The sequence below is a fragment of the Mesoplodon mirus genome, assembly GCF_964341445.2.
Source record: "Mesoplodon mirus genome assembly, chromosome: 7".
Lineage (NCBI taxonomy): Eukaryota > Metazoa > Chordata > Mammalia > Artiodactyla > Ziphiidae > Mesoplodon > Mesoplodon mirus.
Window position 1 is genome coordinate 127033632 of NC_138983.1, and position 284759 is coordinate 127318390.

At 48.0% G+C, this 284759-nt stretch overlaps 6 protein-coding genes, 1 long non-coding RNA gene and 2 pseudogenes across 32 annotated transcripts in view; 4 read left to right on the forward strand and 5 right to left on the reverse strand.

Annotated features, from left to right (window-relative positions):
• ARCN1 (archain 1) overlaps nucleotides 1-15959 on the forward strand; it is a 26245-nt gene extending 10286 nt beyond the window's left edge. Inside the window, exons 2-10 of the mRNA XM_082626613.1 lie at nucleotides 754-1017; nucleotides 1541-1720; nucleotides 1852-2057; nucleotides 2880-3044; nucleotides 6950-7115; nucleotides 8847-8994; nucleotides 9305-9413; nucleotides 11846-12050; nucleotides 14006-15959. Of these exons, the coding sequence (XP_082482739.1) occupies nucleotides 754-1017; nucleotides 1541-1720; nucleotides 1852-2057; nucleotides 2880-3044; nucleotides 6950-7115; nucleotides 8847-8994; nucleotides 9305-9413; nucleotides 11846-12050; nucleotides 14006-14095 (1533 nt within the window). The 3' untranslated portion in view covers nucleotides 14096-15959. The remainder of the gene's footprint in view (nucleotides 1-753; nucleotides 1018-1540; nucleotides 1721-1851; nucleotides 2058-2879; nucleotides 3045-6949; nucleotides 7116-8846; nucleotides 8995-9304; nucleotides 9414-11845; nucleotides 12051-14005) is intronic.
• A 4731-nt stretch (nucleotides 15960-20690) lies between these two features.
• On the forward strand, nucleotides 20691-65841 carry PHLDB1 (pleckstrin homology like domain family B member 1). 10 transcript variants are annotated; one of them, XM_082628980.1, is made up of 26 exons: nucleotides 23032-23163; nucleotides 26252-26332; nucleotides 26985-27108; nucleotides 28046-28216; nucleotides 35179-35304; nucleotides 37017-38365; nucleotides 40946-41227; nucleotides 41778-41918; nucleotides 42031-42168; nucleotides 44776-44904; nucleotides 45267-45422; nucleotides 47715-47825; nucleotides 47998-48087; nucleotides 48670-48813; nucleotides 49882-49986; nucleotides 50377-50550; nucleotides 51016-51156; nucleotides 52563-52703; nucleotides 52864-52966; nucleotides 54159-54453; nucleotides 54551-54641; nucleotides 56031-56177; nucleotides 58050-58166; nucleotides 58440-58542; nucleotides 63354-63439; nucleotides 64399-65841. In XM_082628980.1, the coding sequence occupies exons 1-26, from the start codon at nucleotides 23119-23121 to the stop codon at nucleotides 64537-64539; spliced, it is 4731 nt and encodes a 1576-aa protein (XP_082485106.1). In that variant the 5' UTR covers nucleotides 23032-23118; the 3' UTR covers nucleotides 64540-65841. The 10 variants fall into 10 exon arrangements, with proteins under 10 accessions (XP_082485104.1, XP_082485101.1, XP_082485106.1 ...); XM_082628972.1 differs by lacking the exons at nucleotides 48670-48813; nucleotides 49882-49986; nucleotides 50377-50550 and adding an exon at nucleotides 53454-53498 and having other exon boundaries at nucleotides 23033-23163; XM_082628978.1 differs by lacking the exons at nucleotides 23032-23163; nucleotides 48670-48813; nucleotides 49882-49986; nucleotides 50377-50550; nucleotides 51016-51156 and adding exons at nucleotides 20691-20948; nucleotides 53454-53498.
• Nucleotides 65842-66103: 262 nt separating this feature from the next.
• Nucleotides 66104-68808, reverse strand: TREH (trehalase). The gene is given in 7 exon segments (XM_082628981.1): nucleotides 66104-66224; nucleotides 66226-66281; nucleotides 66527-66580; nucleotides 66841-66953; nucleotides 67183-67209; nucleotides 67212-67269; nucleotides 67537-68808. Coding segments are annotated over 7 exon segments (513 nt in total). The 5' UTR covers nucleotides 67648-68808; the 3' UTR covers nucleotides 66104-66130.
• On the forward strand, nucleotides 68382-69778 carry LOC309808960 (trehalase-like; annotated as a pseudogene). Its single transcript has 2 exons — nucleotides 68382-68438; nucleotides 68806-69778. The product of its transcript is annotated as a trehalase-like (transcript).
• A 19619-nt stretch (nucleotides 69779-89397) lies between these two features.
• Nucleotides 89398-89777, reverse strand: LOC309808961 (large ribosomal subunit protein eL31-like; annotated as a pseudogene). The gene has a single exon. The product of its transcript is annotated as a large ribosomal subunit protein eL31-like (transcript).
• A 17377-nt stretch (nucleotides 89778-107154) lies between these two features.
• DDX6 (DEAD-box helicase 6) lies at nucleotides 107155-144328 on the reverse strand. Of its 6 annotated transcripts, none has more exons than XM_082626983.1 (14): nucleotides 144149-144328; nucleotides 140409-140884; nucleotides 137017-137080; nucleotides 135943-136047; nucleotides 126190-126319; nucleotides 124823-124969; nucleotides 123595-123689; nucleotides 122005-122127; nucleotides 121393-121521; nucleotides 119841-119957; nucleotides 116298-116361; nucleotides 113432-113533; nucleotides 112744-112950; nucleotides 107155-111737 (listed from the first exon to the last, which is right to left on the reverse strand). In XM_082626983.1, exons 2-13 carry the CDS (start codon nucleotides 140606-140608, stop codon nucleotides 112775-112777), a joined length of 1452 nt encoding a protein of 483 aa, XP_082483109.1. In that variant the 5' UTR covers nucleotides 140609-140884; nucleotides 144149-144328; the 3' UTR covers nucleotides 107155-111737; nucleotides 112744-112774. The 6 variants fall into 6 exon arrangements, with proteins under 6 accessions (XP_082483109.1, XP_082483108.1, XP_082483110.1 ...); XM_082626982.1 differs by lacking the exon at nucleotides 144149-144328 and adding an exon at nucleotides 143654-143728; XM_082626984.1 differs by lacking the exon at nucleotides 144149-144328 and adding an exon at nucleotides 143438-143526.
• Nucleotides 107155-222420, reverse strand: LOC309807426. The gene is made up of 2 exons (XR_014294563.1): nucleotides 222201-222420; nucleotides 107155-108008 (listed from the first exon to the last, which is right to left on the reverse strand). It is a non-coding gene; the product is annotated as an uncharacterized lncRNA (long non-coding RNA).
• A 3893-nt stretch (nucleotides 222421-226313) lies between these two features.
• Nucleotides 226314-236212, forward strand: CXCR5 (C-X-C motif chemokine receptor 5; the record flags this gene model as incomplete). 2 transcript variants are annotated; one of them, XM_082628772.1, is made up of 2 exons in its annotated part: nucleotides 226314-226370; nucleotides 235145-236212. In XM_082628772.1, the coding sequence occupies 2 exons, from the start codon at nucleotides 226314-226316 to the stop codon at nucleotides 236210-236212; spliced, it is 1125 nt and encodes a 374-aa protein (XP_082484898.1). The 2 variants fall into 2 exon arrangements, with proteins under 2 accessions (XP_082484898.1, XP_082484899.1); XM_082628773.1 differs by having other exon boundaries at nucleotides 235151-236212.
• Nucleotides 236213-237736: 1524 nt separating this feature from the next.
• On the reverse strand, nucleotides 237737-266464 carry BCL9L (BCL9 like). 9 transcript variants are annotated; one of them, XM_082626974.1, is made up of 10 exons: nucleotides 265515-266464; nucleotides 259268-259323; nucleotides 250653-250754; nucleotides 249015-249400; nucleotides 248200-248319; nucleotides 244907-245117; nucleotides 244664-244748; nucleotides 242278-244564; nucleotides 241557-241838; nucleotides 237737-241124 (listed from the first exon to the last, which is right to left on the reverse strand). In XM_082626974.1, exons 3-10 carry the CDS (start codon nucleotides 250676-250678, stop codon nucleotides 240031-240033), a joined length of 4491 nt encoding a protein of 1496 aa, XP_082483100.1. In that variant the 5' UTR covers nucleotides 250679-250754; nucleotides 259268-259323; nucleotides 265515-266464; the 3' UTR covers nucleotides 237737-240030. The 9 variants fall into 9 exon arrangements, with proteins under 9 accessions (XP_082483100.1, XP_082483103.1, XP_082483097.1 ...); XM_082626977.1 differs by lacking the exon at nucleotides 265515-266464 and adding an exon at nucleotides 264533-264552; XM_082626971.1 differs by lacking the exon at nucleotides 265515-266464 and adding an exon at nucleotides 263175-263385.
• Between the last annotated feature and the right edge of the window lie 18295 nt (nucleotides 266465-284759).

The window sequence follows — 284759 nt, forward strand, 5'->3', positions numbered from 1 at the left end:
TGTGGGATGGGAAGGTTAATCAAAGAGCAGAAGATAAATTTAGACTCACTAGATTGGTTCCATATTCTAGGTAAAAATGAAAGGAAAGGTCAGGGGCCTTGTATAAATCTTCAGTCTGCCTGATCAGACCTCTCTTTTGGCTGTGGAGATCTCTGTTCTCCCTAGAAAAAGTTTAAGCTCTTCTTTATGGGTCTGCCAAAGCAGAGAGCAACCCAGTTTTGAGTCACAGGGGATCCATTCATAATATATGTGTAGACCTAGAAAAAACTATTTCTTCACTAAGTTTTTCTCTAGGTATGTTATTGAAAAACAGGAGTAACAGCTTCATTTTCCTCTTCTTTAGCTTTGTCTTATGAATGACATCCTGTAATTAAAAGAGCAATGAAGGGCTTCCCTGGTGGCGCAGTGGTTGAGAGTCCGCCTGCTGATGCAGGAGACACGGGTTCGTGCCCCGGTCTGGGAGGATCCCACATGCCGCGGAGCGGCTGGGCCCGTGGGCCATGGCCGCTGAGCCTGCGCGTCCGGAGCCTGTGCTCCGCAACGGGAGAGACCACGGCAGTGAGAGGCCCGCATACCACAAAAAAAAAAAAAAAAAAAAAAAAAGAGCAATGAAGTAGAGTTTGAAAGTCAGCATTCTAATAGTAGTCACATCACTAAATAACTGAGTATACCATTCTACAGAAGATGTGAGGATGTTGAGAAAACACATGTAAAGAAATAATTAATTAGTACTTATCTATATGTTCCCGGCAGGTGCTGTTGGCAGCAGCAGTCTGCACAAAAGCAGGAAAGGCTATTGTTTCTCGACAGTTTGTAGAGATGACCCGAACTCGGATTGAGGGCTTGTTAGCAGCTTTTCCAAAGCTCATGAACACTGGAAAACAACACACATTTGTTGAAACAGAGAGTGTCAGATATGTTTACCAGCCTATGGAGAAACTGTACATGGTACTGATCACTACCAAAAACAGCAACATCTTAGAAGATCTGGAGACCCTAAGGCTCTTCTCAAGAGTGGTAAGAGTCCTGTAATATTGGGTTACAGTTTTTGTTTTTAAATTTGTGTGTGTGTGTGTGTGTGTGTGTGTGTGTGTGTGTGTAAAACTGTTTCTCCCCCAAAGCAGCTGATGCTTATCAGTTTGCATGTTCTATGCCCCCAGCCCTCATCCCAGCATCTTATTGCTACAGCTCCTATTCATTCAGCAGACACTGGGTATCCTAGACTGTAAGTATTACAAAGGAGAATATGAGAACTGCCCTTTTGTTTCCCATTTCTCTAGCAGTTACTGTAACCTGCCTTTGTGGTTCTGACACTTGTTTGGCCATATTTTTAGATAATATTCTTCAGGTAAGATTTGTTGATGTAGCCACACACATAAAAGACTTTATGCCACAGACTTGCTTAAAATACAGAGTAGCAGAAGGAGCTAATAAAGGGATTTAGGCTTATTGAAATTTGTGTATTTTAAAGGATGATAACTGGAAAACAAAACTGCTGATAAATTCTAAATCTTTCTTTTCCATTGCTCTCCATGATTAGATTCCTGAATATTGCCGAGCCTTAGAAGAGAATGAAATATCTGAGCACTGTTTTGATTTGATTTTTGCATTTGATGAAATTGTTGCCCTGGGATACCGGGAGAATGTTAACCTGGCACAGATCAGAACCTTCACAGAAATGGATTCTCATGAGGAGAAGGTGTTCAGAGCAGTCAGAGAGGTAAATAGGGTCTTCTCTGGGACAGCTGGTTTGTATATCTTTCTTTTAGGCTTCATTATCTGATTTTCCCTTTTTTGTTCGCTAGTCTAGTCTGTACTCAAAGCTACATCCAAGTATGTATCTTCTTGTAGACTCAGGAACGTGAAGCCAAGGCTGAGATGCGGCGTAAAGCAAAAGAATTACAACAGGCCCGAAGAGATGCAGAGAGACAGGGCAAAAAAGCACCAGGATTTGGGGGATTTGGAAGCTCCACAGTGTCTGGAGGTAGCACAGCTGCTATGATCACAGAGACCATCATTGAAACTGATAAACCAAAAGTGGCACCTGCACCAGCCAGGTATAATCCAGTGTATCACCCAGAATGCAATCCTAGAATGGCAGATGAAGGCTGTATGCGCGTATCTCAGAGTGATATCTGATTTTTAGGCAAACTGTAAATAACGAGTGACTTGATGAAGTAAGATGTAATATTAAATTTGGCTGCATAATATGGGGATAAAGGAGAAATCTGAATGTGGTGTTTTTCCTTTTGTGTAAAAGAGAGTTCTTTTACAAATTATAACATGATCTCAATTTCCTATGAGAGTTGCCTTATTTTGGGAGAAGAGGGGATATTTAACTGTTTAAGGAACATGTATTTTTAATCTAATGTTCATGAATGGATCTAAGGGAGAATCTGAACTACCTGAAATTATGTGAAAAAGTTCGTTTGTACGCAGGTATATTTATCTGGATAGAAGGTACAAAGTTTTCATCAGATCACACATACTTATGAAAGTATACCTGTGGTCTTTGGGTACTTGAAGCTTATATGGGTTTTTTTGTTTTGTTTCTGGCCGCGCCCCTGTGGCATACATGATCTTAGTCCCCGACCAGGGATGAACCCGTGGCCCCTGCAGTGGAAGCACAGAGTCCTAACTACTGGACCACCAGGGAATTCCTGAAGCTTACATGTTAATTGTGACCCAGCTGTCAGTTCAGGCAGGGAATAGTCTAGTCACTAAACACTAGGAAGCTTGTGTTTTTTCCTTGAGGTATTCACATTTCTCTTAAAGAACAGCTTCAAGGAAAGCTTCAGTGATAGAGAATTATTAATTAGTTTTTAACTTTTTTAATCACGTGTGTATTTTTGTGTGTATGTGTGTGTTCTTCCACTTAGGCCTTCAGGCCCTAGCAAGGCTTTGAAACTGGGAGCCAAAGGAAAGGAAGTAGATAACTTTGTTGACAAATTGAAATCTGAAGGTGAAACTATCATGTCCTCCAGTATGGGCAAGCGTACCTCTGAAGCAACCAAAGTGCATGCTCCACCCATTAATATGGAGAGGTAAGTAGTAACTCTTTCAGTAAGAACAGACCACATAGTATTAAAAAAAAATTATCTCAATGCACTGTAAATTCTTTTTGTGTCTTAATTTTTCCAGATTTAAAACACTTAAAAAGTATATTCTAAACAAGGTCCTACTGTATAGCACAGGGAACTGTATTCATTATCCTGTGATAAACCATAATGGAAAAGAATATGAAAAAGAATATATATATATGTATAACTGAGTCACTTTGCTGTACAGCAGTTAAGCACAACATTGTAAATCAGCTATACTTAAATAAAAATTTTTTTTAAAAAGCACATTCTAGGTATTAACATGAGGTCTTCCCCCCTCCCCCCTTTAAACATGATTAGGGGCTCTCAGCCATCTGTTTTCTATTAAGTTTAGAACTTACCTTTCTATCAACTCTGTGGTGGCTAAATTAAACAAAAATAACTTTTCTTTGTGCCTAGTGTGTACTTTGTCTCTTAAAATGGAGTGGAATTAGAGGGCTAGAGCTATGGTTAGCACTATACTATATTTTGGCATGTCTTTTTCTAATTAATTTTTTCTAATTTTAATTTTAATTAATTTATTTTTGGTTGCATTGGGTCTTCATTGCTGCACGTGGACTTCCTCTAGTTGCGTCGAGCGGGGGCTACTCTTTGTTTGCGTGCACGGGCTTCTCATTGCGGTGGCTTCTCTTGTTGTGGAGCATGAGCTCTAGGCACCTGGGCTTCAGTATCTGTGGCACACGGGCTCAGTAGTTGTGGCTCGCAGACTCTAGATCGCAGGCTCAGTAGTTGTGGCACATGGTCTTAGTTGCTCCATGGCATGTGGGATCTTCCCGGACTAGGGCTTGAACCCATGTCCCCTGCATTGGCAGGTGGATTCTCAACCACTGCGCCACCAGGGAAGTCCTTCTAATTAAGTTTTAAGGAGGACAAAATTTATAAATATCTTTAGTAGCAAATAATGTATTATCTTTTGCCTTTTAAGTATTTGAACCCAGTATAGAATATTTTGATTTGTCTCTTATCTCAGGACTGTGGTACTGTTTGGTAACATTTTTAAGTGGTAGTTATCAAGTTCACATATTCATGACTCAGATTTCTTGTTTTGAAGCCCAGACCTTCTACTGTTACTGATGGTTTTGAGGTCAAGTGAAAGATGAGTCTGGGAGGATACCTCTATCAGGTGTGCATAAAAGAGGAGTATGTTGTATGTCTTATTCTGTATGAAATGAACAGGGTTACGTCGGGTAAATCTCTTAAATCACTAAAGCTCCTGTGCTATTCCTAGTAGTTGCTTTGAGGGAGACAGAGGCTTGACACTACTTTAATAAGATGTTGGAGACCATCATGTACTAGAGAGGACTTGAGACTCTTTTCTGAATGATGAAATACTTCTTGAGCATGGAGCAAATGCTTGTGAAGGTAAATGAGACCCTGCATTGTCTTAAGATACATTCCTCTGTGGTCTTGAGTCTCATGCCTTTGTTTCTGGGAAGGCTTAGAGGTTAGAACAGAACAAAGTAGGATGCCAGAATAGTCTTTTTAAGCCTCTGCAGTTTACCCAGCTAAAAATAGTTTTAGTAAGGAATGTGGATAGATTGTACTTAATAATTGCCCATAGCAGTAGCACCTTTTATTTTACTTATTTTGAAAACTAGATTATACATTCATGTAGTTCAAAATTCAAAAGGTTCAAAGGGTATTGAACTAAAACTTCTTCCTCCTGCCCAGCCACGCAGGTTTCTCTTTTTGGAGGCAACTAGTATTAACTAGTTTTTTTTTTTTTAATTAAAAAAAATTTTTTTTTAATTTAAAATTTTTTGGCCACGGCTCATGTCATGCAGGATCTTAGTTCCCCAACCAGGGATTGAACTCGCACCCCTGCGGTGGAAGCGTGGAGTCTTAACCACTTGGATGCCGGGGAAATCTCAATATTAACTAGTTTTTGTGTGAATCTTCCAAGAAGGATAGTCTATGTATAGATGAATAAAAACATGATATAATTTCTGTATTTCTCCTTTTTATACATTAGTGGTGGCATACTAGACACATTTTCCAATTGCTTTTTTCACTTAATTATTTTGAAGACAAGAATTTCCTTATTTGAAGCTATAGAGACATGACATCCAAATGCAATACCTTACCCTAGTCTGGATCTTGTACTACTATAAGGGGCATTATTAGGTCAACTGACAAAATTGGCATATGAATGGTAGATTAAAGTATTGTGTCAATGTAAATTTATGAAGTTAATAACAGTACTGTGGTTACGTGAAAGAATATCCTTTTCTTACAAAATACACTCTGAAAATGTTTAGGGTTAAAGGGCCATGATGTATATATTCTGCCTGTAAGTGGTTCAGGGAAAAAAGTAAAATATATTTATATAGAGGGAGTGTGCAAATGATAAAACAAATGGGATAAAATGTTAACAATAGGTAAAAAGGGTATACATGGGGCTTCCCTGGTGGCGCAGTGGTTGAGAGTCCGCCTGCCGATGCAGGGGACACGGGTTTGTGCCCCGGTCCGGGAAGATCCCACATGCCGCGGAGCAGCTGGGCCCGTGAGCCATGGCCGCTGAGCCTGCACGTCCGGAGCCTGTGCTCTGCAACGGGAGAGGCCACAACAGTGAGAGGCCTGCGTACCGCCAAAAAAAAAAAAAAAGGGTATACATGTATTTCTGTTATAATTTTAATTTTTGAAATTTTTTTCAAATAGAAAGCTTTTTCAGTTGTTCCTCTTTTTTTTTTCTAATTGCCCAGTATTCATCTTTGTGGATATACTTTTATGTATTTAAGTAGTCCCCCTATTGACAGACATTTGTTTCTAAACTTTTGCTATTACAAACAATTCTTCAGTAAATAACTACTACATTGTTTTGCACAGGTGAGAATTTATCTGTAGGATGAGGATTTGCTGAACCAAAGGGTGTAATGCTTTTATTTTATTTTATCTTTTAGGGATAAAGGTTTTTTTCCTTTTTTTAATTGAAGTATAGTTGATTTATAATGTTATGCTAATTTCTGCTGTACAGCAAAGTGACTCAGTTATGCATACATATATATAATATATACACATTCTTTTTAATTTTTATTTTAAATTTTATTTGTTTATTTTTGGCTGTGTTGGGTCTTCATTGCTGTGCGCGGGCTTTCTCTAGCTGCGGTGAGCGGGGGCTACTCTTTGTTGCGGTGTGCGGGCTTCTCATTGCAGTGGCTTCTCTTGTTCAGAGCATGGCTCTAGGCACATGGGCTTCAGTAGTTGTGGCATGCAGGCTCAGTAGTTGTGACTCACGGGCTCTAGAGCGCAGGCTCAGTAGTTGTGGCGCACGGGCTTAGTTGCTCTGCGGCATGTGGGATCTTCCCGGCCCAGGGCTCGAACCCATATCCCCTGCACTGGCAGGCAGATTCTTAACCACTGTGCCACCAGGGAAGTCCCCACATTATTATTATTATTTTTTTTTGCGGTATGCGGGCCTCTCACTGTTGTGGCCTCCCCCGTTGCGGAGCACAGGCTCCGGATGCGCAGGCCCAGCGGCCATGGCTCACGGGCCCAGCCGCTCCGCGGCATATGGGATCCTCCCAGACCGGGGCACGAACCCGTATCCCCTGCATCGGCAGGCGGACTCTCAACCACTGCGCCACCAGGGAGGCCCCCCACATTATTTTTTAATATTCTTTTCCATTATGGTTTATCCCAGGAGATTGGATATAGTTCCTTGTGCTATACAGTAGGACCTTGTTGTTTATCCATTCTAAATGTGATAGTTTATATAATGCTTTAAATTTTGGTACATATGGCTGCAGCACCTTTAAATAAGTTGCTGATGGCTAATCACCATTAAACCCTGGAGAAAGGGAGTTCTGGTTTTTACCTGTCTGAGCAGATTTATCATTCTTTCTCTGCAGTGTGCACATGAAGATTGAGGAAAAGATCACACTAACCTGTGGACGAGATGGAGGATTACAGAATATGGAGTTGCATGGCATGATCATGCTTAGGATCTCAGATGATAAATTTGGCCGAATTCGTCTTCATGTGGAAAATGAAGACAAGAAAGGGGTGCAGCTACAGGTGTGTAGAGGCTTTTGATAAGGGAGTATTAAGGCTTTTGTCTACCTAACACAGTCTTTCTCAGCTGGAGTTCCTTGTGTGAACCATAGAACACAGAAGATTATTTAACTTATATAACTAGTGCCATTCTAGATGCATAGGAAAGAAGTTAATTTATTACCTATGGTGGAAGCCTTGAATTGATAAATGCCTTCCCAAGCCAGTTGGGAATGATTGGCAGCAGCTGTATTAGTATGGCCTTTTAATACTGGAATTGAGTGAAAGGTCATTTTGAAATCTAATAAATGACTTCATACTCACTAACAAAGGTACAAAGAGACGCATATTTGTTACTATTATGCAAAGAGTAAATTCATTTAGGATATTGCTTGAAATATAATTTAGAAAACAACAAAGTTTTAAAACTTAATAGGGTGGCATTTTATTTTATTTTATTTTATTTTAAAATTTATTTATTTTATTTTATTTTATTTTTGGCTGCGTTGAGTCACTGTTGCTGCACACAGGCTTTCTCTAGTTGCAGTGAGTCTTTGTTGTGGTGCACGGGGTTCTCATTGCGGTGGCTTCTCTTGTTGCAGAGCACGGGCTGTAGGTGCCTGAACTTCAGTAGTTGCGGCATGCGGGCTCAGTAGTTGTGGCTCACGGGCTCTAGGGCGTAGGCTCAGTAGTTGTGGCGCACAGGCTTAGTTGCTCTGCAGCATGTGGGATCTTCCTGGACCGGGGCTCGAACCCCTGTCCCCTGCATTGGCAGGCGGATTCTTAACCACTGCGCCACCAGGGAAGCCCAGGAGGTATTTTATTAAAGCAGGTTATGACACTAAGTTTACTCATTCTGCTGCTATATAAACTGCCAGTGCTTGCTTTGTTAGCTGAAGGGCAATATCTAATGGTATATTTGAAAAGTACATAAAATTCTTAAAAATGAATATGTATGTTCCACCTACCTGGCTATGTAAGAGACCTTCTTTATATTATTACAGTTGTTCTTGTTACAGTTTATTTAGATGGTTGATCTTATATCTCTTGTCACGAGAACAAAGCCTTTTCAGCGAAGAAAGTGGTTTTGTCTGCGTTTTATTCCACTCGTAACCAGCACACAGTTGTCTTTTGGAAGTAGTGCTTATATTATTTGACAGTAGCTTTGCTGGCTCGTAAAGTCTATGTAGTCTGCTATCCAAAAGTTACTTCTTTTTCCTTTTTTCTCCTAATGTGACTTCTTTTAAAAAGATCAGTCCATCTTAGTTGGCCTGAGTTTGAACAACTTTAGCTCTTTAGGCAAAATTGCAACTAAGCTTTCCACAGAGCTTTTCCGTCTCCTGTCTCCTTAGTATAAGGCCAGGACTGCTATGTGACACAGCCAGCTGATCAACGTCTGACCCTGGTCTTCTATTTGGCAAGCTTGGCCTCACCATCAGGCTGCTCCCTATGAAGTATTTTTGTAAAGGACTTGGTTAATGGTCTTTTAACTTTTTCAGTTACAAAGTTACTAACTTGTTACTTACAAACAAAATGGCTTAGAGTTGAAATTACTTTATTACTATTTTTTAAATGTCTTAAATCTTTAAAAGTCTTTGAAGGAGGGAAATCTTTCTTCAAAATCAAAAATAATTGGAAATTTTTAGGCACCTTGTTTTAGATGTTTAGATTATGGGCCATGTAAGATCAAAAGGAATTTATTTCCTGTCTTATAATGTCTGAACCTCAGAAGTTTTCTTTCCCTTCTCATTTCAGACCCATCCAAATGTGGATAAAAAACTTTTCACTGCAGAATCTCTAATTGGCTTGAAGAATCCAGAGAAGTCATTTCCAGTCAGTAGTGACGTTGGGGTGCTGAAGTGGAGACTCCAAACCACAGAGGAGTCTTTTATTCCACTGACAAGTAAGTGCCTCTGGCCAGTCCTACTAAGCTAGACTGCACTGAGAACTAGAAATAGCCCTGGCTTGTACATTCTTCGTTGCCACAATTCTTTTTGACAAAATGACCTTTCAAAAAGGACTCAGTGCTATATTTAGTGTATTTTGGTAATAAGTAGCTTAAATTTTAAATACCTTTAATTTTGAAACCATTAGTTTTAGTAGTTTACACTAGGATGTTTAAGGCCTGCAGTTGTCAGTTTTGATTTGCCATCTTAACTTTCCTCCATTCTTTTTCTAATGTTCTAATATATCTGCTTTGCTTTTCTCTTCAGTTAATTGCTGGCCCTCAGAAAGTGGAAATGGTTGTGATGTCAACATAGAATATGAGCTACAAGATGATAATTTAGAACTGAATGATGTGGTCATCACCATCCCACTCCCGTAAGTACCCCACATAATCATTTTTTGTATAGCGAGCTTATAGAACTAGTCTTTTGGAACTCATTTTGGAGGCAGCACTTAGCTGGCCGTCCATTCTAAGATATCTTGTTTCTCATAAAGGTCAGTTGTGAAAGAAGCCAGGTACAAAAAGCTGCATACTTACTATGTGATGCCACTTATAAGACATTCTGAAAAGGTATTACTCTTGGAACAGAAATCAAGCATTTGATTGCCAAGAGAAGAAGCATTTGATTGCAGAGGAGCACAAAGGAACTTTTGGAGATGATGAAAGTGTTCTATGACTTGATTGTAATGGTGCTTACAAGATACATTTGTCAATGCATTGAGCTGTACACTTTTAAAGGAGTGGATATTACTGATTTTAAAGCCAAACAAGCAAAGCTGGTTATAGTTCTAGGGCTGTGTTTTCAGATATTGGTCTTCAGATTGTTCATGTAGTAATGAAGGTTTCCAGAAGGAGGAGCCAATTCTCAGTCAGACTTTCTCTGCTTTGTTTTGCAACTCTTAAAGGAATTGAGTCTGTCAGACTGAAGTTTTCTTTTTTGCTTTGTTCTCTAAATTTTCAGCTGAAGATGAGATTATGTTTTCAAGGGTACTATTCTTGCTGAAACAAGGTATCTACATTAGTTTCAGTAAATTTTCTAAGAGCTTTATTGAGGTATAGTTGACGTGATAAACTACACATATTTAAATTATAAAGTTTGATAAATTTTGGCATGTATGCACCATCATCACAACTAAGATAACAAAAATATGCATCCCCCCCCAGAAGTTTAGTTCCGGTAAGTTTTTGATGTGTGCTTAAATGGCCTACTTTCTAGGATCATCTGGAAATACTCTCTACTTTAAGTTTATCTCCTCACTAGCATTTCTAGTGACTGAACTATTATTACTTCACCATTGAATCCCTGCTTCTCTCCTCTGCCTTTCAGCACCCCCATGATTAAGTACAGGGCTTAATTATGAATACCCAGTAAGTGAATTCTTAGTGTGTCTATACTATTAAATTGCTTGGTTATTATTACAGAGAAAATGGTTCTAATTTAATCTGTAGTTTTGTTCAAATTAATTTTAATTTAATTTGAATTAAAACTAAATCTAATTTATTTGTAGTTGGATTCAGGCCTTTAGGTGGCCAGGTCTGGTTTTAGTCATTCTTATTTCCATTTTTTAAAATATGCTTTATTACCAATATCCCCTTTAATGGGCTAACCATCTTATTCTTCACAGCTTGGTTATTATTTCAGAACAGTAGATGGCTGCCTTGAACCATTGTGAGACTTGGGCGTTGGTGACAGGTGTGGGTTTTATTTTGTCAAGATTTATTTTACTAGACTATTTTTAGGATGCCACAAGTTTTAGGCCTCTCCATCTACCCTATAATTGTGGTTGTGGTGGTTTCCTGTGTCTTAGTTCAACTTTGCAATAGTCTCCAGAAGAGACCCTTAGCATTTTACCCTGTTGTCTAGGACTGATCAAATTAGAGGATCTCAGAATCAGAATTGGAACAAGGGCAAAGGGAAGAAACATATATACAACTGGGACCATAAAATTGATAGGGAAGAGTTAATTGTGTTATATCACCCTTAAAGTTTTCTTTGTCTCCCTTATTTACCCTGCCTTTAACGCAAACATTGGATGTCACTGGTGAATTAAAAGATGGTAAATTTAGAGTGTGTAGGAGTAACTGGCACTGCCTGTCAGCCGTGTGCGGGGTTGCACAGTGCGTCCTGACTAGCCCTGTTTCTCCTGCAGACTAAGGACAACCATGTAATATCTCTCTTTCCCATCACGTTCACATTTTGCCCAGGGGTAATTGTGCTTTCACTTATCAAATAAAAGTTCAGTTACTGGATTATAAATCAAATAAACCCACTGGCATCAACTACAATAAGTTTTAAAACCTTCTAAAATCTTTTAAAAACATCCTCTCAAAGGTCCAAATTCATCTCCATTCTAAATAACCACATAATGGTGTTTAAGTTCTCCCCCACTGTTATTATCAACCTGTTTTCCCCCTCATTGGCATCTATGAAGAGAGCTACACTATGTTAAAATTCCATCATGACAAGGCAGCAAACCATTAGTGCAGTATTTTTGGAAATACATCCCACTTTACACATTTGTCAGTCTCAGTCCCCTGCCAGCTCCAGATCTAGTCCATAAGTTGGAGCAGCCCGGGACTATGTTTGCCCATTACTTATGGTTGAATATATCTGTACCTACAAAAGGAATGAATGAGACCCTTGGCCAAGGTTAAGGGTCCTTGAAGTTATCAGGGAGTCTGATTTTTTCTAGGACTATATAAAAGTGGGCAGAATTTGAGGAGCATAATCAAATTTGGGGCTGGTTTTCCTTGGCATAGTTCTGGCTCTGGACAGCTAACTTGACACGGATGTTTCTTGTGACAGATCTGGTGTCGGCGCACCGGTGATTGGTGAGATTGATGGCGAATATCGACATGACAGTCGACGAAATACCTTGGAGTGGTGCCTGCCAGTGATTGATGCCAAAAATAAGAGTGGCAGCCTTGAGTTCAGCATTGCTGGGCAGCCCAATGATTTCTTCCCTGTTCAAGTCTACTTCATCTCCAAAAAAAATTACTGTAACATACAGGTACCCCTGTTTAATAGAAAACTTATACGGGGAAAGTGGTAGGACAGCTACCTGATAGGCAACATGAATTCATGGTCAGAGCAGAAATCAGAAAAGCTGATGTCCCCCGTGGATTCCATTGCTGCCTCATTATATAATCTTGGTCAGTTCTTCACCTGCTTTATCTCAGTTTTCCTCTCTAGATCAAAGTAAAGAAATTGAATATGACTACATATAAAAGTACTTATGGGTTGTGCAAGACTCATATCTCTTAGTTGCCTGTTTTTTTTTAATAATCTCATGTATCTTAAAATCCATTTGCCAAAACACGCAACACATGACTTAGTAATGCCTTCTGTATTGTCACTTGGTTTGATCCCAAGGAATGAAAGAAAGTTTATTTGAAAGACAAAATTACTGCCAAAATGTGATTCTAATACAAATAGATACAGTTTTTCTGTTCTTTTATGTCACAGCTTCCCTTCATTAATATGGATAATCATAAGCCAATTCTGTTGTAAACCTTGTCCTTAAGGTAGGCAGGCAAAGCAGGGGAAATCTCTGAACTGTTTATTTATTTATTTATTTATTCATGCATTCATTCATTCATTCATTCCGTGCCATGCATCTTGTGGGATCTTAGTTTCCTGACCAGGGATTGAACCCAGGCCCATGGCAGTGAAAGCACTGAGTGCTAACTACTGGACCGCCAGGGATTTCCCTGTGAACTGTCCTTCATATCATTATTTTTAACTCTTTGTTCTTCCAGCTTTCAAATTGCATTATAAGCACCGAGTTTATATTGTTATCTTTCCCTCTGACTTGTTGATTTGCTTGTCATTCTGGTTATCTTCCCAGATGGTCTCTGTCTCTCCTGAAAGTGCTTGGGAAGTTATAGTTTCATCTGCTGGATAATTTCAAACAGCAGTTCTCCCTCTCCCTCTCCCTCTCCCTCCCCCTCTCCCTCCCCCTCCCCCTCTCCCTCCCCTCCCCTCTCTCCCTCTCCCCCACTCCCTCTCCCTCTCCCCCACTCCCTCTCCCTCTCCCCCCTCTCTCCCTCTCCCCCGCCCCACCGCCTCCCTCCCCGCCATCTCAGTTATTGGCTTAACCCCATCAGTATTGGGAGCACATTGTTGAACCCAAGACGTTTTCCTGTTATTGACCATTTGAAGAACAGGACAGTATAATTGCTCTGTCAGAACCTCACTAGAAAATATGAATCAATGGTTTAAGTTTTGTGTTGGTGCCGTTACGCGCACCATTGTTACAGGTAGCTCATTAAATTGGACATCTATTATTATTAATAAAGAGAAATCTCAGGACTTCCCTGGTGGTGTACTGGTTAGGACTCTGAACTCCCAACGCAGGGGGCCCGGGTTTGATCCCTGGTCGGGGAACTATATCCTGCATGCATGCCGCAACTAAGGAGCCCGCCTCCCGCAACTAAATACCCAGAGCAACCAAATAAATAAATACTAAAAAAAAAAGTACGTTTAAATAAAAAATAAATAAAAAGAAATCTCATTAGAAGGACCCAGCCATACCTAGAAAACGAATATGATAGAACAACTTAGTGAGACTGAGAGCAAATTAAACAAATAATGTTGAATTGTTAGAATGTTGCATTTTGGATCAAAATGTTAATTGATCATCCTGATAGAACGTCTATGACTTTCATAGGTTTTATAGGGCAGGGCCTGGGCAGTGGCCACTCATTCTGGACCTTTTACTTAATATTAATACCACTCTACATGTCATCCCAACAGTTGTCTTTTCTATCTAGAGAGCAGATTAATCACGTTGGTGGGGAAGAGTGATGCTGTGAGCTGCAGTTGTGAATTGAACTTTTTTAGTATTTCTGTGTTGCTTTTAATACTGCTTTAGGAGATTTGATCTGTTCTGTACTGAGAATTTAGCCAGCACCTTAAAGATCCGCTGTCCTGCTGCTTTACCTTACTCTCTGTTTGTTTTCCTAGGTTACCAAAGTGACCCAGGTAGATGGAAACAGCCCTGTAAGGTTTTCCACAGAGACCACTTTCCTAGTGGATAAGTATGAAATTCTGTAATACCAAGAAGAGGGAACCGAAAAGGAAAAATTTCAAATTAATAAAGAAGAAGCCAACAGTGGCTGAAGAGTTTTTTCCAAACCTGCAAGCCATTGGAGACCGTTTTTTTCAAATACAGTGCACGATTCTCTGAGCGCAAGGACCCTCAACTCACCCTCAGTGTTTCAGTGTCACAGAGACATTCTCTGGCAAAGAAATGACACAAACATAAAGGGAAAGGCTGCTGATTTCTTTGGCAGATTTTACTGGCCATCAGGAAAGCAAGCTCTACAGAGAATGCCCCCAGTAAACACTTTGTCCCCCATCAGCTAAGTTGTTTTTTATTTTAATCCCTAAATATATTTCATACTTTGTTTTTAAACAGTTTTCTCTGCAGAAGGTTTTAATCTTTCATACTCCTTTCCTTTACCTTCAGTTTTTTTCTTTCTATATATCCAATCCAGCCCTGAGATCATCTGCGTATGGGCACTATATTTGGCACTCCGGGAACAGGTTGATCTAATCCATTCTTGATTTCTGGACTATGCAGGTGAACTGCTTGAGGGGTAGGGGTTCTAGAAGTTAAAAGATAAGGATGTCTTATCCTTTTCCTGTATCTATTTATCCCTCCCTCCCTTTGCCAGGCTGTTTTCCTTGCAGGCTTGTTGCTCTGGTTTAGAACAGTAGTGTGAATCCAACTTGTGTCAATATTAAAGACAGCTGAGAAGCAGCTTTCAAATGGTGTAGCCCCCACTTCAAGGTGTCTGGGAGGAGGATGGTCATGTCCAGTTAGGGATTTCACACCCACAGGTAATCATGTCTGCTGCTGGTGCTACCCAGCCTTCCATTCTCCATATTTTGGGTACTTCAGCTAAAACATGATAGCTAATGGTCTTTGTAATCCATTCACATTCCTGAGATTCACCACCTCCCTCTTTCTGAATGTTCTCTGTGTCATCACTTTTTTCCTTTCTATCAGACATGAGGTTATGATTTTGGAGGCTGTAGGTTCAGTGAGTCTTTGTGCCAATCCCATTGGTCCTGAGCTATCAAGGAGCCTCCATTTTCACCACCAAGTTTTTAGCATTTCAAGATGCAGCTGATTACATTGCTGTGTAGACATTGATATACTCCATTCTAGCCTGCCCAGCATTTTTTCAGCAGCCTTTCTGTTCCTGTGTCTGAAATCCTTCCTGTTTCTCCCCTAAGCCTTTTCTGTTTAGTGTCATCATGTAATGGTTGTTTCTCAGCCCCATCTCATCCATTACTTCTTCAATGGAGAAGACTCCATCAGCCAGCCCAGCGTTGGCTTTTAACCCAGTATTGCACTGGGAGTTGGTGGAGTTGCTGCCAGGCTGCAGCCACAGACTGGGGGAAGAGACAGATGACAGTAGATGACTTCCTGCACTTTGAGCTGGTTGGAGAGTACGACTCCCACTCTGAACAACATCTGGCCTCCCCTGCAGAGAGTGTCCTGTAGTTGAAGCAGAGCAGTCACACACAAATGCCCGTGGACGGAATTGTTTGCCAAAGAAACTTCTGGCCTTTCCCTTTCCCTTAACTGCATCAGGGAAGAGTCCTTATCTCTAGCTTGGTTTCCACATAAGGTTTTTTTGAGGAAGGGGACTGGAACAAAAAATCTGTCATGTAGTTAAGTAGACAAGAAATCTTATTAATTCAGTTTTGTTTGGGAGTTGTGTGTCCATATGATTTTTTTAAAGTGAAGGTTAGTTTCACAAAAACTTTTTTTTCTAAAATTACTTTTGGGGTAATATTTAAAATGAGAGAAGTTTTGTAACCCTGTAAAATACATAGGGAATATAACATTCCATTGTACACAAAGAAGGCAAATTCTTTAATCAAATAAAAAGTATTATAAAATGAATGTTTTTTAGACTGTTGACTCTCTCATACTTTGGTGTCTTCTCTGGTGTCTTCAGAATGCTGTAACAGGATCTAAGATTAAAAATTAATGATATGTTTCTTTAAGAGGAAATAATCTCTATCTGAGAGTATTCATTGCCTTTTCTCCCTATTACAGGTATTGTGTCTTCTTGTGTATTTTTCTACATTTGAGCATATACACATACACATGCACTCCTGACGGTGTAGCTTTTGAATTTGATGCCACTTACGGGCTTTTGATCTTAATTTTGTCAGAGCCAGTTGTAGAGTCAGAAAAATGAGGCTTCATCTTTAAAGAATAACCATAGTTGGTGATATCTTGGAGCATTCTCTTCCCCATTAGACAAACAGTGGTAAGAAGTAAGTGATGCAGGCATGAGTGATGAAGGCCTTCCTTGGAAGTTGATAATTCCCTCAGAAAAGGCTTCTTCCTTACTTTCTTTTAACTTGAAAAACTATTGAATGTCACCAAATTGTTTGGAAGGCAAATCTCTGATGAATAGTAAGTTTCTGGAATGAATAAGTTTTTATTTTAATGTTGGAAGCCAAGATTTTGAGAAATTGCAAGAGAAATTGCAAGTATCTTTAATGTTGCTGAAGTGTGGCTTGGATCTCTGAGGCTGTAACGTTAATCCAGTGAAATGAAGCACACCAAAACCATGCCACACCCTCTGACTGGCAGCTGATCCCTCCACAGCATCAAGGGGAGTTTTTGTTGGCCTCTTGTGAGGGAAAACAAAATAATTAGATCTGACTGAGCATTCTGTTTAATGTAGGAGGTTTGTGGTTCCTGCTCTGGGTTAATTAATTCCACACAGAGGAGGTAGGGAGGTAGGTGAGTTCCTTTTAAAAAAAAGGTCTGTGGGCCTCCCTGGTGGCGCAGTGGTTGAGAGTCCGCCTGCCGATGCAGGGGAAACGGGTTCGTGCCCCGGTCTGGGAGGATCCCATATGCCGCGGAGCGGCTGGGCCCGTGAGCCATGGCCGCTGGGCCTGCGCGTCCGGAGCCTGTGCTCCGCAACGGGAGAGGCCACAACAGTGAGAGGCCCGCATACCGCAAAAAAATAAAATTAAATTAAAAAAAAAATTAAAAAAAGGTCTGTCATTCATCTACTCACAGTATCAAACCCCAAATCTATCAACCCATGCATCTCTACAGGAAACTTTGCCCTCCAATTTAACGTTGTTCACACTGGGTAGGCTCTCAGAGATTTCCAGGGTTGATAGAGCATAGCTTTTCTTAAAAGTTTATTGGACTTCCCTGGCGGTCCAGTGGTTAAGACTGCGCTTCCAGTGCGGGGGGTGCATGTTTGATCCCTGGTCAGGGAACTAAGATCCTGCATGCTGCGAGACAGGGCCAAAAAAAAAAAAGTTTTCATCTGCAGGGCTCATTGGAGGAGGAGAGGAGGAAAATAGGAGGAGTCCCCATTCTCAGGAAGATTGAAGTCGAACTGGAAGCAATGGCTGTACCTCCTTACAAAGCTTTCTTGCTAAGGTAGGTCGGCATCAACTGCAACTAGTGATACTCAACATGGGTCTCAGTAAGGGTGAGGAATAGAGCTTTGGTCTGGTAGGTTTTAGAGGAATCACTCAAAAGGAAGCAAAAACTCAGAATTGACTCCCCTGTACTATGCACATCTCTCACTGCAACCATCCTCTCCCTTCATTCCCTCTTTTTGCCCCATTTGGTAAATATATTTGCAGCTGTAGAGCTTCTTTGAAACTCCTAGAAGATCCACAAGTAGGTTGGTTGCTGTGTATTGCTCCTGACCCAAGAGCAGACGCATCTCTACAAGGGTCGGTTTCACATCTCACCCTGGGGAGTCAGTGACTGACGTGGAGGCAGGCTTTTAGGGAGTTTAGACTACTTTTCCAAACTGAGCTGTTGCCCCCTCTCAAACACAAGAGTCAAGCAACCAGGCGGTTTTCAGAAGCTTGGGCCACTCCCCTACCTCTACCCTCAGTGGTCAAAAAGGAAAGTTTTTTGCCTTGCTGTTCATAGGGCAGGGGTTATGTGGTTATTTACGGCTTAGTCCAATTCTGGGAAGTTCCCATAGGTGTAAATATGAGATCAGGTTAACGAGCTTTTTGAAAAAGAAGTGTTACCAATTCAAAGCAATGAGAGAAATGGAAATAGGTCTTGTTTCCCATTCTTTTGCCCGAATGAATGCTTGTTCTTTTCAGCTCATAGGAAGGTTCTGAGCCACGGAGGGTAAATAAGACCAGTCTTCTGTCCTACCCAAATTTCCCACTCAGCCTGGACGTATCTTAGCTGTGGGTGGAAGTGTGAATTGTGCAATTTCTAAGACAAGCTGAGAAGAGGGCTTCTGCTCTTTTGAAGGTAGTGAAGAAAGGTTTGAACTTTTTCTCCAAGTTGGATGCAGTGAGGAGTTACTTGGCATCATTGCTGCCACCACACCTACACTAATGATGCCTGATTCAGGATCCAAAGAGGCCAGAAAGGTTAGCTTCCTGGGATAGGGTGTGCATCTACAGGGATTGCTTGCTGTAATGAGCAATAATCACCTCTTTCTGGGGCTGGAGGGTGTACAATTTGAGAGGACGGACAGAGCTGGGAAATGTGCTGTGGCAAAGGCAGGCTGGGTGTGGAAGTCCACTCGTGACATTCATAGCCAAGTGAAGAGGGCCTTAAAAAATCCACCCTTCCACACCCAGCCTTTGCCCTCTCCCCCTGCTTCCACTTCGGAAAGTCTGAAGCATGCTTGGAAAGCTGTTTTCTGCTTTCTTCTCTCTTCCTCCCCCTTTCTGAGCTCCCAGCTGCTCAACCTCTTGCGTAACTGTGAGAGAGCACTGAGTTTTTTGATGGGCTCCAGATGTGGAGCAGGGTGGGGATGGTAGGTCTGAAGTCCCCTGAGTGCTCTAACTGTGGGAACATAGGGCCCCGACAGCAGGAGCGAGGACACATTGCACAGAACCTTTATCATGGGGTCAGCTGACCGCTGGGCTGGGAGGACAGAGAGCAGATGGGTGATGTTTCAACTCCCTGCCTCAGCATCAGCCGCCTCCGTGGCAGCCTTGATTATTCCCTGAAATTCCTCCTGACCAAGACGGTAAGGAAGAGCTGGAATTGTGAAACAGAGTTATGTGAAAAGTCTTTGCGGTACCCCAATCTGAGCCTCTTCCCTCAAACTCTGGGTCTTGGCACATAAGATACAACAAGTTTGGGGTTTGTTTCTTTTTCTTTCTTTTCTTTTTTAAACAGAATAGCCTGAAAATTACTGTTGTGATCTGCCTCATAAAAAGGTGGTCAGAGTTAAAATACTTTTATGAGCCTCAAACAGTATGAAGAAAGAAAGAATAAGAGGCTTCCACCCCCAACACCGCTCCTCCACCCCAGGCCAAATCCTGGGGCTTCCTGGTGCCCACAGCACATGCTGAAGCCTGATAGTTTAACCTCTATTAGCTATAGCAGGTAGCTGCAGAGAGCATCCCAGCCCCTCCTGCTTCTAGTCCGGTCAGCTCCAGCCTCCAGCCGTGGGGGGTCCCCCTGCTAATGCTGGCCCTGTCAATGAGTGACCAAAGATTCCTGCAATTCAATCTTCTGCTGTTCCTGGGTTAGGCAGGGAGGGTACACACTAAAGTCACTGAATCAGAGCAAGATTTGTCCATCCCAAAGAGGACAAATTATTTTCTGCTATCCTTCCCTCACTGGAATTTATGCCAGCCTTGGCTTTCTCCTTCCTCTCCTTCAGGGAGGAAGAGTCTCAGGGGTCCCTCCAGTGCTGGTTAAAGAGGTCCAGTCTAGCTGCGTTCAGCTCCCTAGGGCCTCCCCTGTCAGTCTCCTGGGGCGAGAGCTGGCTGTGCAAGGTAAGGATCCGCTGTCAGCTTGGATTTCGGGTGGGGAGAGTGACTTTCAACCAGGCTCAGTTTCTAGGCTTCCCTTAGGTTTTCGGTGCCCCCCTCTTCTTCCTTATTAACCCCTCGCTCCTACAGAGACCCAAACTGCTGTAGCATGGTGTGCTCAACAGTACACGTACAGCTTGTCTCCCAATTGTAATCCTGCAGGTTGTGGTGGGGGTGGAGCTACACGGGGTAAGACGATAATTCCATTCAGCTTTCCTGTGTTTTACAGTTTGCATGGCACTTTACCATGTCTCCTTATACCTATCCTTAGAAAAATCTGTGACACCCTATATGCAGAGTTATCCACCCCATTTACAGGTCGTCATGGTGGAGGGGCTTGGAGTAGGATGAGGAGAAGGGGCAACAGAGAGTAGACCTGGATACCCTCGGCAGATATTTGGAGGTGATGAGAATATGTTGTAGGGCTGTGACCATGAAGTTCATTGGGAGCTCATGGAGCATTCAGGCATCTAAAGTGAGAAAAAAAGAAGGTGTGTGGGCGGGTGTTTAGAGAAAAACTATCAAAAACACCCTCTCAGAAGAGCCTTAAAGCCTAGGGGTGGAGAGTGGTCTAGGAGAGTCCGAAGGGGAGGGTGAGTGGGTACAGGGGTGTGTACGTGGTGGTGGTAGTGGAGAGCCCAGCTGCAGAGAGATGAACAAAGCGGGCGCTGTGCAGGCCGGGGTGGCGGGGGCGGGGGGACGTGCTGCTATGGGAAAGGGTGGGTGGGGGGATCTTGGTCTCCAGTCCCACAAGGGCGTCTCCTCTGGCTGGCCAGGCGGACGGGACGGGGGACGGGGGCGGGGACTAGCGGGGGGGTGGGGTAGGGAGGCGGGACCCGCTCGTTCCCCTCCTACTCAGCGGGCTCCCAGGGAAAAGCAAGAGTGTCCTTCTGAGCCTGGGGCCGCGGCGGCCGAGCCAGGCGAAGGAACCAGTGTCCCCCTCTCCCCCCGAGGTAAGAACGCTCTCCACCACTACGCCTGCAGGTCCTGCTCGCTGCGCGGCTGGGACTGGATAAGAGGAAGTCCCAGGGACCTGGAGAGAGCCCTCAGATCAGCTCTGGGCTGGAAGAGCCCGGAAGAAACCGGTAGGGGAGGAGGGGGGCCACAGGTGAGTGCGTGGGGGCGCGAGAGGCTTTGTGCGGAGTGCGCTCCGCTGCTTTCCCGAGAGCTGCTTGCTTCTGCCCTCCCGAGCCGCCGCCCGCGCCGCCGCCAGAGGGGGCCCTTGCGCTCTCCCCCCGGGGGGAACGCGGATCCTTGTCCCAAGACCCTCCTTCGGGCACCCAGACGTCTGGGCGACACTCGCGGGGTCTCGTCCGCCTGCTCCCCACACCTCCCCTCTCTCGCCGACAGAAGGACTGAGAGCCCTGCACCAGGAAAGGGGGTGTCCCCCGGGGCATCTCAGCTCCAGTCCCGGGCCGGGCCGCCTTGGCGGACAGGAAAGGGCTGCGGAGTCCGGCTTGGAAGCAGTGGTGTCCGGGAGGGACTCTTGCGTGTGTTCAGGAGATGGGTGGCACATCTGAGGCTTCCCCGGCCCTCTCCAAGGCCCCGCGTCTTTAGGGGTCTGGGAGGCCAGAGGGGGGAAGCTCGGGGCAATGAGTCTCCGCTCTTGCCACGCCCGCACGGTCCAGATTCGAATCCCTTGCGGAGTTCCCTGGTGCCGGGGCTGAGCCAGGTCCTCCGGGCTCCTCCGGGATGCGGAAGCGCGGGCGCCCGGGGGCGGCGGGGGGCTGGGGCAGCTGGGTGGCCGAGGCGCCCGCGGACGCTTCCGCCGAGGCGGGCAAGAGGGGAGCCTGGGCCGGGAGACCGAGCGGTCCGACGGGGGACCCAGGGCGCCGGGGCGGGGCTGCATACTGGGCCCGTTAGCTCAGCCGTCCCGAGGCTGACTCATCGAACCGGTCACACACAAAGCCAACCTCCCGACCACGTCAGGCATCCCACGCGCAGACACACTCGGCGCCCCACCCGGCATCACCCACGCACCCTTCCCACCGCACACGCCACGCGGACAGCTGCGTCTCTCTCCGCCGTGACACGTGTGGGACCCAGCGCACACCTAGGACTCCACACACACGCCAAGCACCCGCAGCCCTCCCAGGAAGCCCACATTCACACCTGCGGCCCCTCGCGCTCACGCCCTTCCCCGGGCCCACGCACCCCGACACACGCGGCCCCGCCGTTCACACACACCCATCACGCACTCAGTCCTCACACAGGCCGACTGTTACACACGCACCCCCCACACACACACACACAAATGCTGCACACGCGGCCCCCCTCCCGCCGCCGCCCGCGGGGAGCCGGCGGTGTCTGGGGGCCGCCCCTTTCCCCCGCCGGGCAAACAAGCGGCCCCTTCTCCCCGCCCGGCCAAAGAAAGGCCGCTTGTCCGGCGTCAGCGGCGGGCGGGGCGGCCCAGCAGGCGGCCCAACACTGCGGCCTTGTCCCACCTGGCGGCCCTGGGGAGGGCGGCGAGGGGCAGCAGGGAGCCCTCCGTGCGGAAACCCAATTCAGTCCCCCGGCCTCCCGGCCTCGGAGAGCTGCCCTTTTCCGGCACCCCACCTCCACCCCGCACACAAATAAAATCACACCCCCGAACTACACTCTTGCCTTGTCCCGCCGCCTCTTCCAGCCCCGGCTGCCCGCCTACGGTCTCTCCCCACTCCTGGGTCCCCCGGCCTGCCCTCCGGCCCCCTCTTTTACTCCAGGGCCCCGCCTCCCGCCCCCCCCCCGGTCTCCCCCTCCACGGCCCTGGGTACCTTCGACTGCTCCCCCGGTCCGTCACCCCCTTTCCTTGAGGACTCCTCTGTCCCCAGTCTCCCCCATCTCCTTCGTCCCCCAGTCCCTCTACCTTTCCGTCCCAGTCTCCCCCCACCTCTGCGTTCCCTGGACTCTATCCGGTTTCCCGCCTCCTTCCCCTCCTCCCCATCCTCTGCCCTCAGTCTTCCCTCCCCAGCCCTCCTTTTCCTTCATCCCTCAGTCTCCCTCTTTCTTATTTCCCTCCAAATCCCTTCGTCTTCCCACCCGCCCCGTCCCTCCGCAGACCCCTCGTTTTCCTTCTCCCGAAGTTCCCTCCGTCCCTGGCTTTCCCCCGCGCCCTCCCCGGCCCTCGCCCGGCTCCGGCGCCCCGCCCGCTGGGCTCCCAGCCTCAGTTTCCTTCCCTTCCGGCCTCCTTCCTCCGCCGGCGGCCCTTCCTCGAGGGCGGATGTTTGCCGGGCGGGCGAAGGCGGCGGCGGCGGGTCGAGAGGATCCCTACTCTGCCCCGGAGGGCTCGGGCCACAGCCATGCGACGCCCGGGGCGAGGCCTGGGCTGGCCGCCGGGGCCACAGGTGAGACCGGAGCGGAAGCACCCGTGCGGGGGCTCCGCCGGGACCGCTTTCGCTCCGGGGCCGGCCTCGGACCTTTCTTCTGGGGCCTAATTTGGAGTCTGGACTTCCTCCAGTGCCTGTCGGTTCCAGACCTTTCCGGCCGCTCCCTGGGCCCCCACCGCCCTGGCTAAGGTGCCGAGACCCCCGAAGTGGTGACTCTGGGCGCCCCACGAGGCGCAGAGAGCTGGGGACCGGGTAGGGCTGCTGATCCCCCGTGGCCTGGATGCCCGGGCGTTCGCGCTGGGCCGAGAGGCCGGAGGTGCCGGAGCGGGGTCACCTGCCGGAGCCCCGGCCTCGCCCCACAAGGGGCCCTCCAGACACCCAGGCCTCTGCCACCCGGAGCCCGAGGAGGACCTTGGGCATCTCTGCTCGCGGTGCAGGAGGGCTACTGAGAGCCGAGGCTGACCGCGGCGCTTCCCCCAGTCCCTCCTCCCCGACAGCTGGACTCGCACCGCAGGGGCCTTTTTTTGGCAGCGGGTGGGGCGGGGTTTCCCAGAGGGGCCGCGGAGGCCGGGCTGGGCGAGCGGGGTGGGTAATTACAGCCCCGGGTAGTGGGCAGCCCGGTGGGACGGGAGCAGGTCGGCCGGTGGGAGGCGCCCCGGAGCAGCCCGCTTGGCACTCCTGGCCGGGGGTGGGGTGGGAGGAGAGGGCGCCCACGCCCCCCACGCCCCCCGACCCGCCCCGTCCCCCACGCCCCCCGCCCCGTGGCTGCTCTCCCGGCCGCTGCGCAGCCCCTGGGTCAGAGCGCCGCCCGCGTGCTGGGACGCGCTGGTCTGGTGTACCTTTCCACTTCACCTGGATTAGGTTTCGGAGCTGGGGCCACAGCCCCGCGCCTCCCAATCTCTACATCTTTTCTTATCTTCTCTGTCTCTCCCTACACCTCTCTCCTTATCTCTCCTTCTTCTTTCACCTTCTATTCCCTTCTCTCCTCCCCTCCAATCACTCGTGTTCCCCATCAACCTTATTCCTTTACAATCTTTATCTGCACTTGAAATCCTTGGTGTAAATAAATGAGCACACCCACTGCTACCTCACAGAGTGATAATGACAACTTGACAGGTGAAGAAATTGAAGCCCAGATAGGTGAAGTGACTTGTTCAAGTTCATGAAGCTCATACTGATAACTGGCATGTTTATAGTGCTTTGCACTTCACAGAGTATCATTTCATATAATACCTGAATCTCCAGACAATCATCTTTTAAAAAAAAAAAAACCCTAATAGTTTTATTGAGGTACGATGTTCATACCATAAAATTCACTTAATTTAAATGTACATTCAGTGATTTTTAGTATATTTACAGATCTGTGCAACCATCATCACAAATAAGTTTTAGAACATTTCTATCACCCCCCCCCCGAAATCTACCCATTTATATTCACTCCCCATTCCACCCCTAGCCCCAGGCAAGCAGTAATCCAAACAATCTTTCTTTTTTCTTTAAATCATTATTCCAGTTTTATAGAGAATGATCTGACACTCAGAGAAGTTAAGTAACTTCTCCAAGATCTCTCAGCTAATAAATAGTAAAGTCAGGATTAAAATTTAAGGCTCTTGTACCCCAGTCTAAAGCTCTTTCCACTAAGTGATGATGCCTTTCCTTCACCATTACTTATCATTTTGTTTTTCTTACCCCCTCTTTTATATAAACTCTCCATCCCCAGCCCACTCTCTTGCCTCCCCTCCCTCAGAGAATGCTGAGGGATTTCCCTGAATACAGCAGTCTCAGTCCCTGGAAATTCTTCCCCCTGGCCAGATCTCCTGGGGAGGTGCCAGGCCAGCTTGAGCTTTGGTGTAGGTTAATGGCCTTTGCCTTCCCTCTTCCCAGGCAGACTTGGGGCGGGCCCCAGGCCCTGTTCCAGCCTCTCTTCCGCCAGCTTGGGTGGAAATGGTGACGGAGATGATGCAGTCCAGGTCCGGAAGGGTGGAAGCTGGGAGGGTAAAATTAGTAACTCTATGGCTAAGGCCTTTGGGCCCCACTGCCAGGGTCAGACGTTACTTGGAATGCTGGCTCCTCCCCCCCACTTCTTCTCCAAGTCCCTTGGAAGATGGCTGGAAGAGAAAGTGGAGGGGCACCCTGCCTTCCTACATCTCCCTCCCTACCTTCAGTTACACTCTTTTCAACTTCCCCAGAAACATTGTTCAGCAGCAGATGAACCTTAGCAAGTTGGCCAAGGATGGGCATGTAGGTACATATTAGTACACAAAGGTCCTTCGTCAGAGTTTGCAGGTACCAAAACTGTGAGCCAGGGAGAAAGGGATGAGTGAGGAAGAGTTCAAGTTCTGGCTCTGGAATCTATCAGTATTTTACCTCTGGTTCTAAGGACCTCGGCTTCCTACAGCACCAAATCAGGTGAAGATCCCCAGAGTCCTATATTCCCAGTGTTAGTCACCATGGAGGGTTTTTATTTTTTTGCTGACTGTTTGGGGGTAAGATTGCTTTCTGGGGAAGAGAGGGTGCAGGAATTGAGACAAAGAGATGGCAGGAATAGTTGCGTTTTTCCCGTGTGTCTCCTTTAAGAAAACATCCTTCTGAGACCCCTGGGAAAATAGACAAAGGGAGAAGAAGGAGAGGGAAAGGCTGTGGGAGGGAGCTCCTGCTCAGCCCTGCCACCCACCTGGGGCCCCCTGTCTACCAGTGTCCCTCGAGGGACTTCCTTGGACTTGCTTCTCCCGCTAAGGTAGATTTCCCCCACCCTGCTTACGGCTCCAGTTGTGTGAGGGTCCTCAGCTGCCAAGGCCCGAGTCCTAGGTGTCAGAGGCAAGAAAGTACAGCAGTACAGGTTGGGCCCTATAGGACTTTTTGGGCTTCCTATGTGTGGCAAGGGCCAGGACCGGTGTGGTGTGGTATCCACGCCATAGCTGAAGATGCGACATTGCCTTCTCCCAGGAAGCTCCTGAGCTGCCTTGACTTCTCCCTCAGCAGGAGCATGCTGGAAACCACGGTGACACGGGCCTGCGCCTTCCCTGAGAACCTTGCTACAGAGCCTACTCTTTGCCCTTTTCTACCCTGGCCTCCCCACCTCACCTGTTTTCTGCTGTGTCCGCAGGAGCTCTGGAGCCCCAGGACAATGGACACTATCAATAGGAACCAAGTGGGCCCTGGATGCAAGACCCCAGCTATGGTGCAGGTGAGTGTGGTTGGGGGCAGGGCAAGCGGGCTGTTTGGTGAGGATGTGCCGACTCCTCTACCTACGTGGTCCCAGCCCAAGGATGACAGCGGTACTACCTCTGCTCTTCCCCAGGTCCCAAGCCTATTAACAGCTAAGTCTTTAGCTGAATTAGGTTAATTGGTTCACCCAGAAAATACCCTTTGAAAGTCAGGAAGTGTTTTACAGATTGACCCTGAGCTGTATCTCTCTCCTCGATCCAGGCCCTGCCCTCTCTTGTAATTTAGTTTAACAGGGGCAAACAATGGCCAAGTGGATTGCCACGGACAGGTCTACAGGGACAAGTCCTGATCGGTCCCCTCTACCAGTAACCCCTCCTCTTACCAAGCACCTCCCCACTCCCCTTACTTTCTCCTGTTTCTGTCCTAACAGACAAAAAGGGCAGTTAAACCAAGACTTGAGATAAATCCAGTGGGACGAGTTAGTGGCCTAGATTCAGATCTAATTACAATTTAGTGGAATACTGCTCTGTGCAAGATTCTGCACTACACCCTCAGAGCCCTTTGGAGAGGGCAGGTGCTGGAGAGAGTGCTGGTGTGACGACGGGGACTAGGGTGGTAAGGTGCCGGCCAGGAGTCTCATGATGCTCATCCCCCACCTCCACTACCTGCAGAAAGGACCCTTGGACCTGATCGAAACAGGCAAAGGGCTGAAAGTGCAAACGGACAAACCCCATCTGGTGAGCCTGGGCAGCGGGCGGCTCAGCACGGCCATCACTCTTCTGCCGCTGGAGGAAGGTGAGTCTGGGGGACATATGACCTGCCACCCCTCCATCCCCATAGACATTCCTGCCCTGGGATCCTGGCATGTGCTGGGGCCCTCTTGATACCTGCTGGCAGTGTTCACCTCCCCCAAATGGGAGGCTGTGCCACCTACCCCACCAGTTTGCTTCCCTTGTCTCTGCCTGCCCAGACTAATCTGGCTCCATGACTGGGATTAAAGATCAGCTTAGAAATCAGGAGGAGAACACTGAAACAGGAGAGCACATGGCTCTTGGCAACCACTGTGGCCAAGAAGAAAGGGGGCCCCCTCCAGGGCAATGCCTGGCATGGGAGAAGGTGCTGGTGGAGATGGAGAGATGGCAGTGGGGGCAGACCTCCTAGTTAGGCCCTGGCACAGCCCCTTCCACCTTGCAGCTTCTGCCCTTCCTCTCTACTCTCGAGGTTGCACTTGTTGCCTGGGTGACACTACATTCCCCACATTCTCCAAATACCGGTCCCAGGGGCTCTGCCAGGGGGAGGGGCTGTGCCTGCGGAAGCCCCGGGAGAGTTGAACTGAAGAGAGGGGAGTGAGGCAGGGCAAGGGTTGCAGGTGGCAGAAGGGAGGGAGAGAAGAAGGAGGCAGAGAGAGTTTGAGGAAAAGATGGGGGAGAACGGGGAAGGAGGAAAAGGGCTTAGGGAGGGAGCACGGGGGGACAAAGGGAAGGTCTGCAGAAAAGTCCCCCTGCCCTACTCTATCTGTGGATCCTCTGTGCCCTTCAGGCCTTCATCTCTGGGTCTGAGAAGAGCTTCTACCCCTTACTGTCTCGACCAGGCTCAGGGGCCCCAAAGGGGTGGCCAGTGATTCTCCCTGGAGTAGGAGGTGGCAGGAGATTTCTAGTGTGGCCCTCCTTGCCCCACCTCTGCCAGCTCAGCCTAGACTACCCCTCTGACTCAGTTTGCCTCCTGTCTTCAGGGAGGACAGTGATCGGCTCTGCAGCCAGGGACATCTCACTGCAGGGTCCAGGCCTGGCTCCAGAGCACTGCTACATTGAGAACCTGCGGGGCACCCTCACCCTCTACCCCTGTGGCAATGCCTGCACTATTGATGGGCTCCTGGTCCGGCAGCCCACCCGACTCACTCAGGGTAAGTTCTGACAGCCCCGAACCTAGGGAGCTGTTTAAACGCTCGTGCATGACAGGTGCAGGGGAAGCCTGCTGTGTTGGCTGCCATGGTAACCGCCTGAGTGGCCAAGTTGGGGGTGGGGTGCTCAGGTGCATCTGGATCGGGAGCATTTCGAAACCCCTCCAGCATCCAGACTTATCTTCAACCTGCTTTTCTTTGGTCACCCCCATCCTGCCACCGTGGGGAGAGAAGAGGGCCTGCTTCCTGCTCTCAGAGGGCATGGGGAGTGCTGCAGTGGTCGCTCGTGGTCGTTAGGGGGGAGCAGTGGGAGCAGCAGCGAGGGGAAAGTGGCATATGGCTCCACGATGCCAAGAGGGAGTTGTTCTGAAAGGCTGTTGAAGTTGGGGAGCTGTTGAGGACAATGGCGATGGGACAAGGGCAAAATCTGATGGCAAAATCTGAGGACACGCTCACTCCTGTTAAAACACTGTTGACAGTAGCTTCTGGGTCATGAATATGGTTACCACCCTGTTTCCCAAAGCAACAGGCCATTCCGTTGTGTAAGGGAGCTCTAAAAACTGGGCCTCTGGTTACTATGGTGACCAGGCAGGTAAGGAGTTGGCCAGGTAGCACTCTGATAAACCAGGTGTGTTTGCCCTGGACATCAATGTATACAGGGAAGCACCGTATTAGGGGGATGACAAAACTGGATTTGGGTGGGGGGTAGAGGATGGAGCTTTGGACTAGGCCTGGCTCTAAGTAGGAGGACCCATGTCCTGGCAGTGTTTTCTTGGGACTCTTACCTCTTACTGGCTGGAAGCTCTTTTGCAGTGGAAATCCCACTCACTCCACTGTTTCCCTCTCTCCTTCTCTTCACACCTCTCGGGGTCTCTCCCTTCAGGGCTGACCCAGGAGACCCAACCTTCCTGCCTTTGGGAGTGTCGGGGGGACAACAGACTCCAGTGAGACAGGTCTGCCAGGAGCAGCAGCAAGCAGGCCCTCATCTCCTCCAGGGCTTCTCTGACTCCAGATAAGAGGAGGAAGCCCCATAAGTTGAGGCTCTTTGGCTGTGATGCCATCTGGCTCCTGACCGTCCTCTTCCATCTCAAAGAGAGCACCTTCCCCAAGATGTGGGTACATGGAAGTGGGACAGTAGAACAGCAAGGAGAGGCCGAGGCAGAGTTCAAAGAAGGCTGGAGAAAGAGCCCAGCCCCAGATCCCTCACGTTCGTGAGCAAGAACTGTCTTCCCCTGTGCGTTGTGAGCAGGGCGGAGGAACCGGTGCTCTGTAGGCCTCTCTTGCCTGGTCTTCCCAGGGCAGCATTTAGCTCCCTGAGAAGAGGGAGGGCCTGGGCCAAGATGGAATTCTTAGGCATTTCCTGTGGCCCAAGTGACCCCCAACTCTTGCCCAGCCAAAAGCCCACCCTGCCAACTATGTACCCTCCCACTCTCTCCTGACCCTAAACCCCCTTCCCTTTCGCTCCCTTCCACCCCCATAGCTGCCTTGTCTAGGCTCGCCTGTTTCAGAAGCTTGGCAGCCTGGGGAGGGGTAGGCACAGGCACAAAGGAACGGGTGTTCTTCTCCCCAGCACTACCCCTCCCCTGGGCTCCAGGAGCTGAGGGTTTCCTTGTCTCATCTCTGGAGCAAGGCACCAAGCCCAGCCCTGCCTGGCCCCACTCCGGACATTCTTGGGAGTGCGTTTCCCTGGAAACTGGGTGGCTCGGGGGTGCATGTGCTATCTCTATGTGTCTGTGTAACTGGAGTGTGTTTATGTATCTCCGGATGTGTTTGTGTCTCTGGGCTTGTGTATCTTTGTGTTTGTGTCTTTCCTTGTGTTTATGGATCAGAGTGTTCAAGTTGGGGGCAGGGGTGAACTCAGGGCTGATGGTAACGAAGTGTCCGTGTGTGCGCCTGTGAGGATATGAGAACTCACTGGCCACGTTCCTATCTGTGGGCATATATGCAAGAGGATCATTTTCCCTGTCTTGTTCCCCCGATCCAGCCTTGTAGAGGGGACCCCCCCTCTTTGAAAAACAGAGGGCTACCCTAGAAATAACAAGGAGCCCTCTCTGGCTGGGCCGGGCCTTGGATGCATCATTCTGGGCACTGGGCCCAGCCATAGGCAATTGGAGAGGCACACGTCATCACGAGCAGGGTGGCAGTGACAGGCTCTTCCAGCAGGAATATGCCTGGCCAGGGGGTGGGGGGAAGCAGGCAGAAAACAGATGCCAACATTTAGCTAAAGCTATGGACATGGGAGCCAGGAAGATCCTGCTTTCAGTCCTATCCCCGGGTATCCTGGGACATCCCACGCTGCCCTCTCTCTACAGAGCAAGAGGCGGAGCTAGGAAGAGGACCAAGGAAATGAGGAGGAATATCATTCTGGGTCTAGGCTGTCCCGCCCCGAGACCACATCGCCAGACCACATGAAAGATCTGGGAGGGGACCAAGTAGGGAAGGGCCCGGAAAGCCATGAAGCTCAGGGACCAGGCTGTCTAGACCGAAGGTCCTCATCCTCTCCCAGCATTCACTGCCAGCCCTTCGTTGGAGTCTCCTTCACTCCCCAGGCGCCTCCTTGGTGGGTAGGGGCTTCTGTGAGGGCCAGCAGGGGAGGCTCCCTGGAATGTGGCTGGTGAGCCAGGATTCCAGAGTTATCCAGCTGCCTCCCTCTGGGATCCAGGACACTGAGCCTCTTCCTCTTCCACCCAGCTGTCAGTTATTCCTTCTGTAAAATGGGAGTGATGCCTCCAACTGTCCTCTGTTATAAGACTGATAAAGATCTTGACTAATAAAGCTCAGAGGAAGGAGAGAAAAAGCAAATGCTCCTAGCTCCCCACTTCTTTGTGTCTGCCTCCTGCCCCATTTCTCCCTGGCGGTATCCTCTGTGTCCGTCTGGGTCTGTCCAGCTGGCCGTCACTGTTTCCAGACCGATGAATCACATTTCCTGAGGAGATTTTTTTTTAAACCCTCCCCCTATTTTGCATTTGACCCTATATGGTTTTCCTTTTTCCTTCAGAAGGGGAATAAGCTGTATGTGAGCGTGTGTGCGTGTGCGCGTGCGTGTGCGTGTGTGTGTGTGTAGTGTGGCTGGGTGGGTAGGAGTTCAGTGAGGGTGGAAAAATTGTTTGACTGTTTCTCTGACTTCAGAGTCTCTCTGGGGACTGAGTGAAAGGCTACCTGTGCCTGAGTGAGGCTATAACCAAGAGAGGCTGGTGCCTGAGGGGTGGTATGTTTGAGAATAAATGTGTGTGAGAGACAGGACGTGTTTAACTGGGGTATATCTGTGTGACTCAGAGTATGCACAGCCGAGTGGTGTCTGTGTGACTGAGCGGGTGTTGGTGTGTACCTGGGAGAAAGTGTGTGGGGCTATGTGTGGGTCATGGGGCGAGGTGAACTGCTGGGAGGGTGGGGGTAAGGGGGGCAAAGGAGGAGGTGTTTAGGGTGGAGACAAGGGCTGGGCTCAGTGCTGCTCACATTGCACAGAGCACCGCCTTGGCCTGCACTTGTCACGGTGGCAGACTGAGGGCCAGAGCTGGACCCAGTGACTTAGCTGGATTCCCAGGAGTTTCACTCTTCTCTCTAATATATGGAGCCATAGACTGTCAGAGCTTAACCTCTGCTGTCATCAAGCCAGCCTCCTCACTCTGTTGATAAGGAAGCCGAGGCCAGAGGGTGTGACTGGCCCAAAGTGCCCAGCCAGTCAGGGGCTGGGCCGGCCCCCTCCTAGGCCTCTGGTGACTTCTGGCCACAGCGGGGTCTCAGTGAGACCCCAATTCTCCTCACTTCTGCCTCCTGGCTCTTCACCCTCTGGCCTCTGTATCTACCTCTCACCTTTCCTTCTCTGTCATCTCCCTGGAACCTTTCCTCCCTGCCCCACTTCTACTCCTGACCCGGGCTCCGGACTTCTGAGCTGGCTCCCTCCCCGCATCCCCCCGCCCCGCCCCGCCCCGCCCCGCCCCGCCCCGCCCTGCCCTCTCCATCCCGCTCCCCTCTCCTCTCCTCTCCTCTCCTCTCCTCCATCACTTCCTCTTCCCCTCCTCCTCTCCTTTGTCCCTCCCTCCCAGGCTCCCTTCCCCCGCCGCCAGTGGCCGGCCCGCCCCTCCCCGGGCATTGGTGGCTGCTTGCTGCCTCGCCGCTCGCTGCTCCGAGCCCGGAGCCGGCGGCGCGGGAGGTCGGCCCGCCTCTTCAAAGGCCCGGGGCGGGCCAGGGACCTGGAAGGCTCGAGCTAGCAGGGGCGAGCGGTCCGGAGGTCCGGATTCGGTGGTGAGTCCTCAGCCCCCGGCGGCCGCAGCCCCGGCAGCCGGGCGCGGAGCAGCTCGGGCTGGGAGGGGCGTGGAGGGGGTGGGGAAGCGTGCGAGGAGGGGGATCGGGTCCCTGGCCCCGCTTGGGAGCTTGAGGCCGTGAGGCTCGATCGTGTGTGTGAGCCCTGAACATATCTAAGTGGGGCGCCTGGGCTCGGGGCCACTCCTCAGCGGGGCAGACTTCATTTTCCCCAGCACTGGGCGGTCCCCTCCGTGGGACCTGCCTCTCTACGGGGTTGAGGGGTCCTGGTTAGGATGAGCGGAGCCTGTGTTATGGCTCAGAGGGGGTCTCGGATGGAAGGAGCCAAGGCCCCTCCTCCCATCTTCCCTTCGCCCCAGCCTCCTTTTGGCCAGTTCATTCTATTTGTGTGGCCAGCAGGGCAGTGACTGTCGCTCTGAGTGTGAGGCTGTCTGCCTATATCTGTGTGTCTGTGTGTTTCTGAGTGTGTATGTGTGTGAGCCGGGATGAGAGTGTGTTTGTGTGTAGTGTTTCCCCCCTGCATCTCTCAGAGATAGGATCCACCCTCTCCTTTGCCCCGTTTGTTTTTTTCCCTCCAGATGTGCAGCTCCTCCACCCACCTGCACACAGCTGGGCCCTGAGCCCCTTTGGGGAGGAGGGGCACAAACACAACTTTGCCTGGATGAGAAGGGGTTCTTGGGTTTCGTGAGTAGACTGACCTTTGGAGGTGTGGGGCAGGAGTGGGCAGAGAGGAGGTTTCTTCCCAGATATAGGTTTGCCAGGCCCCTGGGGGCATGGGACCAGAGTTGGGGCCATGCCTGGGGCCCCTGAGTGCAAATAGAAAGTTAATTTGGGCAGGAGCTGAGCTGCAATCAGTCCCACTGCCCTCCTGCCCGCTCTATTAATACAGATCCAGCTCTGCTGCCTGGCATCACCTATTTATAGCCCCAGAGGCAGCATAGCCACACCCCTTGTATAGAGGAGGGTGAGGGGCAGAGGAAGGGGCAGGGAACTCACAGCTCTAGGGGCCAGGGCCGGGGATCCGTAGGTGCCCACAGCTTCCTTGGTTGGGCCTGGCACTGATGGGCTGGAATCCACCCAGCCTCCCCACCTCCTTCCCATTCTGGACTATGTGGTCAGGCTCCTGATCTGCCCCGCCCCCCCTCCCTCCCTGCCCCCCATCAACCTAGGGTTGAGTGGGTCTGTCTAGACCCTGCACACTCATCATTAATTAGCTTGTTAAATGGCTGAAAGGAGGGGGCGGGGAATGGCAGGGTTCTTTCTGAGACAGCTGTGGTTGTAATTAGGTGGACAGTGTGGCTGGCTATTATTTATTCCGGTTATGATTACTCTGTGATCAGCTCCTCTGATTGGTGGCTTGGCAGGGAAGGCTCCCTCCTTTCCTAACCACCCATCAGCCTTTTAGAATTGTTGGTGCCTGCCTGGGAGGGCCTGTGGGTTTGCCGAAGAAGTGGGTGATTTTGTCTACTATGTTGTCTGCTATGGGCTTCTCAGCCTGCTAGCCCCCCATCCGTGGCAATGCCCAGGGCCCCCCAACAGGCTCCTGAGCTCCTCAGTGGGCGGCCAAGGTACCCACGTGGCCTGGGATGCCCCATGCCCTTGTGGCCTGCCTGAGCTGAACTGTCTCAGCGTCCAGGAATGTAGACTTCCCTGCCAGTCTTAGCTCAGACTGGCATGAAGCTTGGGGTGCCAAGTGGCACCAGATTGGGTAGAGAGGAACCTGGGGCCAGGGGCCAAGGGCATAGACAAATTGGAAGAGTGGGTGGTAGAGACCACCAGGTCTCTGGCTTCTCCCAACAGAGCATCTTGTGCAGAAGCCCTCTAGCACCTGGTGTGGCTGGGAGGAGGAGTTCTGCCAGACAGGCTTAGGCACAGTGGGCACACCTGTCACCGTGCACACTCCCGGTGCCCCTGGCTACATTTTCTGGCTCCCACATGCCCTCCCCACTCCATGCACTCACACTTCCTGGGCAGGACTGGGCTTGTGTCTACTGCCTGGGAATGTGCTTGGTTGAGGCTGGGCCCACTGGCCTAGGCTTGGCTGCATTCCAGGGGAGACCAAGGAGCAGGACGATGTCAGGCCAGAGAGTGCTTTGACAGAGAGAAAGAGGGTAGCAGTCGTTCCCGACTGTCAGAAAGGGTGGCAGCTCTCTTAAGGAAGCGAATTCTGGTCCCCGCAGGGGCATCTGACTGATCCATGGTGTTTCCCTGTCCCCTATCTCCGAGCTTTTTTGTGATCCTGGAAGTTGCTGCCTCTCAGACTGACCCTTCTACACAAGTGGCAGATAGATGGATCATGATGGGAGGCACATGGGTGTCTGTGTTCTCTGGAGAGCCTTCTCCACTTACAGAGCACTGGCATACACTGTCTTTCTAACTCTTCAAGGTCAGTGGTTTTGTCCTCATTTTTCTGTTGAGAGAACTAGACTCAAGGAGGTGAAGTGACTTTACCTGAAGATCTCACAGGTAGTATGAAGAAAATTTAGGACTAGGACTTACAAACCAGAGCTCTTTCCCCTCGGCCCTGTGCTGTGGAGCTGGGCTGGGGCCTCCGGCACGGGGGGAGTCAGGTGTGGACCAAGTGGATGCCGCTGAGTGCAGGTGGGGATGACTCTTCAGAGCCTGGGGTGAGCCTGCTGGTGCTGCGGGGTGAGGGCTGCCTCAGCTCTGCCTGCCTTTCCAAGCGTTTGCTTTCTCTGCAGGCTGCATGTTGTGCCTGGGTCAGTCCACCTTCCTCCGCTTTAACCACCCGGCTGAAGCCAAGTGGATGAAGAGCATGATTCCGGCAGGGGGCCGGGCCCCTGGACCCCCCTACAGTCCTGGCCCGGGTAGGTACCCACTTGGGGCACGTGGCTAGTTTGGTGGCACCCCGTGGACAGTCCTCCTCCGTGCCCACTCCAGCCGCACTTGCAGCATCAGGGCAGGACAATACCCATGATCTGGGCTTGCTGCCACCTGCCATGGGCCACTGGTGGAGAGTGCCAGGCAGTCTGACCACTGGAAGAGATCCAAGAAGTGCTGCTTGGCTGGAATTGGGGAATCATGTGCCTGAGGGATGGGGGGCTGTGCCAGCCTGTGTCCCACTGCCCTGGAAGGTGCCACCTCAGTGTCTGGGACCCTGACCCTCTTATGTCACTATCAGGGAGCCCCACCCTTGAGGGTGGTCTGTGGGGGCAGAAGGAAGCATCCAACTGAGCTGCTGTAAGCTCTGGGGCGGGGAGGGGGCGTCCCACCTGCTTGTGATCATGTCCTTGGGCCCTTCCCCACCCCCAGGCCATGCCATGCCAGCTGATGGCTCAGTTGAGCAGCTGCAGTTTGTGTGTGAATTATTGATCCCCAGAGGAGAGTTGGTGATTGTCCCAGGGAGCCAGCACAGCCCCCCTCAGCCCAGCTGCCTAGGGGGCTGGGTGCAGATCAGGAGGCTGCCTATGGGCCTGCCACCCCAGACTTTGCACGGGTATTCAGATGGCTGTGGGATGACAGGTGTCAATGTGCTACTGGGACAGGTGGACATGTGTGTCAGGTGCACCTAGCGGGGTGGCATCAGTGGCTTCAATGGATCATCCGGGGATCTGAGGAAAGATGAGTGGTCCCTGGGATCACCAGTATCCACGGCAACCCCTCTGCCTTTGGTCCCACACAGTCCCCATAATTTTGGACCCAGACTCAGTCTTGCAAAGCCTTTTTCTTCTTCTCCTTTCTAGGCCCTTGGAGGCTCAGAAGCTTGGGTTCCCAGTCCACTCCCTGGGTAGATTTACCCTGCTCCCAGCCTGGCATTGTCATGCCACTCCCTCAGCTGTTTGGGGCAGTGGTTTCAGAGACTCCTGGTTGGTTGACAAGGGCTGGGGCAGGGCAAAGGCAGGCTCTTGCTGGCATGGCTTAATGGGCTAATTGGAGGCACTGAGCTGCACCTAGTTGCTGCCCAGCCTGGCTTCCAGGAACTGGCCTTTAGGGCCAGGCCCCTCCCTTGCCTCTGACTGGATAAAGTGGTGCTGCATACACCCCTCGCCCAGCCCTGGAGGCTTTGTGTGTGTGTTTCCCTGGGTCTCGGCTGCTGTGTTGGGAGGCCCTTATGTCCTATTAGACTGGGACCACCTCCTCCCCGGAACTTCTGGCCCGCTCCCCAGCGTGCCCCCATGCCCTTTGCAGAACGTCCACCTGTCCTTCCTGAAGTAGAGCTTGAGGAGGTTGAGGAAACCAAGGTAGGGAGGAGCCTAGTCTTAGGGTGAGTAGGCAACAATGAGGCCTAGAAGTGCCTGGCCCTGTTGCCAACTCTGTCCTAAGTCATAAAATGTTAGAGCCAGGAGAGCCCTCTGCCTTTACAGAAGGCAAAACCAAGGGCAAGTGACTTGGGGAAGTTGCACAGCAGGTTAGTGGTGGAGCTGGCACTGGGACCCAGATCTCCTGGCTGCCTCTCCAGAGCCTTTCCAGCCCTATTCTGCTGGCAGGACATGGGAGTGCTCACTCTTGTGCATATGCGGCTCCCTAGGGCCTAGGAGATGAAGACCAGGTCCTGAGGCCTCTTTGCGTTTTCCTTCAGCAGAGTCAGAAAGCTTGGTGAACGGGAACCACACCCCACAGCCTGCAACCCAGGGACCCTCAGCCTGTGGCAGCCACAGTTCCCTGGTGAGCTCTATTGAGAAGGACCTGCAGGAGATCATGGACTCACTGGTGCTCGAGGAGCCTGGAGCTGCTGGCAAGAAGCCTGCCGCCACTTCCCCACTGTCACCGATGGCCAATGGTGGCCGCTACCTGCTGTCCCCCGCGACCAGCCCCGGCGCCATGTCCGTGGGCTCCAGCTATGAGAACACCTCTCCAGCCTTCTCTCCGCTCTCCTCACCAGCCAGCAGTGGAAGCTGTGCCAGCCACTCCCCCAGTGGGCAGGAGCCAGCCCCTCCCATGCCCCCCCTGGTGCCTGCCCGGTCCTCTAGCTACCATTTGGCCCTGCAGCCCTCACAGTCCCGACCCAGTGGTGCTCACCCCTCTGAGAGCCCCCGGCTGGGCAGGAAGGGGGGTCACGAGAGGCCGCCCAGCCCTGGCCTCCGAGGTCTGCGGACAGACAGCCCTGCAGCCACTGTCTTGGCAGTGGCCTGCAGAGCCACCGAGAGCCCCCGGCCGGGGGGGCAGTTGCCCCTGGTGGCGATTGGCCTGAGCGAATACCCGGCTTCCGGTGCCCGTGGCCAACCCACCAGCATTCCTGGCAGCCCCAAGTTCCAGCCACCAGTCCCTGCTCCTCGAAACAAGATTGGCACGCTCCAGGACCGCCCTCCCAGCCCTTTCCGGGAGCTGCCAGGCACTGAGCGGGTGTTGACAACCAGCCCCTCACGCCAGCTGGTGGGCCGAACATTTTCCGATGGGTCCGCTACCCGCACCCTGCAGCCTCCCGAGAGCCCCCGCCTAGGCCGGCGGGGCCTGGACAGTATGAGAGAACTGCCTCCCTTGAGCCCATCTCTGTCCCGAAGGGCTCTCTCCCCCATGCCCGCCCGGACCACCCCAGATCCCAAACTAACCAGGGAAGTGGCAGAGAGTCCCCGACCCCGGCGCTGGGCAGCCCATGGGGCTTCACCAGAGGACTTCTCCGTGACGCTGGGGGCGCGGGGCCGTAGGACACGGAGCCCCTCACCCACACTCGGGGAGTCCCTGGCACCCCGCAAGGGCAGCTTCAGTGGCAGGCTGAGCCCGGCTTATAGTCTGGGCTCTTTGACTGGGGCTTCACCCCACCAGAGTCCCCGTGCCCAGAGGAAGCTCTCCAGTGGGGACTTGCGAGTGCTTGTCACTCGGGAGCGGAAAAACAGCATCACAGAGATCAGTGACAATGAGGATGACCTCCTGGAGTACCACCGGCGGCAGCGCCAAGAGCGGCTTCGGGAGCAGGAGATGGAGAGGCTGGTGAGCGGATGCCAGGGAGGCTGCTGGCATCCATGACGGGCTCTGCCAGAGTGTGGGTGGGCCAGCTGGCAGGGAGGGAGGGGCCCGTGGACAGGGCCTGGGCTTCCCAAGCTTCTCCACTTCCGGGATACACCGTAGTGACCAGTATCTCAAGGCTCTGGTGCCCTGAACAAGAACTTTCTTTGAAGTCTCTAAGGCCTTATTTCAAATTCATGCTCACTTTGCATTTATTCCATAACACAATGTTTGTTTCCATGTATAAAAGAAGTTTCACATTATGTATCTGAATACAATGAAGCTCTAGGAAAACACACCACATTTATGATGAAGCTTTGTACATCTCAGTTTGAGAAGCGGGTCTTAATGATTAGAAGGCTGAAGCCCAGAGAGGGGAATGGGTTTGTGCAAGGTCACACAGCAAGTTCTGGCAGAGCTGGAATTGGAACCCACGTCTCCTGTCCTTCCAAGGCTTATCCTTTAGAAAAGACTCTGGTCCTTCTTTCTTGCTTCTCGTTGGCCTCTATAAATGGGTGGGAGCTGCTCATCCTGGCCCATGCTGGATCGTCTGGAAATGGGGGTGGCAGGGGAGAAGAAGAGAACAGGATGGGCAGCCCCCCTGGCTGATCCAGGTCAGTCTGTGTGATAGTAATTATGTGTGCTGGGGTGTGTGTGTGTGTGTGTGTGTGTGTGTGTGTGTGTGTGTGTGTGTGTGTGTGTGTGTGTGTGTGTGTGTGTGTGTGTGTGTGTGTGTGTGTGTGTGTGTGTGTGTGTGTGTGTGTGTGTGTGTGTGTGTGTGTGCGCGCGCGTGCGCGCGCGCACGCACACGTGTGGGTGCCTTTGGGGGCTGGGTGTGGTTCTGGGCAGCTGTCCTGGAGATGGCATCTGAGCTGGGTGGGGGCTGGGATTCCCCAGATAGAGCAGGGAGCTTGAGGGGCGCTGGCTGCTGTGTCCATGCTGGAGCACGTGCACAGGAAAATAGATTCTGCCCTCTTTCCCTTGCGAGCAGAAGAACGGGGTTCCTGGGGGCCCAGGGACACTGGGATTGGTTTGAGGAGGAGAATCAGAACTGAGGAGGTTTGCCTGGAGCCCTTTCAGAAGAGGCTGGGACAGCTTTGGGTGAGGTGAGGGTGTGGGACCTTGTGTCTGTGCTGGGTCCGGGAGGGATGAGGCAGGACCCCCAGTCTTCTAAGTTACTATATCTTCTGTTTTTGCCTGGCCTAGACAAGAGTGCTTGCCCCCCGCCGGGGTCTCATCCTGGAGAGGGGGCAGTGAACCTGGCCCAGGCAGAGTGGTGGGGCCAGCCTCCCTCAACTCCATTCAGCCTTCCCGCCCCCTCCCCTGCCCCGCCCCACGTGCCTCCCCAGCCTTTACCTGCCCCACCTGCCACTTTAAATCTTGGAGGCTGCCTGCCCTGCCCCTCCCATCTCCACCGGGCTGCTTATCTTGGTCCTGGGGCAGGGGCGGGGCCACTGGCCCAGCCTCCTGGGTGCTGAGACTCTGTTCCTGGTTTTCTTGCTATGGAACTGGGTAAGCAGCAGGAGGGAAGCTGGGTAAGTGTCTGGGAGGTCCTGGCCAAACTGGTGAGAGACACCAGAGGTTGAGGGACCCCAGAGAGAGTCTGGGGGAAGCCCCAAGTCTGGAGTGCTATGAGTGGGAGAGGGGGCACCGACCGGGAGCATGCCTCTACTATCCCTCCTTCACCTTCTTAGGCCCCTGGGAGGTACCTGGGTGGGCTGTGTGGGGAGGGGCGGATGCAGCAGCTGGGCCACGGAGCACTGACACCTGGGCCCAGGCGTTCAAGTGCTGGCAGCAGCCCGGCCTGCTGGGAAGGAGCCAAGGGCTGCCAGAGGGTGACTGGAGCTGAGATGGGGATGAGGAGGGCTGTGGCCCAGGCCTCTCGGGCAGGGTGTATACACGCTAAGCACATCTTTGTGTAAACCTGTGTCAGGTCCCTGTGGGCCCCTGGGTCTGTGTTCCAGCCCTGCTTGTGTCGGTCGGTGCCCACCTGTCTGTGTGCTGGACTGTGCTTATCCGTGTGTGTGCCAGTGTGCGTTTGTGCATGTCAGGACTGGTGTGTTTGTGTGTAGCTGCCTGTTAATGCAGGCCCGGGGTACATGTTGTGTCCTTGTGTGTCAGTACTGATATGTGGCGGTGTCTCTGTGGGCCCTGGTGTCTTTGGATCTGCGTGTATCCGTGTCAGCATAAACACCTGCGTGTTTATCTGTGTCTCATTGTGTTCTTTACTCTGCTTACCAGCGTGTGTTTCTGGGTGTGTCCCGGTGTGTTCACGAGGAAGCCCACCCTGGGACAGAATGAGAAGGGAGAGGAAACAGGAAGACAGGAGGGGCTGGCCGCGTGGGCAGGTGGCACGACAGCCTTGTTCCTCCTGTCCGCCTCTGCGGCACCCACCCTCCTTCCCTCTGCCTCCCCAGACCTTGGGCTCTGGGCTCTCCTGACTTGATTCTGACCCCGAGCCCCTAGTGTCCTAGTCCTCTCTCCTGACGGGACACCGTGCCTGGCTCTAGCCCTCCTGGGACCCAGCCTCCCCCCCTTACGCCCTGCTCTGTCCACCCTCCCCAGGAACGCCAGCGCCTGGAGACCATCCTGAACTTATGCGCCGAGTACAGCCGGGCCGACGGGGGACCCGAGGCCGGGGAGCTGCCCAGCATCGGGGAGGCCGCCGCAGCCTTGGCTCTGGCCGGCCGGAGGCCCTCACGAGGCCTTGCGGGGGGCACTGGGGCCTCTGGGCGGAGCAACGAGGAGCCTGGAGGTGCCACCCAACGCCTGTGGGAGACCGTGGAGCGCTCAGATGAGGAGAATCTCAAGGAGGAGTGCAGTAGCACGGAGAGCACCCAGCAGGAGGTGGGACCCAGCAGGAGGGGGGACCCAGCAGGAGGGGGGGCGCAGGGTGGCCTGCCGCAGCTGAGGAGGCACGCATGTGTGGTGGATGGCAAGGCCCAGCGAGGGGGAAGTATATGAAGTCTGGGACGACATCAGGGTGTAGAAATGAGGAGGCGGGACTCCCCTGGCAGTCCACTGGTTAAGACTCCGCGCAGGGGGTGTGGGTTCCACGATCCCTGCTCTGGGATCGAACTAAGATCCGCGTATCCAGTAGCGGGGCCAAAAGAAAAAAAAGAGGAGGCAAGGAAGAGGGGGAGGTGTTGATGAGTTTCCCAAGCTACAAATATGCTTTATGACCTGGCTTTCCTTGGAGCCCCACCCAGGCCTGGCACTTGGTGGTGAGTCTATTACTTTTAGCCAAGCTGTATTGCTCCCCGTGCAGGGAGGGGCGTTTCCTCCTATCTCAGTCAAGCTGCCCCTTCCGAGCACCCTGAGAAATGGGGATCCATTTCCTTAGTCTCATCCTGGAAGGCTCTAGGCTTCCCTAGCTGATGGCTGCCCTCCCCTCCAGCATGAAGATGCACCTAGTGCCAAGCTCCAGGGAGAGGTGCTGGCCCTGGAAGAGGAGCGGGCTCAGGTGCTGGGGCGAGTGGGGCAGCTCAAAGTCCGGGTGAAGGAGCTGGAGCAGCAGCTGCAGGAGTCGGCCCGAGAGGTGAGAGCGAGGGCCCTGGCTGGGCTCCTCCCCAGGCACGGTGATGGCCCCAGAGTGGCCTGAGTCCAGCTGCCTTGAGTGGCCTTGACGGGGACCCTGCTGTTGCCTCCAGGCTGAAATGGAGCGGGCACTGCTGCAGGGGGAGAGGGAAGCAGAGCGCGTACTGCTGCAGAAGGAGCAGAAGGCGCTGGACCAGCTGCAGGAGAAGCTGGTGACCTTGGAGACGGGCATCCAAAAGGAGAGGGACAAGGTAACCTACACCAGGCCTGGCTCAGTGCTGGGCACCTGTGGCCCGGGAGAAGAGGAGAGATGCCTTCTCTGGGGCCCCTAACCTCTTACCTCATTGTTCATCCTGCAGCCCGGCTGGTCTCTGGGCCCCTCCAGGGGCAGGGGGCCTTATTCTCCGTGGAAAGTACCAGCCTGGAGGGCGCTGCCAGGGTCTGGGCTGGTGTCTGGGGCCTCCTCTGCCTGGGTCTCTGTTCTACATCTGGGTGCCTGGGTGCCTGCCATTCTGGGCCCTTCGTGCCCCTTCTAGGAAGTGCCGAAGCCCCTTCTTGGGCGGTGAGCACAGCCCAAGGCACTGGTGCTGGGGAGTGGTTCAGGTCTGGGTGTCTGCATCTGGAGGACATCTGCCTCCAAGCGTGGCTCCGGTGCTCAGGATGTGGTCTTTGGGAGATGGCCCTCAGGTCTCTGCTTCCCCTGAGCCTTCAGGATCTGCAGCCTCCCGTCCCAGGTGGTCCCAGCTCCTGCCCCTGGCCCTTTCAGATTTCGTGCCAGCCTGCTGGGGCCGCTCCATCCCACAGGGGCCGTGTCAGCCACGCCCAAGATGTCCAACAACGTGCCAAAAGCTCCGAAGTGGAGAGGGGCCACCTATTTCTGGACTTGACAGTATTTTTCCAAGAATTAATTTTCCTTCTGGATTTTTTGAGAGTGTCTTCCTCCTGCCCCTCAGTTTTGAAGCTCTTAAAAATTCTTTGACCCTCCCACCCTTTTTTTTTGGAGCTTTGGCTCTGGCCCCCAAAACCACACTCCCAAATTCTGTGCCAAATTAACTCCATGCTTACCAACCAGGCCTGCACTAACGCCCCCTCTAATCACTGTCCTGGGCTCTCTGCATGTCCCTAACTGCCAGTGCCACCCAGGCAGGGCTGAGCCGTGCCTCCTTTTGCACTAACTCCATGGGCACCCCTGTGCCCTTGGCCCCTCCCCTCTAATGTTGCCTCCTTCCATTCTTGGTGTGGGACCCCAGGGTTTTGATCAGAAAGGAATGGGCAGGGGGCACAGCTCAACTTTACTCAGTGGGGCATTGGCAGGAGGGGTACAAAATTGGAGGAAATGCTTGGCTGAGGAGCCTCTCAGTCCAAAGAGCTCCTCTTATTTCGAAAAGCCAGGGTGCGGCCTCCACAGACTGTTGGCAGTTTCCTGCACAGAGGAGAGGCGGGCTGTCCTCCAGCCGTCACCTGTCTTCCCTCCTGAGCGGAGGGATGAGGAGGCCCAGTGGTGGTGGCATGGCCTGGGGAGGGCACGGACAGGGGCTCTCTGCCACACAGTGGCTACCCTTCCTAGCTGTCCTCTGGGGCTTCCCAATTTCAGATACTCCAACCAGAGGGTGGGAAGGGGTAGGTGTCTCCCCACTCCCACCCCTGATCCATCCAGAACATAGGGTATTGCAAAGGCTGAGTCCAAGCATGGGGAAGTGCTTGGACCTCAGAAACTGGCCTGATCAGGTCCTCCTCTCCTGGATGAGGATGGGGGCGTGGGGTGGAGGGGGGATAGAGGCAGGGTTCAGCACAGGGACTCCAGGGTGAAGCTCAGCATTTCAGCAGGAACCTGTCTAACTTCATTTCTCATTGACCTGGCATTGCCTGGAGGCATGGACTTTGCCTTCTCTCTGGGCCCAGTTATTTGAGGCGGAGGTGGTGATGGTGGTGGCCACGGTGGTGGTGGCAGTGGGGAAGGTTCCCTCAGCTTCCCTCCCCAGCGCCCAGCCCATGGCCCCATTCTGGCTTTGGAATCAGTAATCACAATTCTCCTCTGCCTGTCCTTCGGAGGGGTGGAGGGGTGACTCACCAGCTCCTCCCTGCCTCCCCCCTTCCCACCCTCAGAGGTGTCATCTCGCCCCAGACAGAGCCGTCCACCTCCTCTCTGTACCCACTCCTGGGGCTCCTATTACCATGGCAACGGGCCGAACTAATTGCAACCCTCATCCTACTGAAGTCCAGCCTGCAGTGCCAGCACCCCACCCCAACCCTGGGCAGGAGGTGGGGAGGCCAAGGGGGGTGGGTTGGGGTCCCCTCCACTGCACTGCTGTACCTTTAACATCCTCGGCTCCCAATGCACACCCAACCCCTGGGTTTAATCCCCACCAACTCTGCCCTTTTCCCAGGGTTAAATTTTGGTCTCTGGGAAGCGGAAGAGGGGGAGGAACAGCAGCTAGAAGCTCCGTGTTTGTGATGTGGAACCAGCTTTGGCTTTGACTGGTTTGGAGAGAAAACAGAGGGCCTCTTCCTAGGACTTGCCCAAACCTTTCTAGTTCAAGGGACTCCAAGAGACCAACATTTCTGCCTGGGACCCACACCCCTGCCTGTGACACCATCGCCTGCACCTCCAGTCCTGTCTCACACCCCAGCTCCTTGCCTTTCCCACTCTGCACCTCTTCCTCCTTATTTCCCTTTCTCCTGTTTGCTCTCTCCTCTCCTGGTTAAACTCCTTTCATTCCCCGCCTTCTTTCTCTTCTCCCCGCACCCCACCCCACTTCCGTGCGCCCCGCCCCGCGCCGCCGCTGCCCCGGGCCGGAGTTGAGGAGTGTGTGTTCTGTTTCTCCCCTGTGCCCGCCCCCTCCCCCTCCGGCGACCAGGAGAGGGCGGAGCTGGCCGCGGGACGGAGGCACCTGGAGGCCCGCCAGGCGCTCTACGCCGAGCTCCAGACGCAGCTCGATAACTGCCCCGAGTCAGTGCGGGAACAGTTACAGGAGCAGCTGAGAAGGGTCAGTTTCACCAGCCCCCGCCCCTTCCCCGCCCCCGAGGGCCGCCCGCCCGGAAGAGAGGAGCGGTGGGCCGGGACCGCCTGGGCCCTGCAGTACCTGCCGGACGCCAGGGTCCGTGTTGTGGCTTGGAGGGGACAGGGAAGGATTGGGGGGGGGTGGAGGTTCTCCTTTCTGCTACTGCAGGCAGCGCTGCCCGGCAAAGGGGCAGAGCAGAGTGGAGGAAAGGGGGCGGGGTGGGGGCAGGTCCCTTCCTCCGTTTCCCCGGGTCCAGCCCCCAGAAGTCTCACCTCTGTGACCTGGCCTTCCAGGCGCAGAGTGGTATCGTGAGCACCACCCGATCCCCTTTGTCACTGTCGTTCAAGGAGGCAGAAGCCCTGGAGACTGAGACAAAGCTCTTTGAAGACTTGGAGTTCCAGCAGCTGGAGCGGGAGAGCCGCGTGGAGGAGGAGCGCGAGCTGGCTGGCCAAGGGCTGCTCCGGAGCAAGGCCGAGCTGCTCCGGAGCATCGCCAAGAGGAAGGTGCGCCCCCCACCCCCCGGCCCCCATCCCTGCCGCGAGGCCCTCAGTGCCGGCTTGACTTCACCTTGCTGAGCCTCGGTTTCCTCATCTGTAAAACAAGAACAATAACAGGCTGTTGTGAGCGTTAAAGGAGATGATGTATGTGAAGACAGCATAGGACATGATCATTGTAAGCACTCAGTGAACAACGGCTATTGTTATTAAGCTCTGACTCCCCCCAGTCCTCCAGTGGAAAGTGGATTGGGCTCACATTCAGAGCTGGGCCCTGGCTGGGCAGGGAAGGGAGAAACGGAGATGGAGGAGGGGGCTGAAGAGGAGGCTTGCTCCTGCCCTTGTAGAGCTCTCTGATGGAAGTGATGGGACACATACAAAGACCGGAGATCTGGATATTAGAGCCTGCCGGGGGTACTAGAAAGGCATCACCTGGGTTCCAGCCTTGGCCCAGCCCTGGCTCAGCTGAGCCGTAAAACAAGGGGATTTGGTATCGCATCCTGGCTGGTTCTGGAGCTCCAGATGCTGTGATGTCTCCTCCTGATCTCAGCCAGACCAGGACAGTGTACTGGGGCAGGGATACCTGCCCCAATAAAGTTGGGAGGAGGCTTGTGTTAAGCAAGGGTTAGGAAGATGTGGGTGAGGAGAAGGGGGAGGAGCCAGGCGGCCCACACACCTGTGGCTGAGAGTTGCATGTTTGTGCACACATATGCATGCATGTGCACTTTGCCAGGCTGGAGTGACTGGGTGGGAGGTGAGGGCAGTGAGATTGGGGAGGGGTGTCAAAAAGTGGGGCTTGATGGGTGGCCTGAGTTTGGTGGTAAGTGGGGAGCCACTGGACTTCCCCCTGAGTCCAGATCCCTTGCTTCTCTCCCTGAGCTGCTCTGCCTTACAAATGCATCTACCTATCAGTGAAATGGGCATAAAGGCATCTGCCTCGTAAGAGAGTTAAATGAGGTAACACATGCAAAGCATTTAGCAGAGTTCTTGGGTCCTGACAGGTTCTCAGTAAATTGCAGATCTTGTTGTGAGGATTACCACCTGGTCTGCTTCAGTCTGCTTGGGCTGACCCCAGATTTAGTACAGCTCCCTTCTTCCCTCCCTTCTCTCCTATGTCTTGCTCTTAATGGTGATAGTTTAAGGCCTCCTCTTTCAGGAAGCCCTCCTTGGATAAACCCAGCCCATTTTCCCAAGCCCCTCTCCTTCTCTCTCACTTATTATCTTTTCATTTCCTTTTAGCACATGATTGTTGAGCCAGGCATTGCGCTAAGCCCTACTGGGGATACGGAGACAAAAAAGACACTGGCCCAGCCCTTGGATCGGACAGCTTGGGCGGGGTGGTGGTGATGGACACATATATTCACAAGTAACAGCAATACAAGGCAAATGGTGATATGGAATAATCTGAGCACAGAGCAAGGAGCAAAGGAATTGAGTGGTGATCAAGGAAGATGTTGGAGAGAAGATAGCATTGGGTCTGGTATTGGAGGATAAATAAGCTCTTGATGGGTGGAGAAGACAGGACAGCATTCCTTGCAAAGAGAACCGTAGAAGAAAGGCCTGGGAGTGTACACCTGCACCACTGACGTTACAATAGGGCCGAGCTGAGCGCACGCCACTGAGGGCTCAGGGTAGGAGGGAGGGTGGAAAGTGGAGGCCCAGTTCCAGGAGCCCTTGAGTGCTGGCTGAGGGGTTTGTGCTTTATCCTGTGAGTAATGAGGAGTTGCTGAAAGATTTTGAGACGAGGACTGATTACCCTTACTCGTGGATTAAAAAAAAATTATTCAAGTAATATACATTCTAAAAAGATTAGAAAATTCAGACAAGCAAGCAAACGAAAACAAACCTCAAAGGCCATTTTAGGAAGCTATCTGTGGCAGTGTAGGGGTGGATCAGAAAGTTGAGAGAGTGGAAGCAGGAGGCTCGTGAAGAAGTCCAGGCCAAGAAACAGAGGGCCTGGGTTGGGGTGGTGGCAGTGGGATGGAAGCACGGGGGCAGGTGGAGAATGTTTCAGCATCTCTGGGATTCCGGACACGTTGACTGGGGCGGGCGGGGAGAGAGATTTGGGAACTTGAGTTCCGCCTGGTGTGCCTGGTGGCATGGGGTCACTGGTCGAGGGAGGGGTGAGGGAGCCGACCACAGCAGCCTGCGTTTTTCTTGGGTGAGACGAGGCCGAACAGAAGGGCTAGTTGATTCCCTTCACCCAAGCCCAGGGTCTCTGGGCAGCAGAGACGGCCAAGCCTCAGCTTGGGCTCAGCCCTGTCTCCCCAGGGTCTGACCCACTACCCCCATCTCCTCCAGGAGCGCCTGGTGGTCCTGGACAGTCAGGCTGGGCAGATCCGGTCCCAGGCTTTGCAAGAGTCGGAACGCCTAGCCCGAGATAAGAATGCCTCCCTGCAGCTGCTGCAGAAGGTAGCCCCAGTCAGGTTGGGTGGGGGATGAGGGCTGGTGAGGGGCTAGGGGAGTGGGAGGTGAGTGCAGAAGGGCTGGGGTGGAGACTGGCCAGCCAGGTGGGGTCCCCCTTTACTTGGGGCCCCTTGCCCCACTCCCACTCCTTTCTGATTCTGCCGCTTTGGGCTTGCAGGAGAAGGAAAAACTGGCTATGTTGGAAAGAAGATACCACTCGCTCACAGGGGGCAGGGCTTTCCCAAAGACCACGTCGACCCTCAAAGAGGTAACGTGGTTGGTTTGGGCCCCAGCCTCAGGCCCAAGGGGTCTCCTGGGAGGCTCTGGAGCAACACATGGGGCCGTCACCCCAACAGCTGAGGTTGAATATGGGGGCATTTTCCCTAACTGGAGAAATTTGAGTAGGAATGGCTCTGAGGTCTGGGATTGGATCCTCTATGGCCTCTACCGGCTGCTTCTTTTCAGCTGCCTTTCTGGGCCCCGGGAGCCCACTGATCTTACCATTTCAGGTGACTGAATACATCTGGGGGATTCAGGAGGCATGGGTGGGGAGGATGGCAGCTCAGAGGTTTGGTAAGGGCCAGGGCTGGGTGGACTCAGCTCAAGGGGCAGCATAGGGATCTAGGGGTCCTGATCTTGGAGCTCCCTGGGCTTCTGTCTGGAACTAGGCTACAGGCTCAGAAGTGGGCATTGGGGCTCATTTTTTCCTGAGTCTTTGCATGCCTGGTGTGTGAGGCCCAACCAGGACATGCCGAGTTTCCTGCCTCATTGTGCAAACAGTTTGGGCCTGGGGTGGGGTGGCTGGGCTGAGTGTGTGGGGTGAGGCCCCTCACACGTACCCTCTCTGTAGGCTGAACTGCTCATCTCCGAGTCCTCAGAGGTGGGGCTGGGGATGGCGGCTCTGGGTCCCTTCCCAGGGTCTTCTCAGGCTGGGGCCTCCTCTGGTCCCTTAACCCCACCTGCTTCCACTCAGCTCTGCCCCAAAGCACAAGAGGTAATCACAGCTAACTGCCTGCTCTGCTGTACTCACTGCCTGTCTGCCTGCTTGCTGAGCTTCTGCGCTCAGCTCCTCCCAATGGCCCAGCTGAAGGGCGCGTGGCAGTAATCCTTTGTCTGGCCAGAGTTTGTTGTTCCGTAGGTGCCTGGGCAGTCCATGCAAAATCAGAGCATCAGTTTGCATATATTCTGCATGCCATCCATCAGTTCTCACAACACACTGGACCTGCTAGCTCATTTTCCTTTTCTGTGACCCCTGGAGGACAGTCCCCCTCTGGAGCTAGGTCAGGATGGGCTCCCCTGGATAAGGCAGGCTTTGGATCCTGTACTTTGATTCTGCATGCATTTTGGATGCCTACCATGTCCCCAACACCTAGATAAGCTCAGAATTCTAAGGATATGCTCAGAGAATACAACAGTCCCTGTCTTCCCAACCCACAATCTGGTGTGTGAGCATCTTTCCAAGTCCTAACCTTTGGGCAGTGGGCTGGTTTTTCTATCTGGGCTTTTAGCTACTCCCTGCTAAGGCCCGTCTTGCTCAGGCCCTAGTGGTGCCTCCAGTTCCTGTTCCTTCCAGCTCCTGCTCCAGCAGATGGGGTGTGAGGGGACCCATGGGAATGCTGTGACTGGCGCTCGGTGATACATGTGTGTGCCTCATTGGGGAGGCCCAAGGTGTTAGAGACAGAAAGGCTCTCTGGGAGGTGGGTCCTGGTCCCTCTTGGAAGACCTTCCTTGGGCTCCTTCACCTGCCCCTAGCCCAGGGCAAACCCAGGAATGGGCTTTCAGGGTCTGCCCGTGGCAGGGCCCGAATGCCAAGGCAGCGTCAAGAGTGAAGGTTAAGAAGAGCTTTCAGACAGTTCTGCCTGCCCTTTTCTGCCCCCCACCCCACTGCCCGGCAGCCAGCTGAGGCCACAGCGGGCAGCTGAGCTCCCCACGCACCCCTGCTCTGGATTTTGTATTGAATGGAGTGATGGCCCTTTGGCATGGAGTGTGGATGTCAGGTATCTGGTTGAATCCTGTTAACCTGTTCTCTGCCCACCCTTCCCCCTCCCACCGGGCACCCTAGGAGTATGTGAGCCTGGCAGAGGTTCTCCAGCTGTGCTCCTGCTTGGACCCCTATGCTTCTGCCACCTCCCCCAGCGCGCTCGCCCAGCCCCTGCCTGACAGTGAGGTACCAGCCACCGAGTGAGCCCACCTATGCCCAAGGACCTCCTCATGGATGCCCTCGATTGCCCCTCGGGCCTGGGTTGGGGGGCAGCTGGGTCTGTCTTCAGCAGTGAGGGAGAAGTGCAGCTGGCGTCAGAGGGCTTGGGAGTGGTTCCCTCTCTCGCCTGGGGCTTCGGGATCTTCCTTCAGCTCCTGATGGCTCAAGGAGGGAAGGCCTTCTGCTCTAGCGTGAGGGCATCCTGCTGAGAGGACCCTGGCTCTCCCGGGCTCTACAAGCCTCCTCTGCTCTGTGTGTCCTACTCTTACCCTTCCCTTGCCCGTGGGCAGGGCCATCTCTTGGGTTCCCGTCCCATTAACCTCTTGTATTCCCTCCTGTGTCTGGCCTTCCCCCAAGTATGTGACGCTTGAGCAGCTAAAGGCCATGTGGGGCACCTCGCCTGTGCCCGCAGCGCCCGCGCCAGGCCTGCCTCCCTGGGCCCCTGCCTCCCAGGACCTGGTTCCCACCACCTGCCTTCTTCCCGCGCTGCCCTCTTCTTCCTCCTTCGCTTCTATCCCGCCTTCAGCCCAGGTTGGTGGTCTGTGTGCTCCTGCCACTCGCAGCCCACTAGTGGCCTGGCTCTGTCTGTGTGTGCTTTGCCCGTGCGCAGTGGTGTCTCAGCCGTCAGCCGGCCCCCGGGGGGGGGGCGCTGCCTGCCCGGGGTGGGGGTCCGGCTGGCTGGCATCGTGGTTGGCGTAGCACGTGTCTGTGGTCTGGGAGTTGTGCCCTGTTTCTCTTTGCCCTTAGCACGTTCACGGCAACTGTTTTCTCACTGTGTTTTCTTCTCTTTATGCTCTCCTTTCTCCCTTCCTTCGTTCCTGTTTTCCCTTCCCTTCCTGTCTGTTTCCCTGATAATGGCCTTCCTTTCCCCTTCCTCCAACATTCCCCTTTCTCTGCCCTTTTCTTCCTTTTTCCTTCCCTTTCCCCTCACTCCTTGACCTTTCCTCTCCATCCTTCCCCTCCTGTCCCCTGTCCTCCTCCCCGTGCCCCCTCCAGATGGAGAAGCTGCTGCTCCCCGCTGTAGACTTAGAGCAGTGGTACCAGGAGCTGATGGCCGGGCTGGGGACTGGCCCCGCTGCAGCCTCCCCTCGTTCCTCCCCCCCGCCTCTGCCCGCCAAAGCTTCCCGTCAGCTGCAGGTAACCCCTCCTTCCCTGCCCACCGCTCCCCAGCCCCCACCCCTCTCTGCTTCGGGGACCTCCTGCTGATCCATCAACCCCACAGTGCTGCCTTAGGTGGTGGGGGGTTAATCCAGCCGGGGCAACGGGGGCCTCTGGACCCTGAGAGGGGAGTGAGGGTCTCCTCTTGGGCAGCCATCCTGGCACTCCGGATGTGGAGGGCCAGCCTCCTGAGTCCATGGGCGACGTGCTTGGCTGTCCAATGCAAGGAGGCTCGGGCGCTGCGGTGCCTCACGCTGTCCTCGGTAGCCCTCAGCCCCAGAGCTTCTCACTCGGTCTTGGCCTGACGCACTCTTGAGCCTGTTGTCTCTGGAACTTGTGTGTCCTAGGAGAGTTGCCAGTATTTTGTTCTCCTGTTCTCCCCAGGGGTGACACTTGGAGGCAGGACAGAATGGGACAAAGGCTCTGAAGTGATAGCCCTGAGGACATGCCCAAGACTCCTCCGAGTTGCCATTGGGGGCATGGCCCTGCTCGAGCCTGCAGCAAGCTGCTGCCCACGGGGTGGGGGAAGAGTATGCGGGCAGCCTTCTGCCCAGAGTGTCACTCCACTGACCGGCTGGAGGGCCTGAACCCCCCTACCCGCCAACGCCCCATTCAAGATTCATTCTTTGAGTGAAGACATTGCATCTCTAAGACTGTGATCTCAGCTAAAATTCCGTGTTTCCTTTGGGAGTAGTTTGTGTGACATTTCTATTTTGTGCCCAGCTGGTTTGAGATTTTTACATGTTTTGATTCATTTAATCATTACCACAGGCCTTTGAGGTAGATAATGATAACTCTCGTTTTACAGATCAAACACTGGGGCCCAGAGAAGATAAGTAATCTCTCCGAGATCACACAACTAGGACGTAGCAGAGGCTACACTGAGGGCCAGGGTTCTTGACTCCAAAGACCATATTCACCAAACATTAGTGCTGTGAGGGAGCTTGGCGATTATTTAGTCTAGCCCTACCCCCTCCTTTTGCAGATAAGGAAGCCAAGGCCCAGACTGGGGAGGTGCATGGCCCAAGGTCACAGCCCCTTAGCAGCAGAGCTGGGACCAGCGGGAACCCCAGCCTCCAGTCAGTCTCCTGTACAGCTCTGCCCGTTGGTGTTAACTCCTCACATGGGTTGATTTACAAGGTCCTTTCTAAGCTGCAGGGTTGGACCAGGGATTGGCCCAAGGAGGAACAGCCTGGAAAGGAGGCTTGGCAGCTGCCAATAACATCTGTCCATTGGGCTGGCCCAGGAGGCTCAGTGCTGTTGTCAGCTAGAGACAGAGGCCTCGGGTGCTGGGGCAGTACCTTGGATCATAGCCAGCCTAGATGCCATGGGGATGGTGGCCAGTGGGGGAGCCGGGGATACCAGACAGTGTCTCTTCCCTCCAGGTTTACCGCTCCAAGATGGATGGTGAGGCCACCAGCCCCTTGCCCCGGACCCGCAGCGGCCCCCTCCCCTCCTCCTCTGGCTCTTCCTCCTCCTCCTCCCAGCTCAGCGTGGCTACCTTGGGCCGTAGCCCCTCCCCAAAGGTCTGAGGACAGTGGGAGGGCTGTGTGCGTGGCAGGGTGGTGATGGTGGGGGATGGAGACAACCACACTAGAGAGAGGTCACAGCCGCCCATGAGAGCCTTGAGGGTGGGGGGAGGTGCCTTCTGAGCCTCGGGTCCCAACGCTCTGTTTCCCTCCACAGAGCACTCTCCTTGCCCAGAATGGCACAAGCAGCCTTCCTCGCAACCTGGCAGCCACGCTGCAGGACATTGAGACCAAGCGCCAGCTGGCCCTCCAGCAGAAGGGTGAGTGGCTGCAACGCCAGCCCACCTGCTCTCCTGGGGGCCCTGGACATCTGTCACGCACTCTCCACCCTACCTCGTCCATGACCACACCTTTCCCAGGACGTTTTTTCCTTTAATTGGGATCTAGGCAAGAGCAAAAAGGATTTGGATTAGATACCTAAAGAAGAGATTCCTGGCTATTTATCAAAAGACTAAGGGCAGGGGACTAAGGGTCCGCAGTGTGGGGGGGTGGTGGCTGTGAGATCTTTCCTAGAGACCGCAGCAAGTAAGGGAAATGCTTGTTGACCTGAGTAGAGATAGACTGTTATCCTGTCTGGAGGCAGGGGGTTGGACTTGATGACCTCCACAAATGCTTCCCTAAGATATTGTCTCTAGGGACCCAGGAGTCCTGGTTGCTCGTGTGTGTTTTGTTTGTTTTGAAAGTCCAAGTCCTTGCCTTTCTCCCCTCTCGTCCCCTCTGTGTCTCTGCCCGGGGCCCCCCTACCAGTCGAGTCGCTTCCTGCCGAGCCCCTCCCAACTGACGACCCAGCAGGTAGAGCGTTGGTCATTGAGGGCATTGCTTTGGCCAGGCAGCCCCTGCCCGGGCATCCGCATGATGTATTCTGCCCAGGGCCCCCACTGCCCGCAGGCAGACTCCCAGGCTGAGTTGGGTTGGGGTGTTGGGCTGGCCTCACCCCTCCAGCTGAGCTCTCTCCTGCCTCAGCTGTGCTCTGCCTCATGTCCCCTTCCTCCTTTCCTGCCACTGGCACTCCTGCTTCTGCATCGCCGCGGGGTCTGCATTGATGTGGGCGCTCATGGGGCTCCCAGCACCTCTTCCTTCACCCTTCCCCAGCAGCAGGATGGGTGCATGTGCCCTGCCCACCTATTCAGGCCATGGTTGTGAGCTGGAGCCACCTGGCCGTCGTGCTGCCGGGGCCCCACCTGGGCAGGTTCGGTGCTGCGTGTGGGCTCAGGACACAGTGGGAGCGCTGAAGTCAGGCTGCATGGCTGTGGCCAGTTGTGCAGGCGCTGAAGCGTTGCTAGGGCAGCCGGACCTGGAGCTGCGGGGGCTTCAGGGAAGCTGGTGGGGGGCAAGGGGGCTGCCCTGTGTTACCTTCTCCCTGCTCGCCTCCTCCCTCCCTCTGTGATGCTGCCGGCGTCCTCTCTGGGGAGGTGGGGTGCCCACTGTGACTCCCGCCTGTCGCTCCTGCAGGGCAGCAGGTGATCGAGGAGCAGCGGCGGCGGTTGGCTGAGCTGAAGCAGAAGGCGGCGGCCGAGGCGCAGTGCCAGTGGGACGCCCTGCACGGCGCCGCGCCCTTCCCGGCCGGGCCCTCGGGCTTTCCGCCGCTCCTGCATCACTCCATCCTGCACCACCTACCGGTGGCCAGGGAGCGAGGGGAGGAGGGCGAGCATGCCTACGACACGCTGAGCCTGGAGAGCTCAGACAGCATGGAGACCAGCATCTCCACGGGGGGCAACTCGGCCTGCTCCCCCGACACCATGTCCAGGTACCCGCGCCCCGGCCGCCACCTGATGGCCTGCCGCCATCCTGCCCACACCAGGGCCGCCGCCTCCACCGCGTGCCTCCTCCCCTTGCCTCCCCAGTGCCAGCGGCCTGGATGTGGGGAAGACGGAAGAAATGGAGAAGATGCTGAAAGAAGCTCATGCGGAGAAGAGCCGGCTCATGGAGTCGAGGGTGAGGCAGATCTGGGCCACGGGGGGCGGGGGGAGGCGCGGGGCCCCGGGGCTGCCCTCTGCCCGCCTCCGCTCCTCCCCAGGCCCCTTCACCCACGTTGTCCTCTCAGCAGTCCCTTGAGGAAGAGTGTTTTCAGAGCCTGTGTTCCTCAAGTGGGGGATGCGGAGGCTGGGCGAGGTGACCAGTTTCATAGCTCTTAGGAAAAGCGGAGGCAGCACTGAGTGTCCAACGGTGAATTTCCCGTATGGGAAATTCTTTGTGTGTCTTTGTGTGTTCACCTCTGTGGACGTTTGACCACCACAGAAATTTTGATTCCTGTCTACCTGAGTGCCAGGTCACTCCTCTTGGGGATGGCTAGGAACTGGGGTTGAAGGATGGGGACAGAGAGAAGGCAGACGTCCAAGCCAGAGCAGAGGTGTTGGCGGCGGGGGCCTCACGTTGCCTACCGATGGGCCTGGGACACAGCAGAGGGGCCAGGGGTTCATCGTGGGCACAGCCAGGCTGAGGAAACTGTGCCTGGGGAGGAGGTGAAATAGAGAATCTGCAGAAGCTCGTCTGTCTCTATCATCCGGGCACTCTGCATGTCTGGAGTTAAGAGTGGGACCCGGGGAGCAGGAGATCAACCAGAAAAGAAGGCCTCTTAGTCTTATTTACTTCAGAGGAGGGCAGATTTACAAACATCTCCTGACAAATGGAGAAAAAGGAGGTTCTGCTAAGTTTTGAGCTGGGAAGAAATGACAGATGGATGTTAATAATATGAAGGTTGTTATCATTGATGAAGACATATAAAACATCACCCACATGCTGTGTATTTAATGATTTGTTTTAATGACTTAAAATCTTTTGATAATGGCTTTTATAAGTTCATTTTTTTTCCCATAAAATCTGAAGTTCAACTATAAATGTTTCTCATTTGGAGTTTCAGAGGGCCTTCACTTATCGATTAGGTTGTTTAGACAATCCATGTCCTAGGAATTCAGATAAAATTATAAAAGCCCCATTTTTTTATTGAGTGCTTCCTTCCTGCCAGAGTTAGTGATGGGCATTTACTCACATGATCTCATTTAATTTTCGCTACAATCCCAGGAGTAGGCACTCTTGGCCCCATTTTACAGATGAGGCAACTGAGGCTTAGGGAGTTTGGCAGGGTCCAGAGCTCATAGTGGTGGTAGAGCCAGGATTTGAAGCCAGGTTGGTCTCACTTTAAGGCATTTACCCCTGTCAGCCAGGTCCTTAGAGAGGGTGGGCTTGGAGGATGACAGTCCCTCATGCCAGGCTGCCCTCTGAGGTGGGTGCCTCCTGTGGCTCTGCCGCGCCCTGAGGAAGGGTGGCGGGGACTTGGGGGGGAAGAGGGCAGTGGTGGGCACTGAGCCCTGGCTTTGGGGGCAGGAGCGGGAGATGGAGCTGAGGCGGCGGGCCCTGGAGGAGGAGCGGAGGCGGCGGGAGCAGGTGGAACGGAGGCTGCAGGGCGAGGGCGCCCGGAGGCATCAGCTCGTGGAGAAGGAGGTCAAGATGCGGGAGAAGCAGTTCTCGCAGGTGAGTGGGTGGAGGGCTTAAGGGTAGGGCTGACGAGGGGTCGGGATATCCCAGGGTACTACCCCTGCTGGACTGTAGAGCCTGTTCTCTCCAGAAAGGATTGCACAAGCAGAATTATACCTGGGACTTGTTTGGCCCCAAGGAACAGGGACCCACTCACCAGGGCTTGTTCAAGCCCATGTCTCTGTGTGTGTGTGTGTGTGTGTGTGTGTGTGTTTTGACTGGGTTGTGGGGATGCGGCAGGCCACCTGTTAGAGAAGAGGGTCTGGACAGGCCTTCCAGTGACGGGAGCTGAGTCAGAATCAGGGTGGCTACCCTTGGCCTCTTGCAGGGGCCTCACTTCTGCCTCGTGGGTCTGCACTGCACCTCCTTCCCGGTCCCTGATGCCCTCCTGCTTCTGGTGCTTTGTGGCTGTCCTAGCCTCACTCCACCAGACCTTTTGGCTCTAGGCCCCACCACCAGCAGCTGGCCTCACTCTGACTTTCAGTTTACATCTCCAAAAGAGAATGTACTAGTTTCTCCTTGGGACAAGGATCCATCCTTACACAAAAGCCAACCCTGGGCTTTTTCCTTATACAGGAGACTTGAGCAGAGCAGTTGAAGGGAGAGGGAGAAATTAGGTGGGGCAGGGAAATCGACTCGTGTGTCTGGTCCCAGACCCTGGGCCCCTGGGAGAACCTGTGAGATTCAGACAGGTTGTCCCTTCCTCTGGGGGTTTCCATAGGCCTCCCCAGCGTGGAGGTCCTACCCAGCAGTGACTGGCGATCATAGCTCCATGATTTCCTAATGATGCTGCAACATGAATTCTAAGGGGTAGGTTGGCTCGGGAATTTAGAAATAATTAAGAAACTCTGTGTGTGAGTTTCATCTCTGTGCTTGGAATCTTTTGCTAAATGCCTAGTTCCCCTTTCCTGTCTCTGTCAGTGGTCTCTTTGGGTCTCTCTTCTCTAGCACCCTGTACTGGGGCTCAGGAATGGCTGCAGGGGCCACGAGTTTTGAGGAGGTGGACGGAGTCAGCTCATCTTTGGGGCACCTCCGGGAAGTTGAGCGTTTTGTTTCTTCTTTTTTTTTAAATAAATTTATTTTTATTTATTTATTTTTGGCTGCATTGGGTCTTCGTTGCTGTGTGTGAGCTTTCTCTAGTTGTGGCGAGCGGGGGTTGCTCAGCAGTTGTGGTGCAGGGGCTTAGCTGCTCCGCAGCATGTGGGATCCTCCCGGGCCAGGGCTTGAACCCGTGTCCCCCGTATTGGCAGGCAGATTCCTAACCACTGCACCACCAGGGAAGTCCCTGTTTCTTCTTTAAATAATTTGTAATGTTTCCTTTTCATGTCATTCTAACATTCTTCCTCGAAATAAAGAGGAGAAAAAAATTCCAGTTGACTGAGAATTCTAGTTAAGTATCAGAAATTTTGAGGTGGAACAGACCTTAGAGATTCTCTAGTTCAAAGCCCTTGTTTACCTATAAGGAGACGGAGGCCCAGAGAGGGACTATGACCCAAACAAGGCCCCACAGGAAGTTAGAGACCAGGCTTCTTATTGGGCTTTTCTTCCAAGAGCGTGTTCACATCTGGTCCTTTGCTTTGTTCCATTCAGCCCAGGAGGGAGAGGAGGGGCAGGGACAGGACAAGGACAGCTGTGTCTGGGAAACTGAGGCGTAGAGCCGTTCAGCAGTTTGCCCAGACATGGGTGGAGTCAGCACAGGCGTACCAGGTCTCTGCTTTGGCCAAAGCCCCATGAAACCAGAGTGACAGCCAGCAGGGTGGGGAGGGAGTGATAGCAGGCTTTTGGGGGTTCGGGCCTGAAGCCAAGGGGCCCGGGCAAGGGAATGACGGGAAGAGAGGGGCCCCCACTGATCCTACCCTCTGCTCCCAGGCACGACCCCTGACCCGCTACCTGCCGATCCGGAAGGAGGACTTTGACCTGAAGACCCACATTGAGTCCTCAGGCCACGGTGTGGATACCTGCCTGCATGTGGTGCTCAGCAGCAAGGTACAGGCACGCATGGCCCCGGAGCACGGGGTGGGTGTCGTGGTGGGGACCCCATGTTCAGAGGCACCTCTTGGGTCCTCGGAATAGTGTCCTTAGTTCCTGCCCTAACACCAGCGGTCTCTGTCCCAGGACCGGGTGTGCTGGCCTGAAGAGATGTTGGGGACAGCCCCCCCACGAATACAGGCACAGACGATGGCACTGACATTGCTGCTCAGGGAATAAAGGTTTAGGGGCTGCACATTTGGGTCTTTCCTCACCCCTGCATTCCACCAGGTCTGCCGTGGCTACTTGGTCAAGATGGGTGGCAAGATTAAGTCATGGAAGAAGCGCTGGTTTGTCTTCGATCGACTCAAGCGCACCCTTTCCTATTATGTGGGTGAGTTCCCCCAAGACTGCCCCAGAGCCAGGACCCCTGGGCTCTGTCACCCAGGACAGCGGGTCTCCTGGAAGCTTCCAAGTGGGGCCCAGGGGCTTGGGCTGGGTCTTGTCCTCCCCTCCCTGAAAATGTACAGAGTATACCTGGTTCACCTCCGTTGATTTGTTCACTCATTCATTTTTTCAGCAGTATTACTGAGCATCTAATAAGTTACAGGCACTATTCTAGGGTCTGGTGATAAACAAGGTGGCCACAGTTCTCTCTCCCTTGGAGCCTTTTGTCAGGGAGGCAGATAGTGAACAAAGAATGGTGGGAGTGCTGTAGGGGACCCCAGATGCTGTGGGCGCATGGAGTCCTGTGGATTCCCCCTCGGGCAAGTTCCTGCAAAGGCACCAGCACAAGCAGCCGAGCAGTGCCCGGGATGCTCAGGGCAGCCCTGAGGACAGCCCCCTGGCCCACCCTGCTCCCTCAGCCCTCTGCACCCAGCCTCTAGCTTAGTTTCCCATCCCTGGAATTCCCTCTGGACAATTCCCACGTGGAGCGTGGGATGCTGTATCATATCCTAGTCAGGATAGGCTAGGCTGCGCTGCGGAAGCAACCTGTCCTAAGATCCCAGTGGCTCAAAACCCGTGTTTTCCTACTTCTGGTACGTGTCCATGTATGTCGTGGGTTGGCGGGGGCTCTGCTCTGTGTCAGCGTTCTCTTTGCTTCAGAGCATGCCTTTCTAGAACGTTGCTGGCTGCAGTGGCAGAGGGTAAAGAAAAACATGATTGGGTTGGCACTGGCGTTAAATGCCCCAGCTGGGGTCTGTCCCCAAGTCACTGGTGGGTCTGTTTAGCCAGTCACCCGGCCCCACCCAACCACAAAGCCGGGAGGAGCAGTCCTGCTGGGAGCCTGGAAGGAGAGGGCTGGAGGGTTTGGTGCTGGAGTCGCTCAGGCCTGGAGCACCCTGCTTCCCCCCTGACCTGGTCCCCAACCAAGTGCCATCCCTTCCAAGAAGCCCTCCCTGACCACCTGGGCCCTGGGTACAGGGAGGCAGAGACACGCGTGTCCCCATGTTTCCACCTAGGCTGGGAAGGGACTTTGTCAGGATTGAGAGGAACAGGCCCGGGGGGACAACTCCATCTTAGGCACATTGAGGTTGAAGTGCCCCTGGGGCATCTAGGGTTACGAGAAAGGTCAGGGTTAGAGGCAGAGTGAAAGTTGAAGCTGTTGGAATGATAATAATAACGATAATGCTAATGATAGCAGATCATACTTCGTGAGCACTTGTATGAGCCAGAGGCTGTACGTGCCTCATCTCATTTCATCTTCACAGTGATCTTGTGAGGGAAGCACTGTTTTTACACTCATTTTACAGATGAGGAAAATCAGGCACAGAGAGGTTAAGTAACTTGCCCAAGGTCTCTCAGCTGCTAAGAGGCGGAGCTAAGACTGATCTTGGGCAATTAGACTTTAGAGCAGAGAAGAGGGAGAAACAGAGCTGCACTCTGGGGCAGGTCCACCCTTGTGAGGAAGGAGGCACCAGCAAAGCGAAAGGGGCAGGAGGCAGGAAGCCACGTGCCGGGTGCTGGGCTGGTGCTTGGCACCTGTGACCTTCCTTAATGTCTATGAAACAAAAGGAGACCCAGTCAGACGGGGGACGGGGAGGGCAGGACGGAAGTGGAGAAGGAAGCCAGCCAAGGGAACAGACATGTGCAAACAGGGGGTGTCACCAGCGATGATGGATGCTGCAGAAAGGCCAAGAGTAATGTGGACCCAAAGGCCATTTGATTCAGGGGTTGGATCTTGACGAGAGAATGGTTTCCACCATGTACCGAGGTGGGAGCCAGATCGCGCGCGATCCATCAAGGGTAGGTGGGAGGTAAGGAAGCAGAGGCAGGAGTGTGTCACTATTTCCAGTAAAAGAAGAGATGGGAGAGAACAGAGGCTGGAGGGAAGGCCAGGCCCAGGGGCCAGGATGGGGCTGGGTCCCTGTTCCGAGGAGGAAGTGCCGGGTGGGGGCGGGCCTGTGGCTGGATCAGGGCCGGCCCTGGGTGTGCCTGGCCTGCTCCTCGAAGCTGACATCCTCCCTGCCCTTGTCTGGACCCTCCTCCCACCTACTCCATGAAACCCCTCCATTCTACAGGGTCCGGATCAGAAGCCACCTCTGTGAAGCCTTTCCTGGTCCCGCCTCACTGGGAGCGGTTCCTGCCCTCCTCTGTTAACTCCTGTGCTATACAGGGTCCCTCTGCCATGTGGTACCAGCCCTGGGGCATAATGATGTCATGACAGATGCCACGTGTACTGTGCCAGACACTGTGCTGAGCAGTCGGAATGTGTTCTCTCACTTAACACTCGTGACTGCCAGTGACCTGTAGGCGTTCTCTTGGAGTCCTAACCACGCCCAAGTCACACAGCTGATAAGCGGCTGTGTGTCTGCTTTCCTTTCCCCCGAATTGTGGGCTCCTAAGAGAAGGGTCTCTGACTTCTCTGGATCCCAGTGCCTCGGACTCATTTATTCAGCATTGATTGAGCACCTGCCGTGTGCTAGGACATAGCAGTCAGTGTTGGAGAGCTAGACCTACGAGCAGATAAAGGAGGGTTCAGATTCAGCACCGTGAGATCTGTACAGAGGAACATCTGTGCTGTAGGGGCACGGGGGAGCACAACCGTGCACGCCAGTGGGGAGAATTGCAATGGGTCTTGAAGATGACGTAGGAGTTTGCCAAGGGAGTGGGCTGGAGACCATTTCCAGTGTCGGCAGAGCGAACTGTTAGGGGACCGTGAGAAGCTCAGTCTGGCCGGAGAGAACTTGCGGTTGGAGCAGGGGAGGGATGTGAGGCAAGGCCAGAGGGGGGCGTGTTGGCACCGGCCTGTCAGGGACCTTTGCCAAGCCAAGGAGGCAGCAGCTTCCAGTGAAGGAACCGGCAGAGACGCTTGTGAGCCGAGGCGGCAGGATTCGATTTGCTTCCGGAAGCTCCCCGCTCGGCATCAGGGCCAGCAAGTTGAGGGGCGGGGGGCGGGGCAGGGGCACATTAGGAGGCTGTATCAATGATCTGGGATCGATGCCTCGGCCTGAAACGACACTGGGGGTGGGGGAAGGTGCCAGCCACCGCAGTCTGAGTTTAGTGATCTTGTGGCCTTTCCTTTGTGACTTGGGCTCAGTGCCCAGGATGCCAGTTGAGGTGCCTGCTCGGTGTCTGCCCCAAGACGGGATGGCCCGGCCCTGTGCATTCCCCTGCCAGCGCCCTGTCCCTGCCCCCCGAGCGGTCGTCTGCTCTGCGAGTTTGCCCACCTCCTTCCTGCCGCCCCTGCCTCCAGATGCTCTATGCTTCCTTCCATTTTTTTACTGTTGGAGTTAAATAGATAAATGCATTCATATAGTTCAAAACTCAAGACACATAAAAAGGTTTAAATTGAGCATTACGCCCCCTCTCACTACAGGTGACCACCTTTAAATCTCTTGTGTATCCTTCTAGAGTATCTTTAGGGGAATATAAACAAATGCAAACATGTATTCTTACCCCTTTTCTTACACAAAAGGTAGCACCCAATACATCCCTTGTCTTCCTGCTCATGTATCTTAGAGATCTTTCTATCTCAAATATATCTATATCTAGATATTGATATCTGGGCATATTTTATAGATTTCTTTTTTTTTAAATTAATTATTTTGGGCTGCATTGGGTCTTCGTTGCTGCACGCGGCTCTAGTTGCATCGAGCGGGGGCTACTCTTCGTTGTGGTGCACGGGCTTCTCATTGTGGTGGCCTCTCATTGCGGAGCACAGGCTCTAGGCGCATGGGCTTCAGTAGTTGTGGCTCGCAGGCTCTAGAGCGCAGGCTCAGTAGTTGTGGCGCACGGGCTTACTTGCTCCGCGGCATGTGGGATCTTCCTGGACCAGAGACCAGGGTTCGAACCCGTGTCCCCTGCATTGGCAGGCGGATACCTTTTGTTTTTTTTTTTTACTTTTACTTATTTTTTGGCTGCGTTGGGTCTTTGTTGCTGTGAGTGGGCTTTCTCTTGTGGTGAGCGGGGACTACTCTTCGTTGCGGTGCGCGGGCTTCTTATTGTGGTGGCTTCTCTCGTTGCAAAGCACGGGCTCCAGCTGCGTGGGTTTCAGTAGTTGCAGCACGTGGGCTCAGTAGTTGTGGCACACGGGCCCTAGAGTGCAGGCTCAGTAGTTGTGGCGCATGGGCTTAGTTGCTTCGTGGCATGTGAGATCTTCCCGGACCACTGCGCCACCAGGGAAGTCCTTAGGTTTATTTCTGAATCTGTATCTATATCAGATATTTCTCTGTCATTCCATTAAACAGCTGGATGTATTCCATCGTGTGGCACACTCTAGTTTACTTAGCCATCTTCACTTGATGGATACTTGGCTTGTTTCTAATCTTTCATGACTATAGGTACTGCTATGGTGAAGCTTGTAAATTTGTTATTTTGTACACGTGTAAGATAAATTTTCGTTAAGTGTAAAAATTGGCTTGAGGGGCAAACACCTTTCTAATTTTGGTAGATGCAGCCAAGCCATTCCTAAGGGTTTACCAATTTATATTCCCACCTGTCAGATTTATTACACCACCTATTTCTCCACAGACTTACCAAAAGTGTGCTGTGTATTTTAGGTGTATTTTTGCCGTTCCAATAGGTTAGAAGTGGTATCTCGGTGGAGTTCTAATTTGCATTCTCCATAATTCTGAGTGAGGCTGAACACTGACCATGTCTTCTGGGTTCCCTGCTGGGCTCTGGTTTGGAGTCCTGGGAATCACTCCATTTCCCACATGAGGACGCTCCATGTCCACGGGCCTGGCCCTTATTCCTTTGCAGACAAGCATGAGACGAAGCTGAAAGGGGTCATCTATTTCCAGGCCATTGAGGAAGTGTACTATGACCACCTGCGCAGTGCAGCCAAGGTGAGGGGCAGAGGGACAGCCCTGGGGAAGGGGTGGGCCCAGCAGGGCTCCGTGAGCAACGGCCTCCAGCCTGTCCTCTTCAGAGGCTCGGACCCATCTCTTCTCTATGTAAACTTTCTCTTCCTCTCTCCCTCTCCCCTTCCCAGAAGAGGTTTTTCAGCTTCACTATGGTGACTGAGGTACCCCTCCCCATATACCTGTAACCAGAACTACTGCACATTAATGCCTCCTGTACCCTTCTTGCCCCTGACCCTTGACTCTCCCCTAAGTACCCCCCCTTCCCCTAGGCCTGAGGGGGGAGCCAGGTGGGTTGCAGAGAGCAGGAAGCCCCTGTGGGCGTGAGTACGCTTGCTTGCCTCCCAATCCTGAGATGATGGTAGGATGTGTCCCTCCGTGGGGGTGGGCAGTGCAGAAGGGATGGCTACAAGGGGAGTAGGGGGCCCTCAGAGACTAGATCTGGTCAAGAGGATTGGTAAACAGGAGACGTTTGAGGCTGGGACCATCTGCCTTCATGCAGGTCAGCCTCCCTCCCGCCAAGCCTCAGATGCCCACTCCATCCCTGATCTCTGCCCTTCTGGGGTCCTGGGGCCCAGCATCCCACTTGTAGCTTTTTCCATCTGTTCCTCTTTTGCTGAGAAGAGACTCTGGTCCTCACTGGAACAGCCCTTTGAGACTGAGTCTTTCCCTTTTGTGCCTGCGGGTACCAAGGAGCAGCGCCCCCGCCTGGCAGCGTCTGTCCCTGCCAGGGTCCAAGGACTGCCCAGCGGAGAGGAGGGGACCGTCTCAGCTTGGGGCCACTTGGTGGTGGGGATTGGGCTCTGGGCCTATTTAGGACTCAGCCTCGAGCTCCAGGGCGTCCTGGAGCCAGAGAGAGGAAGGGCAGAGGGCGAGGCAGATGCAAGATGCTCCTGGCCTTCGGGGGTGGGCCCTGGCTTAGACCTTCCTCTCTCCCTCGGCAGAGCCCAAACCCGGCCCTCACCTTCTGTGTGAAGACCCATGACCGGCTGTACTACATGGTGGCCCCTTCCGCAGAGGCCATGCGCATCTGGATGGATGTCATCGTCACCGGGGCTGAGGGCTACACCCAGTTCATGAACTGACTGAATGGGCCTCGTGGACCCTCAGGCCGGCCCAGGACCCAGGCCCAGCTGCCTGCTGCTCCACTCGCCCCGGAGACAGTCACGCCCTGGGCCTCAGGCCTCACACAAGTGCTCCCAGAGGCCCTGGAGGGCGGAGCATGACTGGGGTTTTGTACAAGAAGTGACTTTGTAATGTTCTCTAAGGAGCTCGTCCTGTGAGTTTCTGAGCTCCAGCCCCCTAAAGAACCAGCCAGGAGATAAAAGTTGGGGAGGGGGCTTTGCTGCCTCCTGGGAGCCCAGAACTTGCAATAACCCTTCAGGGTCCTGCCCCAGGCCCAGCCAGGCTGAGGAGCTGTCACAGAGCGGCCCCTCCGCTCTGACCTGGCACCTGTGCTCCCCAGCCTGTGTTCTCTTTTGTAAAGGACTAATTATGGTACCAGAAGCTGCCAAAGATCCCCTCTTGCCTCAGCCCCCTTTGCAGGGGCCTTGGGGGCTGAGCAGAGCCACATTCAGAGTGGGGTAACAGCTCAGGCGGTGTACTTCTCAAACCCCGCTCTACCCCATTGTTGTCCTGCGTTTATATTTTTTATTACTTTGCTGAAGGGCCAGAGACCGGAAGTGTCATCCTTGAGGTCCCAGCTCTATCACCTTTTTACAGACCCATCACCATGGTCACCACAGTGACGGCTTCATCGCCATGGTTACATACTAATTGCTGTGGCTCCATGGCTCAGCCCACTGCTTCAGCGGTGGGCCCGTCTGAGGGTATGTGCCATCATCTCTCCAGCCCAGGCCCTTGGGCATCTCCTGCTGGGGGGAAGGGACTGAACACCTTCTCTCTGCCCCCTGCCTGCGTCTCCAGGCCCTGATACACAGCCTGCTGGCTCCCCTGTCCAGCCCTCCCCCTTCCACTCGTGCCTTGCCTAGAGCCAGAAGGGGTGAAGCTGGGAACTAGAGACCAGAGGAGGAGCCATTGGATGGGAGAAGAAGCTAGAAGGGCTGTCCTTGGGGTTGTTACAGGGCTGAGTTTCTGACAGACAGAGGGCTGTTCAGATTCTCCCTGATGGAAGTCCTGAGCAGGAGAGGAAGCAGCAGAGGGGGTGCCCTGAGGTCTGGTTGCCCTCCCTGCAGCCTCAGAAGGGGGGTGAAATGGAGAGCAGAGGACCGGGCCTCCAGCTGCCTGTGCTCAGCCCTTTCCGCCTTAACACTAAGCCCACCTCCCTGTCCCCCTTCCCAGCCCTGGGCCGTGGTTGCTGGGTCCAGGTTGGATGTTTTTCAGTATTTGTAAGCATCTCAGCAGAACAATAAAGCATTTGGACTATGTCTTTGGGAAGCCTGGTGGTGGGGGACATGGGGTTGGGATACATGGGGTAGGAAAGCTAGGTCTCCCCACAATGCAGCATTTCCACCTTATTAGATGTTCCAGGGACCCAGGGCCCAACCGTGACCTCCAGGTCCCTACCCTGCCCCCAACTCTACTATGACCAAGGACCGAGCTGGGTGTGGGGGGTGGGCTCTGCAGGGATAAAGGATCAAGAGGCAGGAGAAGGCAGGGACTCATGTGGAGGTTTAATTGGCAGGAGCTGGAGCCAGATGAGGGAGTGAAGGCCCGTCACTGAGGCAGGAGGCTGAGCAGGAGGCTAAGCAGAAGGGCAGCGGCAAGGCAGTGGGGCTCCAGCACAGCTGTGTGGGTCCCCGAGCTCAGCGGTCACCATCGCTATGGTGAGCATCAGGACCACACCACTGGTCCAGCCAAACCCCTCCTGGAGAGAGGTAAGGTCAGTGGGGCAAGATCTCTGGGGAAGGCCCCCAAGTCCTTTTATGGGGTATGGGATCCCCACCTAGAGGCTCTGGCCCTGCATAGCCCCAGGGGTACCAGGGAGCACCAGTCAGGCTCCTCCCTGGGACCCACCTCCATGGAAAAAACTGAGGCCCGGAGAGGGGAGGTCATGGTCAGTTGCAGGGACAGCAGAGCCCCGAAGTTCCCTGGAGGATGTGGCCCACTCACCTGAACTTCATACTCCCCTCCACCACCTGGTTGTCCACCGTTGCTGACATCATACTGGGGACAAGAGGATGGGCTCTAAGGTCAGGCCCTACCCCAGCCCCCCAGTGCCAGGCCTCTAGGGAAGCCAGAAATGGGAGCCCCTTAGGGAATAGCTGTTCTGGCCAGCAGCTCTGACCCCTGCAGTGCCCAAGAATGGCCACCAGGTGCCGCCACTGTCCCCAGCTGTGTGGGCCTGGGCTTTGCACAGCCTGACGATTCCTCCATCTCACCGTGGGGAGGAGGACCCCGAGGGACTGGGCTCAGGGGCAGCTCACCTTCTCATACATGGCTGACTTTTTGGAGTAGATGTCACAGTTGGTTCGGATCCAATTCTGGGCCAGCTGGAAAGCCACTTCCTGGGCTCTGGCTGAAGGAGACTTGGCCAGACCTGGACCCCACCCCAGGCAGGACCCTGAATCTCCAGAGCCCCCATCCCAGGGGGAGCAGAGGCCTGAGCCTTATTCTCCTCAAGGAGGGAAAGAGGCCCGGGCGCTAAGACCTCCCTCCTAGAGCCGGGGGCCAGCCTGCTCCCGATCCAGGCCTGGGTGTGGAGAGAGGAGGGCCGATTCCCCTGACGGGTGGAGGTTGCTGAGCCAGAGGCCCCATCCCTGCCTCACCTCTGATGAGCAGGTCCTGCAGGGGGTCCAGGCATTGGGGAAGTCCCACTGCTGGCCTGTCTTGTGGTAGGTGAGGATCTGGCTGTCCTAGAAGGTTCCAGACGTTACCATGAGTGTAGGTGGGGGCTGGACAGGGAGCCAAGAGGCTGGGCCCTCCTGAAGCCAGATGTCCCCTTTGGGGGCCTTCTCTTCTTGGCTCACAGCTGCCCCCTGGTGGCAGAAGTGGGACCCTCAGGCTAAGGCCCTGGGCGGAGTGGGGTGTGGCTGCCACTTGCCCGAGGTCACAGGTCAGAGTCAGGGAGTGAGCAGGTGGCCCTGCCCCCAGGGTAGCAGCCCGCCCTGCTGCCCCCTTGCCTCCAGGTATTTCAGAGCCTTGTCCATGTTGCCCAAGTCAGAGAAGCCGCCGGCCCAGAGAGGAGTGTGGTAAATGGGGTAAACTTCCGGATCTTTTACGCTGAAGGCCATAGTTGAACCAGCCACCTTCCTCCTTGTCTCACAGGCCAGCCTTCAGCGCGGCCTAGCTTGGTTTCTGCAAATTTTAGTACCTCACAGCTTGGGAGTCATTCTCCCAGGTGGCACTGGGTTTAGGAGTAACCAGAACCCCTACTCGGGCCCTACAGGACTCTCTAGAAAGAACTGAGGGGGAGGATGGAAACATCTACTTCTAACTCCTCAGCTTCTCCCTGAAGCCCTCCCCAGCCTCCCCCAGGCTGCCCCGTGTCCTGCCCTTTACACCACGTGGTGACTGTTCACTCCCCTGCGGGACTCCCTTGTCCCTAAGCTCCTCTGGTGAGGCCTCTGCTCAGGAATGATAATTGTTACTGCTGATCCTGGCCCAGCCCTGTGCTCAGCACAGTCTATCACACACTTTCTCTCCTGTCTGAGGCTCAGAGAGGGCAGCAGTTTGCCCCCAGCTGCACAGCACCTGTCCTCCAGCCTGACCCCAGGGCCCTGGCACCCACTGGCACAGGGCAGTGCTCCAGGGTCATGTGCCAGCCTGGGCCACTTCCTCACCAGCCCCTCACCCAGTGGGAGCAAACCCGAGCCCCTTCCGCTCCTCCCTGCCAAATCCCTGACAGGCTGACTCTCTCCCAGTAAAGCCACCTCAGGGTTGTAGAACTGGGAGAGGGTGAACAGAGAAAACACCTGATGTGGACACAGCAAGCCCCACTCTGGTCCTACTGTGCGCCCCATTGGCCATGTCCATCCACATCCGCCTCATTGGGGAAAGGTGCTGGGGTTTCATCCACACCTGGGCCAGAACTGGGGGGCCCTGATCCTCTGGGCCTGGCTTCACAGTGGCAGCCGAGTTTCGGGGGGCACTGGGAGATGGAGGAAATGGTTCCCCCCAGCTAGGCACTGGGCTGAGCGGTCCAGGCTCCTGCACACCGTCGTGCTCTTGCTGGGATGCCAGAGGCCAGCATGTGGGGACCAGCAGACCAGATTCCCCATGGCCCAGGCCTTGACCAAGGCCACACAGCTGAGCAGCCCCAGAGCCAGAACCCAAGCCCGGGCTGCCAGGCTCCAAAGCCTGCGGCTGCCAGGGCCTCCAGCTTCCCAGCCTCCTCCAGCCCCCACTCCACATGGGTCCTAGGCTCCCTGTGCCCTCTCCCCTGACTCCAGGTGAGGCCAGAGGTCCTCAGCCACCCTGAGCAGTTCTCTCTGATCTACTCAGGACACCCCTTCATTGTGCCCGGTGGGCACTTTGTTGAGTTCTACTACTGGGGAGCGGCCGGGGGCTTCGGGGCAGGGAGCGGGGCGTGCGCGGGGGGAGCCCGGGGCCCGCGGGGCGTCCTGAGTGGGGTGGTGTGGTGCCTGAGCTCTCCTCCCCCCAGGGACTCCTACTGGCTGATGGAGGGTCTGTTCCTCTCTGAGATGCCCCAGATGCTGAAGGGCATGCTGCAGAGCCACCTTCCTACAGTGGGCACCCCTCCCCGTTCCTGAGACCTCCCAGGACGGGGCTCGGGAAGGGTGCCTGAGGGGAGGTGGTGCTTGGCTCCACCCCGGGGACAACATTGAGACCCTGGCCTTGGCGTTGGACTTTTGGACTAAGAACAGGAGCATCTCTGTGAGCTCCGGGGGAAAGAGCTACGTCCTGAATTGATATTATATCCTTTACAGGGGACCCAGGTGAGGGCGTGCCCGGCCAGCCTCTCAATCTCTTGTGTGTTTGCTCTGATGAAGAGTGTCAGGACTCCCCTGGGCAGGAGGGTGGGTGACTTAGTCCCACCTCTCAGTTAGCAATCTGATAGCCCTGGGTGGTCCAGCGCTGTGGGCCCCAGGGCAGCTGAGCCAGCATGGCTTGGCCTCCTGCTCGGTCACGGCGGGCCTAGGGCCTCTCAGTGCCAGGCCCCCTCTTGTCCTCTTGCCAAGAGCGCCAGTGATGTAGCCCCACCTCTCAGATGGTGATCCTGAGGGCATGGGGGCCTGTGTTCCCAGGATAGGGGTGCCAATCTGTGCTCCGGGGGCTGTGTCATATTGGCCAGGGTGCCCCGTCGTGCACCTGCCTCTCCTACTGGTCCAGGCCCTGTTTTGGGCCATCCCTGGGGCAGGAGACACCCCAGAGGGCAAAGGGAACAGGCAGAACACCACTGAGGTTGGGGATGGGGGCTGCTATGAGGGGAGATGTGGGGAGCTCTGTCCCAGCAGCTGGAGAGGAGGGGCCAGCAGCGGGAGGGCAGACCCTGTGGCACTTGCTCCTTTGCAGCTTGGCCACCAGCCTGCGCACCACAGCACTGTCCCTTCCTCCCAGGCAGGCCCGGCTCCCTGGCCAGGCCTGGAGCAAGACAAGAGCACCTCAAGTCCCCTCCCGCCACCCTGCTCAAACCACAGCCACCTGTAGATCAAAAACACCTCTTTTTTAAAATCCTCAGTTGCCTGAAAGATGTACATGGCTGGGGCTGGGGCTGAGACTCGAGGACTGCCTGCACACCCATGGTAGGGGGACTTCTGAGCACCCGCTCTCAGACTTCGCACATTTCTGCACATGACAGCAATTTTTGCAGAAAGGGCGTAGAGGATGCATCTGGGCCAGGCACCAGCCTGCGGCAGCTATCTGTAGCCACCTCTGCCCAGGCAGGATGCCCAACCTCTTGTTCTCACCTCACCCACCGTGGTGGCTTCCTCTCCCCGTGAGGACATGGGTTCCCACCACACCCAGGAGACTGGGCATCTCCCTGCCCGGCCAGGAGTTCCAGGGCCACAGCCCAGGATCAGCAAAATTCACAGGCTCCCAGGTGACCTCAACTCAAGTCACACACCCTTTCTCCCACCCAGGCCCTGTAATTAATGGCGTTAGCAATGTTTGTAAATCTCCATGAGAGAGGATTTCAATCAGAACTGGGTCCCAGGAGCCCCTGATTGAAGCCATTAGAGGCCGTGGGCTCCTGGGCAGCTCCCCCTGCCATTCCAGGTAATCTGTATATCAACTGAAGGCTTTGCTGGCTGTTAGGGGTTGCAAACTCAAATTCCAGGACGCAATTGTGGGACGTAGTTGAGAATAAGGAAACTAACCATGCAAGGGGGAAGATGCTTGGTGAGATCTGGGGTGACCGGGAAGCACATTCTTGTGTAACTGGGGTCTCTGCTGCAGAAGCTGGCTGATGTAAGGGAATGTGGGGTCCTTGTTTGCTAGATCTTCCAACTTTTCAACGTAGGCAGAGATCCATATTTTTACGTGAAGTATCCCGATTTTTAAGTGTCTCAATGTCCCAAATTCTGAATGTACATCTCGGAGTGATGCCTGTGTATGAGTGGGGAGTGAGGAGGAGGAGACCTGACCCCACTGCAAGGCCCCCTTCTCCCCACAGTGTCCAGTGCCCCACCCTTGAATGAGCCCTCAGCCTGGGTGCTGACTCCTAGTCACGTGGTGCCCTTTACAGTGAGATACTCTGTACATATTGAGATCCTTAATATGTAAAGATCTCTTACAAATCAAAAAGGAAAAATAATATTGTCATGCTTGGAAAAAATCTACAGGCTAACTATGGATGGTCGATAAATATAATGCTCTGTTCGTTCTTTTTCTGGATCTGGATTGGGCCTCAGCTGACAAGGACACAGCTCCCCCTGCCTCAGGGTGTCTGTGCCCCGACTTTCTTAGATATTCTCACCCAAGTCTCACCACTTAGTTTGTCTGCCTAGTCTTTCTTAGCACATTTACAAGCAGATGTGTCACTGGTGGGAAAAATATTCAATAATACTTTAAAATATTTATTCAGCTTTGGTTTCGTGGTGAAGCTGTGAAATCAGCTGTGTGGGGGAAGGACTGAGAGGGGGACCCCGAGAGGGAGCCCAGCCTTCTCTTAGTCCTCAGTAAGTCAGCCCTGGCCCGCACTTACACCCTCACTCAGTAAAAGACCTGCTGGACCCCCGCATCCTTAGAAGGTAGCTGGCGGGGATGGGGCTGAGTGGGAGGAGGAGGGGTCTCCTTGCCTTGACCCAAAGTACTTTTTTGAGGAAGAACTACTGGTTTCCTTCTCAATGTCTATTCTCAGGGTAGCAATGTGACCAGCTTTTTTAAAAGGTTGATTTCCCAGGCTCCCCTGCAGTCAGGGTTAGCTGGGGACCCAGTTCTGACACCTATAAGTGAAAGCCACTGGAAGAGGCTCCTGGGAAAACTCCTTCGGAGGGGGAAGACTCAGCCGGCTTTGCTCTTGGCCCTTTGCCCTTCCCCCTCCTTGTTGCCTTGAGCACAGATGAAGTGCTTGGATCTGCAGAAGCCACCTTGCAACCACAAAGCAATGAACCCAAGGCTGAAAACCACAGGCTTACGATGGCAGAGCAGAAAGAGAGAGAGACTGGCGCCTCAATGGTACCGTGAGTCACACAGCCCTGGGCTCCCCTTATATGAGAAAAACAAACCCCTTAGTTGTTTAAGCCACTGGTGTTCAGATTTCTGTCCCTTTTGGCTGAATGGAGTCTCTGGCAGGTCCTTCTTCTGAGGCCTTCTGGTCAGTATCTTTTCCTTCATTCCCAGCACAGTGTCCTAATGTCCCAGAAATGTTGCAGTGATCCTGCCCACCTGGCCTAACCTCAGTCCGGCTCTGGGTGTGAGAGGCAGATCGATCCCTCTATCTGGATCAGGTGCCTGGCCCACCTTCCTCACAGCTTTGGAAACCAACTCCAGAGCCCCAGAGTCCTCATCAGCACTTGTGCCAACAGCTCCTGGCATCCTCATGGGCAGTGAAGCCAGGATGGTGTGTGATTGTAGATGGAAAGTGACATTTGCAGCTCCTGGGGTGCTAGTGATGTTCTATTTCATGATCCATTACAAGGTGTTTGCTTTACAATGGATCTGTTCAACTGTCATACATATTTTATGGACGTTCCTGTGTTGCACCCTAGTTCATTATAAACTCATTTGAAATTTTCGGAGTCCATCAGCCTGCTTGGTTTGGCTCATTTGGACAGGAGGGGAGGCCAGACGGCCGCAGCAGCCTGAAGAGCCAGAGCATGGTGCTGCCTGCGAGGGGCAGGGCAGGGGGGGGCAGGCCCCGTGCCGTCCGTGGAATCTAACATGAGCCATTCATTCTCTTAGAATAGCTGCACACCTGCAGATCAGCAGTTTCTGTTGTGGTGAGAAGTTAAAAAAACAAATGAAAGGGCAGGCAAGGAGCAAGCTTTCCTCTAACATGCTGCACTGAGTCGCCTGCCACTGTCTGTCATGCCCACATACCTTCCTCAGTCGGTACTGCTCATTCATGTGGGGACTCGGGTCTCGGGCCCAAGCACCGAGCCTGTGACCTGCAGCCCCGCTCAGCTCCCAGGACCACGGGGCCACGCCTGCCTCTGGGGGCAGTCTCAGTCATACATGGTCTCCACGAGTACAGGCAAGTCAGGTGATCTCTTTGAGCCTCAGCGTCCTCACTTGTGAAGTTGGGGCTATTATCTCTCCTGGAGGCTTGTAAGAATGAGACGTGGCGTGTTTCAGGTACACAGAGAGTCAGCTAAGGGCAGCGGCTGCTTTGTTAGTGGGTAGAGACGCCCTAGTTGAGTCCATTCCAGCAGCTGAGGGGCTGGAGCAGGACGGTTCCCCCCGCCTCACGCCACTTGGATGACAGCGTCCCCGAGGGCTCGGTTAAGGTACTGTCAGGCCTCCCTGGGAGGACCTCCTTGTCAGCCACTCACCACGAGGTTGTCCTTCCAGACCCTCCTGCTCTGAGATTTGTGTCTTGTATGACACAAATCTGCAGCTGGAGGGAGGGTAGCAGACGCCCAGCTGAGTGTTATTCCAAGAATAACTGGTGGTCCGACAAGCAAAGACCAGCCTCCAGGCAACAGAAGAGGACCGTCCTGGGGGCCTCGCCACAGTCTGGGTGGAATGAAGCAGGGCAAGACAGGCTGCTCAGAGCCAGCCACCCACAGTGGCCTGCAGCTCAGCACGGGGCAGTGGAGACCCGGGACTGGAAAGCTTCCAGATTCCCTACAGAAGGCTGCCCGCAACACCCACAGTCCAGGTGCATGGCTTGTTAATAGCTCCATTCCTCAGACCATGTCTCTGCCCCTCCACTCCTGGGGTTTTCTGCAAGAAGGACGTGGTTTGGTCAGCCTGGAGAAGATGGGCCTGGAAGGATCTTCTGATGTTGAAGGTTCCAGGCTCTACCAAAGAAGACATACAGATGGCCAGTAGGCACATGAAAAGATGCTCAGCATCACTAATTATTAGAGAAATGCAAATCAAAACTACAGTGAGGTACCACCTCACACTGGTCAGAATGGCCATCATCAAAAAGTCTACAAATAACAAATGCTGGAGAGGGTGTGGAGAAAGGGGAACCCTCCTGCACTGTTGGTGGCAATGTAAGTGGGTGCAACCACTACGGAAGACAGTATGGAGGTTCCTCAGAAAACTAGAAATAGAATTACCATATGATCCAGCAATCCCACTCCTGGGCATATACCCAGACAAAACTATAACTCAAAAAGATACATGCACTCCTATATTCGTAGCAGCACTATTCACAGTAGCCAAAACAAGGAAACAACCTAAATGTTCATTGACAGATGAATGGATAAAGAAGATGTGGTACATATATATAATGGAATACTACTCAGCCATAAAAAAGAACGAAATAATGCCATTTGCAGCAACATGCATGCAACTAGAGATTATCATACTAAGTGAAGTAAGAAAGAGAAAGACAAATACCAGATGATATGACTTATATGTGGAATCTAAAATATGGAACAAAGGAAACTATCTACAAAACAGAAACAGACTCACAGACATAGAGATCGGACTTGTGGTTACCAAGGGGGAGAGAGGGAGGGAGAGGGATGAACTGGGAATTTGGGGTTGGTAGATGCAAGCTATTACATTTAGCATGGGTAAACGACAAGGTCCTACTGTACAGCACACGGAACTATATCTAGTCTCCTGGGATAAACCATAATGGAAAAGAATATTTAAAAAAGAATGTATAGGGCTTCCCTGGTGGCGCAGTGGTTGAGAGTCCGCCTGCCGATGCAGGGGACGCGGGTTCGTGCCCCGATCCCGGAGGATCCCACGTGCCGCGGAGCGGCTGGGCCCGCGAGCCATGGCCGCGGAGCCTGTGTGTCCGGAGCCTGTGCTCCGCAACGGGGGAGGCCACAGCAGTGAGAGGCCCGCGTACAGCAAAAAAAAAAAAAAAAAAAAAAAAAAAAGAATGTATATATGTCTATGAGTCACTTTGCAACACAGCAGAGATTGGCACAGCATTGTAAATCAACTATACTTTAATTAAAAAAAAAAGTTCCAGGTTCTGCTCCACACTTGGCAGATCAGTGGAGGCTGCTCTGGACACGAGGAGGGCGGAGCCTGTTCTTAGGGTTGTCTCCGAGGAGGGGATGGGGCTGTGTCGCGACTCCTCCTTAGCAGGCATTCCTGGTACCTTGTCCTTCAGATTACGGGAAACTCAAAGCGTATTGAAAAGCTTAGAGTGTAACGGTAAGAAACATGCATAAGCCTACGACCTGACTTTGTCCTATTTTCTTCAGATTTTGTTTTTAGTACTGAAACATAACAGGTCCCTCTTGTATTCCTGACCCTCAGAGGCGTAGCTGCTCTCCTGAATTTGCAGTTTCCCACTCTCATGCGCGCCTTCATACTTTTGCTGTATATATCTACAAACTACGTGTAGTATTGCTTTGCATGCTATTTTTTATTGTGGTAAAACACACATAACGTAAGGTTTCCCATTTTACGTTTTCACCATTTTTTATTGTACTGTTCAGGGGCACTGAGTACATTCACCTTGCTGCGTAACCATCACCACTGCCAATCTCTAGAAACTTTTAATCTTCCAAAACTGAAACTCTGTGCTCATTAGTCAATAACTTCCCTAGGCCATCCTACCCCACAACTCCTGGAAACCATTGTACTTTCTATCTCTCTGAATTTATGGTTCTTTGTGTAAATAGAGTCATAGAATATTTGTCCTTTTGTGTCTGGTTTATCTCACTTAGCATAGTATCTTCAAGTTTCCTCTATGTTGTAGAGGAATTGATTTAACAACATATTTCCTCAATGTTGTTGTCAGAATTTCTTTCCTTTTAAAGGCTGAATAATATTCCATTGCATATGTACGCCATGTTTCCCTTATTCATTCATCCGTTGATGGACATTTGGGTTCTTCCCACCTTTTGGCTTTTGTGAATGATGCTGCAGTCGTGGGTGTGTAAGTATCCGTTCAAGTATGTGCTTTCAGTTCTTTTGGGGATGTACACCAAAGTGGAATTGCTGGATCATATGGTGCAGCTGGATTATATGGTAATTCTATGTTTAATTGTTTCAAGAACCCCTGTCCTGCTCTGAATGTTTTAAAATCTTATGTACTGTATATGGGGGGTATTTGTACTGTATCATTTGGCAATTTGATGCTTTCTTTTTTTTTTTTTTGGTGCCAGTATGTTTCTGAGATTCCACCATGTTAATACATAGATCTAATCTGAGAATCTGTATCTTTTAACTTACAAGTTTAAGTGTTATCATTATTTGAACTTATTTTTACCATCTTATTCTGTGCTCCTTAATTTCCTCATGGTTTTTTCTTTTTACTTTTTCTTTTGTGTCCTATATTTCCCTTGTTTCCTATATTTATCGAATTTAGTGAGCCTCTTTTATTTATTTATTTATTTACTTACTTACTTACTTATTTATTTAGCCACGCTGCGTGACATGTGGGATCTCAGTTCCCCGACCAGGGATTGAACCTGTGCCCCCTGCAGTGGAAGCACGGAGTCTTAACCACTGGACCACCAGGGAAGTCCGAGCCTCTTTTATTATTTTTTCTACTTGCATTCATTCCTTCCTTCATTCATTTGTTTTCTTGTAAATTATAGATTTCATTCCTATTCTTTAGGGCTTCTCTCCCCTTCTTTTCACATGTACACCAACTCTAAAATTAATCAGAAATGTGATTATCCACCGACAGGCAGGGCCTTTGGAATACTTTAACTCTGATTACCTCCTCCACATTCCATAATTCCATCCAGCATCGCGGGTCTGCCTTAGTTTCTACACCTCCAATTCATCACCATCACTGTTGCAGTTTTCCCCAGTTGGTGCTTATATCCATTTACCCACAGGTTTACAGTGTGTTTGCTCTTCATTGCTTTTTTTAAAAACTGAAGTATAGTTAATTTATAATGTTGTGTTAGTTTCAAGTGTACACCAAAGTGATTCAGGTACACACACACACACACACACACACATCTCACACCTTCTGAGTTCAATTTCCTTTCTCTTAAAATAGATGTGTTGGCAGCTCTAACACCAGTGATGTTTTGGTGAACTCTTTTCAGTTTTCATCTGAAATGGTCTTTATTTCACTTTCACTTGTCGTGTTGCATTGTCAGCAAAGGTGGCCACCAACAGTTCTGTCCATCCATGTGATGTACATGTCACTCCTCCCATAGAGATGGAGTTTATTTTCCCTTACCTTAAATGTGGGCTAGCCTCGTGACTTGCTTTGATCTGTAGAATGTGGAAGTGACCCTGTGCCAGGTCCAGCCTTAGGTCTTAAGAAGCCTGACTGATTCCACTTTCACCCAGTTGGGTCCAGCCACCATGAAACTAAGTCCAATTGCTCCACTGGACAGAGGAATAGGGTGCCTGGAGGATGAAAGATGACCAAGGGCAAGAGAGGCCCACCAGCCACCTGCCATTCCCATCCCTTCCGCTGAGGACCATACGTGTGAGTGAAGCTACCTTGTTTCCTCCAGTGCCAGATGAGCCATCCCAGCCAACACCACACAGAACGTAAATGAGCCGTCCCCACTCAGCCCTGCCAAATTACAGAACTGTGAGCAAATATACAGTGGTGGTTGCTTTAAGCCACTACATTTTGGAGAGGTTTGTTATGCAGCAATAGGTAACTGGAGCCCTCCTGAGTGGTATTTTAGGGGAGTTTGAACTCTAGGGTGAGTTAGTTTTTGTCAGCACTTTGAATGTAGAATGCCTCTGACTTCTTCTGTGGCTGCTGTTGAAAAGTCAGCTACGAATTGTTTTCCTTTGTAGGTAATCTGTCAGGTGGCTTTTAAGATAATCTGTCTTTACTGTTCTGCAGTTTCTCTAAAACATATCTGGTATAGGTTCCTTTTTCTTTTTCCTGCTCAGAAATTGTGCTGATACTACTTCTGCCTTCTCCTCCTTTTTACTCCTACAAATATTTTTTGAGTGCCTATTATGTGCTAAATACTATTCTAAGTGTTGGGGACTAAACAGTGAACAAAAAAGAGAGACTCTATCCTCACAGGGAGGCTATGTCCCCCATTTAAGTGAGGGACAGAGCGTGAGAATGAAGCTAGCATGCAGAAGAGCAGAGATGAGCTTCGGGAAAAGCAGATCCTGAATGCATGGTTGAAACCTGCATCATGCCCCACCTAAAAGCAACCCTGCTCATTATATTTTCAGTAATGATTTAGCAATGATTGCTCCTTGTTCCTTAAGACAGTTTTATTTTTTTTATTTTTTTTTTTATTTTTTTTTTTTTTGCGGTATGCGGGCCTCTCACTGTCGTGGCCTCTCCCGTTGCGGAGCACAGGCTCCGGACGCGCAGGCCCAGCGGCCATGGCTCACGGGCCCAGCCGCTCCGCGGCATATGGGATCCTCCCAGACCGGGGCACGAACCCGTATCCCCTGCATCGGCAGGCGGACTCTCAACCACTGCGCCACCAGGGAGGCCCCCTTAAGACAGTTTTAAATGGATTTTTATGTCATTTACAACTGAAATGAAATGGTACTAACTGATATGTGTCCCAGCCCAGCCTGACATAGATGTCTGTGAAACTTTACATTCATACCTACATTTAGTTTATTTTAAAATTAATTCATTTAATTTTTTGTTTCTATTTGATCTTGTTCCAAAAAAGATTTAAGACCATTTACAAAGACGGATAAAACACAAAGTAACATAATTTAGAAGTGTTACTGTGCTTATTGAACCTGAAGAGGCATATCTTTCATTAATTTTGAAAAATTCTCAACCATTATCTCTCAATAGTGCCTCAGCCATTCTCTCTTCTGAAATTCCTGTTAGACAAATGGTGGATCTTCTCATCTTATTCTTTGTGTCACTTAACCTGTTTTTCGTAATTTCTATTTCTTCTTTCTCTGGGTAATTTTCTTAGATCAGTGTTCCAGTTCACTATTTTTCTCTTCATTTGTGTTGAATCTGCTGTTTAGCTTTTTTTTTTGAACTTTACATTTCAGTTACCATTTTTTCATTTTTAGAAGTTCTATTTAGTTCTTTTTCACACATGTCTATTCATAGTATTTTATTCTTTCCTTATGCTTTCAGTGCCTTACATGCATCCAGGCATTTTAATCATACCTATTCTACAATATCTTTAGAGTTTTCATATAACATCTGAAGTTCTTGGGAGTTTAATTTTGAGGTTAAGTTTGCTAACTCTTGCACATAATGATGGCTTATTTCCTCCTTCCTTCCTTCCTTCCTCCCTCCTTTTCTTCCTTTCTTTCTTTCTTCCTTCCTTCCTTTCTTTCTTTCTTTCTTTCTTTCTGTTTCTCTCTTTTCCTCCCTCCCTCCTTCTTTTCTTCCTTCCTTTCTTTCTCTCTTTCTTTTCCTCCCTCCCTCTTCTTTTCTTTCTCTTTCTTTCTTTCTTTCTTTCCTCCCTTTCTCCTTTTCTTTCTTTATTTTTTTGTAACTTTGGATTGCAAGCTTATGTTCAGTAGGGCTTTATCCTTTGGAATCCCATGTGATCTGGGTTAAGAGCATGATATTCCAAAGTTATTTTGTGATTGCTTCTTTCAAGGACCCCAACAGTATCACACACTATGAAAAGTTTTTTTTATGTTATTCCCTTACTGCTGGATCCCATTTAAATAACCATGATGGTAGTATAAATTCAAGTCCCAAACATGAAGCACAGAACTGTGTTTAGAAATTCTAAAAGGGAGAATTTCATTTTCTACCCAGAGCCCAAGCTAAGACATACTTCTTTGCAATTTTCCTGGGCTAGGGAAAATATGCTTCCCTAGATCACCTTTTCACTGAGGCTGTAACTCTCTGAGGATTCTGGATCTAGGTGAGGACTCACCTCCACCTTTCCACTTCACAGCCCTTGGGTAGTATTGATTACTACCCTGCATGATAATTTTGTTTCTGTCCCTTGGTGAATCCTCCTTTCTCATGAGATCGGGTATATATTTAAAAGGATCTTTGCATTTATATGTGGAATCTAAAAACAAAAACAAAAACCTCACTGTGAGATCATGGAAAATTTATATATTGATCTCTGCCCCCAGTTTTTGGCACATGGCTCCTAAAACCTTTGTAATTTCCTAAGTGATAAAAGCACTAGAAGCATCTTTTGTTCTATTGAAATGCCTCTGAATGGGTTCCTGGAGACTCCTGGATGGGGGTTGGTCATCAGAAAGACCAATCAATGATTAGAAGCTTGGAATTTTCAGCCCCACCATCATCCTCCAGAAAGGAGACAGGGGCTGGAAATGAAGTTAATAGTTGATTATTCCTACATGAGTATTCCTCCATAAAATCCCAGTAGTAGGGGGCTTGGAGAGCTTCCAGTTGGTGAGAGGTTCTTTAGCAAATTAATTAAACCCAAGGCGGGTGGTCACTGGAACCCCATATCTATAGCCAGTTGGTTGGAAGCACTTGCCTCTGAAGTGTGTGTGTGTGTGTGTGTGTGTGTGTGTGTATGGTGGGGGCAGTCTTGTGGGACTGAGCCCTTAACCTGTGGGATCTGATGAGGGGCAATGGGCAGAATGAGTGAAAGGGATAAGAAAGTACGAACGGGGGGCTTCCCTGGTGGCGCAGTGGTCGAGAGTCCGCCTGCCGATGCAGGGGACACGGGTTTGTGCCCCGGTCCGGGAAGATCCCACATGCTGCGGAGTGGCTGGGCCCATGAGCCGTGGCCGCTGAGCCTGCACGTCCGGAGCCTGTGCTCCGCAACAGGAGAGGCCACAACAGTGAGAGGCCCGCATACCGCAAAAAAAAAAAAAAAAAAAAAAAAAAGTACAAACTTCCAGTTATAAAATAAATAAGTCATGGGGATGTAATGTATAGCACAGTGACTATAGTTAATAATACTGTATATCTGAAAGTTGCTAAGAGTGTAGATCTTAAAAGTTCTCATCACAAGAAAAAAAATTGTAACTATGAGTGGTGATGAGCATTAACTAGACTTATTGTGATGATCATTTCCCAATATATACATATATTGATTCATTATGTTGTATACCTGAAATTAATATAATGCTATAGGTCAGTTATCTCAGTGGGAACAAAAAAGAATCCTTGTTACATTTTATCCAAAGCTTTAGGCAATTGTTGTGGGAGTGTTTTGTTTTTTGTTTGTTTGTTTTTGTTTTTTTGCGGTACGCGAGCCTCTCACTGTTGTGGCCTCTCCCGTTGCGGAGCACAGGCTCCGGACGCGCAGGCCCAGCGGCCATGGCTCACGGGCCCAGCCGCTCCGCAGCATGTGGGATCTTCCCGGACCAGGGCACAAACCCGTGTCCCCTGCATCGGCAGGCGGAATTTCAACCACTGCGCCACCAGGGAAGCCCTGTGGGAGTGTTTTTGATATTTTCAGAAACAGAAGTCTAGATTTTTTTTTTACTCCATTGTCTATCATTCCATTTTTAAAAAGTAATGAAAAATATTAATTTCATTTACTGATATTCTTCTTCTCTTTAAAAATAACTCCTTACATGTTCATTGTAGGAAATTTAGACACATTTAAATAAACAAAATGAAAATATGCTATAATAATACTTCTATCTTGAGGCAATGTTTTGTTATTTGTTCTTTCAAGCTTTTTTCTAAGCAGATATCAACATATCATTATTTTATAATCTGCTTTTTTTTTTCATGTAACAACACGTGACGTATGTTAGTTTTCTACTGCTGTGTAATAAAGCACCACAAAGTTTGTGGCTTAAAACAACACACATTATCTCATAGTTTCTGTAAGTCATAAGTTTAGACACAGCTTACCCGGGTTCTCTGTTTCAGGTGTTGGCTGGGGCTGTGGTCCCATCAGAGGCTCAACTGGAGAAACATTCCCTTCTAAGCTCCCTCAGGTTGTTGGCTTATGGTTGTAGGCTCCCCATTTTTTGCTGGTTGTCAGCCGGGTGGCACTCAGCTCCTCGAGAGTCCTGGTAGTCCTTGCCACGTGGCCCTTTCACAACATGGAAGCTTCAAAACCAGCACTAGAGAGAAAGTCTCCAACCCTGAGATGACCTAGACCCTCTTTCAAAGGCTTTCAACTGGTTTGGTCAGGCCCATCCATCCACGATAACTTCCCTTTGGACTACTTCAAAATCAACTGATTTGGGACCTTAGTTACATCTGCAAAATCCCTTCACCTTTGTCACATTCTATTGGCTACAAGCAAGTCACAGGACCTACTCAAGGGGAGCAGATTACACAGGGTGTGAATATCAGGGGGTAGGAATCATGAGGCCCACCCTAGGGTCTGTCCACCACAATGTGTTTATCTTTCCTTGTCATTATGTATTCTACTTCCAAGTAATGTTAACAGCCTCGCCACATTCTATTATATGGATGTACCATAACTTATTCAACCAATGTATCACCAGACACTTAATAAGCATAAACATTTAAATTCATTCTTTTTTTTTATAACAAACAATGCTAGAGAGAACGCCTTTGTACTGATATCATTATAAACAGTAGTATTATTTCCTCAGAATAAATTCCTCGACATGGAATCGGAGGGTCAAAGAATTCACAAAAGTTTAGCTTTTGATACAAATGAACTCACCTTCTGTATAGCAGAGGATAATTCCCATGCTGTAAAGTGAAGCAGCAGTGGTTAGTGGTGGTAATGGCCTTGGTGAGGTACTCGTTCTCACTTGAAAGTCAAATAATGCCCACGCTCTGGAAAGTGTGTGCTTGTGGTTGCACGACCTACCCCGTAGAAGCTGGGGAAGGGTTTGTGTCTACGGTCTCACACATTCATGTGTCTTGATTGTGGGCGAAGCTGAGACTGAGAGCTCTTGGTGGCAACAGCTGCAGCTGCGCCACTGTCCCCAGCAGAGTTCACATCTGCCCGAGGCCCCTGGTTTGTCTGTACTCATCCAGAACGCATGTGACTTCCAGTGGTGTGAGCTGACCTGTAAGGTGCCTCAAAGAGCATTCCACCTGTCCCAGAGAGGAGCCCAAATGTAATAACTTCCCAGCAGGCTGGGTCCCCAGGTTTTGTGGGGCCTGAAGTTTAAACAATTTGGAGTCCTTCTTTAAGAAAAAGAATCAAATTATGAATACAAAGCTAGGTACAGAGCTGTTGAGGGGCCCTGGGGTAACATGTCATTGACTTGGCAGGAAATCCACCACTGCTGACCACGACTAGGTTTGCCCTGCCTAGAGTCCAGTTTTGTTTATTTCCAAACATCTTAAATGAGATATGTTTCTTTCTTGCCTTTTGTAGGTGTATTAAAATTTAAAAATTGAGCAGGACTTCAATAAAATAGTCATTTGGGGCAAAATTTCTCTAGTTTAACCCTTCTCTACTCAAATCACTAATATGGATGGCAGGAACACAAAAGTTTTTCAAACCCCACTAGCCTTGTTTGCAGTGCGGAGTCTGGTGTGATGGGAAGGGTGATGGGGCAGTGGGAGGGGAGAGGGATTCTTCTAGCATTTATTGAGCCTGTACCAATCACTGTTCTAGGTGATTACATTGCCTTATTTCACCCTTTTGCCTGCCATGGTGCAGACATTCCTAGGGGGCTCAGAGCAGCTCCTGTTTAATGGGAAAAGATGCCAGGACACCACAAGTTGAAGTTCAACCATGAAACTGTTAGCAGAGAAATTTTGGCATAAAACCCACTGCACCAGTCAGTCTCCCAACAGGAAACAGATGGCACATTCAAAATAGGATAATTTGAGGAGGGTTTATTTACAAAAAAAGACATGGGTGTTGGGGAACCACAAGGATAGGGCAGTAACCCAAGTTTAGCAGAAGCCAAGAATTGCCATCATGAGGCTGGAAGGGAGGTTGGGGGGAATAGCTGCTGGCATCCACAGGGAGAGAGTTGTGCCTCAAGGCCACGGGGAGAGAAGACGTGGTCATTGGTTGAGGAACACAGCCAGCTCACAGAGAGGAAATGAATAACCTGACCTCAGCTCCTCTCTCTCTCTCTCTCTGATCTCCTGTGGGGCTCCACCAGGATACTCAAGACACAGGATGTGGACCACACAGATCAGCCTCCTGGGCCAGAGGCAATGTCAGGGGGTGGGTAGGGGGTTCTGGATGAGCAAACAAAAAGTAAATGTCACAGTCCACCCTTTTGGCCCTTAGCATCCACTCTAGACCTTTGTTCATGGGAAAGGCTTGTCTCTCCAACACAAGGGACTCATAAAGTCCCACCAGCTACTGTATCATCATGGGATGATGCCAGCTAGTCATGCTCTAGCTGAAATCACTGGTGTTCTTCAGATAAGGTAAGAAAAAGAAACAATTGAGGTTCATCAAATGTCCTGCTACATCCCCATCTCTATAGCTGACCCCAAGGCCAAGGTAATCTTAGCTGCCTTCTTACACCTTCCATTCTCTGTTTTCCTTAACCTCTGCTGGCACCTTTCTGGACAGGGTTCTTTACCTAAAGTGATGACCGAAATCTTCATTCTTGCAGATTCTGAGTCCCTGGCTACCTTATTTTGGGGGTTGCCACAGTTTTCCATTGACTAGGACTATTGGATGAAGGGGTGCTTCAGTGGTGCCCCTCATTCCAGACACTGTCCTCCCCGCCCCGATTCAGTAGCAGCCACTCCATTTCACCCCGGTAGCCAGGATCAATCACTCCACCCAGTACTGTGACCCCTTTCTTTGCCTGTTGGTTCAGTGGCATGTGGAGCCCCAGATGAGATGTGGTGGTTTCAGTCTCTGATTCATCAGAATCATGACTGTGTTCCCTGGTAATGGCTTTTCTTCTCTGGGTACCAGGCTCACCAATCGCAAGGTTGTGGGGAGACAGGAAGCAAACATTTTTCTAGTGGGTTATTAGGAATAATAGTGAAAGGGAAAAAAAGGGGGGAGAATTCCCTGGTGGTCCAGTGGTTAAGACTCCATGCTCCCAATGCAGGGGGCACAGGTTCGACCCCTGGTAGGGGAACTAAGATCCCGCATGCCACACGGTGAGGCCAAAAAAAAGAATAGTGGAAGGGGCCATTCTCACCTCCACCCTTGGTTCTTGGACCCACTCATCTTGCCTACAGGGAAATGGCCCCATATATTGGCTACAACTTTAAGGCATATACTGTATCTTGCAGGATGGCATCCTAATCTTGGAGGGTGCTGTGTCTCAGCAGATGATTCCACCATCTCATCAAGGCAGACTCTTCCAAGGTGCTCATTGAGACCAGGTGCAAATCATGAATCTCACTGTAATCAATAAACAAGGCTGGCAGTCAGCGCAAACCTCCCTGAAACTCATCAGAACCATGGTCATAAAGCAACACAAGTAATCATGTCAAGGAAGAAAAACGCACAACCTAAAAGTTGCAAGATATGTTTTATTCGGGGACCTTATTGAAGGCTATAGCCTTTCAGAAAGCTTGGAGGAACTGCTCCGAAGAGATGAGGGAGATATAGGCGTTTTTGCTGAAAAGACAACAACAGCATGTAGTTGAACATAAAAATATTACTGTTAATCACAGAAAACAGCCATCTCACGTTAATGATTTTAGTGCTTTTCTCTATATGGGAAGATGCAAGAGTCTCGGCTCGTGGAAATTATACCTTACTTATGCATCTTAACTATCTAAGGTCATGTGTGGTCAGGCCATTCAGGTATGGCTCTTCTCTTGCTCTCTGTACATCTCCTGCTCGAACAGTCCCTGCTTCACTCACATGACTATCCAATACTATTAATTATAGGGCTTAATCAGTAAGTATCTACATGCTTGCCCCCTGCCTCAGGTGCTGGTTTCCCTGGTAACTGACGAGCCAACATTACGTCAATTCCCCTTATAAATGGTAGCCTCCTTCTCCCCCGAGTGTTGAGGATTACAGCTATGGCCTGCCTGCCTGCCTGCCTGCCTGCCTGCCTGCCTGCCTGCCTGCCTGCCTGCCTGCCTGCCTGCCTGCCTGCCGTACACAGTAGGGTGTCATTCCAGGACTTCTGCTTCAAACGTGTAAGATCCCCTATCCAATAAACCATTGATGTCTCTGTCACTGTCTCTGGGTTCTTTCTTCGGTCTCCAAGCTGGGCGACTACAAGGCTTGCAAGCCTGCAGTGTGGAGCCCAACAATTTGCAAGTCAGCCTGGAGGCCGAGGAAACTCCCTTGAGCGCTGAGATGTCAGGAAATAGGGATGGGGAACGGAAAGTTGGAGGACCAATCCCATCCACTAGTACATGGTGCCCTGTGGCAGCTGGCTACCATGGGAGATGTCTTTCTCTTCCATTATATTGATGATATCCTGTTAAGCTCAGAGTCTAGTTTTAAAGTAGCAGCCCCATACTGGTGATTCATCTGACTGCATGTGGATGGCTGGCAAGGACCTGGATTATCTACAAAATACAAGCATACTCCCAACCCACCACTCCTAAACAATTACAGACACAGGCTTTAGTGATATTAGCTCAGGTACGGGTTTGTAAGTTGGACATGGCCAGTTAACCAGAAGGGTTTGGCTGGGGCCTGTTGCAATGGCAAAATAATAAGAGTACCCTTGGGCTTCTGGTCCCAGCTATGGAAGGGGGCGGAGCAATGACACAGTGTGATGGAACAACAGCTGTTGCCGTCTACAATGCAGCACAACAGGTAGAAGATCTTTTTTTTTTTTTTCGCGGTACGCGGGCCTCTCACTGTTGTGGCCTCTCCCGTTGCGGAGCACAGGCTTTTCCACCTGCCCTACAGCCCCACTGCTGCCGGGCTAATTGAAAGGACGAATGGACTACTTAGCCAACAACTGAGATGGAAACTTTCAACATGTGGACCAGAGGCTAACTCAAGCCCTACAGACTACACCTGGACATCCCAGTGCTTACTCTATGTTAACCTGGAGACAACTAGTCAGCACAACCCAGGTTCAGCTGCTGACCACCGAAGGGCTGTTGTCAAACATGGATCAGGACAATAACTCCCTTTTGTCCTTGCTACAGGATCTACCCCCAGGAGAATACATTATAAAATGGCCCTGGAACTGGCAGGTAAGTCCCTAGTAGTTTGGACTTGCTGCCCTGTGGGGACTAGGATTAGAAAGGGACTTATACCTACCTATCTTCTTCCTGGCCCCACCTAAGGCTACAAAGGTAATTAACCCGGGCCCCCTACGGGAGAAAGGCACCATTACAGTAACCCTGGGGTCTGTTGTTATAGCACCTCTCCACTTGGCACTGGCCGTGGGGACTGAGGGTGGACAGGCGGTGTGGTACTGCAGGCCAGGACGAAAACCACAGGCAGGGATGGTGTTATCTCAGCGTGCTGTTACTACTTGGATTTTGCTTAATGGTTATGATCATCCCTGTATTGTGCCTGTTAAACATCTTACATTTTGTCCCTCGTCTGAGCAGAGGGAATCTGTTCATGGACTGGGTGACAGTGGCTTTGCTGAGAAATGAGTCCGGTTGCTGGGTCTACAGCAAGATGCCATTGTCATCTGCTTTTGGACTTCCATGAAAAACTAACCCAATAAGTGCCTGGCTTCCTCTTTGTACCCTTTAGCTGCTGGTATCTGTACTGCCTTTGTGGTATCTGGTTGCAGTGCCCCCTACATACCTGACCCCAGGAATATCGGAGAGGGGGAACCAAGACCGAAAGGGTCAGCCAGGGTGTGTAGGGGTGGAGTGTACCCCTACAGGCCATGTCAGGCCATTCAGGATGGCTGTTCTCTTGCTCTCTACATCCCCTGCTCGACCAGGCCCTGCTTCACTCACGTGACTATCCAATCCTCTTAATCATAGGGCTTAATCAGTAAGCATCTACATGCTTGCCCCCTGCCCCAGGTGCTGGTTTTCCTGGTAACTGACGAGCCAACATTACGTCCATTCCCCTCATAAACAGTAGCCTCCTTTCCATCCTCTGCCTGCCGTACTATGCAGTGGAGTGTTGCTCCAGGACCTTTTGCTTCAGATGTGTAAGAGCCCCCATCCCATCAACCATTGATGTCTCTGTCATTGTCTCCAGGTTCTGTCTTTGGTCTCGAGGCTGGGCAACTACAAGGCTTGCAGGCCTGTGGGGTGCAGCCCAGCAGGCCAGTATCCTATCTTTCTCCACCCTGAATTCCCTCCAGGGCCCATGGTCAGGGCAACTACAGTGGCTGATGGCTTGTGTGTGGGCAATGTTCATTGTTTACTGGAATGGCAGGCAAAATATTTTTGTCTGCAGTCATTGTTCCATGGTTTGACCAAGGATCAGTGCCATGCAAAGGACACTAAACACCTCAGGCTGATTCCAGGCCTATTGGAATTGACCTTTATGACACAGGCACAGTCCTCCATTGCGGGTCATGAGGAAATGCCTGAGGCCATAGGTCTATGTAGGCAGCACTTTAAAAGGTTGCAGTATCTTAGTAGAGACCCTGTGATCATCTAGCTGTGGCCACAGATCCACATGGTTGAAAACACGGGATGACTTTTTAGGCTCTGTGGCTCACTGTGGTAACTGCACTTACCTGTCTCTGAAGGTTAAACACCTGTCTTTGCCACTCAGTCTCCATTATTTCCACTGAATTTAGGGAACCCAATTCCAACACCCCCACTGTCTTCTCCAGCAGCTGTGATGGAGTTCAAGGATGCTCATCTCATCTCACCAATTCATTTCTTTTTTTTTTTACTGATTCATTTCTTAATACCTTAGTGAAGGGTGCGTCTTTTAGCCTTCACAGGTGGTACAGGTAGGGAAGGCTGAGCAGGTTGCATCTAACAGATCCATTCTAATTCATTCATTTCCTGGATCCTTAGGATTCCTTTACTGATGACCTTATGCCCGGGGAAGACCTGGCATTTCAACCTCATTAACTGTAGGCAGGTGGTTCTCACAATCAACTGAAGGGCTTATAAAACACAAATTGCTGGGCCCTTGCCCCCATAGTTTCTGATTCAGGAGGTCTGGGTTGGGGTTTGAGAATCTGCAGTTCTAAGAACTTCCAGGGTGTTGCTGATACTGTTAGTCCAGGGACCACACTTCAAAGTTCTTAAGAACCCCTGCTGTAGGTCACCAATAAGTCCAGGCTTTAATTAGGCAATCTAACAAACGATAAGTACTACTCGAGTTTGTTTCAGCCAAAATATTAGGTGACCGCACCCATGTGGTGGAGTTTGAGTCCATCAAGCCTTCTATTCCATCCCTTCTAGTCCTACATGTTGGTAATTCACTCCCATGTGTATCCCCCTAGGTTCTTGCTAATATAGATTAGCAAGATCTTGTAACTCTTTGATGTATATAGGGCCGCTCCTCTCTGAATGGGTTACCTTAGGGTCTCATCTTGGGTCTGGAGGTGAAGAAAGATGGTGCCTGAAGAGACAGCTTGTGAGACAATCAGCTATTGCAGATACAGCCATCTTACAGACTTTACGTAGAGAAAAGTTTACTCCTTGGTAGGTGGGATTGAGCAGGGTTGGGAAAGTTGGAGGTGATGTATTGAGGGGAATTTGGAGCCTCAGAGGTTTACTTCAGACACTAAGAAACTTTATTCGCCCTACAACATTAGAATCTGCAAATGTCCCCAGCCCAACCTAATTCCAAGAGAGACATTAGTTTCAATAAATGAAACTAATGTTTTTACCGTTCTATAACTTTATTGGACAAGCAGCAGTTAGTTCTCATCCACATTAACTGTAGATTTTTGAAAGTGGTGACAGGTACATAGGTACCGATGTATAGAGCTTGTTTGAATCTTCATTACATTTTCTCGACAACGGCACACAGATAAGGTATGGGACATTCCTTATTCCTTTGGTCCAGACAGCTTTGAGCCTGACGTCAGTGCGTACATCTGGAGTTCCCATCTCCTTCCAGATTTCTTTGAGTGCCGGAGGGGCATCCTTCTTGAAACCCACTCCGTGGACGTGCTTGTGAATGTTGATAGTGTATTCTCTGGTTACCACCTTGTTGATGGCGGACCGGCCCTTCTTCTTGTCACCCTTCTTTGCAGGAGCCATCCTGCCGGGCCATAAAACAAACTTTTTTTTTTTTTGCGGTATGCGGGCCTCTCCCGGGCACCGCTCCGCGGCATGTGGGATCCTCCCGGACCGGGGCACGAACCTGTGTCCCCTGCATCAGCAGGAGGACTCTCAACCACTGCGCCACCAGGGAAACCCAAAACAAACTTTTTACTTTAGAATAGGTCTAGTTAGTTCTTTACCTATGCTGCGCGGCATGCAGGATCTTAGTTCCCAGACCAGGGATCGAACCCAGGCCCTCTACAGTGGAAGCGTAGAGTCCTAACCACTGGACCGCCAGGGAATTCCCTAGAATAGTTTTAGATTTACAGAAAAGTTGCAAAGGTAGTACAGAGAGTTTTCATGTACCCCACACCCAGTTTCCCCTATAATTAATAGCTTATTGTGTTGGCCAAAAAGTTCATTCGGGATTTTCCATTGCAGAAAAACCCAATCGAACTTTTTGGCCAACCCAATACATTTGTATGGCACATTGATTGCAACTGATGAACCAATATTGATACATTATTCGTAACTAAAGTCCACCCTTTAGTTACTAAAAGATTTCCTCAGTTGTTCACTTATGCCCTTCTTTGTTCCACGAGCCCACATTGCATTTAGTTGTAACACCTCCTTAGGCTCCTCTTGGCTGTGACAGTTTCTCAGACTTTTCTTGTTTTTGAGGCCCTTGATAGTTTTGAGGAGTATTGGCCAGACATTTTTAGAATGTCCCTCAATTTGGGGTGTCTGATGTTTTTCTCATGGTTATATTGGAGTTGTGGATTTGGGGGAGGAAGACCACAGAGGTAAAGTGCTGTTCTCATTATATCATATCAAGGATACATACTGTCATCATGGCTTTTTACTGTTGATCTTGACCAGGATCACCTGGTCAAAAGAAGCGATTCTTTTCCTCTCCCCTTTCCATACCGTCCTCTTTGGAAAGAAGTCACTATGTACAGCCCACACTTAGAAGAGTGGAGAAGGTTCAAGGTTTTTAGCCTGGTTTATGTATGCCCAAATGCCCCATCCCATATCTCAGGGGCTCCTCCCTCCCTACCAGTTTTCTGTAATGTGAGAGACCTGGTAGGTTGTGCATTCCAACTGGTGCTGTGGCTCTATAATCCTTACCATTAGACCCAGGTCTTGGTCTTCAGCTGTCTGTGCCCTATGACTACATATGACTCCTTCAAAGCTTCCCTTAAGGCCTTCTGGTTGTCTCTGCATGCTCTATTTTTACTTAAGAGCTTTACTTAGGTATAACTGACCTACAATAAATTGAACATATTTAGAGTGCTTAATTTAATATTTTAACATGTATACACCTGTGAAACCATCATCACAATCAAGATAATGAATACGTCTATCACTCCCAGAAGTTTCCTCATGTAACTTTATAACCTTCCCCTTCTCCCCACCTCTTCCCCAATAGGCAACCACTGACCTGCTTCTTGTCCCTGTAAGAGTGCATTTTCCAGAATTTTATTGTTTATTTTATTATTTTTTAAAAATTAAAATATAGTTGATGTACAATATTGTTAGTCTCATGTGTACTACATGATTATCTGACATTTGTATACATTAGGAAATGATCACCATTGTAAGTCTAGTAACCATCTGTCCCCATACAATGTAATTACAATATTATTGACCATATTCCTTATGCTGTATATTCCATCCCATGGCTTATTTATTTTATAAGTAAAGATTTGTATCACTTACTTCCCTTCACCTATTTCACCCTCACCACCTTCCCCTCTGGCAACCACCAGTTTGTTCTCTGTACCTATGAGTCTGTTTCCATTTTGTTTTGTTTTGTTTTTTAGATTCCACATATAAGTGAGATTGTACAGTATTTGTCTTGCTCTGTCTGACTTATTTCAGTTAGCATAATACCCTCTAGATCCATCCATGTTGTCACAATGGCAAGATGTTTTTCTGGTTGAGTAGTATCCCATTCACCACATGTTTATCCATTCATCTATTGATGGATGCAACTTGAGTTGCTTCCGTATCTTGGTTATTGTAAATAATGTTGCAATGAACATTGGTGTGCATATATTGTTTTGAATTAGTGTTTTTGTTTTCTTTGGGTAAATTACCCAGAAGTGAAATTGCTGGATCATGTGGTAGTTCTAGTTTTAAATTTTGGGGGGAAACTTCATACTGCTTTCCACAGAGGCTGCACCAATTTAAAATCCCACCAACGGTGCACAAAAGTTCCCTTTTCTCCACATCCTCGCCAACAATTGTTATTCGTTGTCTTTTTGATGATAGCCATTCTGGCAGGTGTGAGGTGGTGTCTTATTGTGGTTTTGATTTGCATTTTCCTGGTGATTAGTGATGAGCATTAGTGTTGAGCATCTTTTTGTGTGTCTATTCTGGCCATCTGTGTCTTCTTTGGAAAAGTGTCTATTCAGGTCCTCTGCTCATTTAAAAAAAATTTAAATAATTTTTTATTTTTGGCTGCATCGGGTCTTAGTTGTGGCACGTGGGATCTTCACTGAGGTGTGAGGGATGTTTTGCTCCGGCGCTTGGGCTCTTCATGGTGGCACACGGGGTTCTCTCTAGTTGTGGTGTGTGGGTTTTCTCTCTAGTTGTGGCGTGCAGGCTCCAAAGTGCAAGGGCTCTGGTTTGTGGCATGCAGGCTCTCTAGTTGAGGCACACAAGCTCAGTAGTTGTGGTGCGTGGGCTTAGCTGCCCTGCAGCATGTGGGATCTTAGTTCCCTGACCAGGGATCGAACCCACACCCCTTGCATTGTAAGGTGGATTCTTTACCACTGGACCACCAGGGAAGTCCATGCCTTTTTTTTTTTTTTTTTTTTTTTTTTTAGGTACGCGGGCCTCTCACTGTTGTGGTCTCTCCCATTGCGGAGCACAGGCTCCGGACGCGCAGGCTCAGCGGCCATGGCTCACGGGCCCAGCCGCTCCGTGGCATGTGGGATCTTACTGGACCGGGGCATGAACCCATGTCCCCTGCATCGGCAGGTGGACTCTCAACCACTGCACCACCAGGGAAGCCCCATGCCCATTTTTTAATCAGGTTGTTTGTTTGTTTTTTGATGTTGTCTGAGTTCTTTGTATGATTTGGATATTAACCCCTTATTAGGTATATTATTTGCAAATATCTCCTCCCATTCAGTAGGCGACCTTTTTGTTTTGTTGATAGTTTCCTTCACTATGCAAAACCCTAGTTTGATGTAGTGTCATTTGTTTATTTTTGGTTTTGTTTCCCTTGCCTGAGGAGACAGCCAAAAAAATGTTAAGACCTATATCAAAAAGCATACTACCTGTGTTTCCTTCTAGGATTTTTATGGTTTCAGATCTTACATTTAAGTCTTTAATCCATTTTGAGTTTATTTTTGTATATGGCTTAAGAAAGTAGTCCAGTTTGATTCTTTTGCATATAGCTGTCCAGTTTTCTCAACACCATTGATTAAAGAGGCTTTTTCCCCACTCTATATTCTTACCTCCTTTGTCATAGGTTAATTGACCATATAATCGTGGGTTTATTTCTGGGCTCTCTATTCTGTTCCATTGATCTGCTTTTGTGCTAGTACCATACTGTTTTGATTACTGTAGCTTTGTAGTATAGTTTGAAATCAGAGAGATGATACCTCTAACTTTGTTCTTCTTTGTCAAGATTAATTTGGATATTTGGGATCTTTTGTGTTCCCATACAAATTTTAGAATTATTTGTTCTAGTTCTGTGAAAAATGTCTTTGGTAATTTGATAGGGATTGCATTGAATCTGTAGATTGCCTTGGGTAGTATGATCATTTCAACAGTATTAAATCTTCCAATCCATGAGCACAGTATATTTTCCCCTCTGTTTGTATCCTCTTCACTTTCTTTCATCAATATCTTATAGTTTTCAGAGTTAGATTTATTCCTAGGTACTTCATTCTTTTTGATGCAACTATAAATGGGGCTGTTTTCTTAATTTCTCTTCCTTTCTTTCTTTTTCTTTTTCTTTTTTTTTTTTTTTTTGGCTGCACTGGGTCTTCATTGTGGCGTGCAGTCTTCTCTCTAGTTGCGAGGACTGCTCTGTAGTTGTGGTGCATGGGCTTCTCTAGTTGTGACATGTGGGCTTCTCATTGCAGTGCGTGGACTTAATATCCCACATGCTGTGGGGCAGCTAGTTACCCCACTAGAGATTGAACCTGCAACCCCTGCATTGGAAGGAGAATTCTTAACCACTGGACCACGGGGGAAGTCCCTTAATTTCTCTTTCTGATAATACATTATTAGTGTACAGAAATACAACAGCTTTCTGTATAATTTTGTATCCTGCAACTTTACCGAATTCATTTTTGTTCTAATAGTTCTTTGACAGCATCTTGAGGATTTTCTATGTCTTGTCACCTGCAAACAGTGACAGTTTTACTTCTTCCTTTCTAACTTGGATTCCTTTTATTTCTTGTGTGATTGCTGTGGCTATGACTTCCAATACCATGTTGAATAAAATTGGCGAGAGTGGGCATCTTTGTCTTGTTACTGATTTTAGAGGAAATGACCGTTAAGTATGATGTTGGATGTGGGTTTGTCATATGTGGCATTTATTATGTTGAGGTGTATTCCTTCTATACCCACTTTGTTGAGGGTTTTTTTTTTTTACATCTTTATTGGAGTATAATTGCTTTACAATGGTGTGTTAGTTTCTGCTTTATAACAAAGTGAATCAGTTATACATATACATATGTTCCCATATCTCTTCCCTCTTGCATCTCCCTCCCTTCCACCCTCCCAATCCCACCCCTCTAGGTGGTCACAAAGCACTGAGCTGATCTCCCTGTGCTATGCGGCTGCTTCCCACTAGCTATCTATTTTACGTTTGGTAGTGTATATATGTCCATGCCTCTCTCTCACTTTGTCACAGCTTACACTTCCCCCTCCCCATATCCTCAAGTCCATTCTCTAGTAGGTCGGTGTCTTTATTCCTGTCTTACCCCTAGGTTCTTCATGACATTTTTTTTCTTAAATTCCATATATATGTGTCAGCATACAGTATTTGTCTTTCTCTTTCTGGCTTACTTCACTCTGTATGACAGACTCTGGGTCCATCCACCTCATTACAAATAGCTCAATTTCGTTTCGTTTTTTTTTGTGTGTGTGTGTGGCATGCAGGCCTCTCACTGCTGTGGCCTCTCCCGCTGCGGAGCACAGGCTCCGGACGCGCAGGCCCAGTGGCCGTGGCTCACGGGCCCAGCCGCTCCACGGCATGTGGGATCCTCCCGGACCAGGGCACGAACCCGTGTCCCCTGCATCGGCAGGCAGACTCCCAACCACCGCGCCACCAGGGAAGCCCCTCGTTTCGTTTTATAGCTGAGTAATATTCCATTGTTTACATGTGCCACATCTTCTTTATCCATTCATCTGATGATGGACACTTAGGTTGTTTCCATCTCCTGGCTATTGTAAACAATGAACTGCAATGAACATTTTGGTACATGACTCTTTTTGAATTATGGTTTTCTCAGGGTATATGCCCAGTAGTGGGATTGCTGGGTCATATGGTAGTTCTATTTTTAGTTTTTTAAGGAACCTCCATACCGTTCTCCATAGTGGCTGTACCAATTCACATTCCCACCAGCAGTGCAAGAGTGTTCCCTTTTCTCCACACCCTCTCCAGCATTTATTGTTTCTAGATTTTTTGATGATGGCCATTCTGACTGGTGTGAGATGATATCTCATTGTAGTTTTGATTTGCATTTCTCTAATGATTAATGATGTTGAGCATTCTTTCATGTGTTTGTTGGCAGTCTGTATATCTTCTTTGGAGAAATGTCTATTTAGGTCTTCTGCCCATTTTTGGATTGGGTTGTTTGTTTTTTTGTTATTGAGCTGCTTGTAAATTTTGGAGATTAATCCTTTGTCAGTTGCTTCATTTGCAAATATTTTCTCTCATTCTGAGGGTTGTCTTTTGGTTTGATTGCTGTGGCTAAAACTTCCAAAACTATGTTGAATAAGAGTGGTGAGACTGGGCAACCTTGTCTTGTTCCTGATCTTAGTGGAAATGCTTTCAGTTTTTCACCATTGAGGACGATGTTGGCTGTGGGTTTGTCATATATGGCCTTTATTATGTTGAGGAAAGTTCCCTCTATGCCTACTTTCTGCAGGGTTTTTTCATAAATGGGTGTTGAATTTTGTCGAAAGCTTTCTCTGCATCTATTGAGATGATCATATGGTTTTTCTCCTTCAGTTTGTTAATACGGTGTATCACGTTGATTGATTTGCGTATATTGAAGAATCCTTGCATTTCTGGAATAAACCCCACTTGATCATGGTGTATGATCCTTTTAATGTGCTGTTGGATTCTGGTTGCTAGTATTTTGTTGAGGATTTTTTCATCTATGTTCATCAGTGATATTGGCCTGTAGTTTTCTTTCTTTGTGACATCCTTGTCTGGTTTTGGTATCAGGGTGTTGGTGGCCTCTTAGAATGAGTTTGGGAGTGTTCCTCCCTCTGCTATATTTTGGAAGAGTTTGAGAAGGATAGGTGTTAGCTCTTCTCTAAATGTTTGATAGAATTCACTTGTGAAGCCATCTGGTCCTGGGCTTTTGTTTGTTGGAAGATTTTTAATCACAGTTTCAATTTCAGTGCTTGTGATTGGTTGTTGAGGGTTTTTTTTATCATAAATAGATGTTGAATTTTGTCAAAAGCTTTTTCTGCCCTATTGAGATGATCATATGATTTTTATTCTTCAGTCTCTTAATGTGGTGTATCACATGGACTGATTTGCAGATTTTGGGTTTTTTTAATTGAAGTATAGTTGATTTACAATATTGCATTAGTTTCAGGTGTTCAGGGAAGTGATTCAGTTATACATATATATGTATGTGTATTCTTTTTCAGATTTTTTTCTCTTATAGATTATTACAAAATATTGAGTATAGTTCCCTGTGCTATACAGTAGGACCTTGTTGGTTATCTATTTTATGTATAATAGTGTGTATATGTTAATCTCAAACTCCTAATTTATCCCTCCCCCCAATTTGCAGATTTTGAACCATCCTTGCATCCTGGGATAAATCCCACTTGATCATGGTGTTTGATCCTTTTAATGTATTGTTGAATTTGATTTGCTAATATTTCGTGGAGAATTTTTGAATCTATGTTCATCAGTGATATTGGCCTGTAATTTTCTTTATTGTGGTATCTTCAGAATTTTATTTTTTACATGGATCATACAGTATGTACTCTTTTTGTCTAGCTACTTTTACTCATCACTGCTATTTTGAGATTTGTTCAGGTTGTTTTGTGTATCAATAATTCATTTTTATTGCTGAAAAGTTTTCCATTGTTTGGGTATATCACAATTTGTTTATCTATTTACCCATCGATGAATATTTAGGTTGTTCCCACTTTTTGGCTATTACCAATAAAGCTGTTGTGAACATTCATATACAAGACTTCATATGGACAAACACTTTTGTTTTCCTTGTGTAAACATGTAAGAGTAAAATGGCTGGATCATATGGTAGGTGTATGTTTAACTGTTTTTGAAAACAGACTGGCAATTTCTTAAATAGTTGTACAACTATACATTCCCACAAGCAGTGTAAGAGAGTTCCAACTGTCTTTTAGATATTAATATTAGTCATTCTAATAGATGTGTAGTAGTAACACATTTAATGTGATTAATGAAAATGTTAGGTTTACATCGGTCATTTTGCTACATATTTTCTATTGTTCCATGTGTACTTTTGTACATTTAAAAAATTTTCAGCCTTTTTTTGAATGAACTGAGTCTTATTTATGATTCCATTTTATTTCTTTTTTTGGTTTATTAGCTATAACTCTTTGGTTATTTTAGTGGCTGCTTTAGTGTTTACAGCATGCATCATTAAAATGATCACAGTCTACTTTCAAGTGATATTATACCACTGTAAGTGTTGAATAAGAATCTTACAATAGTATGCCTCCATTTCTTCTCTTCTGACTTTCTGCTATCATTAGCATATATTTTCCTTTTACATGTGTTATAAATCCCACACTACATTTTTATTATCTTTGTTTAACTAGCAATTACCTTTTAAAAGTATTAAAATACTAATTAAAATATCTTATATGTTTACCCATGTAATTACCCTTTACAGTGCTTTTTATTTCCTTTGTGTAGATCCATATTTCCACATGATATCATTTCATTTTGGCTTTTCCCTTTAACATTTCCTACAATGTGGGTCTGATGGTGATGAATTCTTTCAGATTTTTATGTATAAAAATTTCTTAAGCCTTTATTTTTGAAATGTATTTTAATGGGTATAGAATTCTAGATTGACATTTTTTTTTCTTTCAGTGCTTTCAAGGTGTTGCCCTACTGTCTTCTGTCAACAATTCTTTCTACTAAGAAATCTACATCATTTTTATCTTTGTTCCCCTGTACATAATGTGTCTTTTTTTCTGGTTGCTTTTAAGATTTTCTCTTTATCATCGGTTTTGAGCAATTTGATTATGATATACCCTGTAGTTTTCTTCATATTTCTTGTGCTCAGAGTTCATTAAGCTTCTTGAATCTGTGGGTTTATAGTTTTAATCAAATTAAAGATTTGGGGACCATTATTTCTTCAAAAATTTTTTCTATTCCTCCCTCCTCATCTCCTTTGGAGACACCTGCTACACAGATATTAGGTCACTTGAAATTGTCCTATAGCTCACTGAAACTCTGTTCTTTAAAATATTTTTGAATTTTGGATAGTTTCTATTGCTATATCTTCAAGTTCATTAATCTTTCAAATCTGCCATCAATCCCCTCCAGTATGTTTTTCATCCCAGTAATTGTAGTTTTCATCTCTAGAAGTTTAATTTGATTTTAAAAAAATGTTCTTGACTAGCTAATTCTAATATCTGGGTCAGTTCTGACTTTTTGATTATTCTCTATATTATGGGTCCTATTTTCCCTGCTTCTTTGCCTGCTTTCTTGTTATTAATCAGCTGCCAGACATTATGAATTTTACTTTGGGTGCTGGATTTTTTATATTTTTATAAATATTATTGAACTTCTTTTCTGGGAAGCAGTTAAGTTATTTGGAAAGAGTTTGATCCTTTTGGGTCTTGTTTTGTTTGTTTGTTTGTTTGTTTGTTTTGCAGTACACGGGTCTCTCACTGTTGTGGCCTCTCCCATTGCAGAGCACAGGCTCCGGACGTGCAGGCCCAGCGGTCACGGTTCATGGGCCCAGCCACTCCGCGGCATGTGAGATCTTCCCGGACCGGGGCATGAACCCGTGTCCCCTGCATCGGCAGGAGGACTCTCAACCACCGCGCCACCAGGGAAGCCCCTGGGTCATGTTTTTTAAGGTGTGTTAAGTGGGAACATATCAGTACTCTTTCTAAGTCTAATTATTCCCCATTACTGAGGCAAGACCTTTCTGAGTACTCTACCCAATGCCTCATGAATCATGAGGTATTCCAGTCTGCCTGGTGGGCACAGGCAGTATTCCCAACCCTGTGTGAGCTCTGGGCACTGTTCCCACTAATCCTTTCGGGTGGTTCTTTCCATGGTCTCAAGTAGTTTCTGCACATGCTTGGGCAAATCAATACTCAGCTAAATACTCAAGGGGGACCCTCTGCACATCTCTGGAGTTCTCTTTCTGTGCAGCTCTCTCCTCTCTGGCACTCTGTCCTGTGGTCTCCATCCTCTTGCTCTTCTCAGAACCTTAGCTCTGTTTCCTCAACTCAGGTAGTTTGCTGGGCTCCACTTGGGTTCCCTTCCCTGCCTCGTGGCTGGAAAACTCTCTCAAGGCAGTAAGTTGGGTGATCGTAATCATAGGGCTCATCTTGTCTTTCTCATTTTCAGGTTTCACTGTCTTTCATTGCCAGGTGTCTAGTGTCTTAAACTGTTGCTTAATATACTGTCCATTGTTGGCTGCTTTAGGAAAGGGAGTAGATTTGGCCACCATTACTCTGTCTTGGCAGGAAGTGAAAGGCAGAAGTCCTCTTCTCCCACTCCCACTGGCAAGTTCCTAATTGCATGTTTATAGCTTTTAATTTTTCTTCCCCTATATGGTCTATGGCCCTATATTAGCCAGAGTTAAATCAAGGAAGCAGAACTACAATGGATATTACAGAATGAGGAATTAGGCTTTACTCCAGTGGTTCCCAGTGTATGCTCCCTGGACCAACAGCATCAAGCATCAGCATTACCTGGGGATTTGTTAGAAATGCAAATATCTAGGCCCCACCACAGGCCTAGAAGCTCTGGGGGTAAGACTCAGAAAGTTGGTTTTAGTAAACCCTCTAGGTAATCCAGATGCCTGTTGAAGTTTGAGAGCCACTGCTTAACATAATTGGAGGAGAGACTGGGGAAGTAATGGTCCAAATGAGGGTGTTAAAAAACCAAGGGAGGGCTTACCTGGTGGCGCAGTGGTTGGGAGTCCGCCTGCCGATGCAGGGGACGTGGGTTCGTGCCCCGGTCCGGGAAGATCCCGCATGCCGCAGAGCGGCTGGGCCCGTGAGCCATGGCCACTGAGCCTGCGCGTCCGGAGCCTGTGCTCCATGGCGGGAGAGGCCACAGCGGTGAGAGGCCCGTGTAACGCAAAAAAAAAAAAAAAAAAAAAAAAAAAACCAAGGGAAAAATCACTAATTGGCTTTCTTAATCTCTAGTTTGGGTGAACTAGTTAGTGCTTTCAGGGAAGTCTGGAAGTGAGGCACATCAGCTGCTGGAACAGGATCACACAGGGAATTGGGATAGAAGGCCATGGAAGGCTGTTGTCTCTTCATAGCTACGCTCTGTGAATTCACAGCCAAGTGGTCTGGCAATAGGTCTGGGTTGCTATTGGTCAGTAGAGCTAGCAATAAAGAAAAAGAGCTGGACATAGAGCAAGAACAAGGATGTGCAGCAAAAAAAAGAGCAAGGGAAACCTGGAACTTTCTGGCATCTCTCTGTCTCTCCTCACCTCTGACCATGATGACCTTCAGATTGTAATGCCTGCTGCTTCAGTTTCACCTCCCAAATGTTGTGCAAATTTTCTTTTGGCCAACTCTGATCCCGAGCCAAACAGGGAAGGGGATTGTGGGAAATTTAATTTTAGCTTAGTCAAGTTAATACACTACAAATATACCAAAGTCAGCTTAACAAGACAGGAGATTCTAGGAAATGTAGTTGCAGATTAGCTAAATGGACAATTAAAAAACCCACAACATTCCATCCCATGTTAATATGACATTCAGTCACACCTGTTTTACACCATATTTAACTTTCAAAGTAAAAAATCTGCAAAATCATGCATCTGATTAACATACTCCTGTCCATCAAAAAATTAAAAGCATGCTAACCATCTCCCAAAAGAGGATACACATTCCTATATGTCACTTTATTTTCAGGTGATGTTCAAGCCTTTTCTAGTGGGTCAAAACCCTCTTTGATATCTATAATACATCTTATCTTAGATGGTAGGAGAATGAGATGAGAAAAAAAGAGAACTAGTTGATACATACCTGACAGATTTATAATAAAATAAGGAAGAAGTACTCATAACTATTATAGTCCTCATTTCTACAACTAGTCATGTGGCCATAAATGTTATCTATAAATTCCTTCTTCCTTCTTCCACTACCCATTCCATATTTCCTTTGCCCTCTGCAAATACCTTGGATAGTCCTGATTCCTTGCCTGATGGAATGACCCAAACCTTCATTCCTGAAGAGTCTGGACTATTACTAATCCAGCCTGTGCTAAATTGTTGTAGTTTTCCATTAACTTTTATCACTTTATATGGTAGTATTAAGAGCAGCCCCAGGAGATCTACTGCACTCCAGACAAAGTCTTACTTACCTCTTTGTGTAATCACAACCCAATTTCCCCTTTCAAATTAGGATCAATAGTCACAAAGCAGCCCAATTGTTGGTTAGCATGTGAAGCCCAAAGTAGGCAGAAGCCTGGTGTGGCAGGCTCAGTTTTGAGTTTAATAGAACTTCTGCTAAGTTCTCTGGAGGAAGCATTTCTCTCTTGGGAATTAAGACCTCTAGGCCAGCAGAACCCAAAGTTGCCTTATGACTTGATGAGTCAGGCAATGTCCAATTCATCAGGGGTAACTCAGGTTGCATGGTGACCTGGTAATGCCTGGTGGTCAAGAGTTCAGTCTCTACTAAGGCCCAAGAGCAAGCCAGAAGCTGTTTGTTTTTTTTAAAAATAAATTTATTTATTTTTGGCTGCATTGGGTCTTCGCTGCTGAGCGCAGGCTTTCTCTAGTTGTGGTGAGCAGGGGCTACTCTTGTTGCAGTGCACGGGCTTCTCGTTGCCGTGGCTTCTCTTGTTGCAGAGCATGGGCTCTAGGCACGCGGGCTCAGTAGCTACGGCATGAGGACTCTAGAGCGCAGGTTCAGTAGTTGTGGCACATGGGCTTAGTTGCTCCGTGGCATGTGGGATCTTCCCGGACCAGGGATTGAACCTGTGTCCCCTGCATTGGCAGGTGGCTTCTTAACCACTGTGCCATCAGGGAAGTCCACAGAAGCTGTTTTTCAAAAGGGGAATAGTTTTCTGCAGAGGATAGCATAGCTTTTTCAAAATCCTAAACGTCTGTGCTGTCATTCACCTATGGGAGCCTTCCAAAAGCTCTATACAAGCATCACTATCTGCCACAGACACTTTGAGATCATTGGATCTGCTGGATCCTAAGGCCTAAGTGGCAGAGCAAACTGTACTGCAGCTTGGACCTGCTGCAGAGCCTTCTCTTGTTCTGGGCCATTGTTAAAAAGGACAAAAATTCAGATTTTTCAGCAAACGACTTGAAGTAATACACCCAAATAAAGTATATATTGCCTTCAAAATGCAAAGAGGCCCACTAGGCATTGTATCTCTTTCTTAGTGGTAGAAGGAGCCAGATGTGGCAATCTGCCCTTTACCTAGAGAGGGATATTGCAACATGCCCCAGTTTATTGAACCGCTAGGATTTCACTGGGGCGGGCAGGTCCATGATTTTTTGGTGGAATCTATTTCCTATCCTCTGGCGTGCTTGAATTTTACCAAAGTATCCAAGGTAGATGCCGTATCCTGCTATAATGTAGTGGGCCAGCGTGATGATAACCTGTAGAATTCAGTGATGATCTGTCTCTGTAGACCAGCTAGAGAGGTAATAGAGCCCTGACACAGACCAATAAAGTGTGTTGCTGGTCCTGCCTGCTGAAAACCAACTATTTCATACAGTCTTTAGAGAAAGAAAGTGTTCACTATATCAGTAGCTGTATACCAGGTGGCAGGGAATGTGTTGATTTGTTCCAGCAAAAAACACACACATCTGGAACAGCAGTTGCAACTGGTATCATCACTTAAGTTTATGATAATCCACTGTCATTTCCCACAATCCATTTGTCTCCTGCACAAACCAGATATGTGTGTTGAAGGAAGATGTAGTAGAAACCACCAATCTTTTTTTTTTTTAATTATTATTTATTTATTTTGGCTGCGCCGGGTCTTAGTTGCAGCGTGCGAACTTAGTTGCAGCATGCATGTGGGATCTAGTTCCCCAACTAGATGCAGGATCGAACCTGGGCCCCCTGCATTGGGAGCGAGGAGTCTCACCCACTGGACCACCAGGGAAGGCCTATAAACCACCAATCTTGCATCTTTTAAATCTTCATTGGTGGAACTAATCTCTGCAGTCTCTTCAGGAATGTGGTATTGGTTTTGGTTCACTACTTTGGTAGTTAGAGGCAGTTCTAGTGGCTTCTACATAGCATTTTCTACCATAATATTATTCCATGGGTCAGGGAACTAATTTGGTGATTTTGCCTGTTTCTGAGGATGTCAATTCTCACTACGCAATCTAGACCTGGGTTTGGGGACCCAATATGTCAACTGTGAGATGGACCCAAGCCAAAACTCCATGGATCACTTGACCTCCATAAGACTTTATTCTGACCTGTAGCATTTTGGGCCCCCAGTAGTCCTCAAAAGTCTAGTTATTCCCTCTTCCCCAATATATAGTCACACTAGCAAATGGTCACAAGTCCTTTTGAGGAAGGCTTCGTTTTTATTCAAGAGGCTCTGTGTCAGCTAACTGTCTCGCACCTGGAAACTTCAGAGATCAACAGACTGGCTCAAGTCAGATTCTGTTCATTAGATCCAGAGATTTTCTGTGTATACAAATCAGGTAAAACTTTAGAAGGCTGCCATCTATTTCAGTCCTAGGGACACAGTAACCAATTAGCTAAGGACAAAGCTATCTACAGATAAGGAACCCTCTTCAAAACTCCCAGGGAGGCCTTCTTGTTCTGTTTGTATGTTAATTGCATGTTCATATTTTTAATCTTATGTATGCAATTGAGGCCTTTTCTTTTTTTTTTTTTACCCCGTGCCAAAAACAAGTTTTAAAAGGCCTACCACTTTTATGTGTGTGTGTGGTTGGTGGACGAAAGGTACAAGGAAGTTATTATTTTTTTTTATTGAAGTATAGTTGATTTACGATGCTGTGTTTCAGGTATACAGCACAGTGATTCAGTGATACATATATCTATAGATATAGATAGATAGATATACTCTTCCAGACTCTTTTCCCTTAGAGGTTATTACAGAATATTGAGTATAGTTCCCAGTGCTATACAGTAGGTCCTTGTTGGTTATCTATTTTATATACAGTAGTGAGTATATGTTAATCCCATCCTCCTAATTTATCCCTCCCCACCTTTCCCCTTTGGTAACCATAAATTTGTTTTCTATGTCTGTGGGTCTATTTCTGTTTTGTAAATAAGTTCATTTTTATCTTTTTTTTAGATTCCACATATAAGCATATCGTATGATATTTGTCTTTGTCTGGCTTACTTCACTTAGTATGATAATCTCTAGGTCCTTCCATGTTGCTGAGAATGGCATTCATTCTTTTTTATGGCTGAGTAATATTCCATTGTATACATGTATCACATCTTCTTTATCCATTCATCTGTTGATGGACATTTAGGTTGCTTCCATGTCTTGGCTATCGTAAATAGTGCTGCTATGAACATAGGGGTGCATGTATCTTTTCTAATTATAGTTTTCTCCAGATATATGCCCAGGAGTGGGGTTGCAGGATCATATGGTAGCTCTATTTTTAGTTTTTTAAGGAAACTCCATACTGTTCTCCATAGTGGCTGCACCAATTTACACTCGCGCCAACAGTGTAGGAGGGTTCCTCTTTCTCCACGGCCTCTCCAGCATTTATTATTTGTAGACTTTTTGATGGTGGCCATTCTGACCAGAGTGAGGTGATACCTCATTGTAATTTTGATTTGCATTTCTCTAATAATTAGTGATATTGAGCATTTTTTCATGTGCCTTTTGGCCATCTGTATGTCTTCTTTGGAGAAATATTTAGATTATCTGCCCACTTTTTTTTTTTTTTTTGATGTTGGGGGTAGGAGTTTATTAATTAATTAACTTATTTTTGCTGTGTTGGGTGTTCATTTCTGTGTGAGGGCTTTCTCTAGTTATGGCAAGCGGGGGCCACTCTTCATCACGGTGCACGGGCCTCTCACCATCGTGGCCTCTCTTGTTGCGGAGCACAGGCTCCAGACACGCAGGCTCAGTAGTTGTGGCTCACGGGCCTAGTTGCTCCGCGGCATGTGGGATCTTCCCAGACCAGGGCTCAAACCCGTGTCCCCTGCATTAGCAGGCAGATTCTCAACCACTGCAACACCAGGGAAGCCCCCTGCCCACTTTTTGATTGGATTGTTTTTCTGTTGTTGAGTTGTATGAGCTGTTTGTATATTTTGGAAATTAACCCCTTGTTGGTCATATCATTTGCAAATATTTTCTCCCAGTCCATAAGTTGTATTATTGCTGATTGTCACAGCCCCTTGATTTCCCTCTGCCTCGTCCTTTACCTGCACTTAATCCCATGGTACTACCAGTGAAAATTTGAATTGTGATGCCACTGTATACCATGAATTATTCATGTTCCATCCCATCCACCAACCCCCATAAGGAGGTTATCATTGAGCTCATCAAATATAACTAACCCAATCCCAGAATCTCATTTTAAGAGTCTGTTTCCTGGGGCCACTTCTGGTACCAATTACTCTGTCTGGGTCCCAACAAGAAACAGATGGCATAGGAAAATTTGAGGAGAGTTTATTTACATCTGGCCTATTTACAAAAGCATGGGTGTAGGGAAAATCTACCAAGGGGAGAGGATGGTTACCAGAAAATGGAGGGAGACAGACTCAGCTGCAGAGATCTCCAGTTGAGAAACAAAGCAGCTAGAGGCATCTTATGGGAAGGGAATTAAAGGAATACAAACTCCTACCTCACTCTTTTTCTAATTTCCTGAGGGGGAATCCCTGGTGAGCAAAGCCAAATGGGAGCCAGAGAGCCGAGGAAATATTTACGTGGTTCATACAGGTCAATCTCTGGAGACAGTAAACTGAGGGAGGGTGGGACAAATCCAAAGGCAGAGAGATAGCTGTATGCTGTTCCGCGATTAGATTAACAGGATAATGGAAATGCACCTAATGAACTAGGAACAAATAACTGCCCACACAGCATCTACAAGAAAAATTGATCTTCGGCCAGACGGTACACATCCGTTCTTTGCTCCTTAGATGAAAAGGTTGATGGCATGTCTGTCTCCCTACATTTCTTCAGTGTACTGTAGTGAAAGAACTGAATTTACACATTTCTTGACTGCTGTAGCTTCCTCTATTTTGAAATCAGGTAATGAGTCCTCCAACTTTGTTCTTTTCCAGAACTGTTATGGTGGTTTGCCTTTCCATATGAATTTTAGAATTATCTTGTGGCTATCTTGTCAAAAAGCTTGCTGGGACTGACTGGAAGGAAATACTCTGAACCTACAGATGAAACTGGGGAACTGACAAAAAGAGAGGTGTCATATTTATGGATTGGAAGACTATGTCTTCAGGCCTGATTTCTCTCATCAGCACATTTTGCAGTTTTCAGCATACATGTCTGGAACATTATTTTGTTATACTGAATGAAGCATTTCTTTTGGGGTGGGGGGTGAGGATGCTGTGTCCAGCTTTGTGTCTGGATTTCTCCAATTATTTAGGTCTTTTGATTTCTTTCATTAGTATTTCTCGGTCTCAGAATACAAATTCCATTCATATTGTTAATTCCTAAGTAATTTTTGTTCAACTTTCTAAAATATCTAAAAAATTTCTAGGAGGTGACTGACTACTGGCAGTCCCCCGGACATACTGTGGACCAACATCTCTCTCCTTTCCAACTGATTATCTGTTCTGTGTTTAGGCTATGAAAACAGAGTGAAATGCAAACGGTGGGACAATGAAGGCGGCTGGACAAAGGTGCTCACGTAATTTATTCAGAGGAGTAGTGCGGAGAATCTTACTGCTTTACCAGAATGTGAGTTAAGTAAAAATGATTTCAAAGGCAAGTATTCCTAAACCGCACAGCCTGATGCTGAAGACACACCACACACACATCTGAAGTTCCAGTGGGCTTTTATTGTGATAAAGTAACAAAAATCAGGATTTTATCAACCAGCTTTTAACTTTATAAACTCAGCAGACACTCTGGTCCATATATGTGTACATACAGCAGAACACATTCCAAAAAAAACAGCCCCACTGGAACATTTGCCAATTAACAGAAAGCCAATTTTCCCTTTCCCCACGTTTTCAAAATTGAGTCCCCACTGTTCACTTCTCAGTGGAACTGGTCCCTTGTGGCTAGGGACATTAAATTCTATCCCATTTTGTACTGAACAAAAATTTTTTTTCAAGTTTTAATTTTGTTTCAAAAAAGGGACTAGCGACTTGGTTTTCTCCAGGGACCCTCCCTCACAACCACTGGGTAAAGTACAGCAGCCTGTACCTTAGCAATCGAACCCTCCCCCCTCCCCCCCCCCCCCGCCCAGTATTGTCTACTGGAGAATTTAAACACACTTCTGTTGGAATCTGTCAGCTACGGAGGGGCAGAATCCAGGTGCCAGGCTAGCGCCCTCTTACCTCATGAACTGTTACAACCTTTGGACACTGAACTCTTTACCCCAAAGATGAGTTTTTAGATCAGAAAGGAGAGTGGGTTTTCTTTGGAAGTTTTAAAAAACTACCTTTAAGGATATAAAGTACAACTATAAGCTCACCAAAGTCCACTTAAATTCACCAAAGGTGACTGACGTCAGCTCCCACGAGGCCAATAATTTTGCTTGACAAAGGTTATTTTGCCAGAAAATGATTCCACAATAACAGCTTAAGAGACACAGAACGTTGAAAAAGGAGCAAATTAAAATAACATGGCTTGGGGCTTCCCTGGTGGCGCAGTGGTTGAGAGTCCGCCTGCCGCCTGCCGATGCAGGGGACGCGCGTTCGTTGGTGCCCCGGTCCGGGAAGATCCCACATGCCGCGGAGCGGCTGGGCCCGTGAGCCATGGCCGCTGAGCCTGCGCGTCCGGAGCCTGTGCTCCACAATGGGAGAGGCCAGGCTCTGAGAGGCCCGCGTACCGCAAATTAAAAAAAAATAAATAAATAACATGGCTTAATTCCCAAGAACTTATTTCATCTTTTTGTTACTCATCTATAAGGTCAGGAGTGTGACTAAAGGCAGGTTCTGATGAGGTTATGAGCTTCCAAAGTGTTTCTAGATCCTTAGTGCAGATACCCTCCCTTTTGGGGCAAAGTAACCTCCCTCCCACCCCTATTAAAAAAAAATCAAGTGATCAGAATGAGATGTTTTGATTCCAACAATTTACGCTCAAGGCTTTGTGCTGGGTTGTCTGGTTCTAACCCCAAAGCATGATGATCTCTAACACAAAGCACATGGCAAAGGAAAGATGCTCCCATCTCATTCTGAAAACAAATATTGATAACCAATTGCCTCCCCCCTCCCCCCAGTCTTTGGGGCCAACCCATATTATGATGCTGGGACCAACTTGAAAATAATTTAGAGATTATATTTAGGTTTCTCTCTCCCTTCTTCCCATGGAAGATCATTTTAGAATAAACTTATTCCATTCCATTACGAAGGGAAAAGGCAAGAAAGTTTCTCCATCGGAATGCAAGGAAAAGAGGACAGAGGCAGCAAGCTGTGTAACAGCCCACAACCCATCACACAACTGTATAACCACTGGTTAGAGCAGGTGCTGAATGTAATTTAAATATTAAAAATAGGGCAAGTAGTTTTCATCCAAATAAACCAGTGGAAAAATATTATCATTACTTAAAAGAAACACCCAATACTGCAAGGAACACAAAAACAACTTCCAATAGTAACAATGCTCCTTATTGTAAGGGCGATTAAAAAAAAAAAAAAAAAAAAGACTAGGCTTTGACCTAGTCCTTTGAGCATCTTTCCATTTAACAATTCCTATTCAAGAGACAAGCACCAGAACTGGACAGCTGCCTCTACAAGACTGTGTCCAATAGTGGTGTCCCAGATAGTTTTAAGTGCCACTCCTCATCAGAGGCTGTACTTCAGTAATACTTACAATTTAAAGTCTGTGCTTTTAGAAGGACCCACAGGCATGTGGCACCAGGCAGAGCACAGTCTGAGGATGGCAAAAAAGACTGCGCTGCTTAGTCACCCACACACTCTCTAGCGAGACACAAAATTTCATCTGTGAGCATTCCTTGTTTTTCTTCTATAATGAATGATTCCTCTTATCTCGCCAGAGGTGGGGGAGAAAGAGAGAGCTGCATCAGTACAAGGGCAAGATTTTTGGTCAAAAGTTTATGCCTTTTAAATTCCCTCCCCCCACCCCTCCCTGGAAAAAGGTTACTTCCTTAAGTAGGCCTTGTATTTAGTAACCAACATTGGCTGGATAGACACATGTGGCTTGGCTACCAGATAAATCAGTTATTCTTTTTGGGGTTTGTACTGTGCAGCTCTTGCTACAGTTTTTAAGGAGTTAGGGCTATGTCTGATCAGGAGGCATCTGCAGGATTTTGATCCTCAAGGAATTTTGGGTGAGTCACAATTTTGCTTAGAACTACGCAGAGTCAAAAAGCAACTCTGAATAACTGATTTCTTTTTCCAGATGAGTTAAGCATGAAAGTTTATGCAGGACACATCTTGCAATATTTTACGGTTTTGGAAAACAATGGCATATGGAAATAAATTTTTTTTAATTTTATTTTTTCCTTTTTCTAAAAAAAAATCCTAGATGCCTCCTAATTGACCTAGTACACTGGGTTAAAAGGGAATTAAAAACATTAAAAAAAAAAAAGTTCACTGGTTTTGCTTCATCTCACTCCTTTTGCCTGGACATCAGGCCAAACATCAAGCATGTTGGGAGGGGCACAATTTAAAGCAACACTATTGACTGTAATGCATTTGCCAGCAATTTACAATGCAAAATGACAGATAATTCTTGTCACAAAGCAAGAGGGTGGCAAGCAGCTTTCTGTAGCATCAAAGTTAACAGCTCTCAGGGGTTGCCCATTCCTGCAAGTTTATGTATCAAGGTGGGCAGAGGGCAATACACTTACACAGTACAGGAGAAGATCCACAGAAAGTAAGCCCCAGAACTGCTAATCTTACCACAGCTGGTACTGGCTAATATTCTGAAATGCAAATCCATGCTTTATACATATACTGCTCAAAGAAACTGCCACTCAATCAAACTGCCACACTGCAAGGCAAATTATTCTTTGTCCCCTTTTGTTGAGCTTAAAAAGTTTCTCAAACTTTTAAAAGGGGGGGAAGACACATTAGCAGAGAGAGCGTCTCAAAACTAACATCTTGAATTACAGGTCTCTGAAGCTTCCTTGCTCTCTCCATCAGGCCTCCTCCAAAGGTACTATATGAGACGAAGTGTGGCAGCTGTGATCCCAGACTTCTGGGTCCCTTTTCCAACAGAGGGTGTCCCTGTAGAGGTCTGCTCTCTACAGTAAGAAGCCAAAGTACTTTTTTAGAATTTAGTGTTGCGGAAAACTGAGCCCCTCTCATCTTAGCTGCTCCCATAATCACTCTAATCCCCTTAATCCCAGCAACCTTCATCCAAAAAAAAAAAAAAAAATATATATATATATATGTATATATATATATGAACCCAGAAAAAAACCTATTTACAAAGTTTACACAAGTATACACACCCCATTTTCTATGGGACACGCTCTGCCACAGAGGAAAGAGGGCCAAAGGCTCTGACATGTCTACACACCAAGTGCCATAACTGCTACTGGAGGCGCACGTAAACCAGTCTTCAGTGTTCTGCTATAGAGCACAAAAGGCTTGTCATATGGCTCCTGCAATGATAGACTGCTCTTTCCTTTGGGAGCGATGATGTTGCATCTACTCAGCCCAGAAGAAATTTTTACTTGGGATTGTTGTTTTTTTAAATACATGTATTTACAGTGCGGATGAACTGCAGTTGCATATCAACTCCTCCACATAAAGAAAAAGAAAATGGTGTTTAACATTACTAATACGTTTCATCTTCCAGCCCTGGGCTTGAGTATCGGGTAGAGAGGGAAGAGAGAGACTTCAACTTGAAACCGAAACAGAAAGACAAAAATGTTAAGAAGAAAGAAAGAAAAAAGAAAAAACCAATACTACTGTTGATTCCTTGGGCTGTGTCTAAAAGATGATATTCTGAATGGTCTCATAGCATAAGGCACTTTGCACAAATAAGTAATAAGCTCTTCAGGCTTAAAAAACGGATGAGTAACCAGGGAGAAGTTGAAATGCACTCAAGAGTCAGCTGTTGGAGAATTTCGAAATCGCAGACAAGCTTGTGTTCATCAAGATTCTTCTCTTTTTAGGGTTTCTCCCCTTCTCTTCTTTCTCCTCCTTCCTTGTCCCCATTCCCCAGAAAACACTTTTTAAAAACCAGCAGTTAGTGCAACTAATGTTCAGTCAGCACACAGTGCAAACAAGTGGAACAAAAAAGGTAAATTCCTTTTCAGCTTTTCTCTCTTCCCCAATTAAAAAAAAAGAAAAAATGTCTGAGCTCTTTTAAGTCTTCATAGTTCCAAAATAAAAGAAGATGAAAAACCCACAAAGAGAAGAGCATCCCCCCAAAATCGATGTGTCACAGATCCAAACGAGCCTTCTGTAGTTTGTCAAAACCTAAAGAAAAAAGAAGCCTAAAATTAATGCCATGAAAGCAATATGAACTAAGATACATAGGTGTTCACAATCCCCATTCCACTGCTCTCTATAATAGCTTCTACTGAGCCTGTCTGCCTACTACAGAATCCACTCAGGATTAAGGAATTTCTGCTATGTATCCCAGAGACAGAATGAAATCCTGAAAGTTCTGGTAACAGGCAGCAGTCTCTATGACAATTAAAAACAAAAAAACTTTTTTTAAACTGTACATGAACTCAACAGCCTGCCAATGTATTAGCAAACATGGGCTAGTTTTATATTTGTCCAAGGGTTTTGTGTTTGACATTTAAATTAGGATAAAAAGGTTAAAGTGAAGAGAGTAAGTTGAAAAATCTAAAAATAGTAACAGGTAGAATGTTCACTGCTGATTTGGAAATTATCAGCTCTCAAATTAAATCAGATTTTCCTTAGAGGAACGTAGGCTGTTTTAGAGGTTTTTCCCTATGTTAAGCCTGGTTTTAAGCATTTCTACCAGAGCCCAACAGTCACCAAAAGATGAGAAACCATCTGCAGGAAACCAGAGTGGGCATTTAAAATAAGACAGTTATCATTATAACCTGATTACACCTTTAGCAATAACATTTTACAGGTAATTTAACATAATTTATTAAGGTTCCCATTAGAAATTAAGAGTGAACACTAACAGAGATGACCGATAAAGGAAAAGAGCAAAAATATTTTCATATTCAAAACTGCTAAGATTCTTTTTTGCTTCCATTATTTTAGAAGTCTGAATTTGTCTTAAGTACTGCTCACATACTACATTACTTAGGAAGACTGTACTCAAGTGAACCGCATTTATGGATTCGCCAATAAGATCACAACTTCAACAGAGATACTTCCTGTTTACTATCATTTATGCCAAGAGGTACTGCATCCTTTATTGCTAATTATATATCGTGGAACATCAAATTTCCCCCAGGAAAGAGGACCTTGATTTCCTTTCTTTAAACATTATGCTCACTTTGCTATTTTGTCGGGTACACACATGCTTGTTAAGGTTTCTCATCTTCTACAGGCTCGCTGTGGTATTCTGCCACATACAGGCTCTTGTCAATGTTACTTGGGATAGGTTTGATTTCTGTTCCCAGCTGCTCCTCAATACTTTTCAGGTTGAAGCGATCATCATATGTGATCAAGTTGATGGCTAAGCCAAGATGACCAAAGCGACCTAACAAAAACCAATTTTAATTAATAAAACAGTTAAATATGGGAATCAATGTGCAAGCACTAGTCTATAAGTGGCAAATCCATACAGGATTTATGTTTTTGTTCAGTGCCATTCTGAGTATATGAACCCATACACACATTACAACTTCAGGTTTCACAGCCTAAAGTAGTACCTCTATTTTACCTTTTTCAAATAAAAACACGGGTGCTCATTTCTGTCAAAAATTGCCAGAATATACATACTAAACAGTACAGTTAGAAAAGTGAGGTTCTCATTTGTGAATCTTAAATTAAGCATAAAGTTATTGTAACTTTTTAAAATAAATGTTCTGGAAGAATTAGAAATTAATTTGATACATCAAACAACTAAATTAGTTTTAATTCACTGTTCTAACTGCTACCACACTCTACAAAGGAACAAAATTTAGTGATTAAACTTCTCAAACAACTTCCACGAAGAACATCTCCTTCCTTTTCCTCACCTGATCTTCCAATACGATGGAGATAGGTCTCTGCCAGCTTTGGGAAGTCAAAGTTTATTACCACATTCACAGCTTGTATATCAATACCTCGGGTAAACAAATCTTAAAAAAAACAAAACAAACACAAAACTCCATTATATCCTTCAATTTGGTGCCATAATACTCTTTAACATATATTTCTAATGTAACCTAAGCTTCATTCACTTCGTCAGTAATTCAAAAGCATTTGCAAATTACTGGCATTATCTGTCATGCACATTACCATAAGCAGCTTTCTGCTCAACAAGTTACCTTTTCCCAGTCCTGTAACAAAGTTTTTAAAAAAAAGGTCTAAAGTGACTGTGTAAATCAAGGATGACTGATAAGCTATACACTCATAAATGAGTCTCAGGAGTATAATTTTCTTCAGTCTATTTCTGAGTATTTAATCCAAGGTTAACAGAGAATTATTTTTAAAAATTTTGTTGTGTAACGTTAGAATACTTCTAAAAAGACATAATCCTCCAGCAGTAATTATTTATGCTTTGTTTAGAATTCATTCATCCCCTTCTGCTAAATGATTTATAACAGGTCTGAGGTAAGCTAATATGCAAGGCTATCCCTTCTAATTCTTTACTAGTCCCACAATTATTATGCTAATTTAGACTTTGAAAAATACAGGTAGAAATAACTATTATAGGCTAATAACTAGGTTTCCCTGCATCTATCAGCTCCACACTTCAAAATAATCCATGGTCAAATATTTCTAAAATACTGCTTTGAATTTGTAACTCGTTATTTTAAATTGCCTCCAGATAAAATTTAAAACTGATATTCAAGGTCCTCCACTCTATACTCTGGTCCTAACATACTTCTCTAACACGTCTCAAACCTTCCTCTCCACCAAACTTGTCCACTATACTTCTTTTTTTTTTTTTTTTTTTTTTTTTTTGCGGTATGTGGGCCTCTCACTGTTGTGGCCTCTCCTGTGCAGAGCACAGGCTCCGGACATGCAGGCTCAGCGGCCATGGCTCACAGGCCCAGCCGCTCCGCGGCATGTGGGATCTTCCCGGACCGGGGCATGAACCCGTGTTCCCTGCATCGGCAGGCGGACTCTCAACCACTGCGCCACCAGGGAAGCCCCACTATACTTCTTTAAACGTATCTCCTTAGCCATCTATGGATTACTTTTTATACCAGTCCCCTAACTTAAAATCCCTTCTTCTCCAAGTCTGAAACTCACCTATAGCTTAAATCACAATTTCATCTTTTCTCCGATCACCTCAGCTAGTCACCTTCCCTCTCTTAAGAAAATTTAGGATCATTTACTGTACATACCTCACACTTGCAAATTACCTTTACTCCCTTCTAGATCCAGCCCAATGCCTGTTTTTGTAAATAAAGTTTTACTGCCATGTGGCCATGCCCATTTGTTTATATACTGCCACAAGTTTATAACTTGTAACAGAGAACATATGGTGTGCAAAGTCTAAGGTATTTACTGTATGACACTTCACAGAAAAAGTCTGTAGGCCCTGCCTTAGGTTCTTAATGTTATCTTTTTATCTCTGATTAAACAACTACTCCTTGAAGAGAGGAGTGGTACTTTGCATATATTTATTTATACATTTTATACATAAATGTTATTCAGTACTTATTTAACAACATATTACCCACTGTTCTGAAAAATCAGAAAGAAGCAAGCATCGGCACTTCAAAAACTTATCTGGGGCTTCCCTGGTGGCGCAGTGGTTGAGGATCTGCCTGCCAATGCAGGGGACACGGGTTCGAGCCCTGGTCTGGGAAGATCCCACATGCCGCGGAGCAACTAGGCCCGTGAGCCACAACTACTGAGCCTGCGCGTCTGGAGCCTGTGCTCCGCAACGAGAGGCCGCGACAGTGAGAGGCCTGAGCACCGCGATGAAGAGTGGCCCCTGCTCACCACAACTAGAGAAAGCCCTCGCACAGAAACGAAGACCCAACACAGCCAAAAATAAATTAAAAAAAAAAAACAAAACTTATCTGAGGGCAGCCTTGCAAGTAATGCTTAAAAATAAAACCATGTAACCACAGCAGTAATTCATATCAATGTGTGAGTTCTATAAGTACTAAGAACTCTTTCTAGAAAACAAAAAAGTATTTTTCATTCTCAAATAAGGAAATGGTTAATGGCAAATGGCACCTTCTGTTTGTCTATACAGTTGACCCTTGAACAACTCAGGGGTTAGGGTCTCACAGCTGAAAATCTGCATATAACTTTGCAGTTGGCCTTCAGAACCCACGCGGTTCTTTATTTATCTGTGTGTATACCTCAAAAATTAAAAAAAAAAAAAAATCCAGGTTCTTCCCTCTATCCAGAAGCCTAGTTTAGATTATTAATCTAGTATCAATACTAAGACTATATTTCCAGTGTAGAGATGGGAGGCTACTGAATCCATTTGTTTTGTCTGCTCTGACTGTCCACCTGCCCTGCCCCAGTTTGTTTTTCTTCACAGTGAAATATACCAAAACATAAACTGGTCTGATTCTGGCAAAAAAACCCAAAAAGGCCATGATAAACACTTTTAAAACACAGTTTCTTAACATAATTCATTTTGTGTATGCTATATATAATTCATTCCTGTATGCTAAAACTATTCAGAAAATACACAAACCCCAAAACTGGTTTAAAAGGCAGAGATGAGGTATGAGCGCCAGAACAAGTCTTCTGCAGTTTCAGGTATAGAACCTAATTTCAAAAGTTAACTACAGCTCATTCTCAACTTCAGAAATTCTAGAAATGATAGTAGAGCGAGCTGGACTATGTCACAGGCCTCACTGCGTGATACGATAGAGAAAGAGCAAAACTAGGAAGAAAAACTATGCATAAACGAAACAAAATACTTACCAGTGCAAACAAGATTGCGGCATAAGCCATTTCGGAAGTCATGAAATACACGATTCCGATGTTCCTAGGAACAAAGTAATGCATTTGATTTGATTAAAACTCACACAAGCCCCCAAACTGCCATGATTTTTTTCTCCTACCCAAAGTTCTTTATACCCAAATTATTTTTTACATGAATGAGAAAGGAGCCAAATTCAATACACATAAATTAAAAACAAAACGTGAAAATAATTAACCATAAATTAGTTTCCCATGGGAATTAATATGAATACGTGTGTATATGTTGCTTATTATCTCAATTCTTAAAGGTATTTTTCGGGCTTCCCTGGTGGCGCAGTGGTTGACAGTCCGCCTGCCGATGCAGGGGACACGGCTTTGTGCCCTGGTCTAGGAAAATCCCACATGCCACAGAGCGGCTAGGCCCATGAACCATGGCCGTTCAGCCTGTGCGTCCGGAGCCTATGCTCCACAACGGGCGAGGCCACAACAGTGAGAGGCCTGTGTACCGCAAAAAAAAAAAAAAAAAGGTATTTTTCTTTTTTGCTGGAGTGGATTTTTAGTGAGAATTTTCACCATACTTCTAAAATATTTCAAACAAAAGATGCCAAAAGTTTGGCTTGACCAAAACATCTACTATTTACCTTTTCAGTTATTATATACAAAAGCTAAAAATAACTACTTTCCAATTAAAAAACAAAAATGAAAATATACACTGACTCTAGCAAAAGCAATAAATCTAGCATCTGGCAAACTGGTCTTTCTTTTCAACACAATGTTCTTCCATTCTGAAATATTCTCTTCAATTTAATACATTCATTTCCTGTAATAATTTTAATATTAGGGGCCTACATGAAGGTATCTGATCCATGACACTAAGCTTCTTTGAAAACCATATGTGAGTTGATTAAGTTCTTAACCCGTTAGCCTACAGAAACTTTCTTATGAAATTTCACGTCAGCACAAACACAAAATGTTGTCTTGCGATAGTTTTGAATTTATTTCCTGTTGAATTAAGTGCTGAAATATAGATTGCATCCTTTTCTAAAGGCAAATAGTAAAAACAGATGTACCTGAGGAGGTACACAGAAAAATCAGAACCTTCTGCAATGATGGAAATGTTCTGTATCTGTACTTTCTAAAACTGTGACTGCTAGTCACATGTAATGCGGCACTTCAAACGTGGTTAGTGTGACTGAAGAACTAAATTTTATTTTTTTAACATCTTTATTGGAGTATAATTGCTTTACATTGTTGTGTTAGTTGCTGCTGTATAACAAAGTGAATCAGCTATATGGATACATATATCCCTGTATCCCCTCCCTCTTGCGTCTCCCTCCCACCTCCCTATCCCACCCCTCTAGGTGGTCACAAAGCACAAGCTGATCTCCCTGTGCTATGCAGCTGCTTCCCACTAGCTATCTACCTTACGTTTGGTAGTGTATATATGTCCATGCCTCTCTCTCACTTCGTCACAGCTTACCCTTCCCCCTCCCCATGTCCTAGAGTCCATTCTCTACGTCTAGGTCTTTATTCCTGTCCTGCCCCTAGGTTCTTCAGAATCTTTTTTTTTTTTAGATTCCATATATATGTGTTAGCATATGGTATTTTTTTCTTTCTGACTTACTTAACTCTGTATGACAGACTCTCAGTCCATCCACCTCACTACAAATAACTCAATTTCGTTTCTTTTTATGGCTGAGTAATATTCCATTGTATATATGTGCCACATCTTCTTTATCCATTCACCTGTTGATGGACACTTAGGGTGCTTCCATGTCCTGGATATTGTAAATAGTGCTGCAATGAACACTGTGGTGCACGATTCTTTTTGAATTATAGTTTTCTCATGGTATATGCCCAGTAGTAGGATTGCTGGGTCATATGGTACTTCTATTTTGTTTCTTAAGGAACCTCCATACTGTTCTCCATACTGGCTGTATCCATTTAAATTCCCACCAACAGTGTATGAGGGTTCCTTTTCTCCACACCCTCTCCAGCATTTATTGTTTGTAGATTTTTTGATGATGGCCATTCTGACCGGTGTGAGGTGATACCTCATTGTGGTTTTGGTTTGCATTTCTCTAATGATTAGTGATGTTGAACATCCTTTCATGTGTTGTTGGCCATCTGTATATATCTTCTTTGGAGAAATGTCTATTTAGGTCTTCTGCCCATTTTTGGATTGGGTTTTTGTTTTTGATATTGAGCTGCATGAGCTACTTGTATATTTTGGAGATTAATCCTTCGTCAGTTGCTTCATTTGCAAATATTTTCTCCCATTCTGAGGGTTGTCTTTTGGTCTTGTTTATGGTTTCCTTTGCAGTGCAAAAGCTTTTAAGTTCCATTAGGTCCCATTTGTTTACTCTTGATTTTATTTCTATTACTCTGGGAGGTGGGTCAAAAAGGATCTTGCTGTGATTTATGTCACAGAGTGTTCTGCCTATGTTTTCCTCTAAGAATTTTATAGTGTCTGGCCTTACATTTAGGTCTTTAATCCATTTTGAGTTTATTTTTATTTATTTTTTTTTTTTGCGGTATGCGGGCCTCTCACTGTTGTGGCCTCTCCCGTTGCGGAGCACAGGCTCCGGATGCGCAGGCTCAGCGGCCATGGCTCACGGGCCCAGCCGCTCCGCGGCACATGGGATCCTCCCGGACCGGGGCACGAACCCGTATCCCCTGCATCGGCAGGCGGACTCTCAACCACTGCGCCACCAGGGAGGCCCTTGAGTTTATTTTTGTGTATGGTGTTAGGAAGTGTTCTACTTTCATTCTTTTGCATGTAGCTGTCCAGTTTTCCCAGCATCACTCATTGAGGAGGCTGTCTTTTCTTCATTGTATATTCTTGCCTCCTTTATCAAAGATAAGGTGACCATATGTGAGTGGGTTTATCTGTGGGCTTTCTATACTGCTCCATTCATCTATATTTCTGTTTTTGTGCCAGTACCATACTGTCTTGATTACTGTAGCTTTGTAGTATAGTCTGAAGTCAGGGAGCCTGATTCCTCCAGCTCCATTTTTCTTTCTCAAGATTGCTTTGGCTATTCGGGGTCTTTTGTGTTTCCATACAAATTGTGAATTTTTTTGTTCTAGTTCTGTGAAAAATGCCATTGGTAGTTTGATAGGGATTGCACTGAATCTAAATTTTAAATATTGTTTAATTTTAACTTATTTATTTAAATTTTAACTCTTTTAAATTGCCACATGTGGCTAGTGATTACTGTATTAAATACTAGCCCAAATCTAAGAATATGGGGAAGGAAGGGAATAAAATCTCACATTTCTATTATGCTTGGCAACTTACAAACTATTCATTCATACATAATCTCAATCTTCCTGACAACCTTGTGCGGTATGAATATGTACTATTACCCCTGTTTGTAGTTAGAAAACCTAACCTCAGAGAGGTTAAAATGAATGGTCCTTTGCCTAAGGAATAATTTATTCTCAAACTCAGAGCATTTGGAAGAGCATTAAAACAAAACAAAATCCAAGAAATACTAAGAAAAACGTTTTTTTTAAAATCTATACAAGTTTTATACTCACCTGCCTCATTTTAGCATGGATATAGAAGCAAGAATAACCCAGTTGAGAAATCTTCTTGGCTAGCAATTCAACTCTCTGAGAGGAGTTACAGAAAATGATCGACTGGTTTATCTGAAGCTGAGCACAGGGGGAAAACAAAACAAAAGATGACATAAGGAAAACAAAAACCTTCATTAACTTTGCCAAATCTTGAAAATATCATCTAAGACTTAGAATCTCATGATACAAGAGAGATGCAAAACTGTAAAAATTTTAAGTACTATTCATTTACATAGTAGTTGAAGATAATTTTTATTGTAGAGTAAGTTTTACTATAGCAGAGTATTTTTCATAAGGGCCGCATAATTGCCAACAGGAGTAAAACACAGCCAATTCTCATTACTTGAGGTAGTTATGTTCTATACAGTTACTGGAAACACTGAATTACTGAATATAGGACCACTGCTTCCAGGGGAAATACAGGGTTAGGTTCCTGTGAGGAACACTTAACTGCTTCATCAACGGGTCAACAGATAACCTTGTTTTATGTGTGTTACTGTTTGTTTGTTTGTTTTTTTCCCCTGCCACACAGCTTGCAGGATCCTAGTTCCCTGACCTGGGATCAAATCCATGCCCTCTGCAGTGGAGGCGCGGAGTCCTAACCACTGGACCACCAAGGAATTTGGCTCAAATAGTGTTACTGTTTAAAGACACCTTATTTACTCATGGCCCACAGCTCTGTAACTCATGCCTTTATGAAGTTTATCTAATACGTTATCTCTGCAAGGCACATCATTCTTCTTGTACTTAGGAGCGCTGGACAACACTTCAGCACTATGCCTAGGGGCCATTTAAAAGAGTGAAATCAACAGAAAAGCACAGAAATGTGGGAAATGTGGCACTAAATAGACTGTGAAAAGGGTGTTCATTTATAGTATGAGCTGAAACAAGAAAGCAGGGGGAAACCGCATGAGGTCTCAAATTCTTCACGTATGTCTGCAAATGACCTCAAGAGCACCTGAGTACTGACTTCGCGGTGACAAGGAAATTTTGGCAAGTAGGCGAATTTGCAAAAACAGAATCTGCCTACAACGGAACAATTATAATTACTGAGAATAATGAGGATTATCTGTAACTAAGGTCAAATTATTTTAGAATCAAATTAGAAGTGCCTTGACTTGACAATCATACAGTATCAGCTTCAGATCAACAACTCAAACTACCTTTAGGAAAAACTAAGGAATTTTTTTTACATTGAAAATGCTGAGAGGGACTTCCCTGGTTGTCCAGTGGTTAAGAGTCCGTGCTCCCAGTGCAGGGTGCCCGGGTTTGATCCCTGGTCAGGGAACTAGATCCCGCATGCCGCAACTAAGAGCCCACATGCTGCAACTTAAAAGATCCTGCATGCCACAACTAAGACCCGGAGCAGCCAAATAAATAAGTATTAAAAAAAAAAAGAAAAGAAAAGAAAAGAAAAAGAAAATGGTGAGAAAACTGATACAACTGTTTGTTTTACTGAGGTTAAGTAGTAAGTAACGGACAACATTCAGCCGCTAAAGCCTAACAGACTTACCCTGGAGAAAAGTGTGTTGAGGCAGTGTACTTTTTGGCGCTCAGTTACATATGCGTAGTACTGGGTTACTCCCTTCAAAGTTAGCTCCTCCATCAGGTTAATCTCATAGGGTTTCTGCAAATGGGAATTCTGAAAAAAAGAAGAGTCTCATATTTAAATGAAAGCAGAATCTATTTCTTAAACTCAGAATATATCCTCATACATTTCTGCTTGATAAACTCTTACTTTAAGGGATGCAGCCCTCTTTAAAATGTTATTATCTGTCATGGAAGAAGTAAATTACCACAAAATGGGAGATATAACATTCAGATATACAGCTAAGTTACTATTTTGTACTTTAAATATAGAATTATGCTGTAATCAATTTATCTAGCATCAATGGCTATGTCAGTCTGACACCAAAAGCTAAGTGAACAAATAAGAATCAAATTACTTTTGTATCTTAAAAAAATCAGTTAACTTATGAACAACAAACCTTAATTGATCAGCTGAAGAAAAAGCCCAAAACTTGAAATCAGTGTCATATAGACTAGTAGTAAGATGTAATTATGGATAAAGATATACTCATGGACAACAGGATAGTACTGCTTCCAAGTACAGGTTTATACTCACCATGAACTTCTGTACACTAAGAGGGAAAGTAGCAGAATATAATAAAATCTGTCTGTTTTTAGGTAGCGTGAGAATAATATCCTCCATTATCTGCACAAAATCCTGTGACAGCAACTTATCTGCCTGCAGTACAAAGAGAAGACGATCTTAAACACAATGAAATAATGTCTAAGGTCTTTGGTTAATAAGGCATCATCCAGCAAGTTCATGGAATGCTCCTGGTTGTAAACAGTAAGTCCTCTACAACACTGCATAGTCCAAAGGCACCAAGACACATTACCGGTGATTCAGAAGGGGAAAAGTCTGTAATACTCATCTTCCAAGGAAAAAAAGTCCTAGACAGATATAATCCTTGTTCCCATAACAAAATTTTAATGTGACTTCCATTACAGAGACATTATGGTATAGTGGTTAAAAGTACAGGCTGCAGAGTCAAACTACCTGGGTTTAAAACTTGTCTCCTTCGCTTATTAGCTATGTTGGGAGGTTTATTAACCACTCACTATTTCAGTTTCCACAATTTAAAAATTAAGATGTCTTCTTACTGTAGTAACTACTTTATAGGATACCTACCTTATAGGATTCTTGCAAAAATTAAATGAAAAAAACATGTAAAGCACTTAGTGCTAGCACGCAGTAAGTAACTAATAAATGTGCTCTCTCATTACTCAAAGATAAAAACTTGTTCTGAATTAGATCATGATGAAACTGCTCTAGTAATCTAAAACACAGACCAAACAGGAAAATAACTTTAAAAACATCAACACTGATTTCATATATGTATAAAACACTGCTAGGTCCTAAGGATGCAGAGCTGAATAAGTTCTTAAAAGGCACTTATAACCTGGTGAGATAACACATTATAACAGAGACGAAAAACCAAACAATACAAAGTTGTATGTTAAATGAGGGGTTAGAGACATTACATGCTTCTTAAGATGAATCACAGAATGGAAAGAGACTTAGAATGAACTTGGCTTTGAGATTATTCAACAACTTCTCTTACTGAAAAATAAAAACCTGGCTTTACTAAGAAAAAGACACAAGGCTGATTTAGTCCTAGAAATTCCTATCATCTATTGTTTTTAAAGGGTAAAACATGTTTTATAAGCAAATTACTTTGAACCGACAAGAGTCATGCATTTATTAAAAGGTCATAGGGACTTCCCTGGTGGCAGAGTGATTAAGAATTTGCCTGCCAATGCAGGGGACATGGGGTCGAGCTCTGGTCCGGGAAGATCCCACAAGCCGCAGAGCAACTAAGCCCATGTGCCACAACTACTGAGCCTGCGAGCCACAACTACTGAGCCTGCGTGCCACAACTACTGAAGCCCGTGTGCCTAGAGCCTGTGTTCTGCAACGAGAAGCCACCGCAGTGAGAAGCCCACCCACCGCAACGAAGAGTAGCCCCTGCTCGCCACAACTAGAGAAAGCCTGCGCGCAGCAATGAAGACCCAATGCAGCCAAAAGTTAAAAAATAAAATAAAATAAAAGCTCAAAAACACAAAGAGGTTATGCTTCATTCACTGGCAGTTATGAACAAAGCCAGAGTACTACAGAATAGTATGTTTCCAAATGAAGAGACATTACCTCATCCAATACTATCATCTGGACATGATCAACTTTTGCTACTCCTTTCTTGATAAGATCCAGGATTCTCCCAGGGGTAGCTATCACGACATGCACTACACAAGATTAGAAAACATATTTTCGTTAATTTTAGTTGGGGCAAAAAAGATATAGTAAAGGTTTATATCATATATTTTATCAGAAATACTGCTGTAGAGGTAGGAATAATACAAAGAGGCAAAGATGTGTTTTAGAATATGGATTTTCATTTCATCTTTGGTTGGCTAGAGAATACCTGTTAGTTTTACTGCTACATGGGGGTGGGGCTACAACTTCCCAAATCACCTGCTCCAAATAAGGGGCATACTTCCTTGTCTTGGGGCAACCCCCAAGGAAAAACAAAAGGTATGCCAAGCTTCTGATACAGTAGCTTGCCTTTAATCTAGATCTATGGTCTTCCGAAGACTGTAATAAGGATCAAATAAAATAATCATTTTAAATAACAGGACAGCACAAAGAATATAGTAATTAAACTAATCAAATGATAATCATATATAAAATTTTGACTAAAATTCTATGTATAATTTTATATAAGTGGATTTCATTCTTGCTGTTTTCTTTTTTCACTAAATAATGTATCATGGAGAACTCTTCATTAAAAAATGAATACAGGTCAGCTTCACTCTTTAATGGCCGTGTGGAATTCCCTTCAGACTATACCCAATGTATTTTAGCCGAACTCCCCTGACATTCAGGTTGCTCCAATTTTTTCATTACTACAAACCATGCTGTAGTAAACAACCTTGCATTTGTCCAATTATTTCTTCAAAAAAAGATTCTTAAAAATATACATTTATAATTTTGAAATATAATGCCAAATTGCCCACCACAGAGATTATATCAATTTACACCCCCATGTTGCAAGACAGCCAATTTCTCCACAAACTCACATTACTGGTTACTAATTAGCCTTGCCAATCTGAATTAACCTTGTCAATCAGATAGGTACAATATCACTTTACTGTTTTTATGTGCAATTTAAAAAATTACTAGTAAGGCTGAATATTCTTTCAATTACTAAAACAATTTGTTTTTCTGCTTGAATGAAATGGTCATTTCCTTTATTCATTTTTCTACTGCAATGTTTGTTTCTTATTAATTTAAAAAACAATTTTAATAAGTTACTGAAAGGAAACACCTGTACGTGGAATTCCAGAGAGCCAGCCACCTTACATTAATCATTTCCTACCTGTATCATCAAGCCTCATTATGTCATCTCGTAAATTGGTTCCTCCTGTGGTTGCCATCACTTTAGCCCCTCCCATGTGTTTGCTGACCTGGATGCAAATTTGACTGACCTGTAGAGCAAGTTCTCTAGTGGGAACAATCACCATTGCTGGAAAATAACAAATAACAGAGAAAACAGAAAAAAAAACAGCATATATTAAGAGTTTAAGAAGCTACAGAAATACTTTCCCTTGTAATTAAGACACTCAAATGAATAAATTTCCTTAAAAAAAAAAAAGAGAGAGAACCTATTATAGTGTTCCAGGTTTAGACTCTTCCTCAGTAACAATGCTGTACAATTCTTGTACTCTTCTTAGTTACAAACCCTTAAAGGGTTCTTTGTCAATTATTAGCCCAAAGTTCATTAATATTTTAGTAAGAGATTCACTAGTCAAAATACCCAAATAAGAAACTCTTGCCGCCCAGTTCTATTTATATCATACGAAAGTAAGTAACAGAGAGATGGCAGAAATAATAATTATAGATCAAGAAAGCTGGGGAAAAAAACAGCTGAAAATTTAAGAAAAAGCTTCAGAGATGAAAACTTAACTCTATTAGCTTACTCTGGGTACAGTTATGGAAATTTGTTTCTTCTTTACTGCCTAACCTCTTAAAATCCCCAAACCACAAGGCTTTTTTTTTTTTTTTTTAATTTATTTTTTATATATTTATTTTTGGCTGTGTTGGGTCTTCGTTGCTGCGCGTGGGCCCTCTCCAGTTGCGGCGAGCAGGGCCACTCTTCGTTACCATGCGTGGGCTTCTCATTACAGTGGCCTCTCCTGCTGCAGAGCACGGGCTCTAGGCGCACGGGCCTCAGCAGCTGTGGCTAACTGGCCTAGCTGCTCCGCGGCATGTGGGATCTTTGCGGACCAGGGCTCGAACCCATGTCCACTACACTGGCAGGCAGATTCCCAACCACTGCACCACCAGGGAAGCCCAAACCACAAGGCTTTAAAGAGAAAAAGTTCATGTTTCTACAAGGAACTCTGCAGACACACAGCTGTCGCAAGAAACATTTCAGTTCCACAGTTTGTAAGTATCTATGTCAGATAATTTAACTTCTCAAGATCTTAGCTTTTCCTATCTATAGGACAATAATCTTATTTTGCCTATCTCACTGGAATGTTGTCATAGCTGTGTAATATGTAATAGAACTCTGAAAACTAGAAATCTCTTTAAAAAGTTAGGAATCATTTTTTACAAGACAACCAGGCCAAAAACCGTGAAAAGGATAAATACGAATTCCAGATTATTTAAGTTCTGACTAAAAAAAGATGGTACTAGCTCCAAGATTTAAATCGCCATTTACAGTTTAAACAAACAACTAACCTTGTATATTGTCCTTCTTCAGGTCTAGCCGTTCAAGTAAGGGAATGAGGTAGGCACCGCTCTTGCCTGTTCCATTTTTTGCTCTAGCTAAAATATCCCTACCAGATAAAGCAATGGGAATGCTCTCCTCCTAGAAGAGATAAGACAATGCAAATTACTTGTGAATAAAAACAGTACATAAGCAAATTCTTCTCTAAAACACACTGAAAGTATACACAGCTCTTTGGTATTATTTTGAAGTATTTTACAAGAATAAGTAGAGACCAAATAAATCAGCAGGACCAGTCCACATCACCATCAGTATCAACTGACATTTACCAGAACTGCTTATAAAACACATACTCAAGTAATAAAAAAAACTGTATATGTAAGTCTGCATGTGCAAATGTGATGTCTAAGGAAGCTGAGCATCAACAACCAAGACGAGTAACTTGGGCTAACATCATGAATACATAGAGGAAAAAAAGCAAAGGACATTTCACAATTAAAAACTGGAGGAAAAGACAGCACAAACAATATTCAAAGGAAAGACTGTAATAAGATATTCTGAGACTAGTAAACCAATTTGACCACAATGAAAAATTGTAGGTTGGACAATTTATCCCTACACAAAACAGGAATCAGCTGGAAAAGTTTAACCTCGGGTCCTATTTGATTTTTTTTTAAATCGTATTACATATGTCCAATGTCTGTCTCACAGCCAACTTCTGTCCTGAGATGTGCTCAACTGGAGTCTCAACTCTATTCCAGTTATCTTGATCCATGGTCACATTACCAAGGCTGACTTCTCGTTTTCATATTTGGCTTAGTTTGTCTTATGTGTTTTGCAGAAGATAATATTTCTTATTAGGACAAATTTCCTAGACAATAGCAAAGGATTCCTAACAATTACTAAATATTAAATACACATATATGGAGAGAAATTTAAAAAGTAAAACAGGTATAAACAGAAAGGAAGCAGAACATTTCAATTTCTAAAACTAAACATTTTAATTTCTAAAACTAGAAAATTAGGAAAATAAATTAGGAAAAGAGATTCACAATCACTAAAATAATTAGCTCTTTCTGTGCTTGAGCTAATGATCAAAACAAGTATCTCTAGCACTTTAAAACTGTTACTGAAGGACTTCCCTGGTGGCGCCGTGGTTAGGAATCCGCCTGCCAACGCAGGGGACACGGGTTCGAGCCCTGGGCCGGGAAAATCCCACATGCCTCGGAGCAACTAAGCCTGTGTGCCACAACTACTGAGCCTGTGCTCTAGAGTCCATGAGCCACAACTACTGAGCCCTCATGCCACAACTACTGAGCCCTTGTGCCACAACTACTGAAGCCCACACGCCTAGAGTCCTGGCTCCGCAACAGGAAAAGCCACTGCAATGAGAAGCCTGCACACCACAATGAAGAGCAGCCCCCGCTCGCTGCGACTCAACGCAGCCAAAAAACAAAACAAAACAAAACACCGTTACTGGAGAAATATCTAAATCATAAGCATCACGACTTTCATTTCCCACCATGACTCTTATTCTAGAACCCCAATCAAACGGGTTAGATGGGTTCCATATGGTCAGAATAACTAACATAGCTGCCAGAACAACTCCGAAAATGATTCAGTGACAATACTCTATTATCTTGTTCCTACAGCCAGCATTAAACAGTCTGCTTATTATGTATGGTAAAGCAGGTCAAAGAAGAAAACCTTGGTTTTGACCCTTTGCTCTTAATCTCTTCCCTCCTACTTTGAGTCAACTCTATTAACCTTTTGTTGACCTGAAGGCCCATTATCCCCATCCCCATGCGTTCATTCTCTTCTATGGTTTTTAAACAGGCTACCTGCACACTACTCAGTTCTACAGCAGGAAAAAAGGCTAGGTAGTCTCCCAGTGACTTCCTGAATCAGGTTCTTTAAAAGGATAAGACTTCTGGAAACCATAAACAAGACGAAAAGACAACCCTCAGAATGGGAGAAAATATTTGCAAACAAAGCAACTTGACAAAGATTAATCTCCAAAATATACAAGCAGCTCACACAGCTCAATATCAAAAAGAAAACAACCCAATCCAAAAATGGGCAGAAGACCTAAATAGACATTTCTCCAAAGAAGACATAAACATGGCCAACAAACACATGAAAGGATGCTCAACATCACTATCAGAGAAATGCAAATCAAAACTACAATGAGGTATCACCTCACACCGGTCAGAATGGCCATCATCAAAAAATCTACAAACAATAAATGCTGGAGAGGGTGTGGAGAAAAGGGAACCCTCATACACTGTTGGTGGGAATATAAACTGATACAGCCACTATGGAGAACAGTATGGAGGTTCCGTAGAAAACTAAAAATAGAACTACAATATAACCCAACAATCCCACTACTGGGCATATACCCAGAGAAAACCATAATTCAAAAAAAAAAACACATGCACCCCAATGTTCACAGCAGCATTATTTACAATAGCCAGGACATGGAAGTAAGCTAAATGTCCATCAACAGAGAAATGGACAAAGAAGATGTGGTACATATATACAATGGAATATTACTCAGCCATAAGGAGGAACGAAATTGGGTCATTTGTAGAGACACGGATGAATTGAGAGTCATACAGAGTGAAGTCAGAAAGAGAAAAGCAAATGTCGTATAATAACGCATATATATATATATATATATATATATATATATATGGAATCTAGAAAAATGGTATACATGATCTTATTTGCAAAGCAGAAAGAGATTTGGACGTAGAGAACAAATGTATGGATACCAAGGGGGAAAGGGGTGGGGAGGGAGGGACTGGGATTGACACATATACATTTTTGAAACTATGTACAAAATAGACAACTGATGGGAACGTACCGTACAGCACAGGGAACTCTACCTAATGCACTGTGGTAACCTAAATGGGAGGGAAGTCCAAAAGGGAGGGGATACCTGTATGTGTATGGCTGATTCATTTTGTTGTGCAGTGGAGGCTAACACAGCATAGTAAAGCAACCATACTCCAATAAAAATTAATAATAATAATAAAAAAAGATAAGACTTCTGAATGAAGTAAGACAGGGCAGAATTAGACTGGGGGTATCCTAATTCCTATTTGGGGTTTATCTTTTGACTTAAAGGCCATTCATTGACTTCGATTCCTCTACTCTGACAGAAGCTCTACAGAAACTGTTTAAGGATAGGACTTTAACAAAGTAAGCTAGTCTGTAAGTTAAGATGCACTGTATTTCATCTCATATGGTGATCAGTATGATTAGCAGTCAGGAAATCCAGTATATCTACACCGTCTCTTACCACTGTTTGCTAGGAAGATTAAGTAATATGAAGCAAGAGAATTCAAGTCCAACTCAGACAGCTTTGAAACCCAAGAGGAAGTCATGGGGAGCTGCCAGGGAGAAGAGAAAGGAGGAAGGAAGCTAAATAATTTTTAAAAACTTACTGTGATGGACACTATGCTTAGATACTTAACGTTAATTATATCCTTTCAAGTTAGGTACGTTTTGTTTTACAACTGACAAATGGATCCTCAGACTGTTTTACCGAAGGTCACAAAGCAAGAAATGCTAGAACCAGGATTTGAACTTCGGTTTGCAAACAGAGAAATCGGTACCTCATATACCACTAAGTACAATGTACAGCCATTTTGGAAAACAGTCTGGCAGTTCCTCAAAAGGTTAAAGAGTTACCATATGAACCAGCAATTCTACTCCTAGGTATATACCCAAGAGAAATGAAAATATCTCCACACAAAAATTCGTACACCAGTGTTCAAAGGAGCATTATTCATTAACAGCTAACAGTGGAAACAACCCTACAACTGAAGAATGGATAAACCAATGTGGTATAGCTATACAGTGGAATATTATTCAACAATAAAAAGGAATGGAGTACTGACACATGCTCCAATACGGATGAGCCCTAAAAACATGCTAAGTCAAAAAAGCCAGTCACAAGAGAGCATATATTGTATGATTCCATTTACGTGAAATTGTCCAGAATAAGCCAATCCATACAGACAGAAAGCAGATTAGTGGTTGCTTAGAGCTAGGGGAAGATGAAGGGTGATTACTAAAGAAGTTTCTTTTTGGGGTGATGAAAAAATGTTCTAAAACTGACTGTTTTAGTTGTGTGACTGCACAACTGTGAATATACTAAAAAACAATGAATTGTATACTTAAAATGTGTGAATTGTGTGATTTATACCCTAAGGCCACCAAAAACAAAACAAAGCAACCAAAAACAAAAACAAAACCCACCAAAAAAAAAACAACACAAAAACCAGAAACAACCCCATGACCTTAAGGTCTGATTCTGCCACTTTAGCTCTCCAAGGTCCATGTTCCACTGTAAGGTCTAGGGACTGAGCCAGTATGTATTTATTGTGTTTTTATAACCCTACTATCCATTCCCCTTTCTTAGCAGCACCCTAACCTTCCTTTTGAGGAATTACATCCTCCCCACCCCAATGGATAGTCTAGCCAACTTCCTCAGCTAAATGGAGGACAATGACTGAAGTCAGGCTGGCTGAATGCTCCCTTCTAAGAACTCAAATTGCTATAGTGCATCCTATAACAATTTACAGCTTCCTGAGCCCTTTAGGGTTGCCTTGGTTCTTGGCCAATGCCAAGTGTGTTTCTCGAGACTTCTCCCTAATCTTGTGAATTCCTGATATTCAATAAATTTCCTTTTGCTTAATTAAGTTAACCCAAGTTGGTCTCTGTTGCCTACAACCAAAGAATGGGATACCTTCCAATTTCCTAGTACTGAGAGGCATTTTACAAAAGTATAGTGCCTGAAAAGGCTCCAAATGGCCCAGCTAGCTGCTTTTAGAGTAGCTGCTTCTTTTTACTTCCTAGGACCAGTTGAATTTAAGAACCTTAATTTCAGGGGAAAAAAATATGGGTACTGTGGAGGAGGTAAGCAATGGTTAAGACATCTACTGCTACCCAGAAAAAAAGGAGACGGAAGATAGTAATTTCAAAAAGAACATCTCCAGCTTAAGGAACACACCCCAATTTTACCATAGTAACCAATGAAGACATGCATTTAAAGACTTTGAGAATATAGGAAAATAATTCTTTTGGCAATAAATCCATGTTAGCAGGAGGAATGAATTACAAAAGGATTAAGAATGCTCTAATTCTTAACTATAAATTTAATAAACGACCAATTAGACTTGGTTAACAAAATAATTTCTCAAAATAATTTGACATTCCTGACTTGATATGAAATTTGGTTGCCAAAAGAAGCAACTTCCATGTTTCCCTCAATAATGAACTACTTGCCATTCTATCATCTTCTTACCTAAAAAGTCTTCAAAAGTTGTGCCTAAGGTCTGGAAGCAGCAAGAGCTGTTACCAATCATCCCCAAGTTAATACAAGGTTTCTCAATGTTAAGCAGAATAAGACAGACTCTTAGGTCCTCCAAAGAAGTCTCTATTCCTGTAAAGCTAGGCCTCAGAATGGCATGGTTATGCTACTCGGCACAGCATTCAGACCTAGAACTGGAATCACAGATGGCTGTACCAAAGATGTGTGGAAGCAATCTGTAGTATATCTGGTTCCAGCCTGTCAGTGTAAACTTATATCATCTCAAAAGAGTTTAAGTGCCTCCTTTTCCAATCTTATAGCCAAGGTGCAACTAAGTCAGGTCTCTTAAAAAAGATCCAAATGCAGGGCTTCCCTGGTGGCGCAGTGGTTAAGAATCTGCCTGCCAATGCAGGGGACATGGGTTTGAGCCCCGGTCCGGGAAGATCCCACATGCCGCAGAGCGGCTGGGCCTGTGAGCCATGGCCTCTGAGCCTGCGCATCCGGAACCTGTGCTCCGCAACGGGAGAGGCCACAGCAGTGAGAGGCCCACATACCACAAAAAAAAAAAAAAAAAAAAAAAAAGATCCAAATGCATATGACACCCATCTGATCAAGAGGATTTTATATCTGGAGAGGAAAAAAATGCCTGGATAAAACTGTAAAACTAAGTACTATAAAGACAATAGACACGTTTTAGGAAAAGAAAAAAAAACAACAAAAAAGTGAGGAGAGAAGGTAGACAAGAAGAGAATAGAAGAATGCCAGTCACAAGGTTGGATTTTACTAAAGGACTTCTAGATTTCTTTTGGTTCTAAAGTCCTAGTATTTATGGTTTGTTACACTGAATGATTCTAAGAAGCATGTTATCTTGTGTTTTCCATGGATTCTCAGGCAAAACAATAGTGCAGGAAAAAGCAATGTGAATGATAGTCTCAGGTATACAGAATAATACTTTATATTCATACTCTGCTTGCTATTTCAAAATACACCTTCGAGCATTGTGGATTTGGTTCTAGATCAGTGCAATCAAGTGAGTCACACAAATTTTGTTTCCCAGTGCATATAAAAGTTATGTTTACACTATACTATAGTCTATTAAGTGTGCAGTAGTATTGTGTAAAAAAACAATATACACACCTTAATTTTAAAAATAATAACCATCATCTGACAACACAGGTTGCCACAAACCTTCGATTTGTTTACAAAAAACAAACAATAAAAACCCAAACGCAGTATCTGCAAAATACAGTAAAGCAAAGCACCGTAAAACGAGGTATGCCTGTACACGACCTTCGATCCTCACAATAAAAACTCTGTGAGGGAGATCATTTCTACTTTACAGAAAAAGCTAGATGGTAGACTGGCTAAGTGGCTGGAGAGTTAATTATCTATATGCTATACCAAACTGAGAATGCACATAACAAAGTGAATTTTAAAATTTAATACAAAGGTATCAAACAGGAGTCAGCAAGGGTCCGTTAAGAATTAACTCTGCTAAATGAACCCATCTCCTTTTTTGATAAACTACTACATAAAATAAAACCCCATAACACTTATTGGGCATTTGTCACCTACTAGCCACTGCAGTAAGGATACTAACATGAATTACCTCACTTAATCTTTACAACAACCCCACGGTATACACTATTATATCAATTTTATAGGTCAGAAAGCAGAGGCTTCGAGACATTTAAATAATCTCCTTAGAAAGGAGTGGAGTTGGGATTCAACCCACACAGCCTCACCGCAAAGACAGTGCTCTCAAACACTTCTCTAGACTAAGTTCGCTTACAGATATCCATTAACCATAATTCCAACAAAGCAATACAACTGAGGGCCTATTTCCTGCCATGCACCTTGCTAAGTACTAGAGATACAAAGTTGAATGATACAGTAGAAGTTGAATGATACAGTAGAAAAGTGCCCATGTTTCACTCCTATAGATAAAATAGATTAACATGAACTATATTATGGAAAAGTAGATTCCTAAATATTTTTGATATCTGCACTCAAATTGCCTGATGACGTATAACTTTATCTTGATACTTTCTCTAACCACAACAAACTCCTTTCAGTTTGTCCACAAAGGCACACTCTCATCCCCAGGCAATCACCATTCCAGTGTTCCCCACCTGGAACATGGATCACTTCTGCCAGGTTGTTCCATCTTCCCTAGTAGCTACATATATGTGCCCATTACATTACACTGAAATTACCTGTACAATAAGCTGTCCTTTCCACCAGACTCTGAGTGCAGGAACACTATTTATCTTGTTCATCATAACACCCTCAGGGTCTAACACTTTCTAGGTCACTTGATACATGTTTGTTCAATGAAAAAGTACTCAGTGATGTCATAGAGTTTGTCCTGAGTACAGCTTGGATTCAACAGCTTCAATTTATGTGAAGACAACAAACACATTTATCAAATCTGTACATGTATAACGCATGTTTAGGTCTACAGGCATGTATGTGTATACATACATATATTTCCTTGCTCTTTTCACTGAAAGAGTGCCCCTAGTGCTTAGATCTTGGTCCCTAATACTACTCCCCACTAACTGGAATCAGAGTTCCTTGGAGAAATAGCTGATTCTGAGGCTGGAGAAGGGTAGCTCTACAGATAAGCTTGATATCATGATATACCAAAAAAAAAGGAAGTGCTCAAGAAAAACGAAGGGGGAAGGGAAGGGTGAATAGGTGGAGCACAGAGGTCAGTGAAACTACTCTGTATGATACTATAATGGTGGATACATGTCATTATACATATGTTCAAACCCATAGAATGTACAATACCAAGAATGAACCCTAATGCAAACTATGGACTTTGGGTGATAATGTGTCAACACAGGTTCATCAGTTGTAACAAATATTGCTCTTGTGGGGAATGCTGATAATGGGGGAGGCTATGCATCAGTGGGGGCAGGGATTTATGAAAAATCTCTTTTGCTCAATTGCTATGAACTTAAAACTGCTTTATAAAATAGTCTATCAGAGGAAAAAAATGAAAGAGGCACATTACAAACACAAAGGAACCGGCCTGAAGGAGCTCACACTGGCCAAATATGGGACAATTCGAGCACAAAAATACCATTAAAGGGACTTCTCTGGTGGCACAGTGGTTAAGAGTCTGCCTGGGGCTTCCCTGGTGGCGCAGTGGTTGAGAGTCCGCCTGCCGATGCAGGGGCCGCGGGTTCGTGTCCCGGCCCGGGAAGATCCCACATGCCGCTGAGCGGCTGGGCCCGTGAGCCATGGCCGCTGAGCCTGCGCGTCCGGAGCCTGTGCTCCGCAACGGGAGAGGCCACAGCAGTGAGAGGCCCGCGTACCACACAAAAAAAAAAGAGTCTGCCTGCCCATGCCGCAGAGCAACTAAGCCCATACGCCACAACTACTGAGCCTGCGCTCTAGAGCCTGTGTACCACAACTACTGAAGCCCGTGCGCCTAGAGTCTGTGCTCCGCAATGAGAGGCCACCACAATGAGAAACCCGTGCACCGCAACGAAGAGTAGCCTCCCCTCACCACAACTAGAGAAAGCCCGTGCACAGCAACGAAGACCCAACGCAGCCAAAAATAAATAAATTTATATATATATAAAAAAATACCATTAAAAAAAAGTAATTCATGACTCCACACTGATAATATATAGATACATAAGGAGGAGTTAGGGGGAAATTTTTATGAAGAGTAGTATATCTGCATTGCCTTAAAATGCTCCCCAAAGACTGTTTATTAGTTTTAAGGCGGTGGTGGGGAGCAATAATTATACAGTAGAAAAATCAAGACACCACTTCGAAAGGGTAATCAAAATTAAAATCACCCTTGAGGAATAGATGAACACTATACCTCCAAATGTGACTTCTGCAGTATTCTGGCTAAGAATGCATAACTTGAATCTAATCACATGGAAATATGAGACAAACCCAAAATGAGGAATGTTCTACTGGAGGAAAAAAAAAAGGGGGCCATATTTTTAACATGTCAATGTCATAAAAGACAAAAAAAGAATAGGGAAATGCTCACTACTAAAAGAGATGTAACCATTATATGCAATACCTGATCCTAGGATGGGTCCTGTACGGAAGAGAAAAAAAATGCTTTAAAACAAAATCTGGGGGCCAATTAAAAATAATACTATAAATGACAGATGAGATAGAAATATTGCATTAAAGTTAAATTGACTGAACATAACTGTACTATGATTATTCAAGAGACTATCCCTATTCTTAGGAAATACACACTGAAATATTTAGAAATAAAGGGCCATGATTTTGTAACTTTCCATTTAAAGGTTCAGAAAGTGTGTATGCCTGTGTGTACATATATATATGTGTGTGTATACAAACTGGAGAGAATTGGTGTTTCACTGTATCATTCCCGCAGATCAAAAAGTGTGTAACGCTTAACTCATAACATTATACATATGATAAAAAAGGGGAAACATACCTGAATAGGAGATGGCTTTTCCCAGCCCATTTCAAAAATTCCCATCAGCAACTCCCGTTTCAAACAGTAATCTTCAAACTCATTTCCTTTTGTGGAGGTCACATCCTGGTCAAACAAAAACAGACAAACGACATCAGAAGAATGAGGTACAACTGGGTTTCTTTGGTAATTAGCATGCTTAATAAAGGGTTTGAGAGACTAATTCTTTACCCCATTTAAAATATAAATATATGCATATTAGTTCTGTCTTGATCTATAGTTCAACTGAAAAATAACCACTCTCTTTAACACACACAAGCCATTTAAAAACTATGTTTTGGGGAAAGACCAGCCACCCTGTGGTCATTTTTCTCTAAGGACTGATGGAATACTGTTATTTCTATATAAGTATCAAACCACAAGATATGAAGTCAAACCCTAGCTCCACCATGCACTGCCTACAAATACCCTAGTCTAAACCAGGGTTTCTCAAGTCCAGCACTACTGACATTTCGGCCAGAAAATTCTTTGCTCTTAGGGGCTGTTCTGTAGCATCCCTTCAGCTGTGATAACCAAAAATGTCTCCAGTTATTGCTAAATGCTTCATAGGGGACAAAAACTGCCCTTGGTTGAAAACACTGGGCTAAGAGAACTAACCTCTCAACTTCAGTTTTCTCATCCACAAAATGTGGACAATACCTACCCTGAAACTTACTGTGCTGATGGAAACAAGAGAATTTTGAGAAAATGCCTTGAAAACCATAAAAGCGTCCCACAAGAGATAAGATATATATACGTATAAACACAATATTTAATATATAAATTATATATTAAATACTGTATATATAGTAATTATTGTATTGTATACTGTATATTAAATATTACATTATATATTACAATAATGTGTATACATACACATTATTACTAATTCCTCCAAATAGTGGAAATTTTGGGCAACTCATCATACATGAGTTATACAATTTCAACCACTTCGACTTACTTAAGAGTAAACACAGTGCCTGTTATCATTAAATAACTACTTCACTTTTAGAGTTTCCGCATAATTTTTCCACTTGAATGTTACAACCAACTTACCGAAGTTTTGATTCTTAGATCCTTTGGAGGGAGTTTTAAAGTCTTTTTCCAGTCATCACCAGGTCTAGAGAGAATACAGTAAAATTGAAGTAACAGAATTCACAGCATTAGTATTCTAAAATACAAAGATAAGTCATCTCGATTATAATTCTAAAAAGCACACTAAGTTTAATATATTGCCGTTTACTTAAGAATACAGGTAACAAAAGAGATAAACAATTTTAGAAAAACTGTTTTCTTACAAAGCACAACAATCTAGGGAGAATTTTAAAAAATCAAGAATAGAAGGGAGTAAGGTATCCATCCTCTTAAGAGAAGCAAAGTTGTATACAGTCCAACCATTTTCAAAACTAGTAACCCATATGTTTTGTTTGACCTATATAGTGTGTGTTTTAATTTAAATTAGTGGCCAACATTAAAAAATTAGGAGATTTTGTGTAAAAGTCCAGATTCTGGATTTTCTTGAAAAAACCTGAAGCTTTAGCAACACTGGTTCCAAATTTCTGCATGGCAACAGTTTGATAGAGCTTAGTAAATAGAGTTTAAAATCAAGTGGTTGATGCCTTTTAATAGGGCAAGTACCCTCTAATCTGGCAGTCCCCTATAGGCACCTGAGTTTGTAACTCTTGGTGACTAGTAAAAGGCAAGGAATCTATAAAGTTTCAGACGAGTTCAAGCCCTGACTCTTCTACATATTAGTTCTATGACCTTGGAACAGTTACTTTCCTAAACCTCCATTCTCTCATATATAAAATGGGATAAAAATTACATAAAATAATTTCTATAAAGCACTCAGCACAGTGCCTGGCAAAAGAACTCGGTATTAGCTGTTAGCAAACATCTCTCTTAATCTTTTTTACTGGGGATGCCTGAAACCATGAAAGAAAATAACAACGAAAACGTAATAAAAAATTTTCTTTTTGGTCAGGTAAGAACTTCAAATAATATAATACCCAAAGCATCTAACAGAAAAAAGAATGTCAATAAAGCAGACAATTGCTTTCAACTGTGTCTTTAAAATAAATAAGCTTTCACTGATTTAACTGTAACAACTCATATAATTAGAGCACCCCAAACATCTCAAGAGTCTTGATTGAGAAAGATAAGCATATTATTTTACTTAAACCTAGGTCCCACATAATCCAAGATACTGTAACACAGGGAACTATCTGCTACCAATCCAAGGGTACTAAAGCCTTTCACCCCAGTCTATACCATAGCAAAGTTTGGTATAACAAAAATGTCAATTGAACATCCTAGTAAGCCAGCTTGCCACATTGCCAAATTCACTAAATAGTGGATAAAAATGCGGGAAGATACAACGCAAAATCTGCCTACAAAAAAAATTTATAATCTTAGGAGGTTAATTTTTTTTTTTTTTTTTTTGCGGTATGTGGGTCTCTCACTGTTGTGGCCTCTCCCACTGCGGAGCACAGGCTCCGGACGCGCAGACTCAGCGGCCATGGCTCACGGGCCCAGCCGCTCCGTGGCATGTGGGATCTTCCCGGACCGGGGCACGAACCCGTGTCCCCTGCATCGGCAGGCAGACTCTCAACCACTGCACCACCAGGGAAGCCCAAAAAAAAATTTTAATGAGAAAATAAGTGATAGAGATAGGTATTAGAAGAGCTCTGAGCCATGGGATCTAGAAGTCTTCATAGAAGAGATGACATTTAAACTGAGATTTAAAGATCCACAGAATTGAAAAGAAACCATTAATCCTAGGAAAAGCAAAAAAAAAAAAAAAAAAAAAGGTAAAATCCACTGTTGTCTCAAATCTGAGTTCAAGTAGAAAATACTCTCAAAATGAAATAATGAGGGCTTCCCTGGTGGCGCAGTGGTTGAGAGTCCGCCTGCCGATGCAGGGGACACGGGTTCGTGCCCCGGTCCGGGAAGATCCCACATGCCACGGAGCGGCTGGGCCCGTGCGCCATGGCCGCTGAGCCTGCGCGTCTGGAGCCTGTGCTCCGCAACGGGAGAGGCCACAACAGTGAGAGGCCCGAGTACCGCAAAAAAAAAAAAGAAATAATGTAGCTTTATGTTTCTATCATTAAGGATTAAAAATAGCCTAAATATTGCTAGCCTATTCATATTTTTTCAAGACAAACTGCAATTTAGAAAATATTCTTGATTACTATACTAATTAAAATATTCATCTCAAAAATAATAGAGGGCTTCCCTGGTGGCGCAGTGGTTGGGAGTCCGCCTGCCGATGCGGGGGGCGCGGGTTCGTGCCCTGCTCCGGGAGGATCCCACATGCCGCGGAGTGGCTGGGCGCGTGGGCCGTGGCCGCTGGGCCTGCGCGTCCGTCCGGGGCCCGTGCTCCACGGCGGGAGGGGCCGCGGCGGTGAGAGGCCCGCATACCGCAAAAAAAAAAAAAAAAAAAAAACTTAAAAAAAAATAATAGAATATGCATTAATGTCGATTCTCCCAGTGACCAAACCAATTCTGTTGGAAGTTAGGGCTATTTTTCTTTAGTAAGTACTTTTTAAGCATGGAAAAGATCTAGGTTGTAATAAAACACAAGCTTTGGTTCCTTGAAAGAGTTTTATCATCTTATGGAGATTTCTAGAGGTTAAATCAGCTTACATGGCTAGATTTTTAACAAAGACAAATCTCAAATGGGTCAAGATTCTTGAATGTTAATTTTCTATTAACTGATTCTTTGGAGTCAGTTACCACTCAAATACCTTAAAGTGTACACTTAAAGATGATAGCCTACACACTTTCAAATTTAAAAGAAAAAATATTCCATAGTAAGATGAGGCTCTTACGTTTTTAAAAGTCGTCAAAGGGGTATGGGACTATTCAGAGATGTGTTTACAAGAGTTCAAAATCCTGAGTTCCCTATGACATGAACTGCTTGTTATTTTGTGTGTGTGTGTAAAAGGAGGAGAAAGTGTATTTGAAAAGTAAATAAATAGGGCAGAAAAGCAAAGTGTCATAAACTAAAAAAAAGTTATGGATAAATTTTCTATGAGTATGTTTGAAGTTCAGAAGGCTGGGCAAGTCTTTAAATTTAAAATGTGAAATTGGCTATAACTGCCATTCGAACTAGGATAAGGTCAACTTCTAACACTAGCGAAAAAGCCATACTGGCAAAAAGAAGATGAATCTGAGCTCATTATGAAAGCCAGAAATGTTTCAAAAAATTATACAAAATTAATATATATTAATCTGTGCCTGTCTGTTAGTTACTTAATAAACCTGAATTAGTTATGAAAGAAACACATTCTTCTATTGCAAATACCTGCTGGCCATAAAACAAAGTCATCTGTCCTCTATTTGCAATCAAAATGGTTAAACTAAGGTATACACAAAGTAGTCAACAACTAACAAAATAAATCTCCTTTGGTCCCCCAAGTGTGTTTATTATTTATTCTAACACTTACTTAATAGTGGTGGTCATACTCTGTGCTTGCTGCTGAGTGCCATTATTGATTGTGTTGGTGTTTTTCAGCTGGTTCATCTGTTGCTGTGTCTGTGTGCCCCCTCCTCCGGGGCCACCACTGGGCTTCACAGGGCCCCTCAGCTGACCATTTTGACTGGACAGACCCATTATAACAGGGTTCTCTGTTCTGGCCGTGCTCATGCTGTATTAATTGTAAAGATGTCTCTTTCAAACTTCAAAACTTTTGAAAGTCAGTAGAGAAACTGTAATAACAGTTTATTAGGCTCTCCAAAACGAAGAGATAAATATAAGTCTTGCTCAATATATGAGTCCTTTATTGCAATGCAGGCAAGCACCTGTAAGTCTCTGAACGGTAAGCAGCAGTAACTTGCTCTCATGCACGGAATCAACTCTTTATTTTTTTAATAAAGCCCTCTAACAAGGTTGAGTTATATATCTGAATTCGCTCACTTCAGTCTGAAACAAAGAAAAAAGTTAAATTAGCAAACAGAGTAAAATTAGAAAAAAACTTTTTTGTTTCCCTTTTAAAGAACTCCTTTAGAAGCACTCTCCTCTTTTAAATTAAAGAATTAAGAATATAGCTGCACTGAGACCAAATCACTAGCCAAGCTAGGAAAGACACAAAAAGATGAATGCCTCAAAAACCAAACCTGCACCGAGACCGATCTCAAACATTTTAAACTGTCAGTTCAAAGCAACCCAGAGAATACCAAGTAGAAAGATACTGTGATTAAGTTAGAATTAGTTGTCAAATGACAAATCTCTTCCCTTGTTTCCTCCCAGATGAATTCTCTGAAGTCCCTGCCACCTCTTAAAGTCAATGAGTCATTACACTCAATTGCATTACAACTCAATGAAGTACCGCACAACTTAATGTAAATCTACAAATGAACAAGGCAAGACAATTCATTAAATTTTTTTCTATTTCTGACAACTGAGAATCCTTGAAGAGTTGAGCTTTTGACTTCACCTTATGCTTTCAGAAGAACACATTTATGCCCTTATGAATTTCAACGACAGAAGTTAAACTTTATAAAGAAAAATACATTTTTTCCCCTTTAAAACAGTAACTGAAGCAGTCAAGGGATACAAATATGTCTATATGTCAAAATCTTCTGCTTGAAAAACAGCCAAGAAAACCTTTAGCTACTTTAATTAAATCTAAATACTAAAAAAACTGCTACGTTTTTAAACATAACACTTTTCAAAAAGTATATCCCAACTTGAAGTAGCATTTTTTTAAATTACAAAAACACAAAAAGGAAATTACCTGTTTCAAAAAAAAATCTGTGAAAAGCTAAAGATACTAGTAACTTTAATCAAACTTTTCAGGAAACCCAGAGTACTAATTAAGTTAATTAAAATTTTTAAAAAATTATTCCCCAAATAAAATTATTTTTAAAGGAAGTAAATGAAAACGTAATTTAAAAGCCAGGGGGAAAAAGGCCAGAAAATAAAGGGCTACTCTGTTTGCTTGTTCTTTAACTCCTTTACATTTCTTACCAAATATACACTAGCTTATTAATTAGCGTTTCTGCCTTACACCCAGGTTTCTCAAACAATAAAATTTTAAAAAACCCAACTCTTTGATGTCTTTTTTTAACTGAAAATAAAGTTGCTCACAAGCAAATCCTGATTATCACGTACACAAAGCTGTATATTTCCAAGTCTCCCAGAAGCTGAGTGACCTCTTAAGCAGAGGGTGGTTAAGAGCCACCCAATTTCAGTGCAAGGTAGTAATTGGTTTCCTCTATTGACAGGTTTATATTATGATCCGCGATATCACCTACTTCATACCAGAAGACTTACTTATTTGCGAGCACTAAGAGGATGAAGGTGGCAACTTCTAAAAATTAAATGATATCATTACTGTCCATCATGCACGTAAGACCTCATACCTCCCTGCATCCAAAATGTGACTATGTGATAACTGCTCCCCTCTTAATTAAGCTAAAACCAGCACTGCAGCTCTACGTCTCAGTTAAAGAAATATTCCTCCTACCCCTTCCCAATTTAGATTTGCAAGTTATATTTCTACATTTTCAAAAATACTAACGAAACAGAGACGAGTTGGGAGGAACCCCTAGCGGAGTTAATTACAGCACTTCCCAGATTGTAGTTAGCAATTGACAGTTTCGCACCCAAAACAGTATCGTCATCTCCAAAAAGACCTTTTGTGTGCGAATGCAGCGCAGCTTCTCTAAGCTTGGTCTGCAAGTTGGAGTGACCGTTCTATTTTGAAGGGGTGAGGGGACTGTGGAAGAGAAAGGGGAGTGAGCGATAAGGGAAAGAAACAAGCCAGTGATTTGAGCCCCATAAACGTAGGCAAATAATTTCTTGTTTCCCTCTCCTTCAACACCCCCCCCCCCAAAACCCACACACTTCGAGTCAGCTCCCTGGGCTCATAAACACAAAAGGGTTGGGGCCCTGCAATCGTATCTGCGCAACAAGAGCAGGGAACCAGCTCCGCGGGTAGGAAACAATAGGGGCTCCCCCAAAAGGCCCCAAAGAGAAACCCTTAAGTCAGACGGCCCCTCCTTTCCTCCATGACTCTGGGGCTCCATAATCACCCCCTTGTTATCGACCTGCAAGGCCTTACTCCGTCAAGCAGCCGGTCCTCTTCGAAACCCAGCCTTCCGCTACTGCATATCCCTGCCGCCCCCTATAGGGCCGCCTCGTACCCTATAACCTCCACGATCTCCCTAAGTCCTTGCCGCCCCCTACGATCCCACCTTCCCTCGTCTCCCACAAAGCTCCTCCGAGAAATTCTCCCGCTCCTCCTCCGGACCCCGCCGGGCACAACAGTGCTCTATCCCACTCCTCCCGGCGCCCCCGCCCCACAGCTGCCGCCCGCCTTCCTCCCCCGGGCCTGACCAGGCCTCAGGCCTCCGCCTCAGAGCGCCCCCCACGCCGGCCGGGGGAGAGGGGACTCCCCGCAGCCCCCACTGCACCGCCGACCTCCAACCCCTCACCTCACCCCACTCCTCGCGGCTCGGGCTCGAGTCCTACCACTGAGGCCACTCCCGCTCTGTACCCTCGGTCCTTTATTGTTGACTCGAAGCTCCCAAAATGGCGGCGGCTCCTTCCTCCTCGGAAACCTCCGCCCGCCCCCACCCGGCCCCTCGCTTCGGCCGCCCCCCGCCCCGCCCCCCGCCCCGCTCCACTCCTGAGGTGTGTGGGCCAGCCTGCCGGCGCTCGCCCGCTCCCCGGGCCGCCCAGCCCTACCTCCGCCGCTGCCCGCTCTCAAGGCGCCGCCGAAGCCGCCGCCCGGGCCGAGCTAACTCGGCTCCCCGCCCCCTCCCTGGCCCGCAGCACCCCCGCCCCTAGCTCTCCGCATGGCTGCCGCCGCGACTCCTCCTCCGCGCAAGATGGCGAGGGCCCAGCTGCAGCAGCTGAACCCGCCACGGTGCCTCTGCCTCTCCTGCTTCGTGGCAGGAGAAATCCGGGCCGAGGAACCTCCCTGAGGCGAAAATGGAGGGTAGTGCTTTCCCACCGACTGGGGGCCCCCGGGGGCCCAAGTTGAGGGAAGTTGAAGGGAAAATACGGGTCCCTTTCTGAAGAGAAAGGAGGGCTGCTTTTTCCACAGCTGAGGAGAAATGATCGGGGAATGGTGGCTGGGAAGAGTACCCCCAGAATGGATGTCGGGGGCTTGGGACCCGAGGAGGATCTGCTTATTCCTGACCAAGGACCGGGTAGCGACTCGGGGACGGGAGAGCTGACCTGACATCTCCCGCGGGCCCGGGAAGCTGCTGCAGGACCAAGGGGGTCGCGTCCGTTCGAGCCCCTCCGGGGCGCGCCTCCGTGCAGGAACGCGCGGAACCAGAGGTCCGGAGGCGCCGGCACGCGCCCGGGTGTGGGACCGGAAGGGGGGCCGGCCGGGACCGGTGCGGTGGGGAGAACCGGGGAGGGCGCGGGGCGGGGGACAGGGGGCGCTGTGCGCGGGTGGGTGGGGACGGGGGTGGAGGACGCTGTAGGAGGATTGGGCGGGGGTGGGGTGCTGGGTAGCGGGGGTGCGACCCGGGCCGGAACCCGGGAAGCGAGCTTCGGGAAGGGGAATGGGAGACTGGGGCAGCGATCCTCCTCTCTCGGCCCCAAAGGGCAGTCCTCAAAGAGAGGGAACCAAAGAGGCCGAGCCTCCCCCGAAGGAAGGAAACGCTGCTAAGGAGTCAGTTATTATGGTAATAGGAGTTGTGTACGGAAATGGGCAGAGGACCGAGGGTGATTCTTTCTCCAGCCTGACCCTCATCAGAAAGACACTTATGTATCTGTTCCCATAAATACTTTCCATATCCTAATGTCTCCGTTTATCCTTAACAGAAATAACAGGAATGCAATCTTGTTCCAGGTAAAACAAAAATCGGAAGCTAGAAAGTTATCTAGGTCAAGGGAAAATAAAAACCTGGGTCTCACTCAGTTGACGGACAATATACAGGGCAATGACGGGGCCATATGTTGACAACAGAACTCCGACCCACAACCTCTGCTGCAACCAACACAGGAAGCCAAACCACAGCCTCTGCAGTGATCAGCTTAGAACGGGCAGGAGTCGGTCATTGACTGCCAGCTTCCCAAATTTTTGCCCCTGTTACCAACTCGGGACCAATCAGAGAAAGCCAAATATATTTCCCCCCCCCCCAGCCAATCACGTTAGATGCCCGGCTTCTAGTTAGCCCGCCTCCAGCTTCCCCCAGTTAACCTCCAATCAGAGCATACCCTGAAGCCTACTCCACCCACCCCACTTTTTTTTTTTTTTTTTTTTTTAAACACTGCCGGCCTGTAAGTCCCAAGTTGAGTGAAGGTGGCTGCCTCCCTTGCTGTAGCAAGCTTTGAATAAATAGCCTGTTCTCACTTGGTGGTCTTTGTTTATTTACACACAGCCAATGGAAAGGTGGTAGAGAAGTGTGAAAAGGCTGTTCTTGAGATTTAAAAAAAGTTTCCTTTAACAGTTTTTGAATTAAATTTGTAGCATGGGGTCTCCCACCCAGCTTTTAAAAAACCCACTCAGCTTAGGGAATAACCGGCATCTTGTGCCCATCCTGGTGAGAGAATGGCTAAGTGGTTCTTTAATAAAATGTTGAGGTATGAGGCCCCACTGCCTTTCCATGTAGCAGGAATGTGGAGGGAGTGGGAGGGAGAGGAACCTAAGGACTTAAAATAGGCCACAGCCTGCCTCGGTCTCTCCCTAGACCACTAAAAAAATGAGACCAGCCGAAGAAGAAAGTTTTGTGTTCAGAAATGAACTTTCAAAGGGGGCCTGGTTGAAGTCATGACAAAATCCAAAAGTGAGGAGGCCACCAAAAGTAGAATATGGTGTAGCTGCCTATTCTCACCTAGGAATCCTGCCAGGGCTAACACCTTTAAAGATTCTGCATAATGTTTTAAAAAGATAGTCAGATATCCTTCCAACTGAGTTATTTATGTCAGTCCTTATCAGTTTTCTGGTGAGAAGTATGGATGGTATAGAATTAAACTATGAAAACTTGGATCTTGGTTCAATTTTAGTGATTGATGGATCCAGTATTCAACTATCTCAATACCGTTTTTTCTCCCTAGTTCAAACAGATTAACAAGAACGATAGAAAATATGACACTTTAGAAATACAGATGAATTATTTGATAATACACACAGTATCCTTATATTTATAAAATGTAAATTTAAAAATATTACATAAATCCAGCCCTTTGACCTTATTGAATATAATGGTTTGGGTGATTCATGGTAAATATGGTTTCTGGAGAGCGTGCTGTCCCCAGTGAGGTAACCTAATAACTGTAGTAAAGTGTTTCCCAAAACATATTGGTCGTTTTCACTTTGTTTTTACTCACTCTCACTTCCCCCACCCTACTTTTTTTGAACTATGAAGCTGTTAGCTAAAGTGTTAGGCCTGGATTGTTGGCTGGCTCCTAGAGATTCTGTCTGTAGGAAAGATATCTTAAAAAAGAAAAAGATTCACAAATAGAGTTGAGGTTTTCAGTATCTGTTTAAAACACAACAGGATTCGTGTGTGTGTGTAAGAATGAGATGTGACTAAAAAATACTACTTGGAATTCGATCACAATAAGGGTCCTCCCAGCGAATATTGTTTGCCAGCCTCACAACCTATCCTCGGTTATTTAGCTAAAAATAACTAGAAGAAAAAAAAAAATCACAGGTTAATTTACATTTGATTTCAACTTCAGTTTATAATGTTTAGAATCTAGAATTCCGAGTAATTTGAACCTGGAATATATTCATCTGTGATGCTATCTTAAAAACCCAAATATTTTCAACAGGCTAAAATGGATTTCACACTTCTGACGTTCTACACGTTTTTTTGGTTTTTTTTTTGCGGTACGCGGGCCTCTTCCGTCGCAGAGCACAGGCTCCGGACGTTCAGGCTCCGGACGCGCAGGCTCAGCGGCCATGGCTCACGGGCCCAGCCGCTCCGCGGCACGTGGGATCTTCCCGGACCGGGGCACGAACCCGTGTCCGCTGCATCGGCAGGCGGACTCTCAACCACTGCGCCACCAGGGAAGCCCCTACACGTTTTTTTTTAAAGGAAACATAATAGCTTTTTTTTTTTTTAACTCAAACTACAAGCAAATGTGTTCATTACCTAGAAGAAAAAAAGTTCGCCACACCACATCCTCAAGAAAATGATTATGTCACACCTGGCTAAGCTTTCTAGTACAGCATTTCCCCTCCTTCACAATTTGCGTATAATGTTCTGATTTTCCAAAAGAAAGTTCAACAGATAAAGTTCTTTTCCAAATATGCTTGAGCAACATCTGGTAATTACTAACCAAGACTAAAGGCTAATGAGCCCAAGGAGCCAAGTACCATTTTCTTTGGACTTCAGAGCAGGTAAAATTTGCCTCTTCAGTTTATATACCTGAAGAAAATGAAGCAGCGTCAGCCTACTGAGGGCTTAGTAAGACATCCTCAGAGAGGTGCAAGTACTACACTGAAGTTAATGCCTACTAAGCAGATGTCTTCAATCGCTGAGAGACCACAACGGGCACATTTTGTTGGAATAAATGTTCCACTTCCAGAGTAAACTCAAGTTGAAAAGTAGGAAAGCAATATTACAAATAAGGAGGGAAGTGAGTGGGTTAAACACATTTTCCCCAAACTACCAGGTTTGGTTCACAGAATTTATCTTCCCTTTGACAGATAACATCTCTCCCTTCCCAGGGTACCACAACCAGCTAGCTAAGCTCACAAGGTGTCTTTTGGCCTCATCAGGTCCCAGCATTATTTGTGCTCTGGTCATCATTCAGAGAATTCTAGCTATTCATTTCGCCTCTTCAGTTTTCCTTACTGTGCACCAGCAATTTTAATTTTCATTAATTTGAAAACAACGTGCGCTGGGAAGACACTGAAACCTGGAAACTAGTTCTTTAGGTATAAATTTAATTTGGTCTACTCAAATCAAGAAAGAACTGATACCGTCCCCATTGAAGATGGCTTGGTGCTCTTGGGTACTTTCCGAGTTAGGTCAGGGACAGTTGCAAATGAGTGATGTTGTTGGGGGTCCCTGGCAATCCTGTGGAATTGTCGTGGTGTTGGTATGCGTACGGTGCCTCCTTTGTACCCAGCACCTTGTAATAACGTTATATTTCTGAATAACCTTTTCTGCAGGGGTAGCAACAATCATGACAAAGTGCCCAGCCCCACTTTCCAGCCAGCAGTCAATCTGCAGAGCCTTCTATTGATCCTTGAACATAGAACTGTGATCTTAGGTACGAGCCCTGGAAAGATAGCTTAGAGCTGAGGAGTGGGCAGTCTGCAATCCTGAGTGCCATGGGTGGGTTAAGTCACATCTGTGGCTACCAGGACAAGACAGGTAACAAAGGAAGAAAAAAGTATTTCAGTGCAGAGGTCTCCTCAGTGATCTTCCTAGCTCTTTATCTGCTTGATAAATTTTAAGGTTACTCTTTATCACGTCAACCACCTCCTAAATAACCCCTTAGTATCTCCCAGTTCCTTTTTACCACATGGAGTCTACATTCCATTGACAGATTGGGCCTGTCAGTGTGCCTATCCAGTCTGATTTCCCACTCTCCCTCCAATGTTCAGGACCCATTCCCTCACCTTCCATTGTTTCCCTAAGAAACCCTCTCACCTCCTTTCCTCGAGGCCCATCTCAAGCCCATTCAAACCCAGCAGATTCCTACAGGCTCTTATCTTCCCTTCTTCCCACTCCCTTGTTCCTGCCCAACGAGAGCTCAGGTTCTAGAGTCAGTCAGATCTGGGTTCAAATCCCAGTTCTGCCACTTACTAACTCCATAAACTTGGGGACCTTTCTTAACTTCTGAGCTTCGGTTTCCCCGTTTATAAAATGAGGATAATAAATGAGGACCTAGAGCTCTGTGAGAGTTAATGAGAATTTGTATAAATCACTTTATTTTTGCAGTTGGTAGACAGCACTCAAAAAAATTATGTGGTGTTGCTATTATTATTTTATCGACTTTCATCTGAACCTCTGCTTTTTCTGTCAGATTAGACAATCTGTGGTTGGCCAATTCTTTTCCCCCGACCTCTATCACCTCTTACTTCTTCAGCCTAGTGCTTTACCAACCTCAGTAAACAAGAGCCATGCTCTAATTTCACAGCTTCTGCTCCAGAAAAGTTGGTGCTGGAGAGAGCCCTGTAACCAGGCTGATTGGCTCAACAACAAATTCCTGCTCCCATACCTCAGCTGAGCCCTTTCTGAGGCCCTCAAACCTCTTTCTAGTGGTTCTCAATCAGGGCTGTTCATTAACAGCAACACAGGCACTTTTGAAAACACCAGTGCCTGGGCCCCATCCCAGAGGAGTTAAATCAGAATCTTTGGGGCTGGGGGTCCAGCATCATTTTTTTGTTTTAAGGCTCCCAGGAAGAGCCTAATATTCAACCAAGGGTGAGAACAGCTGTTGGACAAATTGTTTCCCACGGAAGCGTTCCAAATATTTTCTTCTATCCATAAGCCCACCTTCAAATCAAAGATGTCCCATAGAAGCTTCACTGACTTTCCACCTCCCTCGACAGGCTACTGTTGATCCTGTCTTGGAGGCTGAAGTATCACACCTCCTATCTAAGACTATATTCACCTTTACATCTATCGCTTTTTAAATAAAACATTCTATCGGTAACCCCCTTTCCCTTACATTTTTGATATCTCCCTCTCTACTGGTTCTTCCCCTTAACCTGAAACTGGATTCCTGCCCAGGTTTTTCTCGATTCTAAACAACAAACAGAAACAATCTTCCCTCACTCCCATTACCTGCTGAGTGTGGGGTGGGGGGAGGAGTTAGCATTGACTGAGGGCCTCCTAGGAATTGGCACTATGCTAGGTGACACCCTAGCATAAATCCTACACGTTCTTGCTCTGGGGTATCACTTCCATCTCCATTTCTCCAATATCACTGCCACTGTCTCAATCCAGGAGTTTTTCTCTTGCTTGGACTATTTCAGTAGCTGCTTGGATTTCCTGCTTTAACCTCTTCCCCTCTCTAACCCACCACTAGTGCCGGAGTAATTTTTCCAGTCATATCACTGTTCTGTTCAAGACTTTTTAATGATTCTCTACTACCTACAGAATAAAACTGAAATCCCCTCATCTCTCTTCACACTAAGTAGGAGGCCCCTAAACCTCCTCACCCCAAACCCCATGAGTGGGAGGTTGGGCCTGCTGACCTTCACGTCACTGCTGAGATAAGACCATTCTACTGATTTTTTTTTTCTTTTTGTCTTTCAATTTCTTGATTCTTCTCATTATTCAAGTTTCAGCTGAAATGTTACTGCCTCTGAAATGTCTTCCCACTAAACATGCTTCTTCTTTTTTTTTTTTTTTTCTCTTTTGGCCATGCCATGCGGCTTGTGGAATCTTAGTTCCCCAAGCAGGGACTGAACCTGGCCCTCGGCAGTGAAAGCGTGGAGTCCTAACCACTGGACCGCCAGGGAATTCCCCTGGCCATGCCTTTTGAAGTAGTCCCCTTCCCCCCTCTCTTTACCCCCTTAAGCTACCTGAAATTATGTTGTTTACATGCTTATTGCCTGTGCCCTCCCAAGCAGCAAGCCCAAATTATCCATTTCTAGCACTGGGTTTCGCTGATTCAGCCCCCTGGCTCCTTTGTGCTTGGCCACTACTTCAAGCTCTCTCCTTTGCCGAGGTGATAACAACCTGGATTGTTCAGAGCAGTCTGGGTTTAATGCCTGGGCTGTTCCACAGTAATTATTAATAGCGCTCCTGTTTATTCTCAAAAGCATCACAATTTGGACAATAAATTATACAGTCACTGTTGTTTAAAGCCCTGTATCATAGCCATTTGTACACATGTCTTATTTCTAAGCTCAGTGAGGACAGGAACAAAGTCATGTTCCTATTTCTTTCATCAATAACACCTAGTATTTTGTATAAATATAGTAAAAGCTCAGGAAGTGTTTGTTGAATAAGACTGGATGATGCATTAGAATGAGATCACGTATGTGAAGAGTCTAGCACAATATCTAACACATTGTAAGTGTGTTAGGCTAAAAAAAAGTCCAATAAATGTTACTTTCCTTTGCCCCCAGTTGACTCCAAATGTCATGTCTCCCAAGCTCTTTGATTATAGACTGTGCCACACCATTTGGTACCCAGGTACATACTAGCTAGTTTGCTTTTATTGAGTTTTTTGTGATCTTATTTCTTCTACTAGACTGGAAGCTCTTTTTTTTTTTTTTTTTTTTTTTTTTTGCGGTACGCGGGCCTCTCACTGTTGTGGCCTCTCCTGTTGCGGGGCACAGGCTCCGGACGCACAGGCCCAGCGGCCATGGCTCACGGGCCCAGCCACTCCGCAGCACGAGGGATCCTCCCGGACCGGGGCACGATGCGTCCCCTGCATCGGCAGGCGGACTCCCAACCACTGCGCCACCAGGGAAGCCCTAGACTGGAAGCTCTTTGAAGGCAAGTATCATGTCTTATAATTCTCCATTCCACATAACAAAACTAGTTCATATATATAAATTGGGTTGATAACTGAGATGCTCAATACTTATTGGCTGGTAATTTGTAGGAAACAGTGAAATGATGACAATGGTAGGAAATATCAGGTGAGGTGCCCACAGTCAGTGGCACCAGAGTCAAAGGTCACCTTCCCTATTTGCAGATGCATGCCCCTGTGTTCTTCCAGCCAGCAAAAGGAGGAGCTTCAGATACCTCCATCCTAACAATTTCAGTAACGTTTTCAGGGTACAGGTTCAAAAGATCAATTAATGGTTATGCAAAAGCATAGTGTCTTTTGGAAGTAGGGGAAGAGTGAAAACTATGCATAGTGTTGAGATCTAACTTTGGAATAAAAGGACCTTGAATTCCTAAGCTATTTAACCTCCCTAAACCTGTTTTCTTATCTGTAAAATCAGGATGATATCTCTGCCTCTGGGGTGATTATGAGAAGAGTAAATGAGAAATACATGTAAAATGCTTAGCATAGGGCCTAACTCTTTGCAAGCCTCAATAAACAATAGCTATTTTTATAGTGAGTGATCTAGGCAGCTAAAGGTTTCGATGCTAAAGGTGGGGTAGCTAAAAATATAATTGCTATCAAATTTTTAGTTAAATCTTGTTTCTAGTGTCAATGACAAGCTGTAATTCTTTACTTGTTCATTCATTCAACCATTTATTCTTTTGTTCATATATTCACCATTCATTCATTTATTCTATACCAGCTACACAATAAATGCTTATTAAATGCTGTTGAATAAGGGTGAGGGGAAGAAAGAAATAGGTGGAGAGATTAAGAGGTACAAACTTCCAGTTGCAAAATAAATGAGTCATGGGTGTGAAATGTACAGTGTGGGGAATAGTTGATAACGATGTTCTTTGTATGGTGACATACTGTAACTAGACTTACTGTGATCATTTTGAAATGTATAGAAATACCAAATAACTATGTTGTGTAACAGGAACTAACATAGTGTTGTAGATCAATTATACTTCAAAAACAACCAACCAACCAAACCCATAGAAAAAGAGATCAGATTTGTGGTTACCAGAGGGGCAGGTTGAGGGAGGAGGAATTGGATGAAGACAGTCAAAAGGTACAAACTCCCACTCATAAGATAAATAAGTACTAGGGATGTTGTGTACAACATGATCAATATAATGAACACAGCTCTATGGTATTTATGAAAGCTGTTAAGAGAGTAAATCCTAAGAGTTCTCATCACAAGGAAAACATTTTTTTCTATTTCTTTAGTTTTGTATCTATATGAGGTGATGGATGGTCACTAAACTTATTGTGATAATCATTTCATGATGTCTGTAAATCAAATCATTATTCTATATACCTTAAACTTATACAGTGCTGTATGTCAGTTACAAATAAAACTGGAAGGAAAAATAAAGCATACAATTAAAAATGTTGAATGAATAATAGAGTAATAAGTAATGTGTGGGGATGCAGACATTTTTGGAGATATGCTCTCAATGATATCTCTGGATGAGTATAAAATGCCCTGTGACTAAGGTCAGGACATCATGCTGGTTGCTGAAGGCGCAAATCCCGGTACTTCACCTACAGAGACCACAACCAAGAATATGTAACATTCCTTCAAGTCTTCTAACCTATCACTGACTCACAGCAGATGACTGCCTCCTGCTGCGTGGAAAAAATCAAGGTCACAGAGCTCAGTCTTTTTCAGTTTCCCTTCTCCACCTCTAGACTCATCTTCCAGAGAACCTGACCTTACCTCCTTCCCTGACATCCCTTCCCTCCAGTACCCCAGGCAGAGTCAAGCACTCCCACCTCAGTGCCACCATTGTGCAAATTCCTATGACTGTGCAGATCCCTTGCTATCAGAGTTAAATTTGGTTGTAGGTTTGCCTTTCACAATGACTGGATCTATCTATGCCTTATTCTATGTATGTCCAACACCTAACATAAGGCCTAGCATTTGGTAGGTGCTCAGTAAGTGTTTATTGAAAGGGCTCTTGGACTTCCCTGGTGGCGCAGTGGTTAAGAATCTGCCTGCCAATGCAGGGGACACGGGTTCGAGCCCTGGTCTGGAAAGATCCCACATGCTGCAGAGCAGCTAAGCCCGTGCGCCACAACTACTGAGCCTGTGCTCTAGAGCCTGTGAGCCACAACTACTGAGCCCATGTGCCACAACTACTGAAGCCTGCGCTCCACAACAAGAAGCCACTGCAATGAGAAGCCCACGCACCACAACGAAGAGTAGCCCCTGCTCACTGCAACTTGAGAAAGCCCACGTGCAGCAACGAAGACCCAACACAGACAAAAATAAATAAATAAATAAATAAATAGTTACACAGTATGGCTCATAATGGACAGGGCAAATGTAAAACATTTCGATGATCACAGAAAGTTTTCCTGAAAAAAAAAATCCTTCCAAAAGAATTACATAGTATCTCAATTTCTACTTCCTCAGCCTAGATCCTTCCCTCATCTCTTATATCCAATCCATCACCAACCTCTAAAATATTTCCTGAACCTGTCCACTCCTTTACCCCATTGCCTCCGATCTCAACCAGACAGAATTGTCTTTCACTGGCCTGTTTACTGCTGTTGTGTCCTAACTTGGGCTCCCTACTTACTCCTTGTCTTACCGCAATCTATTTTCCACACAGACGTAGTGATATTTTTTCATGTAAATGAGAGCATCAGTACCCTGCATTGTTAATAGCTTCCCAATATGCTGAGAATATGCTCCCAATTCCCTGCCCTGGTCTGCAAGGACCTACATGATCCGAGTCCTACCTGCCCCTCCTACTTCAGTTCCTGCCACTTTCCTAGTTGCTCATTGTACTTGAGCCACAGTGGCCCTTGGAAGTTCTTTTTGTTTTGTTTTGTTTTTGTTTTTGTTTTTTATTTTTATTTTTATTTTTTGCTTTATAACAAATTTAATCAGTTATACATATACATATGTTCCCATATCCCCTCCCTTTTGCGTCTCCCTCCCACCCTCCCTATCCCACCCCTCCAGGCGGTCACAAAGCACCGAGCTGATCTCCCTGTGCTATGCGGCTGCTTCCCACTAGCTATCTACCTTACGTTTGGTAGCGTATATATGTCCATGCCGCTCTTTCACTTTGTCACAGCTTACCCTTCCCCCTCCCCATATCCTCAAGTCCATTCTCTTGTAGGTCTGTCTTTATTCCTGTCTTACCCCTATATTCTCCTTGGAAGTTCTTAGATCAGCTAAACTCCTTCCCACCTCAAGACCTACTGTTTCCTCTAACTGAAGCACCCCTCTCCTCTCCTTGCACAGCTGGCTTCTTGTTATTCTTCAAGTAAATATCATTCCTCAAAGACCCTCCCGCACACACATACACTGTGTCCCCTATCACAGGACAATGTATATTGTCTTCCCCCTTGTATCCCAAGTGCCTAGTACAATCCCTAGAGCAAAGAATATACCAAACAAACATCCACAAGTGAATACTGTACACGATTGAGTGCCCTCACTATTTTTGAGTGCAAACTGTCTAGCTCTTCTGATTCCTTCCTTTTTTTTTTTTTTTTTTTTGCGGCACACGGGCCTCTCACTGCTGTGGCCTCTCCCGTTGCGGAGCACAGGCTCCGGACGCGCAGGCTCAGCGGCCATGGCTCACGGACCCAGCCGCTCCGCGGCATGTGCGATCTTCCCGGACCGGGGCACGAACCCGTATTCCCTGCATCGGCAGGCAGACTCTCAACCACTACGCCACGAGGGAAGCCCTGATTCCTTCGTTTTAACTTGCAAATGGGTATGACTCCCCAGACAAAAGACAGACTAAAGACTAAAGACTTACCCTAGACTTTCTCTTCCCCTTGCAGCTGCAGTCCTGTTTGCTTCTTCCCTTACTTTACCAAAGAGTAGATTGTCTGTCTAGACCTCATCAACTCCCACTCTGTGAAACAGCTCTCACTAGTACCATGAATGACCTCTTTGTTTTGAAATCCACAGACATATGCTCCAGTTCTCAGCCTACTTGACCTTTCCACAGCCATACTTCCTCAATTTGGTCTGCAGAACACCAGTCCCTAGAGTTGCTCTGGTAAAAAAGTGAGTTCACGTTCCTCCTATTAGACGCTGCTGTAGTACCCTGTGTGTCAACTCTGTAGCATGTAGCTCAATTGCAGTTAATTTGTTTAATTAGTTAATATCTGACTTTTCTGAGAAATGCATGTTCTTCAGGGCAGGAACCCTTATCTGTTTTGTTGCTGAATAGCCCCATAATTCCAGCACGTAAAAGATGTTTAATATTTGTCGAACTGAAAGAATGAATGAATACATTTCCCTCTGGGAAATTCACAGTGTGAATATGTAAATGTAAAATCCTGCAACAGAAAAAAATTGTTTAGATTTGTTTAGCACAGGATTTTCCAAACTCGATCACCAGTTGCTCTCTTTGCTCTCTCACGTTCCCAGTAGTAGAATACTGTCAAACATCCCAGGGGAGTTCATAAAACACACATGGGAACACGTTACTCTCCAGTGTTAGATATTGTTGAGTACCCACTATTTCTCCATATCTTCCTTCCTTGGCTCCTAGGATTCCACTTTTCCTGGTTCTCTTTCTTCCTTTGAAGATGATCTCACCCATCATGAGGTCACCAGGCATTTAGTGTGTTGATAACCACCAAATGCATAACCCCCAGGCTTGTGTCCCCATCTAGTGACTAGGTAAATCTATTCTGGCTGCCTCACTAGCCTTTCATTCTGACTGTGTCCCAACATCCCTGCCCTTCTTGTACTGTGTATCTTGGTTAATGGTATCACCTGCCATCTAAGCCAGAAACCTAGAAGTCTTAACCTTCATTCCTTACCCCTCTGAATTAAATTGATCAAATTTATCTCAGAAATACTGTTTACAGCTTAGCTCCTTTGTCTACACCTACTGCCATTATCTTGACATACACATTTATTATCCATTGCCTGCATTATTGCAACAGTCTTCAAGTCTGCTTTTAGAACTGGCTTCTTGAAACAATTTTTTCTACATCGCTCCCCAGCTTGAAGATTCTGCTGGTTCCAAACTTCCATAGGGTAAAATCCAAGGGTCGTAGATTGGCAAACAAGGTGCCTTCTCCCAACCTCTCCAAACTTAGCTCCCACCTCCGCTCTCTCTTAATATCCCCTTTTCCTTCCTCCTCAAGGCCTTACCTGTACAGAAATTCAGCTGAGCTTAAAAAACATTAACTGTACTCCACTATGTGCCAGGCCTGATATTTGACTCTGGGGGAGCAAATATGAATGAAAAGGAATTTACACTCTAATAGTAGCAAAGATAAACACATTAACAAAATAACATAATAATGCATTCTATAATAAAAACATGTACCAAGCTTTAAAATAAGAAAATATGTACTAAGCCTAAGAGGAGTACAGGGAGTAATTAATTCTCCAAGGGGGTAGGTAGGGATGCAGTGTTTCAGGGAAGCTTTCAAGATGAAATTCTGAGCAAGATGCTGAAAGTTGAGTAGGAATTGATCAGGTGGACCACGGATTAAAGAGCATTACTGACAGAGTCAACAGCAGGTTGACTAGGATGGGGAGTGGGGTCCAACAAGTAGCTTAGGTGTGTAGGTGTGTGTTGGGAAAATAAATGACTATGGCTGAGGCTGGAGAGCCCCTCAGGAATCACTCTATAAACAGCCTGTGTCAAGCATTGAAGGTTATACATTAACCTACAGATTTTGAAGATGAGGGTGACTTTATGGGACTATAGGAATATTACTCTCTGGGAATTCCCTGGCAATCCAGTGGTTAGGACTCCATGCTCTCACTGCCAAGGGCCTAGGTTCAATCCCTGATTGGGGAACTAAGATCCCATAAGCCGTGTGGTGTGGCAAAATAAAATAAAAGGAATATTACACTGACAGCTGAATAGAGTTGGATTTTTGAGGGGCCAAGGAGATCATTTAAGAGGTTCCTCATCATATCTCATTTAGACTACTGAAAACACCTCCTAACTGATATCCTTGGTCCTTATAATCCATTCTCTACCCAGCATGAGGGTTGACGAAGAGAGACAGATTTGGGAGATCAATAGTAAGTTAAATGACAGGACATGGGAATAGATTGGATGTGGGGAAGAAAGGTAAAGGAGGACTTCCCTGGTGGTCCAGTGGTTAAGAATCTGCCTGCCAAGGCAAGGGACATGGGTTTGAGCCCTGGACCAGGAAGGTCCCACATGCTGCAGAGCAACAAAGCCTGTGCGCCACAACTACTGAGCCTACGCTCTAGAGCCCACGAGCCACAACTACTGAGCCTGTGAGCCACAGCTATGAAGCCCGCATGCCTAGAGCCCATGCTCCACAGCAAGAGAAGCTACCGCAATGAGAAGCCCACACACAGCAACGAAGAGTAGCCCCTGCTCACCACAACTAGAGCAAGCCCGCGTGCAGCAATGAAGAACCAACACAGCCAAAAATAATAAATAAATAAATAGATAGATAGATAGTTAATAAAAATAAATTTAAAAGAAAAAGAAAGAAAGGTAAAGGAGGTGGAAAGAATGACGTCTAGGTTTCTAGGCCTGCAGACTTGGGAGGTTGGAAGCAACAGCCACTGTCAGAGAGAACCTAAGAGGAAGATTAGGTTCATGGTGGGGATGGTAAGGGATACTTTCAGAGATGGCTAAGTTGAGTACTGAGTTTGACATGCCTCTTGGGCATTGTCTTAATCAGTTCAGGCTGCTATAACAAAATACCATAGTCTGAGTGGCTCATAAACAACAGAAATTTATTTCTCACTGTCTGGAGACTAGAAGTCTGAGATCAGTGTCAACATGGTCAGGTTCTGGTGAGACCCTCTTCCAGGTTGCAGACAGTTGACTTCTCATTGTATCCTCACATGGTAGAAAAGAGAGCTAGCTAGCTCCCTGGCATCTTCTTATAAGGCACTAATCCCATTCATGAGGACTCCACCTTCATGACTTAATTACCTCCCAAAGGCCCTACCTCCAAATACCATCACATTGAGAGTAGAATTTCAATATATGAATTTTGGAGGGAAGCAACCATTCAGTCTATTGTAGGCATCTATCTGGAGATATGGAACTGAAAGTCAGAGGAGAGGTCAGAAGTGGAAAAAGGAAAAATGTCTTCTTCATAGAGGGAGAGTTAAAACAACAGGAGTGGGAATGATGTCCCAGGAAAGGTAGGTGGGACTGAGGCAGAAGGACGTAGGATAAACTCAAGGAAGAGCACATCAGGGGAGTCAGGCAGAAGAAGAGGATGTGGCAAAGAAGTCTGAGAAGAAGAAACAGGCCAAGGATAACAAGGAGAAAGTGGGGAGAAAGGGAGAGGGAACTTCAAGAAAGAAGTAGTGGGACTTCCCTGGTGGTACAGTGGTTAAGACTCTGAGCTCCCAATGCAGGGGGCCCGGGTTCAATCCCTGGTCAAGGAACTAGATCCCACATACATGCCACAACTAAGAGTTCACATGCCACAACTAAGGAGCCCACCTGCTGCAACTAAGGAGCCTGTGAGCTGCAAATAAGGAACTGCCTGCCACAACTAAGACCCGGCACAACCAAATAAATAAATAAATATTAAAAAAGAAAAAAGAAAAGAAAGAAGTAGTGCCAACTGTCACAGAGTTCAGCAAGATGAAGACCGAAAACTACCCTTGGATCTGACAATTACAAGGTTATTGATAACCTAGGCCAGAGCATTTTCAGTAGAGTACTGGGCAGAATATAGATTTCAGTTGGATAACACTAATGTTTATTGAATGTTTATTATCTGCAGGCATGTGCTAAGTGTTTTATATGAATGATCTAATTTAATGCTCACAGAAACCCTCTGAAGTGAGGCAGGCTCTGTTATCTCTTTATATGTGCAAGGAAATTGATGCTTAGAGAGATCAAGCTCCTTGGATTACTAATAGCAAGAGTCAGTTTGGATATTAACCCAAGTATTCTGACAGTAAAATCCACACTCTTAATCACTATTCTTTACCCTATCTTTCTTTCTTTCTTTCTTTTTTTTTTTGCTGTACATGGGCCTCTCACTGTTGTGGCCTCTCCCGTTGGGCTCCAGACGCGCAGGCTCAGCGACCATGGCTCACGGGCCCAGCCGCTCCGTGGCATGTGGGATCTTCCCGGACCGGGGCACGAACCCGTGTCCCCTGCATCGGCAGGCGGACTCTCAACCACTGCGCCACCAGGGAAGCCCTACCCTATCTTTCAAATGAATGGAAGGTGAGGAAGTGGAGACAAGTCTTTTAAGAATCTGAGCTGAGTAGAGGAGAAAAATAGGGTGATTCTGAGAAGGGAAAATAGGGCTGACAATTATTGTGAAGGATAGAGCATGTTTATGTGCTCAGAGTGATATGTATTAAAAAAAAATAGAGTGCTAAATACTGATAAGGTAGTGACTTCTCTATATTCCCTGTAGGGGATGTGTGGTATCACAGCAAGTCAGTATCTGGTTTTTCAGTATGTGTTGGACAAATGAATCAACAGATGACAGTGAGCAGGATGGTTTGAAAGTAGAGGGGCTTTCAGAGAAGGTGGAAGGACAATGGTGCAGAGATGCCAGATAAAATACAAGACACACAGTTAAAAATTAGAATCTCAGATAAGCAGAGAATGAGTTTTTAATATAAATATGTCTCAAATATTGCATTGGGGCATAGACAAGAAAATAATTTCTTATTTACCTGAAATTCAAATTTAACTTGGCTTCCTGAATTTTTATTTGCTAAATCTGACAACCTTACCTGGGAGAAGCTATGGGATGCCATGAGAATGCTGTTCTGTCTCCTGGCTGTGTGCACAACAGATCATGAAAGAGTGAGTGGACTACTTAACAAGGGGACTGTGAGAGAGCAAGTGCCTGGGGCAGGCTAGGACTCGTCCAGGAAGGCATGGATGGCTGTTTCCTGAGACTAAAGATGTAGCAACCTAAATGGTTGGGAGCAAGGTTTCAGGATCAGGCAGACTTGTATTTGAATCCTGGATCTGTTGCTTAATAGCTATATGATTTAGGTCACGTTTCTTTATTTTTCTGAGACTTAATTTCCTCACCTAGAAAATGTGTATTATCATGATAATAATATCTACATCCAGAGTTATTGTGAGGACAAAAGGAGATCGTGTGTGTGTGTGTGTGTGTGTGTGTGTGTGTGTATGATATATAAATATCTATATATTTATATATAGCTTATCCCAGGCCCTGACCTATCATCAGCTACTAAATAAATGTATTTATTAATTCAGAAATATTTTTTGAGGGTCTCCTATGTGTCAAATACTGAGATACATTTTGGAGATAGAACAATAAACAGGTAATTAGAATACTGTGTGATAAGTGCTATTATAGAAGAAGTAGACAGAGTTCCCTGCGAGAGCCAGCAGGAGGGGCAAATAACTGGTAGGGCTCCCCAAAGGAAATTATGTCTAAATTGAAACTGAGGTGAGTCAGAATTAGCCAGATGGATGGGAAGGGGAGAATGAGAATAGCACACAAAAAGCCCTGAGGCAAGATGCAGTTTGGCAAATTTGAAGTAAAAGTATTCAGTAGTTCAGATTGGCTAGAGAACAGAGTTATGGGGAAAGATGAGGCTGGAGAGAGGTGAGCAGGGCCAGATCATGAAGGTCTTGTAAGTCAGATAAAGAGTTTGTAGTTTACCCTATGGCAATGGAAAATCGTTAAAGCAGGGGATCAGAAGCTCAAACGCCTTTAGGGGAAGGCAGGTGGCCTAAAAAAATGTCCTAGAGGAAGTGATGGGGCCTGCAAAGACTTCCAGAGTACACACTCACCTGAAAGCATTCAAATTTGAATTTTAAAACCATGGCCCTGGGAAAGTGGTCACATTTGTATTTTAGAAAAAGAAGTTAGATGCATAAAATGGAGCTAGACTAGAGGCAGGAAGATCAGAAGGTAATCCAGGTGAGAAATGAAGGTTTGAGTGAGAATCAAGTGTTGAGGGAGAGAAGTAGCAGGTTCTAGAGATATTTAGGAGGAAGAATCAAGAATTTAGCCTTGGGGATAAATTTGATGTGTGGCTAAGGGATGATGAAATAAAATTCATATTTTATGGCATGACAAGGAAAATTTAAACATAAAACTTTCTTTGTCCATTTGAGCCTCCTCCTTCCCCTTTAGTGTGTATCGTACATCTGCATTAACCAGACTTCCTTAGGAGATAACATTCTTTCTTGATCTCATCAAGGGTCGCAACTCCTTGGGAGATAGCCTTGCTTCTTAAACCTTGTAAGGGACCACCCACAATCTGGACGTGTACTGTCAGTAATACCCCATTTAATGTAGACCCCTCTGTCTCAAAAACTTATATAACTGTACTTTGACCTTTAACGGGCTGAACAATTCTCAGAGCTTTCTGAGAGGCTGTTCCCAAGTTGTAATCCTCAGTTTGGCTCGAATAAAATTTTCCATTTCTTTCTTAGATTGGCGGATTAATTTTTTGTCAACAGGGAGAAGTCAAGATTTCTTACTGATATTGTTGTTATTGCAATGGGGATTGTATAGGACACAGCGAAAGAGATGGCAAAGAGGTCAATGGTAAGAAGAACCAAACAGAAAGGAACACAAAGAAGTAAAAGGATGAAGGATTAAAGGAACACGCAATCCAAAAGAATTGTATTTGGGCTTTTGACCCTCGATACTGAGTCATGAAGGCAAATTAAAAGCCTGAAAGTTCAAATTGGAGTTCCAGTAAGAGATGCCAGATTAAACACGCACTTAATTCCACTTCCTTTCAAAACTCTACTCAAATGACAGAAAAGAGACTTTTAAAAAACACTTCTTAAGAACAAAGAGGACAGGAGAGGAGATGAATGGTAACCGAGTTAGCAGAGCCAGGAAACTGGTGTCCTAACTGACAAAGGAGGCCAAGAAGCAACTATATTTTCACCCAGAACTTTCAAAGGCTCAGGAAATGCTGACACGGGTACCTCTGGAAGTTGCGGTGAGAAGGAACTATAAACAGGAGATTGGTCGAAAGTCCGGTTAAAATACTGTTAGACATCCAGACCCCCTCGCTGACTCCAAGCTGCTGGGCAACTGCTCCTCCCTCTTCCCTCATTCCAACAGAAAGTTGGAGGTTTAGTTTCTGGAGCAGATAAAAGAGATAAGACCTAAAGGTAGCCTTTGGATGTTCCTCAGTGAAATAGCCCTGCAAGATCAGTAAAGTACCCAAATGATAAGCAAACACCCCCTCCACCTCCCCCCACAGACAACCAAGAATCACTAGGTATCTGAGAACGTCCTCTTATATGAAAGAGAGACCAAAACAAACAGAAAAAAGCTACTTAAAGAAAACAGACTAGGTAGAAACCTACTTCCTGTCTTCCTCTCTTCCATTCCTCTTGACTAATTTAGTCCCAAAGCCATTAGGTCGGCATGAGCAAGTAGGTTATCTATGAGGGGCTGGGGGAGTATTAGAGCAAGGTGAGCAGGACTTCTGTGGGGTGGGGGTCAGGAGTGGTGGCACTGGCAGCCAAGTGTGGGGAGTTGGAATCTAAATAGACTGACAAGGAATCCACACAGGTATTGAGCCCAAGTGGGATAAAGAAAATATGTGCAGAGGGAATGGGAGTGGCAGCAGCAGTAACCTACCAGTGTACTAGAGCCCAGATGAGTCAAAGAGGCCATCAGGCATTGAGGGGTGGGTGGCAATAGCCCCAAGCTTGGTGTCAGAGCCTGGGCAGGGCAAGGAGGGTGTCTGACCAGGGGAAGCAGAGGCAGCTATACAGCTTGGGAGGTCAGAATCTGAGCAGAGTAAGGAGTCATGTCCACAACCCGTGTGATATGTTGGAGCCCAAGTGGAGGGAAGATAGCATCTGTGTGGGGTGGGAGGCTGTATGTGACAGTGGCCCAAAACAGGTTATGGGTACCTAAGCAGAATAAGGAGAACAACTGGGATCCAGGGGAGGTGAGTGTCTGCAAGTGGGGCTTTGGATACACATATTCTCTAGCTTCATCCACTGAGAGAGAGCTTGGAAACAGCATTACTCCAATGGCAATGAACACCTCTACAGCCCAAATCTTAGTCTCTAAATACCATCCTCTACTAAAAGAAACCAGGGACCCTTGGAGAAATGATTGATTCCAGCGTTGAGACAGGGAAAGTACAAGATAAACCTGGACCACGTTTCTGTGTCAGAAATAAAGAGGTGCTTAAAGAGTGACGGAGACATATCAAAAGAACATAGAAGGAGCTTGATGGGGACTTTCATTAACAAAATTTGAGCATCAAAATATATAATGATAGGGCTTCCCTGGTGGCGCAGTGGTTGAGAGTCCGCCTGCCGATGCAGGGGACACGGGTTTGTGCCCTGGTCTGGGAAGATCCCACATGCCACAGAGCGGCTAGGCCCGTGAGCCATGGCCGCTGGGCCTGCACGTCCGGAGCCTGTGTTCCGCAATGGGAGAGGCCACCACAGTGAGAGGCCCGCGTACTGCAAAAAAAAAAAAAAAAAAAAAATATATATATATATATATATGCATACATATATATAATGATAGTCAAAAATCATAATCCATTGAATAAAATAGGAAGCTATATGTCCATACTGATATAAAAAATGAATAAATAAGTGAATGGGCAGAAGAGAAAATTTTTCCTTACTGTAGAATGACAACGAATAAATTAAGGAATAATAAATTGGAAAATCACCGTTTGGCAACCATCATAGTAAAAATTCATTCAGCCAAAAAAACTAATGAGTAAAAGTTTGATGAGGAGCAGGATATATACACAGTCTCAAAGTACCTCCTCACAAAATTCTTACTAATTACATGGGGCAAAAGAGTAACTTCACAATGGAGAAACCTAGCAGACACCACTTAATCAAGTGATCAAAAACAATCTCAATAATAGGACAAATTGAAACCATTTATTACCTGATAGGAGGCAATAAAAAGAACACAGCATCACTTTTATGCTATTCTTGCCCCCCAAAAGCATAACCTGAATTCAATCATTAGGAAACTCAAGATGAGGGACATTCTACAAAATAACTGGCCTGTAAAAAAATTGTCAAGGTCATGAAAGCCAAAGAAACAGTGGAATAATTGTTCTAGACTAAAAGAAACTAAAGAGACAGGACAATAAGTGCAATGTATGGTCCTAGGTTGGATCCTTTGTTATAAAAGGGAGCATTGGGACAATTGGAGAAATTTAACTGGGGTGGTCTGGGGATTAGATGGCAGCCATGTATCAGTATTAATTTGCTGATTCTAATGATTTTGTTAGGTAGAAGCATGGCCTTGTTTGAGGAAATACATACATACTAGTATTGGTGATGATGGGTATCATGTTGGCAATTTACTCGCAAATGATCCAAGAAAAAATTTCTTTAAACTATTCTCACAATTTTTTGAAAACTTAAACTTCTTTCATGATAAAAAGAGAAATTAAATTAAAAATCTATCACTAATATCCTCAGAGAAATAAGAGGATCAAATTAATGAAACAAGAACAGTATGTTATAAAAAGAAACTCATAAACAAGAAATAACTGTTGTAAATTAAAAATATGACAGCAGAATTTTTTTGTCTAGTTATGAGCTGTCACCATACTAAGATATTACGTAGTTATTGACTATATTCTCCACACTGCACATTTCACACCCGTGACTCATTTATTTTACAACTGGAAGTTTGTACCTTTTAATCTCCCTCAGCTATTTCTTTCCTCCCCCCCCCCACCCCCTTCACCTCTGGGAACCACCTGCTTGTTCTATCCGTGACTCTGTTTCTATTTTGTTATGTTTTATTCATTTGGTTTGTTTTTTAGATTCCACATATAAGCGAAACCATACAGTATTTGTCTTTGTCTGATAGCAGAAATTAAAAAAAAAAATACACAACAGGAAGTTTACAAGACAAAGTTGGGGAAATCTTACAGAAAAAAAAAAGGACAAAGATAGATTATAAAGGGGTAAAAATCAAAAACAAAATAAGCCCCCAAATAATTGGATTAGACCAGGAGATCCAGCATCTGAATAGGTACTCAAGAAAGAGAACAGAGAAATCAGAGAGGAGAAAGTTATTAAATGAACAATTAAAGAACATTCCCCAGGGGCTTCCCTGGTGGCGCAGTGGTTAAGAATCTGCCTGCTAATGCAGAGTGCTCAACATCTTTACTCATTAGAGAAATGCAAATCAAAACTACAATGAGATATCATCTCACACCAGTCAGAATGGCCATCATCAAGAAATCTAGAAACAATAAATGCTGGAGAGGGTGTGGAGAAAAGGGAACACTCTTGCACTGCTGGTGGGAATGTGAATTGGTACAGCCGCTATGGAGAACGGTATGGAGGTTCCTTAAAAAACTACAAATAGAACTACCATATGACCCAGCAATCCCACTACTAGGCATATACCCTGAGAAAACCATAATTCAAAAAGAGACATGTACCAAAATGTTCATAGCAGCCCTATTTACAATAGCCCGGAGATGGAAACAACCTAAGTGTCCATCATCGGATGAATGGATAAAGAAGATGTGGCACATATATACAATGGAATATTACTCAGCCATAAAAAGAAATGAAATTGAGCTATTTGTAATGAGGTGGATAGACCTAGAGTCTGTCATACAGAGTGAAGTAAGTCAGAAAGAGAAAGACAAATACTGTATGCTAACACATATATATGGAATTTAAGAAAAAAAAATGTCATGAAGAACACAGGGGTAAGACAGGAATAAAGACACAGACCTACTAGAGAATGGACTTGAGGATATGGGGAGGGGGAAGGGTAAGCTGTGACAAAGTGAAAGAGCGGCATGGACATATATACACTACCAAACGTAAGGTAGATAGCTAGTGGGAAGCAGCCGCATAGCACAGGGAGATCAGCTCGGTGCTTTGTGACCGCCTGGAGGGGTGGGATAGGGAGGGTGGGAGGGAGACGCAAAAGGGAGGGGATATGGAAACATATGTATATGTATAACTGATTAAATTTGTTATAAAGCAAAAAAAAAAAAGAAAGGAGGGGGAAAATTAAGAAATCCCAACACTTCTTTTTTCAGTGATTCTACCTTGTTAAAAATTGTGAGTGAAAGAAGCCTCATATTTCTCATTTTAGGATATAGAATACGTGAATAAGACTTAGAGTTTTATTTTAAAATTAATTCCAAAGTAAACATTATTATAGACATAACTTGGTCAGTTATAATGCCCCAAGTATGAATTTCATTCTATGAGTTTTCTTCAGTTTACTTGGGCTACAGATTTATTCCTGGAGGTTGGTTATTGATTTCTTCTATTTCAACGTGACTGATAAATAAACATGTTTGTATGGGATAAAAAAAAAAAAAAAAAAAAGAATCTGCCTGCTAATGCAGGGCACATGGGTTCAAGCCCTGGTCCAGGAAGATCCCACATGCTGAGCAGCAACTAAGCCTGTGCACCACAACTACTGAGCCTGTGCTCTAGAGCCCGCGAGCCACAACTACTGAGCCCACACACCACAACTGCTGAAGCCTGTGTACCTAGAGCCTGTGCTCTGCAACAAGAGAAGCCATGGCAATGAGAAGCCCACGCACCACAACCAAGAGTAGCCCCCCACTCGCCGCAACTAGAGAAAGCCTGCAGGTACCAACAAAGACCCAACGCAGCCAAAAATAAATAAATAAAATTTATGAAAAAAAAAAAACATTCCCCAGAATTGAAGGACATGACTTACCACATTGAAATGTTCCACCTAGTGCCAGCACAGTGAATGAAAACAGACCCACAACAAGGCACATTACATCATCAAGGTACATCAGAAAATCAGGGATAAAGAGAAGAAAGGAAACAAAATTCATCAAAAATAGGCCACATAGAAAGATTTAGGAGCAAAACTAATCAAAAGTAGGCCACAGGGGCTTCCCTGGTGGCGCAGTGGTTGAGAGTCCACCTGCCAATGCAGGGGACACGGGTTCGTGCCCCGGTCCGGGAAGATCCCACATGCCGCAGAGAGGCTGGGCCCGTGAGCCATGGCCAGTGAGCCTGTGCGTCCGGAGCCTGTGCTCCGCAACGGGAGAGGCCACAACAGTGAGAGGCCCGCGTACAGCAAAAAAAAAAAAAAAAAAAAAAAAAAAAAAGTAGGCCACAAAGAAAGACTTAGGAATCAAAATGACTTCAGACCTATTAGCAGTCATACTAGAAGGCAATGAAGAGATACCTTTAAAATTCTGAGGAAAAATTATTTATAACCTAGTATCCCAAATATAGCCAAACTATCAATGAAGTAGGAAAGCAAAGACATTTTCAAGCATGCAAAGTCTCCAAAAATTAATTTCCCAACTACAGGAAATTGTAGTTGTATTCAGGAAGCTACTAAGGGATGTACTTCACCAAAATGAAGAAATAAATCAAGGAGGAAAACATAGACTGGAAAGTCACAACACAGAAAAAGGTGAAGGGAATCACAGGATGATGGTGAAAAGAGATCCTGGGCAGACACTGTGCAGCTGGGGTCACAGCAACCAGTCTGGATTGGAGTGGGTCCAATGGCTCCTGGAGAGATGTTGCCAAATGAAAGCACTAGAACCCCCAAAGCACTTAATGTATTGAGTGAGGATGTAATGGTTGGGGGAAAGTTTGGAGATGAATTAGAAAACTAAGCATTCAAACAAACAAAAAGGATAACTATTAACTTCCGGGAAACAAAAAGTTTTGCAAGAAAGGAACACTAACCATAGTACATTATATGACTCACTTGTGAATAGCATTTACATAGCCTTAATGACTTAATAATCTTAATAAGACTAAATAACCAAAATTATGATATAATTATATTAGGGAAAGGGGAATGGCACATATAAACCAGTGGTGATGATGGTGGTGGTAGTGATGGTGTGTGTAAAAGAGAGATAAATCTTCATCTTCCATAATGGGGAAGCCAATAGATAATAATCTAAAACAGAAAAATCGGTAAGTAGCAGTCTAAACATGTTATTCAAAATATGCTGGAAAATACAAAGGAATCAGTTAAAAGAGTAAAAAGTGAGGCAAGAAAGTGGGGTGGAGGGAACAAGAGGCTACATTTTTTGTTTTTTGTAATAAGTCTTTCAGACTCTTTTCTAGAATGAAAACTAAAAAAATAGAAAGAAACCAAAAAATAGAAAGAGAGAGAGAGGGAATTGCCTGGCGGTCCAGTGGTTAGACGTTTTCACTGCTATGGACCCAGGTTCGATCCCTGGTGGGGAACTAAGATCCCACGAGCTGTGCGTGTGGCCAGAAAGAAAGAAAGAGACAGACAGAGAGAAAGAGGGAGGGAGAGAGAAAGAAAGAAAAGAAAGGAAGGAAGGAAGAGGGAGGGAGGGAGGGAGGAAGGAAGGAAGAAAGAAGGAAAGAAATAAAGAAAGGGAAGGAAAGAAAAGAAGGAAGGAAGGGAGGGAGGAGAAAGAGACTTTATCCATTGGGGAAAAATGTTCAAATTAAAACTCTGTTGAAAACTTGTTTTGAGAGTCTTTATTTTTGAAAATCTGTCCCCCAGGCAGTCCTGGAGCCCCCTACTGACTGGAATCTTTCATTGAATGGTGGGAGTTTCTGACATGCTGTGGGGTGCAGAAGATTGGAGTCTGGCCTCAGCAAATCTGTCCCCCAAGTGCTCACAAAGCATTGATCACCCCATGATGTCTTACTTATGGGCCCTTTCTCAGAGCATACTTTCTCTTGTTTTATATGCAATTTTAACATTTTTGGCTATTTGAAAAGGAATTTAATATAGCAAAAAAAATTTTTTTAATTAAAAAAAAAGCTCCAGATTAAGAAATGTGAAAGTGTGAGAGTGAAACCTGGGTTGAAGTTCTTTTTCTATTTACAATGACGTGTATTCATTTATGGAATAAGTCATTAGTTTCTCAGCCTGTAAAACCAGTAATAATATCCCTATTACCTCAAAGTGTTGATGGGAAGTTTGTATTTGCCAGAATTCTTTTGGTTACAAATGAGAGAAACCCAGAAGCCCAAGTCAAGCCAGTTTAAACACAACAAAATAGAAACGAAAAATGGATGTGCATGGTGGAGTGGGTGCAGGCGCTCATACAAGCTGAAAAGTCCAGGATTCAGATGTTCAAACGATGTTGTTTGCAGGTCTATCTCCCTCCATCTCTCAGCTGTTTTTCTCTATGTTAGGATCTTTTCATAGACCATAAGATGGACCTGGGCAGCTCCAGGTTTACCTGATTTTATAGCATTAAGATAAACTTCAGATGAACCGCTTTCTTGATCACCCTGACAAAAATCCTAGGACAGATTCAACAGGCCCAGCTAGGGACATGTGCCCATCCCTGAACCAGTCATTGGTGAGAGAGATGGAATATTATGATTGGCCAGGCCAGGCCCTAGGGTTATGACTGACAGACAATGATGTCAACTTCAAAGGTCAGATAAGCACTTTACAATTGCTGAAGGGTGGTTCAAACGTGACAATTATCATCTGCCTGTAGCAAATTAGAAACTGTATTATAAGGGAAGACAGTCTGTGATAAGTAAGCTCTACCCTAAGATCAAAGGGAAGTGGGCGCCAATAGCAGGGTAAGTGACAAGAAAAACTATAAGGGGACTACATAAAACCTTTAGGGGACTTCCCTGGTGATGCAGTGGTTGAGAATCTGCCTGCCAGTGCAGGGGACACGGGTTCAGTCCGGGAAGATCCCACACGCCACGGAGCAACTAAGCCTGTGCGCCACAACTACTGAAGCCCACACGCCCTAGAGCCCGTGGTCTGCCACAAGAGAAGCCACCGCAATGAGAGGCCCGTGCACCGCAATGAGGAGAGGCCCCCCACTCGCCGCAACTAGAGAAAGCCCATGCACAGCAATGATGACCCAACGCAGCCAAAAATAAATAAATTAATTTTAAAAAAAACTGTAGAAGTGCAGCATTCTGAGACATTTGGTGTACAAACAGTTTTACAAATTTTACTATACCCTATTGTTACCAGTTTAGAAAATTTTTGTATACGTTAAAAAATCAGTGCTTTCCTCCATGTTTAACTTGTCAATCTAGAATGACTTTTCTCAAAGTTCCCAGATAGCTGGTGATTTAACAGGGACTCTGTCCTAGAGGAAAATTAATCTCATAGGGAAGATGGTGTAGATTTATTACAAGACAGTGTATTATGAGAACTAAATCAGTTATTTATACAATAAGCTCTTCACAATAATTAAGTTTTCACTTCCACTCTCAAACACAGAATATTGATTGGGTGGGTCTGTTGAAGTAGGGCAATACTCATGTTTTCATGTTAAACTTGGCCAGAACTTGCTACTCTAAAAATATACTCACTTTATCTACATATAGCATGTAAATACATCTCTCACAGGAGATCTGTGTTCAATCTTTTGAGTTCTCTTTTGCAGTTTCCTCAATAGTAGGGCATGTGTTGGTGGGACCTGCTCCTGGCAGCACAAAACACAAGAAGGTTTTTCATGCTGACAGTGCTTAACACAGAAGATGAAATGTTTCACCCATTCTCCCATATCACAAACAGCTCTGACATTAGATCCACCAGTTGCTATAGGACATTCCAGGAGTTTCTGTTCAGAGTCAGATCTCCTCCCCAGCTGATCTGTATTGCATCCCATTAGGAATATCACCATACTTCATGCAATGTCACCATACTTCACATCATGTCCCAAGTTATGACTCTACTAGGAAGAAGAGGGAGAATGAGGAGAAGAAAAGAGAAAGAATGGTTTCTTTCTCTTAAATAAAACACATAGTTCATTTATGAACTTTCCAGACTTTGATTTCTCCCCTCAATCCATTTCCTCTAATTCTTTTTTTTTTTTTTTTTTTTGCGGTACGCGGGCCTCTCACTGTTGTGGCCTCTCCCGTTGCGGAGCACAGGCTCCGGACGCGCAGGCTCAGCGGCCATGGCTCACGGGCCCAGCCACTCCACGGCATGTGGGATCTGCCCGGACCGGGGCACGAACCCGTGTCCCCTGCATCAGCAGGCGGACTCTCAACCACTGCGCCACCAGTGAAGCCCCCTCCTCTAATTCTTAATTGTACTTAGGTCACTCATTGTTTTGGATCACTATTTTGTATGAATTTGTATGCATCTCACTAATTCCTTGAGGCTTTGTGCTGTTTATCTTCCTACTCATAAAAATTTATTACTATTTCCTTATACAGCTATTTAATAGGAAACAAAATGTCAATACCCAAGGTATTCTTAATTCCAATCACTATAGCTCCACAAAGAAAATGGAAGTCTTTGCAGGAGGCAATCCCACTGGTGAGATGTTAGTTCTCACAAAGAATGTATAAGTTGGGAGGCAAATAGCTATCCATACACTCAAGAGCGCTACCACATCAGGAGAGGGAGATTGGGAGAGAAAGTTAACGGGGCAGGGAGGAGCGGGGTAGGTAGGTAGGTTTGTAGAAAAAGGCGATGGTTAACTGCAGTGTTGTGGGAAGTGGCCATGAGAGAGAAAGCAGAGGGGTAGAGCTCAGGGTGGAATTCAGCAGTCCAACTAGAGGAAAGTAGTTATGTTTGTTTATGTTTCCATGGCAACTAAAGTACCTTAGAAACAGGAAATAGGCCAGGTGGAGAAATAAAGTGAAGTACAAATCCTCAAATTACAATATCCTTAACTGTGCCAGAGGAGAGCTTCTTGCAGAGTTTCTCTGTATTCGTTTTATAGAAATCGCTTGTTTTTACATTTAATACCTTAATTCTTTTTTTCTGCAAGGCACCTATTTTTCTGGGGTAATGTACACTGACTTCACTTCCATTCAGTCCTGGAATTCCAGAAAGTAGATATAACTCAAAATGGAGATGCCTGGAACACCCTTCCTCCAACTTTTTTACTTCCTTCTTGTAAAAGGTCAGGATTCACCTCCTCTAAAAAGTCTATCCAGACAGAGAAAAATTAGTCATAGCCATGTGACTGCTGACATGTTAACATAAATATATCCTTGTCAACTCAGAATTAAACTGTAATCTCCTAGTAGGGGACTATATATTTTCAGGTGGCCCACACTCTTTCCCTGGTCATCCATGCTTCACACTCCACTGGAATTATCTTACACGTACGCTTTAAGGGCACTCCTTCACCTGCAGAATAAGGGACCATACTCTAGGAACATTCAAAACCCTCCTCAATCTCCTTTATATTCTCATCTCCTATTATATTCTTCATCCTTCTTCTCCATCTACTTATTCTCCAAGTCTCAGTTCAAAGCCACAACCTCCATGAAGCCTTATGTTTAGTTATTTTCATGTCTGTTTCTTCCTTTAGAATGGAAGTTCCATGAAGGCTGCTTGCAATTTTAACATCGATCACTCTTCCATCTTTCCCCCATACCTATAATTCATTCATTTAATCAACAAATATTTATTGATTGCCTGCTCTGTGCCAGGCAAAGAGAGTGAATGAGTAATTCTCCTTTTGTTATAATAATATTGACAATAATTTAAAAAGAGAATAGCTAATGTTTATTGAGCACTTACTATTGTATCATGTGCTGTGAGAAGTGTTTTACACTTTTTTTTTTGCCTGTCACTTTTATTTTTTCTCTTTTTTAACATCTTTATTGGAGTATAATTGCTTTATAATAGTGTGTTAATTTCTTTTAATATATTTGTTTGTTTGTTTGTTTGTTTATTTTTGGCTGTGTTGGGTCTTCGTTGCTGTACATGGGCATTCTCTAGTTGCGGCGATGGGAGCTACTCTTCGTTGCAGTGCGTGGGCTTCTCATTGTCGTGGCTTCTCTTGTTGCGGAGCATGGGCTCTAGGCGCGCAGGCTTCAGTAGCTGTGGCACGTGAGCTCAATAATTGTGGCCTGCGGGCTCTAGAGCTCAGGCTCAGTAGTGTGGTGCACGGGTTTTGTTGCTCCACGGCATGTGGGATCATCCTGGGCCAGGGCTCGAACCCGTGTCCCCTGCATTGGCAGGCAGATTCTTAACCACTGCACAACCAGGGAAGCCCAGGTGTGTTAATTTCTGCTTTATAACAAAGTGAGTCAGCTCTACGTATACATGTATCCCCATATCTCTTCCCTCTTGTGTCTCCCTCCCACGCTCCCTATTCCACCCCTCTAGGTGATCACAAAGCACCGAGGTGATCTCCCTGTGCTGTGTGGCTGCTTCCCACTAGCTAGCTATTTTACATTTGGTAGTGTATATATGTCCATGCCACTCTCTTCGTCCCAGCTTACCCTTCCCACTCCCCGCGTCCTCAAGTCCATTCTCTACACCTGCGTCTTTATTCCTATCCTGCCCCTAAGTTCTTCAGAACCTTTTTTTTTTAAAATTCCGTATATATGTGTTAGCATACGGTATTTGTTTTTCTCTTTCTGACTTACTTCACTCTGTATGACAGACTCTAGGTCCATTCACCTCACCACAAATAACTCAATTTCATTTCTTTTTATGGCTGAGTAATATTCCATTGTATGTATGTGCCACATCTTTATCCATTCATCTGTTGATGGACACTTAGGGTGCTTCCATGTCCTGGCTATTGTAAATAGAGCTGCAATGAACATTGTGGTACATGACTCTTTTTGAATTATGGTTTTCTCAGGGTATATGCCCAGTAGTGGGATTGTTGGGTCGTATGGTAGTTCTATTTTTAGTTTTCTAAGGAACCTCCATACTGTTCTCCATAGTGGCTGTATCAATTTATATTCCCACCAACAGTGCAAGAGGGTTCCCTTTTCTCCACACCCTCTCCAGCATTTATTGTTTGTAGATTTTTTTTTTTTTTTTTTTTTTTTTGCGGTACGCAGGCCTCACTGCTGTGGCCTCTCCCGTTGCGGAGCACAGGCTCCGGATGCGCAGGCTCAGCGGCCATGGCTCACGGGCCCAGCCGCTCCACGGCATGTGGGATCCTCCCGGACCGGGCCACGAACCCGTGTCCCCGCATCGGCAGGCGGACTCTCAACCGCTGCGCCACCAGGGAAGCCCTGTTTGTAGATTTTTTGATGATGGCCATTCTGACTGGTATGAGGTGATACCTCATTGTGGTTTTGGTTTGCATTTCTCTAATGATTAGTGTTGTTGAGCATCCTTTCATGTGTTTGTTGGCAATCTGTATTACTTCTTTGGAGAAATGTCTATTTAGGTCTTCTGCCCATTTTGGGATTGGGTTGTTTGCTTTTTTGATATTGAGTTGCATGAGCTGCTTGTAAATTTTGGAGATTAACCCTTTTGTTTTACACTTTTAAAAATTTTTTATTTTGAAACCATTGTAGACTCCCAGAAAGCTGAAGCAGTAGAATAGAGAGTCCTGTTTGCCCTTCACCCAGCTTCCCCTAATGGTGACATCTCACATAATTGTATTACAATATGAAAACCAGGAAATTGACATTGGAAATATTTTTAACTAGACTACAGACCTTATTCAGCTTTTGCCATTTTTAGTATGCATTCATTCACAGGTGTGTAGTTGTATGAAAATTTTAAACCACATAGATTCATGGAAACACCACCACAATCAAGATAAAGAACTGTTCTATCACCACAACAGAACCCCCTTGTGTTATCACTTTATACTTGTGAGCAACACATACACACACACATACACCATCCCTGTTCCCTAACAACCGTCAATCACCTCACCATCTCCATAGTTTTGTCATTTCGAGAATGTCATATCAATGGAATCATCCAGAGATTGACTTTTTTCATATTTTACATTTTTTTAATTTTTATTTTTTATTGAAGCATGGTTGATTTACAATGTTGTGTTAGTTTCAAGTGTACAGTAAAGTGATTCAGATATATATATACACACATATATATGTATGTGTATATATATATATATATATTTCCTTTTCAGATTCTTTTCCATTATAGGTTATTACAAGATATTAAATATAGTTCCCTGTGCTGTATGGTAGGTCCTTGTTGGTTATCTATTTTATATATAGTAGTATGTATCTGTTAATTCCAAACTCCTAATTTATCTCCCCCTTCCCTGCTGGTAAACATAAGTTTGTTTTCTATGTCTGTGACTCTGTTTCTGTTTCGTAAATAATTTCATTTGTATCATTTTTTTAGATTCCACATATGAGTGATATCATATGACATTTATCTTTCTCTGTCTGACTTACTTCACTTAGTATGATAATCTCTAGGTCCATCAATGTTGCTGCAAATGGCATTATTTCATTCTTTTTTATGGTTGAGTAGTATTCCATTGTGTGCGTGTGTGTAGATATATATGTATACATATCTCACATTTCTTTATCCGCTCATCTGTTGATGGACACTTAGGTTGCTTCCATATCGTGCCTATTTTTAATTGTGCTGCTATGAACATTGGGGTGCATGTATCTTTTCTAATTAGAGTTTTTGTCTTTTCCAGATATCATATTTTACATTTAAACTCATGATCTATTTTGAATTAACTCTTGCATAAGATGTGACATTTAGGTAAAGGTTATTCTTTGTCTTTCTTTTGACAATGAATGTGCAATTTCTCCAGCACCATTTATTGAAAAGGGTATCCTTCCTCTGTTGAATTGCTTTTGTCGCTTTGTGAAAATTCAGTTGGGCATAGTTGTGTGAGTCTATTCCTGGGTCCTCTGATCTGTGCCATTGATCTACGTGTCTATCAGTCCATGCTGTCTTGATTACTGTAGCTTTATAGTGAGTCTGTAGCTATCTCATAAGCTTTAACATGAGAGAGTGATTCCTCCCACCTTTCTTTTTCAAAATCGTTTTAGCTATTCTAGCTCATTTGCCTTCCCATATAAATTTTAGAATAAGCTTGTCCATACCTACAAAAAAATCTTGCTGGGTTCTTGAATTTTAATATTTTTAAAAGTTTTCTTCATGTCACTAATTTTGTTTTTATTAACATTTCTTTTTTTTTTTTTTTTTTTTTGTGGTACGTGGGCCTCTCACTGTTGTGGCCTCTCCCATTGCGGAGTACAGGCTCCGGACACGCAGGCTCAGCAGCCGTGGCTCACGGGCCTAGCAGCTCCGTGGCATGTGGGATCTTCCCGGACCAGGGCACAAACCCGTGTCCCCTGCATTAGCAGGCAGACTCTCAACCATTGCACCACCAGGGAAGCCCCTAACATTTCTTTTTATTACTTATTCTATTGTATGTCACACAGATGGTCAGAAGACTTCAATTTTCTTGCATTTCTAAGAGATAGGCCAGCCCACTTTTGACACAGTGGTCACCAAACTGTTCCATTATCTTTACAGGTGTTCTTTAAAGTTCATAGTAACTCTAAGAGGAAGATATACCAGTACTATCTCCATTTTACAGATGAGAAAAATGAGGCATGGATAGAATAAATAATTTGTCCAACATCTCACAGCTGGCAAGTGATGTAACTAGGATTTGAACCTAAGCAGTCTAATTCTAGAACACACACTCTTATCCTCTGTGTATGGTTCTTTTCTTTGAGAATAATTATTTCATTCAAAACATTTTAATTGAGTGCCTATTATGTGCCACGGACTGTTCTATGTGCTAGGGCTATAGCAGCCATGAGTAAAACAAAACAAAATCCTGCCCTCATAAAACTTATTTTAAAAGATGGGGAGAAATTATGGCATGAATACAATAACTATTGTTTTGTTAAAGCATTACTTTATTATTGCATCTATATTAGGGGCATAGCCACTCTTAGATACGGGGGCTGGGATCTCACCCAAAAGATATGCCTATTCACTGAATCATTCACCATAGTCCTACCAATCTGGGGTCGGGAAAATCCCTTGGTTGGGAGACAGGAACTAACTAGAAGACCCAGGGGAATGGTAAGCTAAGCCACCAAGGGGACACAACTGTCTAGACATTACCTCTTATGTGGTGGGAAATAAGATCACACCTGCTCCCAGTAAGTGTTCAGGGACAGAAGAAACAGGAACATATGCAAAGTGCTTGGGTATTTGCCCAGTCTGAGTAGGTTACAGATCATTCAAACAAGCTCATGAGTGAGTTAGCTGTAGAATGATCAGGAAATCAGACTGTTCTATACTATTTTCTAAAACACATTTTATTGATGTGTACTGAACATACAGAAAAGTGTAGAAATCATAAGTGAATACCTCAATGAATTTTCACCCATGTAACCAGAACCCAAATCAATGAAATAGAACATTACTAGCCCCCCAGGTGTCCCTGTGTCCTTGTAGTCACTAGTTCCAATGACAATCACTATCTTGGTTGCAAACACCACAGATTGGTTTTGCCTGTTTTGGAACTTTAGATAAATAGAATAGCAGACAGCAGATCCCCTTTTGTGTCTGGCTTAACCCTCAACATTGCGCTGGTGAGATTCACGCATTTGTTACCTGTAGTTGTAGTATGTTCGTTGTGGTGCTGTGTGGTATTCTACTGTGTAAAGATACCCTAATTTGTCTATTCTACTGCACATGGACATTTAGGCTGTTTCCAATATTTAGCTATTACAAATAGTACTGCTATTATCATCCTAGATATGCTATGTACACAAAAAATGCACATTGGGTACATTTCCTAGGAATGAAATTGCTGAGTCCTTGCATATATATGATTGTGATTAGCTTTAGTAAATACCACCAAACAATTTTCCAAAGTCATAACAATGTTTCATTTTGCTTTCAAGGATGTTCTTTTCTTCTCTCTTACTTTTTTTAGTAAAATATTTTATTGAGAACTCCGACTGATTTCACTGATAAGCAAAAATTTTATAATCTATGCTTGGACCAGAGTGTTAGAGAGGAAACAGCAAAGACATAGGAAACCTGATAAACAACTAGGTCCTACTTACAGCCCAGAAACGAACACAGCATTGTAAATCAACTGTACTTCGAATAATAAAAAAAAAAAAGACTTAGCAAACCTGAGGGAGGGGGAACCTGGGACAGAGTCACGACTCAGTTCAGCCAGTTATTCTTATCTACATATTCTCTTTCAAGAGCTATGCTTTGGAGGTTCTGGTTTTGTTTAATAAAGCACAATGTTCCCTTACATAGTTGAAATGTTTTCCAATGAATATGAATTAAATTGCCTCATTATATCTTTAGGTTAAATAATTAAACTGTAAGCTTAGGTGGAAAGAGAACTTGTATATTTTCCAACATAACAAATGTTCAATAAATGTTTGGGTGAATAAACAAATAATTAAATGAAAGACTTTCCTAAAACTTCACAACTGTGTATCATGGACTGATGTAGCATGCTTGGTTCATTATGCAGACATCAATCCTGTGTCTCAAAATCAATGGTCCAGGCCTTTCTCCTGAGTCTACTCCAAGTACCATGAGACAGTATCTGAGCTTTCTTGGCATTATGCATGTAGGATCAATCAGCTGGACAACAACCAACTCAGGTGGTAGAGCCTGGCCCCACCCTCAAAGAGATCACGGTCAAAAAGCAGAGGTGTACAGAAGAACGTATGAAAGAATATGTACACACAGAGTAATGCAACTGTCGCTTAACTGTTCACAAATGTGAACGAGAGGCTCATTTACACAATCCTCTGAAAGACCTTATGAGGCATGTTATTATGATCTTTGTTTCATATGATAAGGCAGTTCAGAGAAGTGAAGTGAATTGTCCAAGGTCACAACTAGTAAGTGGTAAAGCCTAGAGTTAAACTTAGGTCGGTCTCAATCAAGATCCTGGGATTTCAATAATGATGTATGCACAGGTAATATAAAAATTAAAGTTGCCTTGGCTCTCAAGTACACGTGGTGTTTTTGCACCTGATGTCAATCAAGTTACATACATTTGGTGCTTACTACGTACTGAAGATATATGTTTAACTTAAGCTAAGAGTAAAATCGATTTACTTTCTCTAAACAGTCCTTCAGCTTCCCTGGTTAGGAGGTAGCTGGACCTTGAATGAAAAACTCTTTTTTGATGATCATGGGAAAGATGAACAGGAGCCTGAGTGAGCAGGTCTTAGCCAGGGTTAAGAAAGGCTCTCCAGAAGGGGAGATACACAGGAGTATGAGGAAGGGAGGAAGATGGCTTAGCAGAAAAAGGCAGGAAAGATAATTCAAGAAGGAAGCCTGAACCTTTTTCCCATCAGAGCTTTCTTTGCTTTGTTTTCATGACAGCTATTCACTTCTTGAAGGCCCAAGAAAGCAGAATAAATTTGAGGATTGTTGGCAGATTCTTGCGTCGCTGGACTGCAGAGAACATAAACACTCTGGGTTACAGATGACGTGGCTGGCCACGTCAGCCACTATTCTGCCCTCTGGATCTGGGTGATGCCAGCTCCTTGGCAACACCGCAGGCCGCTAGGACCCAGAGCTGGGCTGGGGGAGGGGCAGGGCACCAGGTGACACGGCTACACTGCAGTACAAGGCAAAGCAGTGCTAAGAGACCCGCTGTCCTGCAGTCCTACGGCAGATCAGGGGACTGACTGCAGGAATCCTGGGAAGGAGGGGGCAGAGAGAGAGAGAGAGAGAGAGAGACAGAGGGGGAATCACTGGTTCATGGCTCTAGCCAGGAAGGAAATGCTATAAAATTCTGCTTCCTGGCTCGGTTCCCAGTGTAGCTAATGCTTGGAACTGTCCTGTTGCCCAGACAGTTTCAATTTTTTATTATGTGCAGCTCCTGCCTCGGTATTCGGGTTTTTTTTTGCCCCTCAGTTTCGGATGGCCCACTGCAGCCCCTACTCATGATTCAGACTGAAATAGCGGCCTGCTTTGCATTCCAGTTCAAGCTACATTTCAGTTCTTGTTTCTTTGAAAAGGTACTGCCAGGGAAGCAGAATGAAATGTCAGGTTCCGGTCTGGTATTCCCCCCTTAACCTTCACCTTGTAGTGTGACTTCAGTGGGATTCCCACTCAGGCCCAGAATTCCTGCATGTTAATGGGCTGGTCTAATTCAGAAATGGCTGGATGACGTGATGATGTCATGGCCCTCTGAGATCATACTCTTTCACGTTCGGTGGACCAGCTGAAATCCAGGTTAGTTAACCCATCCCAATCTCCCTTAGGCCGTGCCTATTACACACAAAAGGTTATCAAGGAATTCTCAATTTCTTCCTACAAAGTAACCAGATTTTCACAGTGATCTGGTCCACAGACTCACTCGGCTGACAGCTGGCTAGTCCTTATTGATATCTAAACCATACTCGTCCTAAGACAGTTTGTGCTTAGCCTTTCTTTTCCTGCCTTGGGCGAAAATAGGTAATAGCTTTGCATCACTTTTGCAGTCCCCCCCATCCCAAATCTTTTCCAAATACAGGACCACTTAGATCTTTATCACGGTCCTAAGGAGCATAAGTTTAAGGTTATATGGGAGACACTGGGAACTTAAACTTGGAGATTTTTAAGTATGGAAATTCTCAAGACCTTAGTGCTTTGCCCAAGGCTACATTTGCCAACTTTTCAGTCTGTTGGAGCTGGTCAGAGGGCTCATAGCCCTTTCAGAAATGAATATTTGTACTCTGACCCCATTTTTTCAATCTCTACATTTTATGAAGAAAAGCCCCTTTCTAGATATCTATATAGTGTTTAATATCCTCTTTATTTAGAAAACCTCTTTCTGTAGGTTCTGAGCGAATGACCCACGTGTGTTAAGAGGTTGGTCAAGGACACCCCCCACCCTGAAAAATAAATGAACTTGAACAGTTCACAAAAGAGGAAACATATATAGCTAAAAGACACGTGGGAAAATGTTCAACTTCACTAATAACAAAAGAGATGCAAATTTTTTAAACCAGGTACCATCTTTCATCTATCAAAACTTGCAAAACTTAAAAAAAGAAAAAAAAAAAAGGCTATCCAGGGCAGGCAAGTGTGCAGTGCAAAGTCTATTCTTATGTCCTGCTGGTGGTGAGGCAAATTGAGACTGCTTTTAGAGAAATAATCTGGTGATGCATATCAATTATTCTCCTCTTAAATTATCCTAAAAAATTATCCAAAATATATACAAAGAGTTATTCACAAGGATGCAGTGTTATATACGAGTCTGAAAAAATAGAAACATCTTAGATACAAAAATTGAGACTGGCTAAATAAGTTTCAGTATATTCCCACAGTAGAACATTAACGCAATCATTAGAAAAGATGCTTTGTATAATTTCTAGCAAACTGGGAAAATGCTTTGATTTCTTTTTTTTTAATTTTTGTTTTTTTGAAAAATTTTAAATTGAAGTATAGTTGACTTACAATGTTGTATTAGTTTCAGGTATATGGCAAAGTGATTTAGATAGATACATAGATAGATAGGTACATGGATAGATAGATAGATAGATAGATTGATTGATTGATTGATAGACGATAGAGATAGAGATTCTTTTTCAGGTTCTTTTGCATCATAGGTTATTACAAAATATTGAGTATAGTTCCCTATGCTATGCAGTAGGTCCTTGTTGGTTATCTATTTTTTTTAATTTTTTTATTTTATTTTAATTAATTAATTTATTTATTTTTGGTTGCTTTGGGTCTGTTGCAGTGCGCAGGCTTTCTCTAGTTGTGTGGAGCGAGGGCTACTCTTCATGGCGGTGCACGAGCTTCTCACTGCGGTGGCTTCTCTTTGTTGCAGAGCACAGGCTCTAGGCACACAGGCTTCAGTAGTTATGGCACATGGGCTCAGTAGTTGTGGCTTGCAGGATCTAGAGCTCAGGCTCAGTAGTTGTGGCACACGGGCTTAGTTGCTCCGTGGCATGTGGGATCTTCCCAGACCAGGGATCGAACCCACATCCCCTGCATTGGCAGGTGGATTCTTAACCACTGCGCCACCAGGGAAGTCCCTGGTTATCTATTTTTTATATAGTAGCGTGTATATGTTAATCCCATCCTCCTAATTTATCCCTCCCCCACTTCCCCTTTAGTAACCATAAGTTTGTTTTCTATGTCTGTGGGTTTATTTCTGTTTTGTAAATAAGTTAATTTGTATCTTTTGTTTTCACATTCCACATATAAGCAATATCATATGATACTTGTCTTTCTCTATCTGGCTTACTTCACTTAGCATAATAATCTCTAGTTCCATCCATGTTGCTGCAAATGGCATTATTTTGTTCATTTTTATGGCCAAGTAATATTCCATTGTATGTATATACCACATGTTCTTTATCCATTCATCTGTTGATGGACATTTAGGTTGCTCCCATGTCTTGGCTGCTATGAACATTGGGGTGCATGTATCTGTTTGAATTACAGTTTTCTCTGGATATATGCCCAGGAGTGGGATCCCTGGATCATATGGCAACTCTATTTTTAGTTTAGTTTTTTTTTTTTTTTTTTCTGGTACGCAGGCCTCTCACTGTTGTGGCCTCTTCCGTTGCAGAGTACAGGCTCCGGATGCACAGGCTCAGTGGCCATGGCTCATGGGCCCAGCCGCTCTGCGGCATGTGGGATCTTCCTGGACCGGGACATGAACCTGTGTCCCCTGCATCGGCAGGTGGACTCTCAACCACTGCACCACCAGGGAAGCCCTATTTTTAGTTTTTTAAGGAAACTCCATACTGTTCTTCATAGTGGCTGCACCAATTTACATTCCCACCAATAGTATAGGAGGGCTCCTTTTTCTCCACACCCTCTCCGGCATTTATCACTCCAGCATTTTTTTTTGCATAGAGACTGATTTAATGCATTTCTTTTTTTTTGCTTTTTTTTGTTGTTGTGGTTGTTTATTTTTTTGACTGTGCCTCTCAGCTTGCAGGACCTCCATTCCCCAACCAGGGATTGAACCCAGGCCACAGCAGCGAAAGTCTGGAATCCTAACCACTAGGCCACCAGGGAACCCTCCTATTTGTAGACTTTTTGATGATGGCCATTCTGACTGCTATGAGGTGATACTTCACTGTAGTTTTGATTTGTATTTCTCTAATAATTAGAGATGTGGAGCATCTTTTCATGTGCCTGTTGGCCATCTGTATGTCTTCTTTAGAGAAATGTCTAGATCTTCTCCCCATTTTTTTTTTTTTTTTTTTTTTTTTTGCGGTACGTGGGCCTCTGTCGTGGCCTCTCCCGTTGTGGAGCACAGGTTCTGGACACGCAAGCTCAGCGGCCATGGCTCATGGGCCCTGCCTCTCCGTGGCATGTGGCATCTTCCCGGACCGGGGCACGAACCCGTGTCCCCCGCATCGGCAGGCGGACTCTCAGTCACTGCGCCACCAGGGAAGCCCTCCCCATTTTTTGATTGGGTTTTTGTTTGTTTGTTTGTTTGATATTGAACTGTATAAGCATTTTTTTCTGGCTGCGTTGGGTCTTAGTTGCAGCACCTGGGATCTTCACTGCAGCATGTGGGATCTTTCGTTGCAGCAAGCAGGCCCTTTGTTGCAGTGCATGGGCTTCTCTCTAGTTGTGGCTCGCGGGCTCCAGAGCGCACAGGCTCAGTAGTTGTGGCACGCACGCTTAGTTGCCCCACAGCATGTGGGATCTTAGTTCCCCGACCAGGGATTGAATCCACGTCCCCAGCATTAGAAGGTGGATTCTTAACCACGGGACCACCAGGGAAATCCCTGTATAAGCTGTTTTTATATTTTAGAAATTAATCCCTTGTCGGTAGCACTGTTTGCAAATATTTTCTGTACATTGTCTTTTCATTTTGTTTATGGTTTCCTTTGCTGTTCAAAAGCTTTTTAAGTTTAATTAGGTCCCATTTGTTTATTTTTGTTTTTAGTTCCATTATCTAGGAGATGAATCCAAAATGATATTGCTGCAATTTATGTAAAGGAGTGTTCTGCCAGGCTTCCCTGGTGGTGCAGTGGTTGAGAGTCCGCCTGCCGATGCAGGGGACACGGGTTCGTGCCCCGGTCCGGGAAGATCCCACATGCCGTGGAGCGGCTGGGCCCATGAGCCATGGCCGCTGAGCCTGCACGTCCGGAGCCTGTGCTCCGCAACGGGAGAGGCCACAGCAGTGAGAGGCCCGCATACCGCAAAAAAAAAAAAGAGTGTTCTGCCTATGTTTTCCTCTAGGAGTTTCATAGTATCTGGTCTTACATTTAGGTCTTTAATCCATTTCTAGTTTATTGTTGTATATGGTGTTAGAAAATGTTCTGATTTCATTCTTTTACATGTAGTTGTCCAGTTTTCCCAGCACAACTTATTGAAGAGACTGTCTTTTCTCCATTGTATATTCTTGCCTCCTTTGTCATAGATTAATGGACCATAGGTAAGTGGGTTTATCTCCGGGTTTTCTATCCTGTTCCATTGATTTATATTTCTGTTTTTTTGGCCAGTACCATACTATTTTGATTACTGTAGCTTTGTAATATGGTCTGAAGTCAGGGCTCCTGATTCCTCAAGCTCCATTTTTCTTTCTCAAGATTGCTTTGGGGTCTTCTGTGTTTCCACACAAATTTTAAAATTTTTTGTTCTTGTTCTGTGAAAAATGCCATTGGTAATTTGATAGGGATTGCACTGAATCTGTAGATTGCCATGGGTAGTATAGTCATTTTTACAATATTTATTCTTCCAATCCAAGAACACAGTATATCTTTACATCTGTTTGTGTTGTCTTTTTTTTTTTTTTTTTTGTGGTACGTGGGCCTCTCACTGTTGTGGCCTCTCCCGTTACGGAGCGCAGGCTCTGGACGCGCAGGCTCAGCAGCCATAGCTCATGGGCCTAGCCACTCTGCGGCATGTGGGATCTTCCCAGACCGGGGCACAAACCCGTGTCCCCTGCATCAGCAGGCGGACCCCCAACCACTGCGCCACCAGGGAAGACCTGTGTTGTCTTTTTAAATCATAGATTCAATTCCAGTACTTGTGACTGTCCTGTTCATATTTTCTATTTCTTCCTGGTTCAGTCTTGGGAGATTTGTACCTTTCTAAGAATTTGTCCATTCCTTCTAGGTTGTCCATTTTATTGGCATATAGTTGCTTGTAGTAGTCTCTTATGGTCCCTTGTGTTTCTGTAGTGTTGATTGTAACTTCTCCGTTTTCATTTCTGATTTTATTGATTTTGGCCCTCTCCTTTTTTGTCTTGATGAGTCTGGCTAAAGTTTTATCAATTTTGTTTATCTTTTCAAAGAACCAGCTTTTAGTTTCATTGATCTTTTCTATTGTTTTCTTAGTCTCTATTTCATTTATTTCTGCTCTGATCTTTATGATTTCTTTCCTTCTACTAACTTTGGGTTTTGTTTGCTCTTCCTTCTCTAGTTGCTTTAGGTGTAAAGTTAGGTCGTTTATTTGAGATTTCTCTTGTTTCCTGAGGTAAGCTTGTATTGCCTAAACTCCCCTCTTAGAGCTGCTTTTGCTGCATCCCATAGGTTTGGGATTGTCATGTTTTTGCTTTCATTTGTCTCTAGGTATTTTTTAATTTCCTCTTTGATTTTTTCAGTGATCCATTGGTTGTTTAGTAGTATGTTGTTTAGCCTCCACATGTTTGTGTTTTTTGCAGTTTTTTCCTGTAGTTGATTTCTAATCTCGTAGTGTTGTGGTCAGAAAAGATGCTTGATAAGGTTGCAATTTTCTTAAATTTACTGAGGCTTGCTTTGTGGCCCAGCATGTGACCTATCCTGGAGGATGTTCCATGTGCACTTGAAAAGAATGTGCATTCTGCTGCTTTCAGATGGAATGCTCTATAAATATCAGTTAAGTCCATCTGGTCTAATGTGTCATTTAAAGCCTCTGTTTCCTTATTGATCTTCCGTCTGGATAATTTGTCCATTGATGTAAATGGGGTGTTAAAGTCTCCCACTATTATTGTGTTACTGTCAATTTCTCCTTTTATGTCTGCTAACATTTGCCTTATATATTGAGGTGCTCCTATGTTGGGTGCATATATATTTACAATTGTTACATCTTCTTCTTGGATTGATCCCTTGATCATTATGTAGTGTCATTCATTATCTTTGTAACGGTATTTTTTTTCTTTTTTGGCCATGCCGTGCAGCTTGCAGGATCTTAGCTCCCCGACCAGGGATTGAACACGGGCCCCTGCAGTTGAAGCACGGAGTCCTAACCACTAGACCACCCAGAAATTCCCTAACAGTCTTTATTTTAAAGTCTATTTTGTCTGATATAAGTATTGCTACTCCAGCTTTCTTCTGATTTCCATTTGCATGGAAATCCATCACTTCACTTTCAGTCTGTATTTGTCTCTAGATCTGAAGTGGGTCTCTTGTAAACAGGTCTTGTTTTTGTGTCCATTCAGCTAATTTATATCTTTTGGTTGGAGCATTTAATCTGTTTACACATAAGGTAATTATTGATATGTATGTTCTTATTGCCATTTTGTTAATTGTTTTGGGTTTGTTTTTGTAGGTCTTTTTTTCTCCCTTCTTCTTCTGTTCTGTTGTGATTTGATGACAATTTTTAGTATTGTGTTGGATTCCTTTTTCTTTTTTGTGTGTATATCTATTATAAATTTTTGGTTTGTGGTTACCACGAGGTTTTGGTATAGCAGTCTATATTTATACATGATTGTTTTGTTGCTGATCTCTTAATTTCAAATGCGTTTTAAATGTCCTGCATTTGTACTCTCCTCCTCTCATGATTATTGGTTTTGATATCATATTTTACATCTAATTTTTTTGTATGTCCCTTAACTGCTTTTTCCAGATACAGATGATTTTATTTCTTTTGTCTTTTAACCTCCCTACTAGTTTGTGTGTGGATGGTTTCCTACCTTAACTGTATGTTTGCCTTTATTGATGAGCTTTCCCATTTTGTAATTTTCTTGTTTCTAGTTGTGGCCTTTTCTTTTTTGCCAGAAGTTCCTTTAGCTTTTCTTGTAAAGCTGGTTTGGTGGTTCTGAGTTCTTCTTTTAGCTTTTGCTTATCTGTGAAGCTTTTGATTTCTCTGTCAAATCTGAACTAGAGCCTTGCTGGGTAGAGTATTCTTGGTTGTAGGTCTTTCCCTTTCATCACTTTAAATATATCATGCCACTCCCTTCTGGCCTGCAGACTTTCTGCTGAAAAATCAGTTAATAGTCTTATTGGAGTTCCCTTGTATGTTATTTGTTGATTTTCCCTTGTTGCTTTTAAATTTTCCTCTTTATCTTTAATTTTTGTTAGTTTGGTTACTATGTGTCTTGGTGTATTCATCATTGGGTTAATCCTGAACCGGACTCTGAGCTTCCTTGACTTGAGTGACTGTTTCCTTTTCCATGTTAGGGAAGTTTTCAGTTATTGTCTCTTCAAATATTTTCTCAGGCCCATTCTCTCTCTCTTCTCCTTCCTATAATGTGAACATTAGCACATTTGATGTTGTCCCAGAGGCCTCTTAAGTTGTCCTCATTTCTTTTCATTCTGTTTTCTTTATTCTGTTCTGCAGCAGTGATTTCCACTACTCTGTCTTCCAGCACACTGATCCATTCTTCTGACTCATTTATTCCATTATTGATTCCTTCTAGTGTATTTTTCATTTCAGCTTTTGTAATCTTCAACTCTATTTGGTTGTCCTTTATATTTTCTAACTCTTTGTTAAAAACTTCTTGTAAGTTCTCATTCTGTGCATCCATTCTTTTTTTTTTTTTTTTTGCCATGCTGCATGGCATGTGGGATCTTAGTTCCCCAACCAGGGATTGAACCCCACCCCCTGCATTGGAAGCATGGAGTCTTAACCACTGGGCTGCCAGGGAAGTCCCTTGTGCATCCATTCTTTTCCCAAGTTCTTGGATCAGGAGTGGGTGAGGTGGGCTGGATATTGTGAAAACAACATCCACTAAGATCCTAAGAGAAGAAAACAGAAGAAGGGCAAGCTCAGATATAACATATGAGAGAATGTGTGCACCAGTTACAGCAGCAGTTCTAGGGAGACTGAAACCAAGGAGGAAGACCCTCCCTAGACTGAGGCTTGAGAAAACCAGCTAAGGACAGTCATAAAGCTACTTTACAAGTGTTTAGGATTGACTGCTAACAGGTACAGAATTTTTTAAGGGGGGGTGAAAATGTTCTAAAATTAGATAGCCATGATGGTTGTACAAACCTGTGAATATACTGAAAAGCGATGAGTTATATACTTTAAATAGAAAAACACCTTAAACTGTATATGAAGCATATTTCAATAAAACTGTTTTTTAAAAAGTGTTTAGAAGAAGAAGATAATTATTAACTATTGCTCGGGCATAAAGCTCCAGATTGCAAGTGACAGACAGAAAACCATGCCTCTCCTATTTAGTGCTCCACTAAGGAGAATGGAGTTAAATGTGAATTGAAGTCCAAGATGTGGGAAAGATAATAAGTGAGCCTCTGTGTATATTAACGCATATATGTGGAATCTAGAGGAATAGTACAGGTGAACCTATCTGCAAAGCAGAAATAGAAACACAGACGTAGAGAACAAACATATGGACACCAAGGGGGAAAAGTGGGGGTGGGATGAATTGGGAGATTGGGATTGACATATATACACTGCTATGTATAAACAAGATAACTGATGAAAACCTGCTGTGTAGCAGGGAACTCTACTCAATGCTCTGTGGTGACCTACATGGGAGGGAAATCTGAAAAAGAGAGGATATATGTACACATATAGCTGATTCACTTCACTGTACAGCAGAAACTAGCACAACATTGTAAAGCAACTATAATCCAATTTAAAAATCAATAAATAAATATACTTAGACTTATTTGCTACAAAAAAAAAAAAAAAAAAAAAAAAAAAAGACTCCAGAGCCCAAATAAATTACCTCCTAGGGCACTGAAAGAACTTGTAGGTGTAGTCACTATTTACCCCATAATCTGAGAGAAATTATGGAGAATTGGGGAAGGGAAGAGAAGGCAGGCACACATACAGATTTTTCAGAAGTGGCATGGGTAGGATGAAAGTGAAAGGAATTCTCCCAGAACCCTTAATAAAATCAAAGCTATTTCCAAACTCTATAAGGCAGAGACTTCATCGGCTGGTTCACGGCTGTATCCTCAGCTCCTAGAACATTGTGTAACCTGTTATAGGCACTCGAATGTTGCAGAAGAATGGGGCACAAGAAGATGGTCATGTCCCAGGTCTCGGGTGAGTCCCTGGGACAGGCCACCAAGTGAGGGTCTTTGGCTTCACACAGGAAAGAATTTAAGAGCAAGCCATAGTAAAGTGAAAGCAAGCTTATTCAGGGATACACACTCCATACACCGAGTGTCAGCCAACTCAGAAGGCGAGAGGCCTCGGGGTGCCAGAGTGGTTAGTTTTAATGGGCTGGGTAATTTCATAGGCTAAAAAGTGGGATGATAATTTCAACTATTTGGGGAAAGGGCAGGGATTTCCAGGAATTGGGCCACTGTCCACTTTTTGGCCTTTTATGGTCGACCTTGGAACTGTCATAGCACCTGGGGTTATGTCATTTAGCATATGCTAATATATTACAATGAGCATATGTATAATGAAGCTCAAGGTCTACTGGAAGTCGAATCTTCTGTCATCTTGGGCCTAGTTGGTTCTAACCAGTTTATATTGTATCCTTAATGGCTATGTCTTTCTTTTAAAAGTTGTACCCTACCCGCTTCTCTCCTGTCTCACAAATATTTGTTCAAGGTTGAGTGTTGACTCCCTCAGGATTGGCTGTAGAGGGGGACGCTTAATTTAGGAAGTTAGGCTACACACAAAGTGAATCTTGGACAAAAAAAACTTGCTGAGTGTTGTGTGATTGTTGTTACAAATTGGTTTTGAATTTGTTCAAATGCTTTGTCTGCATCTATTGAGGTAATCATATGGCTTTTCTCCATTGTTCTATTAACATGGTAAGTTATGTTAATTGATTTCAAACCAATCTTGGGTTCCTAGGATAAATCCGCTTGGGAATGTTGTATTATCCTTTTTACCTATTGCTGAATTCAGTTTGCTAATATTTTGTTAACAAGGAAGCCATCTGGGCCTAGGGGAAGATTTTTCATTCCAAATTCAATTATTTGATTGATATAGGACAATTCAGGTATTTTATTTCTTCTTGAGTCGGTTGTTATAATTTGTCTCTTTCAAGTAATTTATCCAACTTATCTAAGTTGTCAAATTTTTATAGGGGTAAAGTTTTTCATAACTCCATTGCTGTCTTTTTAAAGTCTGTAGGATCTATAGTGATCTATAGATCTATAGGCTCTAAGTCATCTTTTTTTGCACCAAAAACTAAATCTTGGGACAAGAGTCAGACTTCAAATTCTAGGCAAATAGAATTGCAATTGGTTGCTATGTTTCTTAGGTCTCCTATTCTTATTTTCCTTTCATTGCCAACCTTGGAGGATCAGTTTTAGATTTAATTAAAGCTGCTAGGAAGAAAGGTAGACTCCAGAATCAACAAATAGCAAGCTGAATGTTGATCTTGGGTGAGATTCTAGAATATGTTTGTGAGCAATGCAAAAAACTTGGTGAACACTGAGAGCTGTCTTATATTCGTTAAGAACAATTTTGCTTTATTTTATAATTGTTATGTTGCACAGTTGGGATTGTTTAAACTCATATTTACTGTGGGCCTATTTTGTACCAAGCATTGTGCTAGGTGCAGGCAAAACAGGGGTGAGAAAAACAGACACACTCTCTGTGCTTACTATGTGATGAGGGATATTGTCATTAAAACAATAAGTAATGAATAAATATATAACTACAAAGTGTGTTGAGTGCTATGAAGAAATTGTGTGAGATTATCACAGGGATACCTCGTTTAGATTTGGTGGTGGGAGGTGGGGGAGATTGGTCCAAGCAAAGCCTCCAAGAGGAACTCATATTTAAAGGTGAGTAGGAGTTAACCAGGGAAATACGGACAGTAAGAGTGTTCTAAGCAGAATGAACAGCACAGGCAAAGATCTTGAGTGGTGAGTCTGAGGAACTGAAAGAAGGCTAGTGTTGCTGGAAGGTAGTGGGAGAGTGAGATGAGTTGGGGCCGGAGAGCTGAAAGGGTCCAAATTATGCAAGGTTTCAAAGCAGTTGGCTTTGATCTTACGGGCACTAGAAAGCCATTGAAGTTTAGGCAGGAATGTAGCATGATCCAGTTTTGTTTCACTTTTTATTACAAAAAATTTAAGCATATATGAAAACAGATATGATAGTATTATGAACCTTCTCATGTGCCTACGATCAGCTTCAAAAATTATCAACTTACAATCTTGTGGATTCAGGAATAATAACTAGAAATCACCAGGAATCCTTGATGTTATAAATTATTCTGTATTTTTCATAACACTTTATTTACATGTTTTAAGTAATAATGAGTGATCATAATTATAAACAGCGAATCAGTTTTCTGTGATAAGGTTATACTAAAAATTTCAGAGGCTTGCTATAAAAAAGCAACGTAATAATAAATGTACACTTATTATTATTATAAACCAACATATTGTGACAAGATTAATTTCAATAACATGTAAACATGGTCTCTACCTGATACAACATTTGATGATGGAATACACTAAAGGACATCTAAAAAGTTAACACAAATTAATGCCAAACAAAAACCATTTTAAAAATTGAGAGATAATGCTACCAATATTTAGCATTTAAAAGTCAGCATGGGGCTTCCCTGGTGGCACAGCGGTTGAGAATCTGCCTGCCAATGCACGGGACACAGGTTCGAGCCCTGGTCCGGGAAGATCCCACATGCCGCGGAGCAAATAAGCCCATGTGCCACACTACTGAGCCTGCGTGCCACAACTACCAAAGACCGTGCACCTAGAGCCCGTGCTCCACAAGAGAAGCCACTGCAGTGAGAAGTCCATGCACCACAACAAAGAACAGGCCCCGCTTGCCGCAACTAGAGAAAGCCTGCACACAGCAACAAAGACACAATGCAGCCAAAAATAAATAAATAAAACAAATAAATTTGTTTAAAAAAAAAAGTCAGCATGGGGGCTCCCCTGATGGTGCAGTGGTTAAGAATCCACCTGCCAATGCAGAGGACACGGGTTCGAGCCCTGGTCCGGGAAGATCCCACATGCCACGGAGCAACTAAGCCCGTGCGCCACAACTACTGAGTCTGCGCTCTAGAGCCCACGAGCCACAACTACCAAAGCCCACGTGCCACAACCACTGAAGCCTGCGCACCTAGAGCCTCTGCTCCACAACAAGAGAAGCCACCTCAATGAGAAGCCCGTGCACCACAACGAAGAGTAGCCCCCGATCACTGCAACCAGAGAAAGCCTGCGTGCAGCAACGAAGACCCAGTGCAGCCAAAAATAAATAAATAAATAAATAAATAAATCCTCTGGGTTTGGTCTCCAGCCTTAAAAATAAATAAATAAATAAAAGCCAGCATTCTTGCTGGAAAGGATGTGGAGAAAAGGGAACCCTCTTACACTGTTGGTGGGAATGTAAATTGTTGCAGTCACTGTGGAAAACAGTATGGAGGTTTCTCAAAAAACTAAAAATAGAGTTACCATATGATCCAGGAATCCCATCCTAGGCATATACCCAGACAAAACTATAATTCAAAAATATACATGCAACCCTAAATAGTACAGATGAACTGGTTTGCAGGGCAGAGATAGACACACAGATGTCGAGAACAAACGTATGGACACCAAGGGGGAAAAGTGGCGGGGGTTGGTGGTGTGATGAATTGGGCAATTGGGATTGACATGTATACACTAATATGTTTTAAATGGATAACTAATAAGAACCTACTATATAAAAAAATAAATAAAATAAAATTCAAAAAACAAACAAAAAAACCCCATGCAACCCTATGTTCATAGGAGCACTATTTATGATAGCCAAGACATGGAAACAACCTAAAGGTCCATCAACAGAGGAATGGATAAAGAAGATGGGGTATATGCATACAATGGAATAGTACTCAGCTATAAAAAAGAACAAAATAGGGACTTCCCTGGTGGTGCAGTGGTTAAGAATCCACCTGCCAATGCAGGGGACACGGGTTCAATCCCTGGTCTGGGAAGATCCCACATGCCGTGGAGCAACAAAGCCCATGTGCCACAACTACTGAGGCTGCCCACTAGAGCCTGTGCTCTGCAACAAGAGAAGTCAGTGCAGTGAGAAACCTGTGCACCAAAACGAAGAGTAGCCCCCACTTGCTGCAACTAGAGAAAGCCCACATGCAGCAACAAAGACCCAACACGTAAATAAAAAATAAATAAATTTATAAAAACAAACAAAAAAAGAATGAAATAATGCCATTTGCAGCAACATGGATGTACCTAGAGATGGACTTAGTCCATGGATGGACTAAGTGAAGTAAGTCAGAAAGAGAAAGACAAATACCATATGATATCACTTATATGGGGAATCTAAAATACGACACAAATGAACATATTTATGAAATAGAAACAGACTCACAGACATAGAGAACAGACTTGTGGTTGTCAAGTGGGAAGGGGGTGGGAGAAGGAAGGATGGGGAGTATGGGGTTAGCAGATGCAAACTATTATATATAGAATGGATAAGCAACAAGGTCCTACTTACTGTATAGTGCAGAGAACTATATTCAATATCCTGTGATAAACCATAGTGAAAAATAATATATATATGTATAACTGAATCACTTTGCTGTACAGCGGAAATTAACACAACATTGTAAATCAACTATACTTCAATAAAATAAAAAAAATAAAAGTCAGCATTCTTAAAGTGAAAATTTTAAACAAAGAATTAATTGCCTGTCTAGTAGTCTAATCTTTGTTTCATGACAAATATTCTAGATATAAAAGAAAGTTCTTTCATTTGCATTAATGTCAGTCGAATTGCTAAAAAAATATCTAAAAGCACCTTTAAGTTAGGCATTAGAGTACATGTTGGTTCATACAAGTTCATTTCCTCTTTAACAATGAAAATATTTTGTCTGCCTGCCCTGATTTTGGTTTTACTGTTGAAATTGGTATTACTTTTGCAAATCCAGATTTTAGATCAGTTTCCTTTTTTTAAAAATAAATTTATTTATTTTTATTTATTTATTTTTGGCTGTGTCGGGTCTTTGTTGTTGCACGTGGGCTTTCTCTAGTTGTGGCGAGTGGGGACCACTCTGTTGCGGTGCACGGGCTTCTCATTGCAGTGGTTTCTCTTGTTGCGGAGCATGGGCTCTAGGCACACGGGCTTCAGTAGTTGTGGTGCGCAGGCTCAGTAGTTGTGGCTCATGGGCTTAGTTGCTACGCGGCACATGGGATCTTCCCAGACCAGGGATCGAACCCATGTCCCCTGCATTGGCAGGCGGATTCTTAACCAGTGAGTCACCAGGGAAGTCCCTTAGATCAGTTTCTGATTTCATGTCAGTGCATTCTACAACATTCACATCGCTTCTCTTTGCCTTTCTTCTGTTGAAGTATATACAAATGACTGTAATTCTCAGTGAATATTCAAACGCTAAAGAAACACCAACCTCGAACACTATTGAGTAATATGTGTTTGAATAGTGGAACATTCAGTTTTCCTGGCACTACACAGAATCCCAGTACGAAATTGCCAATTTAAGGACTTACTTTGCCTCGAAAACTTGTTATTTCTTGGATCACCGCTCGCTGGATTTGTATAAATTATGCATCTAAACTTATTAACATTTTTTTATTTGCAGGAATACTTGCCGTTAGCAGCAGCCAGAACCCCCAACACACACTTATGACATGGCAGTGAAGGTAAATTGACCTGGATGAGTTCATACTATGCTTTGGAATAGGTAAACACCATGTTTTTAACAGTCTCAGTCCAGTCTAGCATCTTTCTGTTGACACAGTAATAGTCTGAGTGGAACACAAGGTGGGCATTAGAAATTTAGGGAGAGGGACTTCCCTGGTGGTGCAGTGGTTAAGACTCGGCGCTCCCAGTGCAGGGGGCCTGGGTTCGATCTCTGGTCAGGGAACTAAATCCCACACACATGCCCCAACTAAGAGTTTGCATGCCGCGCCCAAGGAGCCCATGAGCCACAACTAAGGAGCCCGCCTGCTGCAATGAAGACCCGGCGCAACCAAATTAATTAATTAATTAATTATTATAAAAAGAAATTTAGAGGGAAAAAAAGATTGGTTAATTAGGGAGGGTGAGGATGCTCAAAAAGGAGGGAGAGCTACAGGACAAAACAAGCTTGTTTTTGTGCATGAGGAATGAGTAGGGAAAGCGAAAGCAGTGGGGGTCCCCGCTGATGAGATCAGATGGCCCCCCAAACAGCCTTCTGGCAGGATTTCATCAGCACTTGTTTGGGTAACTTTCTGTTGTCAATGGGAAACCTGTGGGACTTTCTCCTCCAAGATGAACCAGGCCCAACACACTTGCCACTTTCACTTGTTCCCTGGTGGCTATTTGCAGTCTGCAATTGGCTGCTTCACAGTCCTCCGGCTTGCGTTAATTTCATTAATTTCGTGGGAAGGTGTCAGTGTCTGCAGATTAGGTGCTTACATGGTCTCACATTTGTCAGCTGGCTCAATTCAATTCCACTCTTGGATCATTCTCTTCTATACTCTCTATTTCATTCCTTGAAAAGGCCAAGTTTTTCTGTAAGCTGAGGCTTTGGTAAAATCCCTTCCTTGCCAGTTTACCCCGACTTTATACCCATAGTCTAAGGCTGAGCTATTCTTACTCCTTTGATTATTGGAGTTACCAAATCCCTTTTTGTCTAGGCCACTGGTTTCCTGTAGAAACTGTTCCTCTATCTACATGCTCATCCAAATGTTGTTGTTACATAAATAAATGCACATACATACAATAAATTACTTGTAGCCTGTGTAAAGAATGATGTAGATCTATTATACACTGATGTGGATTATTAGGTTAAAAGAAAAAAGTAGGGACTTCCCTGGTGGCGCAGTGGTTGAGAATCCGCCGGCCAATGCAGGGGACACGGTTCGGCCCGCGTGTCACAACTACTGAAGCCCGTGCGCCTAGAGCCCGTGCTCCGCAACAAGAGAAGCCACCACAATGAGAAGCCCACGCACTGCAACGAACAGTAGCCCCGGCTTGCCGCAACTAGAGAAAGCCTGCGCGCAGCAACGAAGACCCAACGCAGCCAAAAATAAAAATTAATTAATTAATTTTTTAAAAAAGAAAAGAAAAAAGTAAGTCACCAAACATTTGTTTTGTTCTGTGTGTGTGTGTGTCTGTGTGTTTATAATTGCATAGAAATAGTTCTGGAAGGATACATTCTAAACTCTTGACTCCCGGGTTGGAGTATATGTATCTGGCAGGAATAAAACAATAATTTCATTTTCACTTTAATTCTCTATTATTTTTATTTGCATGTACTACTTTCGTAATGTGAAACAAAAAATTTTTAAAGCTCAAAACTTTGCTTTCCTTAGATTCACTTGAACCCTGATTTGGTGGTATCCCTGAAGGAAATTCCTCAATTAGACTTCCTTCTGTTCTTCTTTTTTTTTTTAAATTGTATTAATATGTATAAAATAGACTTTCTTCTGTTCTTGACTGAACAAGGATTAATGGAGCACCTACTCTGTGGCAGGTACAGGAAGAAGCGTTACAGAGTTAGAGACAAGAGACACTAGTGTCCTTTAAAGACTTCAGAGTTTAGAGGGGGAGAGAGAAGAGAAAACAAGAAATTAACATACAGTGTGATAAGTGCCTCAGAGCTACATCTGGGGTGTTGCAGAGTAAAAGAATGAACATAACCAGCTTGGAGGAGAAGGGGGAGGTGGGCAGGAAAGGCTTCTAGAGGAAGTAATCACCATAGCAGTCTTGTCTTTTCCCTATTATTTTATTCTTAAAAATTTCAAATACACAGAAGAGTTGAAACATCTGCAGATCCACCACCTCTATTTCACCATATTCACTTAATAAGTAATAAAAATAAATAAATGCTAGAACATTGGAAACTTCACCCCTAAATATTTAAGCACTTAACTCCTAAGAATAACATTCTCTTACACAACCACAGTGTCATGATCAAGCACAAAAATTAACAATAATCCCTTTTATGGGAGTTCCCTGGGTGGCCTAATGGTTAGGATTCTGGGCATTCACTGCCACTGCCCCAGGTTCAATTCCTGGTTGGGGAACTAAGATCCCCTCAAGCCGCGCGGCACAGCCAAAAAAAAACCCCATTAATCCCTTTTAATCATCTAATAGCTGTTCCATATAAAAATCATCCTAGGGCTTCCCTGGTGGCGCAGTGGTTAAGAATCTGCCTGCCAATGCAGGGGACACGGGTTCAAGCCCTCGTCCAGGAAGATCCCACATGCTGCAGAGGAACTAAGCCCATGCGCCACAACTACTGAAACCCATGCACTCTAGAGCCCGCGAGCCACAACTACTGAGCCCGCAAGCTACAACTACTGAAGCCCGAGCACCTAGAGCCCGTGCTCTGCAACAAGAGAATTCACCGCAATGAGAAGCTGCGCACCGCAACGAAGAGTAGCCCCTGCTCACCACAACTGGAGAAAGCCTGCGTGCAGCAACGAAGACCCAATGCAGCCATAAATAAATAAATAAATAAACAAACAATAAATTTATAAATTTATAGCAGCCTTCTATAAAACAAAAATCCCAATATCCCCAAAATGTCTTTTATGGGTTGTTTTTCTCCAGTCCAGGATCCAGTCCAGGCTCACACATTGCACGTTACTATAGTGGTTCTGCACTGTGAGAACTTGGTTCAGCTGGAGCTATGTTTGCCAGAATCCTGTTCCCTGGATAGTTTCAGGTTAGAATTAGTCAAATGCAGGAATGTGCATGCGATTTGGAAAGTAGAAATAAAGCAGCAAATATGATTCTCTGAAGGTCCTTGTGGTTAGATGTGGTAACTGTTGGAAACAGAAGTGTTAATGACCTCAAGCTTGTCCTTGCTTTGCTCTCCTTAGTGTCCAGAAATGCTTCCCAATTGTTGACCCTGCTGACCAACAGTGGCCCCGGGCCCACCTCCAGACACTTGCTGGTGGGCCCGCAGGGGTGGCAGCTTCACGAGCTTTCTCATCACAGTCCCATGTCAGCTAGATATGCTTGGCTTCCCATATTGGTGACTCCTTTCCTGATCCTCTGACTTCTCTGTTGGCCATTCACTTCTCCAGCTCCTTCCAAAACTGTGTAAACTCTAATTTCCATAGTAAACTCCTTATCTCATAATTCACAGTGGTTAAGCTCTCCTGACTGATATGCTTACTGGTTCTGGCTGTGGTCTCAGGGAAGTAGACTCTTAAGGAAGGGAATCCGGAATTGGTTTTCTGATCTGATTAAATTTAAATGCATTAATGATTATTGCCAGTGGTAAAGGGGCCATGGGTATTCCATGGCAAAACAGTCAAATTCTCACTTGTAGATAATGTTCACTGTGATAAATGCCTATGGAAGGCAGGCCTTTGAGTAACCAAATATTTGCAGGCCTAGAACATTTTACTTCTTTTTTTTTTTTTCGGTACGCGGGCCTCTCACTGTTGTGGCCTCTCCTGTTGCGGAGCACAGGCTCCGGACGCGCAGGCTCAGGGGCCATGGCTCACAGGCCCAGCCGCTCCGCAGCATGTGGGATCCTCCCAGACCAGGGCACGAACCCGTGTCCCCTGCCTCGGCAGGTGGACTCTCAACCACTGTGCCACCAGGGAAGCCCTACAGCCCTAGAATATTTTAGTACAAACAGTGAGCTTTGTTGGTTGCTTCTAAGTATGCTGGAGAGTTTGGAGAAAGAAAATAATAAGCTTAGGCCTTTAAATTCCCAGCCCCAAATCTGGGAAAGGGACCAAAAAACTTCTCTGACTGCCTTAGAAGAAACTTTTATCTCTTGTAGCCTCAGGGTCAAGATTTCTGATAACCAAACCCTCAATTTTTACTTGCAGGGAACTGAATTTCAATACAAATTGAATTCATAACCAAGCAGGGTCTCATGTTAACATAAGACATTGATTGGGAAGGAGTGAGACCCTGAATCTTAGGATAGGGACATATGGACAGATTCTGATGAAACTGAAGTCTTTAAACTCTAAATTCTGCTGATCCTCCTTCAGCAATAAAAATGAAGTTACTCTTCCCTTACCTGAAGAACCTGTAATGACCTCCCCTGAAGTATTTGCCTTGCAGGGGACTGCTCATCCTCCTAGGAACCTAACCCCACCCACCTCTATTAGATCTGTGACCTGATTCAAGTGATAGCAGGCGTTAGTGTGACCCATGAGGAAGCACCATACACATCAAAAGTATATTGAGGGGACTTCCCCGGCGGTCCAGTGGTTAAGACTCTGCCCTTCCAATGCAGGGGGCATGGGTTCGATCCCTGGTTGGGGAACTAGGATCCCACATGCCGTGTGGCGCGGCCAAAAAGAAAAAATAAAATAAATACAAAAGTATATTGAAAGTTTGTCAGTTTATATATTGTTTTGCTTTTTTGTTTTGACATAATTTCACCCTTACTGAAAGTTTTAACAATAGTACAAACAATACTCTCTACCTTTCATCAGGACCCCCTCCAATGCCAATGTATGTTGACGGAAACCCAGAGAATATGAATGAGGATGGATCCTAAATGTGTTGGATCAGGATGGAAGGAATATAATTGTGGACTAGGCTGAATGTGTTAACATGGGTGCACTAAACAGAGATTCTGGATTTAATGTATTTGCTCATGTTGGCTGGGAATGGCTCTAACAGTTTGATTAAACCCAAAAAGGGCTTGCACTGAATGAAGCTGAGATGTCAGAACTTCTAGTACAGAAGAGGAAGGTATTCAGAATACTAGAGTAGATTTAAAATGTAAAACCGGGCTTCCCTGGTGGCGCAGTGGTTGAGAGTCCGCCTGCCGATGCAGGGGACACGGGTTCGTGCCCCGATCCCGGAAGATCCCACATGCCGCGGAGCGGCTGGGCCCGCGAGCCATGGCCGCGGAGCCTGTGTGTCCGGAGCCTGTGCTCCGCAACGGGAGAGGCCACAGCAGTGAGAGGCCCGCGTACAGCAAAAAAAAAAAAAAAAAAAAAAAAAAAAAAAAAAAAAATAAAATGTAAAACCAATGAACACTATTCCTTGGTAGGATCCAGAGGATACTTCGTTCACCAGGATTTTGAGACATGCATTGGTGAGAAGAACACCAGCATCGTTGAAGAGCTCTATAGTGGCTATTCTCTAAAGGCAGGGCATGGTGGTGGAAATGCAGTTATCAAAATGGGCTCCCTGAATTAATGCAATGGAAATAATGGTATATCAGGGTGTCAGGAGCAAAGTGGAGGCACTTAGTAACCAAGACAAGTTAGTGTAGTTACTTTAATGGGCAGCAGAGCCAAAGCAGGCATCATAGTGGTTTGGATTACAGAGCTTTGGCACCAGCTAACTGATCAGAGTGTCCCTGGGACCGAAATGGACAGGCAGCCTACTGAAGTCTTACTTGGTTTGTATGAGTGGGAAAGCTCTAGTCGTAGTGAACAGAAGTCTGACTTCTGACAACAGAGCAAGAGCCCTTCAACCAGTTCTTAAATTGGAGCTGGTTCATAAACCCTGACTCACTGGAATGAAGGGAAGACTGGGACCACTTGAGGAAGGAACCTGCTCTATTGCCAAAAAGTCATACTGTAAATCTTCTGCCAACCCTTTCCCCTGAAGGGACCTGCAGCCATTTACCAGGGCAACTGTGCATTAGGAAGAGGAGATAAGCAGATTTTTAGGGGATTATGGAATATTGGCTCTGAACTGATGCTAATCCCTGGAGACTCAAAATGTCACTGTGGTCCACTGTCAAAGTAGGGGCTTAGGGAAGTCAGATGATCTTTGGAGTTTTGGCTTGGCTCTATCTCACGGCAAGCCCAGTGGTTCCCAGAACCCATCCCATTATTATTTCCTCAGTCCCAGAATACCTAGATAGATATATATTGCAGCTTAGATAGGTGTCTGGGTAGATATATTCAGCAACTGTTAGACATTTCCCTGACCCAGGGAGGAAAGGCTCTCATTATAGAAAAGGCCACATGGCAGTCACTAGAACTGTGTCCACTTACTGAAATAGGAAACCAAAAACGTATCGCACTTCTGGAAGGATTGAAGAGATTAGCACCACCAACATGGTCTTGAAAGATACAGAGGTAGTTATTCCTACCATATCCCCCACTTAAATCTTCTATTTGTCTGTCCGAAGACCGATGGAACTTGGAGAATGACAATGGATGATCCAAACTTTGTGACTCAATCACATCTGCTGTTCCAGGTATGATTTCTTTGCTAAAGCAAATCAATATATCCCATGGCACTTGGTTTGCTATTGATTTGGCTAGTGCTTTTTACTCTATACCTTTTAGAAGAGATCACCCGATGCAGTTTTCTTTTAGTTGGCAGGGCCAGCAGTACACCTTCACTGCTCTACCCAAGGGCTCTACCAACTCTCCAACCTCTGTCATAGTCTAGTCTGCAAAGACCTCCGACCTCCTTTGCATTCCACATGAATGTAAGTTGGTGCTGCTTGTTGGCAGGAAGACTCAGTTCCTCATCACATGTGACTCTCCACAAGGACGCAAGTGTCCTCAAAACATTGTGGTGGGCTTTCCCTAGAGCAATCTAAGAAAGAGCAAGGTGGAAGCTGCATTGTCTTTTATGACATAGTCTCAAAGTCACACCCTATACTTCAACTTACTGACCAATATCCTGTGGGTCACACAGGTCAGCACTATTGAATATGGGTGGAGACTACCCAAGGCCACAAATACCAAGAGGTAAGGATTATTGGGGGCCACGACAGAGGCTGGCTCCCATAGTCATGAAAATTATAAAGTTCTTCTTTCCCTCTGTCCAACTTTTTGAAATTTGGAGTTGTTTCAAAATATGAATTTATTTTTTAATGCTATATACATGCAAATACTATTATTCTTAATACTACCAATTGAGTGGATCAAGTCTTAGCCCAGAAGACAAGGACCCTGGCTTCAATCCTGAATCTGATACCAGCTTAGGACGTGTCTTTCTCTTTAACATCTTTGGACCTTAACTTCCCTGTTGTAGTATTTGTTGTAAAATGAAGAACAAATACCTACCTGCCCCTTCCTCCCTCCCACAAAGAGGTTGGTAAAAGTGCTTTAAGTTTTTAAAAATTGACCCTAGAGGTCAATCCCATACAGCTCCTAATTTTACAGATGTGGAAACTGTTCTCCAGAGAAGTGAAGGGTTTTACCCAGGATCATACAGCTGGTTAGTGACAGAGCCAGTATTAGAGCTCCAGTCTCTTTAATCTCCAGTGCCTGCCTGACTATACTGCCTCTGTCTTAGAAGAAAAGTGCTAGAGAAATTCTGAGAATCTTCACATTATTGTGACAACTCATAGAGTAAGGGCTAGCTATCAGCCTAGAGGAATATCTCTACCATTGTGGTTTTGAACTTTGTAGTCTCAGGATCTTTACAGTTAAAATTATTGGGGGTGGTGGGGGGAGCTTCCCTGGTGGCACAGTGGTTAAGAATCTGCCTGCCAATGCAGGGAACACTGGTTCGACCCCTGGTCGAGGAAGATCCCACATGCCGCGGAGCAATGAAGCCCATGTGCCACAACTGAGCCCGTGCTCCAGACCCCGCGAGCCACAACTACTGAGCCCGTGCACCACAACTACTGAAGCCGGTGCGCCTAGAGCCTGTGCTCCACAACAAGAGAAACCACTGCAATGAGAAGCCCGCGCACCGTAACGAAGAGTAGCCCCCGCTCACTGCAACTAGAGAAAGCCCGGGCACAGCAACAAAGACCCAATACAGCCAAAAATAAATAAATTAATTAATTAGTTTAAAAAAATTATTGAGGACCCTCAGAACTTTTGTTTATGTGGATTATATCTGTTAATACAATATTAATGTATTGGAAATTAAAATTAATAAAACATGTTGGGCTTCCCTGGTGGCGCAGTGGTTGAGGGTCCGCCTGCCGATGCGGGGGACACGGGTTCGTGCCCCGATCCCGGAGGATCCCACGTGCCGCGGAGCGGCTGGGCCCGCGAGCCGTGGCCGCGGAGCCTGTGTGTCCGGAGCCTGTGCTCCGCGACGGGAGAGGCCACAGCAGTGAGAGGCCCGCGTACAGAAAAAAAAAAAAAAAAAAAAAAAAAAAAAAAAAAAAAATTAATAAAACATGTTAAATATTTTAACTGATTTTAAAATAAAATAAACCTGTTGTATGTTATGTAAAGTTTTAAAAAAATTTTTTAGATTTTTATTTTTTTTAATTGAAGTATAGTTAACACAATGTTGTGTTAGTTTCAAGTGTACAGTAAAGTGATGCAGTGATATATATGTATATATTTATTCTTTTTCAGATTCTTTTCCATTATAGGTTATTACAAAATATTGAATATAATTCCCTGTAGGTTCTTGTTGTTTCTCTATTTTATATTATATAACCATTTTATTAAAAATGACTATATCTTCCAAAAAGAAAAAAAATAGTGAGAAAAGAGTGGTTTTGTTCTACAGTTTTGCAAACCTCTGTAATGTCTGGCTCATAGAGAACAGCTGAATTCTCATAACTACTTCTGCATAGTCTATTGCAGTATCATATGTCATGCAGCCTCTGAAAAATTCCCCAGTCTGTTCACAATAGAATGAGAGGGATAAAGACATTTTAGCATTTTTATGAAAATAGTTTTGATCTCATAGACCCTCTGAAAGGGTCTCAGGGTTCGCAGACCACACTTTGAGAACCCCCATTGTCATGCTATGCCATAAGACTCTGTTTTGTCCTATTTTGCATTTTCATTAATTACTAATGAATTTTTTGTAGTTAATTTTCATTAACTACAAAGTAATTAGTGCTCATCAGTTTTGCAGATGATACAAAGCTGCCAAGGGATCACTATAAAAGGTGACAGAATAAAATATTTACATTATTTCAGCAGACCAGATTCAAACAAAATTAAAAGTGAAATGTCCTGCATTTACATTTTGCTGTCTTTGTTTTGATCAGTTGCACAAACACTGGAAGCATAGGCTGGGAAAAGCTGGCCTGACAGCAGTTTGTATGAAAAAGATCTGGCTGTTTAGCTCAACCACAAGCTAAATATGAACAAACAGCTTACAATGTAATGTTAAGAAGCATCGATAAAAGTGTAACCACTGAGCTGCAGCAAATAGGCAGGGTTCCTTTCTTGGAGGAGGCGTGGGAGAGGATGGAGTTCTTACACTTTCTTTGCTCAAACCCTCACCTGGATTCCCAGAAAGTGCAAGGGGATTGGATAGGAGGCAGGCAGCATTTGCACTCTGCTAACCATGTGGTTTGAAAAGTTTAAATTAAAAAGAGCTAAATCTACAAGCAAAAGTTCTCTTGAGTCCTACAGGCCTCCACAGCCAAGGACAAGGACATCCTTCCATGTTGGACCCACAGGTCTCCAATAGTGTCCAGCCCCCAGTCTGCATCAAGGGGGCAGCCCTGTCCAGGATGTGGCTCCAGGCTGCTAGTGGGAGCTGTTTTCAGATTTCCTCTGGCTCTGCAAAGTGGCTCAACCCAGCAATTCACTCTGGCCACTGGCCCCTGTCTAGTGGGCCCTAAGCTTCTGTGACACACTCTAGCTATCTCAGCATCACTTTGAGGCCGTTCTCAACATCACCCTTCGGAACGTGGCTTGATCACCTGGGTGGGGCTCAACTCTTCCTGGCCTGGCCCGGAGGGAGAAAGGGCCTTGGCTCCTTCCTGCCTGCTGTATCTTTGTGCCCTTGTTGTAAAGTGGTTCCTCCCTCTCCCTCTTTGGTCAAGAAACAGTTCAGAAGCCAGAATTGATGGTAGTTCTGACTGCCATCAGTCAGAACTGAAAAGATGACTCTGATTGGCACACACTTCACACAAAGTGACGGGTTCTCCTGTTCTGCTCCAGTCTGAGTCAGTCTTGAGGATGCCCTTCTAGTCTGGGTGTTCCACAATAGAGGATCATTAATGATTCAAGAGGTTGATAGAGGGGGTGCCATCTCTAGAGTCAGATGAAGGTTCAAATCCCAGCTTTGCTGCTTGCTAATTGTACAACTTCTATGAACCTCAGCTTCCCTATTTATAGAATGAAGATGATAATATTGGGTATTATGAAGACTGAATGAGATAATCATGTAAAGTGCTTATCACAGTATCTGACACATGATGATCGTTCATTTAATATTACTGTATAAATTATATTTTATACAAATTTTTTTTTTTGGAAACAGAATCTGAAGAGATGCCTTTCTGGCTACAACAAAGGCTTACTGCCATTGTTTGACCAGAAGTGATGCTCCTGGGCCATTGGGCCACAGGCATCTCCTTTTCAGAAGAGTAGCTTTGCTCTACATTTGCATACGTAAAAGTCCTCTTAAGCGGTTTCCCTAGAATGAAAATGGACTAACATCAGCTTTGAAATGACAGATTTTCATTCCCCCCCACCTTTCCTATCAAGGCTTCAGAGATTTTAGGGTCAAGTTTCCGTGGGAGCTCCGCCTCTCAGAGTCTGTGTGTGTCCCCACTCCCTATCCATGGGAAGGAGAGCTCAGCCCTAGGCTGTCCATGCATTCAGCCAGGCCAGTCCCTGACCCAGCCAGGCCCAGGGCAAAAGTGCAGATAGACACCCATAGACCATATATCTAATATTTAAAAGTTATAAGTCAACACAGGGAACTATACTCTATCTTGTAATAACCTATAATGGAAAAGAATCTGAAAAAGAATATATATATATATATATATAAAACTGAATCACTTTGCTGTAGACTTGAAACTAACACAACATTGTAAATTAACTATACTTCAATTTAAAAAAATAAAATGCTCATAGGAATAATTTGAAAAGAAAAATAAATAAATAAATAAAAGTTATAAGTCCAGCTAAGATATTATTAGATAAAATATAGTCTATTTTCTGGACCTAGAGATTATCATACGAAGTGAAGGAAGTCAGAAAGAAAAAGACAAGTACCATATGATATCACTTATATGTAGAATCTAAAATATGACACAAATGAACTTATCTACACAACAGAAACAGACTCACAGGCATAGAGAACAGACTTGTGATTGTCAAGGGGTGGGGGGGTAGGGGAGGGATGGATTGAGAGTTTGGGATTAGTAGATGCAAACTATTATATATAGAATGGATAAACAACAAGGTCCTACTGTATAGCACAGGGAACTATATTCATTATCCTGTGATAAACCATATGAAAAAAGAACATATATGTATAACTGAATCACTTTGCTGTACAGCAGTAATAAATACAGCATTGTAAATCAACTGTACTTCAATAAAATAAATAAAATATATATATATATATATATATATATATATATATATATATATATATATATATATAGTCTATCCTCCTACCGTGACAAATATATCTTCAGAACAACCAGGAAGGCCTAGCTCTAATTTAGAATTCCTGGACTCCTTAGAGTTTCTCTCCAGAATGTCGGGGTGCAGGCAGAGCTGGCATCTCCCTCTTTTAATCCTACACCTCCAGCCCATCCCGCACAGGGCCTTGGGGGCATGCCTGTGGCTACCTCAACCAACACCTCCAAGTTCCACTACACACCGAAATTTCAGTCACTTTTGGCCACCTTTCAGGCCTAGGGATGCACACATAAGCAACCCAACCTGTCCTTGGGATGATGGGCCCAGGAAAGAGGCCCACGCAGGCCCTGGAAGAGGGCTGAGGGGAGTGGGGAAAGGAATTCTAGGATCCCAGGTATTATATGTATTTGTGGGGAGAAACCACCCAGTGGGCACATTTTCTCTCCTCCCTATAGGGAAGGGCAGGACTACGGGAGGGCCAGAGCAGGGCCCTCTAAAGCACAGGCCCAAGGTTGGAGCCCCTCTTGCTCTGGTCTTAGCATGTACTCCATTCAGTGAATATTTATTGAGCACTTACTATAGGCCAGACCCTGTGCTCGGTGTCGAGGATGATGCAGTCAAGAAGACTGAGTGGTCTGTGCCCTCAAGGAACTTACACTATAAGGGGAGTTGGACAATAAAGAAAGGAGCAAACAAATAGCAAATATTTACACATTTGGGGAAAAAATCGCTGAGTGGGGGGCCTGCTTTGGTTTGTGTGAAGGTAACCGAGGCTGAGTTATGAGGGATGAGAAGAAGCCAGGGGAGCAGAGTTGAGGGAAGAGTGTTGTGTTCAGACGGAACTGAGAGAAGGCCAGGGGAAAAAGGAGGATGGGGAGCATCTGAGGATGCGGTGGAGGTGGGCAGGGGCCAGGCACCATCGAGCTTTGAGGCCACGTCCAAGAGTTTGGATTGTATGTACGTGAAGAGTGTTAAGAAGGGAGTGATTTAATTTATACTTTAAATATCTCACTCTCGCTGCTGTGAGGAGATAGGATGGTGGGGTGCAAAGTGGAAGTTAGGAGGTGGTGGTGGCAGTTCAGGTGCGAGATAATGGTGGTTGGACTGAGTTGGGGCTGTAGGAGGAGAAAAGAGCACAGATGAAGGCCGCATCCTCAGTTCTTAGCACAATGCTTAGGTGAGTGTGAGGAAGAAAGAAGTGTCAGGGATGAATGGCCTCTTCCTCTCGCGTCATGGCCATGTTCTGTTTCAGTCACGGCTGCCTCTTCCACATGCAATCCCTCCAACAGACGTTTCAAAGGCTTAAATAGTCAAACCGGGACTTCCCTGGTGGTCCAGTGTTTAGAATCCACCTTCCAATGCAGGGGACCCAGGTTCGATTCCTGGTTGGGGAACTAAGATCCCACATGCCATGGGGCAACTAAGTCCATGCACTCTGGAGCCCGTGCACCACAACTAGAGAGAAGCCCAAGTGCCCAATGGAGAGCTCACACGTCGCAACAAAAGATCCCACGTGCCGCAACTAAGACCCGACACAGCCAAATAAATAAATAAATATTTAAATAGTCAAACCTTCATATTCTTTATCTATAATTTCTTTTTCTTTTTCAAATTGGAAATGAATTTTATAAGGTAGTACTTTTCAAACTACTGATAGCTACCATTAGTATTGTGAGATCAGTCTACTGGGTAGGGACAAGAATTTTCTTTCTAATAGGATAAGATAGGCGTGGAATGGAGTAGAATAGATTAGATCAGAGTCCATCTGACATAATAAGGATAAATACTGTTTTATGATCTTTTGCTTTAATTATGAATTTATATTTGAGTGTATTTACTGGGCTGAGATGTCTCACATATTTCTTACTGTGGGTCATGGTTTGAAATCCCCTTTACAAAATTTAATGATAAAATCTATTTTATTCCAAATCAGCAGTTTTCCCAGCATCATTCAAAGAACAGTCTTTTCTGTCACCAATGATTTATGAGTCTTCCTCTAGCACGTATAATATTAAATTCTAATTCAGGCAGTCAACAAATATTTTAAAGCATCTACTATGTGCCATACTCGTGCTGCATGGGGGGGAATGAAACAATGGTGAATAAAAATACAGTCCCTCTCCTCTCTCCTGGAGCTTATATAAATGCTGAAGTATGCTTTTGTGTTGTCTACTCGGTTCCATTGGTCTTTCTCTGAATTTCTGCCCCAGTGGCACAGTTGTTATCACTGTACTTTTTATTTATTGAATTGTTGTTAAGGGCTAAGCATTGTGCTAAGTGCTTTGAATCCATTGATTATTGAGTATTATTCCATTTAATACTCAAAATGATGCTATAAATGGTATTCTTGTTCCCACTCTCCTGGATGAGGAAACTGAGGCTACTAGAAGTTAGGAATATTTCCCAAGGTGACTATATTTGTCCCTTCAGGCTGCCGCAACAAAATACTGCAGACTGTGTGGCCTAAGCAACAGAAATTTATTTTCTCACAGTTCTGGAGGCTGGAAAGTTCATGATCAAGGTTCTGGCAGGGCTTGGTTTCTGGTGAGGGTCGCTCCCTAGCTTGCTGATGACCTCCTTCTTGCTGTGGTCTCTCATGACCTTTCCTTTGTTCTCAGTCAAAGAGAGAGAGAGACAGATCTCTTTCCAAGTACAGTCACATTTGAGAGTTAAGGCTTCAACATGTGAATGGGGTGGGGGGGGGACCATAATTCATTCTACAACAGTGACATGTCCAGGAAGTGGTGGAGCCAGATTCAAACCCAGGTCTACTTCCTCCAGAACCTGAATTCTTACTTATCACCATTTCTCTCTGATAGGGCAAATCCCATCTCATTATTTTTATTTACTTAAAAAAAAAAAAAGCTATTCTTGGCCATTCTTTCAGGTGAACTTCACAAATCACTTTTACACATTCTGCGCTCATAAGAATAGACATCTTCACACCTCTGAGTCGCCCCATCCAGGAACGTGGCATGCTATGTGCTGTCTCTCAGGGAATTCATGTGCTTGTCCTCATGCTGGCCTCACACACATTTCTTGTCAAGGGATTTTCTGAGGTGATTTTATTTTTAGTTTAGTGCTTCTCAAACTTTGACGTGCATACCATCACCTGGGAATCTTCTTAAAAAGCAGAGTCTGAGTCAGCAGGCCCCGGGCAGAGGCTAGGATTCTGGATTTCTAGCAAGCTCTCAGGTGATGCTGCTATGGTGCTGGGGCCCACACGTTGATCTTACTAGGTTGTAGTTATGCTATTTTAAGTGGGATTGTTTAGTTTAATATTTTAGAGCTTGTTACTGAGATTATCTAGAAAAGCTAATGATTTTTATTTGACCAGTTTTGCATACTGCTCCTTTCCTGAGCCCAGCAGGCTTGTTTGTTGCTGTGGAGACCAGCTGGAGCTGCCAGGGCCAGGAAGAGGGTGTAGGGAGAGGGGACCTTCACCCTGCTAAAAAAGAACCTATGGCATCCATGCCTGGAAGTCTAGGCAATTGGGACAAGTTGCCTGGCAGCAGCCCTCCTCCCACCCTCACCCGTTATGATATTACCTTTCTGTGTGATATAGACTCAGACCCAGTGAATCGTAGAGCTTAGCAAAGAGTCAAGTAGGTGCTCAGTGAATACTTGCTGGGTGAATGAATCTAGGGCAACTCTACCCCACCCCCATAAACTCTCCTTGCTGATGGGGAAACTGAGGTCCAGAGAGAGGAAGCAACCTGTTAGAGCTGAGTTACTGGCCTGGCTGCAATGAGAACTCAAGTTCCCTGCCCTCGAGGACTTCTCTGATGGTCCAGTGGCTAAGACTGTGCTCCCAATGCAGGGGGCCCAGGTTCAATCCCTGGTCAGGGAACTAGATCCCATGTGCTGCAAATAAGATCCCACATGCTGCAAGGAAGATCCCACGTGCTGCAACTAAGACCTGGCACAGCCAAATAAATAAATGTTAAAAAAAAAAAAAAAGTTCCCTGCCCTCTACTCAGAGTTGCACCTTGCTCTGGACCCTGAGAGACATCAGAGAAGCACAGTCTAAGATGAGGGAGGTCCCAGAACCACAGCACACACAACTGAGAAGAGGCCTTCAAGATCATCGCACCCAGGGCGTCCTAATCAGGGGTATGTTGGAAGTACCACACACATGCCTGGGCCTCACCCCTGAAGAGTCTGATTCAATAGGGCTGTTGCGGGCACTACAGGCTCTAAACAGTCCTGAGATGGGTGAATCAGGTACACAGCCAGCTTGGGAACCACTGTCCTGACCTAATCCCCTTGTTTTACTGAAGAGGAAACTGAGGCTGGGAAGGGAAGCAACTTGCTGTTGGCCACACAGAACCATTCCATAGGACCACCTTAAGACCTAAGCTTTAGTAAGTCAGGAATCCCATCCAACCACGGGCTTCCTGACCAGGAGAAGGGGGAAGGGAAGGGTCAGAGGGGCTGAGGCTGCCTTGGCAGCTAGACCTAGCATCCCACTTTTCCAAGCATGGTGACAAGTCAAAAAATTCTTGTGGGGACTTCCTTGGTGGCGCAGTGGTTAAGAATCTGCCTGCCAATGCAGGGGACATGGGTTCGAGCCCTGGTCTGGGAAGATTCCACGTACCATGGAGCAACTAAGCCCGTGCGCCACAACTACTGAGCCCGTGCGCCACAGCTACTGAAGCCTGCGTGCCTAGAGCCTGTGCTCTGCAACAAGAGAAGCCCCCAAAATGAGAAGCCTGTGCACCGCAACAATGAGTAGCCCCCGCTCGCTGCAGCTAGAGAAAGCCCTCGCACAGCAACGAAGACCCAACATAGCCAAAAATAAATAAATAAAAAATAAATAAATTTATTTAAAAAAAAAGAAAAAACATGGCCGCTGGGCCTGTGCGTCCGGAGCCTGTGCTCCGCAACGGGAGAGGCCACAACAGTGGGAGGCCCACATACTGCAAAAATAAAAAAAATTAAAAAAATAAAAGAAAAAAGAAAATTCTTGTGTGTGAGGAGGAAAGGCAGTTGTTTAAGGGCTATAACTTGAGAGATGCAGAGGCTTTCTCCCCACCTCCAGAGAGTTGTTCAGGTCATATGGCAGAGTGATTAAAAAAGCAGAGATCTCTCAAAGCAGAGAGTCAATGAGAGAGTTCCTATCCCAGCTCTGCCACCAGTATTAGCAAATTACTTAGCCTAAGACTCAGTTCCCCACCTGAAAATTGTGATCATGAATAGAACCCACCTGTATAAACTAGAGGTTAAGTGTATGGTAACTGGAACCAGACTGGCTGGTTCAAATCTCAGTTGTGCTGCTTACTGGCTATGCGACTTTTGGCAAGTTGTTTAACCACTTTATGCCTGAATTTCATCACTTATAAAATGATGACAATAATAGTAATTTCCTCAGAGCGTTGTTGTGAGAAATAAATGAATGAATGCATTTCCCTCATCTCTGAACCTTGTGCTTTAGGCCACAATCCTTCATCTCGTCTCTGCCTACTCTCACTTCTATCTGGTTTGTTCCAAATTTACATCTTGAGCTCCTTCCTCTCCTCTGATCTCTATATTTGAATATCCAACTGCCTGATGGACAACTCTCCTTGGACATCTAATAGTTATTTTTTTTTTTTTTTTTTGCGGTACGCGGGCCTTTCACTGCTGTGGCCTCTCCCGTTGCGGAGCACAGGCTCCAGACGCGCAGGCTCAGCGGCCATGGCGCACGGGCCCAGCCGCTCCGTGGCATGTGGGATCTTCCTGGACCGGGGCACGAACCCGTGTCCCCTGCATCGGCAGGCGGACTCTCAACCACTGTGCCACCAGGGAAGCCCCTCTAATAGTTATTTTAAGCCTCACATGCCCTAAACTAAACTCTTCATCTCCCTCCCTAAACCTGCTTTTTCCCAGGTTTCCTCTATCTCAGTTACTGGCAACTGCATCCTGCTAGCTGCTCAGGCCGAAGTTCTTGGAGTTGTCCATTAGCTAATTATGTCAGCGCTTCCTTCAAAATACACCTGGAATCTGCTCACTTCTCACCGCCTTCATTGTAACCACACTGGTTCATGTCACCATCATCTCTTACCTGGACTAAAGAAATAGCTTCTTGGTTTCCCTGCTTCCATTTTTATTCCCCTTGAGTCTATTCTTTTTTTTTTTTTAATGTTATTTATTTTGATGTTTGAACTTTGTTTTTTTTTCCTTTGGCTGGGTTGGGTCTTCGTTGCTGCGAGCGGGCTCTTCTCTAGTTGCAGTGAGTGGGGGGCTACTCTTCGTTGTGGTGCGCAGGCTTCTCACTGCGGTGGTTTCTCTTGTTGCGGAGCACGGGCTGTAGGTGCACGGGCTTCAGTAGTTGTGGCATTCAGGCTCAGTAGTTGTGGCACACGGGTCCTAGAGTGCATGGGTTTCAGTAATTGTGGCATGCAGGCTCAGTAGTTGTGGCACACGGGCCCTAGAGTGCATGGGTTTCAGTAGTTGTGGCTCATGGGCTTAGTTGCTCCGCAGCGTGTGGGATCTTCCCGGGCCAGGGATCGAACCCATGTCCCCTTCATTGACAGGCGGATTCTTAACCACTGTGTCGCTAGGGAAGTCCCTCCTCGAGTCTATTCTTAATGCAGCATCCAAAGTGAGCCTACTTTAACAAATGTCATATTATGACACTCCTCTGCCTCCAGTACTTCCTGCTTTAGAGTAAAAGCCAAAGTCCTTACAGGACCTATGAGGCCTTATATAATCTGGCCCCACCATCTCTGCTGTCATCTTCTTTACACAGCACTTTGCTCGCTTTGCTGCAGTCAGACTGGCCTCCTTGCATGTTCCCACACTTCAGAATCTTTGTACTTGCTAACCGAGGCTTGGGACATTTTTACCCCAAGTTTTGCTCTTGACTCACTCTTGTAACCTTCAAATCTTCTCCCAAAAGTCGCCTTCTAAATGTTAGGTGTTTCCTGACAGCTTCAGCCCTCCCTGTCCTCCTTTCCTGCTTTACCTTTTTTAATAGCACGTATGCCCTTCTCATACACATATTTACCTAATACGCTATCTAATTTTCTAATTTATTTTGCCTACTATCTGTCTTTCACCTTTAGAAAGTAAGCTCTATGAAGACTGGAGGACAGAGATCTTTGTTTATTTTGCTCACTGCTACTTCCTTGGAGCCTAGAACAAAACCTGGCATATAGTACATTCCTGACAATAATTGTGAATACATTTAATTAATATCTATTTGCTCTGGCTATTCTTTTATCATTTTGGAAACAGTAAGAGTCAGGAAAAGAACAATTTTAAGCATTCACATATCATGCTAAAAACCTCCAAACAGGGAATTCCCTGGCGGTCCAGGGGTTAAGAGTCAGCGTTTTCACTGCAGTGAGCCCAGGTTCAACCCCCGGTCAGGGAACTAAGATCCGACAAGCCACGTGGAGTGGTGGGAAAAAACAAACAAACCTCCAAACAATGTTTGTGAGAGCATGCTCAATGAAAAGGCAGGCTACAAAATCACATGGATACTATGATTACAAATTTGCAATTTGTGTGTAAGAAAAAAGATGGTGCACAAAATTTGCATTAGTTCTCACTTGTAACATTATGACGGATTTTTCCTGCTATTTTCCAATGACATGTAATATTGCCTCTAAAACAAGACTTTGACTTACAGTACTTAAGTAGGAACAACATGACATCCTTTACAGAAAAGTGAAGCAAAGCAATACCTTACCTTTTTGACGGTGCCTGGAATAGGTCTGGAGAGAAGGACACTGACCTTGCCGCTGTGGTTATCCGTGGGGAGAAGTAGGAGCACATTGTTGGTCTCGACCAAAGGGCTTTTTCTGTAAATCATTTACAAAAATAACATGTTCTTATACTGTGTAATTAGATTGAAAAAAATAATAAGTCTAGAAGAAGCCTCTTTAGAAAAAAAAAAGTCTGGTCCGTAAGGAGAGGCTTCACAAAGCAACAAATCTCCTCTTCTTCCCCCTGCCAGGCTCCGGGGGGCTTCCCCTAAACACAGTTGTGGGGGGCTGGAGAGAGGCCTGGAGAGCTCCCCTGCCCCTGAGGATATGGCCCCAGGGACACACCCCCAAAGTCCTCAGCCAGTTTTGGGGTGGCTGGGTGAGGACACTCTCTTCCCTTCTCCCTGTCCCCAGCAGGGCTCTAAAACCCCCCCTCAGAGACCCCCAGCACGGGGGGAAAGAGTAGATGGGCCCTCTGAAAGCGGGATCCACACAGATTTAGTCCACCCAGAGAAAAAAAACTGGGGCGAGACTGTGGCCTCCCAAGTGAGACAGGAGGGAAGGGGGCAGGGCACAACCTTGAAAAGAATGTCTAGCTGTTGAGGATGCGACAAAAACTGGTGAGATCCGATTAGGCCCAAGATGGCGAAGATTCGACCCCCCAGTAGACCTTGAGCGTCATTATACATATGCTCATTGTAACACATTAGCATATGTTAACATATTAGCATATGCTAAGTGACACGCCCAGAGGTGCCATAACCGTCCTGAGGCTGACCATAAAAGGCCAAAAAGTGGGCAGTAGCCCAATTCCTGGAAATCCCCACCCCTTCTCAAAATAATTGGAATAATCCTCCCACTCGTTAGCCTATGAAATTACCCAGCCCATTAAAACTAACCACCCCATATTTCAGGGCCACGCTCACCTTCTGAGACAGACCACGTTATGTCTAAGGAATGTGTATCTAAAAGGCCTCTCACCTTCTGAGATGGCCCATGCTCTGTCTATGGAGTGTGTATCTCTTTAAATAAATCTGCTTCTTACCTATCACTTTGTTTCTCGCTGATTTCCTTCTGCACTGAGACATAAAGAACCTGAGTTTCATTAAGTCCGAGACCAGGTGTGCGATTTCAATTAAAAGACAGTGGGTTCAACTCCCAGTCTGAGTTTTGGCTGGGTTCGAGTCACAGCTGAGGTTCATTTGGGTTCCAGCCCCAGTCTGAGTTGTGCGGTTCCACAAGGGTCCTCTGACCACGAATTCCTGCAGCTCAGCAACCTCCAGACATCAGGGAGGCCGGTTTCTCTCCAGGGTGCATCCACACATGACACATCCCTGTACACTAGCCTCAGATTATGGAAAGGAGCCCCTCATCAGCCTCTGTGCCCCTGGTCCGAGAAGCTTCTATGATGTGTTCCAAACTCTGCTCATCTCACAGGAGGAAATGGGTGCCTGGAAGTTGCCAAGGCCAGTTCGGGATCATTCTACCCTATGCCCAGGCACATCCCCAGCCACCCTCTTTGCCCACTGCCCAGCCCAAGGAGCTGTCTCTCTGCTGCTGACCAGGGCTCAGCCTCCTGGGTCAATCTCCAGGACAGTGAGTTCCATGGCTACGCAGCCTTGGCCAGGGTCCATTTTCTGGGCACTGGGCTGATTTGTAAGGCTCAGTGCCTTGTGGCTTTTCTCTTCCCCACCCCAGGCCTGACAAGGACAAAAAGCGCCATTGCGTTTCTGGGTTTGCTGTCAAGCAAGAGTGATTGCCCTTGTGCACAAGCTGAGCCTCTCTCCCACCTTTGCCTCTACAGTCTCCCCTCAGCATCTAGCCAGGGGCCCTGGAGGATCACAGGGCTGGATCAACCACCCAGAGGATAAGAATTCATCTGCCTGAAGCAGAACAACAGTAACAGCCACAGCTTATGTTCCTTTAGTTTCCAGAAGGAGGATTTTATTTAGTTAGTCAGGTTTAAATTTTATTTATTTATTTTTGGCTGCGTTGGGTCTTCGTTGCTGCGTGCGGGCTTTTCTCTAGTTGCGTCGAGCAGGGGTTACTCTTCGTTGTGTTGTGCAGGCTTCTCACTGCGGTGGCTTCTTTTGTTGCGGAGCATGGGCTGTAGGCAGGCTGGCTTCAGTAGTTGTGGCATGCAGGCTCAGTAGTTGTGGCTTGTGGGCTGTAGAGCACAGGCTCGGTAGTTGTGGTGCATGGGCTTAGCTGCTCCACAGCATGTGGGATCTTCCCAGACCAGGGCTCAAACCCGTGTCCCCTGCATTGGCAGGCGGATTCTTAATCACTGCGCCACCAGGGAAACCCCAGAAGGAGGATTTTAGATTCCAGAGGCTATTGACTCAGTTATCATGCAGTGTTCATCCATCATTCATCAAACCTCTGTGGACTGCTGACTCCATGAAGTGTGCCTGGTACTGTCCTGGGTTATAATCTAGCAGGATCAGTGTGCAGATGTCTCTGCTACAAAGAGGAGTAGGGCAAATGCCGCACCCACCCACCCCACCTAAAACAAGCAGCTAAAACAAACCCCTCTCACTTGGCTAACTGGTCAGCAACTTTATCGAACACTACTGGGTATTGGGGGTTTTCTTGTATTGATCACATACCTGTCCTCACAATAAACTTTTGAGATAGGTATTAGATCACTTACACATGAGGAAGAAGACAGAGACTTTCCCAAGGTCATACGGCTACTGATGACTGAGATTCAAAAGCCGGAGTTCTTTCTCCTGACCTTGCTGCCAGTCCCAGGTTAAGCTCTGCAGGCTCAGCCCACAGAAAGCCTCAAGGCAAGCCAACCTCCCCTGGGCCCTACCCAGACTTCCTACCTCTCCTCCACTGGCCCCTCTCCCATTCCCTCTTCATTCCTTCATTCAGTGAGTCAGTTGAAGACAATTACTGAGCACCTACTAGGTACAAAGCTCTCAGGGAGAGGGGGGAAATGAATCATAAAAGACTTGGTCACCAAAGGCTCTCATAGCCTAATAGGAGGGTATATAGTACATAAGTAACTACAATGCCAGATGAAAGGTAAGAGATGTAGGTAAAGGGCTAGATCAAGTTCAAGGGAGGAAAAGATTACTCTGATTTAGGAGAATCTTTGTGGAGGAGGGGCACTGAGATGGGCCTTGAGGATATTCAAGTTTTGGTCCAGCAGAGATATGGGGGAAGGGCTGCTGAGATTTCAGGAAACACCTTAAGCAAAAGGTGAAGGCAGGAAGGGGCGGGGAGAGGAAGCGGGGAAGCTATAGGAATCTGGGTGGTTGGAGGACGATGCACCTGAGGGGGAGCAGGAGGACAGAGGTTTAGAAATAGAGAGTGGACATTCTATAAGTAGTTATTACCTGAAAAACAGTACATTTGGGCCAGATTACAGGGACAAAAAATGCCAAGTTAGGGGGCTTCCCTGGTGGCGCAGTGGTTGAGAGTCCGCCTGCCGATGCAGGGGACACGGGTTCGTGCCCCGGTCTGGGAGGATCCCACATGCCGCTGAGCGGCTGGGCCCGTGAGCCATGGCCGCTGAGCCTGCGTGTCCGGAGCCTGTGCTCCGCAACGGGAGAGGCCACAGCAGTGAGAGGCCCGCGTACCGCAAAAAAATAATAAATAAATAAATAAATAATAAAAATGCCAAGTTACAGAATCTGGTGCTTGTTTCCTTGCTAACAGGGAGCCACTGTGGGGTTTTCCCAGCATCGCCCTGTGGTGGGTGAGGCCAGGTGGCTGCTCCATCTTAGCCTCTCCCGGCCTCCTCTCCAGAGCTGGAACCACAGTGTCAGCAGCCCTGTCCCCCACTGCTGTGTCATCGTTTACTCTCTTTCAAGTGCCTAGCCCACAACCAGCGGCCCCCACGCAGCAGCCCAGAAGGCTTCCTTCCTGGGGACAGCAGGGCCGAGTCATCTGGAAACCTCGCTCTGACGAGCTCCGTGATCAAGGTGCTGATACGGCAGGTGGGCCTGCCTCGCTGCGTCCCCAGTCACAGAGGTGAACGCGGTGGTGAGTTTCGTTGGCCCATCACCTCCGCCCTGGGCCCGGCTCACTTTCACTGCCGGAGACGGAGACAGAGATGGAGATGGTGCAGATGATGTGACAATGCCATCTCACAGTCCTGCTTCGCGTTTCCTGCCTTTGCCCTTCAAGCTTGCTCTGTCCTGCCCGCCCCGCTCTGAGTCATCCAAGGCCAGGCCCCTAACCTACCCCCTCGCTGACCACAGTTCTTCTCTCTAGCCTCACGTAGAGGCTCTGAGGCCGTGGACGTAGGGGAGATGAACTTTTAAAAAAATTTTTATTGGAGTATAGTTGCTTTACAATGTCATGTTAGTTTCTGCTGTGCAGCAAAGTGAATCAGATATAAGTATACATATATCCACTCTTTTTTTGATTTCCTTCCCATTTAGGTCACCCCAGAGCATTGAGCAGAGTTCCCTGTGCTGTACAGTAGGTTCTCATTAGTATCAATAGTGTATATATGTCAATCCCAATCTCCCAGTTCATCCCATCCACCCTTCCCCCCTTGGTAATAATAAGCTTGTTCTTTACACCTGGAGATGAACATTTTGCCACTTTACATCTGCTCTAGAACAAGCAGGCTAACTGCCCCACTGGGGGCCAGTTCATCTCTTCCTCCCTGGAGGGCAGAGCACGGGGTCCGGAGTCAGAACTGGCTGAACTTCCTTTTCTACTGGAAAGACTCATGCGACTCATGAGAATGGCTGAGCCTTGGTTTTCTCACAAATAAAAGAAGTAAAGAGGGGCTTCCCTGGTGGCGCAGTGTTAAGAACCTGCCTGCCAATGCAGGGGACACGGGTTCGAGCCCTGGTCCGGGAAGATCCCACATGCCACAGAGCAACTAAGCCCCTGTGCCACAACTACTGAGCCTGCGAGCCACAAGTACTGAGCCCACGTGCCACAACTACTGAAGCCTGCGCACCTAGAGCCCATGCTCCGCAACAAGAGAAGCCACCACAGTGAGAAGCCCGCGCACGGCAATGAAGAGTAGCCCCCACTCGCTGCAGCTAAAGCCTGCGCTCAACAACGAAGACCCAACGCAGCCAAAAATAAATAAGAAAAATAAATAAATAAAATAGATAAATTTATAAAAGAAAAAGATAAGGAATAAAATGACTGAAAAGAGCAGAACATCAAAAAACAAAAAAGAGGTGAAGAACTCCTGGCTGGCTTTTTCCACAGGCTTGAGATGAGGTCCTGCTGAGACAAAGCATGGGAAAGGACTTTATAAACTGCAAATTAATCTGGGAGTATTGTGATTGTGGTTATTAGTTTGTGGAGATTGAGTTCACATTATTGTTTTCTCTCTAAGAATCCTGTTCCTTTTCTTCAGAGCACTTACAGATTTTTATAAGTTGTCATTACTGCTAAGCAAATAGTTGATTGGTTTACTGCCTACCTCCTCTCCAGAGTGTAAGCTATGATAGGGCGGGAGTCATGTGTAGGATTGTTTCTTATTATTTTCCCCAGCATCTGGTTCAGTGCTTGGAATGTAATGGAAGCTTAAGGAATAATTAAGTTATATGAGGACCCATGGCCCATCCTCACCAGAGACATCTGCAAGCCTAGTCTGTCTTGTTCACTGCTACACCCTGGCATGGAGTAGGCAATTAATAAGTGTTTTTTTTGAAGTTGAAACGAACAAACTTCCCTTAATTCTATCTTCATTGTGAAGTTCTGTGGCTAAAGGATCTATCGCGTTTCCCAGTTGCCCCATCTGTGATCCAAATGCCCAGAGAGGCTCTCTGTGCCCCTCAGAATCCACCTTCCCAGCCTCTTGTCCTTGTCCCACATCTTCCTCTGCTCCAGTCCAGAAAAACTGCCCACCATCCTCTCCCCAAGATATGCTTGTACCACCTACAGACCTCTGCTGGGGCTCAGTTCCCTCAGTTCCCTCCCTGTTCCCTTCCCTCAAAGTCCTGTCTGAACTTCCTTCCTTCCAAGCCCCTTTTAAAAGTGTGGTATGTGTGGGTGTGGGTGTGTGTATGTGTGTGTGTTTAATAGCACTCTGTACCTACTGGAGTATTTCTATTTGGAAAACAAGACTTTTACATACATGATATTATTCAAGACAAACAGAAGCAACATTGGCAGTGCAGGCATTCTGCAAGTGTACAGATCAGGAAGCTAAGGCTCAGAGAAGTTTTATTTGTAACTTATATACCCAGGGATTGGACTTACTTGTGGATCCATGAAAGCTATTTGGTGGAGTGACTTCCACTGAAGAAAAAAAGAGAGACAGACAGACAGACAGGAGCAAAGGCAGAGACAGAGGCAGAGACCCAGAGGGAGCAGGGGAGGAAGAAAGGAAGGGTAGAAAATACGAGTACGGCACACATACTAAGAATGAGTATTATTTGGGAAACGTGTGTGTGTGTGTGTACACTTGCCAACGAGGCTGTGAAGTAAGACCTATTTCATACCATGGGCCACGGTCAAAGTGACTGGGTTACACGGTGTGCTGAGGTTAGCCAGCAGAACTTAAGCTTCACCAATTATCATGGAGGCCGAGATGGACAAGAGAAGGGCCAGAGATGGAAGACATGATCTGAATTTCAGCTGGGCCAGCTTGGGGCCCAGGGAAGCCGGTGTCCTGAGGGAAAGCAGCGTGGGTTGTGGTGCCGGTTGTGAGGTGAGTTGCTGTAGAGAAGCCTCAGCTGTGGCAGGGTTTGCGTGGAGAGGCTGAGAGTTTGCTGGCTGGCTTGGGCCGGGTCAGGGCCAGTGCTCTCTGCATACCAGTGCTGTGTAGCCCAGGGCAGTGGTTCTCAAAGTGTGGTTGCAAGGCCAGCAATATCAGCATCACCTGGTCACTTGTGAGGAGTTCAGATTCTCAGGTCCCACCCCAGACCGTGGGAATCAGAAAACCTGAGGGAGGGCCCAGTCATCTGTTGAACAAGCCCTCCAGGTGATTCTGAGGCCTAACATTCGAGAACCGCTTTCCTAAGGAAGCCCTGTTTGGCATTCTGTGTTTGATGTGTCTTGGAATATATTTAGGCAGGTCTGGTCTAAAAGCAGCCTTATTGAACAATAGAAATGCTGGGCTTCCAGTCCAGGCCTTTTGCTATAAAACCTGGCTTTCTTTCCACTGTTTATACGGCACATTCACGCACAGGATTATGTGTAAAGGAACGCTGGGTATATCCTTCCTACTCTGTGTGTCTTCCACACTGCTGAACTCGGCCCGCACTGGGTTCCAATACATGCGTGTATGTTGCTTTGAAAATGTTCTCAAGTTACATGTGTATATGAGTGTGCAGACTTGGGTACATGGGTCTGTCCTGCCCTCTCTGCTGGACAAAGTCCTCCCAGGGCAGAGCCTGAATCCCACCTCCCTCGATCTTCACATCACCCCTCTGGCCGGGGCTCAGCCGTACTCAGCATGCAAGCACCTGATCCAGGAACCTCACTCTCTAATCCTGACCACACAACCCGCCCCAGGCCGGAGGTTCCCAGACACGCTCATGGCCCCTATAACCTTGAGGCAACCTTGATGCACCTCCCCAACACCTGCAGCTCATTTCCTCCCCGCAGGACTCCTACCTGTTACCTAATGAGAGGAGCTATGCGTGGGTGCCGGCTCCAGCACTGAGAACCTTTACCACCCCACTTCCTGTGTTCATGTTTATTGTGCATTTGGGTCACCGGTGACTGAGACAGCTGTTAACACGTACAGCCACTTCCCACTACTGCCTGAAGCTCAGTTTCCACATGTGTGATAACGTGATAAACATACCTAGCACATAAAGACTGTTCAGAGGACCATAGGAAGTGATGTGTGTGAAGAGCTTAGCAGTTCATGGCACATAGGAAGTGTCTGATAAAAAGCTCATGAAGGGTTTAGGCGGAGTTTTCCCCTCAGATAGCCAGGTAAGTGCCCGTCCTTTGAGAAACTGAATCTCTGAGAGAAGGTCATGTGGTCTGGTAGAGCGACCCCCGGGGTTTGGCTTCAGACCCTGACCCTGTCATCACTCTCCCTGAAATAGGTTTTACATCACAGCCTCGTTGGCATGTGTACACACACACACACACACACACACGTTTCCCAAATGTACTCATGAGGGAGCAACTGAGCCTCTGTTTCCTCATCCTCCAGCCCCACCCCCTGCAAATTTGGCCATGGGTGATGCCAATACCTCCTGCATAACGAGTCTTGAGGATTAAATAGAGTTAAATGTGAAATTAGGGGCTTCCCTGGTGGCGCAGTGGTTGAGAGTCTGCCTGCTGATGCAGGGGACACGGGTTCGTGCCCCGGTCCGGGAAGATCCCACATGCCGTGGAGCGGCTGGGCCCGTGAGCCATGGCCTCTGGGCCTGCGCATCCGGAGCCTGTGCTCCGCAGCGGGAGAGGCCACAACAGGGAGAGGCCCGCATATAGCAAAAAAAAAAAAAAAAAAAAAAAAAAAATGTGAAATTAAGTACAAAGATTAAGAAAAATGAAATATAAAAATTGAGCGACTTTGTAGATTGGTAAATGCTATACGAATGTTACTGTTATTCTCTTATCCTAGAAAGATACCCAACACCTCCCTGGGCTGACTCGCTAGGTGGGGACCTGTGGAGCGCTGTTCTGAACAGCTGGGGAAGACCCAGAGAAAGAAGAGAACAAGATCTCTGTCCAGGTCAGAGAGAGTGAGCATCTCAAGGTGGTGAAAGAATAGGGGGGAAACCCCAGCCCTCTCCCTGCACCCCAAACACTCTGAAGAACAACTTAATTTTTCTGTGGAGTGTAGGAAATGAACTCCAAGACAAGTGACTGTATCTTGTATCTGAAATAAAGAGAAACTTAATTAACGCATGAACTGTGAAGCAAAATTACTGAGAAACATCCGCCTGGGCTGATACGAAGCCACCATCTTGCCTAAGGCAGACACAAATCTACCCTTGTCAGAACCACCAGTGGTCAGGCTTTTGATGAGAAGCCTGGAAAACACCTCTGCCTCGGGTAGGCTGCCCATGGGGTGGGGCTTGGGATCCCACCCGGAAGAAATATAAACAAGTTGAAATAAAATGTGGGCTGCCTTCTCTGGAAATGTCCCCCTCACACACAGGTGGAACACCTGCCATCTCATCCTTAAAGTCAAGGGGTCACAGGCTAGGCATTTCCCTCTCTATTCTTCGGGGCTGGTCTGGCTTTATGGCTTTGAAGATCTTAAGATCATCTTTTCTACCAGAGGCAGTTACTCTCTGAACCTTCTAAGGCAACTTGAGAACTCATAGTCGGGTGGTATTTACCCATTTAGGGCAAACCCAGTTGACCATCAAAGGTCAGTGGCTGGGAGAAGTGGGCCCTGGAAACCTGCAGTATGTCCCAGCATCTGGAGAGACAGGAAGGGGCATCTGAATGGGCCCATGATGCAAGAAGCACCAGGAAGTTAAGGGACTAGAGAGGAGTTCAGGTGACATCACAGGTTTCTCTTCTCCATAAAGCCCAGGTCAGCCACTGAGAAGCCAGCAGATGCCTCGCTGCCCCCAGCATCATAGCTGCAACCACAGCCAAGGCCTCTGCTGCACCTGAGGAGCAGTCCTGCGCCTCGTCCCAAACCCCTCTTCTGGACCTGCCACACAACAAGGTGAATGGACACCCACAGGAAGAGTAAGAGAGGAGAAGGCCACGAGAGCAGTTCCTACCTTGTCCAGTGTACACTCCAACCTCCTCCATCTTCTTGCTGCTGACCACACCCCCCATCATCATCATCATCAACACCACCATAACCACACCTGTCACATCTTGAGTAATTCTTTCCACACGCTTTTTCATGCAGTCTTCATCATCTCCCACGCCCCCTACCTTGCACCTTCCCCTCCAGGCATATCAGGTCACTCTATCCAAACCTTCAATGTCCAGCTCATGTCCTCCTTCTCCCATGAAGTCTTCTCTGACCTTTGAGAATAGTAAGTTTCTAATGGCATGAAGTAGGGTTCTGTTTTTGGCATTGTTCTGTCAATATTTTCCATCAAGACTTGGATAGACCCAAGGATAACAGGCTTATCTAAGTTGGTATCACAGCCACAGAGGACTGAATCAGGATTTCAAAAGTTTCCCCTTATAAGCTGCGATGATGGACTAGAACCATCAAAGTGAAATTTGCTAAGCATGTTGTCAAGGGGAATGGGAGCCCACAGGAAAGACCATTTTAATGACAGTTATATAAGTATGGAACCTTGAACAAGGAAAATCTTATCTTCCTATATTTTGTCCTAGTCAGATTATATTTAGACCATTAAGCAGAAATCACCCAGAGGTCAAAGAATGGGTTGATAGAATCATACTGCATTAAAACACGACCTCTTGAAAGAAACAAATTTCTCACCCTTGGTGATGTTTGACTAATACTGGGTGACCATTTGATGAGGACGTAGTGACAGGAATCTTGAATTTGCTGGGGGTAGGGGAAGGGGGGAATGAGGATAGAATGGTTGCTCTTTCAAATTCCCTTCCAATTCCTACATGAGTCTATGTACTATATTCTTTCCTGATCAATGTCCTTAGAGTAGCAAAAGCTAAATTGAGTATATCAGTTGATTGGAAGGGCAGGGATGTTGGGGTGGGTGGGGCTGGAAGAATGGGGATTACACAGGAAACACTGGGGCAGCTTCCTCCTGAAGGTTTCCAGACTGGAAGTGCAGAAGGGAACTCTGGCCCCTTTTCCTGAAATTCTTCCTCCTTGAAAGCTGGTGCTGAAGGCAATGAATGGAGATTGAGGAAAGAAAGACCTCAACAGTACAGATACAGGCTGAAAACTCCTCAAGCTGTCAAAACCCAAGAAAGATGTATCTGTTGGGGTGAAGTGGGGGAGAGAAAAGGGGAAGATGAACATGGAGGAAAAGGAGAAGGAGGGCACTAGAAAGGGGAGAATCCCAGCCAATGGCCATTTGGCTGGCAGGGGAGGATGAGGTGGGGCAAGGAAAGAGCACGTCATGTGTGGGTGCCTCTGTGTGTGCACTCACTGTTTTTGTATCATTGTGGACCTCTCCTGGAAGAAAAAGCACGAAGATGAGACTTGGAGGGGAAGTCGATCAGTGTCTACATTGAGCTTCTTAAAGGTAGGGGTCCACAGACAGGGCAGAGGTGAGGGAAAGGAAAAGGGTTCCGTTGAGCCTGTAAGAGTAGCAGCCTGGTGGGATAGGCGAAACGCTGAATATGGAGTCAGGAAGCCTGGGTTCAGTCCTGGCTCTGCCACTGGTTAGCTGTGGGTCCTGAGGACGTCACTCTGCCTCTCTGGGCCTCAGGGTCCTCCCATGTAAAAGTCTACTCTAGCTGGGTAGTCTATGACATGAACCATTTATGTGCCAACCGAGTTAATTTATAGCTAGAACATCATTACTATTATTTCTTTTTTAATCTCTCTTTTTTTTTTTTTTTTTTTTGGTACGCGGGCCTCTCACTGTTATGGCCTCTCCCATTGCGGAGCACAGGCTCCGGACGCGCAGGCTCAGCGGCCATGGCTCACGGGCCCAGCCGCTCCGCGGCATGTGGGATCTTCCCGGACCGGGGCACGAACCCGTGTCCCCTGCATCAGCAGGCGGACTCTCAACCACAGCGCCACCAGGGAAGCCCGAACATCATTAATTTTGAGTCAGAAAATGACTCTTCTGTGACTATATTTTGTGCTTGGTGATTTGGGTAATTTTGGTTTTGTCTTCCAGCAATGTTTTAGTGTTGCTCTCTTTGAAAACTTCTAACCTATCTCTTCTGAACTTGAGCTAGAAAGGGAAGGGGTTTTGCCCCTGCCTGGGCAAAAGGATGCTGCCCAGTAGGGTAGGGTATCCCAGTCTGCCTTGGACTGAGGGGTTTCCCAGGACAAGGGACTTTCAGCCCTGGGCACACTGGGGGCTGGGTTGCCCTAGTGGGGAGACAGATGAGGGTTTGGAGGCAGCTTGGAGGAGAGGGCCTGGAAGAGCTCACCTCCTGTTCCCCTTCTGCGTGGAGTTTCCCTCAAAGCCCCCCGACCGATGTGGTGGTTTTCATTATAAGGCACAACTCCCTGTTGGGAGGCTGGTGGAGATGCAGGGAGAAGCGAGCGGCAGCCTTTAAACCAGTTACAAGCCCCAAGTGAGACAACTATTGCTGGGAAAGAAGCTGAAATGCTTGACTAGCACTGATGCTGTGGGGATTTTCCCTTTTTCTTCAAAAAAACACAAAAGACCCAGTGGAAACAAAAAAAAAATGATGAGCTGTGAGACAGGCCTCGGGTCCTACGCGGCCCCAGGAGACAGCACGCAGTTCATTTGTTTAAATTTGCAGCTGACGGCTGCCACCTCTCTATAGTCAGCCGGCGGAGAAGCTCTCAACGTCAGGCAGCGGCCAGTCTGGTGACATACGGCTACAACCATGAACTACCCCCTAACCCTGGACATGGACTTCATGAACTACAACCCGGAGGACCTGGTGAGTAGGGACAGGCAGCTTATTATGGTGGCCCAGGAATTCTAAATATCCTGTGCCCGGGGCCCAAGGAAGAGGGAAAGGCATGCAGTCCTCTCCCACTGCGGATCGGCAGAACCTAGACAGGCCCATCGGCGCCTGCCTTTTAAGGTTTGATTTCTCATTCCATGGAAAATAGAGCTGCTGCCTTAAATAGACATCCTTTATTTAGAGGGGATTGGAAGTATGGGTTCAGGTCCTGCATCCTCCCTGACATGCTCTAGGACCTAGAACAAGTCACTTTGCCTCTCCATTCTTCAGTAGGGGCTCCTCTCCTCATCTCATATGGCTGGAATACAGGGTAGATGGGAAAGTACTTTGGAGATTTTCTTAATATCAGGAGGCTGGCATTGCTGGTTGACCAATCAGTGTATGTTTATTCATCTCTTGCTCTACGATTCTGTCATCGGGGCATGACATTCTCTCTTGGATAGAGAAGGTGAGAGCCTGTTCTTGGCACTTAAATAGCTTACGGGCTAGCCAAGAAGAAAAAAAAATTACTCACCAGAAGCTCGTAGACAATGATTATGTGCTAAACCCAAGGAGATGGTCAGCAAGGGAGAGGACCCCAGTGGGCTGGGGTCAGGAGGTAGGGGGTGCCAAGCTGGTGTCAAGTTAGTGGAAGAACTCGGTGTTAATCCTAGAAATGTCTCTGAACGTGTTGTAGCCTCCCTCAGAGGACTGGGCTCTCTAGAGATAAGGTCTTTTTCGGTGGGCTAAGAAAATAGTCCCCAGCGTCACTGTCTGCTGCCCACCCAAGACTGTCCCGTGAAGCAGAGTAACCCAGTTGGCTTGGCTTTTCCTGGGTCCCCAGAAGATGTATGTAAGGAGCAACTCAACCAGAGACCCAAGACTCCTGTGTGAGGGCAGCAGAGGGTTGCTTGTAAGGATCTTCTGGAAACTTTCTTGTAGTCTTCACTCCCTTTCCCCCATGGCCAAGAGCACTGCTAGGAAAAGAACTTCTCTCTGAGCTAAATTCTGGGCTGGATCCTTTTCGAAATGTCCAAACCTTTTCTCCTACACCTGCCAGCTCTCCTGGCCCTAAACTCCCCCTGAGATGGTCTCCGACTCCCTCTAGCTCCCTTGACTGGAGTCTATACTGTAACTCCACCAGCTGTGTTCCCAGACTTGCTTGGAAAAGTCTGCCTCTCACTTGCCCAGATCCCAAGACTTGGAAGCGTAAGCAGAGCATGGGGAGGTGGGGGAAGGGATAAGTACCCAAAGCCTGTCTTCTCAGATCCAAGCCCCCGATAAAAGCAGAGCCAGAACCATCAGTCTAATCAGACCTGCTGCTTAATTTGTGGGACCCAATGCAAAATGAACATGCAGGGCCTCTGTTAAAAATTTCAAGATAGAGACGGCAGAGCAGTAAACCAAGCCCAGGGCTCTTCTAAGTGCTGGGCCCTGCGTGACTGTACTGGTCTCACGCCCATAAAGCTGGCCCTGAGTCCAATCAGACGAAAACCCCACAACCCTGACAAGGCAACGTGCTCCCACCCTGGCCCCCAGCCCTGGCCCCTGGCCTCACCTGACTAGGTTACTGGGCATCTTCCTCCGCCCGAAGCTTGAAGCTGACCACGAGCCCTGACCCAGTTGGATATCACAGTAACCAACTCGAGACCTGGCCGGTTCTGGCTTCTGAGAAACCTCAAGAGTTCCCCTAACTGCACGCCTCACTCCACTGTGTGACCTACTAGAGACAGGTGGCCGCAGGGGGACAGCGGGGCATGTCCCACATACCGAAGAAAATCTGCAGCCCCGGGAGAGAGAGCGGTGACTCACTTCATGTCAAGCCTCAAATGAGTGGTCTCAGCCCAGGCATCCCTGCAGGCCTGAACCTCCTCCATCAGGGTCGGGCCAGGAGCCAGGAGTCCTAGGACCATCCGGGCCCTGGACCTTTCTTCAGCCAGCCCCCAGCACCTCATCCCGCCTTCACCCAACTCCCATACACTCTCTCTCCAGGGCTGTTGCCCCCTCAGAAGTACAGACACTCTCTCTCCACCCCCCGCCACTCACAGCAGGACCTTGAGCAGTTTTGACAGGCTCCCTGACGGTATCTCCCAGCACAGGGGCCCTGGCATGGCAGGGCAGCAGGAGAGTCTTGTATGCAGTAGCTTCTCAATAAGTATGTACTGATTTGTGCTGCTCTGCTGAGTGTCTCAACTCCCCATTTCTCTCTGGAGTTAGTCTCACTTCTATTATTTTGCTTCCTATTCCTCTCCCTCTCCTGGTCCAAACCAAGTATCAGTTCAGTGTCCTAGAACACTGGGTTCTAGACTCCAGTGCTGGGTTAAGAACTGGGGGCTCTTGGCCATAAACCAAGTGTTGGGCACCCTATCTTCCCTCCCTCCTCTTGCATTCTAAGATCAACTGTTTAAAATGTCCATTTTCTTGAGAAAGGTTGCTAATTCCCATGAATAGAGGATCCAAACAGAAAAACCCTAGATGGCTAAGTACCAGAAACTAGGAGCCAGGTCCCTGGGGTGGGCATGCCAGGGACACATCCTGCTGGGAAGGCAGATCTAGGCAGACCTAGAAAAGCCTCTGTCCTTAGGAACCTGGATCTGAAAGCATGCAGCCTCCTCTTGACAGACCTAGGACCTGGGGCACCTACAGGGGTCGGTCATAAACTGCACCTCCAGCCCCACCCTGCACACCAGCCAGGAGGGGAAGCTGCTATAGAGCAGGGTGAAGGTGGTCCAGCCCCAGGGCCTGGCTTCCCCTGACCCCTCCCCAGGGATGACCCCCACAGACTATGACTTCAGCGTGATCAGCGCATCACAGGACGGGAAGGCCATTCATACTCACTGCCCCATTTCATCAAGGAGGTGTGAAGAAGAGGAACCAAAACCAGCTCAGGCTGTTTCTGGGGTTTACCTTGGGGGAAGGGAGGCTCACCCCCTCCCAAACCAGGTCAAAAGTCCCAGAGGAACCCCAGTGGAAGAAGCCCCAACTGGGGCTGATTGGAAGGGTCAGAGATGAGGGAGAGACCCAGGGCTAGCCTGGAGAGGGGTCAGTGTTGGGGCAAGTCTGGGCTCAGGCACACAGACCACAGTCTCCATCAGAAATTCTTGCCTTCAGTGAGGACACAGACTGTGGCTGATCCACTCCTCTGGCACAATGGCAGAAAAAGTGACCATGAATTTAGCACTGAGAATCAGGACACAAGAATGTGTATTCTTTCAGGAACGATGGGACAAAATATTTCAAATCAGTACTGACCCAGGAGATGGCGTCAAGAGGTTGCCGTACACACCTAAGAGACCTGTCTGCCTGTCCCTCGGACTGTGTGGCTCTGTCCCCAAAGTGCGAATTGATCTGGGGTGCCAAGGGGGACCCCTTGAAACCTAAAGACTCAGTGCAGAGGTAGGGATAGCTTAAAGTCTCCCCCCAGAACCACACCCAGAGTAGTGCCATGTTCCTGATGGCCAAACCTTTGGGTGGAGATGGAAGAGGAGCCTGGCGGGCTCGCTCCTGAGGGGTGGGGGCGGGGAGAGGGGGGAGATGTGACAAATGGCCAGCCAGAGTCTCAGATGGTCTTTAGGGGGTGTGGGACCTCTAAAGGAAGCGTGGGGAAGGGATAAAGTCCTCCGCCCTCGCCTCTCAGCCCAGCCTCCTTCCTCCAGACCCCCGCACCCCTCAAGCCACGGAAAGCTGGAATGAGAGACGCCCTGGCTGGTCCCACTCATGACTCCTGACTCTGGGTTGGGAATATCCAGCCAGGGACATAAAAGGAGACGGAGTCTGTGTGTGTCCCCTATAGCCAGAGTGATGAACCGCGCGCGTCTGTGTGTAGACGCCTCTTGCAGCTAGTATGACTCAGGCCCCTGGAGCCCTGGAGTTGGGCCTGGATGAGCCAAGCACTCAGCAGCCCTGCCTGCCTCCTGGGGGCTGAGAAGCAAGTCGGGCTGGGCCATTCACTCAGTGAAGAACAGACAGGCTGCAGAAGCAACGGCTCCCACCCAGGTGCTGAGCTAGATGAAGGTGACACTGAGAACCAGATCAGCACAGGGCAGGGCATGGCAGCCAGAGACTCAAAAGCATCTGGGAGCTGTGAGCAAGGGACATCTGAGGGCAGGGCCCAGCTTCCTTTCCAGAGCAGGAATCCGTTCCCACACACTTGGCCTCAAACATTCCTCTTCCTCCCAAGGGCCCCAACCCATGGTTCGACAGTTCTGCCTGTTAGAAGGTTCTTTCTCCTTTGACTGAAACACCCCCCATCCCAACCTCCGCCCATTTCTCCTGCTCTACCTGCTAGGACCTCACACAATAAGCCCATCCTGCCTTCTCGCCATGGGGGCTCTTTCCAGTCCTGGAAGGAGCCAGCTCTCCTGGACTCAAGTCTTCTCTTTCCTGGACACCACAGCCTGGGACCTGGAAACTTTCCCCCAGGGTGGGGATTTCCAGACCCCTTAACAGCTGGTCACCCTTGTCCAGCCCAAACAAACTGGGTTGGTGGCAGGTGCCCACCTACAGGTTTCTGTTCACCTAGATAAGGCAACAGAGCCCTGCTGGCAGCCACGCCACCCTGTTGACTCATCTGAAGCCTGCAGTCAACAAACTCTCAGGTCTTTTTCTCATAAACAGTTGTTAAGTCAGGTCTTCTCCAACCTGTCCCTGAAGAGTTGAAGTTTTAAACCCCATCTAGGTCTCTACGTTTTTCTTTACCAATTCCACCTGGTCAGTTTGGGCCTGTAGTTCCAGGTTGTAGAGAACTCTGCACGGTCTGAAAACCTCCCCCAGCCGTATCACCCAAGACAGGGCTGAGAGTGAAAAAGAGGAGAGGGTCCAGGACAGACCCCTGAGGAAGGTCCTAGACACCCGCTGCCCACCTGCTGACACAGAGCCCCATCAGCAAACGTTTGCTGAGCTTCACACCGGCCAGTGCAGGGCAGTGAGACAGCCTCATTATTTGAAGTCAGATGGGGCTTGGAGGACTTAATTATCCAAGGAGGGGCCTGGGTCCTACAGAGGTTCCTGAGGAAGGAAAGGAGGGAGGGGCAGGGGAGTGGAGTGGGGGTGGGAAGAGTAATATTTGTAATTCCAAGCACTCTGATCTCTCCCCCCATCCTCCCTTCTCCTGGCACCTCAATACCAGGGCACAGAATGTTCTAGTCCCCACTCCTGCCCTCTCCGCAGCTTCATCCCAGTCATCGTGGTTTCTTGCCTTCTTTGAGGCCTGGGTCCCTGGCCTCTGTTAGGCTACTGTCCGCTGGGTACCTGCTTATGCCACATGCTGTCGTGGCCCCAGCAGTCACACGTCTGAGTCTATACAGGGTCATGCTGCCGTCAGAGTGTGTGTGTGCCTGAGGGCCGTGGCTTCCTGCAGCTTCTCATAGCAAAGGATGAGTGAGCGCTCGGCCACATGGCCCACCCTGAGCTCCCTCTGGGTGTGAGTCCTGGGGGGCTCCCTTCCGCGCCCACTCCCCGCAGCATTCAGGATTCCTGATTCCTAACTTCCCACTGGGCCAGAGCTGACCTTGCTCGATTACCTATCTCCATGATTTGAGGAAGGGCGGGTGTGCCGGATCCCCTGGCTGTGGGAAGTGGCTTTAACACGTGCCACTCCCGAGCCCCCAGGATGTCTGTTTGACACCTCCTGCTGAGAGGCATCACCATCTCTCAGCACTCCTCAAACCAGCTTCCTCCGTCTTCTCCTCTCTGCCTGAGCGCTCTGCCGAACAATGGCCTCTTGGTAAGAAGGGAGACAGTCCCCCACTCCCAACCCTCCTCTAAACCTGGGTTCTCAGGAGATGGGGGCTCTGGGGTCCTGGGGACTTGTCTCTCTGTGTTGACTTTAAATGAGCAGCAAACAATCAACCTGAATGCTTTAGAGGGCAGGTCTTGAGTGGTTCTGGACCAGAGAGGCTGGCTGCACCTAAGCCCTCCGCTGGGCAGTGGGACGGCCAGGCTCCCACCACAAGGTAGATGGAGTCCAGCCCCGCTGACTGCACCAAACCCTGCATCTCTTCTTCTGTCTCAATTGCTTTGCTCTGCATGGAAACAGCTCATCTCACTGCTTTCCCCTTTAACTCCTGCTGAATTCCAGGATGAATCAAATGGTTGTATTCAATGACGATGTTGGAAATAACTCCCAATATGGTTAGAGAACCCAAGATAGGCTCTAGGCGGTCAAGAGCATTGGGAAGAGGCAAACACTGAAGAAGGGTGGGAAGGAGTGTCTGAGTCTGCTGAGGCACAGGGAGGAACTTCCCCGGAGTCCCAGAAGACGAGGTGCCCTGGCCTTATCTGGGAAACCACTCTCCAAGCGGTGTAGCACACATCTGCATCATGTCTGGCATAAAACACATGGTCTTGTAAGGGAGACACCCGAGACCCACCCCCGGGAGCTCACCATCCAATGAGGCCACCGACATCCCAACCCTGAGTGAGGTGACAAAGGCACACGTGATGGAAGAAGAGAGAATGTAATTCCAAGCAGAAGATTTAGGAAGGACACAGGAAGGTGGGGCTGAGTGGGGCCTTGAAGGAAGCATAGCAATAGGCAGACTTGGGAAGAAAGGACTGCTGGGCGAAAGGAAGAGTTTTAGAGACAGGATTGTATCAGCGTGATGGGGGCAGGCAGCCAGGAGAATGATGAACCTGAAGGAGAGGGATAAAGCGATAAAGTGGAAGAGAAGGTTGGAAAGGTCAGGGGAATATACAGTTTGCAAACATGTAAAGGCCCTGTAGAGGAGTTTAGACCTCACCCTGCAAGTCCATGGTCTTCCAGTGAAAGCAGAACCATTTTTGTAAACAAAAGCATATGTGTGAAACACCACATGAGACAAGGGTGTCTGGATTAAAGACGGGAGGACCAGAGGCTCCCTCCCTTCCCACTGCCCCCCCCCACCCCAGTAAAACCTGCAAAGAAAGTCCATGGACTTATGCTGTATGGGAGGCCTCACAATTCGTTCTGAAATTTAGTAACGTATGGTAAACATCTCTTCCTAAGAGAATGTGCAGGTAAACCTCACTTCTTTCTGAGCGCTGCATAGTATTCTGCTGTGTGAATGCACTGAGGTTGGCTTCTTCCAATCTTCTATGGATCAACTTGATCCCAGACATGACTTTTCCTTATAACTGGCTTTGCTATTAAATATGACTAACACAACATTTTAAATCAACTCTACTGCAATAATTTTTTTTAATTCTTTGAAATTGAAAAAAAAAAGATAAAGACAAAAAGAAAAGAAAACCACTGCTTAGAGGTAACAGGGAACCAGTAAAAGATTTTAAGCAGGACACTGATGTGATGGTATTCGTGGGCTGAAAAACTCATCCTGTCCTCTGTGTAGGAGATGGATAAGAGTGGAGAAGTCGGTGAGAATGGGACCCATGGGGAGACAGAAGTCCTGAGCATTAGGGTGAAGGAGGGCTAGACTGGGGCTATGGCAGAGGGATGCTGGGGTCGGGCGAGCCTACGACTCTGCCGCTGCACGAATGTATCCTCCCACCCGCTTCTCCCAGAGCCACCTGCCCCAGGAACTGGAAGGAAAGGCCCAGATTGGGAAATGGGTCTTCCCACCATGGAGAGCAAGTGTAGGACCCACAGCTGGGGCCCTGGGTAGCAGCACAACCACCCCCTGCTTGTGTGGGACCCTCGCTCTCCAGGAAGGAGGGCAGGGTGGGACCACCCTGAGCCTGGGTGCCCGGTACCCTCTCCCATCCTCTCTCTCCCTGGGGCTCATCGTTTACAGAAGTGCCTTTTTGAAGCCACATAAGCTGGTTATAATTGGTTTTGAAATGCCGTGGAGAGGGGTCTGGTTACGGGAGGGGGTGGGAAGAACAGAGCTGGGAAGTGAGGAGCAGGTGCAGGGGGGCAGCTGTGAGTGAAAGGTATGAAAACAGGCGCCCTGCCTTCCTTTGCGGTTAGCTGGGTAAACAACCTGAGTGCTGGGGTGGGGAGGGGTGGGGGGAGGAGGGGGAGGCAAGGGAGGAGTGAGTTTCCGGAGACAGAGTGGGCACATCCCCTTCACTTGGAAGCCTCCCCCCTCCCCCCTCCCCCCTCCCCCCCTCCCGGAGAAGGGAGGAGTTTGCTGGTGATGGGGAACAGCAGGCAGGGCAGCCAGGCAGCGCTGCGTAGTGGTGCAAGTTACATCAGCGTGGGTTCGAGCAGACCTGATCTCTGGCAAGACATGGGTGAAACAGGAATATCACATGCCTTGAGCTTGCTGTGCCGATTAAACAAAAAAAGAGGCTCTTACTACAGTTTCAGATATAATGAAGGAACAAGGGGACAAACTGAGAGCAAGCCAGCAGGCCATACCAGCATCCACCCCTTCAGCAGGATCCTAGGTCTTAGTGCCCTCTGTTCTGTTCAGAATTGGAAGAGATGGCTCTTTGTCCCAACCAGATCCATTCCCCCAAATGGAAGCCCTGATTCCAGCCCCTGCGGCTGCATCCTTCCGCACCTGAGGCCTCGCAAATGAGAAACGACTTACAGGTGCCCAGCCCTTCAGAGTTTATGAAGCACATCCACACCATATATCTCCTTTCATCTTTGTCACTACCCAGTGAGGGATGTTTACAGATGAAACCTGAAGTTGGAAAAGGCAACGTGATTTGTTTGAGGAACACAAAGGGAAACTGGGATTTGGTCCCTGGGCGGACTGGGAGTGCAGGGACAAAAGCAGTTAGCCTGGGGGGATAGGATTACTCTACCAGGGGGTCTGGGTCCCTCTTGAGAGGAAAGACTGGTTCTCAGTTCTCACCCTCCTGTCTCCTTGCCCTTGCAGTACAAGGAATTAGGCAGCTACAATGACAGTACGGAGACCCACCCAATGGAAAATCACCTCTGCTCCGCAGCTGAGGGGCCCCTGCTGACCTCCTTCAAGGCCGTGTTTGTGCCCGTGGCCTATGGCCTCATCTTCCTCCTGGGTATGATGGGCAACATCCTGGTGCTGGTGATCCTGGAGCGGCACCGGCAAACGCGCAGCTCAACCGAGACCTTCCTGTTCCACCTGGCGGTGGCCGACCTCCTGCTGGTCTTCATCCTGCCCTTTGCTGTGGCCGAGGGCTCCGTGGGCTGGGTCCTGGGCAGCTTCCTCTGCAAAACCGTGATTTCTCTGCACAAGATCAACTTCTACTGCAGCAGCCTGCTCCTGGCCTGCATCGCCGTGGACCGCTACCTGGCCATCGTCCACGCCGTCCACGCCTACCGCCACCGCCGCCTCCTCTCCATCCACATCACCTGTGCAACCATCTGGCTGGCGGGCATCTTCTTTGCCTTGCCAGAGATCCTTTTCGCCAAAGTCAGTCAACCCCATTACAACGACTCTCTGCCACACTGCACCTTCCCCCAAGAGAACCAGGCCGAAACCAATGCCTGGTTCACCTCCCGCTTTCTCTATCACATCGGAGGATTCCTGCTGCCAATGCTGGTGATGACCTGGTGCTATGTCGGGGTGGTGCACAGGCTGTGCCAGGCCCAGCGGCGTCCTCAGCGGCAGAAGGCGGTCAGGGTGGCCATCCTTGTGACAAGTGTCTTCTTTCTCTGCTGGTCACCCTACCACGTTGTCATCTTCCTGGACACCCTGACGAGGCTGAAGGCCCTGGGTAGCACTTGTGAGTTCAACGGCTACCTCTCCGTGGCCGTCACCGTGAGCGAGTTCCTGGGCCTGGCCCACTGTTGCCTCAATCCCATGCTCTACACGTTTGCCGGAGTGAAGTTCCGCAGTGACCTGTCGCGGCTTCTGACCAAGCTGGGCTGTGCCGGCCCTGCCTCTCTTTGCCAGTTCTTCCCTAGTTGGCGCAAGAGCAGCCTCTCGGAGTCAGAGAATGCCACCTCCCTCACCACCTTCTAGGTCCTAGCCCCCCTTTGTTTCTGCTTTCCTTGGGGCAGGCAGTGATGCTCGAACTCCTTCCAACAGGATCTGGGATCCTAAGAGCTCGCCTTGGCCAGTGTCCTCATGTGGGGCAGCTGGAGGAACCAAGCCCTCTTTCCAGGACAACCCCGCCAGCTCTTCTCGCAGCCCCGGGTCTAGGCTGGGGTCCAGGGAGGGGAAAGCAGCCCAAGGGCAAAGCAAAGGATACCTGCGCTCGTCCGCATCACTTCGGGCTGAGAGGACCACACTTACCTTCTCTCATCCTGACCATCCAAAGCTCAAGAAACAAATTTTCCTTCTGCCCCTGTCGATAGGGAGAGTCATTCCCCTTCCAGAACGTACTCCATCATCTTATGGACCACCGACCTCCACAACCACCCACCTCTCCTCCCACCTCACCTGCCAAAAGTAACAAGCAGCTGAGCACCAGGGGATGGTTGGAGGTTAAGGCTGAGGAAAGGCCAGCTGGCAGCAGTGGGGCCTTAACACGTCTCAGTGCCTAATGAGCAGACATTCACCAGCCCTGCAGCATCTTGACCAAGCAGGGAGCTCAGGATGACCCAGTCCAGGTGGCTGCCCCTGGCTCTGACCAAAATGGTGCCGGGCCAGCCCCATGTCACTGGGCCCTGGGAGGTCTGCGGCCAGAGGCAGACTCCAGGTGCCCTCAGAGACCAGCCAGCATCCTAGAGAAGGACTAAGGTCAGCAGAGAGGAGCCCAACCAAGGAAAGGAGATTCTCCTTCCCCAGCTCCAAGGATGAACAAGTATTAACCAAAGGCAGCTGTCTTCCCTGCCCAGGGTGGAAAGCTCCCAGGGTGGGCCAGGGGCAGCAGGGTCCAGGGTCCTGGTGGGTCTGGGCACCGATGGGGAAGGGGACAGACGTGTCCTTCCCTGTCCCTCTCCCCGCAAACTACACAGCCAGGGGAAACTCCTGGAGCCACAGAGAGAATCTGACCACAGCGCAGAGATGGAGACCTCCTGAGGAAAGAGACAGACCTAAGGGGTCCCTGGGGGTCATCTCATCCAGCCCCCTGCCCGCAGGCCAGGCCATCCCTCTGGGCCTCAGCAAGAGCCGCGAGGCATCCCCTTGGGCTGGGCAGTGTGACAAGCAGGCCTAGGCTGGGAAGTCCCCAGGCTCCAGGAAGCTGGGCCCTGCCCCGAGAGGATACTACTCAATTGGAACCAGAGGAAGCTGCTCCGTGCCTGCCTGCCCCCTGCCCGGGGAGGGCTCTCCCTGCCTCCTCCCCAGCCTCTGGTCCGCCTAGAATGGGACATGAGGGACCCTAGTAGTTGCTGAGGGCACACATCGGTTGCCCAGGCCCACTCAAGCCAGTCAGCCAAGGTCCCTAAGAGGCCCCCGCAGGGGAGATCAGAGCTGTGACCCAGGGGACTAGGTCTTCACCGTGGAACACCAGGGAATCCCTGGGGCCCCTTTTTCCTCCCAGCACCCAATAGTAAGTTGGGCAGCGGAGGAGCCAGACACAGAAGCAAGATAGCAAGAAACTGGATTTTTAATTTTCTCTTTTTAATAAAAAGGCACCTATAAAACAGGTCAATACAGTACAGGCAGCACAGAGACCCCCGGAACAAGCCTAAAAATTGTTTCAAAATAAAAACCAAGAAGATGTCTTCACATATTGTATTTATATATTTATATTTATATATATATTTATATAATGGTACAAAATGGCTGGGGGTGTGGCCATGGATGGAGGGAAGTAGCTGGCCTGTGGAATTCACCTTGGAAAGCTAGTCTGGTGGCAGAGGTGGGAGGAGCGGGGGAGGGGGAGGGCATCGGGCCCTTTTCAGTCTGACCCGTCTCTCCTCTGCGCAGGAAACACTTAAGAGTCGGTTTGGGGAGTCTTGGGTCATGGGTGGGGGACTCAAGGGCACAAGGCCTGGGTTGAGACAGGGTGGGAACGTGTCTGGTGGGATTGAGGGCAGGTGGCCCCTGAACGCGGGGGACCAGGCCCTGGCCCCTGGGAGGGGCTGGGGGAGGCAGGAGCTCGCAGCCAGCCCCAGAGGAAGCACTTGACCTGGCTGACGGGGTACTGAGGACAGCACCAGACTGGGAGAACTGGGGACAAATTCCCTTTGTATCACAGCTGCCAATGGGAGACCAGGCCCTCAGGTCAGGAAGGCTGGGGACGGGCCACGGCAGAAGACACCTTGTCTAGAAATGGCCCTTGGCCCTGGGGGTGGGGTACGCAAGGCCTCAGGCAGGTAGCTGCTCTGCCACCTCACAAGGCAGGAAAGGAAGTGAGAAAAGGAGAAGTGTTTTACTCCTGGGGCTGAGGGGGGCAAAACACCCAATCGTGTATGGCTTCAGCTCTGACCAGAGGCGGGTGGGGAGCTCGTATGGGAAAGAGCCGGGGGCTGAGGGGAAGGCAGTGGCTGCGCCTGGGTGGGCAGAGCCCTGAGCTCTGGGCAGAGGGACCTTGCCAGCGATCGGCCAGGCAGAGAGAAGCGGGAAGACGCCCTCCTGCTCCGCATCCAACACTCTCTCTAGTCCATCCTCAGCGGGTGGAGGCTGGAGGGAGACAGACGGACTCGGCCAAACCCTTTTCCTTTCCTCCTTTGGTGATAAGAAGTAAGTGGTAGCCTCTGGAAGAGTCATGGCCCTGGGGGCTACCTGGCCCAGAGCCACCACTGCAGCGGGCAAAGGAGCATCCGGCCCCCCCCAGGCCACCCCTCCACGGCTCCACACGAGGGGGCCACACAGTCTCCGCCTCGTCCTCCTTGCCTTCATCCCGGACTGGGGACCAAGGACTTCAAGTTCTGGCTAAGATGTAGCAGCAGGGGACACCAGACATCCAGAGCTAGGAAGCCAGGGCCCCGTGTCACCTCTGTGGGGCAAACACACATGCACGTGCACGCGTTCTCCTGAATCACTCAGCAGCAGACAGGCTGCCGCCCTGGGGGGTCTCAGCCCTGCTGGGGCTCACCAGGTGGAAGCCTAGGTGGTCTGACCTCAGTTTAGGTGTGGGTGTAGCTACGTCATTTCACCATTAGGGGACAGGACCGGAATGGTATCCTTTATTGACCCAGAGACACTGCCACAGCGGGTAGGTGTGTCAGACTGCGTGCCCCTGGGTCCAGGGGAATGGAAGGGGCAATCATTTGAAAAAGGGGGGAAGGGTTTCTTTTATCCTTTTTTTGTGTGACTTCTATCAAAACACAGAAATACAGCACACACACAAACCGGCACAAAAGCGCAGCGCTCTATTTACAGCTACGGCTGGCGCCTGCCCACCTGGCCAGCCGCCTGCAGGTTGGGGTGGGAGAGGGGGTCAGCCACATCATCAGGGAGAGGAACTGAGGCAGGAGAAGACAGAAGGAAGAACGGCGGGGTGGGGGCAGAGAAACCAAGAGGAGGAAAGTGAAGCTCCCGGAGGAGACAACAGCAGGAGGGGGAGGGAGAGGCAGGGAGAGCTCTCCTCTCCTTCCACTCCCTGCCAAGGATTGGATACAGGGCTCTGAAAGCAAAGCTGGAGAGGGCGGACGCAGAGAAAGAGGGAAAATCGAGGCTCCGTAGGACTGGGGGGGTGGGCGCGGAGGGGCAGTCCTGGCGGCCGAAATGGGACCAACCCCCATCCCAAATCCCCCACCCCACCTGCCACTTCCCCCTAAGCTGCCAGCACATCTGGTTTCCACAAATGCCACTCCCCACACAAGCCCCCTCCCACCCCCTCCACCCCACCCCTTGACCCAGGCCATCCCAACACCGAAGGGGAAGAAACCTTCTTAAGGTTATCGCATTTGCGGTATCGCCCCAGCTCCAGCCCCCAACGGGGACTGCTAGAAGGGCAGGTTGGCCATGCCACCCGGCGCCGGGAGGTAGCCCATCTGGCTGTCCAGAGACACACTGCGCTGCCGCAGCGGGTGGGACACCATGAGGTTCTGCTGGGGCGGGGGGCCCATGAGAGAGCCCTGCGGGGGGAGCATGTGGGGGGGCTGGCTGTAGACCTCACCGCCCACGCCCCGCTGCTTCATCAGCATGAAATTCTGCTGGGTCATGAGGCCTTGTGGAGGGGCCATGACCCCCTGGTGCAGGCCATGGGGCACCATGCCCTGCTGTGAGGGCACACCTGTCCTGCCCAGCAAGGACATCTGTCCGGGGTGGCACATGGACATGCTGAGCCCCCGCTGGACGCCCTGCTGGCCCGGGAGGTTGGGGGGCCGGGAGGGGGTCTGCTCCGCCATCATGTTCTGCAGGTTCATGAGATGCAGATTGGGGGGCTGGGCCTTGGGGGGCTGGTTCTCGCTCTTGGGGAAGTACTGGAGGGTGCTGCTTGGCTTCTCCGAGGGGATGATCCTGGACAAGTCGAACTCGGGGATCCCCGTCGGGGTGGGCCGGATCACCTCGCTCAGCTCAGGGTCGTTCAGCACGGACGCCACCCCGGGGAGCACGCCCGGGGGGTACGCGTCGCCCATGCGGCCGGCCATGCTTTTGCCCATCAGGTGCTGCTGGGGGGGCAGGGGGCCTGGCGGCTGGCTGGGCAGGTCCTCTGGGGGCAGGGCCATGCCTGAAGGGTAGTGCTGCTGCAGGCCCGGTCCCCCGCCCCCGCCCCCACTAGGGGCCATGGCACCGTGGGGCTGCTGCAGCCGGGGGGGAAAGGGCAGCATCTGGGCCGAGCTGGGCACCGGGCCGCAGGGGGCACTCAGGGAGTCTGGGCCCCCTGGAGCCATCATCATCGAGTTCTGAGGGGGCCCTCCTGTCCCCTGTGCATTGGGGTGCAGTGGAATGTTGGAGCCCAGAGGGGTGGGGGAGGGCAACATGGTAGGTGGGGGGTCATGGGACAGGGGCTGCTGGCCTGGCAGGTTCATGCCCATGGGGCTCTGGGCAGCAGCTGAGTTCAGGTGCATCTGGGTGGGCTGGTTATTGCTGATCCCTGCGGGGAAGGAGAAATGGGGGTCAGGAACCGTGCACACCCAGCTGGGGGAGGGTGCAGAACTCAGTCCTTCCCCACTCCCCAGCCAGGCTGGTACCAGAGCTGAGGGCTTTCACCGTTGGCCTGCCCTAGCTGCGAGGGAAGGGACTCCAGGCACTTAGGTGAGAAGCCAAGAAGCACAAGCTCTGGCCCAGCCGGCCAGGGACACATCAGTTAGGTGGAAAGACCACTCCAGCTTTCCGGGCTTGGCTTGACTGGGCGACAATGAGTGGAAACTGTGACCCGGGACACATCCCCACCCCACGCCCAGGGCTCTTTGGAAGCACAAAAAAGCCAGCAGGACCGCAGGGGCAGCCGCTGGCCGTGGCAACTCTTCCCACTCCCAGTGCCTTCATCAGCTCTTCTCCCCACAGCCCCTCCCTGTCCCCGCACCTGGCCCAGAGCCCTGCGGTGGTGGTGGCGGGGGGAGCAGGGGCCGGTCGGGCAGCAGCTCGTCGTCTGAGGTGGCGATGGTCTTGATGGCATTGTGGTAGAGCGGGGTGGAGCTGGGCATGGCGTACTTGGACATCTGGGACATCATCAGTGACAGGGGGTTCTGGGAAGGTGTGGGGTCTGGGGAGGAAGTGAATGGCAGGCTGGGGTTCATGAGGCCGCTGGGAGGGTTGGCGGGAGGCGCTGAGGAGCTGCTCCGGGGGCCGCTAGGCGGGAGGGCACCTACAGAAGCAGGGAGACAGAAAGAGCAGGGGGTGACTGGGGAGGGGAAGATGAGTTTGGCTGCTCACACTGGGGGCTTAGGAAGAGGTCAGCTCCCAAATCTCCACCTGACTCCTCCAGGCACAGATGTCCCACTCAACACAGGCCCCCCACTGTCACTACAGCCCACCTGTCTCCAAGAAGTTCCCGCAGCCTCAGGGCCCCAGGCAGTGGGGAGACCCCAAATATGACCCCCTTGAAATGCCTGGGAGATGAACATGGTGCTCCCCGTGAAAGCTCATACACAGCTGCCAGCGTCTGCCCCTCGAGCAGAGCCGTCTAACTCTGGGCCCCAGCACAGATGCCTTCACTCACTCCCCTGGCCCAGCAAGAATACCCCCACCGGGGAGGCTCCCAGCGCCAGAGGCCAGGGCCCACTTGCCTGGCCCCGTTGACTCACTCTGTTCCATGTTGCCCAGGGTGCTGGAAGAGTTCATGTTCAGAGGCGGCTGCTTGTTCTGGGGGACTCCGGGGCTGGGCATGGCTGTCTTGGGCGAGGCGACCCAGCCTGGAGAAGGCACCGCCATGGAGGGAGACTTAAGCCTGCTGGGCGAGCCGGTGGGCGAACGGACGCTGAGAGAGGAGCTGAGGACCTGGGGTGACTTGAGAGGTCCTGGCGGGTTGGCCGAAGGCAAGGGCACCATCTGTGAGGGAGTCTGGGGTGACTTGAGGTTGGCGGAGGGCGAGGTGACCAGGGGTGAGTGTACCTGGCTAAGGGTGGGCGACTTCAGATGCCCCATGCCTGGTGAGCCCATCTGATTAATACTGATGGTGAGGTCTGAAGGCCGTCTGCCCAGCCCCCGGTTTGGGGCTGAATGCACAGAGCCGGGAGGATTGGACGCAGGAGGCAGGGGCATGTGGCTGAGCCGGGTGGTACCCACGTTTGCCATGGGCATTGAGCTCTGGTCGGGGCTGAACATGTCTTGAGTATTGCCCATTTCCTGGGGCATGGCTTGGTAGGGTCCCTGGCCCCCAGAGAATCCTTGCTGTCCCTGGCTGGGAAACTGCGAGGGCATAAGCATCTTCTGCGGGCCGCCCATCATGCCGCTGCTGTTCTGGGCCCGCACCCGGGCCATCTCCTCGGGACTGAGGCCCTGCGGCCCCATCATGTCCCCAGGGCCCCGCATCTTCTGCGACATCAGCATCTGCTGCTGTGGGGTCATCTGCACATTCAGGTTCATGTTCATGTTCATGTTCACATTCATGTTCATGTTGAGGTTGCCTGGCCCCATGGGTGGGTCCACCTCCCTCAGCCCAGACTGCCCCATGGGGGGACTCAGGAGGCCCCGACCTCCACCAAACTCCATGCCCATGGGAGTGCCCGCCAGGCCCTCGCCGCCAGCTATCTGCCCGGGGAACATGGCTGGATCCATCTGCCGGTGCGCCTGCATCATCCGTTCCACCTCCATGCCCTGCCCCATGCCGCTGCCGGCCATGCCCAGGGGGCGCTGCATGCCCATCGACCGCTTCTCCAGCAGCTGGTGTCGCAGCAGCTCCTCACGAACCCGAGGGGTCATAAATCGCTCGGCTTCACCCTGCCCGCCTGGGTAGGGCACTGCGTTCTGGGCAAAATTGCCAGGCCCCCCCATAGGGGGCAAGTCTTCAGTCCAGCCCATACCCGGCCTCACAGGCCTCTGCATGGCATTCATGGGCACCTCCATGGGCATACCCTGTATGCCCCCAAACCCAGACACCCGTTGCATCTGGTTGCCTGGGAAACGGGGACCGGGGAAGGGTGGTCCACCCCGGAGCTGCATGGGATCTTGGACATCTATGGACCCCCGCAGCTGGGCTCCCATCCCGGGGGGCCACTGATCGCCAGGCTTGCTGTGGTAGGGAGGCGGTGGTCCCCTCACCACCAGGCCCCCCATGCCCATCATGTCCTGCAGCGGGCGGCCCCCATGCAGCCCGATCTGCTCCTCCTTCCGTCGTTTCTCCTCGTAGTACTCTTCCTGCAGCTTGCGCCAAGCCACCTGCTCAGGTGTCAAGCTGTCCTGGCCCAGCCTCTGCATCATCATGTTCATCTGCTGCCCCATGTCCCCGCCCGGGGGGTGCCCAGGCACTTCATGCTCCAGCGGGGGGCCCCCGAGGCTCTGTGTCTGCGAAATCATGGACTGCAAGGGCTCCTCGTACTTCTTCAGCCCGCTGGCCGGGGCTGTGGGGGGCTGCTGGGGGGCAGGAGGGGCTTGTGCTGGTGGTCCCCCCTCGCCTGCTCCTCCGGGGGCCCCCTTGAGGAAGGGCTCAGTCTCCCCGCTGCGGAGCAGCAGCCGTTCAATGTCTCGAAGCGTCTGGAGGGAACGCTCCCGATGCTCCAGCTGCTCCTTGGACAGGCCCTCTGAGCCCACCAGGCTCCGCTGCCCATTGCCGGTGGGGGCCTCCCCAAGCAGGGCAGGGCCGGGAGCGCTGCTGGGCTCTCCTCCAGGAGGCAGCGGGTTGTTGGCGGTGGAAGCTGTAGGGGTGTTAGGGTGGGTACCCCCAGTGCCACCACCCGTGCTGGCAGCTCCCACCGAGTTGGGTGTCAGGTCCTGACTGGTGTCCTCAGGAGGCCCCTCGGAAGGCAGAGCAGGGGGGGCGCTGCCTGGGGCTGGGGGTGGCGGTGGCGGCAGTGGAGGAGGCTGGGACTGAGGGGTGCCTGTTGATGGCGTGCTCAGGGGTAGCGGTTCTGGGGTGGGTGGCACTTTGGGGGCCTGCAAGAGGACAAAGGCAGAGCATGAGACAGGTAAGGGGATGCACTGGCCCATCCGCTGCTCACAGAGCACCATGCCCAGGCCAGGTGACACACTCACCTGGTCCAGCTTGGCACGGGGCACGTTCTGCTGGTGGTAGGCGAGGATGGAGTCGGCCCGGCCCTGCAGCACAGCCTCCGCAGCCCTACGCAGGAGGGTCGGGCACAGACAGCTAAGAGAGGCGGGCAGGAGGGAGCCCTCAACCTCACCCAGCCCAACCCAAGCCAACCCTGGCCCCCTGCAGGCACTCACTCAGGACCCCAGGCTGAGGGGTGCTAGGCAAACAAGGGCTGCGGCACTTACGTGTTGGCCAGGTGGGTGGTGAAGACATACACAAACTGTGAGGGAGGCTTTCCCGGGACACCCCCGCCTCCACCCCCGGGGGCGTCGGGCCGGAGGCCTGGCGGGGGCCCATGCGGGGGGCCTGGTGCGCTGCTCTCACTGAGGGGCAGTTGGGCGGCTTGGCCAGGACCCAGCTGTGGGGCCGCCATGGCTGGGTCTGCTACATTACAATCTGCACAGGAGAGGAGAGGGAAAGAGGCCCAGATTTAGAGAGGAGATCCAGTGGGGGGACAGCCGCCCACCCCCCTGTCGCTACTATACCATCCCAGAGATGCCCAGGGACAGAGAGGCTCACTGCTTCATAGCTCGTGCCCACGGGGTCATCTGGGGCCCCAATCGGGCATTTTCACTAGTCTAGTTTCTATACTTGCCCTAGACCAGGCTTTCAAAAGGATGGAAATTGTGCGGACCATGTGGAGAGGAGGGAGAGGGAAAATGTGACCCTTGAATAGGCTCCCGCATGCCTGGCACCCTGACGGACGCTTATGGATGTGATTCCATCTAATCATCTCATCCCTGGGAGGAAGCTGTCGTACAGTCCACTTGTCGTATACTCCACTTGACAGCCTCAGAGGGATGACATTACTCACCCAAGGTGACACAGCCAGGCAGTGCAGAGCCAGGGTCTGCACCAGACAGGGGCTGCAGAGCCCCGAGCTTGGCCCTGCTCCGACCCCTCGCCGTGGTCTGTGTGTGTGTATGCACATTGGCCAGGTGAGGGGAGAAGGCAAAGAGCTTGTACAGCTGATGATTCAAACGCTGAATGGTCTTCATTCTAGCCCTACCACTAACTGTTCTGCAACCTTACGAACAAGGTGCTTCCTCCCTCTAAGCCTCAGTTCCTTCATCTGTAAAATGGAAACACTAACTCCAGCCCTGCAGGAGGGGGAGGGGCTGGTCAAAGAAATCTATTTTTACAGCAAGTTCACAACTATGTCACAAACTAAAAAACTGTTTAGAAAACAGAGTTACAAAAGCCTGACATACTGGGTTCACTGCCAGGCTAGACTGGCTATCCTCGGCACCGAGCGAGGTTTTGTTCCACAGTCACAGCCCTGACTGTAAGTCCTCGCCTACAAAAGATCTACGCTTGGTCATTCATAGGTCTAGTGAGTGGGTGGAACTTTGCCACCAGTCAAGTGCCCGGCCTGAAGCCAGTGACAGCACCTGCTGCCCCAAGTTGTCTCCCTTGAGCTGGGGCAGCGGCCACCTTCCCGCAGGCCCACGGGCAGGCTCCTCTTCTTGAAGAAATCTTCTCTAACACTCCTACCTCATTAAAGGCCCTGCTCTGGACCCTGTCTCTCCAGTTTCACATAGAATAACAAAGCCAGAAGTTTGCGGGGGCGGGGGGACTTGAGAGCTGACCTCAATGTGTGAGGGCTGCCCTGGGGAAGAGGAAGGTGCGCATTCAATACACAGAACTAGGACTCCTGGGGATGTTATGGGGAGAGAGGCAGGCTTTATTTCAATAAAAAACCTTCTAGTACAATGATAACAATAAAAGCTAAACGCTGGGGACTTCCCTGGTGGTGCAGTGGTTAAGAATCCACCTGCCAATGCAGGGGACACGGGTTCGAGCCCTGATCCGGGAAGATCCCACATGCCGCGGAGCAACTAAGCCCGTGCACCGTAACTACTGAGCCTGTGCTCTAGAGCCCGCGAGCCACAACTGTTGAAGCTCGTGCGCCTAGAGCCCGTGCTCCGCAACAAGAGAAGCCACCGCAATGAGAAGCCCGCGCACCACAACGAACAGTAGCCCCTACTCGCCTCAACTAGAGAAAGCCCCCGCGCAGCCCCACTGCAGCCGGAAAAAAAAAAAAAAGCTAACACTGTTCTAAGTGTGCTACACGTCTCAACTCATTGACTCCTCACAACAACGCTAAGAGGAAAAGATTATTTTTATAGATGAGGAAACTGAGGCCCTTTCCCAAATTTACACAAATAATAAGTGGAAGACCCAGGATATAAACCAAGGCGGTCTGATTGCAGAGTCTGTGCTCTTAACTTCTACATTATACTGCCCTACCCTTAAGAACTCTTCGAGAATCTAACAGCAATATAACTAAAACAGTAAGTGCTTGCCTTGGTATCAGGTATGGGATGTTAGCAATTTCTGCTTTGATTTCCCTGTGTTTTCAAGTTTCTACAATGGTACAGTCTAGTGTTATAAAAGTGAATTGAGGAGGGTCTGTCCTGGGAAGCAGTGACCACCCCCATCTATCACTGAAGGGTTTGGCCAGGGGCTTGTGGACCACCAGTGAGTCCCCTGGGGTGGGGGCGGGGGGTGGCTGGGACCAGATGACCTTTAAAGTGCCAGCCAGCTGCAGAAGCTTCAGTATTTGATCCCATACACCACCTCCACCAACGTAATTTGCTCTTTCCACAAACATCTGCTGAGTCTGTTTCCTCCTCTGCATCATAATAACACCTACCTCACAAGGCTGTTATAAGGATTAAATAAAACAAAGTAGCAAAGTAGCAAAGTATCCTGCGTATTTTTTCTTCCTTCTTTCTACAGTCTGGCTTTCGACAAGTTCACAATTTAACATTCTCTGGTTAGTTTCTTACGCATTAAGTTGTTTCTCCCCACACACAGACATAAGCTTGGAGGGAAAGCATCAAATCAATGTATATGGGCTTCCCAAGGGCAGGAGTATGTCCGTTTCTCCCCCATCACTAGTGTCAGGCCCAAATAAATGCTGATCAATGCAAGAATGAGAGGGGTGGGCGTCCACCCACACCCACTCCTCGTCCTGGTGATGCGCTCCAGGCACTTGCCAGGAGTCAGTTAGAGGGTAGGGAAGGGCACCAGAGACACAGGCAATGTCAGCTCACACCCAGGCTTAGCACAGCTTTGCGCAGCAGAGCCAGCTGTCCAGCTCCCGGCGATGCTGGGCCCTCACCGCCCTCCCTCTAATAACCAGTAGGTGGCAGCATAGGCCAGGAATTCATGGGAGGAGGTGCAGATGTGGCCAGGAGAGGCCACCTGAGGTTCAACCTACCCCACCCTGGTCCCTAGGGAGAGGGGGCCACTGAGCACCTGGAAGGCAGCAACTGAGCTGTCACAGTGCAGGGAGGGACTGAGTCAGAGATGTGAGGTGGGAGAGGAGGAGCCTGGGCTCCTGACCCTTTGCTCCCTCTTCCCAGGCTGGGCCTTCTAAAGCCCTAGGTGAGGAGAGGGAGGTTCCCTCAGGACGGGGCTATCTTCTGGGGGCACCATGGGCCACAGCATCGTGGCAATGATGGGCACTCACTGTGGGTGGCCCCGATGGGCTTGTCATCCTCCTCGCTGTCTGGTCCTGAGCACCATTCGTCCCCACTGTATGGCTGCTTCCGCTCCAGCACACAACGCCGCTTACTCCGGGGTGCCACTTCTGCCCAGGCAGGCAGGGGTCAGAGTGAGTACCCAGAGGTCCTGTCCTCCCACAGCCGGGATCCTTCCCAAGCCCCGTCTCCCAGATGCCCCACCCCAGGGGGCACTGCCCCGGCCATGGTGGGCACCTTGCCAGCCCTTGGCCCCCACCACAACACCATTTGTTTCTGATTTCTCTCTACAGCCCTGCTGCCTGCCTCCCCTCCCCCACCCAGCACCAAGCCCAGCATAATCCTCAACCACAACTGGTTCTAATTAGGGCTGGGGGGGGAGGGGGAAACTGCTGCTACTCTTCCAGGCCCCAGTGCCTACACCATAGCTCCCACCAGCCAGGATACCAGGAGGTTCCTGGGAGGTGTGAGGGTCTGCTTCTCACCCCAGAGCACCTCCCTCTCCCGCTCTGGGGGCTCTGGTGGGAAAGCAGGAGAGGCATGAGACTGACCGACCAGAGGCCCCATCGCTCTGTGTGGCCCCTCCATGGGTGGCACCTAAGGATGAGACATCTCCATCCAATCCTGAGAGAATGACCAGATGGGTGGGTATAATGGGGGTAAGAGAAAGGTGCCCCCGGCATAAATGCTGGAGAGGAGTGGGGGTTGAGGATTAGGCAAGGGGGCTAGAAAGATGGTTTCCCAGCAAGTGTGAGTCTAGGGCTGTGGAAGATGCTGGGGTCTTGGGGATCAGGAAATGGGATACCTTTGGCCTCCGAATCCAGGGACGGTGTCCCAGCCTCTCGCTGCTCTCCGGAGTCCACAGACACGCTCCGCTCCCTCTTCACTTTGCCCTTGAGCGAGCTGAAAGGGGGCACCCCTGCCTGGGGGTTCTTCAGACTTGAGTTGCTAGGTGAGATCTGGTTGGCCTTGGCCCCATGGTTCCCCGCCCCCACGCCCTTCGAGCCCAGGTTGCAGGTGGGTCCTTGGTTCACATTCTGGTGCTGGGATTGGGCCCCGCCATTCCCTGTCTTGCCATGATTGGTCAACTTATTTTCTGGGTGCATTGGCTTGGCTGGGGCAGGGGGGCAGTGGCCGCGGGGGGACAGCGGCGGGCTCCCTGGAGCTTCTCTCCTCCTAGGGTGGGGTAACCTGGAGAAGGTGGAAGAGACATGAAAAGTTAATCCTGCTAGGGGTGTAGCATGCCTGGATTTTAATCGCCCCATCCTGCCTCACCTAGTGGTAGGGGAGGTGGGGGCTGAGTGGCATCTTAAGACCACCAGCTATCCCCTACCCCCCTCCATGGCTCCTCAGAGAAGGGGTGATGCCCCTCTCCACCTTGGGTAGAGAAGATGGGGCAACCCCCTCCGCCCTCCAATCCCCACAATTCAAACGAAAACCAGGGCCTCACATTGGCAGACTCCAACCCACCCCCAGCCCCAGCATCCAACAGACTGCAAGCCTCCATGGCAACCCCCCTCCACTAGCACCTGGCCAACACTTAAGCATCCTCTTTTCAAGGGTTTGCTGTCTTCAGACTCCTTCCAAGGTCCCCAAACCTCAACTGCCATGTGTCCCAACACCAGCATGGAAGGGGCACAGGACCTGAGGGTCACTGCTCATGCCCCAGCCCCATTCCCCTGGGGAAGTGGGGAAAAGCACACCAGAGAGTGGTACCCACTGGTCCAGACAGCTCCCCAGAGCAGGAGGGGAATGCCTCAAGAGGGTTTACTAGTATGCCTGGCCGGCAGGCAGGAGCAGGAAAAAAAACGGGGAGGGGACTGGCGTGCAAAGCAGACTGAAGCCAAGGATTCCTGCAGCCTAGGCTGCGGGCCCTTTAAGCTCCAGCCCGCTCCCCCCACCGCCTCCCCCTCCCCGGAGACCTATTAATAGCCGCTGGAAAGATCACATCACGGGAGAGGATATTTATCCCCCCTCATTCCACACCAGCTCAGATTTATTTCAGCTCTGCTGTCCTGCTGCTGCCGCCTGGCCCTGTCTGCCGGTTTCTCCTGGAGAAGGGGAGGGAGGCAGGCACCGCCCCTCCCTCCAGCTCCCACCCCCAGCTAGACTGAGGCCAGAGGGCGCCATCGGACCCGACAGTGGGGTGGGCAGGGGTCTGCTCAAACCGTTTTTAAGAGGAAAGGGCTGGAAGGGACTAGAACAGCAGGCTTAGCTGGTTGCCATTCCCCTCTGTCCCCTGGGCCCAGGCACTAAAGCTGTGGGCTCCTGCCTCGGGGCAGGCCTTCCCATTCTGACCCCCCTTTAGCCCGCTGGTGGCCTGGAAGCCAGGTACTCAGGGGGGCTCGCTTTCCAAGCCTGCACAGTTCAGTCCCATCACTACTGGGCCCTTCCCTTCCCCTCACTCCACACACATATCCCGCCCTCCGCGACACCCACACACCTTGTCTTGTTAGCCAGGATCCTCATGGTTCCCACACACAGTGGGGCTACGGCCCCTGTGCGTGCCCAGGGCCCAGCCAGGTACTCGGTACTGGAGCAGGGACTGCAGCAACAAGCCCCAAAGAGAAAACTTGTGACTTGGGGAGGGGGTGTGAGAAGGGGAGGGGAGACGGGAGGACCCAACAGCCCTGGGACTAGGGAACTGGATAGGGTAGGGTGTGAATGGCAAGGAAGGATTACTAGTCGGGGTCTGGATCCTAGTGGCCGCTCCTATCCCCATTCCTCCCGCACCTTACCCTCAGGGAGCTTGCAGTCTCTAGCAAGACCCCCCTGGGCCACAGGGGCAGAATTCACTAAAAGGATGGGTTGCAAAAGTGCCCACTTGGGGCGGCCGCGAGGTCTGTCAGGCCCCGGGGTGGGGGGGTCTCCCGCCCCCAGGCGCGCCCCTCACCCGGGGGACGGGGGACCCCCTGGCGTCCCGCCCCCAGCGCTGAGCCCTGCCCCTGGGCGCCCAGGCGGGAAGGGGGCCGCGGGTAGGGGCGATGCCCCGCCCCCAGCTCGAGGCCTAGCCCGTGCCCATCCCAGCAGGCCCGGGCGGGCAGCGAGAGGCCTGGCGGGGCCCCGGGGCTGCAGCTGGGCTCTTCTGGAGACCAGTAACGCTGGCTCAGATTCCTCCCCGACCGCAAGAATGCAGGAGCCTCCCCTCCCCCCGCCCCAGCACCCCACCCCGCCCCCTTCGGCAGAGCCAGAGCGGAGAGGCCGAGCGAGCGAGCGAGCGAGCGAGAGAGCCAGCGAGCCAGCGAGTCGGGGAGCGGGCGACGGGCAGGACTGCAGCGTGCCTCTCCCGGCCCCGCACGCGCCGCCCGGACAGACCCACGGCCAAGTGCGGCGAGGGGCCTGGCGCGCGCCACGGCGGGGCCGAGTTTCGGTCCAGCGCTGGGCGCCGCCAGGCAGGGGCCCCGGGACCCAGCAGCACCCAAGCTCTGACTCACACACACTCGCAGCTCACACGTGGACGGGGAGACAAAGACACGCACGGAGCCCAGGAAACTAGAGGCGCGCTCACGCCGGCCCGCGGAGGTGTGCGGGAGGGCGAGGGAGGCGCTGGCCGAAGCAGGAGCACAGCAGCAGCCTGGGGCATGTTTCCAGAGGCGGCCAGAGGGCAGAGAGGGAGCGCATCGACTCACTGAACAGATGAAAAGACTGAGGCCCGGCCACAAGGGAGCCATAGAAAGTTGAGCCCGGTAGTCACAAAGAAACACACACGCTGGGCCATAGATACACCAACAAACAGACTTACACAAACACAGAAGCCTCACCCGACCACCCCCAGCCCTGTCCCCCCCTCCCCCCGCAGATCCCAGAAAGGGGTGGGGGGAGAGGAGGAGTCTTGGGCCAGAAGCTTTGTCCCCGTGACAGGCCCAGCCAGACACCGGCCCACATTCCCTGCCGAGCTGCCGCCGGAGGCTGGGCTGGGACCTGGGGTGGGGGGGGGCCCACACCAGTGACCCTGTGGGAGTCTAACCCTAACTTAACCCCAGGGCACATTGGCCTTCCCCACCCCAGCTCTGTCTCTAGGGAGGGAGGCTCCTCAGGGGAAGATTCCAAAGTCCAGGGCCTGGCTGGGAAGCAGCCTGCTGCCAGCCCCCATCTCCTGCATCACGCGGGGTCGGGTGCGGGGGGTTGGGGGGACTGAGGCGGGGAGAGCTGGAGGGCACCTGGGCTTAGGGGCAGGCCTATGGGGCTGACATGGGTCCCAGGCTTCCACCTTCCCCACCTTGCTGATCCTCAGAACTACCAACCACCTGCCACGACAGCATTATTATCCCCATCTCACAGTGAGGAAACTGAGATCTGGGAAAAGGAAGTGACAGGCCCCCGGGTCACGTGACCGTTACATGGCAGCCCCAAGACCCCATTCCCCTGGTGTTTCCCCTACACTGCAGTGTCCTCCCCTCAAATCATGACAGCTCATCTGAGCCTGCACCAGACAGATGGGCTTCCCACACGCCGCAGGTCACCGGACCCAGGCCCCCGGGGTTGGGGCAGGGCAAAGGCCACCCACTTTCCTCTGTTTACAGCTTCAAATATTAGGACATCTAATAATCTGGGAAGGGGCTGTTAGAAAATTAGTCTTCTCCAGGGCACCCAGTCAGGCCGAGCCTCCTCCTCTCCAGAAGAATCTTGGAGTTGCCCTCCCCTCTAGGACTCCACCCCCTCGCTCCCACCCAGCGGCAGGACGAGCTGAGTCAAGTACAGATGAGTCAGGACTTTCCCATCTCACACCTCCCCCCTTTGCCCCTCAGGGGTCTGCCCCAGATCCCAGAGATCCCCGTCCTCCTCTAGCACTCACAGTCCCCAGAAGAGACCTGGAAAACCTTGGGGATGGGAGGCAGGAAAGCTGATTCCTGGTGGGTGCAGTTTTTAAACAAACAGTGAAGGAGCTTCCTGGCACCAGGCCAGGAGCCCCTGAGATGGGTGAAAGGACAGGGATGGAGCTCTGGGAACACAGCGCTGTGGTTGCCTCTTAGGGGGTAGGGTGGGGAGCAGTGACATGTGCTCACAAACAGGGAGCAGGTGCCAGTCACCTGAGTGAAGAGGCCAGGGGCAGACCTATGAGAATGGAGCCCAGGAGGCTGCTGAGACAACGCTTGCCTGAGATCTTGCCCTCCTGGTGCAACGTGGGGTGCGGGGGCGGGGGTGGGGGTGGGGGTGGGCAGTGACCTAAGAGTTAAAGTGCACCTAACCTCAGCTGGGGGAGGGAGACCAGGAAGGCTTCGACGGGGCAACCTGCCTATTTCCAGCTGCCCCCACCTTGGGAGCCTCTCCTTGGTTCACCAGCCAGCCCACCAGTCTTATTGCCCAGCTCAGAACCGTCCCAAAGACGCAGTGAGGACACGCTTGGAGGGTCCATGCTTCCACACGCAGTGGGCAGACGCCCCTAGAGAGGAAATGGGCTGCTAGGACCCTGTGGTAGCTGAAAGAACAGGAACCTTCTGGGAGTGTTAGTGGTGGGATCCTGGGCCACTGACTCAGGGAGAGGCAGCCCTCAAGACAACAAGGTCCCAGGTCCCCTTTCTCTTGGGTGTCAGGACTCCTTGGTCCCTAGAAGCTCTCCTCTACCACCCAGGTCACTTCCTCTTCCTGAGGTGGTGACTCAGCCGGGTGGGAAGGTCAGAGATTCAGAGCCCAGCAGGAAATCTGCTCAAGAACCAAGGTATTGCTCTGGGACCCTCTGTGTGGGGACTTCCAGGCTTGGGGGGCCTTCCCCTCACCCTGGTTCCTAGCAGCTCTCCCCACTTCCGCCCACCTCCTGCCAAAGGAGACCATGCAAATCAACCATTTTGTCTGGGAGTTTCCAGCCTTACCCCACCTGCAGCCCCAGGGTGATGTCAAGGCAACCCGAACCCTGCTGGGACATGGAAACTCCTGGCCCCAGACCTTCTTCCAGTCTGGGGTCTTTGAACAGGGTCCTTCTGAAGGGGATTCTGCCCTTCTGGAAACTACCGGACCAAGTGGCATTGCCTAGACAAGCCGGAGGTCACCTCACTTGGCTCCCGTAGCCAGTGCCCAAGTGGCCAGGCCTTGGGAAGCAGTCACGGCCTGGCAGTAGGGTGCCCCCAAATGCTACTGCCCAAGCTCTGGCTGCTGCTTCCCCCGGGGGGAGGGGAGGGGGAGGGGGAGGGGGGCACAAGGAAACAAGACAGGGCAGGAAGCCCAGGCAGGCAGCGGGCACTCTGGGCCAGGCACAAACAGCCAACACAGGAAACCACAGCCCACCCCCGCCCACCCCACCCACCCAAAGCTCTGGGAGAAGGGAGTGCCAAAAGCCTGGTACCCCAGCAGGGGCAAGGGCCAGGGGTTAGCCTGGGGCAAGGGAGGAGCACGCAGCTCTGCAGTCCTCTCTCTGCCCCAGACCCTGCCTCGGGAGGGGGAGAGGAAGCCAGGCCGTCAGGGGTGGTACTGCCTCTTTAAATCCACCGAAATCCTGAGCGAGGCCCAACCCAGCTCTGGTTTCACAGGAAGGAAAGGAGCTCAGGAGCCAGTAGGGCAGGCCTCGGTGGCTGGAAGTAGCCCCACCGGCCCAAATATATCTGGTCTCCGCCTGCCACCCCACTGGCACTTCCTGCTCCCTGGCACCTACACCACCCTGGGTGTGGGAGAGGGTCTAGGCGCTACTCCCCACCCTGTGGGAAACCCCGATCTCCCCAGATGCCCTGTCGCTGGGTACACGTGTTGGGAGGTGGCATCCCAAGCCCGGATTCCCAGAAGGGAGGAATGGGCAGGGTAGCTCCCTGTGGGCCCTCACCTGGCCTCTATCCTCCAAGGGGTTAATCTGGCCCTTTTTTGGGGGGGTGGGATTAGGGGTGGCCCAGGAACCTCCTCCAAACTGCCTGACTGCCTGGCGGCTGGGAACAATGGGGCCATTGTGGGAGTTGCGAGTGCGGGCAGACTGCTGGTACAGGCAATGCACCATGGGGCGCGGGACCTCACCCAGAGCCCGCCTGCCCGCTCTGCTCTCTCCCCCAGGTACTGCCAGCGTGAGAGGCATCCTCCCAGCCCTCACCTCGCAGGCCTGGCCCAAACTCTTGGCACCAGCAGCAGCTGGAGGGCCCTCGAGCTCTGCCCACATTGACGTCCAGACTGCTGTGACCCTACAGGAAGCAGGGGCATGTGGGCCAGGACGGGTGGGGGTGGGGGCTGATGAGACAGGATGTATGCCTGTGATCCTCCCGCAGGGAAGACAGGAAGGCCAAACGGGGTTTCTGGTGTCAGTCCTGGCACCCTCAGGCAAGAAGGGCTTAAGGGATTGCGAGAGCAGTGACAGGCAGGGTCCCCGGACCCCAGGCCTCCGTGCCTACACTCATTCCATAGACCTGCTCCCTGAGGAGGCCCAGTCCCATCAGCCTCGCCCTCTGGGGCTGGGACACTGGCAGGCAGTGAGAGTGATGCAATGGAATGAGAACCGGGTTTGCAGTCAGGCCGACAAGGATGCCAATCACATCCCACCCCTTCTGAGCGATAGGACCTTGTCCATCCCTTCAGCCCTCTGAGCCTCAGTTTCCTCATCTGCAAAATGAGGATCAATACACTGGGTGAGATACTAATAGTGAAATCATCCAACAGAATGCCTGTGACATACTCGGCCCTCAACAAACCACCTCTGGCCATGATGTCCCCTTCTTTACACCCTACATGGCACCCAAATCCGTGGGCATCTGGTAAAGATGGGCACTCTCGAGATATTTGCTCTTGAGTATCCAAGGGATCGGGGCAATGGGCATCATCCCAGTGGTATCAAGTACAAAAACTTGGCTTTTTCTCTGTCCTCACAGAGGCCAGCTCCCTCAGCTAGCACTCCCCTGGGCATCACTGGGTGTATCGACATACACTCAAACCCAGAGCATGAACCCAGAGGGCAGTTATCCACTCTCTTAGCCTCAGGGCTGTCTCAAAACCCCAGGAGAAAAGCAAAGGGGAGTTTCCTTTCAACAGTGGCCCACGTCCCGTCCCCTCCACCAGCCACCCCTCTCCCCATCCTACTCCTTGGCAGTCTCCGTGCAGGGTCTGGGCTGGGAGGAAGCTGGAGCCTACTTTCTTGCCATGGGCCTCTTTAAAGAGTGGAGGGTCTGAGAGGGAAAGAAGAGCAACTGGGACAAGCAGTTCTGAAAGTAGAGGTCCAGAGAGAAGACCTGTGCTCTTCTCAACTAGAGAGGGCTGTCCCTCTCAGGGTGGCTCCACAGCCCCCAAAGGGTTAACAAGGCCCTAAAAATAACCTGCTCCCAGCAGGACCTGCTGATTGGAACCCTCCAGCCATCTGTTCCCATTTTCTCCTGTTCACATTGGAACATCTGAAACCAGCCCCAGAGCCCCAGCCCGATCCCAAAAATAGCCCCAGCCTGCCCAAGGAACAGGCCCCAGGGACTGGGCAAAAGCGGCATGGCCAGCCCAGCAGTGAGGCATGGCCCAGGCCAACACTGAGCCCTCACTCCCAGGCCCATGGAAGGGAGGTGTTCCCTCTGTTCCCAGAAGGAGGTGGTGAGTAGACCCAGGGGCTCCAGCCCACCCGCCTTGGTACCAGGCCAGAGAAGGTACCCAAGAGCCCTGGTATCCCAGGCACTCTGCCACATCTGAATCCACTTTCTCCAGAGATTTGGACACTCACTCCCCAGAAGACCAAACCACTTATCTGCAGAGCTTCCCTCTTGGTGGTCACACCATCCCTGCTGCCCAGCGCTGGGCTCCTCACCCAGAAGTTCCCAAGCCTTAGCCCCTCCATCATCCGACTCTCATCCCAGGGCCTTTCGGAGCCTTGCTCACCCAGAGTCACTCAGCATTCTCCCCTGGCCTGCCCCAGGGCACACAGGGTCGAAACAGAACTTTACCCAGCCCCGCCCACACTCACCCACGCCACAGAGGAAAGGATTCTGGGGGTGTCCTCTGGATGCTGGTATGACCCCACCCCTCCTCTGGGCTTCAGGATGGGCTTCTGCCCATCTGTGTGCAGCAGGTGCCAGGCATGCCCATCTGGGCTTCTATACATATCACAGGCCTGGGCACTGCCCTGCCAGGCTCAGGGAAGATGTCCAGGCAGGGTACAGGGAATCCAGTGGACCCTGGGCCCCAAGGCAGGCCTAACAGCTGCCATCCATGTCACAGCCCCACACTGCTACTTTTCTCCCCAAAGAAGGTCCCTGACCCCTTAGGCCAGGAAAGAGAGGAGGCGGCCATCTAAGCCATTTAAGAACAGAGTGTCTTAATGGCTGTTCAGCCTGGTGAAGGAACAGAGTCAGGGGATGGGATGGTGGGAGGGGTGTTGAAGCTGACCTGAGCGAACAGCATGGGGGAGGGAGGGCTCAGCCCTGAGAAGTGCCGGGAGATGCGGAGGGAGACAGGCCCTAAGACCTCAGACCCCTCTCCAGGCCCATGGCTATTCGGCAAACTTTCAACCAAGATGTTAGTTTCCCCTCAGTGGGGAGACTGAGGCAGCAAGAAGGTGGGTCTGGATGGGTATTAGAATCTAGGAGTCTGAAGTGCTGGAAAGGCTGTCTCTGCCTCACCGTCCACACTCTCCCCACCCCCATCAATTCTTCCCCTGCTAAAGCCCCCAGGAGGACCACAAGTTCCTACGAAGAGCTATGACTAATAATAACGAGGGGGCTCTCTAATATTTATTGAGCATTTACTCTGTAACATCAAGCTGTCCTGAAGGCTTCACAGGCATTATTTAATTTAATCCTCTAATTTAGTACTCTACAAGAAAGTTCTTTTGTTATCCCCACTTTACAGCTAAGAAAACCGAGGCCCAGGGAACTTGAGTAATTTGCCTGAGGCACACAGTCCAAAATTAGAAGAGTCAGGATTTGAACTCAGACACTCCAGCAACTGGGCTATTAACCATTTCACAATACATGTTCACCCTGGTAGCAGCCCTCTGTGCTATGACGAAAGAATGGTGCCTCACCCCCTCATTCCATGCTCCCTCCAACCCCAGTGCGCACCAGGTCCTAGCTAGAGGCCACAGCTCCCGCCCAGGGAAGAGATCAAAGAGAGGCCACCACTCCCCACCCCCTCAACACAGGTGCCTGGCCCACTGGGGCTCTGAGACCAGAGTTCTTGGGCCACCCCAGCCCCATCTGCCCCCAGTCTGTTACATCGTCACCCATCCTCGTCCCTAAGAGTCTGGGGAAGGAGCAAGACAAGTTACCATGACAACAGCACAGGCCCCTGCTGAGAGGCCCAGAGGCAGGAAGAGTCTCTGCAGGTGGGGGTCAAAGGTCAAGTGGGATTCACTAGGGACGAGTGGAGTCCCAGCCCTGGCCCCACCCCCACACCTGCTCAGCCACACCTGGCACTGCTCCCCACTTTTTTCATTGCCCGAGTTGGAAGCAGGACCACTTCCTCTGTGTCCCTGAGGGGTGGTGGCCTCCAGCAGGGAGGGTGGGGGGATTCGAAGCCCCTCCCTCCTGGGGACAGTCTAGGAGAAGTGCCTCCTCGCGGTCCTCCGCTTTCTCCAGCTTTCCCTAGTCAGACCAGGAGCCTACAGGCGTGTTTGTTGTGAATTCAGGGAGTTGTTGCTAAGTAAGGAAGGAGGGGAGGGAGGGAGGGAGGGAGGGGGTGGGGGTGGCAGTAGGGAGAAAGCGTGTGTGTGCCTCTGTGTGTGTGTGTGTGTGTGTGTCTGGGGCCAGGGCAGAAACCACATTACTGTGGCCGGTAGCCACCCTGGCTTTGACTCACTCAGCCAGCTGAGGCCAAAGCCAGCAGGCGAAGGGGAGCAAGAACTTGGGATGACCGGGAAGGAAACCGTACCTTGCCCTCCAGGGGTGACCGGGCTGGGGCTCCCCACCACCCACCCCGGCTGGGACTTTCACTGGAGCAGCGGCTGTGGCGCTTTAACCCTTCCTGCCCCGGCCCCGCCCCCATCCCCTACCGGGTTCCAGGTTGTAGGCAGTCAGCACCCTCTCCTCTGGGGGGAGGAGAATGAAAGGAGAAGTGGGGGCAGAGAGCCAGGAGGAGGGCGCCTGAGACAAAAAGCCAAGCAGGAGGCAACGGCAGAGGCAGACAGAGCTGAGCGAGGAGGCTGTGAGGACACACATAAGCACACAGACCTCTCACCTCAGGATAATGCGTGTCGGGCTCAGGCTCAAGGGTGTGATCTGGGCTGGGGCTCCCTGTGGAGAGAGGGTCACAGCTAGAAGCCCCAGGCCAGCAATCTCTACCCCTGCTCCTCCCAGAGCCCCGGCCCCACCCCCAGCACGCACACCACTAAGCATGTACACACAGACGGGCCTGCAGCTCCAGGAAGTCCCTGAGCTACTTGGACACCACCCCCCCTCCACGACTTCTGTGGATTGGCTGGGAGCCAGGCCTGACCCAGCGGCCCCACCGCACAGCTCCCCCTCCCTCCCCTGCAAGCAGGAAAGGAGAAGGCGCTGGAGATGCCTTAGAGCTCCCTCAGAGCTCAGCCCACAGGGAGAGGGGGGAGGACTCCCACGGCCTGGCCTGAGGACCCGGGTGGAGGGATGGATGGGGAGGCCTGAGGACCCCAGCTTCCAGCACCAGCCACCCCGGGGTTATCCTATGTCAAGGAGAAGAATGGTGTGGGTCCTATGTCCCCATGTGGTCTCTCTTGTCCCCTGAAGATGCCCCTGGGGACCGGGCTTGGCTGGGAGGGCCTAGGGTGAGAGAATCAGGCTTAGCAGTTCAGTAGGAGGGGGCTGGGTGAAGCTCCCACAGGCAAGCGGGAGGGAGGCTGGTGGCTGGGCTCAGTTTGTACTGGGGGTCAAAGGGGAGTTCTTTTCCGAAGAATTCTGGGAGAGACGCCAACTAGAGCAAGCTGCTAACCACCCCTCCCTCTCTCTCACTGCACTGGGTGGGGGGGTGTCCCTGCCAACCAGACTTAACCCTCTCCAGCCTGTGGTGCTCCCAGGCACACGACAGGGGAGTTGGGGAAGGTCCCGCTGGGCCCAACTTCCAGTTCTACGGGGCAAGCACAGGGTGTCTGCAGTGATGTGTGTGTGCGTGTCTCAGAGACAGAGACTGAGAAACAAACTGAAAATTCCTTGCCAAGGCCCTCCCCCTGCTGGGTCACTGAGCACTGTACCAACCTGTGTCTCTACCCCTCCCTTCCTCCCACTGCGTCCTGGGCCCAGAGGCCATGGGAAGGGGGTTTATGAACAGACAACTTTTCTCTCTGCCCACCTCGTGCTGCCGTCTCCATAGGCCCTTGACTCCGACAAACAGCCTCTGCCCCAACGCTCTTCTTCACTGATTTGCTACAAGTGCTTCTAGAGGAAAGTATTCAATTATAGCCTGAGGTCCCAGGATGGGGAACTGAGTCATAGCGAGGCATCAGGGGTTCCAGGGGCCCGCATCCCATGCAGACATAACTCTACTAACACAACTCTTGCTTTGGCAAAAAAAGAAAGAAAGAAAGCTCCCCTTAGCGATCCCCACCCCCTCCTATAAAACATGATTAAGGTCAGACATCAAGAAGGACTTCCCAGCGTCAAGGCTACAATGGCAGCTGGCCTCACATCCAACGCTTCATATTTCTGGGGTGGCACATCACCGCCCACCCCCGCCCCAGCGTTCCAGGCCCCTCTGTCTTCTGCTCAGGCTGGAAATATGAGTGTCTTGTCTTGTTTTGCTGTCTGCCCCTAGCTAGCAAAGTCAACTTTTCTGAACTTCAGCCACCAAGCTCCCAGGTCTGATGTGGCTGGCTGTTTCTTGTCCCAAATGAAGCAAGCGACCCCAAGGGTGGAGGGTTAACTCCCTTTCCCCAGCCCTTTCTGGAGAGCACTGGGCCGCCCTGTGACAGCCCCCATGATATCACCAGGACAAGAAGAGAATGGACTGGGAGTACTGGGATCCCTTAAGGTGCCGGGTGTCTGTGAAGGGCAGAGGAAGAGAGCCCAGCCTTGGGGACAGTTTATCCCAAAGTCTCCCCACTGCACAGTTTCTCTCCAAGGACCACAGAACTGCCAGAAGCCTTGGCCTCGCTCCAAGAAACCTCCCTATCAAAGGACAGAGGACTCCATGTCCCAGGGAGCTGTGGGGAGACCTGTGGCTCCGCACCCCAGACATGTTCTAAGGGAGGAGGCTAGAGGCGGCAACAGAAGCGAGCGCACTGAGCGTGCGCACGTACGCACACATGCACATGCATCAGAGACACAATCCCGAGCACACATACTCCTCAGATACTCCCAGACGTGTATCTGAGAGAGAAACAGACACAACCCCCAAAGACACACATCCAGGATACCTCTTTAAAATAACCCAAACTCCCCAAAAATGACTCCTTAAGACCCATAGAGGCTCCCATACTCAGAGAAGGCCAAAGAGAGCTCGGGAAACACAAATGACATCAGCCAGTCACACAGAACTACTGACAGATAGAAGACAGACCCACACTGGGATACACGAGCACACACACATACACACAGAGTAGTATGCACATGGCCATGTGCTAGCGCGCACACACACACACACACACACACAGAGGCAATGCACAGCATGAAGTCAGATTAGAGGACTAAATTCTGGGCTAGTGGGGAGGAGGGGAGTCAGAGCAGTGGGGTGGAGAAGTACTCAGGGATTTCAAAACAATCCTGGTTTCGAAATGCTGGAAATGCTGGATTCAGGGCCATTCTCAGTTGAGGCTGGGGGGTGGAGAGTGAAGGAGAGGGGGAAGACAGGCCAGCGCAGGGCCACCAGCCCATTGGAAGAGGGACTTGGACAGAGGGCATCCCAGCCCCTGGGGACGGGGACTAGGCCAGACACCAAGGTTAGGAGGGGCAGGTGGCCCAGGGCCAAGCAGGGAGGGCCTGGGGTGGAAAGGAGGCAGAGAAGGAGAGGTCTCCACTTTAGCCACTGACTAGAGAAAGAAGGCGAAGGAACCTACCTGGGCCCTTCCCTGACCCATGGGTGGCTGGTGGTGGCCACCTTTCCCCCTACAGGGTGGCAGCTGGCTCCCCTTCCCCGCCAGCTAGCAGAGCCCCAAGGCAGGCCTAAAGCTACAGGGTCAGAGGGTGTGGGAGGACAGCAAGGGCCTGCAGGGGGTCAGGGACCTTCCAGGGGACCCAGGACCACCCACCCTCAGGGCAGGGTGGGGGACATCTCCCTGGGAAGCCAGAGCTTCCTATCTGGGTTCCCAGGGAGGGGGGCTCTTCGGGAGGCTGAGGCACTACAACAGACCCCCACATCCAGGAAGTCACCCCTCTCCTCCCAGGGCACCAGGATGCCCTTACTGCCCCTCCCCCAACCTCCAGGGAAAGTCGGCAGCTCTCTCCCAGGGAGGGGAGGTCAAGCCAGGCTGGGGGTGGGGCTCTGGAGGCCTGGCCCTGGCACCCAGCAGAGGAAATGCCAGGCCTTAACTCCAGGCTGCCTTCAGGGAGGCCCATCCAAGTGACATGCAGCTCCTCTTGCTGCAGCTTTCTTCACCTTGCCCCTCACTCCTAGCCTCTGGCGACCTGGCCCTCCAACTGGCTCCAGCCGAAGCTCTGGTAGTTAGAGGGTGGGACCTGGGGAAACTTAGAGCCCCTGGAGGAGCCTCTACCAGCTCCATCCTGGCCCCTTGGCCAGTCAGAGCCTCCTCGCCCCAGATCCCTGGGGGCAGCCCCCACAGTGTGGCTTATGGGTGGGCAGCTGGTGGGGCTGGCAGGCAGGGGCACAGATGCCAAGCTAGAGCAGCCAGGTGCTCAACAGGTTGAGCCAGTCCCTGGAACAGCCAGCCCCACCCCAGGGAGAGCAGGCCTGGCAGAGGCTCCCTGCCCGCGGCACCCAGCCTGTACCCGCTTGGCTCCCACGGCTGCCCACTTTCCCACGGTGCCATCCCCTCTGCCCCCTCCCCCGAGGTCAGCAACCAAGCAGTGCCCAGGGCTCCTGGCACAGGGAAAGGATGCCGTTTCCCCATCACCCCTGGGTGCCCAGGCTCTTGGAGTGCCTCACTACCAGCAACCAAGGAGCCCCCAGAAGAGTAAACATGGCATCAGGCCAAAAAGAACCCCAAAGTGCCCCCTACCTCCTTGCAGGCCTCCTCCAGTCCTGGGCAGACTGGACACTCAGACACCCTGGCTCCCTGCAGCTGCCCCCCCAGGGCGCTGGAACGGAACTTCAGCCGGTGGCGCCAGAGGCAGTGTGGCGGCCCCCAGCTCCTGTCTTGGACTCCCTGGAGGAGGGGCTGCTGAGCTGGGTGACTGCTGGCTCCCTCCACTCCTGCCAGAGCTGCTGCTGCCTGCAACCCTGCTCCTTTCCTTCCACCCCACTCCTGGGCTCCACGCAGCTCCATCCCAGCCCCTCCCCCTGCAGGCAGGCAGCCCCCTTTGCAGGCATCTCCTTTAATCTAAAGCAGGTGCCAGGCATTCCAGCCCTTGCTGAGTCGACACTGCCACCCACTAGGCCTCTGCCCAGAAGACTATCGCCCTGCCTCTTCATGGAAGTTGAGTCTGCGGCCCAGGGCTCCTGCTTAACTGAAATACTCAGAAGTTGGGAGGCAGACACTATCCAAAGGGAATCATGGGTGCCCAACACAGACTCAATAAGCAAGTTCACTAGGTCGCACATTACCACTGTTGTGATCGATTGTGGACCACCAACACTGATCCTTCTCCAGGACTCTGTAATCTCTTCCCACCTGGACCCTCAACCTCAGTAATTAGAGACTCTGAGCCTCCATATGGACCTCCAGAAACCATCTCTAGCGTGAGGCCCCTGCTACCCCGAGCACAAGAGTCACACTGGATCCAAGGTTATATAGGTATTCTCCCCTTCAGGAGCACCCTTTCCAGCATTAACCCCTGCCCCACCCCAATCAGAAGCAACACAGGTAAGCAGAGAACCTCCAGAGGCAAGTGGCCAGAAGACTGAGCTTCCAGGCCTGGTTCTCCAAGGCCAAGGAGCCTGATCAGCTGAGGGAGGGCAGCGCCTTCCATCCTGATACCAGGCCCCCCCCCCCCGACAAGCCCCTTACCTTCCTTTCTCTCCCATTCTCATCCTGTCCTGAAGCTCCTATCAGCAGGCGCCTCAGAGCTGATACCAGAAAGACAGGGCCTGAACGTGCTCTTCCCCTGGGGCCATGAAATCATGGTCCTGACCCAGAGAAGGCAGCCAAGCTAGTGCTGGGGGGCAACAGACAAGCCAGGCAGCCCCAGCCCAGAAAAAGTAGCTGCTCCTTGGAGAGGCTGAGGAGGGGGGAGAGCAAGGGGAGTGGAAGCCCACCCACCCTGCGGGTCTCATTCAGAGAGCTGCCCGGAGGCATCAGTAGGGTTACAGCAGATACTGTGCAAAGACAGCTTTCCTAGGTAAAACAGGAAACCAAGGCCAAAGATCAAGGGGGCCTCCAAGCCCCTTTCCCAGGGCTCAGTCACATGCCCAGCTCACCTCTCCCAGAGCAACACTTTTCCTCCCTGCAGCAGAGGCCCCCAGACACAGACACAGACCCACACCCCAAGCAGCAGACAGACAGAAGGAGGAGGGAGGGGGGGTGCAGAAAAACCCGGAAGGAAGGAAGCTGGACAGACAGACAGAAGCCAATCCTGGCTTCACTGCTCCAGAGGGACACCCTCCAGACTCCCAGACTGTAAGGGACACTCTCCTCAGCTCCCAAGAGGGAGAAGGGGAGAGTAGACCTCGGTGTCCCCTGAAACCAAATTCCAGCAGCCCTGGGACAGGACATACTCCAGCCAAGCAAGAAGCCCTAAGCCTCCCCTCTCTTGCCCACATTCCTCCCCCAAGAGCTCCCCCAGACCAAGGCAGGGGCTGTCTCCTCTTAGCAAGGCAGAGACACCTCCAAGGAACTGTGTGACTGCCCCCCCCCCCACCACCCACCCCCTGCCAAGCCCACATCACTAAGAATCCTTGGCAGGGGAGACTCCTCCAGTCACAGCCCCCACTGCTCCTAGGCAGTGCTTGGGGGCAGAGGGTGACCCCCAGCAATCTCCAGTCCCCACGCACCTCCTTATGGAAGCTCCTATAAGCCAGGAGAGGAGTGCTGGGGTGCTGAGACCCAAGGGGTTGGTGAGCCTGCAAGGGGGACTACAACTCCCAGAAGCCCCCAGGGCAGAGTTGCTGCTCCAGCTGGCCCAAGGCCGGCCTTGTTCTCTGTGCTACGGTGGCAGGGTCTCCTGGCTGCCCCTAAGCCCTCCCCTCTGAGCGCTGGGGCTGCCAACCTGATTGGGGGCCCAAGAGTGGCCTCCACTAATCCTGGGGGCGTCCCCGACCCCTTAAACAGCCTAGGGGTGCGTGCCAGAGGGCCAGAGACAATCAGACTGTGTTCCCCCTCCCCAATTCGAACTGGATCTCCCTCCTCGCGCCTCTGCTGGCCTGGCATGACTTTCGCCCTCGGCCACAGCCCTCCCCTCACCTCGCGCGGGTCGGGGGTCCTCACGCCAGGCCGGAGTTGGACGCCATGACCAGGTCAGGGTCGGTGGGTGGATTGGGGTCCTCCTGCTCGCCAGTTGGAGGTGCGGAGGAGGGCGGGCAGGTGGTGATCTTTTGATTCTGGACGCCTTGATCTCAATACCAGCCCGGCCCGGGAGTGGGTATCCGGGGGTCGCTGGGCGCCTCGGTTCCTGCTTTCCAACCGCGGAGCATGGTCTTGGGCGCCGGGCAGCGGCGGGAGAGCGCGCACACCCGCCCGGCCCGGGGCTCACGGCTGGGGTCTCAGCCCCGAACCTCACGGCTCCGGCTCCTGCTCCTCCTCCCTTCCTTCCTTCCTTCCTTCCTTCGCCTCCTCCTTTCACTTTTCCCGAGGCCCGCGGGGACGGCGGGCGCGGGGCGGGGAGGGGGCTGTCTGGGCGCTTATTGTTGGTCGGACGCCGAGAGTCCGGGTCGCAGTCCCCGGGCGGCGCGGCGCCGGGGGACCCAGGCGTGCGGGCGTCCGGCCGGCTGGCTCCGGGCAGCGGCGGTGGTGCAGCGGCCCCGAGTCCGGGGCATGTCCAGCCACTGGCTCCGCCGTTCGCCGCCGCCTCCCCGGGGTCCCCTGCGCTGCCGGAGCCTCGCTCGCCCCTCCACTCGGCTCCGCTCCCCAGCCTGAATAAGCATCGGGGCTCTCTGGCTGCCTCCTTCTGCCTTCATACCAGAGCCCGGAGAGGCCCCTGTCAAAATAAGAGCTCCCCCATCTCGCTCGCCTCCTCGCCCAACCCGGCTCCCCCAGCCTCCCAGTGGTCTGACTCGGTAAGGCGCCCGGCCGGCTAGCGGGAGGCAGGTTGGCCCGGGGGCGGGGAGGGGGCTTCTATGCCACTCTCCACCCCAATCCCGAGGACTGGGGAGGAGACGGGCTAACACCATCTCAGGCTGGGGAGAGGTTTGACAAACCTACCCTCCTATCTACGCTGATTGGAAGCAGTGGGAGTTGACTCTCCCCAACCCCCAACACTCACTCACACTCTCTCTCTCTCTCCCTCCCTCTCTCTCTCTCTCCCTCCTTCTCTCTCTCCCTCTCTCTCTCCCTCCCTCTCCCGCTCTCTCTCTCCCTCTCCCTCTCTCTCCCTCTCCCTCTCTCCCTCTCTCCCTCTCTTCCTCTCCCTCTCCCTCTCCCCCCCCCTCTCTCTACTGGGTCCCCTCTTCATTGTATCCACCCACATTCATTATGCACTGAACATCTCTTTATTCACTTTATTCATCTCTCTTTCCTAGTAGACCCTGAGTTCCCTGAGGATGTAGACTGAACTTTTTCACCTCAGTCCTCAGCAGCGCAAAGTGGATACTAAGAAAATGTTTGTGGAAGTAAAACCTTTGTTCTCCCCAAAGAACTCTATCCTAAGCTCAAAGCGCCACACACACACACACACACACACACACACACACACACACACACAAAGACCCTATAGGAGAATAGATCCAATGGAAAAAAATTGTAAAGTGTTTTAAAAAGCATTTCACATGTTATTTCAGTGTTTGCCACAAACCTGTGAGAAAGATGTTATGGCCCCATGACACTGATGAGGAAACAAAGGCTTGCATTAGTTAAGGACTTCCTCAGGGTTACACAGCTAGAAAGTGGTAAGCCCAGGACTGGAGTTTGGGTCTCCTTATCCCAGGGCACTTACCCTGTATCCCACTATCCCCACCCACCCAGGATTAGTACCAACAAGTAACAACCATTGAAGGGCACTAGCAAGCCCCTTTGCTCATGCTATTTGGTTCCTCTGAGCTCTCCCCTGCCCCTCCTCACAGATGGTCCCCAGATAGCTCTAGCTCTCACTGACCTCCCTCTCTTTTGACACCTACTACATCTATGCCACCCAACTGAGTACCTACTTGTATGTTTTATCTTGATTCTCCTGTGCGTATGTCTGGTTGCCCCAAAAGATTATTGAGGGCCCAAACCATGTCTCCTATGCCTCTATATTCCCCACAGCACTCAAGGGCTGGGTTCATAGTAGGGATTCAGTAAATACTCACTTGATGGGTTGATGGTGTCTGCAGCTGGGCACTGGGCAAGGTCTGGGGAGGCACAGGTGAAAAAGGGGGAGAAACCCTGAAAGAAGATAACATAACAACCTCTGTGGGTGCCTAACATAGAAGTTTACGAAGCATTTTCATACACACTATCTCTTGATCGTGCTTTGAGCCAATCAACAAAACTTCCCCAAGTGCCTATTAACTGCTATGCCAAGGCCAAGCTGGGTTAGGGACTGAATCATCACAACCCTGTGAGATAGGTATTACCCCCACTTAAAGGAAAAGAAAACTGAAGCCCAGAGAGGCTGAGCTCTGGTGTGAAAGATCTCAGAGCCTAGGATAGTACCTGGCCCGTGGAAGTAGGGTTTAATCTCCTCTCCCCTCCCCAGGGTCCTGCTATAAGATGAGCCACAAGACAAGAAGGCCATTTCTCAAACAGGATTGCTTGTTGAAAGGAAGGGTCCACCCAGTTATGTGGGTCAGTTTCCCGTTACATACATGACCCAAACCGCATGGGCTTGTGATGATCCGTTTGGCACGATGCCCAGTTCATAGCAGGTCCAGAAAACAATGTTTGTAGGGGTGAGTGATGGCTGTGTTGCAAGAGGTCTGTTAATTGTGGCACACAATCAAGTGTATTCGGCATGTCCTGTGGAGCAGCCATGGAGAGCACTCCCCTGGGTGGAGCTGTGACTCATTCCCCCAGGTTGGGATGCGGAGCCCGAGCTCTGGGCAGCCACGAGTTCTGGGTGGAACGCTGGAGTGAGCGAGGAGGAGAGGAGAGAGGCCGGTGGCCCATTGCTGGAATGGAGTGGCTCCCTCTACTGGCGAACTCGGGGAATCACCGTGTGTTGCCGTGTATCTGTGTGTCACTGTGTCACGAGGAGTGTCACAGGTGTGTCAGCGAGTGTCGAGTGTCGGTGGAAGTTCGGGCATGGGTATAGCCTGTTCGTGGTGCAGTGTGGCTGTGCCAGCGTTTACGTGGGCCTGTTTCTGGAACCACAGGGTGTACACACAGAACCACATTTTGTAATACAGTTTACTTTTGGGGTGGGGGTAGGGGGTCGGAGGAGCTAGGGCTGTAGATTATCTGAGATTACTACCTGGGGTGACGAGGACGAAAGGATCCTCCAGCTGGTACTCATCACCGACCTCGTGCAGGTGGGATTCAGGAGTAGAGAAGAGTTCCTGGGAGGGACTCTATCCCCAAAAGCAAACAGGGACCCAAGAAAGGGTTAACTTTGAGCCCCACAGTGACTCCAATCATTGGCTCAGGGCACTGTCAGTCAGCTTCGGGGCGGGGCTTGTGGGGCCGCCTTCGGACTGCCCAGCGCCCCTCACTTGCCCCTCGACCCCCACTTCATTTCACTTCTGGGCTGCTGCCACACCCCCCATCTTGATGGAGACACCTTCCTGGGCCCTGGAAAAGGAGCGGATCTGGGCATCCTGGCTTCCCCACTCACTCCAGCTGCCCGGCTTCCTGATAGATGGTGATTATTATATAATAGACCTGCTGGACAGAACCGTGCCAGCCCTCGGAACACTTTGCCCCTCCTCGAAGCCTGCCCCAGGGCCTGGCACCAGCAGCACAGAGCCTGCCGCCCTGCTCTGCCGGCTCCCCCAGCACCGCCTCCATTCCAGGGCGGGAGACCCCGGGGCCACCCTCCCTGGTGTCCCTGGGGCCACTTTCTGGGATGGGGCGGGCGCCAGGCTGGGAGTACGGCCGGCGCCCCGCAGGTCTCGGGGTTGGCCTGCGGAGTATGGTTTTACCAGCGCCTCTCCAGAATTGTGGGACCCAGTTGGCCCCTTCCAACCTGAACTTGGAACTTGGGAGCCAGTAGAGGTGGGGATAGGGGGCGCAGAACCAGGGTCGGACAGCGAAAGGAGTTTCGAAAAGATGCGGGGGCAGGAAAAGGAAGGCTGGGAGAGGGGGCCGACAGGGGCAGTGGGGGAGGGACTCTTATCCTGACAGGGCTCTCGCCTTCCCCGACTGGAGGGTTTGGAAAAACTGAGCAGGCAGCCAAGGCTTGGCTGGAAATCCTGCAGCCCACCCTCCTGAGGACACAAAGCTGGAGGGCGGGGGCAGGGCGGGGGGAGAGAGCACGACCCCGGGGAGGGCAGGGCCTCTTTTAGGGCTGGGGGCCCAGGGGCCAGGTCCCTGGGGAGGGGGTTCCTGGCGCTGTCTCCCCGCAGTCTGCTTCCCCCTTCTCCTTCTCTACCCCCTCCTTTTCCCCCTCCTCCTCCTCCCCGGCTCCAGTCTTGCAGATTGCGGGCAGACTTAACTCCTTGCGCGCCAGCCCGGTGGACTCCTAGGTGGTGACGAGTGAGGGAGGGAAGAAGGGAGGGACTCCCGACCTTACTCCCACCCACAGTTTAACACCTTGTGGCCCAGAACGCAGTCTCGGAACTTGGGCTTGTCAGAGCCCTAGAAGGTTGCCTGGTGCTCGAAGAACGACACACAAAACCCCCGGCACCTGAGAGCTGCGTAATCCAGTCCGCTCTCCTGCCACATCTTAACTGTCTACCCTCCCCTGTCACCCCAACCCTCTGTGCTTCTTCCTTCACCCTTTGGCCACCCTCCCGCCACCATCCCCACTAGTTGCTGCAAAGAGCCCTGACAGATAGAAGGATGCAGGGAACCCGGAAATCTGGGTTCTGTGGCTGCTTCTGCATTCTCCTCCGCATCCCGCCTGGGAGGCCCGCGCAGGTGACCGCAGCCCGGGCCTCTTTGGCCTCCAGGGGGCTCCTTCACACATCTGTGGGGGTAGCTACCCAACCAAGGCAGAGAATGCTAGCCTCCCCCAGCTCCAGCTAGGACAAGGGCCTGAGTAGCCGGAAACCCTGACTTCACTTCCACCCTAGCCCCTCTCCTAGGCAGCACTTCCTCCACCATCAGATTTGCCCCCCAGTTCGGCCGTGAGAGACTATGCCTGAGGGCAGTATCTCAGTCTAGGCAGGAAGGGGTTAATGGAACTCCCAGGCTCCCTGTGAGAGCCAGGTGAGGCACCGCCCATCTTGGCCTTCAGGTATGCGGGTGGGGAAGTGGAGGGACGCCGACCTCAGGACTGCTCTTTTGCCCCCTGGTGGTTAGATCTGGCTTAGCAGCCTCTGGCAAAAGCTATGCTCAGGTGGGGACTGGTGAAAGAAAAACTTTGGAGGCAGCTAGAGTACTCCTGCAGGAATAGCACCTTTGGAGAGAAAGAGAATCCTATGGGGAGGCTGGTGGAGCTCCCACAATCCCTGCCACGCCATCCCCACTTATCAGGCTGCCTCAGTCACTTCCAGATCTTTGCCCTAGGGACCCTACTTGTGGGTCCCAGGTGCCCAGACACCTGGAGGAGGACAGGAGAAAATAGAAGATATAGGCTCTATCCTGCCAGGGTCTCAACCGAGTGAAGGGGAGCAATAGAAGGAAGCTGCCCCTCACCTTCTTTTCTCTCTGTCCAGCCTTCCCAGAACTCCCATTCCCTCCAGACCCCAGCAGCAAATGCAAACCTCTAGCCAGGCTTCAACGCTCCTACCAGCTACACGGTCCCCCATCGGTTTCCCTCCCCTCTAGCCAAGCTGCCTTCTGAGTTTCTCCCCCATAAAGAGGGCCTCTTGAGGGATTCTCGGTGCTCACAACCATTTCCTCCTATCCCAGGCAGGGCTGAGACCCTTCCTCCCCTCTACCCAGAAGCCTTCCCAGGTTAGCGAAGGCCATGACCTTCAAGGGTTCCTTTCTCTTTTTTCCCAGTTGCCTCACTTCCTTCCCTCTCCCCATTTCCAATTATCTTCTATCTAAGGCTTCCTTTCGCATAAGCAGTTCACCCAAGCAAGGACAATCCTGTCCTTGGATTCCTTGACTCCTCCAAGAATCCTTCTCTGACCAACCTCACCCACTTATTCACTAAAAAAATATCTATTGAGGACCTACTATGTGCCAGGCACTGGACTAGACAATAGGTATATGTCGGTGAATGAGACAGATGTGGTCCTTGGCTTCACAGAGGTCACTTGACCTCACTCTAGTTGGGGATAGACACATGAACAGGCAAATTCAGTTCAGTGTCATGAAGGCTTGCAGAGCCCTTTGGAGAGACATCTGTCTGGGACTTGGGAGTCTGGGAAAGTTTCCTGCAGCGAGCACCATCTGAGCTGAGACATTCCAGCCTAAGGTGTGGTTCTGTCCAGGCAGACAGTACATCTAACTGGAGGTCTAAGTATAGAACAGGATTCCAGCAAGGGGTCTCACCAGATGTTCCAAGAGATCGCTAAGTCTGCATTCCCAAACAATCCATATCTAATAAGTTCTCCAAGTCCCAAAAGAAAGGAGACTGGGGACTTCCCTGGTGGTCCAGTGGGTAAGACTCTGCTCTCCCAATGCAGCGGGCCTGGGTTCAATCCCTGATCAGGGAACTAGATCTCACATGCACGCCACAACTAAGAAGTCTGCATGCCGCAACGAAGATCCTGTATGCCGCAGCTAAGACCCAGCACAGCCAAAATGAAAATATTTTTTAAAAAGAAAAAAAAAGAAAGGAGACTGGCCTGAAAGCCAAGAGTATGTGACCTTGGCCTAGTCAGCCTCATCTCTGGGCCTTAGTTTCTTCAAAAAACAAGGGGGTTGGATGAGTTTATCTCCAGGCTCTTTTCTATCAAGAGGATAGCAATTAAATAGAAGGCTTGGTTTGTTGAGAGAAAAACAATCACATGGCTCTGGTTGGCTTGGGGATGGAAGGCAGAGTTCATAAGCCCCAGAGAGGCTGTCAGAGGCAGGGCCCAGAGAAGGCCACACAAGTCACCTCCTACTCCTCACTGCCTGGGTTGCCTGCCAGTTCTGAGTCCTGGGAACATTTAATTCTTGCCATCAACTGAAGGCAAAAGCCTTTCTGAGATTTTGCTGGGAGGGGTGAGCACTGGGGGACAGCACCCCCAAAATATATTAATGCAACTGCATTAACTTGCTCTTGTATATAGCACTATAAAGCTTTTATTTTAAAGAGATGGAATGTTCAGAGGTAAGGAAACTGAGGCACAGAGTGGTGAAAGGACTGGCCTAAAATCACATGGCTGGTGAGTGATGGCTGGAAGAGGTGCCAGGTCTCCTAATTCCCAGTCCAGACACTTTCCACGACACCACTGCAGCACTCGCTTCCAAATTTCCATTGGACTTCTTCCTGCGTCTGGCTCATTTCCCTGTGAGGCCATAAGATCTGGGAAGGCAGGCTTGGCCTTCTTATCTGGACGTCCCCCAGAGCCTGGTGCAGGGCTCTGAACAGAGGGAGGGGTGCTCAGAATCCCCAGTCTCCCAGCCCCCCTTTCCTCTCCCACCATGACCTTATTTACATGCACGTAGGTCTCTGGCTCAACCTAAAAAGGCATCCCTGGATTGTGGACAGAGCCTTGGGCCAGGCATATTCCCAGTCCCAACCAGGCCTAAAACCTGCTCTGTGACTTTGAGCAAGCTGGTTAACTTCCCTGGGCCTCATTTTCTCCATCTGTCAAGACCCGTAACCGATTCTAATTCCTGGGGCATTTGTAACTTGAAATCCCAGATTAAGAAGTGTTTTTAAAAGCTCTAACTCTGAAGTAAGGGAGTAAGCTTAACGTTTCTGCCTTTTTGCAGGATTCCACAGCCTCAGGACCATGTCTGCTCTATCTGCAGGGACTGGGTATTGCTTGATGGGGGTTCCTTCACCCTGATACCATGCTGGGTCCTATGAAAGTTACAGGATGTATAACCTGAATATATTCTGGGGTCCCACAGCCCAAATATCAAAAGTAATTTCAAAAAGGAATCCTAATTTTTACTTGTATCTCTTGAAAGTGATCCAATTCTTAACCTACAGCACATCTTGTTCAAATTTCCTTTCCTCTTCTATTCTGCTGCACCTTGCAGCAGTTAAATCGCTCTCTGCAAATGCTAAATCAGCCCCTCTCTCTGCCTCTCTCTGTTCTCTGTAGTCAAGAAAGCTTTTCTGTCTCTCTTTGCCCACCATCTTCTCCTTATTACAAAGATTAGCTTAGCCTCTTATGTTTCATTATTTTCTTTTTTCCTTCACCCATTACCCAGATTCTCCCTAACACACAAAAAACATTACCTGTCTCCTGCCTCTCTAGGTCTTATCTCTCACCTCTTGTTCTCCCAGTTTTATGTTACGAAAGCCCTGGAACTGAGCAGGCCACGACAAGATTTCCAACAACAGGTGAGGGATAAAATTATCTTGGGGCTGAGGGGAGGCAAGGCAGAGGGAGGCTGCGAACAGTCAGTGGTTAGTAAGTTTTTAATCCTGTATCAGATAATAAAGGCACCTGCCCTCAAGGAGCTTATAAAATGGGGACAATTAAAGAACAATAAAAGATACTAAATCATTAAAAGATGTGGAGTTGATGCACCCAGTGCAGGTTGCATCCTCAGGTAGACCTGGAAGAGAAACAGGAAACTGACCTCAGGTACAGGGGAGCGCAGAGGCCCCAGTGAGGGGTGCAGATAGAGCAGAAACAGGAGAAGTCATAGATCTTGGCGGGAAGGGGTCTCAAAGACCAACTACCTAGTTCCAATTCTTTTTGATGCTCAACTCTCTGATAACATCCCTGGCAAGCAGTGTTTCAACATCTTTACGAACACCTCCAGTAATGGGGAGCTTCCTGCCTCCCAGGGCAACTCATTCCATTTACAAACATCTGTTTTTCCTTCCTCTGAGCTGAATTGTATCTCCTTGTGGTCTCTACTCATTAGTCCATGAACTACCTCCTGACCCTTCACATATTTGAGCTTTTTTCTGGGGGGGGGGCGGTACGCGGGCCTCTCACTGTTGTGGCCTCTCCCGTTGCGGAGCACAGGCTCCGGACGCGCAGACTCAGCGGCCATGGCTCACGGGCCCAGCCGCTCCGCGGCATGTGGGGTCTTCCCGGACCGGGGCATGAACCCGTGTCCCCTGCATCTGCAGGCGGACTCTCAACCACTGTGCCACCAGGGAAGCCCCACATATTTGAGCTTTAATGACTCCAGACTCTTCTCCTCTTCTCTAGACTAAACATTCCCCGTTCACTAAAGTTATGCCCACGAAGACAACTGGCCAACTTATAGTAAAGCAGGACTATCAATCCTCTCCTTTATTCCAAAAACTATATCTCTAGTAATATGGCTTAAAATTGGATGCACTTTTGTCAACCATGTTATGCTGATGACTCAGACTGAACTTACTAATACCGCAATTCTATTTTACCTGAACTGCTTCTAAGACATGTCTAGTCTGTGTGTGTTGCTGAGATCTTACACAGATCTCTGACTATTTCATCTTGTTAGGTTTTCCTACCATTCTATATACATGGAGCTGATTTTTGGATCCTTACCCTGTCTTTCAAAGTGTTTACTAACCCTCCAGGCTTATATCTGTGAAATGTGATACTATATTTTCATATACACTATTAATAGAAATATTTAACAGGACAGAGATGAAGGCAAACCCTAAAGCACACGAATGTTCCTGGTTGATACCAATCCATGGCATATTGAGAAGTAGCAATATACGTGGTGTTGTAGGTGGAATGGGTCAGATCATAATGAACCTCAAAAGCCTAATGGAAGAATAAGAAAGTCAGAAGGCTCAGAACCAGAATGTTTTTGAGTAGAAGAGTCACATGGAAGCAGACTAGTATAGCAACAAAATAACACAAAGCACTAACTGTGGAACTCCACAGATCTGGACTTGAGTCCTAGCTCTATTGCTTACTAGCTGTAGAACTTGGACAACTTACTTTAACCACTCTGAGCATCAATTCCTTCTCCTGTAAAATGGGGTAATACCTACTTCATAGATTACTGTGAAAATTAAATGAGATGACATATATGAAGAGCCCAATACACAATGGGTGCTCAATAAATCAAGTAGAAAAAGAGGGTGAGAAGAAAATCATGTTTCAGGTGGGTTTGGTTTCTTAGAGGAGACTACATTTCTAGGAGGCCCAGGTGAGGATGGGACTATAGTGTGAGCCTCGAATGACTTGCTGGGCACTCAGTCTCAGGTGGTATAGATGAAAGGGCAAAGGGATAAAAGCAGATTCTCCTCTTCAAAAGAAGAATTCATACCCCTTGGACTCTAGCTACATATGGAGAATGACAGAGAGAGAGGAGTCGCAGGTAGCACTGAGGTTTTTACCCTGGGTAGTGACAGGGAAGTACTGTAAAGAGGGGTGATGCTTTGCGGAAGACGGGTTCATGTTTAGAGTTGTTGAATTAGGCAGGATGGTAGGCATCCCCATGGTTAGGACCAGTGAGGAGGTAGAGAGACTTGACTGGAATTTGGAGAGAGAGAAGTCAGAGCCATATTTATGTGTTTGCCAGTGGGAGCTGTAGGCATGCAGCAAGTTCTCTGAGGGTGAGTTGGGAAGCGAACCAAGGACAGTGCCATGCAGGACCCCCCAGAGCCATGCTGATCCTTCTTCTTTTTTTTAAAATTTATTTATTTTATTTATTTATTTTGGCTGTGTTAGGTCTTCGTTGCTGCGCGCTGGCTTTCTCTAGTTGCAGTGAGCAGGGGCTACTCTTCGTTGAGGTGCACAGGCTTCTCATTGTGGTGGCTTCTCTTGTTGTGGAGCATGGGCTTTAGGCATGTGGGCTTCAGTAGATGTGGCACATGGGCTCAGTAGTTGTGGCTCACGGGATCTAGAGCGCAGGCTCAGTAGTTGTGGCGCAGGGGCTTAGTTGCTCCGCGGCATGTGGGATCTTCCCGGACCAGGGCTTGAACCCGTGTCCCCTGCACTGGCAGGCGGATTCTTAACCACTGCACCACCAGGGAAGCCTAGCCATGCTAATTCTGACTTGGGACTAGAGAAGAAACTGCCCAATCCTGCTTTCCCTCTCCGCCCCCCATTCCCTGCTTCCTGGTCAGAGTCGAATAGATAGACCAGACCTTAAATCTACTCTCGCATCACTGACCTCTGTGCAGAGCCCACTGGGACCCAAACTGTGTCCCTCCATGACTCTCCACTTTTCTGCCCTGACGTGAGAAGGAATTCAAGCTCTTGTCCAGCCAATAGACTCTAGCTTGTTGCTACGATCTTGGACTTGAGAAAGGAGAGATGAGGGGGGAAGGTGTAGAAAGAGAGCTTTGAACAGAAGCAGGCAGGGACAAAGGGAGCACAAGAGAGAAACAGAGAAGTTGAGTAGGAAAGATGAGCACCATGGGTATGGAGAAAGGCAGACTGATAGAGGAGAAAAAGAGAGACGGAAGGGCAGGGAAGAAAAAAAGATTTGCCGAGAAACTGATGAAGTGCAACTGAGAAAACTGTTGCCATGGCGACGGGTCCAGAGGAGGGAGTAGGAATATAAATCGGATTATGAATTGGGGGAGCGGGGAGGGGTGTTGCTCAAGACCCAGAGGCAGTGCCCCCACCCCAGGTCCTCCCCACCAGACCTCCTTCACCCACAAGGAATGCCTTTCCCAGGGGTGTCCCAAGGCCAGTCCAAGGAGTGCAGTGAGGACAGAAGCACTGGAGGGCCCAGGGCTCTGGCACTCCCTCCCCTCCCCTCCCCCTGGGTGAAGCAGAGCTGTACCCCCACCCCAGTGTGCCTCCTTGACTCTGGGAGAGCTCTCTCCATCGACCCTAGTTTCTTCATCAGAGCCCCGAAGTGAAGACAGGGGAGGGAACTTGTTTTAAACACTTACTATGTGCCAAACACTGTGTTGGGCACCTCAGGACTTGTTTCATTTCGTCCTCAGCACGGCCCTCAGAGGTAGGTTTATCGCCTCCACTGACAGGCAGGAAACTGAGATCAAGGCCCCAAGCTGGTGAGCAACAGCCAGAGTGGGGTGCAGCCAGGCCCATCTGCTCCAAAGCTGTTTCCTCTCCTCCTAGCCTTCTGCCTGCCTTGCAGAGCCTGTGTCCCATTCCCCGGCTTTTTCCTGTGCCCTTGGAACAGGACGGGGCAGGCTGGGGGCTTCAGGGGATGGACGAGTTTGAGGCTCTCATTCTATTCTGAGAGATACAGAGAGTTGGGGAGACTTGAGGCAAATATGCCACAGCGGCCAGACTCTGGGCTAAGTGGGAGGCGAAGGGGTGCTCTGAGCTCAGGGCTGGGGGAGTGGGGAGGGAGGGCTGAGGTGGAGAGGACCGTGGGAGTGTGGGAAGCTCAGAGGCCAGGCCATTTCCGGCGATGTTGCGAGAAACAGCGCGGCCACGTGGGGAGCTGGGGAACCGGCAGCTCTCAGTTTGCAAGTCTCTGAGCTAGTGAGCTGGGGGACTGGGGGTTGGTATTTGACTGCAGGTCTCTTCTCTGCAAGTAAAGTGGCTGGAGTCGGGGAAGAGGAGGGCGCGGCTTCCCTCCCCCTCCCTCAGGCTTCTATACATATAACAGTTTTGCAAAGCGCACCATATCTGATGCATCATTAAACAGGACCTGGGGAGGTGGGAGAAGGCAGAGGTTGGGGTTATGGCCTGGGCAGTTATGCCAAGACCACCCCTCCCCACCACGAGGGTGCAATGAGATTCAAGAGGATGCTGGTGCCCTTTCATCATACCTTGCTGTCTTAGTGGCTACCTGGTTACTTTGAAACAGCTCCCCGTTCTCTCTGGGGACTGGCTTGAGCCACTCCCTAACCAGGAAGTCCATGTGTGTGTAAGAGATGGCTGGCCCCAAGAGGGGCAAAATCCCCTGTCACCAAGCTGGAGATCCCAGGTCCCTGTCCCACACCCCTGTAGAGAGGGATCGGCGGATAGAGCTCCTTCCTCCTCAGGCCTGAAGGGAAGGCCGATCCAGATCAGCTCGCTTCTACCGCTTCCGTTCACACCACCTCCTCCACATGCCACCAATATCCAGGACACCCCTCCTGACCCTCCTTCCCTGTTCCCGTCATAGGTTCCAGACCCAAGAGGGTCTAAGGAACTGCCGGGGGTGAGAAGAAGAGCGCCTTTCTTGTCCTCTGCCTTCACATCTGCCCTCCCCAGGCTGTCTGGTCTCCCACCCCTTCACCGAATCCCAGGCCCAACTCCACCCTGACCTGCAGGCCTTCAACACCCTCTCGCCAGCCCAGTCTCGCTCAGCCACCTGTTCCCCTAGCCTGAAGCAATCTCCATGACTCCTACTTGCCACATCCAAGGAGTACGCTTCATGGTTCTTTATGCCCTGAGCACCAGTTTGCTAGGGAACAAACTGGAAGTATTCTTCTTTGGGTACCTGGGACACCACTCCCTCCTGGCACTTTATTTTTCTTTTAGGGAAGATTCTCATTCTCCTTTGCAGGCTCCTCTTTTCCTCTGCCCATAGTGTTGCTGTTCCCCAGGCTCTGTCCTTGACCTTGTCTTCTTACTTGGCTTGTACTTCTCTCCAAGGCTGCAGCTGTCACACCTAGCTGACAACCTTCCTGAGCTCCAGATCAGGCATCCGACCACCTTCCATACACCTCCACCTGGGTGTCCTCCAGGCACCTCAACTCAGCAAGTTCAGTGATCTCCATCCCCTTCCCATAAATCTGCTCCTCCCACCCCCACTCATGCCCAGCCAGCGACAGTGCTATCATCCACCCAGCTGCCCCAGCCAGGACCTGAGAGGCACCCTTAACTCTGCTCTCCACCCCCTCCACAGCCCTCCCAGCCAAACCATCACCCCCAAATCTCCTCTTCTATCATCTTTTGCCTGGAATCTTATCTCAACAGCATGTCAGAGACATCCAAAATATCTCCCAGCTGTTCACCCAGCACAATCTCTGCATTGCAGCAAAAACCATCTTTATAAGACACAAATTTGATCATGACACTCTCCAGTTTAAAACCCTTCAAGGGCTTCCTTTTAGCCTTAGGATAAAAATTAAAATGCTTAAAGGGGCTTACAGTACTTTTCATCTGGTCCCAGCTACTTCTCCAGTGACTCCCTCAAAATCCACTCTAACCTTCCGATGGGCCCATTCTCTAATCTTGGTTGCTTACAGCCTAGAACAATTTCCACTCTCCACCCCCACCCCACCTCCACCCCCCGCCTTCATGCTGCTAACTCCTACTCAAACTTCAGGTCTTCACTTATTCACCACTTCCTCCAGGAAGCCCTTCGGGACTACCCAAGCCCATGTAAGTTGCCACTTCTGTGAGGAGCCTCTTTGGCGAGTCTGATCTTAGTTTCCTCATTAATAAAATGAGGACAATAACAGTACTCACATCACTGAGGTTGTTATGAGGATCAAGCAAGAAAATATACATAAAGGATTTAGCACAGCATCTGGAATGTTGTAAGCACCCAGTAAATAACAGCTGTTATTATTACATCTTCCACTAAAATCCGGATGCAATGGGTAGTGGCCTCTTCAGTATCTCCCACTGGACCATAATTTCAGGGAGAACAATGTCTCGTTCACCTCAATGTCCAACACTGAGCACAGTGACTGATGCAAAGGCATTTAATAAACATTTATTGAATAAATTAATTCGGGCCATCATTATTTCTTGTATGGATTAGCTCTCCTTCAGCCTAAGGAGAGGCTTAATTACCCTGCAATCAAGCCTCCACCTACTCTTTCAGTAATTTTTCTACAACTAGATTGAATTATGCGACTTCCCTACTCAAACCCTGTCGGAGGCTCCTCCTGTCTGTGGAAATCACAGGGTGATTGCTCCTTCACTTCTGTACCCCACCCCTTCCACTGCAAACCCTCCTGCCCAGGGTCCTGCCCACTGGCTATGCTGAACCCCTTGCTGCTTCCACACCCTCCAGCCTCTATGCCCTCAGCCTCAAATATCCTTCCAACACCCTGTGTCCCAGATGACACAACCTGGGGATCTGAGGGCAAAGCTGGCCTCGAAGATGTATATTGTTTGGCTCACAAAGTGCATTTTCCTAATATATATTTAGTGTAAAATTTGAAAATAAGATCATTTTATCAAAAAATTCAGATTTTTGGCTTCTCTTGAAAAAGCGAGGAGGCGTGGCCATACTAGGTCCCCACCTTCCACAAGGCAACTCTTCCAGAGCTGCCTGGGGTGGCCCAGTAGATGGAACTCGTGCTGCTATACTCTTTCTAGTTGGCCCAGTCTCACTCGCCTTGTTTTACTAGTTTTGTTATCTGCCTGGACCCTGGAGACACCGGGGTCTTCAGCCCCTGCCGGCCTCACAACTTTTTTTGTTGTTGTTTTGGCTACACTGCGAGGCTTGTGGGATCTTAGTTCCCCGACCAGGGAATGAACCCAGGCCCTCCGCAGTGAAAGTGCCAAGTCCTAACCACTGGACCGCCAGGGAATTCCCAGCAACGTTTTGATCCCATCCAGCTGCAGTGAGGGTCTTGGCTTTGTCTCCTTAGCAGCCACCTAGATAGCCCCCACTCCTGCTCCTCTACCGCTCCCACACCTTTGCTCTACCTTGACCTCATTGAACACCCCCTCGCTCAGTCCTCTTTCCTGTCACATCTATCACTCCTTCTCAAAACTAGCCTAGATCTTATTCTCTATCCCTTCAATCTTGTCAATACCCTCAACTTTCCCTACTTTGGAAACCCTAACACTGAGTCAGTACAATGTGACAGTTTTATCATTTCTATGCTCTAGCTGTTGAGTAATTTGAAAAGTTCCCAAAATGTCAAGGTCAGTAGGATGGTTAATTTTATGTGTCAACCTGACTGGGCCATGTTGTCCAGATATTTGGTCAAACTTTATTCTGGATGTTTCTGTGAAGGTGTTTTGGGGATGAGATTAACATTTAAATCAGCAGGTTTTGAGTAAAGCAGATTACCCCATAATATGGGTGGGTCTCATCCAATCAGTTGAAGGCCCTAATGGAACAAAGATGACCTCCACCCTCTCCCCATGAGAAGGAAGGAATTCTGCCAACAGACTGCCTTTGGACTCAAAAACTGCAACTCTTTTCCTGAGTTTCCAGCCTGCCGGCCTCCCCCATCAGATTTTGGATTTGCCAAGCCTCCACAATTGCATGAGCCAATTCCTTAAAATAAATCTGTCTATATATACACATCCTGTTGGTTCTGTTTCTCTGGAGAACCCTAACTAATACAGTCCGTGCCCCTGAAGACCACTAGTCCTCACGCTGAGCTGGGCTGTCACCTCCAAACACAGCCTTCCTCAGGGCTGTGTGTAGCTGTGCCTTCCTCTCCCACAACAGCTAGGCCCCAGACCCTTCTCCCCGCTGAGTTTCCTACTTCCCAGGAAAGCAGATACATTCAGGAGGGAGCTCCCTTAACTTACTTCTCTCATCCCCCAACCTTTCCCAACACAAACCTCCCCAAAGTATAAGATTTCTCTGCACCATTGCCCCCATTCTTCTCTCTCTAGAAAGTGTCATTCTTGTGGCCAAAGGCTAATGTCTCCACCTCTGATCTGAGTCCCATCTTCTCCCTCCTTCAGGAGCCTCCCCATAAATTACACCTCCTTCTCTCCTGTATCTTTAACTTTAAAAACAAAACAGATGAGACTTTTCTGTACCCCCAATTCCCTCCAGTTATGTCTCCTTCCCTTCCCAGCCAAGCTTCTTCAAAGAGCAGTCTACACAGTTCTAACTCTCCCTCCTGCCACTTACCCCTGGACTCTCACAGTCTGGCTTCCGCCCCCCTCACCTGCAGGAACCTGCTCTGAAGGACACACACACCCCTCAAGATGCTAGGCTCAGGGACATGTATCAGTCCTTGCCTTCAATCCTGACCTTCATACCGTTTGACACCTCCTTTGCAAAACCTTCCATCCACTTTCTACTGGTTCTCCTCCTAATGCTCATTCCTCCTTCATCAGCTCCTCACCCTCCATCTGTCCTCTAGATACTGTGTTTCCTAGCATCCTGTCCTTGGTTGTCTTGTCCTTCCCTTCCACTACTCTCTTCAAGGACTCTTTTCTACATTTATGATTTTAACCATCGCCTGCCTTCCCTCTCTTCATCCCAGACCTCCCCGCTGTGCTCCAGACTCATATACTCAATTATGAAAATGTCATTTTCATCTGACTTGCCCAAGATATTGGTATTAGTTATCTATTACTCCATAACAGCTTATCCCCAAATTTAGTGGCTTATAAAAGCAAACATTTATTCTGAGAATCAGGAATCTGGGAAAGGCTTAGCTGAGTGTCTCATGAAGTTGCAGTGAAGATGCCAACCTGGGCCACTGTCATCTGAAGGACTGACTGGAGCTGGAGGCTCTGTCTCCAAGCTCGCTCATTCACTGGCTGTTAGTTGGAGGCCTCAGTTCCTCTCTGGGTCTTGGCAGGAGGCCTCAATCCCTTGCCACGTGGACCTCCCCATGGAGGTGCTCCCATGTCCTCCAGGGTGAGCAATCCATGAGAGAAGGAGGAAGATGCAACGCCTTTTAGGACTTACTCTCAGAAGTGACCTACCATCACTTCTGTCATATTCTATTGGCCACATAGACCAACGCTGACACAACGTACCAGTCTTTTACCCACTGCCAATTCATTCTCCACACTGTTTCTAGAATGATCTTTAAGCAAGTAAAACACCTCAAATGCTTTCTGTTTTCTTCAGCATAAAAACCAAGCTCCTTAACACAGCATACAAAGCCATTGGTGACCCAACCGGGTAGCTAGAGCTCTCACCATGTCCATCCTTTAATATTTCTTTCTAGCCAAGATGTATGGTTCACAGTTCCCAGGAGGTGTCAGGATAATTCACTTCTCTGAGCCTTTTCATGAACTGTTCCCTCTTTTTGGAATAGCCCACTTAGGGATATTTGAAATATCCCACTTAGGAAGGCTAACTCTGCAACTCTCTAAAATTCAGCAACTTGAGAACAGGAATTGTGTCTTGTCATCTCTGTATCTCATCACCTAGCATAGTACCCACCACAGAGGAGCTGTTCAACAAATGTTTACTGAATGAATAAGTGTGTGAGCAGGCAGTTCCTGCGTGCCTAGTACCCCTGTGGCATTTGTGGTATCCAAGGAACAGCTTGTCCACCTCTCAGTCACTCTCCCCTCTCAGACTACCTTTCCTGCCCAACCACCTCCCTTTGCTTCAATGATATGGTTGGAAAACACATTCTGAATTCTAAGCCACCTCATTTCTTGCTCACTCTGTGACCTTGGGAACATTATTTATTGCCTCTGAGCCTCTAGTCTTCATCTGCACCAAGGGTTAATAAAAAGGAGAGGATAAGATAAATTACTTAAATTAATATTAATTGAACTAGATACTGTACTAGGCACTCTTAAATAAATTAGCTTGAGCGATAGTCATAGTATCCTGGTGAGACAGACTTTATACCCTTTCTACAGAAGAGGAAACTGCAGCTCAGAGTAGTTAGGTAGGTAACTTGGCCAAGGTCAGAAAACTGGAAGATCTGAGGAAAGTGGTTGTATCATAGGCAACATTAGAAAAAAATAAAGAAGCATCCAGTTGTCTTCCATCACTGAACAACTGATATTTTCTTACTCTCACAGCTTTTTCCAGCCTAGTATCTCAAGGATAGAGGCTCTGACATTTCCCATCAGAACAACATTTGGTGAGCATTGCATCTTATCCCCAGGTCCAAGTCGCCAGGGTTTCCCCCAGTCTGCTCCTACAGATTCTGACAATCATCTCTACATTCCTTCTGCACCTTTATTTTAGAGCATATTTACACCTGTCATATCTTACTAGATAGATGGGAAAGAAAGAGTCTCCCCATTTTACAGGTGAGAAAATTGAGGTTCAAAGTAACTCATCTAAAGTCACATGGTATCACTCCTCAACAGGAGGACAGTAGTCCCCATCAGAAGTTGACATGCCCATGGAACCAAGGGGACATGTTCTTCTAATTGACTGGGAAGCAGAAGAGTGGCATTAGGGAAGGAGAACCACTAAGTATATCAGACAGACCTTAGTTCTGATCTGAGCTCTTTTGCTTGCAAAACTACCATAGTTCAATTTAAAAAGAAAGAAGGAAGGAAGAAAGAAAGGAAGAACCACAGTTTAGAAAGAGTAGTTCTGTTTTAGGAGCTAATCTTTGTGGCAGAATAGAGAGATCAGGAGCTCCTTGAGGGCAAAATTTTATCTTACCTTCATATCCCTGGTGCCTAGCACAGTTCCAGGGACATAACTGGTATTTAATAAATGTTTGTTGTCTTGACTAGGGGATTTGGAAGGAAGGAGGCAGGGGAGGGAACTTGAGTAAGTTGAGAATCAAGAATCCAAGGCGGAGACAGCCTAGAAAGAGTGGGTCCAAGAGAGAGACTCCAGGCATTTGTAGCCCTGGTTCCCTTTCTCCAAGCCATGAGGAAATCCTCCAGAGGAAGA

Excerpts from the sequence above, each read along its gene's own strand:
- DDX6 (XM_082626983.1), bottom strand. The coding sequence starts at position 140,608 with ATGAGCACGGCCAGAACAGAGAACCCTGTTATAATGGGTCTGTCCAGT. Across the intron at positions 136,048-137,016 it reads ATCTAAGAATCAAAACTTCG|GATGTGACCTCCACAAAAGG; the intron begins GTAAGTTGGTTG and ends TTGTTTGACCAG. Across the intron at positions 126,320-135,942 it reads AAAAGCCATCTCCTATTCAG|GAGGAGAGCATTCCCATTGC; the intron begins GTATGTTTCCCC and ends TATCTCTTCTAG.
- PHLDB1 (XM_082628980.1), top strand. The coding sequence starts at position 23,119 with ATGCGACGCCCGGGGCGAGGCCTGGGCTGGCCGCCGGGGCCACAG. Across the intron at positions 49,987-50,376 it reads AGCCCCTGCCTGACAGTGAG|TATGTGACGCTTGAGCAGCT; the intron begins GTACCAGCCACC and ends CCTTCCCCCAAG. Across the intron at positions 58,543-63,353 it reads CACCCTTTCCTATTATGTGG|ACAAGCATGAGACGAAGCTG; the intron begins GTGAGTTCCCCC and ends ATTCCTTTGCAG.
- BCL9L (XM_082626975.1), bottom strand. The coding sequence starts at position 250,678 with ATGAGGATCCTGGCTAACAAGACAAG. Across the intron at positions 245,118-248,199 it reads GCCCATCGGGGCCACCCACA|ATTGTAATGTAGCAGACCCA; the intron begins GTGAGTGCCCAT and ends TCTCCTGTGCAG. Across the intron at positions 241,125-241,556 it reads ACCGCAGGGCTCTGGGCCAG|GGATCAGCAATAACCAGCCC; the intron begins GTGCGGGGACAG and ends CCTTCCCCGCAG.